The following is a 246,387-nucleotide window of genomic DNA, read 5'->3' as shown; positions in this document are numbered from 1 at the left end:
AAAAAGATGACGTCTGAGTTAATACTTAGACCTCATTCAGACATCCATGTTTTACATAAGTAATCTGGTCATAGCTATAAGGCCACGTGCACACATTGAGTATTTGGTGAGTTTTTAGTGATTTTTTACCTCAGTATTTGTAGCCAAAACCAGGAGTGAGTAAATAATGCAGAAGTGGTGACACGTTTCTATTATACTTTCCCTCTGATTGTTCCACTCCTGGTTTTGCCTACAAATACTGAGGTAAAATACTCACTAAATACTCAACGTGTGCAAGCGGCCTTAAGGGAGCTCTCTGGTTTTAGCCAATAAGGCCACATTCACACGTTAAGTAGTAGGTGAGTTTTTTACCTCAGTATTTGTAGCCAAATAAAGGAGTGGAACAATCAGAGGAAAAGTATAATAGAAACACGGGCACCACTGCTGTATTTATCACCCACTCCTGGTTTTGGCTCCAAAAACTGAGGTGAAAACTCACTAAATACTATTAGGCTGGATGCAGTATGTTTTCGCTGTATCCAAAACGCTGTGTTTTACAGTACAAGCATAGTGGATGGGATTTCTAGAAATCCCATGCCCACTGTGCGTGTACGGCCTGCAGCGTAAACTGACCTGCGATGAGGCTTTCCGAGGCCGCAGCATGTCACTTCTTTGCTGCGCAGTCACAAGTGTTCTCCGAAGGGAGAACAAGCGAGAGACCACAACTGCCCAAGCTCAGGTCGTGGGCACGGGCAGATGTGGCCTCCTGCGTTCTCCTGTGGAGGAGACTCACAGCCCGCAGGTCAGGACCTGCCGCATCCAGGACACAGTGAGTCCTGATCATGGGCACATACCCTATAGGCTGGATGCAGTATGTTTTCGCTGCATCCAAAAAGCTGTGTTCTACAGTAAAAGCACAGTGGATAAGATTTCTAGAAATCCCGTGCCCACTGTCATGTATGGCCTGCAGCGAAATCTGACCTGCGGTACATCTTTCCAAGCCAAAGCATGTCAATTCATGGCGGCGCAGTCACAAGTGTTCTCTGTAGGGAGAACAGAAGCGAGAGACCACAGCGCACTGAACCCTGACCGTGGGCATGGGCCACTGAGGTCTCCTGTGTTCTCCTGCAGAGAATGTCGGTGAGGAGTGCCGCGTCCAAGACGCAGCAGATCCTGATCGTGGGCATGCGCCCTTATGTGTGCATGTGGTCTTATATGAAAATCATTCATGGCATTGAACCCTAAAGGACCTGTTACACGCAACGACATCGCTAACGAGATATCGTTGAGGTCACGGAATTCGTGACTCACATCCGGCCTCATTAGCGACATTGTTGCGTGTGACACCTACGAGCGACCGCTAACGATCAAAAATACTCACCTAATCGTTGATCGTTGACACGTCGTTCATTTCCCAAATATCGTTGCTGGTGCTGGACGCAGGTTGTTTGTCATTCCTGAGGCAGCACACATCGCTACGTGTGACACCCCGGGAACGACGAACAACAACGTACCTGCGTCCTGCCGGCAATGAGGTGGGCGTGTCGTTAATGCAGCTGCTCTCCGCCCCTCCGCTTCTATTGGCGGGCCGCTGTGTGACGTTGCTGTGACAGTGCACGAACCTCCTCCTTAGGGTACTTTCACACATCCGGATGTTTGCTCTGCGGCACAATACGGCGTTCTGCAGAAAAACCGCAACCGGCTTTTGTAACGCCGATTGCGGGTTTTTTTGCATTGACTTACATTAGTGCCGCATTGTGCCGCAGGGGCTTGCGTTCGGTCCGGTTTTTGCCGCATGCGGCAGATGTAGCCGATGCGGCGGCCGGATCGAACGTTCCCTGCAACGTTTTTTGCTCCGGCAAAAAACACCGCATCGCGCCGCATCCGGCCGCTGCGGCGCATTTTTCAATGCATCCCTATGGAGGCCGGATGCGGCGCGATGCGGAAAAAACCGCATCCGGTCGCCGCATGCGGTATTTTCCACTGCGCATGCTCAGTAGCATGCCGCAACCGGAAAAAAACGGACCGGCCGCATGTAAAAACTTATGCAAAGGATGCGGTGTTTTCACCGCATCCGTTGCATAGTTTTCACAGCCGGATTGAGCCGCAGGGCTCAAACCGGATGTGTGAAAGTAGCCTTAAAAAGAGGCTGTTCGACGCCCACAGCGACGTCGCTAGGAAGGTAAGTATGTGTGACGCGTCCTAGCGATGTTGTGCGCCACAGGCAGTGATTTGCCCGTGACGCACAAACGACGGGGGCGGGTGCTTTCATGAGCGACATCGCTAGCGTTGTCGCTGTGTGTAAAGCAGCCTTTAAGCCCACTTTCACACACTATTTGAGTTTTTTACCTCAGTATTTGTAGCCAAAATCAGGAGCGGGTGAATAATACAGAAGTGGAGCCCGTGTTTCTATTATACTTTTCCTCTGCTTTTGGCTACAAATACTGAGGTAAAAAACTCATCAAATACTCAATGTGAACGTGGCCTTATAGTCTGTGGCGCTGTTCACACATTTGTATCACAATTTTTTACTATTTATTGGGAAGATTGGAAAAATGGCTTCAGACTGGGTGATCATTTTATTTTGCTGTTATGACATTCTGACAGACGCTGATTGGAACTTTATATTAAGGAATTGCTATTTATGCAGTTCTCCATTATGTATCTGAGGGTTTTTGTGCAGTAAATAGCTGGAGCCTGTGGTAATAGCCATATAGTATATGTATGATAGTCAATATTCTGTGGTAATAGACATTTTATTATATTTATGACTGCTGGTCAATATCATTTAGTTATTATAGTCATTTTCAGTTTTCTGAGCGGAACTCTGAGCGTGCTGCGCTCAACCGGAACTCCTGGCGCCGGTCTCGTTGGGGACGTGTTACAGTGTGACACCACACGGCAGCGCGGGAGAAGCTGGGCGCTGACGGACAGGACGGGCTGTGACAGACGGACGGGACGGGGCTCGGAGTTTGGGGAGCGGCTCCTGGCAGTGTGACGTCTCGGATGCCCCTCAGGAGGGGTCGCCATGCTGCTTCCTTCGGATGTGGCCCGGCTGGTGCTGGGTGAGTGCCCACTGCGGGGCCACAGGCTGCCCTGTACATGTCATTATTACCCAGCGGCCCCTCCGCCATTACGTTTGTTTATAAACGGACACCTGTCACCCGCCCCGTATGTGGCTCCTGTGCAACTACAACTCCCAGCATGTGCAGGAGACCAGGGCTCCCTGCCATATAATGAAGCACCTGGAGGTGTCTATTTCTCCGCCACTTCCTCCAAAATGTAAAACCAATTAATTTGATTAGTAGAAAAAAAAATATCTAAAGGCCAGAATTACATTTTTAAAATGTAATAAGAGGTGATCAATACATCTCATCTACCCAAACATTGTATAATTAAAAACGTCATCTCAAGACGCAAAAAATAAGCCGTCGCTGAGCCCCAGATCCCGAAAAATAAGACCGCTACGGGTCGCGGAAAATGGCGACAAAAGGGGCAATTTTTTTTCATGAATTTCTGATTTTTTTTTTTTCACCACTTAGATAAAACTAAATCCATGTATGTTTGATCTATACGAACTAATACTGACCTGAAGAATCATACTGCCTGGTCAGTTTTACCATATAGTAAACGTGGGGAATAAAAAAAAAACACTGTGAAATTGCACTTTTGTTTGCAATTTTACCGCACTTGGATTTTTTCCCGTTTTCCAGTACAATATGGGGCGAAAAGGAATGGTGTCAGTCAAAAGTACAAGTTTTCCCGCAAAAAACAAGCCCTCATATGGCTATTTTGATGAAAAAAAAATAAAAAAAATAAAAAAAGTTATGTCTCTTGGGAGAAGTGCAGAAAATCGCCCTGGCATGAAGGGGTTAAAAAGGATGTAAAAATGAATTTCATGTGAGATCATATAGGTGAAGTCCTTCAGCTCAGACCATATACTTGCACTGTATTGCCAGCACACTAACCCATTTGTGTTCTATGACATAGTATTAGGTCATGGAGTAGATCAAGGACTTTGGAGCGGGCTCAGAAGCAGAACTTGCTCCATAAAGTGAAAATAACGACTGTATTATACAGTTGGCATATGCTTTTAAAGCGCACCAATCATCAGGAGTTTCCTATGTAACCTAATCCCATTGCTATACTGGTACTATCAGGCCTAAGCCACACGGCGAGAAAATCGGTGCGAGTGGAGTGCGATAAAACATCGCATTCCCCTCGGACCAATTCTAGCCTGTGTGACAGCACACATGAGCGATTATTTTCTCAGCCCTAATCGGACCGAGAAAACAATCGCAGCATGCTGCGATTGTAAGGTGAGTCCCTTTTCTCTCGCACCCATTCAAGTGAATGGGGCGAGAGAAAAATTGCACTGCACTCGCGGTACTCCGATGTACCACGCGTGCAGAGCGAGAATCACAATAGCCGGCTACGGAGGAGAGAGGGAGAGAAATCCCTCCCTCCCCTCCTCCGTGCCGGCCCGCCCCTCTGCTGTGCTGGTCCATCCCTCCGCATCGCCGGCCCGCCCCCCGCAGTTGAGGTTCGCTCTCAGGGTCGGACCGCAGCTGAGGTCCGCTCACAGTGTCGGACCTCAGACGCAGGCACGCTCGCATGACACTCGGCTCCTGCTGTGCTGCCAGCGCGAGCCAAGTCTCATGCGAGCATCGCAGTAGTGCCCCGTGTGGCCCCAGCCTCATGCTGATTCTATACATGCCTTTAGTTGTCAGCTCAAATGTATAGGTTTTGAAACACAAGCAAGTACAGCTTGTAAAATGAGCAGCTTTTTGATTGGTCTGGTTTGATTTCCCTGTTTGTTTTATCATAGGAGTGAGTGTTTCTGCTTCATCACCAGTCCTGTGAGCTCATCATGAATCAAGTCTGTGACATAAGCTCAGCATCCACTGGTGCTCTTACCTCACTTACTTGATGTATGATGAACTTGCAAGACTGGTGTCTCAGCAGCAACACTCCTGTGATAAAACAGAAAGGGAAATGTGTTACCTCAGAAAGTATCAGCACTGCTGTTTCCGCTGTATACTCCCTCCCCCCCCCTTACATGCTTAGGGACAATATTGTTTGCATGCAATAAATGTAATGATTTCCTGCGCAATAGATGTTCTGTCCTCATATCCTCACTTTGTGTTTTGTATTGATACTTCTGCCACTTCAGCACAGTGCTGTCATATTTAGCTGTCCTTCTATTTCTATCACCCTCGGTCACACTTTGTTTTTTGTTTTTCCGACTTACAATGCCGTATGATTTTTATTTTAGGTTACTTGCAGCAAGAAAAGCTCATGTCTACCTGCCAAGCCTTTGTCGCAGAAAGTCCGAATCTCAAGGAGTATGCCGAGCATCATACAGAAGATGGCAGCATTCCAGGATGCTTGCTAGTAAGAACTCTTTTAATAGTTTTATATGAAGTCTTATCAGTTCAAAATGAGTGTTCAAACCAAGCACATCCTCTCCCTGCACCCATAATGTGGCCTAGCAGCAGGTCAGTGAACTTTTTCAACCACTTCTTTTGCACCTAACTCTACCCTACTGTTGTTCAATTGACATATCTGGCTTTACAGGAGGCCGAAGAAGGTGGAAGATAGATGGGAAAACAAGTGGTCGGGTAGGTCACTGCTTGGCAATGCCAAGGGTGCACCAAATGTCTGTGCTTGGTTTCCACAGTCATTTTGTCCCTGTTTAAACTGCTTGTAGAGCTTCACTGACCTCAGGCTGAATCATAATATTCCATAGTGCACCCTCAGATCACCATACTGGAGAGATCTATCATTTCTTCTGCATGACCAGTTTGAGCTGGATGCTGTCTGTAACAGTGTAAAGTGCAGGCAGTAAAGTCCGGTCTCTGAGGTTAATATCTACATTTAACCCCTTCACGACGTTTGATGGATGTATCCGTCATGGTGCCCTGGTACTTAAAGACCCATGACGGATATATCCGTCATGGCGAAGTCGCGGCCCTGGTGGCCGCGATCGGTTTTCAAAAACTGTAGATTCGGGAAGGAGAGGCCCTGTACCTGACCTCAGGGGGGTGGTGTCTCCTCCCCGGACCTATGGAGGCTGTGATTGGTTGAGCGGCGTTCGTCAGCCAATCACAGCCAGTGTAATGTTTCAGCCATTGAAAATGGCTGAAACATTGAAATCCAGCCATGATCAGTGCAGCTGTAGCACTGATCATTGGCTGGAGCTGGGTGACCTTTGCTGCACCCACCCCCAGCTCTGATTGGAGAGATCGTCCTTGTGACCGATCTCTCCAAGCACCGTGCATCTGGGACCGGTGAGCTGTAGGAGATCGCTCTCCTCAGCTTCTCCCTCCGTGGAAGCTGAGAAGAGCGATCCCTGTGGATGCCCATCTGTGAGTCACAGCCCCCAATCCACCGCTGCCCTGCTCCATGTGCTTCGCCCCTGCACCGCCGCTGTGCCCCTGCATGTGACGCCGCTGCTCTCCTCCCGCTGTGCCCCTGTATGTGACGCCGCTGCTCTCCTCCCGCTGTGTCCCTGCATGTGACACCGCTGCTCAGCAGAAAGAGAGCAGCGGCGTCTGATGCAGGGGGGCCGCAGCAGCGTCACATGCAGGGGCGCAGCGGGAGGAGAGCAGCGGCGTCACATGCAGGGGGGCGCAGCGGGAGGAGAGCAGCGGCGTCACATGCAGGGGGGCGCAGCAGGCGGAGAGCAGTGGTGTCACATGCAGGGGCGCAGTGGGAGAGCAGCAGAGTTAGATGCAGGGGGGCATCTGACGCTGCTGCTCTCCTTCCGCTGCGCCCCTGCTTGTGACGCCGCTGCGCCCCCCTGCATCTTTCGCCGCTGCTCTCTTTCTGCTGCCTCCTTGTATCTGCCGCTGCGCCGCCCCTGCATCTGCCACTCCACTCTCCCATCAGCCTAAAATAACATTTCTTTGTCGCTCCATTGGGAGACCCAGACAATTGGGGTGTATAGCTTCTGCCTCCGGAGGCCACACAAAGTATTACACTTTAAAAAGTGTAACCCCTCCCCTCTGCTATACACCCACCCGTGCATCACGGGCCCACCAGTTTTTATGCTTTGTGTTGAAGGAGGCACACATGCACGCAAGCTCCACAAGTTAGTCGGCAGCAGCTGCTGACTATATCGGATGGAAGAAAAGAGGGCCCATTACAGGGCTCCCGGCATGCTCCCTTCTCACCCCACTCTGAGTCGGCGGTGCTGTTAAGGTTGAGGTACCCATTGCGGGTACACAGGCAGGAGCCACATGCCGTTTTCCTTCCCCATCCCTTACAGGGCTCTGGGTGAAGTGGGATCCTAAACGGTCTCCAGGCACTGGGACCGCGCTCCCTCCGCAGCCCCTGGGGGAATCTGCTGGACAGGAGCCCGGGTATCGTCAGGGACATGGCCCTGCTACTCTGAGGTACTCTGTGTCCCCTTGGGGACGGCGCATAGAGCGCCTGTTTGATACACGCTGCAGCAGCTGCTGGGTGTGTTGGTGCGCCGGGACTACCGCGCTGGCCGCGCTTGTTTGCCGGCCGCGCTTATAACTCGAGTCCCCGGCTTTTGCGGCCTAGTGCCACATATTCCCGCCCCCGGGCCTGCCAGTCAGGAGTAAGGGCGGGACGCTGCACGGAACGTCAGCGCTGAGGGCAGGAGCATACTTTGTATCCTCCTCCCCCCTCACTGTGCACAGTGGGGCACCAGATTCCCGCAGTTTTTAGTGCACGCCCACGGCTCCCTCTTCCTCACAGAACGCTAGCAGCCATTACTAGCAGCACGGCTGACGCTGGGGATCTTCAGAGACGAGCTCCAACAGCGCTGGGAGCCCAGGCAGGGAATCTGGTGGTCACACAAACGCTGAGGGCGGTCGGTAAGCAGCACCTGTTACGAGGTGCTTGCTCCCTTGGGTGCAGAAGTGTATATTTATATCCATATTTTGTATACATTTACTCTGTACGGCCGCACTGTTGCCTTGGCTATATACCCTCTCTGATTGCTCTAAAAGGAGACAACAGCATGTCGTCCGAAAAAAGCAAGGGTGCCAGGGCACAGGTTTACTTTGCAACCTGTACCTCATGTGCGGCTATGCTACCTGCAGGTTCCACCTATCCTCATTGTGCGCAATGCTCGGCCCCTGTGACACTCACTCAGCCGGAGCCTTTGCCACTAGTGGGACCCTCGGCCCAGGTGGAACAATCGGCTGCCACCGTCCAGGTGACAGGGACAGAGTTTGCAGTATTTGCTGACAAACTTTCTGAGTCTATGGATAGATGGTCTGCTAAGATTCTAGAGGCTTTGCAGTCCAGACTAGTAACACAGATCCCGGGCACTGTTGAATCATTGTCCCCAGGCCCCCCTAGGTTGGAGCAGCAAAGTGCTCCTGGGGCGACTCATAGCTCCCACGGTGAGGACTATGACACGGACCGCAGTCCCAGGCCAGCTAAGCGGGCTCGCCGGGAGCTTCCCTCGACTTCATCACAGTGTTCAGGGTCTCAGCATGAGGAATCTCTGGAAGATGAAGCGGAGGTGGCAGATCAGGGCTCTGATTCTGACGCCGCTCTCAACCTTGATACACCTGAAGGGGACGCCATAGTAAATGACCTTATAGCGTCCATCAATCAGGTGTTAGATCTTTCTCCTCCAACTCCTCAGATTGAGGAGTCAGCTTCTCAGCAGGAGAAATTCCATTTTAGGTTTCCTAAACGAGCACGGAGTGCATTTCTTGATCACTCCGACTTCAGAGATACAGTCCAGAAACACCGAGCTTTTCCAGATAAGCGCTTTACTAAGCGCCTTAATGACACACGTTATCCCTTTCCCCCTGACGTAGTCAAGGGTTGGGCTCAGTGTCCCAAGGTGGATCCTCCAGTCTCCAGACTGGCGGCTAGATCCATAGTTCCAGTGGCAGATGGTGCATCACTCAAGGATGCCACTGACAGGCAGATAGAGCTCCTGATGAAATCCATCTATGAGGCTATAGGCGCGTCTTTTGCTCCGGCATTTGCAGCCGTTTGGGCACTCCAAGCTATCTCAGCTTGTCAGTCTGAGATTAATGCAGTTACACGTGCCTCTACTCCACAGGTTGTGTCCTTAACCTCTCAGGCGTCGGCATTTGCGTCCTACGCCATGAATGCTGTCCTGGACTCTGCGAGCCGTACGGCGGTAGCATCCGCCAATTCGGTGGCAGTCCGCAGGGCTATGTGGCTACGTGAATGGAAGGCAGACTCTGCTTCCAAGAAGTTCTTAACCGGTTTGCCATTTTCTGGCGACCGCCTGTTTGGCGAGCAATTGGATGAAATCATTAAACAATCCAAGGGAAAGGAATCGTCCTTGCCCCAGTCCAAACCCAACAGACCTCCACAAAGGAAGGTACAATCGAGATTTCGGTCCTTTCGGACCTCAGCCAAGTCTCAATTCTCCTCGTCCAACAGGCCACAGAAGGGTCAGAGGAACTCTGACTCATGGCGGTCTAAGTCACGTCCTAAAAAGACCGCCGGAGGAACCGCTCCCAAAGCGGCCTCCTCATGACTTTCGGCCTCCCCAAACCGCATCCTCGGTCGGTGGCAGGCTCTCCCGCTTTTGCGACGCCTGGTTGCCACATGTCCAAGACCGATGGGTGAGAGACATTCTGTCTCACGGTTACAGGATAGAATTCCGCTCTCGTCCTCCGACTCGTTTCTTCAGAACATCTCCGCCCCCCGAACGAGCCGATGCTCTTCTTCAGGCGGTGAGCACTCTGAAAACAGAAGGAGTGGTGATCCCGGTTCCCCTTCAGCAATGGGGTCAAGGTTTCTACTCCAACTTGTTTGTAGTGCCAAAAAAGGACGGATCTTTCCGTCCCGTCCTGGACCTCAAACTGCTCAACAAACATGTGAACGCCAGGCGGTTCCGGATGGAATCCCTCCGCTCCGTCATCGCCTCGATGTCCCAAGGAGACTTCCTAGCATCAATCGACATCAGAGATGCTTATCTCCACGTGCCGATTGCACCAGAGCATCAGCGCTTCCTGCGTTTCGCCATTGGGGACGAACACTTTCAGTTCGTGGCGCTGCCCTTTGGCCTGGCGACAGCCCCTCGGGTCTTCACCAAGGTCATGGCAACAGTGGTAGTGGTCCTGCACTCGCAGGGACACTCGGTGATCCCTTACTTAGACGATCTCCTGGTCAAGGCCCCCTCTCAGGTGGCATGCCAACACAGCCTGAACATTGTTCTGGAGACTCTCCAGAGATTCGGGTGGATCATCAATTTCCCAAAGTCAAAATTGACTCCGACCCAATCGCTGACATATCTCGGGATGGAGTTTCACACTCTCTCAGCGATAGTGAAACTTCCGCTGGACAAACAACGTTCACTACGGACAGGGGTGCAATCTCTCCTTCGAGCCCAGTCGAACCCCTTGAGATGCCTCATGCACTTCCTAGGGAAGATGGTGGCGGCAATGGAGGCAGTCCCATTTGCGCAGTTTCATCTGCGTCCACTTCAATGGGACATTGTCCGAAAATGGGACAGGAAGTCGACGTCTCTCGACAGGAACGTCTCCCTGTCTCGGACAGCCAAGGCCTCTCTTCAGTGGTGGCTTCTTCCCACGTCTTTGTCGAAGGGGAAATCATTTCTGCCCCCATCCTGGGCGGTGGTCACGACGGATGCGAGTCTGTCAGGGTGGGGAGCGGTCTTCCTCCACCACAGGGCTCAGGGTACCTGGACTCAGCCAGAGTCCTCCCTGCAGATCAATGTTCTGGAGATAAGGGCAGTGTATCTAGCCCTAAAGGCGTTCCAGCCGTGGCTGGAGGGCAGGCAGATCCGAATTCAGTCGGACAACGCCACGGCAGTGGCATACATCAACCACCAAGGCGGCACACGCAGTCGGCAAGCCTTCCATGAAGTTCGGCGGATTCTGCTGTGGGTGGAAGCCACAGCCTCCACCATCTCCGCAGTTCACATCCCGGGCGTAGAAAACTGGGAAGCAGACTTCCTCAGTCGCCAGGGCATGGATGCAGGGGAATGGTCTCTTCACCCAGAAGTGTTTCAAGAGATCTGTTGCCGCTGGGGGAAGCCGGACGTCGACCTAATGGCGTCCCGGCACAACAACAAGGTCCCGGCATTCATGGCACGGTCTCAAGATCACAAAGCTCTGGCAGCAGACGCCTTAGTTCAGGATTGGTCGCAGTTTCGACTGCCTTATGTATTTCCTCCTCTGGCCCTACTGCCCAGAGTATTACGCAAGATCAGGTCCGACTGCAGCCGCGCCATCCTCATTGCCCCAGACTGGCCGAGGAGGTCGTGGTACCCAGATCTGTGGCATCTCACGGTGGGTTAACCGTGGGCACTGCCAGACCGTCCAGACTTACTGTCTCAAGGGCCATTTTTCCATCTGAATTCTGCGGCCCTCAACCTGACTGTGTGGCCATTGAGTCCTGGATCCTAGCGTCTTCAGGGTTATCTCAAGAGGTCATTGCCACTATGAGACAGGCCAGGAAACCAACGTCCGCCAAGATCTACCACAGGACGTGGAGAATCTTCTTATCCTGGTGCTCTGATCAGGGTTTTTCTCCCTGGCCATTTGCCTTGCCCACTTTTCTGTCCTTCCTTCAATCCGGACTGGAAAAGGGTTTGTCTCTCGGCTCCCTTAAGGGACAAGTATCGGCGCTATCTGTGTTTTTTCAAAAGCGTCTAGCCAGGCTTCCGCAGGTCCGCACGTTCCTGCAGGGAGTTTGTCACATAGTCCCTCCTTACAAGCGTCCGCTAGAACCTTGGGATCTGAACAGGGTGCTAACGGCTCTTCAGAAACCACCTTTCGAGCCAATGAGAGAGATTTCTCTTTCACGCCTTTCGCAAAAGGTGGTCTTCCTAGTGGCAGTCACATCACTTCGGAGAGTGTCGGAGCTGGCTGCACTGTCATGCAAAGCCCCCTTCCTGGTGTTCCACCAGGACAAGGTGGTTCTGCGTCCGGTTCCGGAATTTCTCCCTAAGGTGGTATCCCCTTTTCATCTTAATCAGGATATCTCCTTACCTTCTTTTTGCCCTCATCCAGTTCACCAATGTGAAAAGGATTTGCACTTGTTAGATCTCGTGAGAGCACTCAGGCTCTACATTTCACGCACGGCGCCCCTGCACCGTTCAGATGCACTCTTTGTCCTTGTCGCTGGCCAGCGTAAGGGGTCGCAGGCTTCCAAGTCAACCTTGGCTAGATGGATCAAGGAACCGATTCTTGAAGCCTACCTTTCCTCTGGGCTTCCGATTCCTTCAGGGCTGAAAGCCCATTCTACCAGAGCCGTAGGTGCGTCCTGGGCATTGCGGCACCAGGCTACGGCTCAGCAGGTGTGTCAGGCGGCTACCTGGTCGAGTCTGCACACTTTTTTACAAAACACTATCAGGTGCATGCATATGCTTCGGCAGATGCCGCCCTAGGTAGGCGAGTCCTTCAGGCGGCAGTTGCACACCTGTAAGAAGAGGCCGTTTTTTCGGCTCTTTTTATCGAGGTATTCTTTTACCCACCCAGGGATTGCTTTTGGACATCCCAATTGTCTGGGTCTCCCAATGGAGCGACAAAGAAGAAGGGAATTTTGTTTACTTACCGTAAATTCCTTTTCTTCTAGCTCCTATTGGGAGACCCAGCACCCGCCCCTGTTCCCTTCGGGCTGTTGTTCTTTTGTGTACACATGTTGTTCATGTTCATTGTTCTTTGGTTCATGGTTCAGTTCTCCGAACATCCTTCGGATTGAATTTACCTTAGACCAATTTATAAGTTTCCTCCTTCCTGCTTTGGCACCAAAACTGAGGAGCCCGTGATCCACGGGAGGGTGTATAGGCAGAGGGGAGGGGTTACACTTTTTAAAGTGTAATACTTTGTGTGGCCTCCGGAGGCAGAAGCTATACACCCAATTGTCTGGGTCTCCCAATAGGAGCTAGAAGAAAAGGAATTTACGGTAAGTAAACAAAATTCCCTTCTTTTGTGGAAAAAAAGTACTTTTTTGTTTTTATGGCTCAATGTATAAAGCATGTGAGGGTTCAAAGTGCTCATTACTCATCTAGCTTTATGCCATGGGGGGTCTAGTTTCCAAAATGGGGTCACTTGTGGGGGAGCTCCATTGTTTAGGCACCTCAGGGGGTCTCTAAACGCAACATCGCATCCGCTAATGATTCCAGACAATTTTGCTTTCAAAAATTCAAATGGTGCCCAAACAATTGATTTTCACCACATATGAGATATCGGTGTACTCAGGAGAAATTGCACAATTAATGTTATGGGGCATTTTTTTTTCCTGATACCCTCGTGAAAATGCTAAATTTTATGGCTAAAGTAACATTTTTGTGTAAAAAAGTAAAATTTTCATTTTTTCCTTCTACATTGCTTTGGTTGCTGTGAAGCTCCTAAGGGGTTAATAAACTTCTTGGATGTGGTTTTGAGCAGTGTAAGGGGTGCAGATTTTAGAATGGGGTCACTTTTGGGTATTTTCTGTCGCCTAGGTTTCTCAAATCATTCCAAATGTGATGTGGTACATACATTTTTTTTTTTGTAAATTTTGTTGGAAAAATGAGAAATTGCTGAACTTTGAACCCTTCTAACTAAAAATTTTGTTTTGAAAATTGCGCTGGTGTAAAGTAGACAAGTGGGACATGTTATTTAGTAACTATTTTGTTTGACATATCTCTCAGATTTATGGGCAGAAAATTTCAAATTTTGAAAATTGCGACATTTTTGCCGAATTTCCGAAATTTTCACAAATAAACGCAAAACATATCGGCCTAAACTTAACACTGACATGAAGTACAATATGTCACAAAAAAACAATCTCAGAATCGCCGGGATCCGTTGAAGCGTTCCAGAGTTATAATAACCTCATAAAGTGACACTGGTCAAAATTGCAAAAAATGGCCGGGTCTTTAAGGTGAAAACAGGCTAGTGGCTGAAGGGGTTAAATGGATCTATAGCTGTAGTTTTTGTGCCAGTTTTTTACATACCAGACAGTAGTGGATGCAAAAAGAAATTAATGTATGAAGGATGAACTGATGCTTTGCCTCCATTTTGCATCCATATTTCTGTTTAGATCCAGAAAAAGCTACAGATGTGTGTGTGATTACAGCCTCACTGGTTTTAGCCAATGGTAAAAAGCATTTTACGCTGATTGTTTTTTTTTGTATTCACCAGTGTGTAACCTTCTCTCCTTTTCAGTCCCTCTTTGGAAAGAACCTGACTACAATCTTAAATGAATATATTACCATGAAGGCAAAGGGTGAGTGTGTGACTGAGGCTTTTCCTTTTGTAGATTATGGGAATATTAGGACTCTTTGATGAAAGATGTCGTTTTATACCACTAGAATATTTGCTTCATTAGTTTTGCAGTTTACACTTATTTCAAATCTGTTTTATTGATGAAACTTGTCAACATACAAACATATCATTTGTGCAAGTACAATACATAAACATCATTTTCTCAATGCCGGGATAACATCCAGAAATTATTACATTACTAAATTTCTTGGAATTCTTCAAATTATCTTTGTGCTATTACTATATAACCATTGATAAATTATAGGTCAGAATTCCCACTTCTTTTGACTTCCCGTATCCTAATATACTCATTCTCCTTGTATGTCTAATGTCTTTTGAATTATTGATAAATCTTTTCATATAAAAAATGAAACTAGAAAAATGCAGATTAATGCTCAGAAAAGAAAGAAAGAAGAGGAAAGATACAAGCATAAAGAAGAGGAAATTAGAGAGGAGGGGAGGGGGGAAAGCAAGAAAAGAAAAGAAAAAAGGAGGGGGAAGGAATGAGACTCCCCACCGTTTCTCAGTTCAAAATGCTCGTCAAACTCTCCACAAACTCTGGGGACTCCATGAACATAATCTATGGTCCCCAAACTGTAGTAAATTTTTCTGTGTTCCCATTTAGTTCTGCTGTCAGCTCCTCCATTCTCTGGAGGTTTGTCATCTCCTCCAACCAATCCAGCACCGTAGGGCATCTAGTCTGTTTCCAAAATCGTGGGATAATCATACGGGCAGCCGCCAGGCAAAACCGCCCTGTCCCTTTTTTTTGTGTTTTAATAGCTCCTGGGAGCATAGAAAGAAGGGCAACCTGGGGGGACTTTTCTATTTCACCTCCGCTCATCTTTTTGTACAGGTAGAACACGGAGTCCCAAAAGGGTTGCAGCTTAGTACAGCTCCACCATATGTGTAGCATTGTACCTGTGTCTGTGCCACACCTCCAGCACACATCAGACACAGAGGGAAATATAGCATGTAATTTAGTCGGGTAATGGTACCACCTTGTGAGAATTTTATAACTTTTCTCTTGAGCGGTGCACGCCAAGGAAAGCTTGTGGGTCCACAGGTACGCTCTGCTCCAATCGTCCTCTGGAATATCCTTTCCCAGTTCCTCTCCCCACCTACAGACAAAGTGAGGTTTATCCACCCTATTTCTCTGGTTCAGCATTTTATAAATGAGCGAGATGCCATGTCCAGGTGATGACCCCTGTAAAAATACTTTCTCAAAAGGAGTAGGGGGTGTCCTCATCCTTCTCTCCCTGTCCTGGTACGAGAGGAAAGATTTCAACTGCATATATTCCATCCAGGAAATCTCTCTCCCTGTGGCCTGCATGGAAGTATAAGTTGGTAGGGTGTGTCCCTGGAGTATGTGCAGTTTACATTTAAAAGGGATTTTAAAGATTTTACAAAACTTACCCAATTACAGGGAATGGTATAAAATAAAGAAATATAACCTAAATATTGATATGTATAATATAGAGATACCTATATGTAAAAAATTGCGCTGAACCACAACAATGTATTGAGGAATAATGTTTTATTTTGTTTTATTCTCCACTCACACCCAAAAAAATATATATATAAACTCTACTAAAACATCACATAACATAAAGGACAAATATACAAGTACTTGATTATGATTTAAAACAACTGAATATAAATCTCAAGAAAGGGTTTTAAATTAATCTTTGCAAAATACACAAAAGCCCATAATATATATGAATAATAATTTGTGTCACTACACCACAGAGTCCTCAAATGTCACTTTGAGTCACGCACTTCACATAAGCTGCAGTTGTCTTTATAGGGTTAAATATTAACAACACATCTAGCGCATTACCACTAGATGTGTCCAAAATGTAACAATTCAGCAAGCAATAAGTCACTGCACTATATGTTTATTTCTTCAGTGCAAGGCTCCAGCAGATTAACCCCTTCACGACCTTGGACGGATCTATCCGTCCAGGATCGTGTCCCGTTAAGCCCCGCCCCCTGCCGCGGGCAGGCGGTGGCGGTCGGCACACATATCAGCTGTTTTCAACAGCTGACATGTGTGCCTGCTAGCCGCGGGTGGAATCGCTTCCACCCGTGGCCATTAACCCCTTAAATCTTGCTGCCAAAGTCTGGCAGCAAGATCTAAATGCGCGCGGCCATGTTTCTTTGTCGCTCCATTGGGAGACCCAGACAATTGGGTGTATAGCTTCTGCCTCCGGAGGCCACACAAAGTATTACACTTTAAAAGTGTAACCCCTCCCCTCTGCCTATACACCCTCCCGTGCATCACGGGATCCTCAGTTTTATGCTTTGTGTGGAAGGAGGCACACATCCACTCATGCATTCTCATTTTAGTTATATCGGTTGGAAGAAAAGCGGGCCCCCACGGGGCCCCCGGCATGTTCCCTTCTCACCCCACTACGTCGGCGGTGCTGTTAAGGTTGAGGTACCCATTGCGGGTATAAAGGCCGGAGCCTCATGCCGTTTTTCCTTCACCATCCCTTAGCGGCTCTGGGAGAAGTGGGATCCTGACCGGTCATCCATTTACTGGGACCGGGCTCCCTCCGCAGCCCCTGTGGGAATCTGCCGGACAGGAGTCTATTCATCCTCAGGGACCGGGCCCTGCATCTATAAGGTACTCTGTGTTCCCATGGGGACTGTGCATGGAGCGCCTTTTTCCCGGACGCTTCAGCAGCTGCTGATTTGTGAAGACCGGCGGACCTCCGCGCCGACCGCGCCTGCTTGTCGGCCGCGGTCTTAAATTTAGTCCCCGGCTTCATCGCGGCCTAGTAGCAAAACTCCCGCCCCCGGACCTGTCTGTCAGGGGTAAGGGCGGGACGGCCGACCTGACGTCGGATGTGAGGGCCGGAGCATCCTGTATGTTTCCTCCCCCCTCACTGATCACGGTGGGGACCCCAGATTCCCGCACTTTCCTAGCGCCGCCCACGGCTCCACTCCTCCCCTGAGAGCTCCGACAGCCATTTTTCTGCCATTCTGCCGGTGGAGGATTATCAGGGAAGAGCTCTGCAGCTCTGGGAGACCTAAGTCAGGGAATCTGGAGGACACACACTCCGCTTTTTAGCGGTCGGTAAGCCACACCGGTCACCCGATGCTGGTCCCCCTAGGGTGCCGGAATAGATACGTATTTTGTATATATATATATTTCTGTTCGGCCGGGCTGTATACCCTTTCCCATATACCCTCAGTGATCACTCTCCTAGGAGACAACAGCATGTCGTCCACAAGGAGCAAGGGCGCTAAGGCACAGGGTTTTTTTGCGTCCTGTACCTCTTGTGCGGCTATGTTACCTGCGGGTTCCACCTACCGTCACTGTGAGCAATGCTCGACCCCTGTTTCGCTTGCTCAGCCGGAGCCTCGGTCACTAGTGGGCCCCTCGGCTCAGGTAGACCCACCTGCTCCCCCTGCCAGGCGGCAGGGACAGAGTTTGCAGTTTTTGCTGAGAAACTCTCTGAGTCACTTTCACAATCCATGGCTCAGTCTATGGACAAATGGTCTGCCAAGCTGCTAGAAGCCTTGCAGTCCAGACCGGTCCTTACACAGGCCCCGGGCCCTGTTGGTTCGTCGCCTCCAGGTACCTCTCGGTCCGCGTCGCAGCGCGCTCCCGGGGGGGACCCTAGGCCTCACGTGGTGGACTCCTGCACGGACCACAGTCCCAGACCGGCTAAGCGGGCTCGCTGGGAATCTTCCCCGACTTCTTCACGCTGCTCGGGGTCCCACCTTGATGACTCTCTGGAGGACGAGGCGGACGGCGCAGCTCAGGGCTCTGACCCTGACGTCGCCCTCAACCTTGATACACCTGAAGGGGACGCCTTAGTAAATGATCTTATCTCGTCCATCAACCAGGTGTTAGATCTATCTCCCCCGCCTCCACCTATAGAGGAGTCGGCTTCTCAGCAGGAGAAACACCAGTTTCGGTTCCCCAAACGTACACGGAGTGCGTTTTTCGATCACTCTAACTTCAGAGATGCTGTCCAGAAGCCCAGAGCGGTTCCGGACAAGCGCTTTACTAAGCGCCTTACTGACACACGTTACCCCTTCCCCTCTGACGTTGTTAAGGGTTGGGCTCAATGTCCCAAGGTGGATCCTCCAGTCTCTAGATTGGCGGCTAGATCTGTGGTATCGGTTGCAGATGGCTCATCGCTAAAAGATGCCACTGACAGGCAGATAGAGCTCCTGGTGAAATCCATCTATGAAGCCACGGGCGCGTCTTTTGCCCCGGCTTTTGCAGCCGTGTGGGCACTCCAAGCTATCTCAGCTTGTCTGGCTGAGATTAATGCGGTCACACGAACTTCTGCTCCGCAGGTTGCGTCTTTGACTTCTCAGGTGACGGCATTTTCTTCCTACGCCATGAACGCAGTCCTAGACTCTGCTAGCCGTACAGCGGTGGCATCCGCTAATTCAGTGGCAGTCCGCAGGGCCATGTGGCTGCGAGAATGGAAGGCCGACTCGGCTTCCAAGAGGTTCTTAACCGGTTTGCCGTTTGCTGGCGACCGATTGTTTGGCGAACGATTGGATGAGATTATTAAGGAATCCAAGGGAAAGGACTCCTCCTTACCCCAGTCCAAACCGAAGAGACCTCAGCAACGGAAAATACAATCGAGGTTTCGGTCCTTTCGTCCCTCCGCCAAGTCCCAATCCTCTTCGTCCAACAGGCTGGAGAAAGGCCAGAGGAACTCCTATGCGTGGCGGTCTAAGTCACGACCCCAAAAAGCCGCAGGAGGCACTGCCTCCAAGGCGGCCTCCTCATGACTCTCTGCATCGCCGAACCGCATCCTCGGTCGGTGGCAGGCTCTCCCGCTTTTGCGACGCCTGGTGGCCACATGTTCAAGACCGATGGGTGAGAGACATTCTGTCTCACGGTTACAGGATAGAGTTCAGCTCTCGTCCTCCGACTCGTTTCTTCAGAACCTCTCCACCCCCCGCTCGGGCCGACGCCCTTTTTCAGGCAGTGGACGCTCTGAAGACAGAAGGAGTTGTGATTCCCGTTCCCCCTCAGGAACTTGGTCGCGGCTTTTACTCCAACTTGTTCGTGGTGCCTAAGAAGGACGGATCATTCCGTCCCGTTCTGGACCTCAAACTACTCAACAGACATGTGAGCACCAGACGGTTTCGGATGGAATCTCTCCGCTCGGTCATCGCATCGATGTCACAAGGAGACTTCCTAGCATCGATCGACATCAAGGATGCTTATCTCCACGTGCCGATCGCACCCGAACATCAACGCTTCTTGCGTTTCACCATCGGGGACGAACACCTTCAGTTCGTGGCATTGCCTTTCGGCCTGGCGACAGCCCCACGGGTTTTCACCAAAGTCATGGCATCCGTCGTGGCGGTCCTACACTCTCAGGGCCACTCGGTGATTCCCTACTTAGACGATCTCCTAGTCAGGGCACCTTCTCGGGTGGCGTGTCAACACAGCCTTACCATCGCTCTGGAGACTCTCCAGCAGTTCGGGTGGATCATCAACTTCCCAAAATCCAAGTTGACACCGACCCAGTCACTGACTTACCTCGGGATGGAGTTTCATACACAATCAGCGGTAGTCAAGCTACCGCTGGACAAACAGCTGTCTCTGCAGGCAGGGGTGCAATCTCTTCTTCGGGGTCAGTCATACCCCTTGAGGCGCCTCATGCACTTCCTGGGGAAGATGGTGGCAGCGATGGAGGCAGTGCCCTTCGCGCAATTCCATCTGCGCTCACTCCAATGGGACATTCTCCGCAAATGGGACAGGAGGTCGACTTCCCTCGACAGGTACGTCTCTCTTTCCCTTGCAACCAAGACGTCTCTTCAGTGGTGGCTTCTTCCCAATTCTCTCTCGCAGGGAAAATCCTTCCTGCCCCCAACCTGGGCTGTGGTCACCACGGACGCGAGCCTGTCAGGGTGGGGAGCGGTTTTCCTCCACCACAGGGCTCAGGGAACCTGGACTCCGATAGAGTCTTCCCTTCAGATCAATGTTTTGGAGATAAGGGCAGTGTATCTAGCCCTATTGGCCTTCCAGCGGTGGGTGGAGGGCAGACAGATCCGTATACAGTCGGACAACGCCACTGCCGTCTCATACATCAACCACCAGGGCGGCACGTGCAGTCGTCAAGCCTTCCAGGAAGTCCGGCGGATTCTGCAGTGGGTGGAAGCCACAGCCTCCACGATCTCTGCAGTTCACATCCCGGGCGTAGAAAACTGGGAAGCAGATTTTCTCAGTCGTCAGGGCATGGACGCGGGGGAATGGTCTCTTCACCCAGACGTGTTTCGAGAGATCTGTCGCCGCTGGGGAACGCCGGACGTCGATCTCATGGCGTCACGGCACAACAACAAAGTCCCGGCATTCATGGCACGGTCTCAAGATCACAGAGCTCTGGCGGCGGACGCATTAGTTCAGGATTGGTCGCAGTTTCGACTGCCTTATGTATTTCCTCCCCTGGCGATGCTGCCCAGAGTGTTACGCAAGATCAGGTCCGACTGTCGTCGCGCCATTCTCGTCGCTCCAGATTGGCCGAGGCGGTCGTGGTACCCGGATCTGTGGCATCTCACGGTGGGTCAGCCGTGGGCGCTTCCAGACCGCCCAGACTTGCTGTCACAAGGGCCGTTTTTCCATCTGAATTCTGCGGCCCTCAACCTGACTGTGTGGCCATTGAGTCCTGGCTCCTAGTGTCTTCAGGGTTATCTCAGGATGTCATTGCCACTATGAGACAGGCCAGGAAACCAACGTCCGCCAAGATCTATTACAGGTCTTGGCGGATCTTCTTGTCCTGGTGCTCTGATAATGGTTTTGCTCCCTGGCCTTTTGCCTTACCCATTTTTCTTTCATTCCTTCAATCCGGAATGGACGAGGGTTTGTCACTCGGCTCTCTCAAGGGACAAGTATCGGCGCTCTCAGTATTTTTTCAAAAGCGTCTGGCCAGGCTTCCGCAGGTCCGCACGTTCCTGCAGGGAGTTTGCCACATAGTCCCACCTTACAAGCGCCCGCTGGAACCCTGGGACCTTAACAGGGTGCTAACGGCTCTTCAGAAACCACCTTTCGAGCCGCTGCGGGATGTCTCTTTATCACGTCTTTCGCAAAAGGTGGCATTTCTAGTGGCAGTTACATCACTCCGAAGAGTGTCGGAGCTTGCAGCGCTGTCATGCAAAGCCCCCTTCCTGGTTTTTCACCAGGATAAGGTGGTTCTGCGTCCTGTCCCGGAATTTCTCCCTAAGGTGGTATCTCCTTTTCATCTCAATCAGGATATCTCCTTACCTTCATTTTGCCCTAATCCAATTCACCAATGTGAAAAGGATTTGCACTCATTAGATCTAGTGAGAGCACTCCGGTTCTACGTGTCTCGCACGGCGCCCCTGCGCCGTTCAGATGCGCTCTTTGTCCTTGTCGCTGGCCGGCGTAAGGGATCGCAGGCTTCCAAGTCAACCTTGGCTCGGTGGATCAAGGAACCGATTCTTGAAGCTTACCGTTCTGCGGGGCTTCCGCTTCCTTCGGGGCTGAAAGCCCATTCTACCAGAGCCGTGGGTGCGTCCTGGGCATTGCGGCACCGGGCTACGGCTCAGCAGGTGTGTCAGGCAGCTACCTGGTCTAGCCTGCACACTTTCACGAAACACTATCAGGTGCATACCTATGCTTCGGCAGACGCCAGTCTAGGTAGGCGAGTCCTTCAGGCGGCGGTTGCCCACCTGTAAGAGGGAGTCGTGTCGGCTCTTTATCGAGGTATTCTTTTACCCACCCAGGGACTGCTCTTGGACGTCCCAATTGTCTGGGTCTCCCAATGGAGCGACAAAGAAGAAGGGAATTTTGTTTACTTACCGTAAATTCCTTTTCTTCTAGCTCCTATTGGGAGACCCAGCACCCGCCCCTGTTCCCTTCGGGCTGGTTGTTCTTTTGTGTACACATGTTGTTCATGTTGAATTGTTCTTTTGGTTCATGGTTTTCAGTTCTCCGAACATCCTTCGGATTGAATTTACCTTAGACCAATTTATAAGTTTCCTCCTTCCTGCTTTTGCACCAAAACTGAGGAGCCCGTGATGCACGGGAGGGTGTATAGGCAGAGGGGAGGGGTTACACTTTTTAAAGTGTAATACTTTGTGTGGCCTCCGGAGGCAGAAGCTATACACCCAATTGTCTGGGTCTCCCAATAGGAGCTAGAAGAAAAGGAATTTACGGTAAGTAAACAAAATTCCCTTCTTTTTACTTACCGCCGCCCCCACCGGAAGTCACGTGCGTTATCACGTGACTATCGGTGGTTGCCATCATAGCACAGGGTCATGTGATGACGCCTGCAGCTATGATGTTTCACTTTCATTTTCCCTCGGCCGAGAGCAGAGGGAAAAACAAAGTGACTGAATCTGCTGTTTACAGCTGTATAGCTGTGATCAACAGATAGATAATAGCGATCGGATTGCTGATCGCTAGAGCCCCCTAGGGGGACTAGTAAAATTAAAAAAAAAACAAAAAAAAACCTAAGTTCAAATCACCCCCCTTTCCCCCCATTGAAAATTAAAGGGTTAAAAAATAAATAAATATACACATATTTGGTATCGCCGCGTTCAGAAATGCCCGATCTATCAAAATATAAAATCAATTAATCTGATTGGTAAACGGCGTAGTGGCAAAAAATTCCAAACGCCAAAATTACAATTTTTGGTCGCTGCAAGTTTTACGCAAAATGCAATAACAGGCGATCAAAACGTAGCATCTGCGCAAAAATGGTACCATTAGAAACGTCAGCTCGAGACGCAAAAAATAAGCCGTTACTGAGCCATAGATCCCGAAAAATGAGAACGCTACGTGTTTCGGAAAATGGCGCAAAACGTGCGACACTTTTATTGGACAAACTTGTGAATTTTTTTTATACAAGTAAACCTATACATGTTTGGTGTCTACAAACTCGCACCGACCTCAGGCATCACATAGATACATCAGTTTTATCATATAGTGAACATGGTGAATAAAACATCCCAAAAACTATTGTGCGATCACACTTTTTTTGCAGTTTTTCCACACTTGGAATTTTTTTGCTGTTTTCCAGTACAATATATGGTAAAACCTATGGTTTCATTTAAAAGTACAACTTGTCCCGAAAAAAACAAGCCCTCATATGGCAAGATTGACGGAATAATAAAAAAATTACGGCTCTCGGAAGAAAAGGAGCAAAAAACAAAAACGCAAAAACGGAAAGTGCCCGGGGGCTGAAGGGGTTAAAGACAACTTTTGCGCTGTGGATTTTATAATGTGCCTGAATACAAGTTTACAACAGGACACCGCAGATTCCTCCTTTGCAGGCTCCTGGATTCCTAAATAGCAGATATCACTTGAATGTTTAAATAACAACTTGAATACACAGGCTCCGGCAGATTAAAGGAATTTCTGCGCTGCCGGTTTTTAAATGTGCCTGATTGCAGGTCCACAGCAGGGCACTGTAAACTTCTCCTGCGCAGGCTCCTGGATTCCTAGAAAGCAGACACCGCTTAATTACCAACCACGGGACTCCAGGATATGAATGCCTTCCCGGGTTAGAAGTTTAAATGAAGGACACAGTCCACTTTTTCTGCCAGAGATAAATTAACACTTTGACAGGTAGACAAGTCTCTGTATTGTGGGTTATTAAAGGTACTTGATCGCAGGATTTTCAGCGGGGATGCAGTGATTCCTCCCCTATGTAGGCTCCTGCGTTCCTGTAGTGGAGATACCGCCAAGGCTTTTAGTTTGCAGCAGAGCTCCAAGGTATAAAAGTCCTTCTAGATTCCGAAGATTTGATTAGGGCGTTCACACTTTCCAGCAAAGTTAAACTTTGGAGGTTTGAATCCACACACAATCCGGCTGTTCCGCCGTAGGAAGAAAATAGGTGCAAATGAGCTTGATCCGACGCGCGTTTCCAATTACAGGGAATGTTATAATATAAAGAAATATAACCAAATATTGGGTCCCCTCCTGCCTTACTGCCATGGCTTCAGCATACCCTGCAATGATCCTTTGCTGTCCATCTTTTGTATGACCGCTGCAGGCAATCACTGGCCTTAGTAGTCATGTATTGTACAAGTAACTGTCACCCTTGAGGTCTTTGGCTGCTGCAGTCAGTTGAGTTATATACAGCATATGATTGCTTCAGGGGATTGTACTGATTTTGCACCCATGTTCTGACCACAAGATTCGGATTTTGTTTTCAATTCATGCACAAAAGCGTTGCTACTGTAATACGATTTAGGTAACCACTAACACTGCTGTAACTTGGGGTCTGATGAATCTATTACTGGGACACCATTGTACAAGTCTCTATAAAATGTTCCACTCTGACTGGTTTGTAACCTATTCTGCATCCTGATAAATTACATGGAATTTACTTGAAGCTTCTTGTTTAGAGAATAAAGCAGAAGTCCCATTCATGGTGTCGTCTCTGTGGAAGAAGCTGGACCTCACTCTCTCCCAGATCAGGTATACTGACACATCCTACTTATCTCACACAATACAATGTATATCTCGCAGTGTTAAATGTGGTGCTATGTAATAAAATATAACCTGATACCTTTACTTGTCAGGTCCATGCAGGAATCAGCAGCTTTTAACAGCCATCAAAGAGGTAAGTGAAAGGTGCTAATTATCGGCTTTGTCTATGTTGTACACAATCCTCTTCTCTGTTTTCTTGGACACCAGTGATACACAGGAACAAGCCCTGTAGGGGTACTTTCACACTCGTGTTATTTTCCTTCCGTCACAATCCGCCCTTTTGGAAAACAGCGGAATCCGTTAACGGATTCCGCTGTTTCCCATAGACTTGTATGGATGACGGATTGTGCCAAAAGGACCTGCGTTGCTTCCGCTGGGCGACGCTGCGTTGCTTCCGCCCAGCGGGAGGAACGCAGCATGTAACGTTTTTTTGAGCAGCGGAATCCTTAGGATTCCACTGCGCATGCTCTCTCTGGCTCCCTGCACCCGTAACCAAGGTAAATATCGGGTAACCAAGCAAAGTGCTTTACCCGATATTTACCCTGGCCACGTGTGCAGGGAGCCCGACACTTCCCCGCTCGGCTCTGCCCCCTCCCGCAGTCCACTCCGCATGTATATACACACACACACACACACACACACACACTCACCTGTCCTCAGTGCCATGGCCCCGTTCGGCTCCACCCACTCCGCACTCCGCCCCCCGCACACATTCTCGGCGGCCGAACGATCAGCATATCGTTCACAATAGTCTGCCGCCGGTGAAACTGTGGGGGAAAAAAAAAAAATAGAAAGCTTTCCGTTTTTTTTGTACGATCCGTTGCATCCGTTGTGCCACTATATGCAACACATCCGTTGCATCCGTCACACAACGCAATGCTACGGATACCGTTCAACGCAAGTATGAAAGTAGCCTAAGGCAGGACCAGGTCAGCTCAAGCCTGTATCTAGGAATCATTCACTGAAATTTGCAAATAGGGATTTACTTACAGTACAGTACAGTACACTGTACTACTTAAAAATGAATGTGTCACCAGCAAACCTGCTATATCGTGTGTCTGTGGTTAATTGATACATATATACACATATACATTTCTCTCAATCGGTGACTCTGACCCTATGTCTTGCACTGAAACACCTAAGGAGCCTGTGCAAAGAATGGAATCCGGGTCAGTGGTTAGCACTGTTACTTTGCAGCGTTGGGGTCCTGTGTGCAAATCCCACCAAGGACAACATCTGCAAGGAGATTGTACATTCTCCTCATATTTGTGGGACTGAGGATTGCCAGATCCAACAATTCTGCCAGCTTCAGATCAGCTTTTATAAACTCTAAAGGCCAATAGACTGCAGAGAGAGGTGGCCGGTAACTTAGGGAACAAGCCGTTTAATTAAAAATCCCTACATTCTTGAGTGAAAAGGATTTTTAATAAAAACGCTTATTTAAGACTTTTTTTTTTTTTTTTTTTTTTCCACGGGCACTTTACATGTAAAATAATAACACACCTGAAGTGAGGACCATCAACTTTCTGAGATGGGAATACACTATTCAATGCATCACCATTGGTTTGCCTTTATTTCTCTGACGCCTCATTGGGGGACACAGGACCGTGGGTGTTATGCTGCCTATCCATAGGAGGACACTAAGTAGATGCAAAAGCATAGCTCCTCCTCTGCAGTATACACCCCCTGGCCGGGCCAGGCAAGCTCAGTTTTAGCTTCGTGTCTGTAGGAGGCACTTCCTTTCAAGGTTTGTTATTTTTTGAGGGCGACGGTTTGCTTTTGGGACCGATCTCCCACTACCATCAACGGGCGGGAACGTGAAGTGTTGCCTACACGTACCCCCTCCTGCGACGCTGGATCCTGGGCTGGACGACGGGTTCCACAGACACCGATTTTCCAAAGCCCAGGGTAGAGGTCTGTGCCCTATAGCCCAATTCCTCAGCCCCTCTCTGCAGGCTCTGAGTTGAATATGACACCGACACAGCAAGCTGACTCTGGTATTTTCACTGCCTGGAAAGCAGTGTTTTAAGGTGAGATCCCCCTGACTGGTTTCCCAGACAAAGGGAGAAAAGACGCTGCAGGGAAGGCTCCCAGGACATTTACAGTATTTATTATGTGCAAGGAGTAAGGATCCTGCACACACAGTGTTAACTTTCTCTAGCTTGCTGGCTGGAGGAGGGGGAAGTTGTGCTGTTTGCAGAAAGTCTTGCAGATAATTTCCATGGCAGGGGGGAGGGCTCAGGGACTCATGCTGTTTATTATCTGCTCTGTTTATTTGCTCTAGCAGAAAAGCCAGCTGATAACCACTGGTGACAAGCTGTGTGCTGACTGTAGGGAGAGGGAGGAAAACTCAGAAGCTCCTTTCCCGCCGTTTTTTTTTACTACCCACAGCAGGGGGGGGAACACTGACTCATCTTTCGCTCTTTTAACGCTAATCCCCGCCCCCCCAGGAAAGTGTGCGAAGATCTTCATAGAGCTTAAAGGAGTTATCCCACATACACTCCAAAAAAAATTGTAAGCTAATCTGCGCTGTATTGTCATATAAATCACCCCTACATTGTTATTTCTTGTTTTCTAACTTTTGTTCCTCTTGAATTCACCCTTTATTCTCTGCAGCACCTTGTTTACTTTCAGCTTTAACAAACATGACAATTTCCTGTACTCTTGGTTGCCAAACCTCAGTCAGAGCTGGCACCACCCAGCCTCAGTGTCCAGGAACGCCCCCTGCCCGGCCTCAGTGTCCAGGAACGCCCCCTGCCCGGCCTCAGTGTCCAGGAACGCCCCCTGCCCAGCCTCAGTGTCCAGGAACGCCCCCTGCCCGGCCTCAGTGTCCAGGAACGCCCCCTGCCCGGCCTCAGTGTCCAGGAACGCCCCCTGCCCGGCCTCAGTGTCCAGGAACGCCCCCTGCCCGGCCTCAGTGTCCAGGAACGCCCCCTGCCCGGCCTCAGTGTCCAGGAACGCCCCCTGCCCGGCCTCAGTGTCCAGGAACGCCCCCTGCCCGGCCTCAGTGTCCAGGAACGCCCCCTGCCCGGCCTCAGTGTCCAGGAACGCCCCCTGCCCGGCCTCAGTGTCCAGGAACGCCCCCTGCCCGGCCTCAGTGTCCAGGAACGCCCCCTGCCCGGCCTCAGTGTCCAGGAACGCCCCCTGCCCGGCCTCAGTGTCCAGGAACGCCCCCTGCCCGGCCTCAGTGTCCAGGAACGCCCCCTGCCCGGCCTCAGTGTCCAGGAACGCCCCCTGCCCGGCCTCAGTGTCCAGGAACGCCCCCTGCCCGGCCTCAGTGTCCAGGAACGCCCCCTGCCCGGCCTCAGTGTCCAGGAACGCCCCCTGCCCGGCCTCAGTGTCCAGGAACGCCCCCTGCCCGGCCTCAGTGTCCAGGAACGCCCCCTGCCCGGCCTCAGTGTCCAGGAACGCCCCCTGCCCGGCCTCAGTGTCCAGGAACGCCCCCTGCCCGGCCTCAGTGTCCAGGAACGCCCCCTGCCCTCCCTCTGCACATTCAATGGCTGTCAGTATTCTGCCCAGCACCTGACCTCTCAGCATGTGACAGAACAGAGATCCAGCTTCTCTCATCTGTGACACAGCAATCACATCCCATCCACAATGGTAACAGAAAGAGTTTGTTACATGTTCCTCACCCCTTATAGATAAATGAATACTGTATAAGGCTATGTGCGCACATTGCGTACAGTCACTGCAGAAATTTCTGCAGCGATCTGAAGAGCACACGTGCGCTTCAAATTGCTGCAGAAAATGTCCGTAGAGAAAAAAAAAAGCCGATTCCATGCGCTCTGCCTGCAGCTCCTGCCATAGACAGAGCAGGAGCTGCCGGCAAAGCGAACGGAAGAAGTGAAATGTCACTTCTTAGAGCGCAGCGCTTCGGCAGCAGCCGAATCACTGCGCTCTAAGACGCCACGTGCGCACGGCCCCTGCACAATCTCCATAGACTGTGCAGGGGACGCAGGACGCATGCAGTTACGCTGCGCTACAAAGCGCAGCGTAACTGCATGTATTTACGCAACGTGCGCACATAGCCAAAGGCAGACTATATATAGCACCCAATGTGAGTCTATAGTAGATATATACGCCATGTATGTATGGTACGTGTGTGTGTGTGTGTGTGTGTGTGTGTGTGTGTGTGTGTGTGTGTGTGTGTGTGTGTGGTTTGTGTCATATAGTTATGTGTATATATATATATATATATAATATTCTCCAGGCTTATCCCTCTATGTGTCACTATATGAATTGACACATTGGGCTCCGAATGTGGAGTGTGCAGATTGCATACGAGTGGTCACATGACCATTCATTCTGACTGTCGACAACTGTGTCTGCTGCATGTGATGTGAGGATTCACATATCTACACTGTGTAGCAGCAAGCAAGAAATAGTGCGATAATAATAATAATAATCATCATCTACAATAAAATATAGTTACTGCAGATTTTTGTGAAAAATCTTGACCACTATTTTTTCCTTGAGTTACATGATATTTTGGTCATGCTGTCATACATCACAGCATGGCTATGTCACTACTAGCATGATGCAGGTCTGTGAGGTGGCTTTCATTTCTGCACTGTCTCGTTCACCGTCTGTCCCGTTCACCGTCTGTCTCTGTCTGTCTCTAGCTTTCCGTCTCTTTTCTTTCCGTCTGTCTCTCTCTATCCGTCTCCCCACTGACATCTTATTACCTCTTATACTAACACTGTCCTTTGTTACTATAGTAACTAATCACAGCTGAGATTAATAAACTGTAGTTCCAGGCTCCATTCACTTTAATGGAGTCATGTTTTTTGGAGAGTAACTGTAAAGCGCAGGGTTAAATTTTCCTGTGAAACGTCTACGACGTTCCCTGGGTCACATGGGTCATCTGTGCAAAAAAACGTTATTGTAAATGAGAGAGTGCGGATTCCTTTAGCGGACATACACATACACACACATACACACACATACACACACATACATACACACACACACACACACACACACACTCAGCTTTATATATATATATATATATATATATATATATATATATATATATATTTATAATTGAAAGATGTATACAGTTGTGTACCGCTCATGGCGGCAGACCACGTTGCTACTAAGGGACCTGTGAGCCAGGGGGCCAGTTCCAGGGCCTGCACTGGACCCTCCTCCGTCCTGTATTGCACGTTCAACTGAACGATAAATGCCAATATAATTGAAAGCAATGATCTGACGGCTCCCTCCTCCATTATTCTCCCTGTGCTTATGAGCTTTGATGTCTCAGTGCAGAGGGCACAATGATGTCACTGCACCCTCTGCAGACCAGTGCCGAACATTCAGGACACCTGCTGCGTAGATTGGAGCAGCGGGAGAATGGGGAGAGAGGAGTAATTTTTTTAATCATTAGGTGGGGCAGCCATTATACTGTTTTGATCTGTGTAGGGGCCAAAATATAGTTTGCTGGGCTGTATGAGGGGGACATTATAGTATTTGGATGGCTATGTGAAGCGCATTATACTGTGTGTGAGCCATTATAAAATGTGGTAGGTTGTGTCGGGGCTATCATACTGTGTTGATGAAACTGTACTTTGTGGGTTGTTGAAAATGGAGGTTCACGAAACTTTGCGTCATCTTTTCAGATTAGCTACTGAAAAAACACGTTCTATCAGTCAGTGTAGGGGTAAACAGCCCTCTTTTCAGAGTATCAGAGGCTATTGTTGGGCAGAACAAGGACCTGGATTCCGGATGTGTGATCCGGATCAGGCACTTGTGAAATTAAAAATTAATAGTAAAGTAAAAAAAAAAAAAAGAAGAAAGCGCTTCATACTGACCGAGGCTCCGTTGCAGCTGTACACTGCTCCCGTGGCTTCTCCTTCACTTGCTGGGCCGCTAATTACTGCTCATTCATATGCACTGCTTTCCCCGTCCTCCAGCTGTCCTGTCTCCTGTGATTGGTTGCAGTCAGACGCACCCTTAGCGTATGTGACCGCATCTGCCTACAACCAATCACGGGCGCCAAGACGGTTGATGAGCGGGAAAGCAATTCAACTCTGCAGATCATTATTGTGGTATAAAACGCATAAAAATTTTTCACTGTGTTTTTCTCCCATATTATGACACCAAGAACAGAAAAAGCATATGGCTACAGTATGCAGCCCCCAGCTGTGCGCTTATCTTGGCTGTGTATCCAAATAAGAGGAACTGCATGCGGCTTTTTTCTTGATTTACAAAAATAATTTAAAAATAAACGAAATTCAGTCCCCCCGAATTTTGGTACCCAGGTATGATAAACCACAAAAGCTGGGAAAAGCTGGGGGCTGGTATTGTCAGGCTGGGGAGACCCCTATTTATTGAGCCGCCCCGTGCCTAAAAATAGCAGCCTGCAGCCACTCAGGATTGTCACATCCATTAGATGTGACAATCCCAGCACTTTACCTGGCTCTTCCTGGTTGCTCTGTGGCGGTGGCAATCAGGCTAATATGAAGTTAATCACAGCCCACAGCTGCCTCTAAGCCAGATATTAATCGTCAGGGTCTATGAGACACCCCCTTCCTTAGTAATCTGTAAGTGACAGTAAATAAACACATACACCAAGAAAAAACAGTTTTTCTTTATCGTTCCTATGGGAGACCCAGACATTGGGTGTATAGCTTCTGCCTCCGGAGGACACACAAAGTACTACACTCAAAAGTGTAGCTCCTTCCTCTGAGCCTATACACCCCCTGGAGAACCAGATCTAGCCAGTTCATTGCTTTGTGTTCAGGAGGCATACATCCACACATGCATTCTCATCTGATTTTTCATTTTTGGAAAGATTTTGAAGAAAAGCGGGTCCAAGTCTGGACCCCCGGCATGTTCCTTCTCACCCCACTGTGTCGGCGGTGCTGTTAAGGTTGATTCCAAGGCTAGAACCTTACATGCCGCGCTCCTTCACCATCCCTCGGGCTCTGGCTTGAAGTGGGAGCCAGCACGGTTCTCCATGCTTTGCAGGAGACCGGTCTCCATCCGCAGCCCTTCAGGATCCTGCTGGACGGAGCACTCATCCCCAGGGACATGGCCCTGCGTCTCAGCAAGCTAAGTACCTGAGACGTTTATATTCTGGGGGTCCCTGTACTTTATTATGTGGGGAGAGTGTGCTGAGTGAGTTTTCTGACATTTCCGGCCGGTTCTCTGGCTGTCGCCTGAGAACCGCGCCGAGGGTGCCTGCGCACCGGCCGCACCGCTCAAATTTAGGCCCCGGCTTCGCCGGAGGCCTACTTTCGGTTTCACTGCCCTCGCATGTCATTCATGCAGAGGGACAGCGCGGCTCCGCCCAGCGGCCGTTCTACACAGTGGAGAGACACTCCTCACTGAGTACATGTCTCCTCCCCTGTAAGTCTCTTTGGCCCTCCAGATCCCGCTCTCAGGGTTGGCCCCGCCCCCTCTCCTCGCTCCGGCGCCATTTTATCAGCGTTTTCTCTGCAATCAGCACTGGCTGCAGCATCCCTGCTGAGGTGCTTGGGGGTCCAGGCTTCGGGATCTGGAGGGCACACAACACCGCTCCAGCGGTCTGGTAAGCCACAATCTCTGGTTGTGGGCCTCTGTATATACTCTCTGGGGGTCACTCTGGCAGAGTCCCCACTTCAGCAGCATGTCTCACACGAGGAGCAAGGCTCCAAAGCTATATTCAGTATGCACTGCATGTAAGCTCGTGCTGCCTGAACCGAGCACATATCCACATTGTGATGCCTGCTCTAACCTGACAATGCCTCAGCCTGGAATCGCCGCCCCAGTGGTCTCTCCGGCTGCTCCGGCTCCTGTGGCTGAACCCCCGGCTTGGGTAGAATCCTTCTCTAGGTCAATCTCCCAGTCTTTTGCCGACTTCATGGGACAGCTGTCACAGACTTTGCTGAACATGCATCAGCCCCCTTCACAGGGTGCCTCTGCTGCTAGGGCTCTCTCATCTGGTCCCAGACCCCGTCCTCCTAAAAGGAGACGCAGGGCTCCCTCTCCTTCCTCGTCCCGCGGCTCTGTTTCAGAAGCTGACTCCCTGGACGAGGAGGATGCCTTTACTGGGGGCTCGGAGGCTACCTCCATGTGCCCCATTGATCTGTCCGAAAGTGACTCAGATGTTAGTGATTTGATTGCGTCCATTAATTCTGTACTGGACCTCAATCCGCCAGTATCAGAGGAGCAACCCTCTCTGGCAGAAAAGCACCAGTTTACCTTGCCTAAGAGGACAAGGAGTGTGTTCTTTAACCACTCCAGTTTTCAGGCCACTGTGACCAAGCCTAGGGCCTGTCCTGACAAACGCTTCCCAAAGCGTGGTTCTGATGACCGTTTTCCCTTTCCACCTGAGGTGGTCAAGGAGTGGGCTCATTCACCAAAGGTAGACCCCCCGGTGTCTAGACTCTCAGCCCGGACCGTTGTATCAGTGGCTGATGGCACCTCTCTTAAGCATTCCACTGACCGCCAGGTTGACCTTCTGGCCAAATCTGTATATGAGGCGGCAGGGGCCTCGTTCTCCCCATCTTTTGCAGCAGTGTGGGCTCTCAAAGCCATCTCTGCTTCTCTAGAGGAGATGCATTCCCTCACCAGGGAATCTATGCCTGAAATGGTTGCCTTAACTTCCCAAGCTTCAGCTTTTTCATCCTATGCCATGTCTGCCATGCTGGAGGCTTCTCACCGCACTGCGGTGGCTTCGGCTAATTCCCTCGCTATCCGCAGGATCTTGTGGCTTCGAGAGTGGAAGGCACATGCTTCTTCAAAGAAGTACCTTGCTGGGCTCCCTTTTGCTGGGTCCAGGCTATTCGGTGAACAACTGGATGAAATTATTAAGGAAGCTACTGGCGGGAAGAGTACTTCCATGCCACAAACCAAAACCAGGAAACCTGTCCAGGGTAGGAACCAGTCGAGGTTTCGTTCCTTTCGTTCCTCCAACTGGTCGTCCTCTAAGCCCTCGGCCTCGTCCACTAACTCAGCCAAGGACCAGAAATCCAACTGGCGCCCAAAAGCGCGTCCACAGAAGACCGCAGGAGCTGCTGCCACTAAGGCAGCCTCCTCTTGACTATCTGTCCGCGCCAGCAACGTCCTTAGTCGGTGGCAGGCTCTCCCACTTTGGCGACGTGTGGCTTCAACACGTCTCCGATCAGTGGGTGCGGGATATCATCTCCCACGGCTACAGGATAGAATTCTCTTCCAGCCCGCCAAACAGATTTTTTCTGTCAACTCCCCCCTGCTCCAAGGCCGCCGCCTTCTCTCAGGCCGTGGCATCCTTGCAGGCCAACGGACTAATTGTACTGGTTCCCGCCCGGGAATGGTTCAGAGGTTTCTACTCAAATCTCTTCCTAGTCCCCAAAAAGGACGGTTCCTTCCGGCCCATCCTGGATCTCAAGCTTCTCAACAAGCATGTTCAGGTGCGGCATTTTCGCATGGAGTCTCTGCGATCAGTCATTGCCTCAATGACCCAAGGGGATTTCCTGGCATCCATCGACATCAGAGATGCCTATCTGCATGTGCCAATTGCAGTTTCACACCAGCGTTGGCTACGTTTTGCAATCGGAGAGGAACATTTCCAATTCGTGGCTCTTCCCTTCGGGTTAGCCACGGCCCCTCGGGTATTCACCAAGGTCATGGCAGCAGTGGTTGCGGTTCTGCACCTCCAGGGGTTGGCAGTGATTCCTTACCTGGACGACCTTCTAGTCAAGGCTTCATCCAGCGCAGACTGTCAGCGGAGTGTCTCGCTCACTCTAGCCCAATTCGGGTGGCTTGTCAATCTGCCCAAATCCACTCTGACTCCGACCCAGAGGCTCACGTACCTAGGGATGCAGTTCGAGACTCTGCCGGCACTTGTGAAGCTGCCCTTAGTCAAACAGCAGTCCCTCCAACTGGCGGTGCGCTCTCTGCTGAGGCCCCGCCGTCATTCCATCAGGCACCTAATGCAGGTGCTGGGTCAGATGGTGGCGTCAATGGAGGCTGTTCCCTTTGCCCAGTTCCATCTGCGTCCTCTGCAGCTGGACAGTCTCCGCTGTTGGGACAAGCGGACTTCCTCCTTGCACAGGCTGGTGGCTCTGTCGCCACAGACCAGGAGCTCTCTTCAGTGGTGGCTTCGGCCTCTCTCTGTCTCAGGGGCGCTCCTTCCTGGCCCCGTCCTGGGTGATCCTCACCACGGATGCCAGTCTATCCGGCTGGGGAGCGGTATGTCTCCACCACCGAGCGCAGGGCACTTGGACTCCGTCCGAGTCAGCCCTCTCGTTCAATGGGCTGGAAACCAGAGCTGTGCTTCTAGCTCTCCTAGCCTTTCACCACCTGTTGGCGGGCAGGCACATCCGAGTCCAGTCAGACAAAGCAACAGCGGTTGCCTACATCAATCACCAAGGCGGGACACGCAGCCGCCTGGCAATGTTGGAGGTTCAACGCATCCTTCAATGGACGGAGGACTCCAACTCCACCATATCCGCAGTCCACATCCCAGGCGTGGAAAACTGGGAAGCAGATTATCTCAGCCGTCAAACCATGGACAGTGGCGAGTGGTCCCTGCATCCGGCAGTGTTTCAGTCAATCTGCCGCAAGTGGGGCACTCCGGAAGTGGACCTAATGGCATCCCGTCACAACAACAAGGTTCCGGTTTACGTGGCTCGCTCCCACGATCCTCAGGCCTTTGCAGCGGACGCTCTGGTTCAAGACTGGTCCCAGTTTCGTCTGTCCTACGTGTTTCCCCCTCTAGCTCTCTTGCCCAGAGTTCTGCGCAAGATCAGAATGGAGGGCCGTCGGGTCATCCTCATTGCTCCGGAGTGGCCCAGGCGAGCTTGGTACCCAGACCTGCTCCATCTGTCCGTAGAGGTGCCGTGGCATCTTCCGGACCGTCCAGACCTTCTCTCACAAGGTCCATTTTTCCGCCAGAATTCTGCGGCTCTCAGATTGACAGCGTGGCTCTTGAGTCCTGGATCTTGACGGCTTCTGGTATTCCTCCTGAAGTCATCTCCACTATGACTCGGGCTCGGAAGTCTTCCTCGGCCAAAATCTATCACAGGACTTGGAGAATTTTCCTGTCCTGGTGTCGCTCTTCCGGCCATGCTCCTTGGCCTTTTTCCTTGCCGACCCTTCTGTCCTTTCTACAGTCCGGTCTGCAGCTAGGACTATCCCTCAATTCCCTCAAGGGACAAGTCTCGGCTCTGTCAGTGCTGTTCCAGTGGCGTATCGCCCGGCTGGCTCAAGTGCGCACCTTCATGCAGGGCGCGTCTCACATCATTCCGCCTTACCGGCGGCCCTTGGATCCCTGGGACCTCAATTTGGTCCTCACGGCCTTGCAGAAACCCCCCTTTGAGCCTCTTAGGGAGGTTTCTTTGTTTCGTCTTTCACAGAAAGTGGTCTTTCTAGTGGCCATAACTTCCCTCAGGAGAGTCTCTGATTTGGCTGCGGTCTTTTCGGAGTCACCTTTTTTTGGTTTTTCATCAAGACAAGGTGGTTCTCCGTCCGACTCCGGACTTTCTCCCTAAGGTGGTTTCTCCTTTCCACCTTAACCAGGACATTTCCCTGCCTTCCTTTTGTCCGGCTCCTTTTCATCGCTTTGAAAAAGCGTTGCATACTCTGGATCTGGTGCGGGCGCTCCGGATCTATGTGTCTCGCACCGCTGCTCTTAGGCGGTGCACCTCTCTTTTTGTGCTAACCACAGGTCGGCGTAAGGGCCTCTCTGCTTCTAAGCCGACCTTAGCTCGTTGGATTAGGTCGACCATTTCCGATGCCTACCAGTGTACTCAGGTGCCTCCCTCGCCGGGGATCAAGGCACACTCGACCAGAGCTGTCGGTGCCTCTTGGGCTTTCAGGCACCAGGCTACGGCTCAGCAAGTCTGTCAGGCTGCCACTTGGACTAGCCTGCATACCTTTTCAAAGCACTACCACGTGCATGCTCATGCTTCGGCAGATGCGAGCTTGGGCAGACGCATCCTTCAGGCGGCTGTCGCTCATTTGTGAAGTTAGGCTCTGCCTACTTCTCAGTTTTTCTGTTTATTCCCACCCATGGACTGCTTTGAGACGTCCCAATGTCTGGGTCTCCCATAGGAACGATAAAGAAAAAGAGAATTTTGTTTACTTACCGTAAATTCTTTTTCTTATAGTTCCGTATTGGGAGACCCAGCGCCCTCCCTGTTGCCTGTTGGCAGTTTCTTGTTCCGCGTGTTATCACCGGCTATTGTCGTGGACAGAGGCTCCGGTTGTTCCGGTTCTTGCTCTGTCCTTACTTGTGGGTGGCTATTCTCCTTCAGCTTTTGCACTAAACTGGCTAGATCTGGTTCTCCAGGGGGTGTATAGGCTCAGAGGGAGGAGCTACACTTTTTAGTGTAGTACTTTGTGTGTCCTCCGGAGGCAGAAGCTATACACCCAATGTCTGGGTCTCCCAATACGGAACTATAAGAAAAAGAATTTACGGTAAGTAAACAAAATTCTCTTTTTTGTAATTAAATACATCACCCTCATAAGCCTCTTGATTAGGCTAATTTACATGACTGCTCCGTTTTTGCGGTCTGCAAAAAAAATGGTCATGTTTTTTCATGGATGCAACTGTGTGGCTTCCGTTCCGTTCCGTATATGGTCCGTTTGTCATCTGCGTACCTTCCTATTTTTTTCATACTGCAAAAAAACGGAAGCAGCTAGATAGATAGAGGGATAGATAGAGACAGATAGCTAGAGGGATAAATAGGGGGATGGATGAATGAATCAAGGGATAGATAGAGGAATAGATGAGAGACCAATATAATGTCCTACCCCCCCGCATATTCTAAGCTGGCACCCTGTAGTGCCTTTCATGTGGCACTAAAGGGTGCTTAGCCTTGTATTTAGCCAATAAATAATTAAAAAAAAAAACGATGTGAGGTCCCCCCTATCTTTTGTAGCCAGCTAGGGTAAAGCAGATGGCTGCAGCCTGCAGACCACAGCTGGCAGCTTCACCTTGGCTGGTAATCCAAAACAGAGGGCACCCCACGCTGTTATTTAAAATTAAATAAATAATTTAAAATAAAAAACGTGGGGTCCCCCCCAAATTGCATCACCAGCCAAGGTAAAGCGGACAGCTGTGGTCTGGTATTCTCAGACTAGGGAGGTCCACCGTTATTGGACACTCCCCAGCCTAAAAATAGCAGGCTACAGCTGCCCCAGAAGTGGCGCATCCATTGGATGTGCCAATCCTGGTGCTTTGCCCCAGCTCATCCCGCGCCCTGGTGCGTTGGCAAACGGGGTAATATATGGGGTTGATGCCAGATGTGTAATGTCACCTGGCATCAAGCCCTGGGGTTGGTGAGGTCAGGCGTCTATCAGATACCCGACATCACCAACCCAGTCAGTAAGAAATAAAAAAATAGACAACAAAAAAGTTTTATTTGAAAAAACACTCCCCACATTCCCTCTTTCAACAATTTATTGACAAGAACAATCAAATCCGGGTCCGGCGTAATCCAATAAGGGGGTCGCACGGCGATCCATACCATAGTCAATGAGACTCCCAGTCAATGAAGAACAAAATGTTCCCCATTGGCTGGGAGAGCAATGCAGTGACCTGAGCTAACATCAATAGGTCAGCCCAGGTCACTGCAGGGGATGCCGAGCGCTGCCATCAGGAGGTTAGATGAGATCATTACCTGCAGTAACGATCTCCTGCTCTGCTGACGTCAGCGCTGTCACTGACTTCTATGCCCGCCGCGTTCTACGCAGTATCGCGAGAGCCCGTGACGTCACTGCTAGTGACAGTCTCGGGCCGCCCGCGAGACGGGCAGAGAAGGCAGTGACCGTGGTGACGTCAGGAGGCAGGAGATCGTCACAGCAGGTAATTATCTCATCTAATCTAACCTGCAGCTACATGTGCAGAGAGCAGGGAGCCGTGCACACTGCTTAGCGCTGGCTCCTTGCTCTCCTAGCTACAGTACACATCGGGTTAATTAACCCGATGTGTACTGCAGCTACATGTCACAGTGCAGAGAGCAGGGAGCCGCGCACACTGCTTAGCGCTGGCTCCTTGCTCTCCTAGCTACAGTACACATCGGGTTAATTAACCCGATGTGTACTGCAGCTACATGTCACAGTGCAGAGAGCAGGGAGCCGCGCACACTGCTTAGCGCTGGGTCCCTGCACTCCTAGCTACAGTACACATAGGGTTAATTACCCGATGCGTACTGCAGCTACATGTCACAGTGCAGAGAGCAGGGAGCCGCGCACACTGCTTAGCGCTGGGTCCCTGCACTCCTAGCTACAGTACACATAGGGTTAATTACCCGATGCGTACTGCAGCTACATGTCACAGTGCAGAGAGCAGGGAGCCGCGCACACTGCTTAGCGCTGGGTCCCTGCACTCCTAGCTACAGTACACATAGGGTTAATTACCCGATGTGTACTGCAGCTACATGTGCACAGAGCAGGGAGCCGGCGCTGGCAGCGTGAGAGCGGCGGAGGCTGGTAACGAAGGTAAATATCGGGTAACCACCTTGGTTACCCGATGTTTACCTTGGTTACAGCTTACCGCAGCTGCCAGAAGCCGGCTCCTGCTCCCTGCTCGCTTCATTTCGTCGCTCTCTCGCTGTCACACACAGCGATCTGTGCGTCACAGCGGGAGAGCGACGGGCAGCTGCGGGGCTGGCAGGGAGCGGGACACAGACTGTACGGGCAGTGATGACAAGCAGCGCTCGTCATCCCCACGGATGCACGCACTGCAGGGTGAGAAGCAGCTTATACTGCAGAGGGGGGCAAACACTGACACGCTGCAGTGCGGGCATCCGCGGGGCTGGCGCGGGACACAGACTGATGCACATACACAGATGACCCATGATGACACAGACAGCGCGCACGGGGGGGGGGAGAAACAGTTCCCAGGGCGTCAGGCAGTAAACATGATAAAGCGCTGGGGCATTCAGGGCGCACGTAGCTGGGGGAGGGAGACTACGGAGTGTGTGGGAGGTTGCGGTGAGAGTACGGGGTGCTGGGCAGTGTGTGGGAGGGTGCAGGGAACGGGGGCGGTTACTCCACGCACTGTACAGCCCAGCAGGGCGGTAACATGCTGTTCCAGATTTGCATGTCAACATGGCCCTGCCCATGTAGACATGAAATGACCGGAAGCAGCAAAATCGCGGCAGGAGCGGTCACATGACCACTCTGAGCCGGGGGAGAGGGGCTGAGAGCAGGGCAGGTAAGTGGTCTCTTTCTACTTACCTGCCCCAATCTAGCCCAATAGTGTAATAATGGAAAAAAGTCAAAAGAAGCCGGATAACCCCTTTAATCCTTCCTGAGGACAGGGCCATCGGCTGATTCTGGTGAGGTGCTTGCTTCAATTGTAGCTCTGCTGAGCATTGCTCCCCCTCCTGGCATACTCCTATTAGAGACATGCAGAAATCTAAGGGCACTAAGAGTACTAAGGCCCACATAGTTTATTATTCAGCCTGCACTGCCTGCCACGCTGAGCTACCACGTAAACACACCTCTTCTCTCTGTGAGTCCTGTTCCCCTATAGCCCCCCAAGACCCCCCTGCCACCACCGCCGCAACCGGCAGCCCAGAGCCTAGGGTGTTATGATCCGTAACCATGGAAGACCGCCACAAATCATTGGCAAAAAAGGTGACAAGAGCATTGGCAACTAATCTGGCCGCCATCCCCTTACTAACCAACACAACTAGAAGTAGCCGAGGGGTGAACTAACATCCTGTGCACCGCGAACCCAGCCGGAGAACTAACTATCCTAAAGGTAGGAAAGATGAATAACTCTCTGCCTCAGAAAATAGACAAGAATAGCAAGCCCCCCACATTCAAAGACTGCGGTGATATAGGAAAAACACAATACACAGGTAGATGACAGGATTAGCAAAAGGTGAGGCCCCCGCTGACTAAAATAGGAAAGGACAGGAAAGGGACTGATGGTAGCCAGAGAAAAACCCTACAAAATACCAACTTCCTGATAGTACAAAAAGGCCCTCAGATCGCTCGATCTGAACTCCGTCCTATACCAGGTGCCCTTGTCATACCAATGAACAGAAAACAAGAATTATAACAAATTCAACAAGCCATAAACACATGGACCCAAAGGAGCTATACTCCACACAGAACTGCAGGGAGTACCTCAACAATCCACTGAGGGGGAAAACCCCTGGAAGGAAACAAACTGAAACCAACCACAACAAATGACAAACCCAGATAAGCAAAAAACCAGGCAATAAATAAAGAGCAAGAACTTATCTGAAGTGGATGTGAAGTAGAGCAGGATTAAGCAGGCTGTAGATACAAAGAACAACTGACATCCGGCAACAGCCTGCAATCAGACCAGGACTTAAATAAGCAGAGAGTTAGCAAAGGAAACACCCACTGCACAACACACCTGATCTCTGTCCAAACCTTTCCTGGCCACCAGAGGGAGCCTCCCAGCAGCCAAAACATAACCAACATTCACAACACTAGGGCCCCCAGCCCACCGGAATGGGCACAGTTTCTGTCCCAATCCATGGAAAAACTGTCACAGAACCTGGTTCTGGCTATGCAATGTCGTCCTCCACACCCTTCTGGGTCCCTGGACGGAACGCAGCCTGAGGATACCCCTATGGAGGATCCTTCTGAGGTAATCCGGGCACATGCTTCACCGGTTGCAGGGATCAGGAAAAGAGCACACGGCTGGGTGTCTCCAGCAGGCTCTCCCTCGGGAGCACACAGGGCAGGCTCTCCCACACGCTCCATGGCTTCTGAAGAGCTGGAGGAGGGAGAATGCTGTTTGTACCAGGAGGATTCCTTGGTTTCATCACCCCCAGATGATCAAACTGCAATAGACTCCCTTATAGCAGTAATCAACCAAACTCTGCATGTGGAGGATCCCCCATCCACTACCACTGACCATGCGGTCTCCTTTAAGAGGGCAAGGAAACCCCAAAAATGTTTTCGGTGATCACCCAGTTTCAGGATATCCTCACAAAGCAAAGGGAGAAGCCTGACAGGTGCTTCGGTAACCGAAAACTCATGGAGTCCCGGTACCCTTTTGCCTCACCTGCCCCTAAGGGCTGGGCCGATCCGCTCTCGGTCGACCCCCCCGGTCTCCCGCCTTACCACAAAGACGCTCCTGTCTTTACCCGATGGTTCTTCCATCAAGGACCCGACAAACATACAGGTGGAGCACCTCGCCCGCTCTGCTTTTGAGGCTGCGGGTTCCTCCCTCTCGCCCTCCTTTGCCTCTGTGTGGGTCGCAAAGGCGATCTCTGTCTGGGCAGATTCCCTTAACACTTCGCTTGAGGAATCCCAGTTCACTCATACCTTCACAGAGGTAACAGCTCAAATTGCCGCTGCGGTGGAGTACCTCATCCAGGCCTCCATGGACGCTGCTACCTGTGCAGCGTTTGCTGCCTCAAATACCATAGCCATCCATAGAGCTCTCTGGCTCCGACAATGGCGAGCGGACTCTGCCTCCAAGAAGTCTCTCACGGGCCTTCCCTTTTTTACAGACCGATTGTTTGGCGAACGTCTGGACAAGCTCATTTCTGACGCCACGGGAGGAAAGAGTATCTCCCTCCCCCAGCTGAAGTCCAGGACGTCCTTCACCAGACGTCCACAGTCCTCGTTCCGCTCCTTTCGGAACTCATTTGGTTGGTCGACATCCCGTGCTGTCCCCGCCACCAGCCGCGGACTACACAGAGACCGACCTTCTCAGCTCTCCCCGAAACCCACTTCGTCATGGCAGCCTAGACCGAAACAGTCCAGGACTAGAGAGACTTGGCCACGACATTTTCCCCCCTCATGACTCCTTCGGCGCCCCGGAAGACACACTCATTGTAGGAGGTCGACTGCGGCTCTTTCAACACATCTGGGCTGCTGCCTCAGACGACAAATGTTTGCGAGTCCTTGTGTCTTCCGATTACCATATAGAATTTCGCACCCGACCCCCCCAAAGACTCAAAAACGACGCAAAGCTTTTTTCTCAGCAATCCACTCGTTCCAAACAGCAGGAGTGATAATACCTGTCCCAGACGAGAAGTTCGGGGGGTTTTACTCCAACCTCTTTGTGGTCCCCAAAAAGGATGTGTCAGTTCGACCCATCTTGGACCTCAAACACCTAAACAAACATGTGCACGTACGGAGATTCAGAATGGAGTCCCTAAGGTCCATTATTGCATCCATGGTCGAAGGGGAATTCCTCGCCTCCATAGACATCAAGGACGCGTACCTGCACATACCCATCGCCCCAGATCACCAAAAGTTCCTCCGCTTCGCAATTCAGGACTCCCACTTTCAATTCGTAGCTCTACCCTTCGGCCTTGCCACCGCACCAAGGGTTTTCACCAAAGTCATGGCGGCCGCCATGAGCGTCCTTCTCGCCAGGGGAGTAGTTGTTCTCCCTTACTTGGATGACCTCCTCATCAAGGCCCCCTCCTTCCGCGACTGCTCAACCAGCGTACAGATCACTGTGGACACCCTATCCCGCTTAGGGTGGCTAGTGAATCTGGACAAATCATCCCCGATCCCATCACGATCCATCACCTTCCTGGGCATGTCCCTGGACACCCGTCGGGGCTTGATCCTTCTCCCTCAGGACAAGGCGTTCGCTCTTCAACGAGCAGTTCGCTGCCTTCTACGTCCTCCGTCTCGCTCCATTCGATTCAGCATGAAAGTGCTCGGCAGGATGGTGTCGGCTATGGAAGCAGTACCCTTTGCTCAACTGCACCTCCGCCCGCTGCAGCTAGCCCTTCTAGCGGCCTGGGACAAGAGCCCCTTCTTCCTGGACAGACATCTTCACCTGACGCCTTCAGTCAGGTACGCACTCCGCTGGTGGCTTCGGTCCTCATCCCTATCGAAGGGGAGATCTTTTCTCCCAGTGAACTGGCTGGTCCTGACCACGGACGCCAGCCTCCTAGGCTGGGGAGCAGTGTACCGGCACCACACTGCTCAAGGATGTTGGACGCCCCAGGAGTCCTTCCTTCCCATCAACATCCTGGAACTCCGTGCGATCTTCCTCGCGCTCAGAGCATTCTGCCCTCTGCTAGCGGGTCGTCAGATTCGAGTCCAATCGGACAATGCGACAGCTGTAGCCTATATCAATCGGCAGGGGGGCACCCGCAGCGAAGCGGCTTATCTCGAGGCCCACAAGATCCTCAGCTGGGCCGAATTGACGGGATCAGTGATATCAGCGGTACACATACCGGGGGTAGAGAACTGGGCAGCAGACTTTGAGTCGCCAAGGCCTGGCCGCCGGAGAATGGTCTCTCCACCCAGATGTGTTTCTACACATCTGCACTCGCTGGGGCACACCAGAGATGGACCTAATGGCCTCAAGGTTGAATGCAAAGGTACCCGCGTTCATAGCCAGGTCACGCGACCCGCAGTCCATCGGCGTGGATGCTCTTGTCTGCTCCTGGCACCACTTCCGCCTGCCTTACATATTTCCACCTTTACCCCTGCTGCCGCGGGTAATCAGGAAGATCAAGACAGAGGGAGTCCCGGTGATACTGATAGCACCGGACTGGCCCAGGCGCGCCTGGTACGCCGAATTAGTAAAAATGCTCACAGACGCACTGGGGCGCCTTCCAGACATCCCAGACTTGCTGGGACCCATTTCCCATCAGAACTCCAGAGCCCTGAAGCTGACGGCATGGCCATTGAGACCTGGGTATTAACAAGAGCGGGATTCTCCCCCGCGGTTATTGCCACCATAATCAGCGCCCGAAAGCCTGCTTCATCCCGCATTTACCACCGTACGTGGAAAATCTTCCTTTCATGGTGCAGAGAAACTAACGTCCAGCCTATGCCTCTGGCCATCCCCAGAATTCTCGACTTTCTACAGTCTGGCTTGCAAGCGGGGTTTGCTCTCAGTTCCCTTAAAGGGCAGGTCTCAGCGCTCTCAATCTTCTACCAATGCCGCCTGGCTTAAAAACCGCAAGTCAAGACCTTCCTCCAGGGCGTTTCCTATCTAGTTCCTTCGTACAAACGGCCGCTGGAACCATGGGACCTCAACCTCGTTCTGGACGGTCTCCAGAGGTCTCCCTTTGAACCCCTCAAGGAATCCTCCCTTGCTCTTCTGTCCTGGAAGGTAACATTCTTAGTGGCAATTACGTCCATCAGACGCGTTTCGGAGCTAGCAGCACTCTCTTGCTGCGAGCCTTTTCTGATCTTTCACCAGGACAAGGTGGTTCTGCGCCCCCTTCCGGATTTCCTTCCAAAGGTTCTTACCCCGTTTCATTTGAACGAGGACATTGTCCTGCCTTCCTTTTGTCCACACTCGGTTCATAGGGTGGAAAGGTCTCTGCATTCGTTAGACCTCGTCAGAGCTCTCAGATATTACATATCCAGGACAGCCCCTTTAGGAAAACGGACTCTTTGTTCGTCATTCCTGAGGGGCCTAAGAAGGGACAGGCAGCTTCAAAGGCGACGCTGGCTCGCTGGATTCGCTCTGCGATCCAGGAGGTCTACCGCTTGCAACTCAAGCCCATTCCTAGTGGGCTGCGGGCTCATTCCACGTGAGCAGTTGGCGCTTCGTGGGCCATTCGGCATCAGGCTTCAGTGGAACAGGTGTGTAAGGCTGCAACCTGGTCTAGCCTACATAAGTTTTCAAAGCATTACAGAGTCCATACCCAGGTTTCAACTGAGGCAAATCTGGGTAGGAAAATTCTGCAAACGGCAGTAGAGCACCTCTCTCAGTAGGCGCTCCAGGCTGTCTGGGACTGGTTCCTAGTCCTTGGGTTGTGTTGTCTTCTTTTATGTTTCCCACCCATGGACTGCTTTAGGACGTCCCATGGTCCTGTGTCCCCCAATGAGGAGTCAGAGAAAAACGGATTTTTGTGTACTCACCGTAAAATCGTTTTCTCTTAGCCATCTTTGGGGGACACAGCACCCACCCTGTTGCCCTGTTGGGCCTTGGTTCTCTCCGTACCTTATTTGGTTATGACTCTTTTTTTTTTTTTTTTTTCCTCATGTTTCTCTGTTGTGGTAAGTTTTTACTGTTTTTTTTTTTTTCTCCTACTGCTTGTGTACTAAAACTGAGCTTGCCTGGCCCGGCCAGGGGGTGTACACTGCAGAGGAGGAGCTATGCTTTTGCATCTACATAGTGTCCTCCTATGGATAGGCAGCATAACACCCATGGTCCTGTGTCCCCCAATGATGGCTAAGAGAAAACGATTTTACGGTGAGTACACAAAAATCTGTTTATTACATTATACCAAAGGAGGAGATATCGATCGGGAATGTCTAATCGTTGTGTTATTGCAGTGCAATTATTCTGCTCTTCTGTTTCACCTGTCAAATTTAGTGTTTTATTGCATTTTTTTTTTAAAACATTACATTTTTATTAGGATATAACATCATATTGCAACATATGTTTGAACCGTGAGAATACTTCTTATCACAAGTTATTTGGAAAGGAATGGGGAGGGGTGATGACATCAGACTGTACCCATGTGCTACCCGTAATGTTACATCTCTACATTCACATCGTTTAATCTGAAGGATAGCCAGCTGTCCCATTTTTTTGAGGAATAGTGCATTTTAGTGGTGATGGATGTGCCTTTTTCTGTCCTCACGAGAATATATGGATTCCAATTTCTCCCTTTATTTTATGTGAATTTTTTTAAGAGGTTTAAAATAATGCATTCAAATAATTTTTTGTTTTCTTAATGACTCCACAGCACGCACGAGAAAGGGGATAAATGACCGATTGCAGCAGAGAATGCTGACCTCCCCACTGGCTGTTTCAGGTTCCCTGAATCCACATCCTGGGATACAACAGACCTCTACCCCAATATTGGCAACTCAATATGTATTACGACCTCTACACACACCAGGTGCCTTACAGCCAATCGCCAGCTCTTCATTCATAACAGAGACCACCGCACAAAGCAATAACTCTACCTCCATAAGCCGTGAGTAACAGCACAAGTGATTGATGTATAATAATAATAATAATAATTTTATTCATTTATATAGCGCTATTAATTCCAAAGCGCTTTACATACATTGGCAACACTATCCCCATTGGGGCTCACAATCTAGAGTCCCTATCTGTATGTCTTTGGGAGTGTGGGAGGAAAGCGGAGAACCCGGAAGAAACCCACGCAACACGAGGAGAACATACAAACTCCTTGCAGATGGTGTCCTTGGTGGGATTTGAACTAACCACTAACTAACCACTGAGCTACCGTGTTACTCCTGATTCACTGATAGATCACACTAACACCAGTGGGATCCACTACGATACGTCTGCATTGATGCTAATGTGAACAAATCCCAATATACCTGATTTATGAAGTCGAAAGCTCAAGGCCTGCTGCTGTATTAGAGGTTTTGCTTATTTACCCATGAAACTCTATATGAAGAGTCTATAGATATGCGCTGAAGGTTATATAGTCAGTTTATCCACAGATGTGCCTGTTGTACGCACTCATTATAACTGTAGCGTCACATCCCCCGACATTATGATAGTCTAGTAAGTTTAGCAACTTCTATGAAATTACAGATTATTAAAAACTTAACAGCATTACTGTAAATGGCATTACTGACTAATCGTCTTTGTGTCACAGTTGTCGAAGCCGCACAAAGAAAACCGCCTCCTGCAGCCACCGCCTCTCCTGTTAGGCGTAAGCAGTGAGTTTATTTGTCCTAAGTTTCTATGAGAAAACATTCATTTTTTTTTTTATGAAATAAGATACTAGATGCTCATTATAATGTTTAATTTTTGCAGAGATATTCAGAGGAGGAGACGGGCGGCTCAGCTGAGCTCCGCTGCAGTAGCGTCTGATGGAGACGTAGGTGACAATGCTGACAGCCTACAGGCTATAATTGATAATGACTTTCCTGTAAGTGGATTGGATTAGTTTGATTCACTTCATTGTTTATTAAAGCGCCACTCCAGCATTTTGCTTTTTTATTACACCGCTGGATTGGAGCTTTAAAGTGAACCTGTCATCAGAAATTTAGCTATAAAGCTAAAAGTTCCCCCCTCTGCAGCTCCTGGGCTGCATTCTAGGAAGTTTCCTATAGTTTTTGTGGCCCCTTTTATTCCAAAATAAATACTTTACAAACTTGTACCTTTTTCGTATGCAAATTTCTTAAATCTTCCACGAGGGCGGGCTGCCTGATGTACGTTGCTGTCCTCCTGCCGATTTACGCCGCCCCCGAACGCTGAATTTCAAACCTCAGGACACCGCCCCATGGCGCCCGTGGTCCCGCGCATGCGCTGTGCTACTGTAGCGGTTCCGTGCACTGCGTGCACGTGTGACCGCTGGTGAGGCTTTTGCGCGGGCACCGACTGCTCCGTCCGCTCCTCCCATCTATTTCCTGCTGCTGAGCAGGATGGGAAGAAGGTGACGTCCGGTCATCTGGCCAGCGAGCAGAACGCTGGAGGAAGATGCGAAAGTGCGGTCACGAGGTTATGGGCGGCACTTGCTGATGACACTCACAGCGCCGCCCATAACCTCGTGCCCGCGCAAAGTGTCACTAGTGGTCACACGTGCACGGCACCGCTACAGTAGCACAGCGCATGCGCGGGACCACGGGCGCCCAGAGGTTTGAAATACAGCGTTCGGGGGTGGAGTAAATCGGCAGCAGGACAGCAACGTACATCAGGCAGCCCGCCCCCATGGAAGATTTAGGAAATTTGCATACGAAAAGGTACACGTTTGTAAAGTAATTATTTTGGAATAAAAGGGGCCACAAAAACTATAGGAAGCTTCCTAGAATGCAGCCCAGGAGCTGCAGAGGGGGGAACTTTTAGCTTTATAGCTAAATTTCTGATGACCGGTTCCCTTTAAATCTAAGTGCCCTGGCTCCTGTCTTATACTCACCTGCCACTGTGAGGTTAGGCCTGGGCTATGGGCCGTTTGTTCAAATGTAATAAGATGATCTGTGTATGTAAATAATCAAAATATAGATGTCGTTGCATAATTATCTGTGTGTCTATATGACAATCGCACAGACGCCATAATATGATTCTAAGATGTGTGTACAGTAAGGTGTTAACGGAGATAACGAAGCCAGAATGCACAATGAACAAAGAGGTATTCATAAACATACTGAGAGAATTTTATAATCATGATTTTCTCACCAGTTGGAATGAGGCATGTAAGTTGTGGGAGGTTGACTCCTCGTTCTTGCTCAGCAACGTGTTAACAAAGAAGTATTCAGTAAGCAAGAAACAGGCTAATGACGTACTATATGGACATTGCTGGTTACCTCTGACCAATGAGGGACAATGTTGAAGTGAATAACTGTGTATTTTACAATTTACGGATCAGAAGACCATGGAGCTTCTCCCGAATAGACACACGTCTGTGTGGTTATTGCTCCTCATACATACATCTGCGCAGATTGATTTGGACTCCGTCTCTGTGATCCTGAAAAACCCAATTTGCGGGTTTTCTCTAAATTCCCAACCTTGACACCACCGGCTTCCTCTGGTAGTACCGCAAATCCTGCCTGTTAGTCTCCTGTGATTTGTGACCTGCTTCTAGCTGCAGTGTTTCCTAGAGCGCGCCTGAGGTCAATCTTCAATACTTCTCTATGGGAGCCTCGTTGTGGCTCTCATAAACTTGTATTGAGCTCTTGTGACGTAATGTCTAACTTCCAGCCACTCAGACGTTAGTCACAAGATAGCACTGCAGGCCCAAGCGGTACTGAAAAAAACATAAAACATAGTTCCAGAGGTTGAAAAAAAGACCTAGGTCCATCTAGTTCAACCTTCACCCATCAGCGTGTGAGGACAAAACACGACAGGGCCACTGAAATTTAAAGTACCGTATTCTTCGCTTTATAAGACGCACTTTTGTTCCCCCCTCGGCGATGGGCTGGGGCAGCGCGCATATTATATATGCCTGCGCCCTCCTTTGATGACACATGCCTCCCCCCCCCTGTGTTAGCTATGGCCCCCAGGCTGCTGCCCATAGTAAAATAAAATACTCTTTACTCGCCTCCTCCAGCGCTGATCTCCCGGTCTCCCTCCTGCTGCTGTGATCATGCACGCAGAGATGATATCACTCTGCCGTATCACATGACTGGTCGAGAACCAGGAAATGCAGGAAGCCGGAGCTCAACCCCAAGGAGGGGGACACGAGACAGGACAGTGCTGGAGAAAGTAAGGAAAGAGTTTATTTCTTTGTCGCTCCATTGGGAGACCCAGACAATTGGGTGTATAGCTATTGCCTCTGGAGGCCACACAAAGTATTACACTTAAAAGTGTAAGGCCCCTCCCCTTCTGGCTATACACCCCCAGTGGGATCACTGGCTCACCAGTTTTGTGCTTTGTGCGAAGGAGGCAACACATCCACGCATAGCTCCACTTTTTAGTCAGCAGCAGCTGCTGACTATGTCGGATGGAAGAAAAGAGGACACATATAGTGTCCCCAGCATGCTCCCTTCTCACCCCACTGTATGTCGGAGGTGTTTGTAAGGTTGAGGTACCCATTGCGGGTACGGCGGCAGGAGCCCACATGCTGATTCCTTCCCCATCCCTTTTTACAGGGCTCTGGGTGAAGTGGGATTTACCGGTCTCCAGGCACTGAGACCGTGCTCCATCTACAGCCCCTGGAGAAGATGCTGGATGGAGCGGAGTACATCAGGGACATGGCCCTGCTTCCTCAAGGTACTCTGTGTCCCCGTGCATTTGGCGCTCACACCGCAGCATGCTGGGTGTTGTAGTGCGCCGGGGGACATCAGCGCTGCGGCGCCTGTGCCATGGCCTCATTCAGCTTTGCTGAAGCAGGCTCACTTATGGGAATTGGTCGCGCCGGCCGCTGGGACTGCGGCGCGGCTGGCACTTGTAGTGCGCCGGGGACTTCAGCGCGGCCTGCGCTTTTACGGCGGCCGCGCTGATAACTAGAGTCCCCGGCTTTTGCGGCCTGCTTCCGTTCGTTCCCGCCCCCAGACCTGCCAGTCAGGAGAGGGGCGGGACGCTGGCCACTTCCAGGAATCGGTCGCGCCGGCCGCTGGCAGCGGCGCGGCTGACACTTGTGGTGCGCCGGGGACTTCAGCGCGGCCCGCGCTTTTACGGCGGCCGCGCTGATAACTAGAGTCCCCGGCTTTTGCGGCCTGCTTCCGTTCGTTCCCGCCCCCAGACCTGCCAGTCAGGAGAGGGGCGGGACGCTGGCCACTTCTATGAATCGGTCGCGCCGGCCGCTGGAACTGCGGCGCGGCTGGCACTTGTGGTGCGCCGGGGACTTCAGCGCGGCCCGCGCTTTTACGGCGGCCGCGCTGTTAACTCGAGTCCCCGGCTTCTGGGCCTAGCTCCCTTCGTTACCGCCCACAGCCCTGACAGTCAGGGTAGGGGCGTGACGCTGCATAGAGCAGAGCTGAGAGCTGGAGTATGTTTTGCATACTCCACCCCTCTCACTGTGTGCACTGTGAGTCCGGATTCCCGCACTTTCTCAGGCACGCCCACGGCTTCCTTCTCTACAAGGACACCGGCAGCCATTAGTGTCAGTTTCTGTACGATACAGAGACAAGTGTGGAAGACCCTGGCATTCTGATAGTCACACAATCGCTGTAACAGGCGTTAAGCAGCACCTGTGGTGCTAACCCCACTAGTGCAGAAGTGCACTTATAGATATGCTTGTACTATATACATTGCACTGTTTGGTCGCACGTTGTATATACCCTCCTGGATTGTGCGGAGGAGTTATCAGCATATTCTCTGTGTAAAACAAAGGTGCAGAACCACATGTTTTTCTATACAGCTGGTACAGCATGTACGGCTATACGGCCGGCAGGTACATAGACTCCCATTCTATGCACTAATGGCCAGGGGATGAGGACGGTGTCTGCAGTATTTACTGACAGTTTTTCTGAGACTATGGCTATGATACTAGAAGCCTAGCAGTCCGGACATGTCTCTCACAATATGGGCACTGTTGAATCATTGATCCATGGCCCCCCTCAGTGTGAATAACTAACAGCTCCGGGAATGTCACACGCATCCCAGAGTCACGGCTCTGCACGGACGTCAGTCCCAGACAGCCTAAGTGGGCTCGCTATGAGCGGCCTCGGTTTCATCAGGGTCCTAACAGAAGGACTCGCTGTGTAATGAGGCGGAAGTAGCGGCTCAGGATTCTGATCCTGAGACCGCTCTCAATCTGGATACACCTGATTGTGACGCCATAGTAAATAATCTTATAGCGTCCATCTATAGAATGTGGGTTATTTCTCACAGCTCCTCCAGTGGAGGAGTCAGCTTCACGTATTTTTCTGGACCACTCTGCCTTCAGAGAGGCAGTCCAGGAACACCACGCTTATCCAGATATGCGCTTCTCCAAACGGCTTAGGATACACGTTATCCCTGTCCCCTGACTTGGTCAAGGACTGGACCCAATGTCCCGAGCGGCATCCTCCAATCTCCAGGCTTGTAGCTAGATCCATAGTTGCAGTGGGAGATGGAACTGCAAACTCAAAGATGCCACTGACAGACAGATGGATCTCTGGTCGAAAGCCATCTATGAGGCTGTCGGCGCACCGTTGGCTCCGGCATTCTCTCCCTTGGGGCACTCCAAGCTATTTCAGCTTGTCTTACACAGATTGACACGGTTACACGTACATCTGTGCCGCAGGTGGCATCCTTAACCTCTCAAATGTCTGCATTTGTTTCTTACGCGATTCAGGCTGTCCTGGACTCTGCGAACCGTGCGGCGGTAGCCTCCGCTACTCCGTGTTTTTAAGCAGAGCCTGGTCTCTGCTGACCGACTGTTTGGTGAGCGTTGGATGTAACCATCAAACAGTCCAGGGGTAAGGATTCATCCTTTCCTCAGCCCGGACACAACAAACCCCAACAGAGCAAGAGGCAGTCGGGGTTTTCGGCCTTTTCGAGGCTCGGGCAGGTCCCATTTTTCCTCGTCCAATGTGGACTCAAAAGGATCAGAGGAGCTAAGATTCTTAGCGGGCTCAGTCTCGCCCAAAAAAGCGACAGTCTGAAAACCCGCTTCCAAGGCGGCTTCCTCATGACTTGCGGCCTCGGTCGGTAGCAGGCTCTCCCGCCTTGGCGATATTTAGCTGCCATAGGTCAATGACCATTGAGTGTGAGACATTCTGTCTCACGGGTACAGGATAGAGCTCACTTCTCGTCCTCCAACTCGATTCTTCAGAATTTCTCCACCTCCCGGCCGGGCCGCTGCTCTTCTGCAAACAGGGTGCACTCTATAGGCAGAAAGAGTGATGACCCCCGTTCCTCTTCAGGAACAAGGTCACGGTTTTTACCCCAAATTCTTTGCGGTATCTATAACAACGGGCCGTTCCGTCCCGTTCTGGATCTAAAACTGCTCAGCAAGCTCGTGGACACCAGGCGGTTCCGGATGGAATCCTCCGCCATGTCATCGCCTCAAGGTCCCAAGGATATTTCCTAGCATCATTAGGCATCAAGGATGCTTATCCACACGTGCCGATTGATCCAGAGCACTAGCGTTTCTACGCTTCGTTATAGGAGACGAACACCCTCTGTTCGTAGCTCTACCTTCCGGCTAGCGACAGTCCAACTGGTCTTCGCCAAGGTCAGGGCAGCAGTAGTCACAGTCCTGCACTCTCAGGGTCACTCTGTGGTCCCGTATTTAGACGATCTACTTGTCAAGGCACTCTCTTAGGAAACATGCCAACACTGCCCGAACGTTGCGCTGGAGACTCTCTAGAGTTTTGGGTGGATCATCAACTTTTTAAAGTCAGATCCGACCCCGACCCTATCGATAACATATCTAGGCATAGAGTTTCTTACTCTCTCAGCGATAGTGAAGCTGCCGCTAGACAAACAGCATTCACTACGGGCTGCAAGCTCTTCTTTAAGAACCAGTCGCACACATTGAGACGCCTCATGCACTTCCTACGTAAGATGGTAGCAATGGAGGCAGTTCCTTTCGCGCAGTTTTACTGCGTCCACTACAATGGGACATTCTCCGCCAATGGGACGAGGAGTCGACGTCCCTCAACAGAGTCGTCGTTCTTTCTCAGGCGGCCAAGGAATCTCTACGGTGGTGGCTTCTTCTCACCTCTTGGTCAAAAAGAAGGTCCTTCCTATCCCCGTCCTGGGCGATAGTTACGACAGACGCGAGTCTATCAGGGTGGGGAGCAGTTTTTCTCCACTACAGCGCTCAGGGTACGTGGACTCAGCAAGAGTCCACTCTTCAGATCAATGTTCTTGAACACAGAGCAGTGTATCTTGCCCTACAATCCTTCCAACAGCGGCTGGAAAGCAAGCATATCCGACTTCAGTCGGACAGCTCCACAGCGGTGGCATACATCAACCACCAAGGAAGAACGCGCAACCGGCAAGCCTTCCAGGAAGTCCGGCAGGTTCTGATGTGGGTGGAAGACACGGCATCCACCATATCCACAATTCACATCCCAAGTGTGGAAACTAGGAAGCTGACTTCCTAAGTCGCTGAGGTGTGGCCGAAAGAGTATGGTCTCCTCACCCGGACGGGTTTCAGGAGATCTGGCGCCGCTGACAGAGGCCGGACGTCGATCTAATGGCGTCACGGCACAACAACAATGTGCCAGCTTCATGGCACGGTTTCACAATCATCGAGCTCTGGCGGCAAACGCCTTAGTTCAGCATTGGTCGCAGTTCCAGCTACCTTGGGTGCCACCTCTGGCATTGTTGCCCAGAGTACTGCGCTAGATCAACACCGACTGCGGCCGCGCCATCCTCGTCGCTACAAATTGGCCGAGGATGTTGTGGTACTCGGTTCTGTGGTGCCTCACGGTAGGCTAACCGGGGGCACTACCAGACCAATCAGACTGGCTGTCTCAAGGGCCATTCTTCCATTTGAATTCTACGGCCCTCAACCGGATGGTGTGGCATTGAGTCCTGGAACCTAGTGTCGTCAGGATTACCTCAGGACGTGGTTGCCACCATGAGACAGGCTAGCATACCAACGTCCGCCAAGATTGACCACAGGACGTGGAAGATGTTCTTATCTCGGTGCTCGGCGCAGGGTGTTTCTCCCTGGCCGGTTGCATCGTCTATGTTTCCTTCCTTCCTGCAATCTAGGTAGGAAAATGGGTTGTCGCTCAGTTCCCTTTAGGGACAAGTCTCAGCGCTATCTGTATTTTTTCAGAAACGACGACTTCCTCAGGTACGCACGTTCCTACGGGGAGTTTGTCTTCTCAGCACTCCGTACAAGCGGCCGTTAGAGCCCTGAGATCTGAACAAGGTTCTAATTGCTCTCCAGATGCCGCCTTTCGAGCCTTTGAAGGATGTCTCCCTTCCCGTTTTTCACGGGAAGTGGCCTTCTAGTAACGGTCTCGTCTCTTAGGAGAGTTTCCGAGCTAGCAACGCTCTCATACAAACTCCCTTCCTGGTCCTTCACCAGGACAGGGTAGTTCTGCGTCCGGTTCCGGAATTTCTCCCTAAGGTGGTATCCCATTTTCATATCAATCAGGATATCACCTCACCTTCTTTGTGTCCTCGTCCAGTCCATCAATTTCAGAAAGATTTGCATCTGTTGGTTCTGGTGAGAGCACTCAGGTTCTACTTCCCGCATGGCGCTCCTGCGCCACCCGGATGCACTCTTTGTCCTTGTCGCTGGTCGGCGTAAACAGTCGCAAGCTTCCAGATCCACCCTTGCTCGGGGGCTCGAGGAACCAATTCTTGAAACCTACAGTTCTACTGGGCTTCTGGTTCTCTCAAGGCCGAAGGCCCATTCTACCAGAGCCGTGGGTGCATCCTGGGCATTACGGCACCAGGCTACGGCTCAGCAGGTGTGTCAGGCACCCACCTGGTCGAGTCTACTTACTTTTACCAAGCATTATCAGATGCATACCTACGCTTCGGCAGACGCCAGCCTAGGTAGATAAGTCATTCAGGCGGCGGTTGGCCACCTGTAGGAGAGGGCCGTTTGACGGCCCTATCATGAGGTATTCTTTTACCCACCCAGGGATTGCTTTTGGACATCCCAATTGTCTGGGTCTCCCAATGGAGCGACAAAGAAGAAGGGAATTTTGTTTACTTACCGTAAATTCCTTTTCTTCTAGCTCCAATTGGGAGACCCAGCACCCGCCCTGTTTTCTCGGGGTTTTTCTGTTTTTTCGGGTACACATGTTGTTCATGTGGTATGGTTCAGTTCTCCGATGTTTCCTCGGATTGAATTGGTCTTTAAACCAGTTATTGGCTTTCCTCCTTCTTGCTTTGGCACTAAAACTGGTGAGCCAGTGATCCCACTGGGGGTGTATAGCCAGAAGGGGAGGGGCCTTACACTTTTAAGTGTAATACTTTGTGTGGCCTCCAGAGGCAATAGCTATACACCCAATTGTCTGGGTCTCCCAATTGGAGCTAGAAGAAAAGGAATTTACGGTAAGTAAACAAAATTCCCTTCTTTACTAAAAGCAGCAGCCTGGGGGCGATATCTAACACAGTGGGCCGTGTGTCAGCCACAGTGGGCCGTGTGTCAGCCACAGTGGGCCGTGTGTCAGCCACAGTGGGCCGTGTGCCAGCACAAGGGGGCTATATTCAATATAAGGTGACCATATCCAGATTAAGGGGGCTAATTTTAGGATGGGGGGACATATACCCTATATGATTTGTTAGACGGACACTGGCATTATAAGACGGACCCCATTTATTAAAAAATTCTCTATTCCTTCACCAAATTTGGGGGTGCGTCTTATAAAGCGAAAAATACGGTAACTCTCTCCAGCGCTAGTAAAGTATCCTTGTAGGTCCATAAGGGGCAGATGTGCAATATCCAGCCGCAGCCACTATGCAGTAGACGGATCTGTGCTGTTCAGTCCTCAACGAGTCACAGCTGGGTGTCGCACCCCCACTGATCAGATATTGATATCCTATCCCAAGGATTGGCCATCAATATAAAAGTCCCAGAGAACCAAATGAACCTTTAAAATCCAATGAATAAAGCTGCAGCACTCCAGCTTCATCCAAGGGGTTTCATTCACCAAACATGCAGAGGTCCAATCCCGATGGGCTGGAAAGTCAGTCATTTTACCATATAATGTAGAGAAAAGTGTGGGCAAAATTCCAAGCACTGAAATGATGGAGGGAAAAAAGAAACCACAGATCAGTCTGCAAAATAAAAATCTATATACTATAATGTTTGTGTGTGCCATCCGTTTTAAAATCTGATAAAACATGTTTGTGGAACAATTGACATGTGAACAAGCCCTTACATAGGTTTGTGACCTGATTGTTTGTTCTTTTTACTTTTTAGCAAATGGTGATTGAAAATGCCAGGGAAAAGATTTTAAGCAATAAGAGTCTTCAAGAGAAGCTGGCAGAGAATATCAATAAGTTTCTTGGAGGGTAAGAATATATATTCACCGGGTCACAGTTGACACTTCACTCATTGCTACATTGACTACTCCTGGATACCTTGTTATGTGATGGAATCTTGAAAAAGCCCTTCTTGTTTATGTTTTATTGTATAAAATGTCCAAAATGCTATTGACATATAAACATCTGTAATTAACACGGTTATTCCTTTTCTTAAGTGAATCGGCTGCACAGAGCTCAAAGCAGACGGATGGAACGATTGCCGAACAAGATGCTTCCATCGACGAGATTCTTGGCCTCCAGGTAACTTCGTAGCTTGCGTCTATTGTCTTTAAATGGGTAATCCGTCTCCACACGCTTCCGTAGTGGGAGGTGAATGGGGCCGGTGACATCTCATCTACAGGCATATGCCGTGTCCATTGCCGGAGAGCCAGGTATTGTCCAGCTGTCGTTTGCTAACGTGCACAGTATCAGCCATTCGCACACACGGCCCATCAGATGTGTAACTGTGACATCATCTCCCCCACTCTACTCCCAATGTGGAAATTAGTGGAGATTTTTTCCCCCTCCTTTTTAGAGTGCCTGTAACCTGTCTGCAGCAGGTCATTTTATTGAATAACATGTATTAACAAAATTGTCATGAGTCTGTGCTCATGTTTAGTATTTGCAGCAGATGTTTTTGCACCAAAATCCAGAGTGTTGGCAGCAAAAATGCTCTGATTGCGACGCTGTCGTGTATATTTAGAGTTCAGTGAAATTGTGTCTAAATGGAGTGTCTGCTCTTACAGGGAGGGGAGATACACATGTCTGAGGAGGCAATCCACGATATCTTAACCCAAACAGAATTGGACCCCGACTTCCAGGAGCTGTATGATTTATTTGCATGTGGTAAGTATTCATAGTTTACATTTGACACACATGGTGCCATAAGTACAGCATGTTTTGATGGCTCTACACCTGCTTCTAATTTTTAAGCCTATGTAAAAAGGATTGTCTTTTCAATTTAATTATTACAGACTGTTTAGGTCTGGTTGTACAGCTACTAGATAGTTTTCCTTGATGTCTAGACTGTTTGGGGCCATTAGGGATTACCAGGGCCAGTCTTGTTGAGCGGAGGCACCACTTGTGCCACTTTAGGGTGCCAACCTCCACGAACAGGTAGTCATTGATAGGGTCATGTAGCAATCCCACAATGTTAAAGAGTATACCTATTTTCCATTTGGGCTTACTGCCCAGCCTCCAGTATTTATTGTATGATTACCATTATTGATTTTCTTTTTTTGGAGCATTGGTTCTTTTTTTCTTTATCGCTTCATTGGGGATCACAGGAGACCATGGGTGTATGCTGCTGATGTGAGGGTAGGCCTGGGCTATAGGCCGTTTGTCCAGATGTAATAAGATGATCTGTGTATGTAAATAATCATAGTATAGATGTCGTTGCATAATTATCTGTGTGTCTATATGACAATAGCATAGACGCCATAATATGATTCTAAGATGTGTGTACAGTAAGGTGTTAACGGACATAATGAAGCCAGAGTGAATAAAGAGGTTTTCATAATATACTGAGAGAATTTCTCTGACGCCTCATTGGGGGGACACAGGACCATGGACCATGGGTGTTATGCTGCCTATCCATAGGAGGACACTAAGTAGATGCAAAAGCATAGCTCCTCCTCTGCAGTAGACACCCCCTGGCCGGGCCAGGCAACCTCAGTTTTAGCTTAGTGTCTGTAGGAGGCACATCTTTCAAGGTTTTGTTATTTTTTGAGGGCGACGGTTTCCTTTTGGGACCGATCTCCCAATACCATCAACGGGTGGGAACGCGGAGTGCTGCCTCCACGTACCCCCTCCTGCGACGCTGGATCCTGGGCTGCATCTCACTGGACGACGGGTCCCACAGACACCGATTTTCCAGAGCCCAGGGCAGAAGCACAATTCCTCAGCCCCTGTTTGCAGGCTCTGAGTTGAACATTGATTGCACTGTGTGACCAGACACAGCAGGCTGACTCTGCTATTCCCACTGCCTGGGCTCAGGCAGTGTTTAAGGTGAGATCCCCCCTGACTGGTTTCCCAGACAAAGGGAGAAAAGACGCTTACTCCTTCCTGAGGATGCAGGGCCATCGGCTGATTCTGGTGAGGTACTTGCTTCACTGGTAGCTCTGCTGACCATTGCTCCCCCTCCTGGCATACTCCTATCAGGAACATGCAGAATTCTAAGGGCACTAAGAGCGCTAAGGCTCACATAGTCTATTACTCAGCCTGCACTGCCTGCCACGCTGAGCTACCACGTAAACACACCTCTTCTCTCTGTGGTTCCTGTGCCCCTATAGCCCCCCAAGACCCCCCGCCGCAACCGTCAGCCCAGAGCCTAGGGCTCCCAGCCCACCGGAATGGGCACAGTTTCTGTCCTAATCCATGGAAAAACTGTCACAGAACCTGGTTCTGGCTATGCAATGTCGTCCTCAACACCCTTCTGGGCCCCTGGACGGAACGCAGCCTGAGGGTACCCCCATGGAGGATCCTTCTGAGGTAATCCGGGCACATGCTTCACCGGTTGCAGGGATCAGGAAAAGAGCATACGGCCGGGTGTCTCCAGCACTCTCTCATGACCCCCAGGGCTCTCCCTCGAGAGCACACAGGGCAGGCTCTCCCACACGCTCCACGGCTTCTGAAGAGCTGGAGGAGGGAGAATGCTGTTTGTACCAAGAGGATTCCTTGGTTTCAGCCTCCCCAGATGATCAAACTGCAATAGACTCCCTTATAGCAGCAATCAACCAAACTCTGCATGTGGAAGATCCCCCATCCACTACCACTGACCATGCGGTCTCCTTTAAGAGGGCAAGAAAACGCCAAAAGGTTTTTGCTGATCACCCAGAGTTTCAGGATATCCTCACAAAGCAAAGGGAGAAGCTTGGCAGACGCTTCGGTAACCGAAAACTCATGGAGTCCCGGTACCCTTTTGCCTCACCTGCCCCTAAGGGCTGGGCCGATCCGCCCTCGGTCGACCCCCCCGGTCTCCCGCCTTACCACAAAGACGCTCCTGTCTTTGCCCGATGGTTCCTCCATCAAGGACCCGACAGACATACAGGTGGAGAACCTCGCCCGCTCTGCTTTTGAGGCTGCGGGTTCCTCCCTCTCGCCCTCCTTTGCCTCTGTGTGGGTCGCAAAGGCGATCTCGGTCTGGGCAGAATCCCTTAACACTTCGCTTGAGGAATCCCAGTTCACTCATACCTTCACAGAGGTAACAGCTCAAATTGCCGCTGCGGCGGAGTACCTCATGCAGGCCTCCATGGACGCTGCTTACCTGCGCAGCGTTTGCCGCCTCAAATACCATAGCCATTCGTAGAGCTCTCTGGCTCCAAGAATGGCGAACGGACTCTGCCTCCAAGAAGTCTCTCACGGGCCTTCCCTTTTTTGATAATACCTGTCCCGGACGACGAGAAGTTCAGAGGTTTTTATTCCAACCTCTTTGTGGTCCCCAAAAAGGATGGGTCAGTTCGACCCATCCTGGAACTCAAACACCTGAACAAACATGTGCACGTACGGAGATTCAGAATGGATTCCCTAAGGTCCATTATTGCATCCATGGTCGAAGGGGAATTCCTCGCTTCCGTAGACATCAAGGACGCGTACCTGCACATACCCATCGCCCCAGATCACCAAAAGTTCCTCCGCTTCGCAGTTCAGGACTTCCACTTTCAATTCGTAGCTCTACCCTTCGGCCTTGCCACTGCACCAAGGGTCTTCCCCAAAGTCATGGCGGCCTCCATGAGCGTCCTTCACGCCAGGGGAGTAGTCGTTCTCCCTTACTTGGACGACCTCATCAAGGCCCCCTCCTTCCGCGACTGCTCAACCAGCGTACAGATCACTGTGGACACACTATCCCGCTTAGGGTGGCTAGTGAATCTAGACAACTCATTCGCGATCCCATCACAATCCATCACCTTCCTGGGCTTGTCCCTGGACACCCGTCGGGGCTTGATCTACCTCCCCCTGGACAAGGCGATCGCTCTTCAACGAGCGGTACGCTGCCTTCTACGTCCTCCGTCTCGCTCCATTCGATTCAGCATGAAGGTACTCGGCAGGATGGTGGCGGCTATGGAGGCAGTACCTTTTGCTCAACAGCACCTCCGCCCACTCCAGCTAGCCCTTTTAGCTGCCTGGGACAAGAGCCCCTCTCCCTGGACAGACATCTTCACCTGACGCCTTCAGTCAGGTATACACTCCACTGGTGGCTTCGGCCCTCATCCCTATCGAAGGGGAGATCTTTTCTCCCAGTGAACTGGCTGGTCCTAACCACGGACGCCAGCCTCCTAGGCTGGGGAGCAGTGTACTGGCACCACACTGCTCAAGGACGTTGGACGCCCCAGGAGTCTTCCCTACCCATAAACATCCTGGAAAACCGCGTGATCTTCCTTGCGCTCAGGGCGTTCTGCCCTCTGCTAGCGGGTCGTCAGATTCGAGTCCAATCGGACAATGCGACAGCTGTAGCCTATATCAATCGGCAGGGGGGCACCCGCAGCGAAGCGGCTTATCTCGAGGCCCACAAGATCCTCAGCTGGGCCAAATCGACGGGGTCAGTGATATCAGCGGTACACATACCGGGGGTAGAGAACAGGGCAGCAGACTTTCTAAGTCGCCAAGGCCTGGCCGCCGGAGAATGGTCTCTCCACCCAGAAGTGTTTCTACACATCTGAACTTGCTGGGGCACACCAGACGTGGATCTAATGGCCTCAAGGTTGAACGCAAAGGTACCCGCGTTCATAGCCAGGTCACACGACCCGCAGTCCATTGGCGCGGATGCTCTAGTCTACTCCTGGCACCACTTCCGCCTGCCTTACATATTTCCACCTCTACCCCTGCTGCCACGGGTAATCAGGAAGATCAAGACAGAGGGAGTTCCGGTGATACTGATAGCACCGGACTGGCCCAGGCGCGCCTGGTACGCCGAATTAGTACAAATGCTCGCAGACGTACCGTGGCGCCTTCCAGATATCCCAGACTTGCTGACCCAAGGGCTCATTTCCCATCAGAACTCCAGAGCCCTGAAGCTGACGGCATGGCCATTGAGACCTGGGTATTAACAAGAGCGGGATTCTCCCCCGCGGTTATTTCCACCATGATCAGCGCCCGAACGCCTGCTTCATACCGCATCACCGTACATGGAAAATCTTCCTTTCATGGTGCAGAGAAACTAACGTCCAGCCTATGCCTCTGGCCATCCCCAGAATTCTCGACTTTCTACAGTCTGGCTTGCAAGCGGGGTTGGCTCTCAGTTCCCTTAAAGGGCAGGTCTCAGCGCTCTCAATCTTCTACCAATGCCCCCGTGCAAACTGCCGCTGGACCCATGGGACCTCAATCTCGTTCTGGACGGTCTCCAGAGGTCTCCCTTTGAACCTCTCAAGGAATCCTCCTTTGCTCTTCTCTCCTGGAAGGTAACATTCCTGGTGGCAGTTACGTCCATCAGACGGGTTTCGGAGCTGGCAGCACTTTTGCCGCGAGCCTTTTCTGATCTTTCACCTGGACAAGGTGGTTCTGCGCCCCCTTCCGGATTTTCTTCCAAAGGTTCCTACCTCGTTTCATTTGAACGAGGACATTGTTCTGCCTTCCTTTTGTCCACACCCAGTTCATAGGATGGAAAGGTCCCTGCATTCGTTAGACCTCGTCAGAGCTCTCGGATATTACATATCCAGGACAGCCCCCTTTAGGAAAACGGATTCTTGTTCGTCATTCCTGAGGGGCCTAAAAAGGGACAGGCAGCTTCAAAGGCGACTCTGGCTCGCTGGATTCGCTCTGCGATCCAGGAAGTCTACCGCTTGCAACTCAAGCCCATTCCTAGTGGGCTGCGAGCTCATTCCACGCAAGCAGTTGGCGCTTCGTGGGCCATTCGGCATCAGGCTTTAGTGGAACAGGTGTGTAAGGCTGCGACCTGGTCTAGCCTACATACGTTTTCAAAGCATTACAGAGTCCATACCCAGGTTTCAGCTCAAGCAAATCTGGGTAGGAAAATTCTGCAAACTGCAGTAGAGCACCTCTCTCAGTAGGCGCTCCAGGCTGTCTGGGACTGGTTCCTAGTCCTTGCGTTGCATTGTCTTGTTTTTATCTTTCCCACCCATGGACTGCTTTAGGACGTCCCATGGTCCTGTGTCCGCCAATGAGGCGTCAGAGAAAAACGGATTTTTACTCACCGTAAAATCGTTTTCTCTTAGCCATCATTGGGGGACACAGCACCCACCCTGTTGCCCTGTTGGGCCTTGGTTCTCTCAGTACCTTATTTGGTTATGAATCTTCTTTTCTCATGTTCCTCTGTTGAGAAGTTTTTACTGGTTTTTCTCCTACTGCTTGTGTACTAAAACTGAGGTTGCCTGGCCCGGCCAGGGGGTGTATACTGCAGAGGAGGAGCTATGCTTTTGCATCTACTTAGTGTCCTCCTATGGATAAGCAGCATAACACCCATGGTCCTGTGTCCCCCAATGATGGCTAAGAGAAGACTATTTTACGGTGAGTACACAAAAATCCGTTTTTATAATCATGATTTTCTCACCAGCTGGGATGTGGGGTGTGAGATGTGGGATGTTCACTCCTTGTTCTTGCTTCAAGGTCGAATATTGTATTGTATAATCATACGATTTCTCTGAAGCCTCATTGGGGGACACAGGACCATGGGTGTTATGCTGCTTATCCATAGGAGGACACTAAGTAGAAAAGATGTTAGCTCCTCCCCTGCAGTATACACCCCCTGGCCCAGCCAGGCTACTTCAGTTTTAGCTTAGTGTCTATAGGAGGCACATCTCTGCAGACTACTGCAGCAAGAATTTTTTGTTTTTAAAGGGCGACGGTTTCCTTCGGGGACCGATTTCCCAAAACCATCAACAGGCAGGAACGTGGAGTGTCGCCTCCCCGGACCCCCTCCTGCGCCGCTGGATCATGGGCTGTTACTCACTGGACGACGGGTCTCATGGCACCGATTTTCCAGAGCAGATGACAAACTTCCTCAGTCCCTCTGGCAGGCTCTGAGTTGATATACACTCTGCACCAGCGTGATCAGGCAGCAAGCATCAGACTGCCATCTCCACAGGAGCTGAGGTGAGATCCTTCCTGACTGGATTCACATGGGCTGTTACTCACTGGACGATGGTTCTGACTGGCATCGATTTTTCCAGAGCCCAGAGCAGATGACAAACTTCCTCAGTCCCTCTGGCAGGTCTGAGTTGATACACGCTCTGCACCAAGTGTGACCAGGCACAGCAGGCGTCAGAATCTCCACACTGGAGCTGAGGTGAGATCGATCCTGACAGGAATTCCTCCCTGACAGGAATTGGAGCTGAGGTGAGATCCTCCCTGACTGGATTCACATGGGCTGATTGCAGACTCCTGCATAGCATTCCGCGGGGGGAGGAGGAAGAGCTCCCAGGACTCAGTGCACCAGCAGCTTCGGTACACTTAGAGTTTTTTTCTTACCACCATTTATTTTTTCTTTGTCGCTCCATTGGGAGACCCAGACAATTGGGTGTATAGCTTCTGCCTCCGGAGGCCACACAAAGTATTACACTTTAAAAGTGTAACCCCTCCCCTCTGCCTATACACCCTCCCGTGCATCACGGGCTCCTCAGTTTTATGCTTTGTGTGGAAGGAGGCACACATCCACTCATGCATTCTCATATTAGTTATATCGGTTGGAAGAAAAGTGGGCCCCCACGGGGCCCCCGGCATGTTCCCTTCTCACCCCACTACGTCGGCGGTGCTGTTAAGGTTGAGGTACCCATTGCGGGTACAAAGGCCGGAGCCTCATGCCGTTTTCCTTCACCATTCCTTAGCGGCTCTGGGAGAAGTGGGATCCTGACCGGTCATCCAGTTACTGGAACCGTGCTCCCTCCGCAGCCCCTGTGGGAATCTGCCGGACAGGAGTCTATTTATCCTCAGGGACCGGGCCCTGCATCTCTAAGGTACTCTGTGTCCCCATGGGGGCTGTGCATGGAGCGCTTTCATCCCGGACGCTGCAGCAGCTGCTGATTTGTGAAGACCGGCGGACTTCCGCGCCGACCGCGCCTGCTTGTCGGCCGCGGTCTTAAATTTAGTCCCCGGCTTCATTGCGGCCTAGTAGCAAAACTCCCGCCCCCGGGCCTGTCTGTCAGGGGTAAGGGCGGGACCGCCGACCTGACGTCGGATGTGAGGGCCGGAGCATCCTGTATGTTTCCTCCCCCCTCACTGATCACTGTGGGGACCCCAGATTCCCGCACTTTTCTAGCGCCGCCCACGGCTCCCTGCTCCCCAGAGAGCTCCGGCAGCCATTTTTTTGTCATTCTGCCGGTGGAGGATTTCCAGGAAAGAGCTCTGCAACTCTGGGAGACCTAAGGCAGGGAATCTGGAGGACACACGCTCTGCTTTTTAGCGGTCGGTAAGCCACACCGGTCACCCGGTGCTGGTCCCCCTAGGGTGCCGGAATAGATACTATATATATATATATATATATATATATTTCTGTTCGGTCGGGCTATATACCTTTTCCCATATACCCTCAGTGATCACTCTCCTAGGAGACAACAGCATGTCGTCCACAAGGAGCAAGGGTGCCAAGGCACAGGGTTATTTTGCGACCTGTACCTCTTGTGCGGCTATGTTACCTGCGGGTTCCACCTACCCTCACTGTGAGCAATGCTCGACCCCTGTTTTGCTTGCTCAGCCGGAGCCTCGGTCACTAGTGGGCCCCTCGGCTCAGGTAGGACCCCCCTGTTCCCCCTGTCCAGGCGGCAGGGACAGAGTTTGCCGTTTTTGCTGAGAAACTCTCTGAGTCACTTTCACAATCCATGGCTCAGTCTATGGACAAATGGTCTGCCAAGCTGCTTGAAGCTTTGCAGTCCAGACCGGTCCTTACACAGGCCCCGGGCCCTGTTGGATCGTCCCCTCCAGGCCCCTCTCTGTCCGCGCCACAGCGCGCTCCCAGGGGGGGCCCTAGGTCTCACGTGGAGGACTCCTGCCCGGACCACAGTCCCAGACCAGCTAAGCGGGCTCGCTGTGAATCTTCCCCGACTTCTTCACGCTGCTCGGGTTCCCAGCTTGAGGACTCTCTGGAGGACGAGGCGGACGTAGCAGCTCAGGGCTCTGACCCTGACATTGCTCTCAATCTTGATACACCTGAAGGGGACGCCATAATAAATGACCATATCTCGTCCATCAACCAGGTGTTAGATATATCTCCCCCGCCGCCGCCTGTAGAAGAGTCGACTTCTCAGCAGGAGAAACACCAGTTTCGGTTCCCTAAACGTACACGGAGTGCGTTTTTCGATCACTCTAACTTCAGAGATGCTGTCCAGAAGCCCAGAGCGGTTCCGGACAAGCGCTTTACTAAGCGCCTTACTGACACACGTTACCCCTTCCCCTCTGACGTAGTTAAGGGTTGGGCTCAATGTCCCAAGGTGGATCCTCCAGTCTCTAGATTGGCGGCTAGATCTGTGGTATCGGTGGCAGATGGCTCATCACTAAAGGATGCCACTGACAGGCAGATAGAGCTCCTGGTGAAATCCATCTATGAAGCCACGGGCGCGTCTTTTGCCCCGGCTTTTGCAGCCGTGTGGGCACTCCAAGCTATCTCAGCTTAGCTGGCTGAGATTAATGCGGTCACACGTAATTCTGCTCCGCAGGTTGCGTCTTTGACTTCTCAGGCGTCAGCTTTTTCTTCCTACGCCATGAACGCAGTTCTAGACTCTGCTAGCCGTACAGCGGTGGCATCCGCTAATTCTGTGGCAGTCCGCAGGGCCATGTGGCTGCGCGAATGGAAGGCCGACTCGGCTTCCAAGAGGTTCTTAACCGGTTTGCCGTTTTCTGGCGACCGATTGTTTGGCGAACGATTGGATGAGATTATTAAGGAATCCAAGGGAAAGGACTCCTCCTTACCCCAGTCCAAACCTAAGAGACCTCAGCAACGGAAAATACAATCGAGGTTTCGGTCCTTTCGTCCCTCCGCCAAGCCCCAATCCTCTTCGTCCAACAGGCCGGAGAAAGGCCAGAGGAACTCCTATGTGTGGCGGGCTAAGCCCACGCCCCCAAAAACCCGCTGGAGGCAATGCCTCCAAGGCGGCCTCTTCATGACTCTCGGCATCCCCGAACCGCATCCTTGGTCGGTGGCAGGCTCTCCCGCTTTTGCGACGCCTGGTGGCCACATGTTCAAGACCGATGGGTGAGAGACATTCTGTCTCACGGTTACAGGATAGAGTTCAGCTCTCGTCCCCCGACTCGTTTCTTCAGAACCTCTCCGCCCCCTGCACGGGCCGATGCACGCTCTGAAGACAGAAGGAGTTGTGATCCCTGTTCCCCCCCCCAGGAACATGGTCGCGGCTTTTACTCCAACTTGTTCGTGGTGCCAAAGAAGGACGGTTCGTTCCGTCCCGTTCTGGACCTCAAACTACTCAACAGACATGTGAGCATCAGACGGTTTCGGATGGAATCTCTCCGCTCGGTCATCGCCTCGATGTCACAAGGGGACTTCCTAGCATCGATCGACATCAAGGATGCTTATCTCCATGTGCCGATCGCACCCGAACATCAACGCTTTTTGCGTTTCGCCATCGGGGACAAACACCTTCAGTTCGTGGCATTGCCTTTCGGCCTGGCGACAGCCCCACGGGTGTTCACCAAGGTCATGGCATCTGTTGTGGCAGTCCTACACTCTCAGGGCCACTCGGTGATTCCCTACTTAGACGATCTTCTGGTCAGGGCACCCTCTCAGATGGCGTGTCAAAACAGCCTTACCGTCGCTCTGGCGACTCTCCAGCAGTTCGGGTGGATCATCAACTTCCCAAAATCCAAGTTGACACCGACCCAATCACTGACTTACCTCGGGATGGAGTTTCATACTCAGTCAGCGGTAGTCATGCTACCGCTGGACAAACAGCTTTCTCTGCAGGCAGGGGTGCAATCACTTCTTCGGGGTCAGTCACACCCCTTGAGGCGTCTCATGCACTTCCTGGGGAAGATGGTGGCAGCGATGGAGGCAGTGCCCTTCGCGCAATTCCATATGCGGCCACTCCAGTGGGACATTCTCCGCAAATGGGACAGGAGGTCGACTTCCCTCGACAGGAACGTCTCTCTTTCCCTTGCAACCAAGACGTCACTTCAGTGGTGGCTCCTTCCCAATTCTCTATCGCAGGGAAAATCCTTCCTACCCCCAACCTGGCCTGTGGTCACCACGGACGCGAGCCTGTCAGGGTTGGGGGCGGTTTTTCTCCACCACAGGGCTCAGGGAACCTGGACTCCGATAGTCATCCCTTCAGATCAATATTCTGGAGATGAGGGCAGTGTATCTAGCCCTATTGGCCTTTCATCGGTGGCTGGAGGGCAGGCAGATCCGTATCCAGTCGGACAACGCCACTGCAGTCGCATACATCAACCACCAAGGAGGCACTCGCAGTCGTCAAGCCTTCCAGGAAGTCCGACGGATTCTGCAGTGGGTGGAAGCCACAGTCTCCACCATCTCCGCAGTTCACATCCCGGGCGTAGAAAACTGGGAAGCAGATTTTCTCAGTTGTCAGGGCATGGACGCGGGGGAATGGTCTCTTCACCCAGACGTGTTTCGAGAGATCTGTCGCCGCTGGGGAACGCCGGACGTCGATCTCATGGCGTCACGGCACAACAACAAAGTCCCGGCATTCATGGCCCGGTCTCAAGATCACAGAGCTCTGGCGGCGGACGCATTTGTTCAGGATTGGTCGCAGTTTCGACTTCCTTATGTATTTCCTCCTCTGGCGATGCTGCCCAGAGTGCTGCGCAAAATCAGGTCCGACTGTCGTCGCGCCATTCTCGTCGCCCCAGATTGGCCGAGGCGGTCGTGGTACCCGGATCTGTGGCATCTCACGGTGGGTCAACCGTGGGCGCTCCCAGACCGCCCAGACTTGCTGTCACAAGGGCCGTTTTTCCATCTGAATTCTGTGGCCCTCAACCTGACTGTGTGGCCATTGAGTCCTGGCTCCTAGCATCCTCAGGGTTATCTCAAGATGTCATTGCCACCATGAGACAGGCCAGGAAGCCATCGTCCGCCAAGATCTATTACAGGTCTTGGCAAATCTTCCTATCCTGGTGCGCGGATAACGGTTTTACTCCCTGGCCCTTTGCCTTACCCACTTTTCTTTCATTCCTCCAATCCGGAATGGACAAGGGATTGTCTCTCGGCTCTCTCAAGGGACAAGTATCGGCGCTATCCGTATTTTTTCAAAAGCGTCTAGCCAGGCTTCCGCAGGTCCGCACGTTCCTGCAGGGAGTTTGCCACATAGTCCCACCTTATAAGCGTCCGCTGGGACCTTAACAGGGTGCTAACGGCTCTTCAGAAGCCACCTTTCGAGCCGCTGCGGGATGTCTCTTTATCACGTCTTTCGCAGAAGGTGGCATTTCTAGTGGCAGTAACATCGCTCCGTAGAGTGTCGGAGCTGGCAGCGCTGTCATGCAAAGCCCCCTTCCTGGTTTTTCACCAGGATAAGGTGGTTCTGCGTCCTGTTCCGGAATTTCTCCCTAAGGTGGTATCTCCTTTTCATCTCAATCAGGATATCTCCTTGCCTTCATTTTGCCCTAATCCAATTCACCAATGTGAAAAGGATTTGCACTCATTAGATCTGGTGAGAGCACTCAGGTTCTACGTGTCTCGCACGGCGCCCCTGCGACGTTCAGATGCGCTCTTTGTCCTTGTCGCTGGCCAGCGTAAGGGTTCGCAGGCTTCCAAGTCAACCTTGGCTCGGTGGATCAAGGAACCGATTCTTGAAGCTTACCGTTCTTCTGGGCTTCCGCTTCCTTTGGTACTGAAAGCCCATTCTACCAGAGCCGTGGGTGCGTCCTGGGCATTGCGGCACCGGGCTACGGCTCAGCAGGTGTGTCAGGCAGCTACGTGGTCTAGTCTGCACACTTTCACGAAACACTATCAGGTGCATACCTATGCTTCGGCAGACGCCAGTCTAGGTAGGCGAGTCCTTCAGGCGGCGGTTGCCCACCTGTAAGATGGGGTCGTTTTCGGCTCTTTTTTATCGAGGTATTCTTTTACCCACCCAGGGACTGCTTTTGGATGTCCCAATTGTCTGGGTCTCCCAATGGAGCGACAAAGAAGAAGGGAATTTTGTTTACTTACCGTAAATTCCTTTTCTTCTAGCTCCTATTGGGAGACCCAGCACCCGCCCCTGTGCCCTTCGGGCTAGTTGTTCTTTTGTGTACACATGTTGTTCATGTTGAATTGTTCTTTTGGTTCATGGTTTTCAGTTCTCCGAACATCCTTCGGATTGAATTTACCTTAGACCAATTTATAAGTTTCCTCCTTCCTGCTTTTGCACCAAAACTGAGGAGCCCGTGATGCACGGGAGGGTGTATAGGCAGAGGGGAGGGGTTACACTTTTTAAAGTGTAATACTTTGTGTGGCCTCCGGAGGCAGAAGCTATACAACCAATTGTCTGGGTCTCCCAATAGGAGCTAGAAGAAAAGGAATTTACGGTAAGTAAACAAAATTCCCTTCTTTTTAATTACATTTTTTCATGTCGTCATTCTTGTTAGAGATAAGCCATGCCCCCTCATGAAATCGCGCGTAGCTCTCCTCACACACGAGCTCTGCAGAGCATCGCTCCCTCTCGTTGCGATCAGAGCCTGTGGGCGTCTCTCAGAGCTGGCTTCCTCCTTCCCATAGGAACTGGGACACAGGAGGTGGGGTGGGGGCCATCAGCGTTCTGGGGGAGTTATATCCTCACTTGTTTTCTCACATTATCTCTGCAGAGCATTGCTCCCTCGTTACAATCAGAGTTTATGGCTCATCAGCCAGGGGCTGCAGTCACATGTTTTATGCCCTGCACAACTACAGCAACAACTATAAGACTTCTAATGTACAGCCTATTATTCAGCCTGCACTACCTGCCACGCTGAGCTACTAGGGGTTGATAGCACCTCTTCCTTCTGTGAGTCCGGTGCCCCTGTAGTTCCCCCAACTACCACCCCCCCCCCCCCGCCACCACTGCAGCAATTGCTGCCAGCCCAGAGCCTGTGCGGCTCCCAGTCCCCCGGAATGGGCACAGTTCCCAGAACCTGGTGCTGGCTATGCAACATCGTCCTCACACTCCTAGGGGCCCCTGGACAGAACACAGCCTGATGACACCTCTAAAGAGGGTCCTTCTGATAAGAATCAGCCCTCTGCTTCACCGATTGCAGATCAGAAAGCGGGCATGACCCCCATGATTCTCCCTTGGGGGTACACAGATGGGGTTCTCCCACATGTTCCGCGGTCTCTGAGGAGCCGGAGGAAGGGGAATGATGTTTGTACCGGGATGATTCCTTGGTTTCAACCTCCCCGAGCGATCAAGCTGCAATGGACTCCCTTATTGCAGCAATAAACCAAACTCTGCATGTTAAAGATCTCCCATCCACTACTACTGACCATGCGGTCTCCTTTTAAAAGGGTAAAGAAACCTCAAAAAAATTTTTGCCGGCGCTTCGGTATCCGTAAACTCATGGAGTCCTGGTACCCCTTTGGCTTAGCTGTCTCTAAGGGCTGGGCCAATGCAGCTTCGGTGGACCCCCGCCCCCCCCTTCCCCGGCCTCCCGCCTGCTTGAAAGACCCTCCTGTCTTTTACTTGATGGATCCTCCTTCAAGGACCCGACAGACAGACAGGTAGAGCAGCTCGATCGCTCCGCCTTGAGGACGCTGGTCCCTTTCTCCTTCCATGTGGGTCGCACAGGCACCAGGGATACCAGTTTTCCTCAGACCCTCACAGATGTAACAGTTCACATTGCTGCAGCGGCGGAGTACCTCATGCAGGCATCCCTCGACGCTGCTACTTGCGCAGTGTTTGCCACTTCAAATACCATAGCCATCTGTAAGGCCCTCTGGTTCCGATAATGGAGAGCGGACTCGGTCCCTAAGAAGCCTCTCACAGTACTCCTTTCCAGACCAATGGTTTGGCAATCGTCTGGACAGGCTCTTTTTTTCTGACGCCTCGAGAGGAAAAGAGTACCTCCCTCCCCCAACTCTAGCCTAGGACGTTTTTTTTACTAGACACGCAGGGCACGACCTTCTCAGCCCTCCTAGAGTCCACCGAGTCCTGGCAGTCTAGAAAAAGACCGAGGAGTCTCGTCCTCCTCCATCTGGGCTGCTGCCTCAGACCACAAATGGGTGCGAGACCTTGTGTCTTCCGGTTACCACATTGAATTCCGGACCCGATTCCCCAGGTCGGTCTTTTCTCTCAAACCCCCCCAAAGGCTCCAAAACACCGCAAGGCCTTTTCCTCAGGAATCCACTCCCTCCAAATGGCGGGGGTGATAGTACCTGTTCAGTACGGCGGGAGGTTTAAGGCCTTCTATTCCAACCTCTCGTGGTCCCCTAATAAGGACGGGTCAGTTCGTCCCATCCTGGACCTCCTAACACCTGAGCAAACATGTGCATGTAAGGAGATTCAGAATGGAGTTCCTAGGGTCCATTATTACCTCCTATGGTCGAAGGAGAATTCCTTGCCTCCATTGCTATCAGGGACGCGTACCTGCACATACCCATCGCCCCAGCTCACCAAAAGTTCCTCTGCTTCGCAGTTCAGGACTTTTTTTCATTTGTAGCCCTACCCTCGGCTCTGCCACAGCACCATGGGTCTTCACCAAGGTCATGGCGGCCGCCATGAGTGTCCTTCATGCTAGGAGAGTGGCTGTTCTGCCTTGCTTGGATGAACTCCTCACCAAGGGCTCAACCAGCGTGCAGATCTCTGTGGGCACCCTATCCCGCTTAGGGTGGCTTCTGACTCCAGTCAAATCATCCCCGGTCCGTCAAAATCCGTCCCCTCCCTGGGCATGTCCCTTGATTGCCTTGTGCGCGCGCTCCCGTTTTCATCCCCCAGCACACGTCTCCGATGGCCTCCTTTGGTGTTGACTTCATTTGCGTCATCGCTGGAGAGCCGGAAGTGACGTGGGCGGGGGTGGTGACATGGATGCGCGCCGTACCCCGGGCAACGTGCACAGCATGACTCACCCACTAACACCGGCGGTAAGGTTTAAAAACCTCACCCAGTGTTCTGTCCACAATCGGCACTCTTTCCATTTCACCTCCCCCTTACAAAGCTGTGTGCGAGACGCGTAGGGGCACATGATCTCTAACTGCACTGGCGTGACTCTGCATATATATATATATATATGCGTGAGTTTCCTTCTGGTTAAGCCACGTCTCTTTATATGCTTGTTTCGCTTCTAAAGATCTGTTTGAGCTAGGTGACATATTTATTACACAGCATATTGAGACTTTGGCTTCATGGGCTTTTGGTTGTCGTCTCATTTAACAGTTGCTACTTGATCCAACTCACATCCTCCATGGAATATTGTTTATATTCACTCATTTAATCATATCTCCCATGAATTAATTATGAGTCAGCCTTTCTACACTCCTCATGTTTGGGCTACTGTGCTGCTTCTTTTCTGTCCTCATTTACCCTGTGATACCACTTTTTGTATGATTCTGACAACTCCAACCTTGTTTTTACAATTTTTGTAATTAAAAATGATTTTATATGCATTATAACGGGTTGTCACTTTGACTTATTATGGTTACAAAAAATTATTCCACGTTAAGTCCTGTTCTTTCCTTTTTGCTACTAGCTTGCGCTTCTAGCTGCCTGGGACAAGAGCCCCTTTTCCCTGGACGAGCTTTTCGCCTGACGCCTTCAGTCAGGTATGCGCTTTCTGGTGGCTTCAGCCCTCTTCCATATCAAGAGGGAGATTTTCTCTCCCAAGTGGACTGGCTACTCCTGACCACGGACGCCAGCCTCTTAGGATGGAGAGCAGCGTACTGGCTCCACACTGCTTGGGGACGTTGGATGCCCCAAGAGTCTTTCCTTCCCAGAAATCATCCTGAAAATCAGCGCAGTCTTTCTCGCGCTCAGGTCGTCCCCCCCCCCCACCTTTCCCCCCATCCTTCTGCTAGCAGGTCGTTTGATTCGGGTCCAATTGGACAATGCAACAGCTGTGGCCTATGTCAATCGGCAGGGAGGTACCAGCAGAAAGACAGCTTATCTCGAGGTCCTCAAGATCCTCACCTGGGTCGAATCGACGGGGTCTGTGGTTTCAGCGGTACACATACCGGGAGTAGAGAACTGGGCGGCGGACCTTCTAAGTCGCCAAGGCCTGGCCGCCGGAGAGTGGTTTCTCCACCCAGAAGTGTTCCCACACATCTGCACTCGCTGGGGTACACCAGACGTGGATCTAATGGCCTCAAGGTTGAACACAAAGGTACCCGCGTTCTTAGCCAGGTCACGTGATCCACAGTCCATCGGCGCGGATGCTCTAATCTCCTGAAGTCGCTTCCGTCTACCTTAAATGTTTTTTCGCCTCTGCCCCTGCTGCCGCGAGTAATCGGGAAGATCAAGGCAGGAGGAGTCCCGGTGATACTAATAGCACCGGACTGGCCCAGGCGCGCCTGGTACGCCGAATTAGTACAATAGCTCATGGCGCTTCTTAAGCATCCCAGACCTGCTGACCCAAGGGCCCATTTCCCGTCAGAACTCCAGAGCCCTGAAGCTGATGGCCTGGCTATTGAGACCTGGACTTTAACAAGAGGGAGATTCTCTCCCGCGGTCATCTCCACCATGTTTAGTGCCCGAAAGCCGGCCTTCATCCCGTATTTACCACCGTACGTGAAACTTTCCTTTCTTTGTCGCTCCATTGGGAGACCCAGACAATTGGGTGTATCGCTTCTGCCTCCGGAGGCCACACAAAGTATTACAATTTAAAAGTGTAACCCCTCCCCTCTGCCTCTACACCCTCCCGTGCATCACGGGCTCCTCAGTTTTATGCTTTGTGTGGAAGGAGGCACACATCCACTCATGCATTCTCATTTTAGTTATATCGGTTGGAAGAAAAGCGGGCCCCCACGGGGCCCCCGGCATGTTCCCTTCTCACCCCACTACGTCGGCGGTGCTGTTAAGGTTGAGGTACCCATTGCGGGTACAAAGGCCGGAGCCTCATGCCGTTTTCCTTCACCATCCCTTAGCGGCTCTGGGAGAAGTGGGATCCTGACCGGTCATCCATTTACTGGGACCGGGCTCCCTCCGCAGCCTCTCTGGGAATCTGCCGGACAGGAGTCTATTCATCCTCAGGGACCGGGCCCTGCATCTATAAGGTACTCTGTGTTCCCATGGGGACTGTGCATGGAGCGCCTTTTTCCCGGACGCTGCAGCAGCTGCTGATTTGTGAAGACCGGCGGACTTCTGCGCCGACCGCGCCTGCTTGTCGGCCGCGGTCTTAAATTTACTCCTTGGCTTCATCACGGCCTAGTAGCAAAACTCCCGCCCCCGGGCCTGTCTGTCAGGGGTAAGGGCGGGACTGCCGACCTGACGTCGGATGTGAGGGCCGGAGCATCCTGTATGTTTCCTCCCCCCTCACTGATCACTGTGGGGACCCCAGATTCCCGCACTTTCCTAGCGCCGCCCACGGCTCCACTCCTCCCCTGAGAGCTCCGGCAGCCATCTGCCGGTGGAGGATTATCAGGGAAGAGCTCTGCAGCTCTGGGAGACCTAAGGCAGGGAATCTGGAGGACACACACTCCGCTTTTTAGCGGTCGGTAAGCCACACCGGTCACCCGGTGCTGGTCCCCCTAGGGTGCCGGAATAGATACGTATTCTGTATATATATATTTCTGTTCGGCCGGGCTGTATACCCTTTCCCATATACCCTCAGTGATCACTCTCCTAGGAGACAACAGCATGTCGTCCACAAGGAGCAAGGGCGCTAAGGCACAGGGTTTTTTTGCGACCTGTACCTCTTGTGCGGTTATGTTACCTGCGGGTTCCACCTACCCTCACTGTGAGCAATGCTCGACCCCTGTTTCGCTTGCTCAGCCGGAGCCTCGGTCACTAGTGGGCCCCTCGGGTCAGGTAGACCCCCCTGCTCCCCCCTGTCCAGGCGGCAGGGACAGAGTTTGCAGCTTTTGCTGAGAAACTCTGAGTCACTTTCACAATCCATGGCTCAGTCTATGGACAAATGGTCTGCCAAGCTGCTAGAAGCCTTGCAGTCCAGACCGGTCCTTACACAGGCCACCGGGCCCTGTTGGTGCGTCGCCTCCAGGTACCTCTCGGTCCGCGTCGCAGCGCGCTCCCGGGGGGGGCCCTAGGTCTCACGTGGAGGACTCCTGCACGGACCACAGTCCCAGACCGGCTAAGCGGGCTCGCTGGGAATCTTCCCCGACTTCTTCACGCTGCTCGGGGTCCCACCTTGATGACTCTCTGGAGGACGAGGCGGACGGCGCAGCTCAGGGCTCTGACCCTGACGTCGCCCTCAACCTTGATACACCTGAAGGGGACGCCTTAGTAAATGATCTTATCTCGTCCATCAACCAGGTGTTAGATCTATCTCCCCCGCCTCCACCTATAGAGGAGTCGGCTTCTCAGCAGGAGAAACACCAGTTTCGGTTCCCCAAACGTACACGGAGTGCGTTTTTCGATCACTCTAACTTCAGAGATGCTGTCCAGAAGTCCAGAGCGGTTCCGGACAAGCGCTTTACTAAGCGCCTTACTGACACACGTTACCCCTTCCCCTCTGACGTAGTTAAGGGTTGGGCTCAATGTCCCAAGGTGGATCCTCCAGTCTCTAGATTGGCGGCTAGATCTGTGGTATCGGTTGCAGATGGCTCATCGCTAAAAGATGCCACTGACAGGCAGATAGAGCTCCTGGTGAAATCCATCTATGAAGCCACGGGCGCGTCTTTTGCCCCGGCTTTTGCAGCCGTGTGGGCACTCCAAGCTATCTCAGCTTGTCTGGCCGAGATTAATGCGGTCACACGTACTTCTGCTCCGCAGGTTGCGTCTTTGACTTCTCAGGCGTCGGCATTTTCTTCCTACGCCATGAACGCAGTCCTAGACTCTGCTAGCCGTACAGCGGTGGCATCCGCTAATTCAGTGGCAGTCCGCAGGGCCATGTGGCTACGAGAATGGAAGGCCGACTCGGCTTCCAAGAGGTTCTTAACCGGTTTGCCGTTTTCTGGCGACCGATTGTTTGGCGAACGATTGGATGAGATTATTAAGGAATCCAAGGGAAAGGACTCCTCCTTACCCCAGTCCAAACCGAAGAGACCTCAGCAACGGAAAATACAATCGAGGTTTCGGTCCTTTCGTCCCTCCGCCAAGTCCCAATCCTCTTCGTCCAACAGGCCGGAGAAAGGCCAGAGGAACTCCTATGCGTGGCGGTCTAAGTCACGCCCCCAAAAATCCGCCGGAGGCACTGCCTCCAAGGCGGCCTCCTCATGACTCTCGGCATCCCCGAACCGCATCCTCGGTCGGTGGCAGGCTCTCCCGCTTTTGCGACGCCTGGTGGCCACATGTTCAAGACCGATGGGTGAGAGACATTCTGTCTCACGGTTACAGGATAGAGTTCAGCTCTCGTCCTCCGACTCGTTTCTTCAGAACCTCTCCGCCCCCCGCTCGGGCCGACGCACTTTTTCAGGTAGTGGACGCTCTGAAGACAGAAGGAGTTGTGATTCCCGTTCCCCCTCAGGAACATGGTCGCGGCTTTTACTCCAACTTGTTCGTGGTGCCAAAGAAGGACAGATCATTCCGTCCCGTTCTGGACCTCAAACTACTCAACAGACATGTGAGCACCAGACGGTTTCGGATGGAATCTCTCCGCTCGGTCATCGCATCGATGTCACAAGGAGACTTCCTAGCATCGATCGACATCAAGGATGCTTATCTCCACGTGCCGATCGCACCCGAACATCAACGCTTCTTGCGTTTCGCCATCGGGGACGAACACCTTCAGTTCGTGGCATTGCCTTTCGGCCTGGCGACAGCCCCACGGGTTTTCACCAAAGTCATGGCATCCGTCGTGGCGGTCCTACACTCTCAGGGCCACTCGGTGATTCCCTACTTAGACGATCTCCTAGTCAGGGCACCTTCTCGGGTGGCGTGTCAACACAGCCTTACCATCGCTCTGGAGACTCTCCAGCAGTTCGGGTGGATCATCAACTTCCCAAAATCCAAGTTGACACCGACCCAATCACTGACTTACATCGGGATGGAGTTTCATACACAATCAGCGGTAGTCAAGCTACCGCTGGACAAACAGCTTTTCTTCAGCGCTCTATTGGGAGACCCAGACGATTGGGGTATAGCTACTGCCCTCCGGAGGCCACACAAAGCACTACACTAAAAAGTGCAAGGCCCCTCCCCTTCTGGCTATACCCCCCCCGTGATATCACGGGTTCTCCAGTTTTAGCTTTGTGTGCGAAGGAGGTCAGACATCCATGCATAGCTCCACAGATTTTGGTCAGCAGCAGCTGCTGACTATGTCGGATGGAAGAAAAGAGGGCCCATATAGGGCCCCCAGCATGCTCCCTTCTCACCCGTGGATGGTGTTGTAAGGTTGAGGTACTTATTGCTAGTACAGAGGCCGGAGCCCACATGCTGTTTTCCTTCCCCATCCCCATGAGGGGCTCTGGGTGAAGTGGGATCTTACCGGTCTCCAGGCACAGAGACCGAGCTCCATCCACAGACCCAAAAGAACCTGCTGGATATGGAGCTGAGTATCGTCAGGGACAGGGCCCTGCTACATCAAGGTACTCTGTGTTCCCATGCACATCGCGCCCACACACACCAGCATTGCTGGGAGTGTTAGTGCGCCGGGGACAACAGCGCGGAGCGCTGGTGCTATTATTCACTGCAGCTTTGCTGAGTGAATTTATGTATTGAAAACGGCCGCGCCGGCCGCTGCTGGTTGTTTTTTTTACATTGTGGCGCGGCTGGGACTTGTGGTGCGCCGGGGGACTTCGGCGTCGGCCGTGCACATGGGACGGCCGCGCTTATTACTAGAGTCCCCGGCTTTGCGGCCTAGTTTTCGTTTCGTTCCCGCCCCAGCCCTGCCAGTCAGAGGAGGGGCGGGACGCTGTACAGTAGCTCAGCGCAGGGAGCTGGAGTCTGCTTTGCATTCTCCAGCCCCCTCTCACTGAACACAGTGAGACGCCGGGTTCCCGCTCTTGGCTGGGGCTCGCCCACGGCCCGCCCCTCTGCACAGGACGGGGAAGAGAAGCCGGCAGCCATTATGGTTTCCACTCTGGGAGAACGGAACCAGTCACAGGTTTTTGGGCGACCTCGCACCCGCTCTTGTGCGGGCGGTAAGCAACTGACACCACTAATGCTGAAGTGGGCTTTTGGGCTGTGTGCTGATATGCTATGCACTGTACTGTACTGTCGCTATTCTGGGCAACAGCAGCAAATAAGCAATGCTGCTGAGGCACAAGCTTTCAATGCTTCTTCGTTTGCATGTGCTGCAGTGTTTACTGTCAGATTGGGCAACAGCAGCAGTAGAGCAATTTGTGCTAAGGCACAAGCTTTCAATGCTGCTTCGCTTGCATGTGCTGCACGGTTTATTGTTATGATATACATTCACTGTATGTCGCTATTCTTGGCTAATGCGCCCAGATAAACAGACAAAAGCAGCAGTAGAGCAATGGTGCTACGGCACAAGTTTTCAATGCTGCTTGACTTGCATTGGCTGCAGTGTTTACTGTCATGCTTGTATGCTATACATTCACTGTATGTCGCTATCCTTGGCTAATGTTCCTGGATAAATAGACAACAGCAGCAGAAAGGCTAGGGTGCTAACGCGCAAGCTTTCAATGCTGCTTGGATTGCATGGGCTGCAGTGTTTACTGTCATGCTGTATGCTATACATTCACTGTATGTCGCTATCCTTGTCTCATGCTCCTAGATAAATAGACAACAGCAGCAGAAGAGCAAATGTGCCAAGCCACAAGTTTTCAATGCTGCGTGTACTACATGTGCTGAAGTGTTTATTTGTACTTCATGCTTGTATGACTATTCACTGTACGGTCGCTATCCTCGGCTAGGCTCTTAGATAGCTAGACAACAACAGCAGAAAAAGACAAGTTGCCAATGTACGGGCTTTCTATGCTGCTTGTACTGCATGTCATACGGTTTCAGGACCCCCAGTGCGTGCAATTGCTCAACCGGGGTCTCTGCTATATGTGGCCAAAGGAACCACCTGTGATCTCTGTCCAGAGACAGGGACGAAGTTGCAGTTTTTCCGCTGATATATTGTCTGTGACTATGACTGACATCTTACAGACTTTGCACCCCAAGCAGACCGTGGGCAATATGGTTGCAATGACCCTGGCCGCCCTGATCTGGAGCATCTCAAGGCGCCAGAGTGATTCCAGGCATCCCAGAGAGCAGGCATCCGACACGGTCGACAGTCCCAGATGGCCTCAGCGGGCTCGCTGGCATTAGCCCTCGACTACATCACTGGGCAAGGTCCCAGCTGGAGTACTCTCTGTACGATGAGGCAGACGTAGCTGTTCAGGACTCTGTTCCTGACACCGCTCTCAATCCGGATACACCGGATGGTGACGCTATAGTGAATAATCTTTTTGCGTCCATCAACGAAAGGTTGGGTATTTCTCCCTCAACTCCTCCAGTGGAGGGGTCAGCTTCACAGCAAGAGAAATCTCTATATATTGAGTACTTGTTTAGCACTCTGACTCCAGAGACGCAGTCCAGAAACGACACGCTTATCACGATAAGCGTTTCTCCGACCGTATTAATGAGACACGTGTCGCTCCCCCTGACGTGGTCAAGCGCTAGACCCAGTATCCAAATGTGGATCCCCCAATCTCCATGCTTGCAGCTAGATCTATAGTTGTAGTGGTGGATAGGACTTCACTTCAAAAGGCCATTGACAGGCAGATTGGCCTCTGGTTGCAATCTGTCTATGAAGCTATCGGCAGGTCGGCTGCTCCGGCAGTCGCAGCCGTGAAGGCACTCCAAGCTATTTCAGCTAGTATTGCGCAGAGGGTCGCTGTCACAGGTACTCTCGGTCCCAGCAGCGTCTTTAACTCGCAATGTCGGCATGGCGAATCATGCTGTTATTGCTGTCCGAGACTCTACGAGCCGGACGTCAGTGGCATCCGCCAACTCCGTGTTTTTACGCAGAGGCTAGTAGTTGAGAGATTGGAACAGAGGCTGCTTCCAACGAAGTGCTTAACCAGGTTGCCTTTATCTAGTGATAGTCTGTTGGTAAGGGTTGAATGAAATCATTCAACTATCCAAGACGACTCAAAAAGCCCAGAAGGGCATAGATTCCTAGCGGGCTCAATTCACGCCCGGGGAAGGCAGCCGGAGGATCCGCTACCAAAGCGTTTTCCTCATAATTTTCAGCCCTCTCACTCCGCAACCGCGGGGGGGCAGACTCCCCCGCTTTAGCGGCATTTACCTACCGCAGGTTGAGGGCCTGTGAGTGAGAGTCAGTTTGTTTTCAAACTACCGCACCGACCGAGCCGAGGCTCTTCTGCAGGCGGAAAGAGCCGTAATCCCTGTTCCTCTTCAGGAACCAGATACGCATTTTGCCCCGACCTGGTCGTGGTGCCAAAATAGGACGGCTCCTTCCGTCCCGTTCGGGACTTTATACTGCTTAACGAGCACGTGAAAACCAGGCGGTTCCGGATGGCATCATTCCGCTCCGTCATTGCCTCTCTGTCTCAAGGAGTTTTCCTAGCTTCAATAGACATCAGGATGCTTATCTACACGTGCCGATTGCTCCGAGGCACCGGCGTTGGCTACGATTCGTTATTAAAGACGAGAATATTTCGTTTCGTAGCCATACCCTTTGGCTGGCGACAGCCCCACGGGTGTTCACCAAGTTCGTGGCAGCAGAGGGAGCAGTCCCGCGCTCTCACGGTCACTCTGTGATCCTTTACTTGGGCAATCTACTGGTCAAGGCACTCTCCTTTACAAGCATGCCAACACAACCTGAACATGGCGCTGGACCCTTCCCAGAGTTTCGGGTGGGTCTTCAACTTGTCAAGGTTGAACCCAATCGCTGGCATCTCCTGGAGAGTTTTCACACTCTCTCAGCGATAGTGAAGCTTCCGCTGGACAAACAGCGTTCACTACAGACGAGGGGACAGTCTCTCCTTCAAGGAGGCGCCTCATCCAGAGGCGAGTTTTAGCTTTTCCAGACGGTCAAAGACCATCTTCAGAGGAGTCCACTCTTCAACTCAGTGGTCTGGAGCTCTGGGCAGTGTATCTTGCACTGCAAGCCTTCCTGCAGTGGCTGGAATGCAAATAGATCCGAATTCAGTCGGACTATCCACAGCGGTGGCATACACCAACCACCAAGGCGGACTACGCAGTCGACAAGACTCCCAAGAGGTCCGGCGGATTCTGCTATGGGTAGAAGACAGAGCATACACCATATCAGCTGTTCACATCCCGGGCGTACGACACTAGGAAGCAGACTTCCTCAGTCGCCAGGGCGTGGACGCAGGGGAATGGGCTCTGCACCCGTTTGTTTGCAAGAATTCTGTAGACGCAGGATGAAGACGGACGTCGACGTCATGGCTTCTCGGCAACAACAAGGTCCCGATTTTCATGACGCGGTCTTACGATCAAAGAGCTCTGGCGACAGGCGCCTTGGCTCAGGATTGGTCACAGTTCCAGCTACCGATTGCTGCCACACCATCCTCGTCGCCCCAGACTGGCCGGGGAGGTCGTGGTACCGTGATCTGTGGCATCTCACCGTCGGTCGACCGTGAGCACGGCGTCATTGCCACCATGAGACGGGCTAGCCAGCCGCGGTCTGCCAAGATCTACCACAACTCGTGGAAGATATTCTTATCTTAGTGTTCTGCTCAGGGAGGGTCTCCCTGGCCATCGGCATTGCCTACTTTGCCTTCCCTCCTGCAATCTGGTTGGGAAAGAGGTTGGTCGCTCGGCTCCCTTTAAGGGCAAGTCTCGGCACTATCCGTGTTCTTTTCAGAAGCGTCTAGCACGTCTTCCTAAGGTGCGCACGTTACTACAGGGGGTTTGTCATATTGTGCCCCCGTACAAGCGGCCGTTAGATCCATGGGATCTGAACAGGGTACTAGTTGCTCTCCAGAAGCCGCATTTCGAGCCTCTGAGGGAAGTTTCCCTTTCGCGCCTGTCACAGAAAGTGGCCTTTCTGGTTGCGATCACGTCGCTTCGGCGAGTGTCTAAGCTGGCGGCTCTGTCATTCAAGGCTCCCTTCCTAGTGTTCCACCAGGACAAGGTAGTGCTGCGCCCTATTCAGGAGTTTCTCCCTAAGGTTGTATCCGCGTTTCTTCTTAATCGGGATATACCCTTTCCTTCCTTTTGTTCTCATCCGGTTCTCCGGTATGAAAAGGATTTACAGTTGTTAGTTCTGGTGAGAGCACTCAGAATCTACATTTCCCGCACGGCGCCCATGCGCCGCTCTGATGCATTTTTTGTCCTTATCGCTGGTACGCGCAAGGGGTTGCAGGTTTCTAAAGCCACCATGGCTCGATGGATCAAAGAACCAATTCTTGAAGACTACCGTTCTGCGGGGCTTCCGGTTCCTTCAGGGCTGAAGGTCCATTCTACCAGAGCCGTAGGTGCGTTTTGGGCATTACGACACCAGGCTACGGCTCAACAGGTGTGCCAGGCAGCTACCTGGTCGAGCCTGCACATTTTTTCACCAAACATTATCAGGTGCATACCTATGCTTCGGCGGACGCCAGCCTAGGTAGAAGAGCCCTGCAGGTGGCAGTGGCTTCCCCATAGGGGAGGGCTGTCTTGCAGCTCTAACATGAGGTATTTCTTTACCCACCCAGGGACAGCTTTTGGACGTCCCAATCGTCTGGGTCTCCCAATAGAGCGCTGAAGAAGAAGGGAATTTTGTTACTTACCGTAAATTCCTTTTCTTCTAGCTCTTATTGGGAGACCCAGCACCCGCCCTGTTGTCCTTCGGGATTTTTTTGTTGTTTGCGGGTACACATGTTGTTCATGTTGAACGGTTTTTCAGTTCTCCGATGTTACTCGGAGTTAATTTGTTTAAACCAGTTATTGGCTTTCCTCCTTCTTGCTTTGGCACTAAAACTGGAGAACCCGTGATATCACGGGGGGGGTATAGCCAGAAGGGGAGGGGCCTTGCACTTTTTAGTGTAGTGCTTTGTGTGGCCTCCGGAGGGCAGTAGCTATACCCCAATCGTCTGGGTCTCCCAATAAGAGCTAGAAGAAAAGGAATTTACGGTAAGTAACAAAATTCCCTTCTCTCTGCAGGCAGGGGTGCAATCTCTTCTTCGGGGTCAGTCACACCCCTTGAGGCGCCTCATGCACTTCCTGGGGAAGATGGTGGCAGCAATGGAGGCAGTGACCTTCGCGCAATTCCATCTGCGCCCACTCCAGTGGGACATTCTCCGCAAATGGGACAGGAGGTCGACTTCCCTCGACAGGAACGTCTTTCTTTCCCTTGCAACCAAGACGTCTCTTCAGTGGTGGCTTCTTCCCAATTCTCTATCGCAGGGAAAATCCTTCCTGCCCCCAACCTGGGCTGTGGTCACCACGGACGCGAGCCTGTCAGGGTGGGGAGCGGTTTTCCTCCACCACAGGGCTCAGGGAACCTGGACTCAGAGAGTCTTCCCTTCAGATCAATGTTTTGGAGATAAGGGCAGTGTATCTAGCCCTATTGGCCTTCCAGCGGTGGCTGGAGGGCAGACAGATCCGTATACAGTCGGACAACGCCACTGCCGTCGCATACATCAACCACCAGGGCGGCACGCGCAGTCGTCAAGCCTTCCAGGAAGTCCGGCGGATTCTGCAGTGGGTGGAAGCCACAGCCTCCACCATCTCCGCAGTTCACATCCCGGGCGTAGAAAACTGGGAAGCAGATTTTCTCAGTCGTCAGGGCATGGACGCGGGGGAATGGTCTCTTCACCCAGACGTGTTTCGAGAGATCTGTCGCCGCTGGGGAACGCCGGACGTCGATCTCATGGCGTCACGGCACAACAACAAAGTCCCGGCATTCATGGCACGGTCTCAAGATCACAGAGCTCTGGTGGCGGACGCATTAGTTCAGGATTGGTCGCAGTTTCGACTGCCTTATGTATTTCCTCCCCTGGCGATGCTGCTCAGAGTGTTACGCAAGATCAGGTCCGACTGTCGTCGCGCCATTCTCGTCGCTCCAGATTGGCCGAGGCGGTCGTGGTACCCGGATCTGTGGCATCTCACGGTGGGTCAGCCGTGGGCGCTTCCAGACCGCCCAGACTTGCTGTCACAAGGGCCGTTTTTCCATCTGAATTCTGCGGCCCTCAACCTGACTGTGTGGCCATTGAGTCCTGGCTCCTAGCGTCTTCAGGGTTATCTCAGGATGTCATTGCCACTATGAGACAGGCCAGGAAACCAACGTCTGCCAAGATCTATTACAGGTCTTGGCGGATCTTCTTGTCCTGGTGCTCTGATAATGGTTTTACTCCCTGGCCTTTTGCCTTACCCATTTTTCTTTCATTCCTTCAATCCGGAATGGACAAGGGTTTGTCACTCAGCTCTCTCAAGGGACAAGTATCGGCGCTCTCAGTATTTTTTCAAAAGCGTCTGGCCAGGCTTCCGCAGGTCCGCACGTTCCTGCAGGGAGTTTGCCACATAGTCCCACCTTACAAGCGCCCGCTGGAACCCTGGGACCTTAACAGGGTGCTAACGGCTCTTCAGAAACCACCTTTCGAGCCGCTGCGGGATGTCTCTTTATCACGTCTTTCGCAGAAGGTGGCATTTCTAGTGGCAGTTACATCACTCCGAAGAGTGTCCGAGCTTGCAGCGCTGTCATGCAAAGCCCCCTTCCTGGTTTTTCACCAGGATAAGGTGGTTCTGCGTCCTGTCCCGGAATTTCTCCCTAAGGTGGTATCTCCTTTTCATCTCAATCAGGATATCTCCTTACCTTCATTTGGCCCTAATCCAATTCACCAATGTGAAAAGGATTTGCACTCATTAGATGTAGTGAGAGCACTCCGGTTCTACGTGTCTCGCACGGCGCCCCTGCGCTGTTCAGATGCGCTCTTTGTCCTTGTCGCTGGCCGGCGTAAGGGATCGCAGGCTTCCAAGTCAACCTTGGCTCGGTGGATCAAGGAACCGATTCTTGAAGCTTACCGTTCTTCGGGGCTTCCGCTTCCTTCGGGGCTGAAAGCCCATTCTACCAGAGCCGTGGGTGCGTCCTGGGCATTGCGGCACCGGGCTACGGCTCAGCAGGTGTGTCAGGCAGCTACCTGGTCTAGCCTGCACACTTTCACGAAACACTATCAGGTGCATACCTATGCTTCGGCAGACGCCAGTCTAGGTAGGCGAGTCCTTCAGGCGGCGGTTGCCCACCTGTAAGAGGGAGTCGTGTCGGCTCTTTTTATCGAGGTATTCTTTTACCCACCCAGGGACTGCTTTTGGACGTCCCAATTGTCTGGGTCTCCCAATGGAGCGACAAAGAAGAAGGGAATTTTGTTTACTTACCGTAAATTCCTTTTCTTCTAGCTCCTATTGGGAGACCCAGCACCCGCCCCTGTTCCCTTCGGGCTGGTTGTTCTTTTGTGTACACATGTTGTTCATGTTGAATTGTTCTTTTGGTTCATGGTTTTCAGTTCTCCGAACATCCTTCGGATTGAATTTACCTTAGACCAATTTATAAGTTTCCTCCTTCCTGCTTTTGCACCAAAACTGAGGAGCCCGTGATCCACGGGAGGGTGTATAGGCAGAGGGGAGGGGTTACACTTTTAAAGTGTAATACTTTGTGTGGCCTCCGGAGGCAGAAGCTATACACCCAATTGTCTGGGTCTCCCAATAGGAGCTAGAAGAAAAGGAATTTACGGTAAGTAAACAAAATTCCCTACTTCTCGGTGCAGGGAATCCAATGTCCAACCTATGCCTTTGGCGATTCCCAGAATTCTTGATTTTTTTGCAGTCAGGTTGCAAAAGGGGTTGGCCCTCAGCTCCCTTAAGGGGCAGGTTTCATCTCTCTCAATATTTTATCAATGCCGTCTAGCTTGCAATCCGCAAGTCAAGACCTTCCTCCAGGGCGTTTCCCATGGGACCTCAATCTCATTTTGGACGGTCTCCAGAGTTCCCCCTTTGAACCTCTTAAGGAACTGTTGAGGATAAGAATTGAGTATAAAAAATACTTCAGCCATTTCATAGACTCAGGTATATAGTTTAGCAGATGTGAACTAACACATATTTATGCATGTCTTTGTTCCTTAACACAGTATATATAAGTATATGTAATTTAAAGATGGCTGCCATTTCCTGTCTACACCCGAGGTGATAAACAAAAGAAATTCCTGGAGTCTGGACTGTCCAATCAAAGAGAGGATATGCAGCTTTCTATACGTCATGAAACCCCGACCTACGATACTTGATTGGACTGTATTTTGTCCACGCCCTTCACTTCTGAAGAGCTGTGGAAAGTTTTAAACAATAAAAGACCACTTGGTCAGTGCCAGTCATGGAGATAGATGTAACTGACTCGTAGTCCGTTATTAGTCTCGCGTGCACACATGACATTATGATTTGGAACAGGAGTCAGATCCCGAGAGACCCTTTGAGTCTCATCATCATCATCGTCATTTTACCCCTGACAGAATCTTCTCTTGCTCTTCTCTCCTGGAAGGTAACATTCTTAGTGGCGATTACGTCCATCAGACAACTGACAGCACTCTCTTGCCGCGAACTCTTTCTGATCTATTATCAGGACAAGGTGGTTCTACGCCCCCTTTCGGATTTTCTTCCGAAGGTTACTTTCCCCTTTCATATGAACGAGGACATAGTTCTGCCTGCCTTTTTGTCCACACCCAGTCCATAGGGTGGAAAGGTCTCTACATTCGCTAGATCTTGTGAGGGCTCTCAGATATTACGTATCCAGGACAGCCCCTTTAGGAACATGAAAAAGAAGACCTCGCATCTCCTCTTGATATAGGTGCTCAGGAGAAATTTTAAACAGTCACTAGAGGTTAACTCGGGCACACTAGTAATTTCCCATGAAATCAAAGAACGCAGTAGTTGGATGTCAAAATCCTTTTCTTTTATTTTGTCAGTGTCAAACATGAAAAAACTGTGCTGTACAATTGTCCGCCAGGTGTCGACGTTTCGGCTAACAAGCCTTCATCAGGTCGGACAGACTTGACCTACACTGGAATCGTAGCCTGATAGGTAAGTAAAATAGCTGTAAGAACACGTGCAGAGACTGCCTGTGTGAGTTCCCTGGGTAATGCCGGCGTATAGGATCAAATCCTATAGGGGTATGTGGAACATAGTGAGGAAGTCTTGGTAGTCATGTGTGTCCCTTGTCTAGAGTAGCCGGAGATATTACAATCATGGGAGTGTCAGGGAGAAGGCAGCTCCTTCGGTATGGTATCAGGGCCCAGGGCTCAAGCTTGGAGTCAGGATAATGGACCTGAGTGCTATTATAGCTATTGGCTTCAATGGTATAGCCTGGAGAAAGGTTCGTTGGGCTTAGGAGATATGATCATGTGTATGGCTCCTGCAGTGTGGAATCAGGGTCCAGGGCTCACGCTTGGGATCAGGGTAATATGCCTGATAGTTACAAATTACTTCTGTGGTATGGCTTGGAGGGAGGTCTGTTGGGCATGGAGAAAGTCAGAGGCAGCATGGGCCTGTGGTGCCGCAGAGCTAGATCGCGTGTCCTGTGGGACCTTTAGGAACATGGACTCCTTGTTCGTCATTCCTGAAAGGCCTAAGAAAGGACAGGCAGCTTCATAGGCAACGCTGGCTCGCTGGATTCGCTCTGCGATCCAGGAAGTCTACCGCTTGCAACTCAAGCCCATTCCTAGTGGGCTGCGGACTCATTGGAACAGGGGTGTAAGACTGCGACGTGGTCTTGCCTACATACTGTTTCAAAGTATTACCGAGTCCATACCCATGCTTCGGCTGAGGCAAACCTAGGTAGGAAATTTCTGCAAACGACAGTGGAGCACCTATTTCAGTAGGCGCTCCTGGCTATCTGGGACTGGTTCCTAGTCCTTGTGTTGCATTGTTTGTTTACCCACCCAGGGACTGCTTTAGGACGTCCCATGGTCCTGTGTCCCCCAATGAGGCGTCGCGGATTGTCAAAGAAGTCTGGATCTGATCCGGAATCCGGACCCATGTAAGTCAGTGGTGAGCGGATCCGAGTGAGTGAGAGAGAGAGAGAGATGTGCAGCCGGGTCCACGTCGGACCCGGATCGAACCCTGAAACCGCGCGGATCCCGATTTTTACAGTTCGGGTCCGCTCAACACTACTTATGAGGCAAACAGGGTGTAATCGTTCACTTCGTTATCCCACCTAGAGACCGAGTCTTTTCCATGTTGAAGAGTTCTCTACCCTTCTTCTGGATTTGATCACTCTGTTCTTCCGCTCCATGTCCCACTTCTCCCAAGCTATTCCCTTGGTATAACAGACCCCCCTCACCAATCTCTTAATCTTGGCCTGGTGGCAGCGTTCTTTTCCCTTTCTTTGCAAGAGACCCTCCAAATCATTGGACAATCATGATGACAGTCTGCTCAGTTGGGGAACTTTATTTTAGTATCTAGAGCTCAAGATTGCTGGTAGGCTCAGTAAGCCTTCTCTCCTTTCTTCTGGGACTCGGAGCCGGTCAGTGCCTCTTCTTCTCTGGTAGGATCCTCTGACGTGCTGCCCTACGCTGCTAATTGACAATGCTGCAATATTCATCATCCACCAAGGTGGAAGCCTATCCCATTTGGTTATAGAGGATGTATCTGGTAGTCCGTCGCTCTTCTTTCCTGACCTTCATCTGAACATGGTGGTCCTTCGTCCAGTTTTCTCTCTTTTCCAAAAGTGGTTAACATTATTCTCCCTTGGGATGAGAGTCTTCTTTCATTTTCATTCTTCTACTTCTTGTCCTACTGACCAGTTTTTAAAATATATTGTTCCTGGTCTGAGTGTGTCTCAGCGCCCCTTCTGCCTAGGACGGTTTCCTTGAAACGTTCAGATTCCTTTTTCGTGATCCAGAGTCTTCACAATGATCTTCCAACCTAGATCTGCTCTACCATTTTGGGTGAGGAGCTGCGCACCCTCGCTGGGGTTCCAGTTCTCTTCACCTGTTCCTGAGGCCTTCTGCCTCATATTCAAGCCTCTAATTGGGAGCTCTTTAGGCTGCTTTTTAGTTATGTCTTGCCTTTTCCAAGTTCTACATACTATGTACATTTCTTTCCTTGGCAGTTTCGGTCTTAGGCCAAAAGTCTTTGCAAATTACAGTGAACAGTTTCCGACCTGTGAGTCTCGCCTCTGGTCTTCCTTTTTTTTCTAGTCCTTCTCTTTCCACCCTTGGGGACTGCTTTAGAACGCCTCATGGTTTCCTGTGTCCCCCAATGAAGTGATAGAGAAAAGAAGATTTTGGGTACTCACCATAAAATCTCTTCTCGGAGCCTTCATTGGGGGACACAGCACTTGCCCTTTTTAAATTACTCTGTTGGGTCAGTCTGAATTTAATTATAGGTTCTCAATAACTGATCAGCTTGGCTCCAGTTGGTGCGTGTATCCTACTGAAAAGGAGCTAACTTTTTTTTCTTGCCTAGTGGCCGCAGCATACACCCCATAGTTTCCTGTGTCCCCCAATGAAGGCTCCAAGAAACATTTTATGCTGCGTACCCAAAATCTTTTAATCCACATCTTTTATAAAGAATGATTTTAGTGTGTCTTTTATTTGTACCCTGCAGACTGAATAGTTTGTCTAATAAATGCTTTGCAGTTACATCCAAGGTTCCAAAAGTGTCACCCCGAGACTCTTCTGCAAATAACGATCCCAAGAATGTCAGTGAAAAAGGGAAAAAACAAGATGTGGTGGAAAGATTGCTGGACGTGGAAAGCGGTGAGTCTGTTTTTGCAGGACTGGAGCACTGTGGATCACATCGGGGTAGATGTTTTTGTAGACACTATAGCCTCTACCATGGAGTTCAAACCGAAGAAGACTAATCTTTCTTAGACCAGCTTGTATGACTGTACACTGCACATGTGTAATGTGTCCTCTGTGCCGAATATTTGTCAAGGAGTTGTACGCTACATGCCCTAATATATCAGATGCATCTTTTCACCAGGATTTTAGTATTTGCGCAAAATGATAGTGCATGTGATGTGTGTGCCTTGTATGTAGCCTGATAATGTGTGAGTTACTCCTATGCAGCATGTTTTGTGTGTGAGAATGTATATGGCACTTAAATATTGGATATAAGTTATGTCAAAAATGAGTTTCTTGTATGTGTAATGTGTGAATGGTGTATCTGTAGTTCGTGATTGCTATTTAGGCAGCTTAAAGTGAACCTGTAAGGTTAGGTTCACATTTCAGTTGTTTTGCATCAGTCACATGCGTTGATTAACGCTTGTGACTGATGAGTTGTACAACGGATGACAAGAATTAAATTGTCGGGCTTCATTGTAAAACGTAAAAGAGAGAACGATCAGCTGATCGCTCTCATTAGCCGGCCGCCGGATGATCAGCTGATCGCTCACAGCAGCCGGCCACCGGGTGATCAGCTGATCGCTCACAGAAGGCGGCTGCCGTCGGGTGATCAGCTGATCGCTCACAGAAGGCGGCTGCCGTCGATCAGCTGATCGTTCGGCCGCCGAGAGAGCATGCGCAGCGAAATCCTAAGGATTCCGCTGCTCAAAAAACGTTACACTCTGCGTTCCTGCCGCCCGACGGTCAGTCGTTCCACGACTGATCAGTCGGGCGGAGGATGCAACGCAAGAACATCAGTCACAATCTGCTGCGTGTATGGGAAACAACGGAATCTGCCAAACGGATTGCGTTGTTTCTCAGAGCGGCGGATTGTGACTGATAATAAACAACGGAAATGTGAACCTAGCCTAAGGTGCAATACGAGTAGTTCTGGGTGCTTTTTTCTGATCCCTGCCTAACTGCCCTTGTATCTAGTAGCATAGATAAAGAGACCTTTAGAAAAAGTATTTCTAAAGATCCTTTATAATATGCTAATGAGTGCAGGGACTAGTCACAAGGGCGTTATAGCCGCAACTAGTCTGCTCTCTTACCATGCCCACAGGGGCGTGCTACCATGCTATTTAACGCCCATTATACTGCGTCATTATTGGCAGTGACGTGCGTACCTCTCTGTTGCACCGCCTCAGAATGCCGGGCTTAGGGTTAGTGCGCATGATCAGAAGTCCCCGTCACTTTCAGTCATGTGCCCTATGAAGCCAGATTTGTCTGTCCTGGCTTCAGAGAGGTCTAGTGCGCATGACCGGAAGTGTTGGGATTTCTGATCATGCGCACTGACCCTAAACCCAGTGTTCTGAGGTGGAGCAACTGACACAGGCACACGCATCACTGCCGATGATGACACAGGAAAATGGGCATTGAATAGCATGTTAACACGCCTCTGTGGGTGTACTAACATGCTAATAGGCGGAATGAGCGCAGGAAGGAACACCCTTGTGACTAGTCCCTGCCTTCATTAGCATATCATAAAGGATCTTTAGAAATACTTTTTCTAAAAATCTCTTTATCTATGCTACTAGATACATGGTTCCGTTAGGCAGAGATTAGGAATATACATCCAGAACTGCTCATGATTCTGAGTGCATATTGCACCTGATATGTTCCTTTTATTGTGTATATTGTGTGTATGTATATACATGTATCTTTCAACTGTAACACAGCTATTAAAGATAGATATTTCTTTATCGTTCCTATGGGAGACCCAGACAATGGGTATATAGCTTCTGCCTCCGGAGGACACACAAAGTACTACACTCAAAAGTGTAGCTCCTCCCTCTGAGCTTATAAACCCCCTGGAGAACCAGATCTAGCCAGTTTATCGCTTTGTGTTCAGGAGGCATACATCCACACATGCATTCTCATCTGATTTTTGGAAAGAGTTTGAAGAAAAGCGGGTCCAAGTCTGGACCCCCGGCATGTCCCTTCTCACCCCACTGTGTCTACGGTGTTGTTAAGGTTGATTCCAAGGCTGGAGCCTTACATGCTCCTTCACCATCCCTCCTGGGCTCTGGCTTGAAGTGGGAGCCAGCACGGTTCTCCATGCTTGGCAGGAGACCGGTCTCCATCTGCAGCCCTTCAGGATCCTGCTGGACCGGAGCACTCATCCCCAGGGACTTGGAACCCTGCGTCTCAGCAAGCTAAGTACCTGAGACGTTTATATATTGGGGGTCCCTGTACTTTATTGTTGTGGGAGAGTGTGCTGAGTGTGTTTTATGACATTTCCGGCGGGTTCTCTGGCTGTCGCCTGAGAACCGCGCCGATGGTGCCTGCGCACCGGCCGCACCGCTCAAATTTAGGCCCCAGCTTCGCCGGAGGCCTAGTTTCGGTTTCACTGCCCTCGCATGTCATTCATGCAGAGGGACAGCGCGGCTCCGCCCAGCGGCCGTTCTGCACAGGGGAGGGACACTCCTCACTGAGTACATGTCTCCTCCCCTGTAAGTCTCTATGGCCCTCCAGATCCCGCTCCCAGAGTAAGTCCCGCCCCCTCTCTTCGCTCCGGCGGCCATTTTCTCAGCGTTTTCCCTGCGATCAGCACTGGTCTGCAGCATCCCTGCTGAGGTGCTTGGGGGTCCGGGCTTCGGGATCTGGAGGGCACACAACACCGCTCCAGCGGTCTGGTAAGCCACAACCTCTGGTTGTGGACCTCTGTATATACTCTCTGGGGGTCATTCTGGCAGAGCCCCCACTCCAGCAGCATGTCTCACACGAGGAGCAAGGCTCCAAAGCTATATTCAGTATGCGCTGCATGTAAGCTCCTACTGCCTGAACCGAGCACCTATCCGCATTGTGATGCCTGCTCTAACCTGACGATGCCTCAGCCTGGAATCGCACCCCCAGTGGTCTCTCAGGCTGCTCCGGCTCCTGTGGCTGAACCCCCGGCTTGTGTAGAATCCTTTTCTAGGTCTATCTCCCAGTCTTTTGCCGACTCCATGGGACTTCTGTCCAGGACTTTGCTGAACATGCATCAGCCCCCTTCACACGGTGCCTCTGCTGCTAGGGCTCTCTCAGGATCGGAGCTCACAGAGGATTCATCATCTGGTCCCAGACCCCGTCCTTCTAAGAGGAGACGCAGGGCTCCCTCTCCTTCCTCGTCCCGCGGCTCTGTTTCAGAAGCTGACTCGCAGGACGAGGATGCCTTTACAGGGAACTCGGAGGCTAACTCCATGTGCCCCGTTGATCTGTCCGAAAGTGACTCAGCTGTTAGTGATTTGATTGCGTCCATTAATTCTGTACTGGATCTCAATCCGCCACTATCAGAGGAACAACCCTCTCTGGCAGAAAAGCACCAGTTTACCTCGCCTAAGAGGACAAAGAGTGTGTTCTTTAACCACTCCAGTTTTCAGGCCGCTGTGACCAAGCCTAGGGCCTGTCCTGACAAACGCTTCCCAAAGCGTGGTTCTGATGACCGTTTTTCCTGAGGTGGTCAAGGAGTGGGCTCATTCACCAAAGGTAGACCCTCCAGTGTCTAGACTCTCAGCCCGGATCGTTGTATCAGTGGCTGATGGCACCTCTCTTAAGGATTCCACTGACCGCCAGGTTGACCTTCTGGCCAAATCTGTATATGAGGCGGCAGGGGCCTCGTTCTCCCCGACTTTTGCAGCAGTGTGGGCTCTCAAAGCCATCTCTGCTTCTCTGGAGGGGATGCATTCCCTCGCCAGGGAATCTATGCCCGAAATGGTTACCTTAACTTCCCAAGCTTCAGCTTTTTCATCCTATGCCATGTCTGCCATGCTGGAGGCTTCTCACCGCACTGCGGTGGCTTCGGCTAATTCCCTCGCTATCCGCAGGATCTTGTGGCTTCGAGAGTGGAAGGCAGATGCTTCTTCAAAGAAGTACCTTGCTGGACTCCGTTTTGCTGGGTCCTGGCTGTTCGGTGAACAGCTGGATGAAATTATTAAGGAAGCTACTGGCGGGAAGAGTACTTCCATGCCACAAACCAAAACCAGGAAACCTGTCCAGGGTAGGAATCGGTCGAGGTTTCGTTCCTTTCGTTCCTCCAACTGGTCGTCCTCTAAGCCCTCGGCCTCGTCCACTAACTCAGCCAAGGACCAGAAACCCTTCTGGCGCACGAAGCCGCATCCTCAGAAGACCGCAGGAGCTGCTGCCACTAAGGCAGCCTCCTCTTGACTATCTGTCCGCGCCAGCAACGTCCTTAGTCGGTGGCAGGCTCTCCCACTTTGGCGACGTGTGGTTTCAATACGTCTCCGATCAGTGGGTGCGGGATATCATCTCCCACGGCTACAGGATAGAGTTCTCTTCCAGCCCGCCAAACAGATTTTTTCTGTCTACTCCCCCCTGCTCCAAGGCCACCGCCTTCTCTCAGGCCGTGGCATCCTTGCAGGCCAACGGAGTAATTGTACCGGTTCCCGCCCGGGAACGGTTCAGAGGTTTCTACTCAAATCTCTTCCTAGTCCCCAAAAAGGACGGTTCCTTCCGGCCCATCCTGGATCTCAAGCTTCTCAACAAGCATGTTCAGGTGCGGCATTTTCGCATGGAGTCTCTGCGATCAGTCATTGCCTCAATGACCCAAGGGGATTTCCTGGCATCCATCGACATCAGAGATGCCTATCTGCATGTGCCAATTGCAGTTTTACACCAGCGTTGGCTACGTCGGAGAGGAACATTTCCAATTCGTGGCTCTCCCCTTCGGGTTAGCCACGGCCCCTCGGGTATTCACCAAGGTCATGGCAGCAGTGGTTGCGGTTCTGCACCTCCAGGGGTTGGCAGTGATTCCTTACCTGGACGACCTTCTAGTCAAGGCTTCATCCAGCGCAGACTGTCAGCGGAGTGTCTCGCTCACTCTAGCCCAATTCGGGTGGCTTGTCAATCTGCCCAAATCCACTCTGACTCCGACCCAGAGGCTCACGTACCTAGGGATGCAGTTCGAGACTCTGCCGGCACTCGTGAAGTTGCCCTTAATCAAACAGCAGTCCCTCCAACTGGCGGTGCGCTCTCTGCTGAGGCCCCGCCGTTATTCCATCAGGCACCTGATGCAGGTGCTGGGTCAGATGGTGGCGTCAATGGAGGCTGTTCCCTTTGCCCAGTTCCATCTGCGTCCACTGCAGCTGGACATTCTCTGCTGTTGGGACAAGCTGTCTTCCTCCTTGCACAGGTTAGTGGCTCTGTCGCCACAGACCAGGAGCTCTCTTCAGTGGTGGTTTCGGCCCCTCTCTCTGTCTCAGGGGCTCTCCTTCCTGGCCCCGTCCTGGGTGATCCTCACCACGGATGCCAGTCTATCCGGCTGGGGAGCGGTATGTCTCCACTACCGAGCGCAGGGCACTTGGACTCCGTCCGAGTCAGCCCTCTCGATCAATGTGCTGGAAACCAGAGCCGTGCTTCTGGCTCTCCTAGCTTTTCACCACCTATTGGCGGGCAAGCACATCCGAGTTCAGTCAGACAACGCGACAGCGGTTGCCTACATCAGTCACCAAGGCGGGACACGCAGCCGCCTGGCAATGTTGGAGGTACAACGCATCCTTCAATGGGCGGAGGGCTCCAAGTCCACCATATCCGCAGTCCACATCCCAGGCGCGGAAAACTGGGAGGCAGATTATCTCAGCCGTCCAACCGTGGACAGTGGCGAGTGGTCCCTGCATCCGGCAGTGTTTCAGTCAATCTGCCGCAAGTGGGGCACTCCGGACGTGGACCTAATGGCATCCCGTCACAACAACAAGGTTCCGGTTTACGTGGCTCGCTCCCACGATCCTCAGGCATTCGCCGCGGACGCTCTGGTTCAAGACTGGTCCCAGTTTCGTCTGTCCTACGTGTTTCCCCCTCTAGCTCTCTTGCCCAGAGTTCTGCGCAAGATCAGAATGGAGGGCCGTCGAGTCATCCTCATTGCTCCGGACTGGCCCAGGCGAGCTTGGTACCCAGACCTGCTCCATCTGTCCGTAGAGGTGCCGTGGCATCTTCCGGACCGTCCAGACCTTCTTTCACAAGGTCCGTTTTTCCGCCAGAATTCTGCGGCTCTCAGATTGACGGCGTGGCTCTTGAGTCCTGGATCTTGATGACTTCTGGTATTCCTCCTGAAGTCATCTCTACTATGACTCGGGCCCGTAAGTCTTCCTCTGCCAACATCTATCACAGGACTTAGAAAATTTTCCTGTCCTGGTGTCGCTCTTCCGGCCATCCTGCTTGGCCTTTTTCCTTGCCGACCCTTCTGTCCTTTCTACAGTCCGGTCTGCAGCTGGGACTGTCCCTCAACTCTCTCAAGGGACAAGTCTCGGCTCTGTCAGTGCTGTTCCAGCGGCGTATCGCCTGGCTGGGTCAGGTCCGCACCTTCTTGCAGGGCGCGTCTCACATCATTCCGCCTTACCGGCGGCCCTTGGATCCCTGGGACCTCAATTTGGTTCTCACGGTTTTGCAGAAACCCCCCTTTGAGCCTCTTAGGGAGGTTTCTTTGTTTCGTCTTTCACAGAAAGTGGTCTTTCTAGTGGCCATAACTTCCCTCAGGAGAGTCTCTGATTTGGCTGCGCTCTCTTCGGAGTCACCTTTTTTGGTTTTTCATCAAGACAAGGTGGTTCTCCGTCCGACTCCGGACTTTCTTCCTAAGGTGGTCTCTCCTTTCCACCTTAACCAGGACATTACCCTACCTTCCTTTTGTCCGGCTCCTGTTCATCGCTTTGAAAAAGCGTTGCATACTCTGGATCTGGTGCGTGCTCTCCGGATCTATGTGTCTCGCACCGCTGCTCTTAGGCGGTGCACCTCTCTTTTTGTGCTGACCACTGGTCGGCGTAAGGGCCTCTCTGCTTCTAAGCCGACCTTAGCCCGTTGGATTAGGTCGACCATTTCGGATGCCTACCAGTGTTCTCAGGTGCCTCCCCCGCCGGGGATCAAGGCACACTCGACCAGAGCTGTCGGTGCCTCTTGGGCTTTCAGGCACCAGGCTACGGCTCAGCAAGTCTGTCAGGCTGCCACTTGGACTAGCCTGCATACCTTTTCAAAGCACTACCAAGTGCATGCTCATGCTTCGGCAGATGCGAGCTTGGGCAGATGCATCCTTCAGGCGGCGGTCGGCCATTTGTGAAGTTAGGCTCCGCCTACTTCTTAGTTTTTCTGTTTATTCCCACCCATGGACTGCTTTGAGACGTCCCAATGTCTGGGTCTCCCATAGGAACGATAAAGAAAAAGAGAATTTTGTTTTCTTACCGTAAATTCTTTTTCTTATAGTTCCGTATTGGGAGACCCAGCACCCTCCCTGTTGCCAATTTCTTGTTCCGCGTGTTATCACCGGCTGTTGTCGTGGACAGAGTCTCCGGTTGTTCCGGTTCTTGCTCTGTTTTTACTTGTGGGTGGCTATTCTCCTTCAGCTTTTGCACTAAACTGGCTAGATCTGGTTCTCCAGGGGGTGTATAAGCTCAGAGGGAGGAGCTACACTTTTGAGTGTAGTACTTTGTGTGTCCTCCGGAGGCAGAAGCTATACACCCATTGTCTGGGTCTCCCAATACGGAACTATAAGGAAAAGAATTTACGGTAAGTAAACAAAATTGTCTTTATTTGTATTGAAGGGAAAGCGTCTCCCTTGCTTCTTGCACACTAAAGATTGCTTATTAAAAAAAAAAAAAATGTGAAAGGTTTCCCTACATTCACCGTTTAAGTGACAAAAAAATGAACAATATTTCCAGTTCACAATTTAGTGAAGGGTTAGGACATTTACATAGGATGGTTAAATACCACCAATCCCTAAGGAAAAACCAGTGCAAAATATTCAGCAATATTTTGCACTGGTTTTTCCTTAGGGATTGGTAAAGGAATATTTTGCACTGGTTTTTCCTTAGGGATTGGTGGTATTTAAATGTTATTGGGTGCTTTTCCCAATGCTATATTATGGTAAGAGAATAGAGAATAAGAATGCAATACATAGGATGGTGTTGCTTGTTGTCACCAGTGCATAGTAATGTGCAAGTCCAGCTAAGTAGCCGAGAGCTGCTGGTCACTTACGCTCAGTCGCTCTCCTCACATTTGGGAGTGTGCACAGTGCCAGCCTTGATGAAGGGGCCTGTTAAATTCCGACGCTCCTGATTCCTTGCCAGGAGGATCAGGAAAGTGGCACCTGCCTTGTCACTAATCTTTCTGAAGTCAGGGACTAGAATAAGATTTGCAACGCAAGATACGATGCAGCTCATCATGTGTTAGATGAGCTGTGATGTTAATGAAACTGGCGTGAAAGCGCCAAAAGTGACACAAATTTTGTTGTCTGCCAAAATGTTTTACTCCAGATTTCTGTCCGAAACACTTTGGGGGTTTGTGTTTTTATATTGAATCCTTCTTTTACATTAACTGAAGGCTTTCTCCCAGCAGGTCCTACAGAGTCTAAGAAAATTGATGCCTGCTCAAAGGAGAAGGAAAGTGACAACTTAACGAGCCAACATAATGGAAAATCCTCCACGGACCAAACGTCTCCACTTCCCAGTACTTCCCAACAAGCCTGTGCAAATGAAGCATCCAATTCAAAGAATCACAGCTCAGTTGTGGGAACCTGCAGCGCTGTTTTAATGGCTACCGATGGGGACATGAGCTCAGATTTATCAGTTGCTGAGGTGGTGCTTGATACACAAGATGTTGAAATGAAGAACACTTCTCCTTCTAAGGAAGAGGCAGCATGTGGTTTTAACGTGACGGAGGATATTTCACTTCCGGTGGCAGATAAATCCATTATAAGGACTAGTATTGAGGAGCCAAAAAAAGTACTAAGCACTGAGGTGACTATCACTGATTCTCCTTCACATATAATGCAACAAGAAACCAGTAATAAGAATGACCCAACAATCCCACCAGAGACTGCACAAATGGAAAAGGCTGATCAGGCAGTAAAGAGGTCAAAAGAAAGCCCTTCGAAAAAACCCTGTATTGCTGCAATCATCCAGCAAGTAAATGCAGCTGATTCCATATCGCCTGCTGCAAAGGAGCAACCGGTGCAAAATACTGAACTTCCAGGGCAAAGCGGCACCGCACCCGAGACGTCAACCCTCTGCAGTTCTTTGCCAAGTACCAGCCACACCATTTTGGACGACTCGAGCATTATAACTATTGATATCAGCACAGATAGTTTGCCTGAAGATCCAGAAATACATGACGCTGTGAAAAGTATAAATGGAGATAATTATGCTATTATATTATCACCTCTAGTGAAAAATCAAGATCTCGTAAGAGTCGTCCCAGCCCAGGAAAACACCATCATTGATCTTTCAGACTCATCCATTGTTGGAGAGCAAACGCAGCTGGTCACTCAGTCAAACGACGGCTCCGTAAGCGTCAATACAATAAGTGGAGACTGCACGATTTATTCCATTTCCGGAACGTCTAATAGCTCAGGAGAAAGCAATGTCATACAGCTAATGCCAGCAACAGGCTCCTCGTTCGCTTCGACTAGTAACATTTTCATTAACAGTTGTGGTCCAGCCTTGCCCCCTAATGTCGTGATGTTGTCCAATAGTTCTGCTTCGAACCAAAAGCAACCCAGTCTTTTTCAGACCCCTCCGAGGCCTGGCAGTGTTTACTCCGTTGGACAGACCATGTCGCCAAAACTTCCTCAAGGTGTGTGATTCTGCTTTACAGACATCGACGCTTATGTGTTTAAAAATATGTATACGTGAATGTTCTTAAATGGTAGAATACTATAACATTATGTATACAGTGGAACCTTGGAGTACAAGCATAATTGGTTCCGGGAGTGTGCTCTTAAACTAAGATACTCTTATATCAAAGCAAATTTCTTCGGCGCTCCATTGGGAGACCCAGACGATTGGGTGTATAGCACTGCCTCCGGAGGCCACACAAAGCAATTACACTAAAAAGTGTAAGGCCCCTCCCCTTCTGGCTATACACCCCCAGTGGGATCACTGGCTCACCAGTTGTTTTCTGCTTTGTGCGAAGGAGGTCAGACATCCACGCATAGCTCCACTGTTTAGTCAGCAGTAGCTGCTGACTCTATCGGATGGAAGAAAAGAGGGCCCATATAGGGTCCCCAGCATGCTCCCTTCTCACCCCACTTGCGGTTTGTAAGGTTGAGGTACCCATTGCGGGTACGGAGGCTGGAGCCCACATGCTGTTTTCCTTCCCCATCCCCCTGAGGGGCTCTGTGGAAGTGGGATCTTACCGGCCCCCAAACCCTGAGGCCGAGCTCCATCCACAGACCCAGAGACCCTGCTGGAGGAGCTGAGTACAGTCAGGGACAAGGCCCTGCAACGTTCAGGTACTCTGTGTCCCCGCACAGACAGGCCACGCACACTCCAGGCTTGCTGGGTGTGCTAGTGCGCCGGGGGCACTAGCGCTGCGCGCTCGGGTTAGAGTCACTGCAGCTTAGCTGAGTGATTTTATGTCTTGGGAACTACCGCGCCGGCCGCTCCGGGAGCGGCGGCGCCGCTGGGACTTGTAGTGCGCCGGGGACTCGCGCTGCCCGCGCTTTTACGGCGGCAGCGCTCATAAATCTAGTCCCCGGCTTTTGCGGCCTAGTTACGGTTCGTTCCCGCCCCCACCCTGTCACTCAGGGAAAGGGAGACACGCTGTGCAATAGGCAGCGCCGAGGGCTGGAGCCTTATTTACATGCTCCAGCCCTCTCACTGGGCACAGTGGGGACGCAAGTTTCCCGCTCTTGGTCTCAACACGCCCAGGGCCCGCCCCTCTCCACAGGACGCCGGCAGCCATTCCTGCATGCAGTCTGGCTGGAGAACGGACACAGGCTCTGGGGGACTCAGACAAGGGACTCTGGCGACCACACACCCGCGTTTATGCGGGCGGTAAGCTGCACATAAGTGCTGGCCCCACTAGTGCCACAGTGTTATTTGGTGCATTTTTTCCCTGTACCATATATATTTATATTGCACTGTACAGTCGCTTCTTGGCTTATACCCTCATTGCTCTGAGGAGACAACAACATGTCATCCGCGAAACGCAAGGGTGCCAAGGCACAGGCGGTATGCACTGCTTGTGCCGCATGTGGGGCTAATCTACCGGCAGGTTCCAATGACCCCCATTGTGTGCAATGTTCCATCCCTGTGCCACTTCGTCAGCCAGAGTCTATGGTAGTAGTGGCCCAGGCAGAGACGCCTGTGAACCCTGCCCCGGTGACGGGGACAGAATTTGCAGTTTTTGCTGATAAGATGTCTGTGACTATGAAAAAAATCCTGGAAACCTTGCAGTCCAGGCCAGTTTCTCAGACCATGGACACTGCTGTGTCTATGCTCCCCGGTCCCCCTCAGTTGGAACTAATCCGTACTTCAAGGGGGTCCCAGGCATCACAGGCTGAAGACTCTGACTCGGATGACAGTCCCAGGCAGCCTAAGCGGGCTCGCTGGGAAAGACCCTCGCCGTCATCACACTGGTCAGGGTCTCAGCGAGACGAGGCTCTGTATGAGGAGACAGAGGTGGGTGATCAGGAATCTACTCCTGACACCGCTCTCAATCTAGATACCCCTGATGGTGACGCTATGGTAAATGACCTTATAGCGGCCATCAATAGACTGTTGGATATTTCTCCCCCAGCCCCTTCAGCAGAGGAGGCAGCTGCACAGCAGGAGAAGTTCCAGTTCCGGTATCCTAAGCGTAAATTGAGTACTTTTCTGGACCACTCTGACTTCAGAGAATCAGTCCAGAAACATCATGCTTATCCAGATAAGCGTTTCTCCAAACGTCTTAAGGATACACGTTATCCCTTTCCCCCTGACGTGGTCAAACGCTGGACCCAGTGTCCAAAGGTGGACCCCCCAATCTTCAGGCTTGCGGCTAGATCCATAGTTGCAGTGGAAGATGGGGCTTCACTTAAAGATGCCAATGACAGACAGATGGACCTTTGGTTAAAGTCTGTCTATGAAGCTATCGGCGCGTCGTTTGCTCCAGCCTTCGCGGCCGTGTGGGCACTCCAAGCTATTTCAGCTGGCCTGGCACAAGTGGACTCTATCATACGTCCAGCAGTGCCGCGAGTAGCGTCCCTAACCTCGCAAATGTTTGCGACTTACGCTATCAACGCTGTCCTGGACTCTACGAGCCGTACCTCAATGGCGTCTGCCAACTCTGTGGTTTTGCGCAGAGCCTTGTGGTTAAAGGAATGGAAAGCAGATTCTGCTTCCAAGAAATGTTTAACCAGCTTGCCACTATCTGGAGACAGACTGTTTGGTGAGCAATTGGCTGAGATCATTAAACAGTCCAAGGGTAAGGACTCCTCCTTACCCCAGCCCAGATCGAGCAAACCTCAACAGAGGAAGTGGCAGTCGAGGTTTCGGTCCTTTCGAGGCTCCAGCAAGACTCAATTCTCCTCGTCCAAAGGGACTCAGAAGGAGCAAAGGAGCTCAGATTCCTGGCGGGCTCATTCACGCCCCAAGAAAACAACCGGAGGAACCGCTTCCAAGGCGGCTGCCTCATGACTTTCGGCCTCATCCCTCCGCATCCTCGGTCGGTGGCAGGCTCTCCCGCTTTTGCGACATTTGGCTGCCACAGGTCAAAGACCGGTGGGTAGCAGACATTTTGTCTCACGGGTACAGGATAGAATTCAGTTCTCATCCTCCGCCTCGGTTCTTCAGAACCTCCCCACATCCCGACCGAGCAAATGCCCTTCTGCAGGCGGTGTGCTCACTAAGAGCAGAAGGAGTGGTGATCCCTGTTCCTCTGCAGGAACAAGGGCAAGGTTTTTACTCCAATCTCTTCGTGGTTCCAAAAAAGGACGGCTCGTTCCGTCCTGTTCTGGACCTAAAGCTGCTCAACAAGCATGTGAACGCCAGGCGGTTCCGGATGGAATCCCTCCGCTCGGTCATTGCCTCAATGTCTCAAGGAGATTTCCTTGCATCAATAGACATCAAAGATGCTTATCTCCACGTGCCGATTGCTACAGAGCACCAACGTTTTCTACGTTTCGTGATAGGAGACGACCATCTCCAGTTCGTAGCTCTGCCATTTGGTCTGGCGACAGCCCCACGGGTTTTCACCAAGGTCATGGCGGCAGTGGTAGCAGTCTTGCATTCTCAGGGACACTCGGTGATCCCTTACTTGGACGATCTACTTGTCAAAGCACCCTCTCAAGAGGCATGCCAACACAGCCTGAATGTTGCGCTGGAGACTCTCCAGACTTTCGGGTGGATCATCAACTTTTCAAAGTCAAACCTGGCACCGACTCAATCACTAACGTATCTTGGCATGGAGTTTCATACTCTCTCAGCGATAGTGAAGCTTCCGCTGGACAAGCAGCGGTCTCTACAGACAGGGGTGCAGTCTCTCCTTCAGGGTCAGTCGCACCCCTTAAGGCGCCTCATGCACTTCCTAGGGAAGATGGTGGCAGCAATGGAGGCAGTCCCGTTCGCGCAGTTTCATCTGCGTCCACTTCAATGGGACATTCTCCGCCAATGGGACGGGAAGACAACTTCCCTAGACAGGAAAGTCTCCCTTTCTCAGACGGCCAAGGATTCTCTGCTATGGTGGCTTCTTCCCACCTCATTATCGCAGGGAAGATCATTCCTGCCCCCATCCTGGGCAGTGGTCACGACAGACGCGAGTCTGTCAGGGTGGGGAGCAGTTTTTCTCCACCACAGGGCTCAAGGGACGTGGACTCAGCAGGAATCCACCCTTCAGATCAATGTTCTGGAGATCAGGGCAGTGTATCTTGCCCTATTAGCCTTCCAGCAGTGGCTGGAAGGAAAACAGATCCGAATTCAGTCGGACAACTCCACAGCGGTGGCATACATCAACCACCAAGGAGGGACACGCAGTCGGCAAGCCTTCCAGGAAGTCAGGCGGATTCTGATGTGGGTAGAGGAAAGAGCATCCACCATATCAGCAGTTCACATCCCGGGCGTAGAAAACTGGGAAGCAGACTTCCTCAGTCGCCAGGGCATGGACGCAGGGGAATGGTCCCTTCATCCGGACGTGTTTCAGGAAATCTGCCGCCGCTGGGGGGTGCCGGACGTCGACCTAATGGCGTCTCGGCACAACAACAAGGTCCCGACCTTCATAGCGCGGTCTCGCGATCAAAGAGCTCTGGCGGCGGACGCCTTAGTGCAAGATTGGTCGCAGTTCCGGCTCCCTTATGTGTTCCCACCTCTGGCACTCTTGCCCAGAGTGTTACGCAAGATCAGATCCGATTGCGGCCGCGTCATACTCGTCGCCCCAGACTGGCCGAGGAGGTCGTGGTACCCGGATCTGTGGCATCTCACGGTCGGCCAACCGTGGGCACTACCAGACCGTCCAGACTTACTGTCCCAAGGGCCGTTTTTCCATCGGAATTCTGCGGCCCTGAACCTGACTGTGTGGCCATTGAGTCCTGGATCCTAGCGTCTTCAGGATTATCCCAAGGGGTCGTGGCCACCATGAGACAGGCTAGGAAGTCCACTTCTGCTAAGATCTACCACAGAACGTGGAAGATTTTCTTATCCTGGTGCTCTGCACAAGGAGTATCTCCCTGGCCATTCGCGTTACCTGTCTTTCTTTCCTTCCTGCAATCTGGGTTGGAAAAGGGCTTGTCGCTCGGCTCCCTTAAAGGGCAAGTCTCGGCACTATCCGTGTTTTTTCAGAAACGTCTAGCACGACTTTCTCAGGTGCGCACGTTCCTGCACGAGGTTTGTCATATCGTACCTCCGTACAGGCAGCCGTTAGATCCGTGGGATCTAAACAAGGTCCTTGTTGCTCTCCAGAAGCTGCCCTTCGAGCCTCTGAGGGATGTGTCACTTTCTCGACTCTCACAGAAAGTGGCCTTTCTGGTAGCGGTCACGTCTCTTCGGAGAGTGTCCGAACTAGCAGCGCTGTCATCCAAGGCTCCTTTCCTGGTGTTCCACCAGGACAAGGTAGTGCTGCGCCCCATTCAGGAGTTTCTCCCTAAGGTGGTATCCTCTTTTCATCTTAATCAGGATATCTCCTTGCCTTCCTTTTATCCGCATGCAGTTCATCGGTATGAAAAGGATTTACATTTGTTGGATCTGGTGAGAGCACTCAGAATCTACATTTCCCGCACGGCGCCCCTGCGCCGCTCGGATGCACTCTTTGTCCTTGTCGCTGGTAAGCGCAAAGGGTCGCAGGCTTCCAAAGCCACCCTGGCTCGATGGATCAAAGAACCAATTCTTGAAGCCTACCGTTCTGCTGGGCTTCCGGTTCCATCAGGGCTGAAGGCTCATTCTACCAGAGCCGTGGGTGCGTCCTGGGCATTACGACACCAGGCTACGGCTCAACAGGTGTGCCAGGCAGCTACCTGGTCGAGTCTGCACACTTTCACCAAACATTATCAGGTGCATACCTATGCTTCGGCGGACGCCAGCCTAGGTAGAAGAGTCCTGCAGGCGGCAGTTGCCTCCCCGTAGGGGAGGGCTGTCTTTGCAGCTCTAACATGAGGTATTTCTTTACCCACCCAGGGACAGCTTTTGGACGTCCCAATCGTCTGGGTCTCCCAATGGAGCGCCGAAGAAGAAGGGAATTTTGTTACTTACCGTAAATTCCTTTTCTTCTAGCTCCTATTGGGAGACCCAGCACCCGCCCTGTTGTCCTTCGGGATTTTTGGTTGTTTTTCGGGTACACATGTTGTTCATGTTGAATGGTTTTTAGTGATGAGCGAGTATGCTTGTTACTACTCGGTACTCGCACGAGTATCACTGTACTCGGGCTACTCGGCGGTGACCGAGTAATCTCGCGATACTCGTGCTGTACTCGTGGTCTTCATGTTGGCGCTCTTTTTAGAGCCAGCCCTTATGCAGGGATTGGCTGGCAGACCAATGCAATGCCACAGCCCTGTTGTGGAATTGCAGTGATTGGCCGGCCATCACAGAATGACCGTGCCTTTAGCCCGACACTTCCCCGCTCGGCTACGGCCCCTCCCGCACTCCACTCCGCGTGTATATTTATATGCACGCTTACACACACACGTACGTTTTTTTTATTAATTTACAGTTTTATGGTTTCTACATGCTGCCGCTGGTCATTTCACAAAAATACTCGGGTCTCCCATAGGATAACATTGGGCTCGGTGCTCGGGCCGAGTACACGAGTATCTTGGGAGGCTCGGCCCGAGCCTCGAGCACCCGAGCTTTTTAGTACTCGCTCATCACTAATGGTTTTCAGTTCTCCGACGTTACTTCGGAGTGAATTTGTTTAAACCAGTTATTGGCTTTCCTCCTTCTTGCTTTTGCACTAAAACTGGTGAGCCAGTGATCCCACTGGGGGTGTATAGCCAGAAGGCGAGGGGCCTTACACTTTTTAGTGTAATTGCTTTGTGTGGCCTCCGGAGGCAGTGCTATACACCCAATCGTCTGGGTCTCCCAATAGGAGCTAGAAGAAAAGGAATTTACGGTAAGTAACAAAATTCCCTTCTTTCCCATAGGAAATAATTGAAACACAGACAATTTGTTCCTTAACCCAAAAATATTTACTGTATTTATACAAATGTATTACAGTAATACAAAATAATGTCCTGTAGTCATATAAAATTATTACAGTACACTAATGCAAAATACTGTACAGTAAAAGCATATAAAACAAAACTGCACTTCACAGCTTACAATAGAATTGTTGGTGTGCGGGAGGTGCAGTATAAGCAAGGTGCTGTACTGGTTAGCAGAAAGAGAGTACAATACTGTATCCACAAATGCAAATTGATAGAAATGCTATATAGTATATACTGTACTGTGCAATGGTATACTGTGTACTGTATACAGTACATATGTACAGAAAGTTTCCTCCAGTGCGGGTCAGAGCAAGATGAAAGGACAGAACCGGAAGTGTGCACGGTGAGTATTTGCTCTTATTGCAAAGCATTGCTCTTAAACCAAGTTACAAATTTGTAAAAAGCTTTGCTTGTCTTGCAAAACGCTCTGAAACCAAGTTACTCTTAATCCAAGGTTCCCCTGTACTTGAATTAAAAATTCCCTACTATTACCTAACTACTATTGTATTTTCTTTATCGTTCCTTTGGGAGACCCAGACCATGGGTGTTTAGCTTCTGCCTCCAGAGGACACACAAAGTACTACACTTAAAAGTGTAGCTCCTCCCTCTGAGCTTATACACCCCCCTGGTAGCCAGTCCTAGCCAGTTTATCGCTTTGTGTTCAGGAGGTCATACATCCACACATGCATTCTCATCTGATTGTTTGACTTTTGGAAAGAGTTTGAAGAAAAGCGGGTCCATGTCTGGACTCCCGGCATGTCCCTTCTCACCCCACTGTGTCGGCGGTGTTGTTAAGGTTGATTTACAAGGCTGAAGCCTTACATGCCGCGCTCCTTCACCATCCCTTCTGGGCTCTGGCTTGAAGTGGGAGCCAGCACGGTCTCCATGCCTGGCAGGAGTCCGGTCTCCATCCACAGCCCCTTGAGGATTCTGTTGGACCGGAGCACTCATCCCCAGGGACATGGCCCTGCGTCTCAGCAGCTAAGTACCTGAGACGTTTATGTTGGGGGTCCCGGTTCTTTATTGTAAGGGGAGAGTATGCTGTATGTGATTGTTTTTAACTTTTCCGGCGGGTTCTCCAGCTTTTGCTCGAGAACCGCGCCGATGGTGCCTGCTTGTCGGCCTCGCCGCTTAAATTTAGGCCCCGGCTTCGCCGGAGGCCTAGTTTCGTTTTCCTGCCCTCGCATGTCACTCATGCAGAGGGAATCATGAATGGACAAGAAAGTCGGGTTTAACACTGCGCTAAAACCATGAAGCCAAACGATGTGATGAATTCTTTGCTATATTTTCTTTATTTAGGCCAAGTCAACGCGTTTCAAAGGCATGTCCGCCTTCTTCATCAGGACAGAGGAAAAAACAGCATCGATGCTGTTTTTTCCTCTGTCCTGATGAAGGCGGACATGCCTTTGAAACGCGTTGACTTGGCCTAAATAAAGAAAATATAGCAAAGAATTCATCACATCGTTTGGCTTCATGGTTTTAGCGCAGTGTTAAACCCGACTTTCTTGTCCATTCATGATTCCCTGTTGCATCATCGGGGCTGCTGCTTGACCATTTTCTGCATACATAGGAGTTGTGCCTGTCACAACTTCCATAGGTGAGCACCTGTTTTCATTTTCTAAGCCTGCATTGTTTGCCAGATAAGACCCTATGTGCGCTTTTCTCTCCACAGCTTCTTGAACTCATGCAGAGGGACAGGTTCTGCTCCTCCCGGCGGCCGTTCTACACAGGGGAGGGACACTCCACACTGCTGTGGCGTCCCTCCTTCCCGGCAGGTCTCTATAGCCCTCCAGTTCCCGCTCTTTTATAGGAACGCCCCTAGTCCCGCCCCCTCTCCGCTCCGGCGGCCATTTCTCAGGCAGAGTTCACTCTGCTCTGGGACATCCTGCATTCTGCATCTCTGCTGAGGTGCTGCGCTGGGGGACTGGGCTTCGGGATCTGGAGGGCACACAACACCGCGCTCAGCGGTCTGGTAAGCCACAGCCGGTCTCCGGTTGTGGACCTCTGTATATTCTCCCTGGGGTTCATTCTCTGCAAAGCCCCCACTCCAGCAGCATGTCTCACACAAGGAGCAAGGCTCCAAAGCTTTATTCTGCATGCACTGCATGTAAGCTCCTGCTGCCTAAGCCGAGCATTTATCCACACTGTGATGGTTGCTCTAACTTGGCGGTGCCACAGCCTGGAGTCTCACCGCCAGTGGTCTCTCAGGCTGCTGCTGCACCTGTGATTGAACCCCCGGCCTGGGTAGAGTCCTTTTCTAGGTCCATATCCCAGTCATTTGCTGAGTCCATGGGACTTTTGTCCAGGACTTTGATGAATATGCATCAGCTCCCCTCACAGGGTGCCTCTAATACTCTTGACAGAGGACTCCTATCCTCTGACCTCTGTCCATCAGACCTCACGGAGGATTCATCATCTGATCCCAGACCCCGTCCTTCTAAGAGAAGGTGCAGGGTTTCTTCCCCCTCCCCATCCCATGGCTCTGTCTCAAGAGCTGACTCTCAAGATGAGGAGGATGCCCTCACTGGGGGCTCGGAGGCTATGTATCCCATCGATTCCTCTGAGGGTGACTCAGATCTTAGTGATTTGATTGCTTCTATTAATTCTGTGCTGGATCTCACTCCGCCAGTGTCAGAGGAGCAACTCTCTTTGGCAGAAAAACATCAGTTTACCTCGCCTAAGAGAGTGAAGAGTGTGTTCTTTAACCACTCCAGTTTTCAGACCGCTGTGACCAAACCCAGGGCCTGCCCTGACAAACGCTTTCCAAAGCGTGGTTCTGATGACCGGTTTCCATTTCCACCTGAGGTGGTCAAGGAGTGGTCTCACTCCCCAAAGGTAGACCCTCCGGTGTCTAGGCTATCAGCCCGGACCATTGTGTCGGTGGCTGACGGCACCTCACTTAAGGATTCCACTCACCGTCAGATTGACCTTCTGGCCAAATCTGTGTATGAAGCTGCGGGGGCCGCGTTTTCCCCGACTTTTGCAGCAGTGTGGGCTCTCAAAGCCATCTCTGCTTCTCTAGAGGAGATGCATTCCCTCACCAAGGAATCTATGCCTGAGATGGTTACCTTAACTGCTCAGGCTTCAGCCTTTTCATCTTATGCCATGTCTGCCATGCTAGAGGCTGCTCACCGCACTGCGGTGGCTTCAGCTAATTCTCTTGTTATCCGCAGGATTTTGTGGCTTCGAGAGTGGAAGGCAGATGCTTCTTCCAAGAAGTTTCTTGCTGGGCTCCCTTTTGCTGGTTCACGGCTGTTTGGTGAACAGCTGGATGAAATCATTAAAGAAGCTACTGGCGGGAAGAGTACTTCCATGCCACAAACCAAGACCAGGAAACCCGCCCAGGGTAGGAATCAATAGAAGTTTCGTTCCTTTCGTTCCTCCAACTGGTCATCCTCTAAGCCTTCCGCTTCGTCCGCTAACTCAGCCAAGGATCAGAAATCCAACTGGCGCCCAAAAGCGCGTCCGCAGAAGACCGCAGGAGGTTCTGCCACTAAGGCAGCTTCCTCATGACTCTCGGCCCGCTCCAGCCACGTCCTTAGTCGGTGGCAGGCTCTCCCACTTTGGCGACGCTTGGTTAAAGCAAGTCTCCGATCAGTGGGTGAGAGACATCATATCTCACGGCTACAGGATAGAATTCTCTTCCAGCCCTCCAAACAGATTTTTTTCTCTCAACTCCCCCCTGCTCCAAGGCCGCCGCCTTCTCGCAGGCCGTGGCGTCCTTGCAGGCAAACTGAGTGATTGTCCCAGTTCCCGCTCAGGAACGGTTCAGAGGTTTTTACTCAAATCTCTTCCTAGTTCCAAAAAAGGACGGTTCCTTCCGGCCCATCCTGGATCTTAAGCTTCTCAACAAGCATGTCCGGGTGCGGCATTTTCGCATGGAGTCTCTGCGATCAGTCATTGCCTCTATGACCCAAGGGGAGTTCCTGGTGTCCATCGACATCAGAGATGCCTATCTACATTTGCCAATCGCAGTGTCTCATCAGCTTTGGTTACGTTTTGCGATAGGAGAGGATCATTTCCAATTCGTGGCTCTCCCCTTCGGGTTACCCACGGCCCCTCGGGTATTCACCAAGGTCATGGCGGCAGTGATTGCGGTCCTGCAGCTCCAGGGGTTAGCAGTGCTTCCTTATCTGGACGACCTTCTGGTCAAGGGTCCATCCAGCGCAGACTGTCAGCGGAGTGTCTCGCTCACTCTCGCCAACCTAGCCCAATTCGGGTGGATTGTCAATCTTCCCAAATCCACTCTGACTCCGACCCAGAGTCTCACGTACCTAGGGATGCAGTTCGAGACTTTGCCGGCACTTGTGAAGTTGCCCTTAATCAAACAGCAGTCTCTCCGGCTAGCGGTGCGCTCTCTCCTGAGGCCCCGCCGTTATTCCCTCAGGCGCCTGATGCAGGTGCTGGGTCAAATGGTGGCTTCCATGGAGGCGGTTCCCTTTGCCCAGTTCCATCTGCGTCCTCTGCAGCTGGACATTCTCCGCTGTTGGGACAAGCGGCCTTCCTCCTTACAGAGGTTAGGGGCTCTGTCGCCACGGACCAGGACCTCTCTTCAGTGGTGGCTTCGACCCCTCTCCCTGTCCCAAGGGCGCTCCTTCCTGGCTCTGTCCTGGGTGATTCTCACCACGGATGCCAGCCTATCCGGCTGGGGAGCGGTACATCTCCACCACAGAGCTCAGGGCACTTGGACTCCGTCCGAGTCAGCCTTTTCAATCAATGTGCTGGAAACCAGAGCTGTGCTTCTAGCTCTCCTAGCCTTTCACCACCTGTTGGCGGGCAGGCACATTCGAGTCTAGTCAGACAACGCGACAGCGGTTGCCTACATCAATCACCAAGGCGGGACACGCAGCCTCCTGGCAATGTTGGAGGTCCAACGCATTCTTCAATGGGCGGAGGACTCCAAGTCCACCATATCCGCAGTCCACATCCCTGGAGTAGAAAACTGGGAGGCAGATTATCTCAGCTGTCAATCCGTGGACGGTGGCGAGTGGTCTCTGCACCCGGCAGTGTTTCAGTCAATCTGCCGCAAGTGGGGCACTCCGGACGTGGACCTAATGGCATCCCGTCACAACAACAAGGTTCCGGTTTACGTGGCTCGCTCCCACGATCCTCAGGCCTTCGCCGCGGATGCTCTGGTTCAAGACTGGTCGCAGTTTCGTCTGTGCTACGTGTTTCCCCCTCTAGCTCTCTTGCCCAGAGTCCTGTGCAAGATCAGAATGGAGGGCCGTCGAGTCATCCTCATTGCACCAGACTGGCCCAGGCGAGCTTGGTATCCGGACCTGCTCCAACTGTCCGTGGAGATGCCGTGGCATCTTCCGGACCGTCCAGACCTGCTCTCGCAAGGTCCGTTTTTCCGCCCGAATTCTGCGGCCCTCAAATTGAGTCCTGGATTTTGACGGCTTCTGGTATTCCTCCTGAAGTCATCTCCACTATGACTCGGGCCCGTAAGTCTTCCTCCGTCAAGATCTATCACAGGACTTGGAAAATTTTCCTGTCCTGGTGTCGCTCTTCCGGCCATTCTCCTTGGCCATTGTCGTTGCCGACCCTTCTGTCTTTTTTACAGTCCGGTCTGCAGCTAGGACTGTCCCTCAACTCTCTCAAGGGACAAGTCTCAGCTCTATCAGTGCTGTTCCAGCGGCGTCTCGCCCGGCTGGCTCAGATCCGCACCTTCATGCAAGGTGCGTCTCACATCATTCCGCCTTATCGGCGGCCCTTGGATCCCTGGGACCTTAACTTGGTCTTCACGGTATTGCAGAAACCCCCCTTTGAGCCTCTTAGGGAGGTTTCTTTGTATCGTCTTTCTCAAAAGGTGGCCTTTCTAGTTGCCATAACTTCTCTCAGGAGAGTCTCTGATTTGGCTGCGCTCTCCTCGGAGTCACCTTTTTTGGTTTTTCACCAAGACAAAAGGTAGTTCTCCGTCCGACCCCGGACTTTCTTCCTAAGGTGGTCTCTCCCTTCCACCTTAACCAGGATATTTCCTTGCCTTCCTTCTGTCCGGCCCCTGTTCATCGCTTTGAGAAAGCGCTGCATTCTCTAGATCTGGTGCGTGCTCTCCGGATTTATGGGGCTCGCACTGCTGCGCTTAGGCGGTGCACCTCTCTTTTTGTGCTAACCACAGGGCGGCGCAAGGGTCTCTCTGCTTCTAAGCCGACCTTGGCCCATTGGATTAGATCGACCATTTCGGACGCCTACCAGAGTACTCAGGTGCCTCCCCCGCCGGGGATCAAAGCACACTCGACCAGAGCTGTCGGTGCCTCTTGGGCTTTTAGGAACCAGGCTACGGTTCAACAAGTCTGTCAGGCTGCCACTTGGACTAGCCTGCATACCTTTTCGAAGCACTACCAAGTGCATGCTCATGCTTCGGCAGATGCGAGCTTGGGCAGACTCATCCTTCAGGCGGCTGTCGCCCACTTGTGAAGTTAGGCTCCGCCTACTTCTTAGTTTTTTCTGTTTATTCCCACCCAGGGACAGCTTTGGAACGTCCCATGGTCTGGGTCTCCCAAAGGAACGATAAAGAAAAAGAGAATTTTGATACCGTAAATTCTTTTTCTTATAGTTCCGTATTGGGAGACCCAGCTCCCTCCCTGTTGCCTGTTGGCAATTTTCTTGTTCCGTGTGTTATCACCGGCTGTTGTCGTGGACAGAGTCTCCGGTTGTTCCGGTTCTTACTCGGTTCTACTTGTGGGTGGCTATTCTCCTTCAGCTTTTGCACTAAACTGGCTAGGACTGGCTACCAGGGGGTGTATAAGCGTAGTACTTTGTGTGTCCTCCGGAGGCAGAAGCTAAACACCCATGGTCTGGGTCTCCCAATACAGAACTATAAGAAAAAGAATTTACGGTAAATAACAAAATTCTCTTTTTTATTCTTTCGCTTGTAGGAGCGACTCTGGTCTCTGCACATCGGGTATTCTGACACCGCTCTATTTCCGACTCATTACTGCTGATCTGAGCTAAGAGTTACACGGTCATTGTGCACATCAGACAGCGCGGTAGTGACCGTTCCCTCTGCCCCCAGTGACGTTTTGTTTGATTATCCCAGGATGCAGTGGGATTCTCAAACAAAGCATCATAACAATCATAACACAGGAAGAAATATAATGCTGTACTATGTTTTTCCAAAAATAAGACACGGTCTTATACTTTTTTTGTCCTGAAAAAAGTGCTAGGGCTTAGTTTTGTGTAGGTCTTATTTTTTCGGGAAACATGTGTTGGGTTAAGTTTACCCCCTCAAAAAATAAGGACCCCCTCCCAGTGGACTCATATTTACCAAACCCCGGACATCTGCGTGGCTCTCGGGTCCCCCTGCGATCCTCGGCGGGCGCTCCCAGCAAGAATGCTGCATGCCATCCTCCCCTGCTTGTGGCCGGCACACTCATATACATCAGATCGCGCGCACATCCGGCGATATGCATTGCTTCTGGCCAGCGGGAAAGATGGGACGCAGTGCAGTGGAACCCGTGGATGACTTGGTGGTGGAATGCATCTATACATTTTTTCGCAGGTCCCCTGCGTTCCACTGCACTGCGTCCCAGGATTCTCTGCCGACCAGAAGCAATGCATAATGCCAGATGTGGGGAGTGTGTGTGTGTGATTTGATGTGCGATCTGGTGTGTTTTCTTATGTGTGTGCGTGTTCCACTGCAGGTCCTCCCAATCAGAGTCTGGTGAGTATGATCGCGGGGTCTTATCTCTTATCTTATTTCTTTTGGGGGTGTCTACTTTCTATAATGAAGTGTCCTGCAGTATTCTTTAACTTTTAGCTGCATGGACATTTCATTATTGAATCGCGACTAGGGCTTATATTTCTCCGAAAAGGCCGAAAATTCCTACTAGGGCTTATTTTTGGGGGGAGGGTTTTTTTACTTTTTGAAAAACACAGAATCAGTAGTTAAAGAACTGTAGGGAATTTTCAATACAAGTATATTCGATATTAATTTAGATTATGGCATTGAATAGAAACAATTTTTAAAATGAAAATTACTTTGCCCTTCGGATCTCCTCCTTTAAGACATGTCCTAACGTTTTAACTGGATTTCCTCTTTTTAAATTCTGGGGAATTTCCTGGATTTTAGTCCAATTTACTAAAAGGATGACTTATAAATCTAAAACAGTCTTCTCCGAAGTCTGTTCTTGTCCAATGAGCTTAACGGGGCTTTCTAACCCCATAACAGGTTCACACTGGCTTTAGTAACAGTGGAGTCCTGCTACGTCGAGGGGGGAAGAAAAATAAAGTCCAGTTCTTCTGCGCATGAGATATCTTGTATAATGTTCTGATGGGAGAGCCCATTTCATACTTTTGTATACCAAGTACTGAATCTTATTTATAGACCTATGCGAATATTTTATTATGTTAATTTATATCTTTGTCCGGATTTGTGCTAATATAAGCTATTTGTATACCTCCAGGCTCCACCATTATACTCGCCTCTCCTGTCCCGCCTGTCTTACAGGGAGTTATGGGGATGTTCCCAGTCTCTCTTGTTGGCCAGAATAGTAGCACTTTCGCAGCACCATCTCATCAGGTAACAGTAAATTACCATTATGTATGTAAAATCCAGTACAGTTATGATATGGCCACTTTTCACTTAAGACTACGGGAAACATGGCATCTTTTTTTCTCTTGTAGATTTTGCATGTTCCTGTATCTAAACCTATAGTCCCGAAACTGCCATTGCCTCCAAGGTCAAAGAAACCTGAGCCACTGAGACCTAGTGCAAATGCAGGTATTCATATAGCTCCTTTGAAATGTTACTTAGGTGCTATATCTAATATATAAAGCTGAGTGTATGTACTGTGTGTGTGTGTGTGTGTGTGTGTGTGTGTGTGTGTGTATGTCCGCTAAAGGAATTCGCACTGTCGCATTTACAATCACGAGATTTTGCAGACACCCCATGTGACTCAGGAAACATCATAGACTATGTTTTGACAGGAAAATTTAACCCTGCGCTTTACAGTTACTCTCCAAAACACCTGTCTCTATTAAAGTCAAAGGAGATAGGAGCTACGGGCTATTAATAGGAGCTGGGAGTGGTTGCTATAGGAACAAAATAAATTGTTCGTATAAGAAGCTTAAGTGTGAGGTAATAAGATGTCAGTGGAGAGACGGATAGAGAGAGACAGAAAAAGACAGACATAAGCACAGACAGAGACTGACAGACAGGGAAAGAGAGACAGAGGGGGGTGGAAGAGAGACAGAGGGGGGTGGAAGAGAGACAGAGGGGGGTGGAAGAGAGACAGAGGGGGGGGGAAGAGAGACAGAGGGGGGGGGAGAGAGACGGGGGGGGGGAGAGACACAGAGAGAGACTGATACAGAGACAGAGAGACACAGACAGACATGGTAGAGACAGACACACAGACAGAAAGAGAGACAGACAGACTGACTGGGAGAGAGACAAAGAGACAGTTACTATCCCGGGCAACGCCTGGGTACTACAGCTAGTGTGTGTGTGTGTGTGTGTGTGTGTGTGTGTGTATCATCTTTCATAGCCTGTCATTTAAAATATTGCTAGCTTTCTAATTAACCACTTTGCAGTATTGAACCTTCTCCAAAAAACCCCCCAAAAAACAACTTGCCTAGAGAATGTATCCAGAGTAAGTCATCAAACTATTTACTTTGTCAGTGGTACCCTTATAGAAATTGTGATAACATGGCTTCTCTGCTTCATTAGTAACTATTTCAGAAGAGTACCCATGAGAGAGCAGCCGGATATTATACAGACAAAAAAAATGTCCAGATGCCTAATAACCGTAGTTGCAGGGTAAAGACTAGTTTGACACTTGTAAGGTGCTCTAAGCTGAGCCAAGTTTCGGGGTTTCTTTTGCAATAATATACAAACATGTAAAAAGACTGTAAAAAACAGATATTTTTTCTTTTCTTTTCAGTTTAACAACACTTGGAATTTTTCTTTCTTTCATCTTTCAGTACATTAAATGTCATTCAAAACTACAACTAGTGCTGCAATACAACAAGCCCTCATATACAGATATGTCTACGGAAAAAAATGAAAGTTATGGCTCTAAAAATTACCTGCTCATTAGGGTGTTGGAGTTTTGTAAAGTGATGGCACGTTGTTGACCCCTCATGAATTGTGAGAATTAAGCGACCATAGTCCTGCTGTTGTTCTGCACTCCTTCTTCGCGTTTGCTGCACATCTGTGATCCCGGGTGTGCAAGAAACGAAGATGAGGGGAAGGACGTTTCTGAGACTGTTTCCTACACCAATCCTAAAGTTACAACATATACTAGATATTTATTAATCACTTGGGAAACTGGAATACCACCTTGAAGGAAATATGTCACCAGGTTTTGCTATGTAATTTGAGAGCACCATAATTTAGGAGAAGAAACCCTGATTCCAGCAATGTGTTACTGGGCTGTGTTTTGCTGTTTCAATAGAATCAGTGTTTTATCAGCAGGAGATTATCACTACAGGACAACTGTCCTTGTGCTTCTTAAGCTGGTGTCACACACAACGACGTCGCTGCTACGTCACCATTTTCTGTGACGTTGCAGCGACGTCCCGTCGCTGTGTGTGACATCCAGCAACGACCTGGCGAGGTCGCCGGTCGTTGCTGAATGTCCAGCTTCATTTCTTTATCGCTTCATTGGGGGACACAGAGACCATGGGTTGTATGCTGCTGCCACTAGGAGGCGACACTAAGCAAAACAAGGAAAACTCCTCCTATGCAGTATACACCCACCAACTGGCAATTGTACCTCAGTTTAAGCTTAGTGTCCATAGGAGGTGGACACACTTGGGGCTGCTCCCAGCCCCTCAGGTTTGTATTTTTAATCTTTTCCCCTTTTTCGTTTCAGACACAGCTCGTCGGGCGACAGGGTGTAATCGCTCACCCTGCTTTCCCCCCTAGAGGCCGGTCGCACAGAAGTGGGGTCCGTCCGCCACTTCCGTTGACCTCCGTGCCTGTCTGGCAGGACCCTACCCCCCTAACACTCTCAAGACTGTTTGGGGGGCATCCGCACAGAGGGACAGGCGGATGGTCCTTGCCCCCCTCCCCCTGCACGCCCGCCCTCCACAGCCGGCCTGATCAGGGAGGGGAGACGAAAAATCATTGGAAAATTCCCGTCTCCCTATGTCATTTCCAGGAGGCCAGGATCAAAGGAGGACAAGATTAAGCCAAAAGGGACTATCAGCCACCAGGACAGGTACCCATCCCTTGTCCCGGGTCATGGGGGGCTCCGTTTAAAAAAAAAAAAAACAAAAAAAAAACTGTCTCTTTAAATGATTATACTTAGCTCCATTGTCCCGGGTCAGCTCCCCTCCAGGCAGTACGCTCGGCTCCCCTTCACAGCCCCGACCCCGTCCTCGGCGCCGTCCTAGGCTCCCCCTGCGGCCTCACCTCAAAATTTAGTCCCCGGCTTCCCTCCGGCCTAGCTCCCGTCCCGCCACGCCCCCTCCCGGCCAGCCTATCGCGTGAGCCCTCTCTTCTAGCAGGCCCGCCCGCTCCAGCAGCTAATCACAGGAGGCCTCTGCGCGCCCTTTCTCAGCCAACCACGGGCCTCCTCTCTCTCTCTCCCGGCCGATACCTGCAATCTGCGCGCCGTTTTTTTCGCGCTCTTTTTCTGCTCCTCCGGCCTGGGCCCTCAGCAGCAATCACTGCCCTGCGATCTCCTGTGCGGCAGACACGCTCCACGTGCAGCCACCGGCCTCACGTCCCTGCAGCTCCTCGGAGCCCCCACCTCTGCTCCCTCAGCCTGCATCACTGAACAGGACACAGCGCCTGCATACAGAGACAGCTCAAACACAGGACGCCAGAATCTGGGTAAGCTCTGCCACTGGGAGGCAGCTCCTTCCCCAGTACCTCATCCACCTGGCATCCTCCTGTCTCTCTCCCTTGCCTCATTCCCTCTCTTCTGTCCCATGTCCAGCACAAGAGCGACCCGCTCTCAGACACAGGCCATAGTGCTTCACTTCGCCTGCTCCTCTTGCCTAAAGAAGTTTCCCTCAGGGCAGTCCTCCCCCATCTGCGTAGCCTGTAGCACCTCTAACATGACTACTACGGAGCCCCCCACCGCCCGTAACGAGGACTCGGCCCCCATGCCTGGGTGGGCCTCAGCTCTCTCCCAGTCAGTGGACAACTTAACTAACATGTCTCAATCCTTAGCCTCGGCCATAGACCGTCTGTCCGCCTCCTCCTCTGGAGTCCCCCCCGGCGACCCAGAGCGAGTCTGAGCCCGCAGCGCCTCCAGCCCGGCAAGGCAGAACCCACAGGAGGTCTAGGAAGCGGTCCCTCTCTGGGTCATCCTCCAGCTCCCCTAGCCCTGCTATGGCCGCCAGAGCATCACGCTCGCTGTCTCCTGCCTCTTCTGCGGCAGCTCCAGATTCGGACCAGGACTCTGCTTCTGACTCCGATCTGGACTCTGAACACATATCCAAGCTGACCGGTATGATGGACAGTCTGGTCATTGCTGTCAATCAGACCCTAGAGGTACAGGATATTGATCCGGCGCCTACCTGTCAATCAGTCCCTTTCAAAAGAGCCAAGAAGCTGCCAAGAAGCTTTGGCAACCACAGGGAGTTTGAGGATATTTTTTCCAGACAGTGGGAACATCCCGACAAGCGTTTCCAGAAGCGCAAGCGGGCTCAGGTCCTTTATCCCTTCCCACCGGAACTTCTTCAGAAGTGGTCAGTGGCCCCTTCAGTGGATCCTCCGATCTCCCGACTCTCGTCCAGCACCACCTTGCCGCTGTCTGATGGCGCCTCCCTGAAGAATCCCTCGGACAGGACCATAGAATCCTTAGCCAGGTCGGCCTTTGAAGCCTCCGGCTCTGCCATCACTCCAGCCTTCGCAACCACCTGGGTTTCCAAGGCTGTCTCCGCCTGGGCAAAGCTCCTTCGGCGTGGTATCCTGGCTGACGCTCCCATACCAGAGCTGGCAGATCAGATCACTCATGCCGGAAAATATCTAGTCGCTGCGTCCCTTGACTCTGCGGCTTCCGCTGCCCTGGCAGCTGGCAACATTACTGCAATCCGCAGAGCCCTGTGGCTTAAAGCGTGGAACGCGGACTCAGCATCCAAAAAGTCTCTCACCAGTCTTCCCTTTGTCGGTGCAAGACTCTTCGGAGAAAAGGTGGACAAGATCATCTCTGAGGCTACGGGAGGCAGAGGACCCCTCGTGCCCCTCCAAAACGGCGGCCTTTTCCCTTTCGCCCCTTTCGTCAATTCTCCACCAACACCAACTCACGTCGGGAGCGGTCCCCAGTGCGTCAGGAGAGACGGAAGCCCTCCTTTAAGGCAACACCCCACTGGCGTTCCTGGCGTTCCCGTGGCCAGCAGTCCAAGTCTTCCAGGTCCAGATCCCACAGATTTTCCTCCGCATGACTGGGCTCCCGTCACCGGGTCCCCATCCAGGGTCGGCGGTCGTCTCCGCATGTTCAGAAGCACGTGGCTTTCCGTGATAGACGACGCCTGGGTTCGAGACGTCGTCTCTCACGGCTACAAGATAGTTTTCTTCGCTCCCACGCTCACGCTTCGTCCAGTCCAAACCCCCCAAGGATCCCTCCCTCACAAAGGGCTTCTTCGCAGCCATTCAGGCCATGCAAGACTCGGGGGTCATCATCTCCGTACCCCCTCAAGACAGATTCCGAGGTTTTTATTCAAACCTCTTCGTGGTACCCAAGAAGAATGGCACAGTCCGCCCCATCCTGGATCTCAAGCGCCTCAACAGGCGGGTCCGCCTCCGGCGATTCCGCATGGAGTCTCTGCGCTCAGTGATAGCGTCCATGGAACCAGGGGAGTTCCTTTCCTCGGTGGACATCCAGGACGCCTATCTCCACATCCCGATCTTTCCAGCTCATCAGAGATTCCTACGCTTCATGGTTCAGGGGCAACACTTCCAGTTCACTGCCCTCCCATTCGGGCTCTCGACAGCTCCCAGAGTCTTCACCAAGGTGATGGCTACTGTCATGGCTATTCTTCGGACCCGGGGAATTCTAGCCATCCCGTATCTAGACGACATTTTGATCAAGGCTCCCTCGGCGGCGGAGTGCCGCGACAGTCTCAACATCACTCTGGATACTCTATCCCGTCTCGGCTGGTTGATCAACAGACCAAAGTCAGCTTTGATCCCGACTCAACGCATCTCATTCCTCGGCATGATCTTCGATACCACACAAGCGAAGGTTCTTCTGCCCAAGGACAAACGCACAGCTATTCTCAGAGGGATTTGGAAGCTCCAACGCGCACCTCGCTGCTCCCTTCGATACTGCATGAGCATTCTCGGGAAGATGGTGGCGTCAATGGAAGCGGTGCCCTACAGTCAATTCCACACTCGCCCCCTTCAAGGCCTCCTTCTCGCAGCATGGGACAAGTCCCCTCACTCCCTGGATCGACCGATTGCGATCCCTCCTCGAGTCAGAGAGTCATTGGAATGGTGGAGATGCTCTCCCCTCACCCTCCAAGGGAGATCATTTCTTCCCCTTCGATGGACGGTCGTCACGACAGACGCCAGCCTGCTAGGATGGGGGGCCACCTTACAGGACCTCACAGTTCAGGGTCGCTGGACCGAGCCGGAAACCAAGCTTCCCATCAACATCTTGGAACTCAGATCAGTTCGCCTAGCTCTCTTTCATTGGAAGGCTCTGCTTCGCGGACACCCAGTTCGGGTGCAGTCCGACAATGCAACCACTGTAGCCTACATAAACCATCAAGGCGGAACACGCAGCCGAGCGGCAATGAGAGAGGTATCTCAAATCCTCGACTGGGCCGAACAGAACATCCCAGCGATTTCGGCGGTCCACATCCCGGGCGTGGACAATTGGGCCGCCGACTTCCTCAGCCGAGAGGGCCTCGACGCGGGAGAATGGTCCCTCAATCCCAGAATCTTCCAGCAGATCTGTTCCAGGTGGGGGACCCCCGACGTGGATCTCCTGGCCTCCAGGTGGAATCACAAGGTCCCCCAGTTCGTCTCCAGAGCAAGAGACCCACTAGCGCTCGCAACGGACGCCCTAGCGATCCCCTGGTCGCAGTTCTCTCTGCCGTACCTCTTCCCTCCACTTCCGCTTATACCCAAGCTAGTCAAGAAGATCAAGGCGGAGGGAGTTCCGGTGATTCTCGTGGCCCCAGATTGGCCTCGTCGCCCGTGGTACGCAGAGCTCGTGCACCTTCTCGCCGACGTTCCGTGGAGACTTCCAGACGTCCAGGACCTTCTCACCCAAGGACCTTTTCTTCACCAGAATTCACAGTCGCTCAATTTAACGGCATGGCTGTTGAAGCCGCAGTACTAACTTCCGCGGGATTCTCAGAAAAGGTCGTCCAGACTATGATCAAAGCTCGGAAGCCTTCCTCTTCCCGCATTTACCACCGGACGTGGAAGGCCTATTTCCGCTGGTGTGAAGCTAACCAGGTCACAGCCATGACCTTCTCCTTGCCAGTTCTGTTGTCATTCCTACAGTCTGGTCTGGATGCTGGATTAGCACTCAGCTCCCTCAAGGGGCAAGTGTCTGCTCTTTCTATTCTCTTTCAAAGGAGGATTGCCTCTCGCTCACAGGTTCGTACATTCATTCAGGGGGCCGCGCATGCGGCGCCCCCCGTTCAACCTCCGGTGGAGCCCTGGGACCTCAACCTGGTTTTGTCTGTTCTCCAGCATTCCCCCTTCGAACCTATGCAGGAGATGTCCCTCACGTTCCTCTCTTGGAAGGTCGCCTTCTTAGTTGCCATCACGTCAATCAGGCGGGTATCTGAACTAGCGGCGCTTTCCTGTCGCTCTCAATATCTTGTCTTCCACCAGGATAAGGTAGTCCTCCGTCCGGTTCCGTCCTTTCTGCCCAAGGTGGTTTCCTCTTTCCATCTTAACGAGGACATTGTTCTCCCCTCCTTTTGTCCGAATCCTTCGCACCCTCGTGAGATTCTTCTCCACAAGCTGGACTTGGTCAGAGCTCTCCGTTTGTACATTTCCAGGACCTCTCAATTTAGACGGTCGGATTCCCTTTTTGTACTTCCGTCTGGCCCGCGCAAAGGCCTACCTGCCTCCAAGTCCTCCATTGCGCGATGGATTCGCTCTGCCGTACTGGAAGCCTACCGGGTAAGAGGGAGAACGCGCCCACTCAGGATTACGGCCCATTCCACCAGGGCGGTGGGAGCCTCGTGGGCGGTCCGTCACCACGCTCCAGCGTCGCAGCTTTGCAAAGCGGCCACCTGGTCTTCGCTTCACACTTTCACAAAGTTCTACAGGGTCCACACTTTCGCATCCTCCGATGCGAGCCTCGGTAGACGAGTTCTGCAGGCTGCAGTGGACCGAGGTCAGCCCTGAGAGTAACATTAGACCCACCCGTGGGACTGCTTTAGGACGTCCCATGGTCTCTGTGTCCCCCAATGAAGCGATAAAGAAAAGTAGATTTTGGGTACTCACCGTAAAATCTCTTTCTTGGAGCCTTCATTGGGGGACACAGCACCCGCCCTTGTGTTGGACATATGTTACTGTTCAATGTTTCTGTTGAATGTTGAGTTTAATGTCCACTTCTGTAAGATTGTTCGGTTTTTCTACTGTTGTCTCCTATTGCTTTCTCACTAACTGAGGTACAATTGCCAGTTGGTGGGTGTATACTGCATAGAAGGAGTTTTCCTTGTTTTGCTTAGTGTCGCCTCCTAGTGGCAGCAGCATACAACCCATGGTCTGTGTCCCCCAATGAAGGCTCCAAGAAAGAGATTTTACGGTGAGTACCCAAAATCTACTTTTTTTGGTCGTCACTCTCCCGCTGTGACACACACATCGCTGTGTGTGACAGCGAGAGAGCGACGAAATGAAGCGAGCCTGCTCTGTGCACATGTGGCTGCAGTACGCATCGGGTAATTAACCCGCTGTATACTATAGCAAGGAGAGCAGGAAGCCAGCGCTAAGCAGTGTGCGCGGCTCCCTGCTCTCTGCACTGTGACATGTAGCTGCAGCACACATCGGGTAATTAACCTGATGTGTACTGTACCTAGGAGAGCAAGGAGCCAGCGCTAAGCGCGGCTCCCTGCTCTCTGCACATGTAGCACAGCGACGTTATGATCGCTGCTTCTGCTGTGTTTGACAGCTAAGCAGCGATCATAACAGCGACTTACAAGGTCGCTGTTACGTCACAGAAAATGGTGACGTAACAGCGATGTCGCTGTCGCTTAGTGTGACCCCAGCTTTAGTCATCCCTGCCCCAGCACTGATTAGCAGCTCTCTGTCACTTTACAGTGTACACAGAAAGTCATAATGTTGGTGCGGTCATATACAGCTCAACAACCTAGATCTGCAGCAGAGAAAACGATCATAACTGTTGAAGTGACAAATCACTGGGATCAGCGTATTTGTCTCTATAGCATGCTGCTGTCGAATTACATGAAAAAAAAACCTGCTGACAGATTCCCTTTAATTAATCAGTTAAGTTTCTTGGTAACTTTCCCCCTCTCTACTTTGACCAGGCGCTAATATTATTTGGCATTAATTGTACTCTCTTTTTCTAGGCAAATCATTATCCAAATCCGCAGCTGATTCAAGTAGTTTATCCAGTTCTTTTGTACAAAGGTGAGTACTTGGATAATCATGTGGACAAATTTATGATTACATTTGCTAGTTTGTTTTTTAACATTTTTTTAATTTTTTTTTTATTTTTAAGCAGATTAGGAAATGGTACCATTCACCCTGACAGCAACAATCCTGCTGACAAAGAAGCAGAAGCTCATCGGAGGGTTCTCTTCTCCGACAGGAAAACTTCAGCCAAGTTTGGTTCTTCGTCCTCTACAAGTTCCAAAAGTCAAAAAGCTGATCGGAATGACTCTACCCAGAAATCGGGAGGAGTGTCTACATCTGGGTCAAACGTATCAAAAGAAATTAAAGAGGTTGAAAGTACTACCCCGTCTATAGTCGGCAAATCGAGAGTCTCCACAACTACTCTTGTTACCACAAAGGACCAGGGCATGGAGAAGAGACCTGTTGCCTTAAGTGGTGGCACTCTTGGCAACAAGGAGAATGTTCTGCATGGAGGGACTGAAACGGCGCAACTCGATAAGAGGAGCAATACTCAAGAAAGCGAAAAGAATGTCAAACGCCCCCAGGAAACGAGTAGGAAACCAACCTCTTTGCCAAACATCCTTAGGAGGACGCCCCAAAAGGTTCTCCCAGAACGAGTCTGCCCCACGAGTCCTCTAGTGAAACAAGCTAGCCAGTTATTACAGGGCATGCAGTTTCAGAGTCCAAAGAAATCCTCTCAGGAAGATTTGTCCTTTTCACCTACCACAGGCTCTGGATTGGAAGACGGGCCTTTGGATAACCATGTAACTCAGACAAGAACCCCCCCAACAAGCAAGCGTTCCAATGAGGATGGCGGAACCCCAAAACCAATGTTTCCACCTGCAACTCCAGATCTGCCCACATGCAGCCCTGCCAGCGAAGCTGGTAGTGAGAACAGTGTCAATATGGCTGCCCACACACTAATGATACTGTCACGTGCCTCTCTTGCAAAATCTGATCCTAACACTCCTTTAAAGGATAATACTCAACAAGTAAAATCTTCCAAGAGCTCTTCTAAAAAGAGAAAGCTTGAAGAAACTGAGGTATTTGAGAGACAATCAAATAAGAAAACCCACCTAAGCCCATCAGATATACATAAAAAGAAGAAAGCGAAGGTACTGCCTTTTTCTTATTTTAGCCATTTTAGAGTATAGTTCTTGCAGCCAAAAGTTACATGGGCCTTCAAAATTGATAGGACTGGCAGCTAGGTTTGAGGTCTGATGTTCGTAAACCTAGCACCTCTCATTTTTACGGTTTACACTGGCACAGTGGCTTTTCCATATTTGCCCGTCACTTGAATGGGTTGACCGACAATATCATATGGATCAACTGCTGTGTCATTGAAAGTAATGTAGTGCTTCTGTGGCAGCTTTACTCTTATCATCTGTGTGGTTTTAGGAGGTGGTGTCCTGGAGGTGAACGATTATCAGGACAGCTTTGTATTAGATACCGGGAAATAGGTTTTGTTTACCCAGAGGAAAATGAGCAAGGATTGATGAGACTGCATGAACAAAATGTCTAAGGGTCAGAACTGATGTTCTAATAGAGATATCTTAGAATGGTAGAGTTGAAAGGGACCTCGAGCCATTGGGTCTAAACCCCAGCAAGAGCAGTTTTCTGAAATCATCTCAGCTATATGTTTATCCAGTTTCAGCTTGAAGATTTCCATTGATGGAGAGTTTGCTACCTCCCGTGGTAGCCTGTTCCACTCTGTGACTGTCCTCACTACCTCCCGTGGTAGCCTGTTCCACTCTGTGACTGTCCTCACTACCTCCTGTAGTAGCCTGTTTTATGCTCTGACTGTCCTCAGTACCTCCTGTGGTCGCCTGTTCCACTCTATGATTGCACTCACTGTCAGAAAGTTTTTCCTAATGTCTAATCTGAATCAATTTCCTTAAGTTTCATCCCATTACTTCTTGTACTTCCTTGTGCTAATGAGAATAGGGTAGCTCCCTCTGCACTGCGACTACCTTTAAGATATTTGTAGACCACTATTAAGTCTCCTCTCAGCCTTCTCTTTAGTTCTTTTAGCCGGTCTTCATATATGACATGGTTTGCAGACCTTCTACCATCTTGGTGGCTTTTTTCTGGACCTGCTCCAATATATCGGTCTTTCTTGAATTGAGGGCCCAGAACTGTACACAGTGTTCCAGGTGGGGTGACCAGGCCAGAGTCTTCATCTAGATTCAATGCTTGTCTTGACACATACCAGAATTTTGTTGGCCTTTTTAGCTGCAGCTCTGCATTGTTGGCTCATGTTGAGTCTGGGATCTACTATTGTGCCCAAGTCCTTTTCCCTGCTGCTATCACCTAGTTCTATTCCTCCAACACTATATATGCTTTTTACATTTCTTTTCCCCGCATGATATGAGCTTCTGTATGATACATTATGTAGATATTATCGATGACCAATTAGATTCACGCTGTTCTGGTCTGGTGTCTAGTTATTCATCACACCAGGCCTTTCTTTTTGCATTTGGCTTCTTAGAGCCTCTGACGCCTACTAGTCCTCATGATGTTGTGGAGCTCCTTGAGTGCCAGAGGTGCCCAAGGATGCTGGTTGCCACTGAGGACCAGACTTGACATTTGGGAAAAGTCAAATTGCTCTTTTCTACTAGAACGTTCTCACTTGTCCTCTTCTGGGTTTTTCAAGTGTCTTCCAAATATCCTATTGGTGGAGATCCAGATCAGTTATCACCAGTGTTGGCAAGTACTGGATGTAAAAGGTATATGGAGAGGAACGTTTAGTGGCCACTGACTGGTACTGTAGATCAGCTCCTATTCTGTCTTCTAATATTAAGTATCTGCCAGATGCTTCTGAAGGAATGAAGGAATAAAACAGGCTCCCAGATAGCAAAAACGTTTTTCCTACATGAGATCACTGTAATGAGACCTCAAAAAATACCAATTATCTATATATATAATTGCCTTATTCTGTCTGTCTGTCTGTCTGTCTGTCTGTCTATCTGTCTGTCTGTCTGTCATGCTCCAAAATTGTGTCCTTACGGTGACACAAAGCTGATTGGCCGCTGGGCTCGCCATGGCCCCGCCCCCCCACACGGATTGGCCGCTCACCCAGGCTGCGCCCCCACACGGATTGGCCAGCCGCTCGCCCAGGCTCCGCCCCCCCCACAGATTGGCCTCTCGCCCCGGCACCCTGCAGGCATTGGCAATTCAGCCACGCCCCGCCCCCCTCACGCAATGCACGTTAGCTCTGGCCCCACCCCCTCCCTCCCCCCGCGCATTTCTCTAACTGACACGGCTGTCACGGAGGTGAGTACGGTACTCCCTATCCCCCCCCAACCCCCCCCCCCCCCCCCCGGCCCCCGCTCCCAAAGGGGTGGTGTGGATACTCGCATGGTTACAAGCGCTGTCACGGAGGTGAGTACTGTACTCCCTCCCCCTCCCCCGGCCCCCGCTCCCACGGCAGTGGTGGGAGTGGTGTGGATACGTTGGTAACCATGCTCGCATGGTTACAAGCCCATCAAGGTCCTGCTGCGCCGGAAGGTCCACACGCACACACACAAACATACACACACATCAGATCACACTCACACTCACTCTCATACACACCTCACACACACCTCACATCGCATCCACATACTCACGACATCCTGGGATATCGCTTGCTTCTCGGCGGCGAAAATGTGCTGTTGTGATCTTCCAGGACCTGACGGAGGATCACATGGCCAGAAGCATGTGATATCCCCGGATGTTGTGAGTATGAGCGCGTAAGTGCGATATCGTCAGTGTCTGTGTGTGTGAGTGGATGCGATCGGGTGTGTGTGAGTGGATGCGATCGGGTGTGTGTGAGTGGATGCGATCGGGTGTGTGTGAGTGGATGCGATCGGGTGTGTGTGAGTGGATGCGATCGGGTGTGTGTGAGTGGATGCGATCGGGTGTGTGTGAGTGGATGCGATCGGGTGTGTGTGTGAGTGGATGCGATCGGGTGTGTGTGTGAGTGGATGCGATCGGGTGTGTGTGTGAGTGGATGCGATCTGGTGTGTGTGTGAGTGGATGCGATCGGGTGTGTGTGTGAGTGGATGCGATCGGGTGTGTGTGTGAGTGGATGCGATCGGGTGTGTGTGTGAGTGCATGCGATCGGGTGTGTGAGTGTCGGCAGAGGAGCAGGGCGTGCTGGAGGAGGCTGGGAGCAGAGAGGCTGATCATGGGGAAGAGGGAAATGCTGATGCTGAAGGAGGCTGGGATAGGAAAGCTGGGAAGAAGGAGGCTGGGAGGAGAGAGGCTGATCCTAGGGAAGGCTGGGGAGAGGAGGCTGATGCTGAGGGAGGCTGGAAGGAGAGAGGCTGATGCTGAGGGAGGCTGGGACGAGGGAGGCTGATGCTTAGGGAAGCTGATGCTGGAGGAGGCTGGAAGAACAGAGGCTGATGCTGGTGGAGGCTGATGCTTGGGGAGGCTGATGCTGGGGGAGACTGGGACAGGAAGGCTGATGCTGAGCGAGGCTGGGAGAGGGAGGCTGGGAGGAAGGAGGCTGGGAGGAGAGAGGCTGATCCTTGGGAAGGCTGGGAAAGGGAGGCTGATGCTGAGGGAGGCTGGAAGGAGAGAGCCTGATGCTAGGGACAGAGACGCTGATGCTGGGAGGAGAGAGGCTGATGCTGCGGGCAGAGAGGCTGATGATGCGGGTAGAGAGGCTGATGCTGGCGCAGCATGGCGGATGGAGCACGTTTGGTAATGCGCAGCATGGCGGATGGAGCACGTTTGGGAGTGCGCAGCATGGCGGATGAAGTACGTTTGGGAGTGCGCAGCATGGCGGATGGAGCACGTTTGGGAGTGCGCAGCATGGCGGATGGAGCACGTTTGGGAGTGCGCAGCATGGCGGATGCAGCACGATGGCGAGTGCGGAGTATGGCGGATGGAGCATGTTTGGGAGTGCGCAGCATGGCGGATGGACCACGTTTGGGAGTGCGCAGCATGGCGGATGGAGCACGTTTGAGAGTGCGCAGCATGGGAGATGGAGCACGATGGGGGGTGCGCAGCATAGGGGATGGAGCACGATAGGGAGTGCACTGCATGGGGGATGGAGCACGATGAGGAGTGCCCAGCATGGCGGATGGAGCACGTTTAGGAGTGCGCAGCATGGCGGATGGAGCACGTTTGGGAGTGCGCGGCATGGCGGATGGAGCACGTTTGGGAGTGCGCAGCATAGATGATGGAGCACGATGGGGGGTGCGCAGCATAGGGGATAGAGCACGATGGGGAGTGCGCTGCATGGGGCATGGAGCACGATGGGGAGTGTGGAGTATGGCGGATGGAGCACGTTTGGGAGTGCGCAGCATGGTGGATGGAGCACATTTGGGAGTGCGCAGCATGGCGGATGGAGCACGTTTAGGAGTGCGCAGCATGGGAGATGGAGCACGATGGGGAGTGCGCAGCGTGGCGGATGGAGCACGATGGGGAGTGCGCAGCATGGGGAATGGAGCACGATGGGGAGTGCGCAGCATGGCGGATGGAGCACGTTTGGGAGTGCGCAGCATGGCGGATGGAGCACGTTTGGGAGTGCGCAGGATGGGAGATGTAGCACGATGGGGGTGCGCAGCATAGGGGATGGAGCACGATGGAGAGTGCACACCTCCCCCCAACACACACACACACGCGCGCGCGCGCACTGCACAACACACCACACACACACACTGGAAACCACAAACAACTGCCCTACACAGACACCCACACACAGACAACGCTGCACACACAAATATACGCACATACCGCACATATATATAACAAAAATCATACATGAACTACACAATACGTAAATTCTAGAATACCCGATGCGTAGAATCGGGCCACCTTCTAGTTACTATATAATGACCTTAAACAAGCAGATAACACTTGTGCAATTTCAACTTTGAAATGTGATCTAAACCCATGCTTCACTTCCACCATCACTAATTCGGCATCTTGTTTTTTGTCTACCTCTTACAGAAACATCGTAAGAAGAGCACGGACAATTTCCCGGCTGGAATGGACGTGGATAAATTTTTAATGTCCCTTCATTATGATGAATAATGTAAATTTAGAGCAAAAGTGCACAATGTACCTTAGAGCTATAATGTTATGTGTAAAGATGTAAAAACACTTCTGTATATAACAAGCCGGAGAGGTTACGGTCTTTTCTTTTTTTTATTTGTTTTAATTATTATTATTATATTATAGCACTTGCTGCCTTGCTTTGCTTTTCCAAGCTGTAAATAATTGAATGTTTGGACAAAGTAATTACGGCAGTCTTGACCTACTCACCCAATACAGTTGTAAATTTTATATATTTTTGATGCGTTTTTTCCAGCTTTCAGCCCATGTTCTTAACACAGTTCAGGTTTGGTAACATCTTATAATAAAAGACAAGTCTGTTAATGGGTTTCTATGATTTTCTTTTCTGTGTTGATCTTAAAATATACATCTTAAAAGTCAAGGAATAATAACTCATATCACAGTCTGAAAAAGGTGTTTTATCGAACCCCAGGTTCCCCCCCCCACAAAACAAAACAAAAAAAAAAAAACAAGACAAAAAAAGCAAAGGGAGGATAAGTGATGGAAGAGAGGAGAAAAAAAGGAAGGGAGTCGAAAAAAATAAGAACATGCGCCCATCACCTTAATAATATACACAAAGTAAAAAATAAAAAACAAACATGTCTCTGGATATCCTCACAAAGCAAAAATGGATCTTATCCCTAGTGTGACTCTCCTTATCAAATCAAGCCCAGTCTATGCCTCACTTATTCAAGCCCTGACTCAATCCACAAAGCCCATGGTTGTTTTTTTTTTTTTTTTTGCTTATTTTTTGGTTTATAAGGTGCACCGGATTATAAGATGCACCTCAAATCTAGAAAAAAAAATGGTGCAGAAAAGAGGGTGGTCTTTTTTATAATACGGCGGTGTCGTTTCGGAGCGGGACGACAGCGGTGGTGGAGCAGGATCACAGGAGGCAGGGGCGGTGGTAGAGCAGGGCGATGCTGCGGGTGTCCAAGAAACTGTTGGAGGTGACATCTGTGCTGGGGCTGCAGACGATATGAGCTTCAAATAATGGCGCTCGGCGCCAGCGCATGCATTCGAAGATTGAGCTCTCGAATCAATGACAAGCCATATCTCATCTGCATGCGCAGATCCGGGCGTCCGTTTCCTTATGTCCGCTGCTGGGAGATAAATGGTCCGGAGGCAGCGCATGTGCAGATGAGATCTTGAGCCGAGAGGTCCATCTGCGCACGTGCCAACTCCGGGCGCCATTCCCATGCACAGCCGCCGCAGTCCCTTCACAACCGCCGCAGCATTGCACCTGCCTCCTGCTACCGCTCTCCACCACTCCCCCCAGTAATCTACATTTGGATTTTAAGATGCACCCCTCACTTTCCTCACAAATTTTTGGGAGCAAAAATGCATCTAATCCGAAAAATACACTACCTCTTTTTCCATATGAAAAGCCAGGAGAAACTGAGCATATATGGTGCAAAATTATAACAAACTTTATTAGAAATGCATTATTAAAATGATACACAGAAAATCAGGGCCATGATTAAAAGGGTTAAAACCACATGGAAGGGCCTTTCCCTGATGAAGCTGGAGCCACTGTGATTCATTGCCTAGCGAAACGTACGTTGGAGGATGGCTTTAGGGCAGGTTGGGTGGCACTGTTCCTCTGGGAGCTTTCCTTGTCCATGACAACTTTAATCTTATCAGGGTAATTGCTGTACTACTACTCCCATGGCATTTGCTATGACTTATGGTCCCCATTTGGCACATGCACTTTAGTGGATACAAATACTCAGTTGTAATCTGTTTATAACAATTGATCCAATTTGGGCTTATTACATTGTGATTCATTGCATTGTACACTGTTGTTTATCTTTCATGGGTTTTTCATGTTCTATGCAACCTCGTATTTAGTGTTATTCCCAGGCACTCAGAGTCTCATAGTGCCATCACACTTCCATGTGGTTTTAACCCTTTTAATCATGGCCCTGATTTTCTGTGTATCATTTTAATCATGCATTTCTAATAAACTTTGTTATAATTTTGCAGCATATATACTCAATTTTCCTGGCTTTTCATGTATTCTATGGAGTAGGTGTTCACCACAGGGCCCCTCACTTGAGGAGGTCTCTGATGGTTCCATATAATTATACTGGTTATGAGGTCTTTCTCTGATGCCTCATTGGGGGACACAGGACCATGGGTGTTATGCTGCCTATCCATAGGAGGACACTAGATGCAAAAGCATAGCTCCTCCTCTGCAGTATACATCCCCTGGCCGGGTCAGGCAACCCCAGTTTTTAGCTTAGTGTCTGTAGGGGCACGTCCTTTCAAGGTTTGTTATTTTTTGAGGGCGACGGTTTCCTTTTGGGACCGATCTCCCACTACCATCAACGGGCGGGAACGTGGAGTGTCACCTCCATGTACCCCCTCCTGCGACGCTGGATCCTTGGCTGGACGACGGGTTCCACAGACACCGATTTTTCCAAAGCCCAGGGTAGAGGCCTGTGCCCTTATAGCCCAATTCCTCAGCCCCTCTTTGCAGGCTCTGACTTGAATATGGCACCAATTCCTCAGCCCCTCTTTGCAGGCTCTGGGTTGAATATGGCACCAGTGTGACCAGACACAGCAAGCTGACTCTATTTTCACTGCCTGGACTGAAGCAGTGTTTTAAGGTGAGATCCTCCCTGACTGGTTTCCCAGACAAAGGGAGAAAAGACGCTACAGGGAAGGCTCCCAGGACATTTACAGTATTTATTATGAGAAAGTCCCTTGCTGAGTGCAAGGAGGAGAGCCCCAAGGATCCTGCACACACAGTGTTAACTTTTCTCTAGCTTGCTGGCTGGAGGAGGGGGGACGTCACTCCTGTTTGCAGAAAGTCCTGCAGATAATTTCCCGGTGGCAGGTGGAGGGCCCAGGGCTCAGGGACTCACGCTGTTTATTCGCTCTGTTTATTTGCTCTAACAGAAAAGTCGGCTGATAACCACCAGTGACAAACTGTGTGCTGACTGGAGGGAGAGGGAGGAAAACTATCAGAAGCTCCCTTCCCGCCGTTTTTTACTACCCACAGCAGGGGGGGGCACACTGACTTCATCTTCGCGCTCTTTTAGCGCTAAGACCCGCCCCCCCCCCCCCGCGGCTGCGATAAGCCCCACCCCCCAGGAAAGCGTGCGAAGATCTCCATAGAGGTTAATCCTTCCTGAGGACAGGGCCATCGGCTGATTCTGGTGAGGTGCTTGCTTCACTTGTAGCTCTGCTGAGCATGGCTCCCCCTCCTGGCATACTCCTATTAGGAGCATGCAGAATTCTAAGGGCACTAAGAGTGCTAAGGCCCACATAGTCTATTATTCAGCCTGCACTGCCTGCCACGCTGAGCTACCACAAAAAAAAATACCTCTTCTCTCTGTGAGTTCTGTGCCCCTATAGCCCCCCAAGACCCCCCTGCCACCACCGCAGAGCCTAGGGCTCCCAGCCCACCGGAATGGGCACAGTTTCTGTCCCAATCCATGGAAAAACTGTCACAGAACCTGGTGCTGGCTATGCAATGTCGTCCTCCACACCCTTCTGGGTCCCTGGACGGAACGCAGCCTGAGGATACCCTTATGGAGGATCCTTCTGAGGTAATCTGGGCACATATTCAACCCAGTTGCAGGGATCAGGAAAAGAGCACACGGCCGGGTGTCTCCAGCGGGCTCTCCCTCGGGAGCACACAGGGCAGGCTCTCCCACACGCTCCACTGCTTCTGAAGAGCTGGAGGAGGGAGTATGCTGTTTATACCAAGAGGATTCCTTGGTTTCAGCCTCCCCAGATCAAACTGCAATAGACTCCCTTATAGCAGCAATCAACCAAACTCTGCATGTGGAGGATCCCCCATCCACTACCATTGACCGTGCGGTCTCCTTGTCTCCTTTAAGAGGGCAAAGAAACCCAAAAAGGTTTTCGCTGATCACCCAGAGTTTCAGGATATCCTCACAAAGCAAAGAGAGAAGCCTGACAGGCACTTCGGTAACCGAAAACTCATGGAGTCCCGGTACCCTTTTGCCTCACCTGCCTCTAAGGGCTGGGCCGATCCGCCCTCGGTCGACACCCCCCCCCCCGGTCTCCCACCTTACCACAAAGGCGCTCCTGTCTTTACCCAATGGTTCCTCCATCAAGGACCCGCCCGCTCTGTTTTGAGGCTGCGGGTTCCTCCCTCTCGCCCTCCTTTGCGCTGTGTGGGTCGCAAAGGCGATCTCGGTCTGGGCAGACTCCCTTAACACTTCGCTTGAGGAATCCCAGTTCACTCATACCTTCACAGAGGTAACAGCTCAAATTGCCGCTGCGGCGGAGTACCTCATGCAGGCCTCCATGGATGCTGCTACCTGCGCAGCGTTTGCCGCCTCAAATACCATAGCCATCCGTAGAGCTCTCTGGCTCCGGCAATGGCGAGCGGACTCTGCCTCCAAGAAATCTCTCACGGGCCTTCCCTTTTTTCCAGACCAATTGTTTGGCGAACGTCTGGACAAGCTCATTTCTGACGCCACGGAAGGGAAGAGTACCTCCCTCCCCCAGCTGAAGTCCAGGACGTCCTTCACCAGACGTCCACAGTCCTCGTTCCGCTCCTTTTGGAACTCATTTGGTTGGTCGACATCCCGTGCTGTCCCCGCCACCAGCCGCGGACTACGCAGGGACCGACCTCAGCTTCCCCGAAACCCACTTCGTCATGGCAGCCTAGACCGAAACAGTCCAAGACTAGGGAGACTCGGCCACGACGTTTCCCCCCCCCATGACTCTTTCGGCGCCCCGGAAGACACACTCATTGTAGGAGGTCGACTGCGGCTCTTCCAACACATCTGGGCTGCCGCCTCAGACGACAAATGGGTGCGAGACCTTGTGTCTTCCGGTTACCACATAGAATTTCGGACCCGACCCCCAAGTCGGTTCATTCAACACCCCCCCCAAAGACTCGAAAACGACGCGAAGCTTTTTTGTCAGCAATCCACTCGCTCCAAACAGCAGGAGTGATAATACCTATCCCAGACGAGAAGTTCGGGGAGTTTTATTCCAACCTCTTTTGTGGTCCCCAAAAAGGATGGGTCAGTTCGACCCATCCTGGACCTCAAACACCTGAACAAACGTGCACGTACGGAGATTCAGAAATGGAGTCCCTAAGGTCCATTATTGCATCCATGCTCGAAGGGGAATTCCTCGCCTCCATAGATATCAAGGACGCGTACCTGCACATACCCATCTCCCCAGATCACCAAAAGTTCCTCCGCTTCGCAGTTCAGGACTCCCACTTTCAATTCGTAGCTCTACCCTTCGGCCTTGAAAGCGCACCAAGGGTCTTCACCAAAGTCACCATGGCGGCCGCCATGGGCGTCCTTCACGCCAGGGGAGTAGTCGTTCTCCCTTACTTGGACGACCTCCTCATCAAGGCCCCCTCCTTCCGCGACTGCTCAACCAGCGTACAGATTACTGTGGACACCCCTATCCCGCTTAGGGTGGCTAGTGAATCTGGACAAATCATCCCCGATCCCATCACCTTCCTGGGCATGTCCCTGGACACCCGTCGGGGCTTGATCCTTCTCCCTCAGGACAAGGCGATCACTCTTCAACGAGCAGTACGCTGCCTTCTACGTCCTCCGTCTCACTCCATTCGATTCAGCATGAAAGTGCTCAGCAGGATGGTGGCAGCTATGGAAGCAGTACCCTTTGCTCAACTGCACCTTCGCCCACTGCAGCTAGCCCTTCTAGCGGCCTGGGATAAGAGCCCCTTCTCCCTGAACAGACATCTTCACCTGACGCCTTCAGTCAGGTACGCACTCCGCTTCGGTCCTCATCCCTATCGAAGGGGAGATCTTTTCTCCCAGTGAACTGGCTGGTCCTGACCACGGACGCCAGCCTCCTAGGCTGGGGAGCAGTGTACCAGCACCACATTGCTCAAGGACGTTGGACGCCACAGGAGTATATCCTACCCATAAACATCCTGGAACTCTGCGCGATCTTCCTCGCGCTCAGAGCGTTCTGCCCTCTGCTAGCGGGTCGTCAGATTCGAGTCCAATCGGACAATGCGACAGCTGTAGCCTATATCAATCGGCAGGGGGGCACCCGCAGCAAAGCGGCTTTTCTCGAGGCCCACAAGATCCTCAGCTGGGCCGAATCGTCGGGATCAGTGATATCAGCGGTACACATACCGGGGGTAGAGAACTGGACAGCAGACTTTTTAAGTCGCCAAGGCCTGGCCGCCGGAGAATGGTCTCTCCACTCAGATGTGTTTCTACTCATCTGCACTCGCTGCGGCACACCAGATGTGGACCTAATGGCCTCAAGGTTGAATGCAAAGGTACCCGCGTTCATGGCCAGGTCACGCGACCCACAGTCCATCGGCGCGGATGCTCTAGTCTGCTCCTGGCACCAATTCCGCCTGCCTTACATATTTCCACCTCTACCCCTGCTGCCGCGGGTAATCAGGAAGATCAAGGCAGAGGGAGTCCCGGTGATACTGATAGCACCGGACTGGCCCAGGCGCGCCTGGTACGCCGAATTAGTGCAAATGCTCACCCAAGGGCCCATTTCCCATCAGAACTCCAGAGCCCTGAAGCTGACGGCATGGCCATTGAGCCCTGGGTATTAACAAGAGCGGGATTCTCCCCCTCGGTTGTTTCCACCATGATCAGCGCCCGAAAGCCTGCTTCATCCCGCATTTACCACCGTACGTGGAAAATCTTCCTTTCATGGTGCAGGGAAACTAACGTCCAGCCTATGCTTCTGGCTATCCCCAGAATTCTGGACTTTCTGCAGTCTGGCTTGCAAGCGGAGTTGGCTCTCAGTTCCCTTAAAGGGCAGGTCTCAGCGCTCTCAATCTTCTACCAATGCCGCCTGTCTCAAAAACCGCAAGTCAAGACCTTCCTCCAGGGCGTTTCCCATCTAGTTCCCCCGTACAAATGGCCGCTGGAAACATGGGACCTCAACCTCGTTCTGGACAGTCTCCAGAGGTCTCCCTTTTAACCCCTCAAGGAATCCTCCCTTGCTCTTCTGTCCTGGAAGGTAACATTCCTGATGGCAATTACATCCATCAGACGGGTTTCGGAGCTAGCAGCACTCTCTTGCCAAGAGCCTTTTCTGATCATTCACCAGGACAAGGTGGTTCTGCACCCCCTTCCGGATTTTCTTCCAAAGGTTCTTACCCCGTTTCATTTGAACGAGGACATTGTTCTGCCTTCCTTTTGTCCACACCCGGTTCATAGGGTGGAAAGGTCTCTGCATTCGTTAGTCTTCATCAGAGCTCTCAGATATTACATATCCAGGACAGCCCCCTTTAGGAAAACGGACTCTTTGTTTGTCATTCCTGAGGGGCCTAAGAATGGACCGGCAGCTTCAAAGGCGACTCTTGCTCGCTGGATTCGCTGTGCGATCCAGGAAGTCTACCGCTTGCAACTCAAGCCCATTCCTAGTGGGCTGCGGGCTCATTCCACGCGAGCAGTTGGCGCTTCGTGGGCCATTCGGCATCGGGCTTCAGTGGAACAGGTGTGTAAGGCTGCGACCTGGTCTAGCCTACATACGTTTTCAAAGCATTACAGAGTCCATACCCAGGTTTCAACTGAGGCAAATCTGGGTAGGAAAATTCTGCAAACGGCAGTAGAGCACCTCTCTCAGTAGGCGCTCCAGGCTGTCTGGGACTGGTTCCTAGTCCTTGGGTTGTGTTGTCGTCTTTTATGTTTCCCACCCATGGACTGCTTTAGGACGTCCCATGGTCCTGTGTCCCCCAATGAGGCGTCAGAGAAAAACGGATTTTTGTGTACTCACCGTAAAATCGTTTTCTTTTAGCCATCATTGGGGGACACAGCACCCACCCTGTTGCCCTGTTGGGCCTTGGTTCTCTCAGTACTTTATTTGGTTATGACTCTTCTTTTCTCATGTTCCTCTGTTGAGAAGTTTTTACTGTTTTTTTCTCCTACTGCTTGTGTACTAAAACTGAGGTTGCCTGGCCCGGCCAGGGGGTGTATACTGCAGAGGAGGAGCTATGCTTTTGCATCTACTTAGTGTTCTCCTATGGATAGGCGGCATAACACCCATAGTCCTGTGTCCCCCAATGATGGCTAAGAGAAAACGATTTTACGGTGAGTAGACAAAAATCCGTTTTTGTTTTTGTCTTTTTCCATATTTAGAAGATCATTTTCTTATTCCTATTGCAATCTGGGATCAGTGAAGAGTTTCCACAAACCCAAGGAATACCGGATTTTGGCCATTGCAGTGGAAATCTGAAAACCATTCATTAAATTTTGGCACTTTCTTCACCAATTTGACATCATATTAACATTAAAAACATGGAAGAAGTCAGGAGCCACTTGGTGAGTTGCATTGCATGCTAGATGTCCACAGACTTCAAACTTACGGCCCAGGTTGGAGGAAAAGTTGCAAAGTCTGGAAGAGAGAATAGTTACATTGCAAATTATTAAGGAATATGAGGAGTTCTTAAGAGTAGAAGTATTTCTTCAGAGTACAGAAAGTGAAGAAATTTGTAGTGCACCTCAAGAAACAGAGGGATGGAAGCACGTGACCCAGAGGATTGGGAGGCAGTCTGTACCCATACTGCTCAGGAACCAGTACCAGTTTCCTAGGAGAACCATGATCGTTTACATCAGAAGACGACTTTGCCCTCAAAGAACAACCTTGTAAGCACTCAGTCCTCTTTGATATATAAAAAAATGGAGAGTGGTGGTCATGGGGGATTCCTTGTTAAGAGGAACAGAGCCCGCTATCTGCAGACCATATTTAAGCTTAAGAGAAAGGTGCTGTCTTCCAGTTGCAAAAAGCAAAGCTGTTATAACAGGATATCAGTACTCTTCAGACCTACAGATGACTACCCATTCCAGCTAGTACATGTGGGACAAATGACACCACAAGAAAAGACTTGGAAACCATCTGCAGTGATTTTGAAGACTTAGGCAAGAAAGTGAAAGAACTGTGAATGCAGGAGGTCTTCTCATCCATCCTAGTGGATAGACACGGAACAAGGAGGTAGAACAAGATTCTACAGGTGAACAACTGGTTATGGCGATAGTGTAGTCAGCAAGGATTTAGATTTCTGGATCATGGAGTAAATTACCTATACAAGGACTACTTGGTAGAGAGAGGCTGTAAAACATATTCCTGCACCAAATCTGCATCTCCTGGCAAAAAAAGGCATCAATATCGCATTGCATTTTTGATGTTTATTTTTTTTATTTATTTTTTTTGCCAGGAGATGCCGATTTGGTGCTGGAATTTGGTGTATAAATTCCAGCACAATATCTGCATCTTTTAGCAAAAAAAACGTGGTTTAAAGGGAACCACGAGCAGTTCTGGGTGCATATTGCCAATCCCTACCTAACCGTCCCCGTATACACTAGCATAGATAAAGGGATCTTTAGAAAAAGTATTTCTAAAGATCTTATGTTGTATGCTAAAGAGCACTAGTCCCCTGGGCGTTAGTTCCCCTTGCTAATCGGCACCCATTAGCATGTTAGTATGTCCCTGTGGGCGTGCTAACATACTAATGAATGTGCAGCGTCAGAGGATGATCTCTCTCATCTCTCCGCCGCCATCGCGTACGACGCTGGTTTTCGCCTTTGCCCATGACCCCGGAGTTTCGGTCATGCGCACTATGAAGCCGGGTGTTTACGTCCTGGCTTCAAACTGAAGTAGTGCGCATGACAGAACCTCCGAGGTTTTGCGCACTGAGCCAAAATCCAGTGTCGGGCGGCGGAGAGGTGAGATCATCCTCGGACGCTGCACATTCATTAGCATGTTAGCACACCCACAGGGACGTACTAACATGCTAATGGAGCCAACTAGCAAGGGGAACTAATGCCCAGGGGACTAGTCCCCTCGCTTATTGGCATACAGTAAAAGATCTTTAGAAAGACTTTTACTAAAGATCTCTTTATCTATACTAGTGTATTCAGGGACTGTTAGGCAATAATTAGCGATATGCACCCAGAATTGCTCGTGGTTCTGGGTGCATATTGGAATTGACAGGTTCCCTTTCAGTACGGGTTTCTTCCAGGAGATTTGGTGCTGAAATTTGTACACTCAATTCCTGCACCAAATCTGCAATTTCCTGGCAAAAACCATCAATATTGTATCAAAACCTCGTTTTGATGCGATTTTGTTTGCCAGGAGATGCAGAATTGGTGCATGAATTTGGTGTATAAATTCCAGCACCAAATCTGCATTTCTTGGCAAACCCCCCCCCCTAAACAATGCAGTTTTCTGCCAGGAGATGCAGGTCTCATTGCAGTCAGTGGTCACCTGAAGTGAGGGGTCAGAGGCGGACAGTGGGAATCTCTGTCTGGGACCGCAAATAGGCAAACTGCGGCTGAGTCTGTGTCTGTCTCAAGCCCAAGTGGGCAGTCATGTTTTGTAATGACTAGCAATCATCGCGTGTATTATGTCGGACCTAGGTGTTTGTGGGGTTAAGAAAAAATGAAGAAAAGTAGATTTTAGGTACTCACTGTAAAATCTTTCCTGGAGCCTTCATTGGGGGACACAGGAGACTATGGGTGTATGCTTGCTGCCACTAGGAGGCTTACACTATGCAAAAAAAAAAGTGAACTCCTACCCTGCAGTATACACCCACCAACTGGCAACCGATCCTCAGTTATTGAGAAAGCAGTAGGAGAAAAGAATAGGTACTAACAGAGTAACAAACAGTCAACAAAACAGTTAACAGTATCACATAACCGCTTAAAGAAGGAACACAAGGGCGCGTGCTGTATCCCATAATGAAGGCTCCAAGAAAGGGATTTAACAGAGCGTACCCAAAATCTACTTTCCTTTATCGCTTCATTAGGGGACACAGGAGACCATGGGATGTCCTAAAGCAGTCCCACAGGTGGGTACAGAATAACACTCAAGTCTGACCTTGGGCCACTGCCGCCTGCAGGACGCGCCTACCAAGGCTCGCATCAGAAGAGGCATTAGTGTGAACCTTTGTGAATGTGTGAATAGAAGACCAGGTTGCTACCCTGCAGAGATGGGGCATGGTGACGGACTGCCCAGAAGCCCCCACTGTCTAAGTGGATTAGGCTGTATCCCTGATTGGATGTTCTCTGCGCCTTATCCGGTAGGCTTCTAGGACGGCAGAGTGGATCCTTCGAGTGATTGTAAATGTGGAGGCAGGAAGACCTCTACAATGACTGTATGGGAGCACAAACAGAGTCTGATCGTTTTGAAGTGAGCCATCCTGGTAATGTACTAGTGAAGAGCTCTCACCAGATCCAGCTTGTGAAGCAAAATTTCATAAGGGTGGGAAGGGGATGGGCCGAATAAAGGAAGAACAATGTCTTTAAGGTGAAAGGAAGTAACTATCTTAGGAAGAAAAGAAGGGACTGGTCGTAGCACTACCTTATCCTGACTGAATAAGAGATAAGGGGAGCGGCAGGAAAGAGCAGCAAGTTTGGTTGCTCGTCTGATCAAAGTGATATCCATCAGGAAAGCAAGTGGAGTGATAGAGATACCTCTAGGAGGGGCTCAAAGGGAGAATGCTGAAGGATGGATAGCACAAGGTTATGGTCCCAAGGCCCCACTGGAAGCTGGTAGGGGGGTACGGAGCGAGCAGCTCCCTGTAGGAAGGTCCTAACTTGAGAACGGGAAGCAAGTTTCTCTTGGAAGAGAATGTAAAGTGTCGACATTGAGTCTTGAGGTAACTGAGAGCTAAACTAGCGTCATAGCCCAACTGCAAGAAGGACAGCAGAACAGGCAAGAAGAATGTCATGGGTGCAGTCTGATTAGATTTCCACGATCAGAAGAAGGCCTTCTACGTGCGATGGTAGATGCGGGATGAGGAAGGTTTCCATGTCTTGATCATTGTTTGGATGACACGGTGGGAGAGCCCAAGGAAATCAAAACTGCAGCTTCAACAGCCTGTGAGGTTTTCAGACTTTTTGCCTAGTTTTCTTTCATTTTGTGTTACTCTGTGTTTTTCCCATTGGCCATCTTGCTTCCTGTTCTGTTGCCCTCAGTCAATATGGATTCCTCAGCTTCTATATTCCTGCCCTATTCCCTGCCAATTAACTGCTTAAGCCGCCTCACCTGATGGACCAGTGCTTCTGAATCCTGTTTGCAGTCTGCCTGTAACCTCGTCCTTTTGAAGTCTTTGGAGGAACTACCTTTCTGCCATCCTCTGCTTTTGGATCCCAAGAACTCGTGTCCACACATGAAGCCTTCCGCCATGGACACTTTCAAGTACAGTAAGAGAAACTGAATTATACCTTGAGACTTTTGCTGAACTTTGAGGATCTATTCCTGCTTAATTTGCTCCCAGCCTCTGCACCCTGCAACTGTTTAACCCTTCATGTTTTGTGCACTTACTTGTATGAAGTAATACAAGAACTCTTTAGCAAACCCCTTGTACTAGACTCTATACAAACCGTATTTAACACCTTACACAGCCATGCCATTAAATTGAGCGACTGAGAATTCTAGTGGAACAACGAACCCTGAGAGAGAAGATCTGGAATGTCTTAGAGTTTCCACAGGACTTTGGCAAGAAGAATTAATTCCGCGTACCAGGGATGGCGAGGCCAATCCGGATCTATGAGACTGACAGATACTCCCAACGGCTTGATCTTCTTGATGAGTCTGGGGATGAACAGAAGCGAGGAGGAACAGATACAGTAGGGAGAATTGGGACCAAGGTATCGCCCTGGGGTCTCACGACCTGGTCACGAACAAGGAAACCTTGTGGTTCCACCTGGATGCCATGAGGTCCACGTCGGTGGTCCCTCAGTTGAGAAGATAGTGGGGTTGAGGGACCAGTCTCCCGCAGCAAGACCCTATCGACTGAGAAAGTCGGGAGCCCAATTGTCCACTCCTGGAATGTGGATCGCTGAGATTCCTGGAAGGTATTGTTCGGCCCAGATGAGAATCTGGGACACTTCCTCCATCACTGCTCGACTTCGTGTTCCACCCTGGTGCATGATGTAGGCCACAGCCGTCTCATTGTCGGAGTGCACCCAAAGTGAATGGCTGAGAAGAAGGACCTGCCAATGTGAGAGGGCTAGGCGAACTGCCCTGAATTCCAGGATATTTATTGGAAGAGCTGATTCTAGCGCGGTCCACCTACGCTGAACTATGCATCCTAGAATGATGCTCCCCAGCCAAGGACACTGGCATCCATCATCACAATTTCCCAGCGTAGAGGCAGGAACAATCTCCCGTGGGGGATGAAGGGGGAACATCTCCACCAGTGCAGAGACTTGTTGATCCGTGGGGGGAGCAGAACTGGGTGGTCCAACGTCGGAAGTGACCTGTCTTACGCAGATAGGAGAAATCCTTGAAGGGGGTGAGTGTGGAACTGAGTGAAGGATACAGCTTCCATTGCGCCCACCATCTTGCCTAGGATGCTCATACTGAACCGGAGAGAGCAAAGAGAAGGACGTTTGAGGGTCTGAATTCCCTTGCAGATTGCAGAGAGCTGAGCGCTTTTCCTTGGGTAGGAAAACTTTTGCACATGTGGTGTTGAACCTCATTCCGAGGAAGGTGATGCATTGGGCCAGGATCAGAGACTATTTCACGTAGTTAACTAACTTGACTGAGGCGAGCGAGGGTATCAAGAGTGATCTGGAGGGGGGATGGGGCGTTGTAACGTGGAGAGCAGTTGCATGGTGAGGAAGCTCCTGCCATCCTGCTGCCATTCTATAAAGATCCGACAGCTCAGAGTCTCACCTGTTCCTGGACACCTTCCCCGGGTATGCGGTAACCCCGTTGGGCTTCAGGGGAGCTGTTCTGGGCGATCCGGCCCGTCGGGACCCGCAAGCAGAGCGGCGGTGGGAAGACCATCTGGAGCCGGCGGCCATTTTCCTGCACGCTGCGGAGACGCTGTGGTCTGGGCGGCTGGCTTCTCCTACCTCCCTGTGGCTGAGGAGTTGCTTAGGGGAGTCGGTGCACGGACGGACGTCAGCAGAAACCGGGGTAAGGCGGTGTGTGCCCTGAAAAACGGGTCCTGCACTTACCCCTCACACTTGCAAAGACAGCCCGCCGGCCATCTTGTTGATCCTGCCTGCTGCACTCTCCCCCCCCCCCCTTCTACAGTATATTCTCCGGCTCCTGTGCTGTTCTGGGACATTTTCAGGCTGTGTGGTGGGACGACTGGATATCGGGACACATGGTGGGGGCACTGCGGTGGAGAGAGAGCCCGACCTCATAATTCTCTGAAGAGATAGAGATTACTCACCCCCCTCTCCTGCTCACTTCTTTATTCTACCATGGTGTGGATTGGGCTCCCTGGCCTGTAGACTGACATATAGTGGGGAGATAATAATCTGGAGGCTGCATTAACCCCTTGGGAGAGCTGGAAAACCTGCAGACCTGCTCTCCCTGCTGATTTGTGAAGAATGGGTAGACTCACACTCTCCTGGTATACTGCACAGTACCACCAGATATACCTGCCTATATTAGTCGCTGTATTGTGGCCACTGAGAGACGTACGTCTCCTCTCTTCTACTCCTCCTTTGGTTCTCCTGCTCATATACAATATGTGCCCAGCTAAATATCCCTCTGCGGTGGACAAGCTGTGAAGGAGTACGTCAGGGGGGACCTCTCGAAGTCATCCCGGACCATGAGGGGAGGTACTCCCACTAAGAGTAAAGTGAACCCCTTGACTGATGAGGAACCGGAGGGGGAAGATCTGACTTTCCAACAAGTGTCTGAACGACTACTTCATGCTATATTTTCATGCAAATCCTCCCTGTCAGGGAAAATAGAGGAGATGCACTCGGGGGTCGAGCTTCTTCGGCAGGATTTGCAGGCTTTGAGGGGGCGAATTGTGGAGGTTGAAAATAGTCTCTCATCTGGAGGACACTGTGACCCCTATGTCCACCAAGGTGGCTGGCTCAATGAACGCCTGGAGGCAAAAAGCAGATGATCTGGAGAGGGACAGCAACTGGAACGCTCAAAACCACCCTGGGCGATACCTTCTCCTCGACGTTCGCAGTGGAAAGAGCCCACCGAGTTCCCACTCGACCTCTCCCTCCGGGGGCCCCCCTAGACCCTTCCTGGCACGACTTCTTAACTGCAGAGACAGATACAGCATTGCGTCTCGCCAGACAGAAGAGCCCACTAAAGATGGAGAATGGATTTACCGCAATCCCTGGCCCCTAACCCCCTTTTCCTTTTCCTCTTGCTTCCACTTTCACCCCCCAGCTTACCTTACTCCTTCCCTCCCCCCTACACCCCTATCCTAACCCATCCCCCTATTTTTTCCCAATTCACATCCCCCTTTGCCGCTGAGTCACATTCTGATACTTCACTTCTCCCCCCCCCCAACCTTCTACTTCTTACCCTGCCCCTCGCTCTACTCCTCTTCTTTACCCACCTCTATTCCCCCCTTTCCTCCCTGCTCTAATCTTTTCCCTCCTTTTCTCTCCATTCCCCTTTGCCTCTCTTCTGGTTCCCTCCTTCTTTCCAGATTCCCCCTTTCCCCCATCTTTATGACTATATATATCATTCATTTAGGATAATTAATAGTTGTAATAAGTTGGACTGTAGGAGTGGATCAGGTCCTTGATTAAGGACTCCCCCGTACCAAGTACAACAACAAGCCTCGTTAGCTGTTCCTAGACATTTCTAGGGAATATCTCTGCTGGTCACACTACTTAGTTTTCCTTGTTGCCCGCGTTGGGCACCAAGTATTTAGTGTTCAGGGGTACGTTTACCCAAGTTAAACTGCAGGTTGAGTACTTGACATACTTTATCCAATTTCACAGGTAATATTCACTAATGGTTATAAGTTTAATGACATGGAACGTCAGGGGACTGGGCACGGCCAGGAAGAGGGCGGCAGTGTTTTCACACATCAAATCTTCCAAAGTTCTGATTGTATGCTTACAGGAGACCCATCTGCTATCTGAAACAGTTAGATTTCTCAAAAAACCATGGATCCAATGGTCGGCTCATTCCACTCATTCCTCCTTCTCTAGAGGGGTATCGGTATTGGTTCATAGATCAATACGTTGGGACCCGGGTAAGGTTGTAAAAGACCCTGAGGGTAAATATGTGTTCCTTCAAGCCCACATAGACGGATCAATGGTGGTGATCCTAGCCATTTATAATCCTCCTACGATGGGCACCTTACTTCTCTATGAGGCGGCTAAGTTTGCTTCTCAATACCCTCAGGCACTGGTATTCTGCATGGGGGATTTTAATTTAATCAATAACCCCGGGTTAGATAAATTTAGTACCCAACTGGCATCTATCCCTCAAACGATACAAACCAGACTGAGTGCATTCCTCAAGGAGGTGGGGTGGTGCGATATGTGGCGTCTTCATAATCCAGTCTTGAGGGAATATACCTGCTACACCCCCGGGAAACACTCCCTATCCAGGATTGTCTACATATGTGGGAATGAGGGGGTATGTTCTTATATACAATTGGTATGCCATTTACCTAGATCTGTTTCAGACCACTCCCCAGTATTTGTGAGTGTCCGATGGGAGGGATGCATGTCACATAGATTATCTCGGAAGATCAACCCCTGGTGGCTGTCACTCTTTGGAGCCAATGATAGGATCCTGACCAGATTAAAACATACACTGAGATGAATTCTATTGAGGAAAATTACTCAGCCTATTGGGACGCTCTTAAGGCATACCTTAAGGGCTGTTGCCAATCCTCCATTTCATATACCAAGAAACAAGCGGCCAGGGAAGAGCAGGACCTAGCTGCTCAAAATAAATTATTGGCACACAGATTTACATCTGACCCGACTGAAGAAAATAGATCCCGCAGGCTACAAGTAGGGAGGCAATATCTTCTATTCTTGCAGGATAAGGCCAAAAGACATGTCTTCTTCATGAACCAGAGATACTTTGAGCAGAGAAACCAATCTAGCAGCCTATTGGCATTTCTGGTGCATCAGTCCAACAGCTCACCTGCGGTCCTCCGGATCAGAGCTTCGGATGGGGAGATTGTCACTTCCGTCAATGACATTTTGGAAGTGTTCTCTTCCTTTTATAAGTGCCTGTATGAGTCCAGACTGACTTTTTCCAGAGAGCAGATCTCTGACTATCTTCGAGACCTTAGGTTTCCCAAATTGAATTGGACCAGAGACTAGCTCTGGATGAGGTCATTGGCCTGGGGGAGCTGGTGGAAGCAATGGGGGCCCTTAACAAGGGTAGGGCGTCTGGTCCTGACGGACTCCCGATTGAGATATATACTAAATACCAGGGGGAGATTGCTTCAGCCCTCCTGGACACGATCGGGGCCTCGTTCTGGATGGGTAGACTGCCCGACTCCTTCTACGAGGCCACCATTGTTTTATTATTGAAGTCGGATAAGGACCCCCTGGACTGCGGCTCTTACAGACCAGTCTCATTGTTAAATTCTAATTACAAAATACTTACGAGAGTCCTGGCAACTAGACTCAATAAAGTGATCTCCTCCATAATACATAGGGATCAGTCTGCATTTATCCCAGGTAGGAGCACTTCGGACAATCTGAGGAGAGCACAGGTGATCTTACAGGCGGGTGCAAAACTGGACGAGGACTGGGCTCTGGTCTCATTGAATGCGGCTAAAGCCTTTGATTCCATTGAGTGGCCCTATCTGCTGGAGGTACTGCGGGCCTTTGGATTTAGTAATAATTTCATTCGTTGGGTTGAAATTCTATACAAGGTGCCAACGGCCAACATCCAGGTGGGTGGCGGGGTGTCTGAGACCTTCGCCCTGGGGAGGGGAACTAGACAGGGGTGCCCCCTTTCTCCCCTCTTATTTGCTTTAGCCATGGAACCATTGGTGGTGCGTATTCGGGCGGACCCATTGTATGAAGGAGTAAGGTATAGAGGGGGACAGGAACGTCTGTCATTGTATGCGGACGACCTGTTGCTTTTTGCCTCCAAGCCGGACTCCTCCATTCCTAGAGCTGTGGAACTTATTGATCAGTTCGGGGAATTCTCGGGCCTAGTGATAAATTGGTCAAAATCATATCTCCTATTTCTATCTCAGTGTAGAAATGAATCGGTGAACACATATTTATGTAGAATACCGGTAGTTGACCAGTTCAAATACCTGGGGATTATATTAACAAAAAGTCCAGCAGAAATAATTGCTAGAAATGTTGCGCCTCTCCTAACATACTTCGGGGAAAACTTTAATAGGTGGAGTCAGCTTTTCCTCTCAGTAGCGGGAAGGATTAACCTCCTTAAAATGATAGTACAACATAAGTGTCTTTATATTACCCAGCATATCTTCGTACAGATTCCCTGGTCCTTTTTCCGCTCCATGGAATCCTTAATGATTTCTTTTGTCTGGGGTTCCTCTAGATCAAAAATCCAACTAGCTAAATTGCAAAGACCTAAAGATCTGGGGGGCATGGCCCTTCCAGACCTATACATATATTATTTAGCTGGACAGTTGAAATATCTGGGATACTGGACATTACGTGGCGCAGGTAGCTCCCCAGAGGGATTCTTGGCGGATTTCACGGGGGTGGAACTGCTATGGCCCCTACTATTTGATCACAAACGAGCCCCTGAGGGCCGAATCCTTCCAATTCACAAACTGGGGGCCAAGATTTGGAAGAAAGCTAGGTCCACCTTTGGTTTTCAGGATGTGCCCATTGAGACCCCTTTTATGGGGCAATTTGGACCTCCCGCATTTTTGTGGATTGCCGGGCTTTGCGGAATGGAGGAACCGAGGAATAGTCTCCCTGAGCTCAATAGTCCGATTCAGACCTGCAACACACATCCGTTTTTTTTTGTACGTGTGCGGTACGTATTTGCACGTACCGGAGACCCATGTTTTTCAATGGTAGATGGCACACACACGTAAAATCACACGGAACGTGTGTCCGTGTGGTAAGTACGTGTGTGCGCTTTTCTACAAGGACGACATGTCTGTTTTTGGCCGGCAGCACGCAGGCACGGACCCGCTTTAGTCTATGGGTCCGTGCCTGCACAGACCGCACATGGAGTATGTCCGTGTTCGGCACGTATTGCTCAGAGACCGCAACATTCTATACTCTGATATACACAGCTCGCTTCTGGATCATTAATGAAGGCAAAACGCTTTTCTTTTCTACACCTGATGAGGCTTCCGAATGGCTCCAACTGCACCGAGGGAACAAAGGGAAGTGACTGCATTACTTTCATTGCCATATCCGCCTGGATCGATTATGCTGTGCGTCAGGATGGTGAGATGGAAAGATTATGTGGTGGAAAGGGTTTTTCCTTTTTCCTCCTCTCCTGAGTATTCTGTATGTACTCAATGTACTCAATGATGGATAAAGTTTCAGGAGCTTCCCCTTACCATGAACGCCATACCAACTATACCTACCACTGATGTCAGTGACGGTATCCCCTTTATGGTTTGATAGGCTGGGCACTGGACGTTGCCTTTATTTTTCCGCGATTTTATGTGAGAATTATCCGTACAATGTGTGTTTGTTATGTTACTGTTCAATTTATGCTCTGCCGATGTCTTTGCTGCTAACTAGTGATGAGCGAGTACTAAAAAGCTCGGGTGCTCGAAGCTCGGGCCGAGCCTCCCAAGATACTCGTGTACTCGGCCCGAGCAACGAGCCCAATGTTATCCTATGGGAGACCCGAGTATTTTTGTGAAATGACCCCCCGGCAGCATGGAGAAACCCTAAAAATGTCACAAAAGTCTCAGAAGAGTGCTCAAATGACATGGCAACAGCATGGGGAAGACCCCTTGAAGCATTTATCACTGAAAAGTCACAGCTGTGAACAATTTTGTCCGCGTTTTACGCCATTTTTACGGACTCACCAGAAAACCTTCCAAAATGACCCCAAAATGATTTTTCATGGCGGAAATGTTAAGGGCACATACCCAATAGTGAGATAGAGCTGGTGTATGTTACTTTTTGAGATTAATACATGAAAGATTTTACGTGAAAACATTGTGTGGCACTCCGATGTCCCTGAGAAGAGACGTACATGAAGGCCTCTTGAGTCTAATGTGCCCATTTTGAGGAAGTGAGTCTTTGTAGTATTTTCCTTTGCCAGGGCAGTCCAAAATTGTGAGGTTCACCAATGCCCCTGCATACAGACGTGCATGATGGCCTGTAAACCTGAAGTGCCCATTGTAAGGAAGTGGGTGTATTATAGTATAGCCCTTAGGCAGGGCAGCCAAAAATTGGGAGGCTCCACATTGTCCCTGGATAGAGACGTGCATGATGGCCTGTAAACCTGAAGTGCCCATTGTAAGGAAGTGGGTCTATTGTAGTATAGCCCTTAGGCAGGGCAGCCAAAAATTGGGAGGCTCCACGTTGTCCCTGGGTAGAGACGTGCATGAGGGCCTCAAAACATTAAGTGTCCATTGTCAGGAAGTGGGTGTATTATAGTATAGCCCTTAGGCAGGGCAGCCAAAAATTGGGAGGCTCCACATTGTCCCTGGATAGAGACGTGCATGATGGCCTGTAAACCTGAAGTGCCCATTGTAAGGAAGTGGGTCTATTGTAGTATAGCCCTTAGGCAGGGCAGCCAAAAATTGGGAGGCTCCACGTTGTCCCTGGATAGAGACGTGCATGAGGGCCTGTAAACCTGAAGTGCCCATTGGAAGGAAGTGGGTGTATTATAGTATAGCCCTTAGGCAGGGCAGCCAAAAATTGGGAGGCTCCACATTGTCCCTGGATAGAGACGTGCATGATGGCCTGTAAACCTGAAGTGCCCATTGTAAGGAAGTGGGTCTATTGTAGTATAGCCCTTAGGCAGGGCAGCCAAAAATTGGGAGGCTCCACGTTGTCCCTGGGTAGAGACGTGCATGAGGGCCTCAAAACATTAAGTGTCCATTGTCAGGAAGTGGGTGTATTATAGTATAGCCCTTAGGCAGGGCAGCCAAAAATTGGGAGGCTCCACATTGTCCCTGGATAGAGACGTGCATGATGGCCTGTAAACCTGAAGTGCCCATTGGAAGGAAGTGGGTCTATTGTAGTATAGCCCTTAGGCAGGGCAGCCAAAAATTGGGAGGCTCCACGTTGTCCCTGGATAGAGACCTGTTAGGTTCTTAGTGCCTCCGTGCTTGCATTTAAAAACCGCACGTGTGTGCCTGTTGGTGGCAGCTTTCCGCTGCATTTGTGTGAGTTTTGCAAAAACTTGGATATAACGCACAAGTCTAGTGAATACACATCAGCACAGCATTCCAAAATGCGCAAGGGCGTTGTCAACGAACAAGGAAGTGGACGTGATGGTGGTGCAGGCAGAGACCGAGGTTGTGTGCAAGCTCTAATTTCGCCACAACAAAGGGCCACATCTAGTCGCTCGCACGTCCTGTCCCAAATTCTTGGGGACCGCAGCAGTACACCGCTCTTGAACCAAGACCAGTGTCAACAGGTGGTTAGTTGGATAGCGGATAATGCTTCCAGTCAGAATGGCACCACCACAAACACTCTGTCTTCCACACGGTCAAGTGTCAGTAGCCGTGATACTGCACCGCACATTTCAGAACCTGATCCTCCTTCCTACCACCAGGCCGAGTACACGTCCACGGACATTACTGATCCCACACTTGGACACTCGGAAGAGCTGTTCGTTCACGTTTCCATTCACAAATTCTGGCCTCTCGCCAGCTCCTGTTGAAGTGGGCCATGACGAGATTGTATGTACAGATGCCCAAATATTTGAGCAGCCACGTTCTCACGAAGTTGGCAACGTGTCTCAACAAGGGGTGGACGATGATGAGACACAATTGTCAGGAAGTCAGGAGGAGGAGCAGGGTGCGGAAGAGGAAGACGACGTGGTGGATGATCCAGTAACTGACCCAACCTGGCAGGAGGATATGCAGAGCGAGGACAGCAGTGCACAGGGGGAGGGAGGCGTAGCATCCCAACAGGCAGTAAGAAGCAGAGTGGTGGCCCCAGGCAGACGTCAGGCAACTGTTCCCCGGAACAACACGACACAAGGTGCCTGTACAAATGTTAGGTCTTCCCGAGTCTGGCTGTAATACTATTGTATGTATTGAGGATTTCGATTGCGTTAAGGCAATGACAACCAGAGACGAGTTCTTGGTGCAAGACGTTTATAATATGCAACCAGCAAATATGTACATAAACGGAACAAAAACACAGTAGAACATAAATACAGGAAATACCTTCCAGGGACGGAGCGAAAGGGAATTCCCGGGACCGCGCACCGGACTCCCCCAGGGAGACCACCAAGAGCGAACCCCTATACAGGGACTGTCTGGCAATCACCCCAGAAGCCCTAAATGCGCAGCAGCCGGGACACAAAAGGGCAATAGGTAAGTCCAAAAATGTCCGTACGTGATGTGAGTCCAGAGTGGTATTAAACGGAAGGAACCGGGCAGAAGTGCCGACCAAAGACGGCAAACGGAGTCCGGGCACAGCTAGATGATACCAGATGAAGTCCAGAGTCGGTGTCGGTTGTTTTCCAAGAGGATCCGAATAACAATCAGGAACCAAAAGCAGCAGGGCAGGAGCACACAGGAAGCAGTATACTCAGGCACTGGACTAAGCTTTAGGGGCGGCTTTTAAACAGATGGACAGGAAGTAGGGCAACAGAACAGAAAACTCCATGTTAACAAAGGGCAAGCTCTTTCAAAAGAAAACTGGAAAACCCGGAACTCTGACACTGGCAGTTTTTTAAGTTGGCTCCAGATGATTCTAAAAAGGCCATTTGCAACACCTGCCATGCCAGCATCAGCAGGGGTACCAAAACTAGCAGCCTGACCACCACCAGCATGATCAGGCACATGTCAGCCAAGCACCCGACTTTGTGGGAAGTACAACAGAGTCGAGGAGCAGTGCTTGCTGATGTCACTGCTACGTCTTCGCTGGTTGTGCATGCGAGCCAATCCCCTGTCCATGCTGCCTGCGAACAAGCCTCCTCCACTCCTGCACCTGCAGTTGCCTACGCAGAAAGAACACCATCATCAAGCACGTCCTTGTCCCAGCGCAGCGTTCAGTTATCCATTCAGCAAACCTTTGAACGCAGGCGCAAATACACTGCCAACACCCCACATGCCACAGTTCTAAATGCTAACATTTCGCGACTGCTTGCGCTGGAAATGTTGCCTTTTAGGCTGGTTGAGACAGAAGCATTCCGCGACATGATGGTGGCAGCTGTCCCACGTTACTCGGTCCACAGCCGCCACTATTTCTCCCGGTGTGCCGTCCCCGCATTGCATAACCACGTGTCACAAAACATCACACGTGCCCTGAACAACGCTGTTTCAGCCAAAGTCCACCTAACCACAGACACGTGGACAAGTGCATGTGGGCAAGGCCGCTACATCTCGTTGACGTCACACTGGGTTAATATTGTGCAAGCTGGGACCCAGTCTGAGCGAGGGACGGAACACGTCCTTCACACACCAAGTTTTGCAGGCCCTACCTCAGTCAGGGTTTCACACACACACTCTACAGCTCCGGAATGTCATGCTCCTCAGCCTCCTCCTCCTCCTGCGCATCCTGATCCACTTTACCCTCCACACCAGTTCCAAGCTGGAAGTGTCGCGGGCGGAGGAGGGGACGGTGCGCTCTCCCACTGCTCGGGTCCGGCTGACGCTGCTCTACGGCTGCTGCTGCTCGTTGGCTCGAGCGATGGCCGGATCCCGGGGACTCGAGCGGCGCTACTCGCCCGTGAGTGAAAAGGGGTGGTTTGGGTTTTGGGGATATTGTCCGTGACGCCACCCACGGTTGTGGTGATTGTGTGGACACCACCGCTGCTCTGGACGGGGATCCCGGGAGCCTGTGACAGGGAGCAGCTTTGTTGTTATTTCTCCCCTCCGTGGGTAGGGGGGTTGGTTGTCCCGGGGCCTGGTGATGGGGTAGAGATGGATGACAGGCGGGTTGCGGGGCCTGATGAGGTGCAGGGTCGCAGGGGCAGCGCTGTGCCGCACGGCACGGAGGTACTCACTCAGCCCAATGATGATGACACAGTTCACGGTAAAACAAGTGGCTGGATGGACGGGTCACTCGGACGGCTGCGGTTGTTCCTCCCTGCAGGTTAGTGATGACTGTCTCTCCCTGCACCTAAGTTAAGTGTTGGTAGTGATGGTTTCCCAACGGTAACCCGCTCCCCGACCTGGATATGGGCCGGAGGAGCCCCTTTTGCCCACAGGCGCTGGCCCTGGGAGACGGTTGCCCTTAGCGGTGGCGGTGTCTCCCCTTCACGGTTGTACGGTTGCCTTCTATCTGGACTTGGCTGTTTGGAAACCCTGAGGTTCCCTTCACTAACGGATTTGGCAAATTCACGACGACACCAAGCCTTGCCGGGATCCGAAAGTCCTCTGCCAATGGTGCTGGCTTCTCTTTGTATACCGGTCCGGTACGGCCGGGTCACCACCCGTCCACGGTCCTTACGGCAGACTCCAATCGGCCTCCACTGCAGACGGTCACCACATCCTGCCAACCTTGCTGTCTTGTCCGGGCCACACACCCGGACCAACTTCAGGCTCTTTGCTGTCACTTTTCTCCTCTCTACTACTTTCCTCCTTCCACTTCCTTAGCTTAACTCTCACTGCCTGTGTTTTCCCTCCTCCTCGGTGGGTGGAGACCAACCGCCTGGCTCCACACCCTGGTGTGGACAACAGCCCCTGGGGAAGGCAACAAGGATTTTGTGTTTTGACTATGATATGCCTGCAGGGAGTGTGGGGTGTTTAAGTGTTGTGCTCTGTGGCCCCTGGCTTGTCCAGGGCGACACAGAAGCACTGCAGCACTGCCTCGGCGAAGCGGCAACAGGCAGTGCTGAAGCTAATCTGCATAGGTGACAAACCCCACAATGCAGAAGAGGTGTGGACAGCTCTGAAACAGCAGGCAGATCACTGGCTCACAACTCTGAACCTAAAGCCAGGAAAGGTCGTGTGTGACAATGGCCGGAACCTGGTGGCGGCTTTGAGGCGAGGCCAGCTGACACATGTTCCATGCGTGGCCCATGTGCTCAACCTCGTGGTTCAGCGGTTTCTAAAGTCATACTCAGAGCTGTCTGATCTGCTGGTAAAAGTTCGCCGCCTGTCTGCACATTTTCGAAAGTCACCTACTGCTTCAGCCGGCCTTGCCGGCTTAAGACGCCGTTTGCATCTTCCGGCACACAGACTGGTGTGTGATGTCCCCACGCGTTGGAATTCAACTCTGCACAAGTTGGTCAGGATATGTGAGCAGAAGAGGGCAGTTGTTGAGTACCTGCATCACCTAAGCCGTCGGGAAATGGGTCAAACTCCACACATAACACCTGAGGAGTGGAGATGGATGTCCGACCTATGCACCATCCGCCAAAACTTTGAGGACTCCACCAAGATGGTGAGCGGCGATGACGACATTATTAGCGTCACCATACCGCTTCTCTGCCTTCTAAAATGGTCTCTGCTCAAAAAACAACCATGATGCATTGCAGGCGGAGCGCGATGAGTTTGAGCAAGAAACAGTAGTGGGTGTGGGTGATGATAACACACAGCCCAGCCTCGTCTCATCACAACGTGCAGTGGAGGACTATGATGAGGAGGAGGATGAAGACATGGAGCAACTCTCTGGCCAAATTGAGGATATGACATGCAGTCATATCCTCGGTTCAGTGTGGCTGGCCAGAGGACAGGGTAGATGATGAGGAGGAGGAGGAGGAGGACAGCATGTTCAGTCATCGTGTTGGTCAGGATACTGAAGTGATGGATGTTAAGAGTCTGGCACACATGGCTGACTTTATGGTAAGCTGCCTGTCTCGTGACCCTCGCGTTAAGAACATCTTGGCCGACAATCATTACTGGTTGGTAACACTGTTAGACCCACGCTAAAAGGAGAACTTTATGTCTCTTATTCCCGAGGCGGAGAGGTCAGGCAAAATGCAGCAGTTCCAGAAGGCCATAGTCACGGAAGTAGGCAAAGCATTCCTCTCACAAAACGCTAGCAGCATAGGTCAGGAATCACTGGACAACCAAGGCGTACAGCCGAGAGGGGCACAAGTCCAATCCGCCAGAGGTAGGGGAACAGTCTTTAAGATGTGGGACAGTTTTCTCAGCCCCTCACATACCACAGCCCCTGAGGTGAGGGGTAGTGACACAAGAAATCCTAAGTTTGGCCAGATGCTCAAGGAGTACCTTGCAGATCAAACAACTGTACTCCGACATTCCTCTGTGCCTTACAATTAATGTGTATCCAAGCTGGACACGTGGCATGAATTGGCTCTCTACGCCTTGGAAGTCCTGGCCTGCCCTGCCGCTAGCGTTTTGTCAGAGCGTGTTTTTAGTGCCGCAGGTGGAATCATTACAGATAAACGCACCCGCCTGTCAACTGTAAATGCTGACAGGCTGACTCTGATCAAGATGAACAAGGGTTGGATTTGGCCAGACTTCACCACACACACCAACAGCAAATTACCGCGGAATTTAAAGTTTGTAACGGGAATTTGCCATGTACCTCCACTCACCCATGGTAACACACTTCTGGACTTTGGCTAATCGCTGGACTGCTCCTCCTTCTCCTCATGCGCCATCATGGTGACCGTTACAATAGTTAAGCCGTTGTTTCAGGTATACCCCCAGTGGTAAATTTTTTCGCCCATTCTTTCTGAATGGGCATTACAACGACAGGAGACCCGCTCCTTTGCAATGGGAACAATGTTTTGAGGCCCTCATGCACGTCTCTATCCAGGGACAATGTGGAGCCTCCCAATTTTTGGCTGCCCTGCCTAAGGGCTATACTACAATAGACCCACTTCCTTACAATGGGCACTTCATGTTTACAGGCCATCATGCACGTCTGTATCCAGGGACAATATGGAGCCTGACGCTGCCACCGACTGCCACACACATGCTGTTTTTAAATGCAAGCACGGACGCAATAAGAACCTAACTGGTTTTTAGGAGCGACAATTACTGAGAAGTCTGACACTATCAGACACTGCTGACTGACGTGTATTATACACTAGACTTGTGCGTTATATAATAGTTTGTGCAAAACGCGCACCTGTACGCTGCCACCGACAGACACACACGTGCTGTTTTTAAATGCAAGCACGGACGCAATAAGAACCTAACTGGTTTTTAGGAGCGACAATTACTGAGAAGTCTGACACTATCAGACACTGCTGACTGACGTGTATTATACACTAGACTTGTGCGTTATATAATTGTTTGTGCAAAACGCGCACCTGTACGCTGCCACCGACAGACACACACGTGCTGTTTTTAAATGCAAGCACGGACGCAATAAGAACCTAACTGGTTTTTAGGAGCGACAATTACTGAGAAGTCTGACACTATCAGACACTGCTGACTGACGTGTATTATACACTAGACTTGTGCGTTATATAATTGTTTGTGCAAAACGCGCACCTGTACGCTGCCACCGACAGACACACACGTGCTGTTTTTAAATGCAAGCACGGACGCAATAAGAACCTAACTGGTTTTTAGGAGCGACAATTACTGAGAAGTCTGACACTATGACACTGCTGACTGACGTGTATTATACACTAGACTTGTGCGTTATATAATTGTTTGTGCAAAACGCGCACCTGTACGCTGCCACCGACAGACACACACGTGCTGTTTTTAAATGCAAGCACGGACGCAATAAGAACCTAACTGGTTTTTAGGAGCGACAATTACTGAGAAGTCTGACACTATCAGACACTGCTGACTGACGTGTATTATACACTAGACTTGTGCGTTATATAATAGTTTGTGCAAAACGCGCACCTGTACGCTGCCACCGACAGACACACACGTGCTGTTTTTAAATGCAAGCACGGACGCAATAAGAACCTAACTGGTTTTTAGGAGCGACAATTACTGTGAAGTCTGACACTATCAGACACTGCTGACTGACGTGTATTATACACTAGACTTGTGCGTTATATAATAGTTTGTGCAAAACGCGCACCTGTACGCTGCCACCGACAGACACACACGTGCTGTTTTTAAATGCAAGCACGGACGCAATAAGAACCTAACTGGTTTTTAGGAGCGACAATTACTGAGAAGTCTGACACTATCAGACACTGCTGACTGACGTGTATTATACACTAGACTTGTGCGTTATATAATTGTTTGTGCAAAACGCGCACCTGTACGCTGCCACCGACAGGCACACACGTGCGGTTTTTAAATGCAAGCACGGACGCAATAAGAACCTAACTGGTTTTTAGGAGCGACAATTACTGAGAAGTCTGACACTATCTGGACTGTTTTACACTGTGTACACCAGCCCCAGATATGATGAAGGCTGGTATACGGTCACCACTAGGAATGGCTATATACCCTGCCTGCCTGCCTGTATACTGCTACAATAGTCCTGACAAGGACTCTTCTGGTCACTAGCCTGTATTCCGACCTGGCTATACCCTGCCTGTATATAGCAACAATAGTCCTGAGAAGGACTCTGCTACTGTACTCCGACCTGGCTATACCCTGCCTGCCTGTATACAACTAGAATAGTCCTGAGAAGGACTTTTGGTCACACTGTTTGCAGCCCTGCAACTGAAAAAGCTATAAAGGGCCGCAAAGCTTTCCCTGAATCAGCGACACTCTCCCTGCACTGACTGTCTGGATAGCTGTGAGCAGAGCACAGCGCGCCGGCCGGTATAAAGGCTCGGTCACGCTGTGCAGGCCGGCCAATCACTGCAATTCCACAACTAACAGGGCTGTGGCATTGCAGTGGTCTGCCAGCCAATCCCTGCATGAGGGCTGGCTCTCAAAAGAGCGCCAACATGCAGAAATGAAGACCACGAGTACAGCACGAGTATCGCGAGATTACTCGGTCCCCGCCGAGCAGCCCGAGTACAGCGATACTCGTGCGAGTACCGAGTAGTTACAAGCATGCTCGCTCATCACTACTGCTAACCCTTCTTTGTTATAGGTTCCGATATAGCAGGAAAAGTGCTGGCGAGATAAGTCTTACTGGGTCGGGCCCATATGTCTGAGTCCCGAAATGGGTTCTGATTTTAAATGTCTAGTGTGAATTGTACAAGGTCTCAAGACCCCAGAGAAAAGGGCCAAAGTTTGTTTTTTTGCAGGTTAAGCGCTATGGCCCCTCTCTGGTGGAACTGGTGGAGACACACTTGACCAGAGACACGACCAGGTTTTTGCAGAAACCTTGGGTTCAGTGGTCAATCTATGCCAGCTACTCCAGAGGGGTCTCCCTGCTTGTCCATAAGTCGTTGCGCTGGGATCTCCGGGTAGTCCATACAGACCCTGAAGGGAGATTTGTCTTTGTACAGGCTGCCATTAATTCTCAATAATATGTTATAATATGTCTCTATAACACCCCTCCAGCTAATTTGGCGATAGTTAAAAGTGCGGTCAGCTTCGCGCTCAGCTATCCGGATGCCCATATGCTTTGTATGGGGGACTTCAACTTAGTTATGGATAGTAGACTTGACAGAATCTGGCTAGATGATACTTCCCATATGACCGTGTCAACCCCCACTACTTTTTCTACTTACATGCAGGGCAATGGTTGGTTAGATCTCTGGAGACTCCGGCATCTGGAGGTACAGGAGCATACCTGTCATTCTTCCACTAGGCGCACGCTTTCCCGTCTGGACTATTTCTTTGGGACTAGTGGACTGGCCCTATGGGTAGAGGGGATATAGCATGGCAATAGGGGCATCACAGATCATAGTCCAGTGATATTATCGCTTAAGTTCGATCACTCAACACACCGCCCTATATGGAAATTAAACACATTCTGGTTGAAATTGATTGGACCAAATAACAGAAACACTGACCAACTAGACTGCTGCATTAGTGCACATGTGGGGCCCCGGCATACCAACCTCTTTTGGGATACCCTTAAAGCCTACTTACGAGGTTGTCTCATGTCGACAATCTCTTATATTAAACAAATTACTTCACAGGAAGATGACATGGTGGAGCGACAGGTCGGAGAGGCGGAGAAATCTTACATTGCTAAGCCATCTAACGACAACAGACAGACATGGCTCAGTGCACATAGAAGATATACACAGCATCTACATACTAAGTCAAAGAGTGATCTGGAGGCTTTTGCTGCATTCTACGGAGGAGGGGGCCTTGATCAAAATGCTGTCCTGGTAAGGAATGGCAAGGATGCCACGGGTCGGAGGAATAGCCATTACTGTGGTTCTAACCTTTGTGAAAACGCTGGGCAATGTGAAAATGTCGAACGGCAGAGCTGGAAGTTGTGACTGTGAACCGCAAAGCGTAAGAATCTTTGATGAGATGGGAAAATGGGAATTTGCAGACAGGAATCCTTGATGTCCACTGAGTAGAGATACTCACCCGGTTCCATGGAGGCTATGACCGAGTGAAGTTACAGATGCGTTTGTTCAGCAGTTTCAGGTCAAGGATGGGGCAGAGAGACCCGTCCTTCGACTAGATTTGAATAAATAAAAAAAAAAACAAAAAAAACCAAAAAACCAACTACCGCTCCTGAGGGGGAACGGGAATGACGACCCCCAAGTCGAGGAGGGACTGAATGGCTGTGAAGAAATCCAGGATGAGCAAATGGTCCTTGGGGGGATGGGATTCGAAGCTGGGCAGAGTGCTGATTTGGAGGCCGCATATCCACAAAACATGTAGTGTGGTGACTGTAAGAATAAAGAGATTCTTTTACTGGAGTCTGGACCTTCTTACTGGCAAGTGTGGATCTCCTGTTACCACCCTGTTTTTTTTTCTTTGAACTGAAAGTTTAATATGGAACCTAAAATTTCAATGCAATTCTATTTGTATATATCCTTGAGCTGCTTGGAATGCTCCTCACAATATAGGATTACTAATATATTTGTCAGTCATAGATCACCTTCCTATCAAAATGTATGTATAAGGCTAGGTTCACATTTCTGTTTTTTTTAGCATCAGTCACATGCGTTGCTTAACGCTTGAGTGATGCGTTTTACAACGGGTAATGAGAAAGCGGATTCCGTTGAAAGAGAACGATCAGCTGATCACTCTCAAAAGCCGGCCACCGGAAGATCATTTCAGTTTAAAAAGAGCGAGCGAGAGCTGCATTTGTGTGGTATTCTGGGTATTTGGATTTCCATCCTGAGACCCTGCTTTGATTATTCATAGATATTTATAACAAACGTTATCTAAGATGGATCATATTGATCCTGTGCCTTTGCTGACCACTTCTAGCAGGGCTGCCATCTAAATCTACAATACACATAATTTAGACAAAACCTTTCACTATAATGAGGCAGATGAGTCAATCTGGCCTCTGTTCCAATAAATGGACATTTATCTGTTTTTGCATAAAGCATGGTCCGTTGAAGACGAAGCTTTGAGAACAGAGGCCAGAAAGAGTAGGTGACATCATTTGCTTCATTAAAAGTTAATAAGTTAATGTTTTTAGACTAAACAATCAACATCTTTTTTTTTTTTTTTAAGATGGAAACCTTGATTACAGTTCTCAGCGTAGGGCATTTCATCCCACATGTAGTTTTAAAAATCATATAATGCAATGAATGAATGAATGGTGAATAAATATTCCAATATCCAGCCCAAAAAAAAACAAACACCAAACAAGCCCTCATATGGCTAGGTCAAGAAAAAAAAAGGGGGAAAAAAAAGTATTAATAATAATAATAATAATAAGCATAAGAAAAACCATGGTTCATCAGAAAAAGAGCAAGACTTATAGATGTATCGCTGCTATGATGTGCTGTGTAATGGTTGTGTCTAACTGCACAGGGACATGGTCTGATAATACCACAGCTCCTGAACAGGGAGGGATGTTTAAAAAAAAAAACAAAAAACATTGCAGCTGATTCTTTTTTTGAGGTAAAACATTTCCCTGCCTGTTTTTAAAAATGGAGTATTTAGTATAGCTAGGAAAGAAGTGAAAACCCAAGAGTGTTCAAAATGCTTTTATTAAAGAAAGTAAGAATTTCCTCTGCTCAGAATATTTATTAGCAGGACTTCATCTATTTTCAGCTTTCCGTACATCAATTGGATTGCTTGCATTATGGTATATCTCTCGTGGTTATACATCTTTTAGTATTTTGGATATTTTTTTTATTTTTGAAGAAAAGTTTTTGAATTGCATGGCTTTTTTTTTTTGCGGTAAGAATCAGACATATGAATGTCACAAAAGAATAAATTTAGTGAGCCATCCTCAACAATTGAACCTAGTAACATTGTCAATCCTGTAAAATTGGTGGTGTTTTATTTCCTTAAAATGAGACGTTGCTATACGAAATCTAGCCCACAGATTGAGAGGCAGTATTCACATGGAACAAGTCAGAAATGAAATATGTCATCCATTGTAAAGATTCTAGAAACTCTGTACAATCAGGTATGTCCATACTGGAATATTAGATGTTTTTATAAAAGAAATGAGCACAAGCCAACTGTAAAGAAAACCCAAGCTCAACTAAAGCCCTGCTGCACTAATGGCGCGTGGGCTTACCGGTCCAGATCAAGAGTGAATGATATATTATAAAAAGATTTCTGTAGCCGGAAAGACAAGTGTAATAAAACACCAAACTGTAGAGATTATGAAGTGTTTGCACTGCGGATGTTCCAATTTTCAGACTGATGTTTGGCTTGTGGCTTTATAACCTCTCAATCAAGATTGCTGAGGCACCTCCACCACCATTACAGATGCTGGCAACACCGAACTGGCCCTTCTTCAACGCGTGGGCCATGTGACCAACGATTCTAGCTCCCGACATTCTAGAAGTGTAAATATAAAAAATATAAGATTTTAGAAAAATCACGATATCTACTAAAGCAACATTAAAAAAGGTTGTTTTTTTTTCAGGTATAAACTGTTAGGTTTAGTTTTATTTCTTTACACAGAATTACTTAACTTTGTTCATGTGCAAACCCCATTAGTTTTAAAGTTCATTTTAAATCACTAGATCTTGGAATATTATTGTTATTAATAATCATCGTCCGCAATTTAATAAAAAGGTCCTTGGGCTGAGATAATCATATACTTGTGTCCCTGCTGTGTACGGTGTAATGGCAGTGTCTGACTGTACAGGGACATGGTCTGATCATAGCACAGCTCCTGGGCCGGGGAGATAGCATAAAAGTATACAGATATTACAGCACATGATCACAATTCTTTGAGGTAAAACAAAAAAAACCCAAAAAAACAAAAAACAACCCACAACAGGCAAGGAAATGTTTTACCTCACAAAAAGAATCAACTGTGATGTCATGCTGTAATGTCTGCATACTCTTTTACATCCTTCCATGCTAAAGAGATGGAATATGTTTTATTAATGTTATAGATGTACCCCTGCTATGATATGCTGTGTAATGGTTGTGTCTGACCGCACAGGGACATGGTCTGATCATACCACATCTCCTGGGCAGGGAAGGATGTGTGGAAAAAAACAAAACAAAAACAAAAAAACACAGTATACAGACATTGCAGCTGATTCTTTTTGTGAGGTAAAACATTTCCCTGCCTGTTTTTAAAAAAGATGTGTTACCTCACAGAATTATTTGTGATCCTGTGCTGTAATGTCTGTACATTTTACTCCCTCCCCCCAGGAGACGTGGTATGATCAGACCATGTTCCTGTATGGTCAAAAGATTGATTGCTCTCAGTGGGAGAAACAAAAGTTATAATCTTGTAGTTCTGATACCTTGAATAGCTAACAAAAATAAATGTTATAAAGCGAGCTTTTGAGACTTCTTAGGTCTCTTCATCAGGCATTACACAACAAAGTACCAGTATCTGAAGAAACACAAATATATAAAATTATACTGTGCCTCTACTCTATGTATATATATATGTGTTTCTTCAGATACTTATATACCATGCCTGATTAAGAGACCTGAGGAAACTTGAAAGCTTGCTGTGTAAAAGCATTTGTTAGTCATTAAAAAGGTAGGACTGCAAGATTATAATTTTGTTTCGCCCACAGAGCAAGCAATCTTCTTTCAAATGGCTAACACAGAACCAGACCTTTTTTTCCCCTCACCCATGACAGCACCACGTGAGAGAGGGATCCGCCCAGCGAGGACAGGAAACCATTCTGAATAAAAGGGCGGTACTTCTCCCCTTCGTCAGTTGGTTTCCTGTGCTTGATGGGGGACCCCCATTCTGAAACCATTGATTAAGCATTTTATTATGGCTAGCGGCAGGGCAAAACCTGTGGTCATACCAAAGGTTCCTCCCTGGGACCTTAACTTGGTCTTGGATGTCCTCACGGGACCACCCTTTGAGCCCCTGACGGCGCTTTCCCTGAAGTTGCATTCCCTGAAAACCGTATTACTAGTCGCGTTAACCTCGGCACGGAGAATCAGTGATTTACAGGCCCTGTTGGTAGTGCAGCCTTACATTCAGGTCCTTGAGGATAGAGTCATCTTGCGGCCTGACCCGGCGTATCTCCCGAAAGTCGCATCTCATTTTCATAGAACGCAAGAAATAGTCCTGCCCTCGTTCTGCTGCCATCCCACTAGTGAAGGGGGAACGTAGATTTCACACCCTAGATGTGCGCAGGGCCCTCCTGCACTATCTTTCAGTGACACGGGCAGTGCGGAAGACAGTCATTATTCATCTCCTTTCAGGGTGGTACAAAGGGTCAGGGGGTGTCTAAGAGTACTATCGCTAGGTGGATTAGGGAGGCCATTACTTCAGCCTACTCCTCTAGTGGAGCGCCCGTTCCGGAGAACATCCGGGCCCATTCCACCAGAGCGGTGTCTACCTCCTGGGCTGAACGTGCGCAGGTATCTATTGAACAAATTTGTAGGGCCGCTACCTGGTCCTCACAGTCTACTTTTTTCCGGCACTATCGGTTGGACCTATCCTCCTCGGCTGCTCTTTCGTTTGGTAGACGGGTGCTTGAGGCGGTGGTCCCTCCCTAAATGGGTTTCTCTGGAAATCTCTCACGTGGTGCTGTCATGGGTGAGAGGAAAACACCACGGTTACTTACCGGTAGCCAGTTTTTCCTGAACCCATGACAGCACCCTTATATTCCCTGCCTTTCTCATCCTTGGTGTACACTTTTCGGTGTGTTTGTGTGTGTGTTTAGTGGTGATGGAGTAAGTTTTAACGTTTGTTGGAGGTCCTCTCATTCTTGGTAATCAACTGACGAAGGGGAGAAGTACCGCCCTTTTATTGAGAATGGTTTCCTGTCCTCGCTGGGTGGATCCCTCTCTCACGTGGTGCTGTCATGGGTTCAGGAAAAACCGGCTACCGGTAAGTAACCGTGGTGTTTTCCTTTAGCCTGTACGGTACATAGCAAAGGCACATATATAAGATTAATAAAAATGTTCCTGTGCTGAGATGATCATATCCAATTGTGGAAATTATTTTTCAAAGACTGATTAGAATTAACTTTGTTCGTGGTACAAACCCTTTAACCCCTTCACGACTAATGACCGATATATCAGTCATGGATCGTGTGAGGTTAACTGCGATCCGCGCACATAATCAGCGGTTTTCAACAGCTGATATGTGTGCCTGCAAGTTACGAGTGTAATCGCTTCCAACCGCAACTTTTAACCCCTTACATCTCACTGCCAAAGTCTGGCAGCGAGATGTATATGCGCGCGGCCATTCTTTACTTACCACCGCCCCCACCGGAAGTCACGTGCATGATCACGTGACTTTCGGTGGTTGCCATGGTAGCACAGGGTCATGTGATGACGCCTGTAGCTATCATGAGTCACTTACTCTCAATGCTGACATAGTAAAGAGTAAAGCATCGTATCTGCATATCTCGGCTCTGTAGTGGAGATCTACAGATATGGCAGAGTAATCGTATTGTTGATCCATATAGACCCCTAGGGGGACTAGTAAAATTAAAAAAAAAAAACTAAAAAGTTCAAATCACCCCCCTTTCACCACATTGAAAATTAAAGTGTAAATGTAAAATTTAATCGGATCAGAAAACTGCGTAGCAGCAAAAAAAGAAGGGAATTTTGTTTACTTACCGTAAATTCCTTTTCTTCTAGCTCCAATTGGGAGACCCAGACAGTGGGTGTATAGCTACTGCCTCTGGAGGCCGCACAAAGAACTACACTTAAAAGTGTAAGGCCCCTCCCCTTCTGGCTATACACCCTCCCGTAGGAGTACGGATTCCTCAGTTTTAGTACCAAAGCAAGAAGGAGGAAAGCCAATAACAGTTTCAAAAACAAATTCAATCCGATAACTAGATCGGAGAACTTAAGAAACAACGTGAACAACATGTGCACCCGAAAAAAACGAAACCCTAAAAACAAATAGGGCGGGTGCTGGGTCTCCCAATTGGAGCTAGAAGAAAAGGAATTTACGGTAAGTAAACAAAATTCCCTTCTTCTTTTTCGCTCCTAATTGGGAGACCCAGACAGTGGGACGTCCAAAAGCAGTCCCTGGGTGGGTAAAAAGATACCACATGAACGGGCTGTCATACAGCCTCTTCCTACAGGTGGGCCACCGCCGCCTGGAGGACCCGTCTACCTAGGCTGGCGTCTGCCGAAGCGTAGGTATGCACTTGATAGTGTTTGGTAAACGTGTGCAGACTCGACCAGGTAGCCGCCTGGCACACTTGCTGAGCCGTAGCCTGATGCCTCAACGCCCAGGACGCACCAACGGCTCTGGTAGAATGGGCCTTCAGTCCAGATGGAATCTGAAGCCCAGCAGAACGGTATGTGTGAAGAATTGGTTCCTTGATCCACCGCGCCAGGGTGGATTTGGAAGCTTGCGATCCCTTATGCTGACCAGCGACTAGGACAAAGAGCGCATCCGAACGGCGTAGAGGCGCCGTGCGAGAAATGTAAATCCTGAGTGCTCTCACCAGGTCCAACAGATGTAAACCCTTTTCAAATTGGTGAACTGGATGCGGACACAAAGATGGCAAAGTGATATCCTGATTGAGATGAAAGGAAGAAACCACCTTGGGAGAAAACTCTGGAATTGGACGCAGTACTACCTTGTCTTGGTGAAACACCAGGAAGGGAGATTTGCAAGATAACGCCGCCAGCTCGGACACTCTTCGAAGAGATGTGACCGCTACAAGAAAAACTACCTTTTGTGAAAGCCGAGAAAGGGGAACCTCTTTCAAGGGCTCGAAAGGCGGCTTTTGAAGAGCAAGGAGAACCTTGTTCAGATCCCAGGGTTCCAATGGCCGTCTGTAAGGAGGAACGATATGACAAACTCCTTGGAGAAACGTGCGTACTTTAGAAAGCTGTGCCAAGCGCTTCTGAAAGAATACGGATAACGCGGAGACTTGACCCTTAAGCGAGCTAAGGGACAAACCTTTTTCCAACCCAGACTGCAGGAAGGAAAGAAAAATTGGCAATGCAAATGGCCAGGGAGAAAACCCTTGAGCCAAACACCACGCTAAGAATATCTTCCACGTTCTGTGATAGATCTTAGCTGAGGATGGTTTTCTAGCCTGTCTCATTGTGGCAACAACTCCCTGAGATAAACCTGAGGCCGCTAGGATCCAGGACTCAATGGCCACACAGTCAGGTTCAGGGCCGCAGAATTCTGATGGAAAAACGGCCCTTGAGACAGCAGATCTGGACGGTCTGGTAGTGCCCACGGCTGGCCTACCGTGAGATGCCACAGATCCGGGTACCACGACCTTCTTGGCCAATTTGGAGCGACGAGTATGGCTCGTTGGCAGTCGGACTTGATTTTCCGGAGAACTCTGGGTAACAATGCTAGAGGTGGGAACACATAGGGGAGTCGGAATTGCGACCAATCCTGAACCAATGCGTCTGCCGCCAGCGCTCGGTGATCGTGAGACCGTGCCATGAAAACTGGGACTTTGTTGTTGTGCCGTGACGCCATCAGATCGACGTCCGGCGACCCCCAGCGGCAACAGATCTGTTGAAACACGTCCGGGTGAAGGGACCATTCTCCTGCGTCCATGCCCTGGCGACTGAGAAAGTCCGCTTCCCAGTTTTCCACGCCTGGGATGTGAACTGCAGATATGGTGGACGCTCTGCTTTCCACCCACGTCAAAATCCGCTGGACTTCTTGAAAAGCTTGGCGACTGCGTGTTCCCCCTTGGTGGTTGATGTACGCCACCGCTGTGGAGTTGTCCGACTGAATCCGAATCTGCTTGCCTTCCAGCCATTGTTGGAAGGCTCGCAGAGCAAGATAGATTGCTCTGATTTCCAGAACATTGATCTGCAAGGTGGACTCTTCCTGAGTCCACGTCCCCTGAGCCCTGTGGTGGAGAAACACCGCTCCCCACCCTGATAGGCTCGCATCTGTCGTGACCACTGCCCAGGACGGGGGAAGGAACGACTTTCTCTGTGACAATGAGTTGGGGAGAAGCCACCAAAGTAGAGAGTCCTTGGCAGTCTGAGAGAGGGAGACCGTCCTGTCGAGGGACGTCGATCTCCCATCCCATTGGCGCAGAATGTCCCATTGGAGAGGGCGCAGATGAAACTGCGCGAACGGGACTGCCTCCATTGCTGCTACCATCTTTCCTAGGAAATGCATGAGGCGCCTCAGTGAGTGCGACTGGCTCTGAAGGAGAGATTGCACTCCAGTCCGTAGCGAGCACTGCTTGTCCAGTGGAAGCCTCACTATCGCTGATAGAGTATGAAACTCCATGCCAAGATAAGTCAGAGATTGGGTCGGGATTAGATGAGACTTTGGAAAGTTGATAATCCACCCGAAAGTCTGGAGAGTGTCTAGCGCCACCTCCAGACTGTGTTGGCATGCTTCTTGAGAGGATGCCTTTATAAGCAGGTCGTCTAGATACGGGATGACCGAGTGACCCTGCGAGTGCAGAACAGCTACTACTGCTGCCATGACTTTGGTGAAGACCCGGGGGGCTGTTGCCAGACCGAAGGGTAACGCTACGAACTGTAGGTGCTCGTCGTGTATGACGAAACGTAGGAAACGCTGATGCTCTGGTGCAATCGGCACGTGGAGATACGCATCTTTGATGTCTATTGATGCTAGAAAATCTCCCTGAGACATTGAGGCTATGACGGAGAGTAGGGATTCCATCCGGAACCTCCTGACTTTTACGTGTCTGTTGAGCAACTTCAGATCCAGGACGGGACGATACGATCCGTCCTTTTTTGGGACCACAAACAGATTGGAGTAAAAACCGTGACCCTGTTCCTGAAGAGGGACGGAGGTCACCACTCCTTCCGCCTTTAGAGCGGCCACCGCCTGCCACAGAGCATCGGCTCGGTCTGGTGGTGGAGAAGTTCGGAAGAAACGAGTTGGCGGACGAGAACTGAACTCTATCCTGTACCCGTGAGATAGAATATCTCTCACCCAACGGTCTTTGACGCTTGCTAGCCAAATGTCGCCAAAGTGGGACAGCCTCCCACCGACCGCGGGCGTGGGTATCGGAGACCGCAAGTCAGGAGGACGTCGTTTTGGCAACGGTTCCTCCGGCTGGTCTTTTTGGGCGTGACTGAGACCTCCAAGGATTTGAACGTCTCTGGTCCTTTTGAGTCTTTTTTGACGAGGCGAATTGGGACCTGCCCTGTCCTCGAAAGGACCGATAACCAGACTGACCCCTCCTCTGTTGGGGCTTGTTTTGTCTGTGTTGCGGTAAGGAAGAGTCCTTACCCTTGGAGTGTTTGATGATTTCATCCAAACGCTCTCCAAACAATCGGTCACGAGAAAAAGGCAAATTGGTTAAGCACTTCTTGGAATGAGAATCTGCTTTCCAATGTCTCAACCACAGAGCCCTACGCAAAACAACTGAGTTGGCTGACGCCACTGCCGTGCGGCTTGTAGCGTCCAGAACAGCATTAATCGCGTACGACGCGAATGCCGCCATTTGCGAGGTCAATGGTGCTACCTGCGGGGCAAATGCACGTGTGACTGAGTCGACTCGCGCAAGCCCGGCCGTGATAGCTTGGAGTGCCCATACGGCCGCAAAAGAAGGCGCTAATGACGCTCCAATCGCTTCATAGATGGATTTCAGCCAGAGCTCCATCTGCCTGTCAGTGGCATCTTTAAGTGCCGCTCCATCTTCAACAGCAACCAAGGATCTAGCTGCAAGCCTGGAAATTGGAGGATCCACTTTTGGACACTGGGTCCAACCCTTGACCACTTCAGAGGGAAAAGGGTAGCGTGTATCTTTAAGTCGTTTAGGAAAACGCCTTTCAGGATAAGCGTGGGGTTTCTGGATTGCGTCTCTGAAGTCAGCGTGGTCCAGAAAAGTGCTTAATGTACGCTTAGGGTATCTGAAATGGATTCTCTCGTGCTGCGAAGCTGACTCCTCTACAGGAGGAGCTGGTGGGGAAATATTCAACATCTTATTGATGTTAAATATAAGATCATTAACTATGGCGTCACCATCTGGTGTATCTAGATTGAGAGCGGTCCCAGGATCAGAATCCTGATCAGTTACGTCCGCCTCATCACCCATAGATTCATCCCGCTGGGATCCAGACCATTGAGATGAATGTGAAGGCCCGTCATAACGAGCCCGCTTAGGCTGCCCGGGGCCATCGTCCGAGTCAGAGTCTTCACCCTGAGGTGTAGATGCCAGTCCCGGAGCTAGGAGCTGAGGGGGACCAGGGGGCAATGATTGCACAGTGTCCGTGGTCTGAAGTACAGGCCTAGCTCGCAATGTGTCAAGAATTTGTGACATAGTGAGAGACATTCTGTCAGCAAAAGCTGCAAACTCAGTTCCTGTCACCTGGACAGCATTCACAGGTGGTACACCCTGGGACACGTCCAGCAGAGGTCCCGACTGTGCAAGCGCCGCAGGGGCCGAGCACTGCACACAATGGGGGTCCGTGGAGCCTGCCGGTAGAAAAGTCCCACATGCGGTGCAGGAAGCATATAATGTCTGTGCTTTGGCACCCTTGCGTTTTACGGGCGACATGCTGCTGGCTCTCTGCATGTGAGAGAGTCTATAGCCAAAAGGGCGACCAGCGCTATGCAGTACAAAGTATTTGTAGCAACAAAATACTAAGAATACTACGAGCACAAGAGGGGGTGAGCCCTGAGGGCTGCTTACCGCCCGCTGAACAGCGGGTAAGAGGCTGCAGAATGCCTTGTCTGGGTCTCCCCGGCTCCCCTCTGCAGCGCAGCGTGTCTGGCAAGAATGGCTGCCGGCTTGTGTGGAGAGGGGCGGTCCGTGGGAGTTCCCAAACAAAAGTGCGGGAACAGTGTCCCCTCTGTGCTGACTGTGAGGGCTGGAGTATGTAAAAACGACTCCAGCCCTCAGCGCTGATGCACTGGCCAGCGTCCCGCCCCTCTCCTGACTGGCAGGTCTGGGGGCGGGAACGAACGAAAGCAGGCCGCAAAAGCCGGGGACTCGAGTTATCAGCGCGGCCGCCGTAAAAGCGCGGGCCGCGCTGAAGTCCCCGGCGCACTACAAGTGCCAGCCGCGCCGCTATTCCAGCGGCCGGCGCGACCGAGTCCTAGACGTGGGCAGCGTCCCGCCCCTCTCCTGACTGGCAGGTCCGGGGGCGGGAACGAACGGAAACAGGCCGCAAAAAGCCGGGGACTGTAGTTATCAGCGCGGCCGCCGTAAAAGCGCAGGCCGCGCTGAAGTCCCCGGCGCACTACAAGTGCCAGCCGTGCCGCAGCCCCAGCGGCCGGCGCGGCCGATCCCATAAGTGTGCCTGCTTCAGCTAAGCTGAATGAGGCCATGGCACAGGCGCCGCAGCGCTGACGTCCCCCGGCGCACTACAACACCCAGCATGCTGCGGTGTGAGCGCCAAATGCACGGGGACACAGAGTACCTTAAGGAAGCAGGGCCATGTCCCTGACGTACTCCGCTCCATCCAGCATCTTCTCCAGGGGCTGTAGATGGAGCCCGGTCTCAGTGCCTGGAGACCGGTAAATCCCACTTCACCCAGAGCCCTGTAAAAAGGGATGGGGAAGGAATCAGCATGTGGGCTCCTGCCGCCGTACCCGCAATGGGTACCTCAACCTTACAAACACCTCCGACATAAGTGGGGTGAGAAGGGAGCATGCTGGGGACACTGTATGTGTCCTCTTTTCTTCCATCCGACATAGTCAGCAGCTGCTGCTGACTAAAAACAATGGAGCTATGCGTGCGTGTCTGACCTCCTTGCGCACAAAGCTAAAACTGAGGAATCCGTACTCCTACGGGAGGGTGTATAGCCAGAAGGGGAGGGGCCTTACACTTTTAAGTGTAGTTCTTTGTGCGGCCTCCAGAGGCAGTAGCTATACACCCACTGTCTGGGTCTCCCAATTAGGAGCGAAAAAGAAATGCCAAAATTACGGGTTTTTTTGGTCACCGCAAGTTGTGCACAAAATGCAATAACAGGCGATCAAAACGTAGCATCTGCACAAAAATATTACCATTAGAAACGTCAGCTTGAGACGCAAAACGAAGGGAATTTTGTTTACTTACCGTAAATTCCTTTTCTTCTAGCTCCTATTGGGAGACCCAGACAATTGGGTGTATAGCTTCTGCCTCCGGAGGCCACACAAAGTACTACACTTTAAAAGTGTAACCCCTCCCCTCTGCCTATACACCCTCCCGTGCATCACGGGCTCCTCAGTTTTGGTGCAAAAGCAGGAAGGAGGAAAAACTTATAAATTGGTCTAAGGTAAATTCAATCCGAAGGATGTTCGGAGAACTGAAACATGAACCAAAAGAACAATTCAACATGAACAACATGTGTACACAAAAGAACAACCAGCCCGAAGGGCACAGGGGCGGGTGCTGGGTCTCCCAATAGGAGCTAGAAGAAAAGGAATTTACGGTAAGTAAACAAAATTCCCTTCTTCTTTGTCGCTCCATTGGGAGACCCAGACAATTAGGACGTCCAAAAGCAGTCCCTGGGTGGGTAAAAGAATACCTCGATAAAAAGAGCCGAAACGGCCCCCTCTTACAGGTGGGCAACCGCCGCCTGCAGGACTCGCCTACCTAGACTGGCATCTGCCGAAGCATAGGTATGCACCTGATAGTGTTTCGTGAAAGTGTGCAGACTAGACCAGGTAGCAGCCTGACACACCTGCTGAGCCGTAGCCCGGTGCCGCAATGCCCAGGACGCACCCACGGCTCTGGTAGAATGGGCTTTCAGCCCTGAAGGAAGCGGAAGCCCAGAAGAACGGTAGGCTTCAAGAATCGGTTCCTTGATCCACCGAGCCAAGGTTGACTTGGAAGCCTGGGAACCCTTACGCTGGCCAGCGACAAGGACAAAGAGCGCATCTGAACGACGCAGGGGCGCCGTGCGAGACACGTAGAAACGGAGTGCTCTCACCAGATCCAAAGAGTGCAAATCCTTTTCACATTGGTGAATTGGATTAGGGCAAAATGAAGGTAAGGAGATATCCTGATTGAGATGAAAAGGGGATACCACCTTAGGGAGAAATTCCGGGACAGGACGCAGAACCACCTTATCCTGGTGAAAAACCAGGAAGGGGGCTTTGCATGACAGTGCTGCAAGCTCCGACACTCTTCAGAGTGATGTAACTGCCACTAGAAATGCCACCTTCTGCGAAAGACGTGATAAAGAGACATCCCGCAGCGGTTCGAAAGGTGGTTTCTGAAGAGCCGTTAGCACCCTGTTAAGGTCCCAGGGTTCCAGCGGACGCTTGTAAGGTGGGACTATGTGGCAAACTCCCTGCAGGAACGTGCGGACCTGCGGAAGCCTGGCCAGGCGCTTTTGAAAAAATACGGAGAGCGCCGATACTTGTCCCTTGAGAGAGCCGAGTGACAAACCCTTGTCCATTCCGGATTGGAGGAAGGAAAGAAAAGTGGGTAAGGCAAACGGCCAGGGAGCAAAACCATTATCAGAGCACCAGGATAAGAAGATCCGCCAAGATCTGTAATAGATCTTGGCTGACGTTGGTTTCCTGGCCTGTCTCATAGTGGCAATGACATCCTGAGATAATCCTGAAGACGCTAGGAGCCAGGACTCAATGGCCACACAGTCAGGTTGAGGGCCACGGAATTCAGATGGAAAAACGGCCCTTGTGACAGCAAGTCTGGGCGGTCTGGAAGCGCCCACGGTTGACCCACCGTGAGATGCCAAAGATCCGGGTACCACGATCGCCTCGGCCAATCTGGAGCGACGAGAATGGCGCGACGACAGTCCCAATTTGTCTGCCCTCCAGCCACCGATGGAAGGCCAATAAGGCTAGATACACTGCCCTTATCTCCAGAACATTGATCTGAAGGGAGGACTCTACCGGAGTCCAGGTTCCCTGAGCCCTGTGGTGGAGGAAAACCACTCCCCACCCTGACAGGCTCGCGTCTGTGGTGACCACAGCCCAGGTTGGGGGTAGGAAGGATTTTCCTTGCGATAGAGAATTGGGAAGGAGCCACCACTGAAGAGACGTCTTGGTTGCAAGGGACAGAGACGTTCCTGTCTAGGGAAGTCGACCTCCTGTCCCATTTGCGGAGAATGTCCCATTGGAGTGGCCGCAGATGGAATTGCGCGAACGGCACTGCCTCCATCGCTGCCACCATCTTCCCCAGGAAGTGCATGAGGCGCCTCAAGGGGTATGAGTGACTCCGAAGGAGAGATTGCACCCCTGCTTGTAGAGAAAGCTGTTTGTCCCGCGGTAGCTTGACTACCGCTGACTGAGTATGAAACTCCATCCCGAGGTAAGTCAGTGATTGGGTCGGTGTCAACTGGGATTTGGGGAAGTTGATTATCCACCCGAACTGCTGGAGAGTCGCCAGAGCGACTGTAAGGCTGTCTTGACACGCCACCCGAGAAGGTGCCCTGACTAGGAGATCGTCCAAGTAGGGAATCACCGAGTGGCCCTGAGAGTGAAGGACCGCCACAACGGATGCCATAACTTTGGTGAACACCCGTGGGGCTGTCGCCAGGCCGAATGGCAATGCCACGAACTGAAGGTGTTCGTCCCCGATGGCGAAACGCAAGAAGCGTTGATGTTCGGGTGCGATCGGCACATGGAGATAAGCATCCTTGATGTCGATCGATGCTAGGAAGTCTCCTTGTGACATCGAGGCGATGACCGAGCGGAGAGATTCCATCCGAAACCGTCTGGTGCTCACATGTCTGTTGAGCAGTTTGAGGTCCAGGACGGGGCGGAAAGATCCGTCCTTCTTTGGCACCACGAACAAGTTGGAATAAAAGCCGCGACCTTGTTCCTGAGGGGGACAGGGATCACAACTCCCTCTGTCTTCAGAGTGTCCACTGCCTGAAAAAGTGCGTCGGCCCGAGCGGGGGGCGGAGAGGTTCTGAAGAACCGAGTCTGAGGACGAGAGCTGAACTCTATCCTGTAACCGTGAGACAGAATGTCTCTCACCCATCGGTCTTGAACGTGTGGCCACCAGGCGTCGCAAAAGCGGGAGAGCCTGCCACCGACCGAGGATGCGGTTCGGGGATGCCGAGAGTCATGAGGAGGCCGCCTTGGAGGCAGCGCCTCCGGCGGCCTTTTGGGGGCGTGACTTAGACCGCCACGCATAGGAGTTCCTCTGGCCTTTCTCCGGCCTGCTGGATGAAGAGGATTGGGGCTTGGCGGAGGGACGAAAGGACCGAAACCTCGATTGGACTTTCCGTTGCTGAGGTCTCTTAGGTTTGGACTGGGGTAAGGAAGAATCCTTTCCCTTGGATTCCTTAATAATCTCATCCAATCGTTCGCCAAACAATCGGTCGCCAGAAAACGGCAAACCGGTTAAGAACCTCTTGGAGGCCGAGTCTGCCTTCCATTCGCGCAGCCACATGGCCCTGCGGACTGCCACAGAATTAGCGGATGCCACCGCTGTACGGCTAGCAGAGTCTAGGACTGCGTTCATGGCGTAGGAAGAAAAAGCTGACGCTTGAGAAGTCAGAGACGCAACCTGCGGAGCAGAATTACGTGTGACAGCATTAATCTCAGCCAGACAAGCTGAGATAGTTTGTAGTGCCCACACGGCTGCAAAGGCCGGGGCAAAAGCCGCGCCCGTGGCTTCATAGATGGATTTCACCAGGAGCTCTATCTATTCTGGCACCCTGGGGGGGAACCAGCACCGGGTGACCGGTGTGGCTTACCGACCGCTAAAAAGCGGGGTGTGTGTCCTCCAGATTCCCTGCCTTAGGTCTCCCAGAGCTGCAGAGCTCTTCTCAGATAATCCTCCACCGGCAGAATGCCAAAAAAACATGGCTGCCGGAGCTCTCAGGGGAGGAGTGGAGCCGTGGGCGGTGCTAGAAAAGTGCGGGAATCTGGGGTCCCCACAGTGATCAGTGAGGGGGGAGGACACATCCAGGATGCTCCTGCCCTCACAGCCGACATCAGGCCGGCCGTCCCGCCCTTACCCCTGACAGGCAGGTCCGGGGGCGGGATTTTTGCTACTAGGCCACGATGAAGCCGGGGACTAAATTTAAAACCGCGGCCGACAAGCAGGCGCGGTCGGCGCGGACGTCCCCCGGTCTTCACAAATCAGCAGCTGCTGCAGCGTCCGGGAAGCAGGTGCTCCATGCACAGTCCCCATGGGGACACAGAGTACCTTATAGATGCAGGGCCCGGTCCCTGAGGATAAATAGACTCCTGTCCAGCAGATTCCCACAGGGGCTGCGGAGGGAGCCCGGTCCCAGTGAATGGATGACCGGTCAGGATCCCACTTCTCCCAGAGCCACTAAGGGATGGTGAAGGAAAAAACGGCATGAGGCTCCGGCCTTTGTACCCGCAATGGGTACCTCAACCTTAACAGCACCGCCGACATAGTGGGGTGAGAAGGGAACATGCCGGGGGCCCCGTGGGGGTCCTCTTTTCTTCCAACCGATAGAACTAATCTGAGAATGCATGAGTGGATGTGTGCCTCCTTCCACACAAAGCATAAAACTGAGGAGCCCGTGATGCACGGGAGGGTGTATAGGCAGAGGGGAGGGGTTACACTTTTAAAGTGTAGTACTTTGTGTGGCCTCCGGAGGCAGAAGCTATACACCCAATTGTCTGGGTCTCCCAATGGAGCGACAAAGAAATAAGCCATCACTGAGCCATAGATCCCGAAAAATGAGAATGCTATGGGTTTCGGAAAATGGTGCAAAACGTACATCACTTTTACTGGACAAGCTTGTGAATTTTTTTTAACCCCTTAGATACAAGTAAACCTATACATGTTTGCGGTCTACAAACTCGCACCGACCTCAGGCATCACACCCACACATCAGTTTTACCATATAGTGAACACATTGAATAAAATATCCCAAAAACTATTGTGCAATCACACTTTTTTGCAGTTTTTCCACACTTGGATTTTTTTTGCTGTTTTCCAGTACACTATATGGTAAAACTTACGGTTTCATTTAAAAGTACAACTCGTCCCGCAAAAAACAAGCCCTCATATGGCAAGATTGACGGAAAAAAAGAAAAAATACGAAAGAAACCGCTCTGGGGCTGAAGGGGTTAAAACTTTCCCCAGGAATCTAGCTGCCTCGCTGCCGATGCTCTCATCCTTGTTCACATGATGTCGGACTAAAGTGCATGTGAGTGCTCAGCTCTGGGAGTTCGTTGGGATGAGACTGCTAAGCCCAAAGATTGGTTGCTGCAGTCATATGTAGTTATAGGATGCCCTCTATAAATGAGTAAATAATGAACATTCAACTACATAAACCTGCACCAATCATGACAATTACAGGGGGTAGAGACTTCACCTGCATTTTATTTGCAGCCCAGCTCCCATCTAGGTGCTGTGCAGAGCAATGTGCCCCGTGATGTGATCTGTATTAGTTGCATATAACACCCATACAGGTGCAGAGAAAAATTCAGGAGAAGAGGCGCTCCCAGCGAGGCACCCATCATCAGCAAATGCCTGCATATCCTTCATAGCAAAACATGTTGAGCACAGAATACATGATATGGCTGAGCAGACCTTCATCCAGAAGTTAATATATACAGTGGAACCTCGCTTAACGAGTAACCCACTTAACGAGAATTTCGCTGAACGAGCAAAGCTTTCTGTAAATTTGTAACTCGATTTACGAGAAAGCTTTGCTGTATGAGCAAAATACTCACCGCATACACTTCCGGTTCCGTACATCCACCGCGCTCTAACCCACTCTTGCAGTCCACACAAACACATACATACATACATACATACATACATACATACATACATACATACATACATACAGTCAGTATTATACTCACCTTACCTTCTGTTCCGTTCCACCGCCAGCCTCATGGTTCTTGTAGTTCCCAGGTACATGGCGACGTCCTCGCGGCGAACTACAAGACCCAGGAGGCCTGGGATGGAACGGAAGGTAAGGTGAGCATATAATAGAATATAGTGTACCTTCCGTTTCATCGCCGGCCTCCTGGGTCCTGTAGTTCGCCGCTCCGCTCCACTCCAGGCTGTGCATCGGCGACCATAGCGACAAAGCAGGAACTTCCAGTCATCGCTACTCAAAGGCAGCGCGCTAGCCAATCCGAGGCAAGCGGCTCTGCCTTTGACGTCAGCGCTCTGGCAGCGGAAGTTCCTCCCTTGTCGTTATGGTAACCCGATACACAGCCCGTACCGGAGAACAGCAAGTCCCAGGAGACCGGCGATGGAACGGAAGGTAAGGTGAGCATATGTGCGCGTGCGTGCTTGTGTGTTTGTGCATGTGTGGAATGATACAATAGGGGACCAGGATGGGACATTTAATACGTTGTGGAAGGAATTGTCTGCAATGCAATGATTTCCAATGGGAAATCTTGCTTTGCTGAACGAGTAACTTGGTTAACGAGAACAATCCGTTCTGGGAGTGGGGTTGTTAACCAAGGTTCCACTGTAGTAGTATTTGCTGCACTTACCCAATGGGGTGGCCGAGAGACACCGCACCACCATTGATATTGACTTTTGCAGGGTCAATATCCAACATCTTTATATTGGCCAACACAACAACACTGAACGCTTCATTGATCTCCCACATGGTAATATCTTCTTTCTTTAGTCCGGCAGCACTCAGGACCTGTACACAAGACATCAGGACAATGTAGTCACCATAGAGAACCACAAAGTGTAGCCATAAATCAAGAAAGAAGGGCTTTTCAGGAATAAAAGAAAAACTTTCTGACCAATGTTAGTCAATGAGTGAGAGCAGTTGGTCAGTTTTTCTCGCATCCAGATTCTGGATGCAAGAAAAGTCGCAACATGCTGCAATTTGATCCAGAATATGTCCGAGACTCACTAATGCAAGTCAATGGGTACGAGGAAAAAACGGATGTCACACAGACCATCCTAGTGACCAGCAGTGGTCCGTGATCAGTCTGAGCCGGCGTTGGGTTGAACAGGAGAGTAGTTACCAACCTGCCTATTTGTTCTTAGGCAGATAGTAAAAAAAATATAGAGAGTGGTTATCTGGAACTATTTAAAGTGTATGAAATATTAAACCAATGTAATAAAAACTGATCTTATGGCTGTTACTGTGTGTGGATTATTTTCTGGAATATATTTTTATTGTTACGATGTAGTTTTTATATGTAACAAGTTTCAAGTCTGCAAATAGACCGTATTTTTCGCATTAAAGACGCAACTTTTGTTCCCCCAAATTTTGGGGGAAAGTAGGGGTGCGTCTTATAATCCGAATATACGGATTATATACTGTAGGGCCCAGAGGAGGTGGGGGCAGCTCTGGAGCGGTGCTGGGGGCTGAGGCAGGCAGGTGGAGGCTTGCAGGAGATCTCCTGCTCTGCTTCCGCTCATGCAATATGCCGCTGTCCATCACCGTGGTGCTGAAACCGCACCGCGGGGTTGGGCTGGGGGAGCGGCGCATATTATATGTGCCTACGCCCCCCTTTGATGGCACATGACCCACCTTGTGTTAGATATGGCCCCTATGCTGCTGCCCATCCAAAAGAAGGGAATTTTGTTACTTACCGTAAATTCCTTTTCTTCTAGCTCCAATTGGGAGACCCAGACGATTGGGTGTATAGCTACTGCCTCCGGAGGCCACACAAAGCATTACACTAAAAAGTGTAAGGCCCCTCCCCTTCTGGCTATACACCCCCCGTGGGATCACGGGCTGCTCAGTTTTAGTGCTAAAGCAAGAAGGAGGAAAGCCAATAACTGGTTTAAACAAATTCAATCCGAAGTAACATCGGAGAACTGAAACCGTTCAACATGAACAACATGTGTACCCGAAAAAACCAAAAATCCCGAAGGAAACAGGGCGGGTGCTGGGTCTCCCAATTGGAGCTAGAAGAAAAGGAATTTACGGTAAGTAAACAAAATTCCCTTCTTCTTCGGCGCTCCATTGGGAGACCCAGACGATTGGGACGTCCAAAAGCAGTCCCTGGGTGGGTAAATTAATACCTCAAGTTAGAGCTGCAAAACAGCCCTCCCCTACGAGGAGGCAACCGCCGCCTGCAGGACTCTTCTACCTAGGCTGGCGTCCGCCGAAGCGTAGGTATGCACCTGATAATGTTTGGTGAAAGTGTGCAGACTCGACCAGGTAGCTGCCTGGCACACCTGTTGAGCCGTAGCCTGGTGTCGTAATGCCCAGGACGCACCCACGGCTCTGGTAGAATGGGCCTTCAGCCCTGATGGAACCGGAAGCCCAGCAGAACGGTAGGCTTCAAGAATTGGTTCCTTGATCCATCGAGCCAGGGTGGATTTGGAAGCCTGCGATCCTTTGAGCTTACCAGCGACAAGGACAAAGAGTGCATCCGAGCGGCGCAGGGGCGCCGTGCGGGAAATGTAGATTCTGAGTGCTCTCACGAGATCCAACAAATGCAAATCCTTTTCATACCGATGAACTGGATGAGGACAAAAGGAAGGTAAGGAGATATCCTGATTGAGATGAAAAGAGGATACCACTTTAGGGAGAAACTCCTGAATCGGGCGCAGCACTACCTTGTCCTGGTGAAAAACCAGGAAGGGAGCTTTGGATGACAGCGCTGCCAGCTCGGATACCCTCCGAAGAGACGTGACCGCTACCAGAAAGGCCACTTTCTGTGAGAGTCGAGAAAGTGAAACATCCCTCAGAGGCTCGAAGGGCGGCTTCTGGAGAGCAACTAGTACCCTGTTCAGATCCCATGGATCTAACGGCCGTTTGTACGGAGGGACGATGTGACAAACCCCCTGCAGGAACGTGCGTACCTGAGGAAGTCGTGCTAGACGCTTTTGAAAAAATACCGATAGCGCTGAGACTTGCCCTTTAAGGGAGCCGAGCGATAAGCCTTTTTCCAAACCAGATTGCAGGAAGGAAAGAAAAGTAGGCAATGCAAATGGCCAGGGGGACACTCCCTGTGCCGAGCACCAGGATAAGAAAATCTTCCACGTTCTGTGGTAGATCTTAGCAGACGTGGGCTTCCTAGCCTGTCTCATGGTGGCCACGACCCCTTGAGATAATCCTGAAGATGCTAGTATCCAGGACTCAATGGCCACACAGTCAGGTTCAGGGCCGTAGAATTCAGATGGAAAAACGGCCCTTGTGACAGTAAGTCTGGCCGGTCTGGTAGCGCCCACGGTTGGCCGACCGTGAGATGCCACAGATCCGGATACCACGACCTCCTCGGCCAGTCTGGGGCGACGAGCAGGACGCGGCGGCAATCGGACCTGATCTTGCGTAGCACTCTGGGCAAGAGTGCCAGAGGGGGAAACACATAGGGCAGCTGGAACTGCGACCAATCTTGAACTAAGGCGTCTGCCGCCAGAGCTCTGTGATCGCGAGACCGTGCCATGAAAGTTGGGACCTTGTTGTTGTGCCGGGACGCCTGTTAGGGATGTGATTATCATTATTATGAGTATATAGGAGTTACATGGAGATATCCATAAAGAACAAGATTTAAGATGTTGTTTGAACTGTACCCCACATATCTCTTGGCATAAGACTCAGACAGACAGTCTGGGCTATTCTTGTGACCAGTGAATCACGCTGACATTGCTTAATATAAATGAGGAACCAAGCACATTACAGTAAACTGTATATCACAGAATAAGCTGTTCTACTTTATCCAATAGGAGACGTGTTACGTATTCTTGGCACCTAGCCAATAAGGTTATATATATATTTGTAACACTTCCGGAAATAAATCAGTCTTACTTTCTATTCATATCCGAGTACGTCTCTCTGGTGTGTGTGAAAGTGTGGTCATGCATGCTACCACAAGTGACTCATAATTTGGACTGCAGACAGTTTAAGAGGGATGCATGACTAGATTGCATCAACCTAAATTACGGCCTTATCATTTGGCGCCCAACGAACCTTAGGACGGAGCTCTGGATGGCGGACGGCCGTGCTGACACCTTCAGTCGGAAGGCAACTACACGAGAGGTGGAGAATTGCGCAACTCCAGCTGCAGGTGAGATCATTTGTATAATCTCACCTTGCAAACCTCTTGCGTGTACTTGCATTTCGAAGGGGGGGTTGGGCTGTCCCAGTCTAGACACCTAATGACCGCCATCTCGCATGAGATAAGCCGTCCTAAGAGATCTCACACCAAGGTGGTCAGGTTCACCTTAAGCTGTCTGTAATTTATGTAATGTGGTTTTTGTCTGCTCTAGGAGAAAAGCAGAAGTTCTATGTTTTATTTTTCTCTGACTTAAAGGCAAGGGAAAATGAGGAAGTTGTTATATACGCTGCATATATGAATATATATGGTTATATCTGCAGGTGAGATCAGCCACCTGGATGGTGTATATAGTGTCCTTATTGTTATGTCATTGTGTTGACCTGTGTCTACCTGTTGAGATGTCTGTCTATTTGCAGCAGGTGGAGTACTTGCTGGTTACGAGAACCGTGAAGTTCTGTGTGCTTTGTTCGTATATACTGGTTTATGCAAAAAGAGGAAGTGTCACGTAATGTAGAGAGCTGTCTTTGAGTGAAGAAAAAAAAACTCTGAAGATGTACTTTGAAGTATGCTGTCTGAGTATATAGAGTATACACGGGTGTGGGTAACGTGTCCGGTTGATAGTCAGTAATTGATAAAGACTGAAGGCTAGGTACAGAGTTACGGTAAGAGACCCTGACTGTATCCTAGTGCGTCTTCCACAGAGAGGAGACGATAGGGGGATTGGTTTTGGCCGGTACAGCGTCATGGTGAGACCCTGACTGTATTTGATGTTCTCCGCGATCCTAGGTAGGAGGAACATTGGCAAAATCCCTTGACTTTGGTTTTAAACAGTATTATTGATGTTCTGGACGGACCGTTCAAATAAGGTGTATATAGTGTGAACAGAGGTTGCTGGTACATGAAGTAAGAGATAGTGAGGGTGAATTTAGTATCTATCACCCACGTGACACCTCTTCCTTGTAGGACAACCTGGTTTGTGGACTGAGATAGAAATTCTGTGTATTCTGTGTATTCTGTGGATGTGTAAAATCGCTGGTCCAGAAGAGGAAGTGGATTACGGCATAGCAGACATCCAGATTGACGTGTTAGTTTTGGGTCGTATACCCTTGAAGCATGGGGTCTAATCAGTCCACACCTGTCAAGTTAACGGCAGAAGAATTAGTAAGCGAACGAGAAGGAATGGAAAGATGTTTTGTTAAACAAGCGAGGGATCTTGAAAGATATAGATCTCCTTATGGATGCTGAAGCATGGTATAGAACGTCAAAGGACGTTAAAAGATTGGCCTGGAAAGAGGAATGGGATAGAGATGGTAGATATTTGTATATTGCACCAGCTCAGAAAATGGCTCCTCAGGAAGTGGCCAAGCCCATTAGAAAGCAATGCCCACCACCCTATATGTCATCCTCAGAGGGTTGGACTTGTGTAGTTTGTCCCCCTGCCCACCAAACGCCCTCCCTAGCCTGCCCAGACGTCATTTCAGGTTGGGCCGCACCTAGTCCCCTCTTGGTGCCGAAACCCCCTTCCCACCTAGTTCCCTTTTCCAGCCATCTTAAGTCCCAAGGCCACTATAATGTACGCAGTTTTTGGTGTGAAACACCGTAGGAGAGTTGAAAAGAAAGAAAAAAAAAAAGAAAAAAAAAAAAAACAGGGAAGTGACACACGTATGTTGAAATGGAGAATTCTAGATGTGAATTGATGAGTAATTCTGAATCTAGCAACTACACTATGTGTATTTTACCTGTCTGTGAAAATAAGAAATATAAGCTGATATATAGGGTGGACTTGTGTCCACGTAAGCCCACCCCATTATTTCCTGTTCTGAATGTAGATTTCTTTCTGTCACTCAGCCCTGGGTGGGGTATGGTATGGGGATAGTTATTGCAGGGGCTGACAGGAGATAGGGATACGCTGGAGGCTCGGCCCTGACCACCATCAGGTCTACCGTCGAGATGAGGGCGAGTACAGGGTCCCTAGTTACAGGGTCAGCCCAGGGGTCCCTATATAATCCATATTCCCGGTGACAGATTGAATACCTCCTGAATGTACGTGGACGTTTTAACTCAGACACTACATAGTTCATCTTTAGATGCCATTTTTAGTCCAGCCGACACCCAGTTCCCCATTTTTTTTGTTTTAGCAGCCAAAGTCACTGCTCTGTTTATTGCCGACATAGCAGGGACTGCAGGGGGGGGGGGAGACAGGGACCTGGAACACACACACTCCATTTTTCCACTAATGAACCTTAGCAGAGGTTATTGCTGATAGTCCTGTGGACCTTTTCCCTTCACTTTTGCATATTTGTTTTTTCTGTATGTTATACAATTTAGTAGACCATATAGACTGCTCACTATTAGTCCTGGTGGACAGTGAATATTTTTCTGCATATGGCAGTTGTTACTTAGCCTAGTTTTGAGATATTTTCACTTGTATGTTATCCTGCCTGGTGTCTTGCACAAGAGTTCCCTGATAGCGAGGGTGGAGGTTCATGTGGTCCCAAGGGGACATTGATCATCAGGAGTTGACATATATTAGAGTTTTTCGTTGGCAGCACCCAGTAATCCTTTGTGTCTTAGTTTACAGGGTCTGACAGGAGAGAGGGATACGCTGGAGGCTCGACCCTGACCACCATCAGGTCTACCGTCGGGATGAGGGAGAGTGCAGGGCCCCCAGTTACAGGGTCAGCACAGGAGAGGTAGAGTAGATATGCTCCACTGCTTTTTCCTAGTTGTGTATATGTAGTCAGGGGGTGCTGCTTGGTAGTTTCCAAACCCTCTTGTGCTCTTTTCTCTTTCCCCGGGGTTTTAGGGGATCTTAGTTTTTTAGAATTTCAGTGTTCTCCTGACCCCAAAGTTACATCCATTGCTCTTTCTTACAAACCTGGGTATAGTCCTTTGTATCAGGTCTCCGAGAGCCCACATGTAAACTACAGCTGGTAAAGACCAAGACACCCTCCTTCAACTGGCAAGACGTATGGAGATGAATCTAGCAGCTTACAAGATCACCCCACATACAGATGTGCAGTAGTCACAGTCACCTGAGTTACAGTCTCAGTCACCAGAAGAGTATCATCACATCATCTCCAGCCCAGAAGTCATTCTACATGTTTGCCATGGAAGAAGATAGCAGTCCTTTGAACACTACTCAGCCAGATTGAACACCTACCTAAAGCACCAGTTGAAGATCAGTGCCCGTATGACATCACTGCTCCCTGACAAAGTCACCATCTCTCGGTGTGGGGTCCTTAATCCTGCTGAACTTCTCCCTCTTCCAAGGGGGGAGTGTCCCACCTCTGACACCTTGGTGGAAGAGGTAGTCGACTCTGGCATAGCTGAAACTCTGGATTCGATACCGTGACGGATACACCTTTGGACCCTGACTTAACATCTTTGCGGATGGATCAAGATGTGCATCAAGAAGACGGTTCCACATGGGTATGGTGCTGGTAGCAGAAGACGCTGTGCTGATAGAGCAGTCGCTACCCGCATGCCTGTCTGTGAAGAAGCAGATGTATGTGCTCTCGCTGAAGCCTGCAAGATGGCAGCCAGCATCTACTCTGTGGAGGACAAGAGACTTGATCACTGCCAATGGAACTGTACGCCGCCATGAGGCCATAGAAGAACGGATGGAAGCTTTGCTATTGCCAGACAGAGTCGCGGTGAGCAGGGTTGAGGCCTACATTGGAGGAGTCAAGGGAAGCAGTAAGAAGTGCCCTCACTGACAGAACATCCAAAGAAGCCCCAAGACCACTTACGAGAGGAACAGTCAGTCAATCTGTGCTTTTCGAATGACCCAGATGTGAAGAAGAAAGGAAGGATGGAAAGTCTTGAGAAAACGTTGTCCTGACCCTACAAGAGCAAGTCCCAGAAGAAGAAGAGGACTGAGATAGGGTGCAGCTGTGGGCTCCCGGAGACCATAGGAAGTGGCTAGTGACCTGCTTTCACTGCCAGCCAAAGAGATATGGCAGGCCTTAGACACAGAACTGACTCTACACACCCCATACCAGCCACAAAATAGAGGGAAGGTTGGGAGGTTGGGGCAGTGTAGAAAGCAAGGGCATGATAGTCTTCGCTTGCATTGTTCAGTGTCAGACACACCACAGCAGGGACCACTAGGTTGAGACCCTATGAAATCCTGTTTAGAAGTACCCCCAGATACTTCAACTAAGCTTGTTGTTTGTTTAAACATTTGCCTAATACACGTTTTTGAGTTTTCTCCTCCAGATCCAGCCAGATCTAGATTTCTTCTCTTTTCTCTTTCTCTCATTCCTCTTTTTCTCTCTCTTCTTTTCCTCTCTCTTTTCTCAATCTTTTTCTCTCTCTTCCTCTCTTCTCAATCTTTCTCTCTCTCTTTCTCTCTCTCTTCTCTCACTCTTTTTCTTTCGGACGACGATCCATGCATTCCACTACAAAGAGATGTCGGACCTGCCTGAGACCAGGAGATGGCTGTCTTCCCTCTTCTACCCGATACTTTGTGCCAGGATGATGATATCTAAGCATGTGGACTGGAAGACGACTCTACATCCCACCTTTGATGTCCCACCATTACCGCCTGAGGACTGAGGAGCATGAGACTCTGAGTGAATCCAACCCTGATAAATATTAGCCAATTAAAGGACTACTGCCACGTTCCCCCTTCCTGAATAACGTGGGCCAGCGGAACATAGCCATGAGGACAGTCTAGAGAACACGGTCAGGATCTGGCTTCCTATGCATAGTCTGTTGGGTGGGGAGATTCATCCACAAGGGATGGGGTATCTCGTATGTGAGTGAGGTAACCATCAGCATTAGGACAGATCAATAGACCTGGAAACGTAAGGAAAGACTTTTTGGCTATCTCCAAAGGGGGGACTGTTAGGGATGTGATTATCATTATTATGAGTATATAGGAGTTACATGGAGATATCCATAAAGAACAAGATTTAAGATGTTGTTTGAACTGTACCCCACATATCTCTTGGCATAAGACTCAGACAGACAGTCTGGGCTATTCTTGTGACCAGTGAATCACGCTGACATTGCTTAATATAAATGAGGAACCAAGCACATTACAGTAAACTGTATATCACAGAATAAGCTGTTCTACTTTATCCAATAGGAGACGTGTTACGTATTCTTGGCACCTAGCCAATAAGGTTATATATATTTGTAACACTTCCGGAAATAAATCAGTCTTACTTTCTATTCATATCCGAGTACGTCTCTCTGGTGTGTGAAAGTGTGGTCATGCATGCTACCACAAGTGACTCATAATTTGGACTGCAGACAGTTTAAGAGGGATGCATGACTAGATTGCATCAACCTAAATTACGGCCTTATCACGCCATTAGGTCGACGTCCGGCCTTCCCCAGCGGCGACAGATTTCCTGAAACACGTCCGGGTGAAGGGACCATTCCCCTGCGTCCATACCCTGGCGACTGAGGAAGTCCGCTTCCCAGTTTTCTACGCCGGGGATGTGAACTGCGGATATGGTGGAGGCCGTGGCTTCCACCCACATCAGAATCCGCCGGACTTCCTGGAAGGCTTGCCGACTGCGTGTCCCGCCTTGGTGGTTGATGTATGCCACCGCTGTGGAGTTGTCCGACTGAATTCGGATCTGCTTTCCTTCCAGCCACTGCTGGAAGGCTTGTAGGGCAAGATACACTGCCCTGATTTCCAGAACATTGATCTGAAGGGTGGACTCCTGCTGAGTCCACGTACCCTGAGCCCTGTGGTGGAGAAAAACTGCTCCCCACCCTGACAGACTCGCGTCTGTCGTGACCACCGCCCAGGATGGGGGTAGGAAGGACCTTCCTTGTGATAATGAGGTGGGAAGAAGCCACCATTGAAGAGAGTCCTTGGCCGTCTGGGAAAGGGAGACTTTCCTGTCTAAGGACGTCGACTTCCCGTCCCATTGGCGGAGAATGTCCCATTGAAGTGGGCGCAGATGAAACTGCGCAAACGGGACTGCCTCCATTGCTGCCACCATCTTCCCCAGGAAGTGCATGAGGCGTCTTAAGGGGTGCGACTGGCCTTGAAGGAGAGAGTGCACCCCTGTCTGTAGTGAACGCTGCTTGTCCATCGGAAGCTTCACTATCGCTGAGAGAGTATGAAACTCCATGCCAAGATATGTTAGTGATTGGGTCGGTGACAGATTTGACTTTGAAAAGTTGATGATCCACCCGAAAGTCTGGAGAGTCTCCAGCGCAACGTTCAGGCTGTGTTGGCATGCCTCTTGAGAGGGTGCCTTGACAAGTAGATCGTCCAAGTAAGGGATCACCGAGTGTCCCTGAGAGTGCAAGACTGCTACCACTGCTGCCATGACCTTGGTGAAAACCCGTGGGGCTGTCGCCAGACCACATGGCAGGGCTACGAACTGAAGGTGTTCGTCTCCTATAACGAAGCGTAGAAAACGCTGGTGCTCTGGAGCAATCGGCACGTGGAGATAAGCATCCTTGATGTCTATTGATGCTAGGAAATCTCCTTGAGACATTGAGGCAATGACGGAGCGGAGAGATTCCATCCGGAACCGCCTGGTTTTCACGTGCTTGTTGAGCAGTTTTAGGTCCAGAACAGGACGGAAAGAGCCGTCCTTTTTTGGCACCACAAACAGATTGGAGTAAAAACCTTGACCTCGTTCCTGAAGAGGAACAGGGATCACCACTCCTTCTGCCCTTAGAGAGCACACCGCCTGCAGAAGAGCATCGGCTCGGTCGGGATGTGGGGAAGTTCTGAAGAACCGAGGCGGAGGACGAGAACTGAACTCTATCCGGTACCCGTGAGACAAAATGTCTGTTACCCACCGGTCTTTGACCTGTGGCAGCCAAATGCCGCAAAAGCGGGAGAGCCTGCCACCGACCGAGGATGCGGAGAGAGGAGGCCGAAAGTCATGAGGCAGCCGGCTTGGAAGCGGTTCCTCCGGCTGCTTTCTTTGGGCGTGAGTGAGTCCGCCAGGAATCTGAGCTCCTCTGCTCCTTCTGAGTCCTTTTGGACGAGGAAAATTGGGCCCTGCCCGAACCTCGAAAGGACCGAAACCTCGACTGTCCCCTCCACTGTTGAGGTTTGCTTGATCTGGGCTGGGGTAAGGAAGAGTCCTTACCCTTGGACTGTTTAATGATTTCAGCCAATTGCTCACCAAACAGTCTGTCTTGAGATAATGGCAAACTGGTTAAGCATTTTTTGGAAGCAGAATCTGCTTTCCATTCCTTTAACCATAAGGCTCTGCGTAAAACCACAGAGTTGGCGGACGCCATTGACGTACGGCTGGTAGAGTCCAAGACCGCATTGATAGCGTAAGTCGCAAACGCAGACATTTGCGAGGTCAAGGACGCCACTTGCGGCACTGATGGACGTATGACAGAGTCCACCTGCGCCAGACCAGCTGAAATAGCTTGGAGTGCCCACACGGCTGCGAATGCTGGAGCAAACGACGCGCCGATAGCTTCATAGACAGATTTCAACCAAAGGTCCATCTGTCTGTCATTGGCATCTTTAAGTGAAGCCCCATCTTCCACTGCAACTATGGATCTAGCCGCAAGCCTGGAGATTGGGGGGTCCACCTTTGGACACTGGGTCCAGCGTTTGACCACGTCAGGGGGAAAGGGATAACGTGTATCCTTAAGACGTTTGGAGAAACGCTTATCTGGATAAGCATGGTGTTTCTGGACTGCTTCTCTGAAGTCAGCGTGGTCCAGAAAAGTACTCAATTTACGTTTGGGATACCTGAAATGGAATTTCTCCTGCTGTGCTGCTGCCTCCTCCGCTGGAGGAGAAATATCCAGCAGTCTATTGATGGCCGCTATAAGATCATTCACCATGGCGTCACCATCAGGGGTATCCAGGTTGAGAGCAGTCTCAGGATTAGACTCCTGATCACCTAGCTCTGTCTCATCATACAGAGAATCCTCTCGCTGAGACCCTGACCAGCGTGATGACGCCGAGGGTCTCTCCCAGCGAGCTCGCTTAGGCTGCCTGGGACTGTCGTCCGAGTCAGAGCCTTCAGCCTGTGATGCCTGGGACCCCCTTGGAGCACGGATTAGTTCCAACTGAGGGGGACCGGGGAACATTGAATCAGCAGTGCCCATGGTCTGAGTGACCGGCCTGGACTGCAAAGTTTCTAGAATTTTTGTCATAGTCACAGACATCTTATCAGCAAAAACTGCAAACTCTGTCCCCGTCACCGGGGCAGGTTTCACAGGCGTCTCTGCCTGGGCCACTACTAGCATAGACTCCGGCTGACGAAGTGGCACAGGGACCGAACATTGCACACAATGGGGGTCAGTGGAACCTGCCGGTAGATCAGCCCCACATGCGGTACAGGCAGCATATAAAGCCTGTGCCTTGGCACCCTTGCTTTTTGCGGATGACATGCTGTTGTCTCCTCAGAGCAATATAGGAGTATAAGCCAAGAAGCGACCGTACAGTGCAATATATATAGGTACAGACAAAAGTACACAAAACAACACTGTGGCACTAGTGGGGTCAGCACCTAGGTGCTGCTTACCGCCCGCTTAACAGCGGGTGTGTGGTCGCCAGAATCCCCTGTCTGGGTCTCCCAGGGCTATGTCCGTTCTCCAGCTCAGACTGCGTGCAGGAATGGCTGCCGGCGTCCTGTGAAGAGGGGCGGGCCGTGGGCGTGCTGCAGACAAAGAGCGGGAAACTGGCGTCCCACTGTGCCCAGTGAGAGGGCTGGAGTATGTAAATAAGACTCCAGCCCTCAGCGCTGACTATTGTACAGCGTCTCTCCCCTTCCCTGACTGACAGGGCTGGGGGCGGGAACGAAACGTAACTAGGCCGCAGAAGCCGGGGACTAGATTTATAAACGCTGCCGTCGTAAAAGCACGGTCGGCGCGAAGTCCCCGGCGCACCACAAGTCTCAGCCGCGCCGCAGTCTCCGGGGGCGGCCGGCGCGGTAGTTCCCCACACATAAACTCACTCAGCTAAGCTGCAGTGAGTATAACCCAAGTGCGCAGCGCTACTGTCCCCGGCGCACTAGAACACCCAGCAACGCTGGAGTGTGTCTGTGCCTGTCTGTACGGGGACACAGAGTACCTGAATGTTGCAGGGCCTTGTCCCTGACGGTACCCAGCTCCGTATCCAGCAGGATCTCCGGGTCTGTGGATGGAGCCCGGCCTCAGAGCCTGGAGGCCGGTAAGATCCCACTTCACCAGAGCCCTCAGGGGGATGGGGAAGGAAAACAGCATGTGGGCTCCAGCCTCCGTACCCGCAATGGGTACCTCAACCTTAACAAACACCGCCAACAAGAGTGGGGTGAGAAGGGAGCATGCTGGGGGCCCTTTAGCATGGGCCCTCTTTTCTTCCATCCGATATAGTCAGCAGCTACTGCTGACTAAACAGTGGAGCTATGCGTGGATGTCTGACCTCCTTCGCACAAAGCTTGAAAACTGAGCAGCCCGTGATCCCACGGGGGGTGTATAGCCAGAAGGGGAGGGGCCTTACACTTTTTAGTGTAATGCTTTGTGTGGCCTCCGGAGGCAGTAGCTATACACCCAATCGTCTGGGTCTCCCAATGGAGCGCCGAAGAAATAAAAAAAAAAGCTTTACTTACCTCCTCCAGCGTTGATCTCCTGGTGTCTCCCCGGTCTCCCTGCTGCCGCTGTGATCAGGCACGCAGAGATGATGACACTCTGCTGTGCCGATCACATGACCGGCACCGAAAAGTAGGAAGTGGAGGAGCTCCGCAGCACGGAGACATGGGAGGACAGCGCTGGAGAAGGTAAATAAAGAGGTTTTTATTTTACTATGGGCAGCAGCATGGGGGCCATATGAAACATGGGGACATGTGCCATCCATAGGGGGCTATGGGCAGCACAACGGGACGCGTGTATAAACCTGTGCCAGCTGTAGGGGACGTGTGCCATAAATAGGGGGCTGTATCCAAATTAAGAGGGTTAATTTTAGGATGGGGGGCTATGCGGGACATATTCCCTATAGGATTTGTTAGACAAACACTGGCATTATACATTTAACATTAAAAAAAACTTTTTTTTCTCTTTTCCTTCACCAAATTTGGGGGTGCGTCTTATAAAGCGAAAAATACGGTAATTATAACGGTCACCCTAGAAAGAAATTTTTACCTTTGGAATCGCATAGGCAGGTGCGATAGGGAAGTCAATTGGATCCACAGCAGAGTCAGCAAAAGCTGAACAAAGGAGAAAAACAAATTAAAGCAACAGATAATGAGAGAGTGCAGATCCTCTAAATAAGTTTAAAAAAAATAAATAAATAAATTTCTGTAACGCATGAAAGAAGAGTAGGACAATCCAGGATCTACCAGTATAGATTACACGCTCCTCTGGCCATATGATAATTCAGAGCATTTCTAGTCCCCATTATATTGGCTTAATAGGAGAATTCTCACTTTCTAAAAGGGGTAAAAAAGGGAATTTTGTTTACTTACCGTAAATTCCTTTTCTTCTAGCTCCTATTGGGAGACCCAGACAATTGGGTGTATAGCTTCTGCCTTTGGAGGCCACACAAAGTATTACACTTTAAAAAGTGTAACCCCTCCCCTCTGCCTATACACCCTCCCGTGGATCACGGGCTCCTCAGTTTTGGTGCAAAAGCAGGAAGGAGAAAACTTATAAATTGGTCTAGGGTAAATTCAATCCGAAGGATGTTCGGAGAACTGAAACATGAACCAAAAGAACAATTCAACATGAACAACATGTGTACACAAAAGAACAACCAGCCCGAAGGGCACAGGGGCGGGTGCTGGGTCTCCCAATAGGAGCAAGAAGAAAAGGAATTTACGGTAAGTAAACAAAATTCCCTTTTTCTTTGTCGCTCCATTGGGAGACCCAGACAATTGGGACGTCCAAGAGCAGTCCCTGGGTGGGTAAAAGAATACCTCAATCGAAAGAGCCGAAAAACGGCCCCCTCTTACAGGTGGGCAACCGCCGCCTGAAGGACTCGCCTACCTAGACTGGCGTCTGCCGAAGCATAGGTATGCACTTGATAGTGCTTCGTGAAAGTGTGCAGACTAGACCACGTAGCTGCCTGACACACCTGCTGAGCCGTAGCCCGGTGCCACAATGCCCAGGACGCACCTACGGCTCTGGTAGAATGGCTTTCAGCCCTGAAGGGAGCGGAAGCCCAGAAGAACGGTAGGCCTAGAGAATCAGTTCCTTGATCCACCTAGCCAAGGTTGACTTGGAGGCCTGAGAGCCCTTACGCTGGACAGCGACAAGGACAAAGAGTGCATCTGAACGGCGCAGGGGCGCCGTGCGAGACACGTAGAACCGGAGTGCTCTCACTAGATCCAAAGAGTGCAAATCCTTTTCACACTGGTGAATTGGATTAGGGCAAAAGGAAGGCAAGGAGATGAAGGGAATTTTGTTTACTTACCGTAAATTTCTTTTCTTCTAGCTCCAATTGGGAGACCCAGACAATTGGGTGTATAGCTACTGCCTCCGGAGGCCACACAAAGTATTACACTTAAAAGTGTAAAGCCCCTCCCCTTCTGCCTATACACCCCCCGTGGGATCACGGGCTCCTCAGTTTTAGTGCAAAAGCAAGAAGGAGGAAAGCCAATAACTGGTTTACAAACAAATTCAATCCGAAGAAACATCGGAGAACTGAAACCATTCAACATGAACAACATGTGTACCCGAAAAAAACAAAAATCCCTAAGAAAACAGGGCGGGTGCTGGGTCTCCCAATTGGAGCTAGAAGAAAAGGAATTTACGGTAAGTAAACAAAATTCCCTTCTTCTTTGTCGCTCCTAATTGGGAGACCCAGACAATTGGGACGTCCAAAAGCAGTCCCTGGGTGGGTAAAATAACACCTCGTGATAGGACCGTAAAATAGTCCTTTCCTACAGGTGGGCAACCGCCGCCTGAAGGACTTGTCTACCTAGGCTGGCGTCCGCCGAAGCGTAGGTATGCACCTGATAATGCTTGGTAAAAGTGTGCAGACTCGACCAGGTAGCCGCCTGGCACACCTGCTGAGCCGTAGCCTGGTGCCGTAATGCCCAGGACGCACCCACGGCTCTGGTAGAATGGGCCTTCAGCCCTGAGGGAACCGGAAGCCCAGCAGAACGGTAGGCTTCAAGAATTGGATCCTTGATCCACCGAGCCAGGGTGGATTTGGAAGCTTGCGACCCTTTACGCTGACCAGCGACAAGGACAAAGAGTGCATCCGAGCGGCGCAGGGGCGCCGTGCGGGAAATGTAGATTCTGAGTGCTCTCACCAGATCCAACAAATGCAAATCCTTTTCACAATGATGAACTGGATGAGGACACAAAGAAGGTAAGGAGATATCCTGATTGAGATGAAAGGGGGATACCACCTTAGGGAGAAACTCCGGAATCGGGCGCAGAACCACCTTGTCCTGGTGAAACACCAGGAAGGGAGATTTGCATGACAGCGCTGCTAGCTCGGACACTCTCCGAAGAGACGTGACCGCTACTAGAAAAGCCACTTTCTGTGAAAGGCGAGAAAGGGAAACATCCCTCATTGGCTCGAAAGGCGGCTTCTGGAGAGCAATTAGAACCCTGTTCAGATCCCAGGGCTCTAACGGCCGCTTGTAAGGAGGGACGATATGACAAACCCCTTGCAGGAACGTGCGTACCTGAGGAAGTCGTGCTAGGCGCTTCTGAAAAAATACAGATAGCGCTGAGACTTGTCCTTTAAGGGAGCCGAGCGACAAACCTTTTTCCAAACCGGATTGCAGGAAGAAAAGAAAAGTAGGCAATGCAAATGGCCAGGGAGAAACTCCCTGAGCAGAGCACCAAGATAAGAATATCTTCCACGTCCTGTGGTAGATCTTGGCGGAGGTTGGTTTTCTAGCCTGTCTCATGGTGGCAATGACCCCTTGAGATAATCCTGAAGACGCTAGGATCCAGGATTCAATGGCCACACAGTCAGGTTCAGGGTCGCAGAATTCCGATGGAAAAACGGCCCTTGAGACAGTAAGTCTGGTCGGTCTGGTAGTGCCCACGGTTGGCCTACCGTGAGGTGCCACAGATCCGGGTACCACGACCTCCTCGGCCAGTCTGGAGCGACGAGGATGGCGCGGCGGCAGTCGGACCTGATCTTGCGCAGCACTCTGGGCAACAGTGCCAGAGGTGGGAATACATAAGGTAGCCGGAACTGCGACCAATCTTGAACTAAGGCGTCCGCCGCCAGAGCTCGGTGATCGTGAGACCGCGCCATGAAAGCCGGGACCTTGTTGTTGTGCCGGGACGCCATTAGGTCGACGTCCGGCATCCCCCAGCGGCGACAGATCTCCTGAAACACGTCCGAGTGAAGAGACCATTCCCCTGCGTCCATACCCTGGCGACTGAGAAAGTCTGCTTCCCAGTTGTCCACGCCTGGGATGTGAACTGCGGATATGGTGGATGCCGTGTCTTCCACCCACGTCAGAATCCGCCGGACTTCCTGGAAGGCTTGCCGACTGCGTGTTCCTCCTTGGTGGTTGATGTATGCCACCGCTGTGGAGTTGTCCGACTGAATTCGGATCTGCTTGCCTTCCAGCCACTGTTGGAAGGCTTGTAGGGCAAGATACACTGCTCTGATTTCCAGAACATTGATCTGAAGGGTGGACTCTTGCTGAGTCCACGTACCTTGAGCCCTGTGGTGGAGAAAAACTGCTCCCCACCCTGATAGACTCGCGTCTGTCGTGACCACCGCCCAGGATGGGGGTAGGAAGGACTTTCCTTTTGACAATGAGGTGGGAAGAAGCCACCACCGAAGAGATTCCTTGGCCGCCTGAGAAAGGGAGACATTCCTGTCGAGGGACGTCGACTTCCCGTCCCATTGGCGGAGAATGTCCCATTGTAGTGGACGCAGATGAAACTGCGCGAAAGGGACTGCCTCCATTGCTGCTACCATCTTCCCTAGGAAGTGCATGAGGCGTCTCAAGGGGTGTGACTGGCCTTGAAGGAGAGATTGCACCCCTGTCTGTAGTGAACGCTGTTTGTCCAGCGGAAGTTTCACTATCGCTGAGAGAGTATGAAACTCCATGCCAAGATATGTTAGCGATTGGGTCGGGGTCAGATTTGACTTTGAAAAGTTGATGATCCACCCGAAACTCTGGAGAGTCTCCAGCGCCACGTTCAGGCTGAGTTGGCATGCCTTTTGAGAGGGCGCCTTGACAAGCAGATCGTCTAAGTAAGGGATCACAGAGTGTCCCTGAGAGTGCAGGACTGCTACTACTGCTGCCATGACCTTGGTGAAGACCCGTGGGGCTGTCGCCAGACCGAAAGGCAGAGCTACGAACTGAAGGTGTTCGTCTCCTATAACGAAGCGTAGAAAACGCTGATGCTCTGGAGCAATCGGTACGTGGAGATAAGCATCCTTGATGTCTATTGATGCTAGGAAATCTCCTTGAGACATTGCGGCGATGACGGAGCAGAGGGATTCCATCCGGAACCGCCTGGTTTTCACGTGCTTGTTGAGAAGTTTTAGGTCCAGAACGGGACGGAAAGACCCGTCCTTTTTTGGTACCACAAATAAATTGGAGTAAAAACCGTGACCTTGTTGCTGAAGAGGAACAGGGATCACTACTCCTTCTGCCTTTAGAGTGCACACCGCCTGCAGAAGAGCATCGGCTCGGTCGGGAGGCGGAGACGTTCTGAAGAATCGAGTTGGAGGACGAGAACTGAACTCTATCCTGTACCCGTGGGACAGAATGTCTCTCACCCAACGGTCTTGGACCTGTGGCAGCCAAATGTCGCCAAAGCGGGAGAGCCTGCCACCGACCGAGGATGCGGAGAGAGGAGACCGAGAGTCATGAGGAAGCCGCCTTGGTGGCGGGTCTTCCGGCTGTCTTTTTTGGGCGTGACTGAGCCCGCCAAGAATCTGAGCTCCTCTGATCCTTTTGAGTCCTTTTGGACGAGGAGAATTGGGACCTGCCGGAGCCCCGAAAGGACCGAAACCCCGACTGTCCCCTCCTCTGTTGGGGTTTGTTTTGTCTGGGCTGAGGTAAGGATGAATCCTTACCCTTGGACTGTTTAATGATTTCATCCAAACGCTCACCAAACAGTCGGTCACCAGAAAATGGCAAACTGGTTAAGCACTTTTTGGAAGCAGAATCTGCCTTCCATTCCCTTAACCACAAGGCTCTGCGTAAAACCACGGAGTTGGCGGACGCCACTGCCGTACGGCTCGTAGAGTCCAGAACAGCATTAATCGCGTAAGACGCAAATGCAGACATTTGAGAGGTTAAGGATGCCACCTGCGGAACAGAAGTACGTGTGACCGTGTCAATCTGTGTAAGACCAGCTGAAATAGCTTGGAGTGCCCATACGGCTGCGAATGCTGGAGCAAACGACGCGCCGATAGCTTCATAGATGGATTTCAACCAGAGCTCCATCTGTCTGTCAGTGGCATCTTTAAGTGCAGCCCCATCCTCCACTGCAACTATGGATCTAGCCGCAAGCCTGGAGATTGGAGGATCCACCTTGGGACACTGGGTCCAGCCTTTGACCACGTCAGGGGGAAAGGGATAACGTGTATCCTTAAGCCGTTTGGAGAAACGCTTATCTGGATAAGCGTGGTGTTTCTGGACTGCCTCTCTAAAGTCAGAGTGGTCCAGAAAAGTACTTAATTTACGCTTGGGATACCTGAAATGGAATTTCTCCTGCTGTGAAGCTGACTCCTCCACCGGAGGAGCTGGGGGAGAAATATCCAACATTCTATTGATGGACGCTATAAGATCATTCACTATGGCGTCACCATCAGGTGTATCCAAATTGAGAGCGGTCTCAGGATCAGAATCCTGATCAGCTACCTCCGCCTCATCATACAGAGAGTCCTCCTGCTGGGACCCTGACCAGTGTGATGAAGTCGAGGGCCGCTCATAGCGAGCTCGCTTAGGCTGTCTGGGACTGTCGTCCGTGTCAGAGCCTTCACCCTGGGATGCATGGGATACCCCCTGAGCCCGGAGCTGTTCCAACTGAGGGGGACCAGGGAGCAATGATTCAACAGTGCCCATGGTCTGAGTTACAGGTCTAGACTGCAAAGTTTCTAGAATTTTAGTCATAGTCACAGACAATCTATCAGCAAAAACTGCAAACTCCGTCCCCATCACCTGGACAGTATTCACAGGTGGTTCTCCCTGGGTCACCTCTAGCAGAGGCCCCGGCCGAGCAAGTGCCACAGGGGCCGAGCACTGCACACAATGGGGGTCAGTGGAACCTGCCGGTAGAGTAGCCTCACATGCGGTACAAGCAGCATAGAAAGCCTGTGCCTTGGCACCCTTGCTTTTTGCGGACGACATGCTGTTGTCTCCTCTGAGCAATCTAGGAGGGTATATAGCCAAGAATCACCAGCGACCGTACAGTGCAATGTATAGCATGCAAGCATAAAAATACAAATGTACACTTCGGCACTAGTGGGGTCAGCACCAGAGGTGCCGCTTACCGCCCGCTCAAACGCGGGTGTGTGGTCGCCAGAATCCCGTGTCTGGGTCTCCCAGAACTTGTCTCCCCTCTCCAGCTCAGACTGCACACAGGAATGGCTGCCGGCGTTCTGTGAAGAGGGGCGGACCGTGGGCGTGCCTCAGACAAAGTGCGGGAAACTGGCTTCCCACTGTGCCCAGTGTGAGGGCTGGAGTATGTAAAGTAGACTCCAGCCCTCGGCGCTGACGTTCTGTACAGCGTCCCGCCCTTCCCCTGACTGGCAGGCCTGGGGGCGGGAACGAAACGAAACTAGGCCGCAAAAGCCGGGGACTCGAGTAATAAGCGCGGCCGTCATATATGCACGGCCAGCGCGGAAGTCCCCGGCGCACCACAAGTCCCAGCCGCGCCGCAGTGTAAAACTGACAGCAGCGGCCGGCGCGGCAGTTCCCAATACATAGACTCACTCAGCCAGGCTGTAGTTAGTAATGGCACAAGCGCGCAGCGCTGTTGTCCCCGGCGCACTAACACACCCAGCAATGCTGCAGTGTGTCTGCGCGCGGTATGTACGGGGACACAGAGTACCTTGACGTAGCAGGGCCCTGTCCCTGACGATACTCAGCTCCATATCCAGCAGATTCCCAGGGGCTGTGGATGGAGCACGGTCTCAGTGCCTGGAGACCGGTAAAATCCCACTTCACCCAGAGCCCTAAGGGGGATGGGGAAGGAAGCAGCATGTGGGCTCCAGCCTCCGTACCCGCAATGGGTACCTCAACCTTAACAAACACCGCCGACAAAAGTGGGGTGAGAAGGGAGCATGCTGGGGGCCCTAGTATGGGCCCTCTTTTCTTCCATCCGACATAGTCAGCAGCTGCTGCTGACTAAACAGTGGAGCTATGCGTGGATGTCTGACCTCCTTCGCACAAAGCATAAAAACTGATGAGCCCGTAGCAGTACGAGGGGTGTATAGGCTGAAGGGGAGGGGCTTTACACTTTTAAGTGTAATACTTTGTGTGGCCTCCGGAGGCAGTAGCTATACACCCAATTGTCTGGGTCTCCCAATTAGGAGCGACAAAGAAATCCTGATTTAGATGAAAAGGGGATACCACCTTAGGGAGAAATTCCGGGACAGGACGCAGAACCAAACCTTATCCTGGTGGAAAACCAGGAAGAGAGCTTTGCATGACAGCGCTGCAAGCTCAGACACTCTCCGAAGTGACGTGACTGCCACCAGGAAGGCCACCTTCTGAGAAAGACGGGAGAGAGAGACATCCCGCAGCGGCTCAAAAGGCGGCTTTTGAAGAGCCGACAGAACCCTGTTAAGATCCCAGGGTTCCAACGGACGTTTGTAAGGTGGGACCATGTGGCAGACCCCCTGCAGGAACGTGCGGACCTGCGGAAGCCTGGCTAGACGCTTTTGAAAAAACACGGAGAGCGCCGATACTTGGCCCTTGATAGAGCCGAGGGACAAACCCTTGTCCATTCCAGATTGAAGGAATGAAAGAAAAGTGGGTAAGGCAAACGGCCATGGAGGAAAACCGTTATCCATGCACCAGGACAGGAAGATTTGCCAAGACCTGTAATAGATCTTGGCGGACGTTGGCTTCCTGGCCTGTCTCATGGTGGCAATGACATCCTGAGATACCCCTGAAGACGCTAGGAGCCAGGACTCAATGGCCACACAGTCAGGTTGAGGGCCACAGAATTCAGCTGGAAAAACGGGCCTTGTGACAGCAAGTCTGGGCGGTCTGGAAGTGCCCACGGCTGACCCACCGTGAGATGCCACAGATCCGGATACCACGACCGCCTCGGCCAGTCTGGAGCGACGAGAATGGCGCGACGGCAGTCGGACCTGATCTTGCGTAGTACTCTGGGCAGCATCGCCAGAGGGGGAAACACATACGGCAGTCGGAACTGCGACCAATCCTGGACTAACGCGTCCGCCGCCAGAGCTCTGTGATCCTGAGACCGTGCCATGAAGGCCGGGACCTTGTTGTTGTGCCGTGACGCCATGAGATCGACGTCCGGCGTTCCCCAGCGGCGACAGATCTCTCGAAACACGTCTGGGTGCAGAGACCATTCCCCCGCGTCCATGCCCTGACGACTGAGAAAATCTGCTTCCCAGTTTTCTATGCCCGGGATGTGAACTGCGGAGATGGTGGAGCCTGTGTCTTCCACCCACTGCAGAATCCGCCGGACTTCCTGGAAGGCTTGACGACTGCGAGTGCCGCCTTGGTGGTTGATGTAGGCGACGGCAGTGGCGTTGTCCGACTGGATACGGATCTGCCTGCCCTCCAGCCAACGATGGAAGCCAATAGGGCTAGATATACTGCCCTTATCTCCAGAATATTGATCTGAAGGGACGATTCTATCGGAGACCAGGTTCCTTGAGCCCTGTGGTGGAGAAAAACCGCTCCCCAACCTGACAAGCTCGAGTCCGTGGTGACCACAGCCCAGGTTGGGGGTAGGAATGATTTTCCCCCCGACAGAGATGTGGGTAGGAGTCACCACTGAAGGGATGTTTTGGTCGCAAGGGAAAGAGACGTTCTTGTCGAGGGAAGCCGCACTCTTGTCCCATTTGCGGAGAATATCCCATTGGAGTGGCCGTAGATGAAATTGCGCGAACGGCACTGCCTCCATAGCTGCCACCATCTTCCCCAGGAAGTGCATGAGGCGTCTTAAGGGGTGTGACTGACTCCGAAGAAGTGATTGCACCCCTGCCTGCAGAGAAAGCTGTTTGTCCCGCGGTAGCTTGACTAACGCTGGCTGTGTGTGAAACTCCATCCCGAGGTAAGTCATCATGAGGAGGCAGTCTTGGAGGCAGTGCCTCCTGCGGCCTTTTGGGGGCGTGACCTGGACCGCCACGCATAGGAGTTCCTCTGGCCTTTCTCCGGCCTGTTGGACGAGGAGGATTGGGGCTTGGCGGAGGGACAAAAGGACCGAAACCTCGATTGTATTTTTCGTTGCTGAGGTTTCTTAGGTTTGGACTGGGGTAAGGATTCCTTAATAATCTCATCCAATCGTTCGCCAAATAAACGGTCGCCAGAAAAGGGCAGACCAGTTAAGAACCTTTTGGAAGCAGAGTCTGCTTTCCATTCGCGCAGCCACATGGCCCTTCGGACTGCCACGGAGTTAGCAGATGCTACAGCCGTACGGCTAGTGGAGTCCAGGACGGCGTTCATGGCGTAGGACGAAAAGGCAGATGCCTGGGAGGTCAAAGACGAAACATGCGGAGCAGAATTCCGTGTGACAGCATTAATCTCAGCCAGACAAGCCGAGATCGCTTGGAGAGCCCACACGGCGGCAAAGGTCGGGGCGAAAGACGCGCCCGTGGCCTCATAGATGGACTTCACCAAGAGCTCTATCTGTCTGTCAGTGGCATCCTTCAGGGATGAGCCATCTGCAACAGACACAACGGACCTAGCAGCCAATCTGGAGACTGGCGGATCCACCTTGGGAGAGTGAGCCCAGCCCTTAACAACTTCAGATGGAAAGGGATAACGCGTGTCAGTATGCCGTTTAGCAAAGCGCTTGTCCGGGACCGCTCTGGGCTTCTGGACAGCATCCCTGAAGTTAGAGTGATCAAAAAACGTATTGCGCGTACGCTTGGGGAACCGAAACTGGTGTTTCTCCTGCTGAGAAGCCGACTCCTCTATGAGATAAGATCATTTACTAAGGCGTCCCCCTCAGGTGTATCAAGGTTAAGGGCGAAGTCAGGGTCAGAGCCCTGAGTTCCCACATCCGCCTCGTCTTCCTGAGAGTCCTCAAGCTCCGAGCAGCGTGAGGAAGATGGGGAAGAGTCCCAGCGAGACCGCTTAGCCGGTCTGGGACTGCGGTCCGGGCAGGAGTCCTCCGCCTGAGACCTAGGGGCCAACCTGGGAGCGCGCTGCGGCGCGGACCGAGAGGGGCCTGGAGGAGACAAGCTAACAGGAGCCGGGGCCTGTGAAGGGTCCGGTCTGGACTGCAATGCCTCAAGGAGCCTAGAAGACCATTTGTCCATAGACTGTGCCATGGATTGAGAAAGAGACAGAGTTTCTCAGCGAAAGAGGCCAACACCGGAGACTCTATCCCTGCAGCCTGCTCAGGGGGAGCAGGGGGGCCCACCTGAGCCGAGGGGCCCACCAGTGCCCGAGGCTCCGGCTGAGCAAGCGTGGCAGGAGTCGAGCATTGTTTACAGTGAGGGTACGTGGATCCTGCAGGCAACATAGCCCCACAAGAGGTACAGGCCGCGAAAAAAAACCTGTGCCTTAGTAGCTTTGCTCCTTGTGGACGACATGCTGTTGTCTCCTAGGAGCGTGACCACTGAGGGTATATGATGAAATGAAATATGTATATATATATATATACACACACATATACATATATATACACATATATATATATATATATATACACATATGTATATCCCCGGCACCCTAGGGGAACCAGCACCGGGAGGTGTGGTTTACCGACCGCTAACGAGCGGAGTGTGTCCTCCAGATTCCCTGTCTTGGATCCCCCAGAGCTGCGTTCACTGAGAAGCATCCACCGGCAGAATGCCAGAAAATGGCCGCCGGAGCTCTCAGGGGAGGAGCGGGGCCGAGGGCGGCGCCAGCAAAGAGCGGGAATCTGGGGTCCCCACAGTGGTCAGTGAGGGGAGGGGGGGGGGGTAAGACATGCAGGATGCTCCAGCCCTCACATCCGACATCATGTCGGAAATCCCGCCCTTACCCCTGACAGGCAGGCCCGGGGGCGGGATTTTTGCGACTAGGCCGCGGTGAAGCCGGGGACTAAATTTGAGGCCGCACCCGACAAGCAGGCACGGTCGGCGCGGAAGTCCACCGGCCTCCTCAGTTTTACAACTACCGCGGCTTTCGGGAAGAAGGTGCGCTCTCTGTCAGATCCCCTATGGGGACACAGAGTACCTTTAAAGGTGCAGGGCCTGGTCCCTGGGGTTGAAGAGGCTCCGGTCCGGCCGGTTCCCTCAGGGGCTGCGGATGGAGCACGGTCCCAGCAAATGGAAGACCGCTCAGGATCCCACTTCTCCCAGAGCCGCATAAGGGATGGTGAAGGAGACGGCATGTGGCTCCAGCCTCTGTACCCGCAATGGGTACCTCAACCTTAACAACACCGCCGACATAGTGGGGTGAGAAGGGAACATGCCGGGGGCCCCGTGGGGGTCCTCTTTTCTTCCAACCGACATAACTAAGTCTGAGAATGCATGAGTGGATGTGTGCCTCCTTCCACACAAAGCATAAAACTGAGGAGCCCGTGATCCACGGGAGGGTGTATAGGCAGAGGGGAGGGGTTACACTTTTTAAAGTGTAATAATTTGTGTGGCCTCCAGAGGCAGAAGCTATACACCCAATTGTCTGGGTCTCCCAATGGAGCGACAAAGAAATTGCAAACTGTTTGTAAATACAAGCAACATTGCAATTTACCTTTTATTAAAAATCCTCCATGTTCTCAAAAACAGAAGTTTTGAATTCTACTGTTTACAACTCATTGTCTATGTTACCGGCCACCTCAACAAGTCAGAGGTGGCCAGTGTCCACAGCAAAAAGTGCAGTGCCGTACAGTTTGCAAGTGCTGCTGTGTAGCTGGCCAGCCGCAGCGCCCCTACTCGCCTCCTCTGCTACAAAGACTATGCTGCCCCTTTCCGCAGCATCAAAGAGCACACATTTTGGAACAGCAGCGCAGCCATGCATCTTATACAAACTGTAAATCATTAGGAAAGCATTTGGTATTTACCTAGGATCCGTGCCAAGGGTTTGACCTTGAGTTTGTCTGCTGCTCCTGAAGTCATAAGAACCAAGGCTGCTGCCCCATCATTCAGTGTGCTGGCATTGGCCGCAGTTACCGTGCCTGGGAAGGGGTGAAAACACAATTGTGGAAATGTTTTCCCGATATAAAACCTGTAACGCAACGCCATTAGTCTGCAAAATTTACTGTTCCTAATGGAAGTTTTAAAATTATCACAAACCTTGCACCACAGCCGTCCCAAACAGAGCACTATGATGATGCAAACAGATATTTTTGCTCCTACATCACCACAGGATTACAAGGACGCTGCAACTGGCCAATGTTTCCCAACCGTTTCAGCCACCTTCAGCACAGGGCTTACAAACTAGTTGAGGGCGCTTGAAAGTGCTGTGCTGAAACTGTCCAGTGAATCCCAACAGTGTCATCCAGATTCAGCACAGCACTTGCAAGCTCTTTTGAACGAAGCTTGTAAGCGCTGCACTTCTTGCCTTGAACCCCAGTCATCTTTGCCATCTAACAGCAGTGTCTGGTACCATTGTGAAGGTGGTCTGAGCTATAGTATGTTTGTTTAAACGTAATAAGAATATCTGTGTATATAAATAATCAAAATGTAGATGTAGTTGTATAATCTGTCTGTCTATGTAGTGTGGAGGATTGTTTGGATGTCACGGACTGAGACCTCCCTCCGCTCCAACCAGGCTGATCACCTCCGACCCCACGGGTAAGTGTTACATACTGTGTATTCACTACCGTTGTGGTTGGTTTTGGAGAGGAGGGAGTGACGGGCTGTGTGTCCATATCGGTGTTAAAAGGTACCTGATTGTGACTCAGGGGTGTTGCCCGCTGGAGCTCAGAGCACGATCCCAGCCCTGAGGTGTGGATCGAGTGTCACAAGGGATCCAGAAGACGGTTGTTAGGGCAGGAAAGATGGTGGTGGCTGGATATAGCTAGTTAGACTGACCCGGTCTGTAATTAAAGACGCGGGGGGGTTCCCGAGACCGAAGATAGTGAGTTAGGACGTTTAAATATTGGTACAGCTGACCAAGTCCGGAGGCCGGGACTTGTTTGTATGTGCATATGCATTCTTGTACGACCTCCTCCGTGACACGGAAGATTTTCACGTGACCGAAGATAGTGAGTTAGGACAATAAAAAATATTGGTGCAGCTGATCAAGTCCGGAGGGAATACATTTTGTACCCCTCCTCCGTGACGCGGGATACCCTTATTACTATATAGCTGAGGAGTTGCCAGCTAGTATAGAGGTGTAGCCTTAGGTGCCGGCCGGACTCTAACGTACACCGCATAGTCATATTAGTGTAATCCAGACACCACCAACATAGCAAAAATGTTCAGACAGAGGAGACAGAAAGTTGAGAGGCCTGAAGGTTCACAGACTGTTAGAGCTAGTTGCAGAGAGAGAAGGGAAGAAAGCTGTATGCCATGCCTTGGAGATTTTTAAAATGTTAGAATTACCAAAAGGAGGTCGGTTACAACTGTCACTATGGGCAACAGCATTGAAAGCAAAAAAGGGCAAGTTAAAAGACAGGAGATTGTTGAATGATGCAGAATTGTTTGGCAGAATAATCGCAGGCATTGCTATCAGAAAGATATATTGAAGTCAAAGAAGAGGATGAGCGAGGAGATGTTGTGTTTTTCTATATGTTACCCGAGTCTGAGGACAGATCTGAGGGTCCTCCGGCAGGTTGTTTTGTTGCTGCCCCACAACCTGATCCCCATTCTATTCCCCGTTTTGGAGATATTCACAGATGCTGCAGTCACTAGACAGCATCCCTTAACCCTTTCCACACCCATACCCATTTTCCCTCCCATACCTGCAATGCCGTCTCTCCCCTCACCGGCCAGTCTGCCGTCACACTCCCCAATTACCAATCCCCTCCCCTTGGATCCCCCTTTTTCCCTTAGGACACATAGTGAGCCTTACCCCGAACCTGACGAGGAACAGCCCTCATTTAAATATGTCCCTTTCAACCCCACCCAGTCAGCGGCATTAATCCCCTGCCTGCCAGATCCCAGCATTAACCCTATGTGATTTTATAGGAAGATGCTACAGGTCCATCAGTTATACTCAGCTGCCCGGAAGGACCTTGTTAATCTAACCAAAGTAAAAGCAGGAGACAGTTTTTGGCCCTTAATGGAGCCCCATCTCACAATGCCCCCAGGCACTGATGACACCATTTTCCAAAGTGGACAACAGTATTGTGCCGCTTTAAAAAGATGGGCTCAAGATCAATTGGTATATACAAATGTGCCGGTGCAGCCCCCGCCACAGCCCATGCCCCAACAAAGTCCAAACCCCGTATACGTAGCTCCCAATCAACAAAGCCAGCAACAGAATTGTTGGCGTTGTGGTCAGCCCGGTCACTATCAAAGAAAGTGTCACACCCCCAAATCTCAGTGTTTGGCCAGGTACCCTCAAAACCGTAACCAAAACTTGCAACACAAATTTACAATAAAGGTGTTCCCTGTAGATTCAGTAATCTACCTGAAGCCAGGTGTGCCTTTTCCCAGAGTATCATAGTATCCCTTTAAATCAGTCCCAGGAGATTTTCCAAGATACTGCCCACAGTCCGGCTGCACCCAGGAGTCTGCCCCAACCTTCCCTAATGACACAGGGGAGAGCCCCGGACTGCTTGCTTTTGTTGCAGTGATTTCCAGTCCCAAGCTATCAATTTTAAATGATGCTCTCGCACTCCTGCAGGGATGCGTGGGAGGGTATACAGTACGCTGCTAGTTATTATAAGTTGTAAAAAAAAAAAAAAAAAAGTAGTTTCAGCAGATTTACAAAGCGGTTTCTGTCTTATGTACTAACAAGTGCTTTTTCCGGCTGGTGGAGTGGATTTTGTTTAATCCTTAGAGTTCAAAATTTCATAGGAGATTGTCAATAGTATTCTGCTGCTATTTAAATAATTAAATTAATTTTGCAGGGAAAAAGTATATTTTTTAAAATATACAAATTAGGTTTTTTTTGTTTTTATGGTTATGTTTTTGTTCTCTATTAATTTTTGCATACAAACTGCCAATATTGATTACTTTCCTTTTCTTTTGTAGATACAGAATATCTATGAACCCTGTTGTAAGGTTCCAAAATTTCCCAGTAGAGTATAAGTTATATTTATTTATTGGTTAATCATATTGTTTACTGTTATAGATCTATATATTGTCAAAGTAGTATATATAAAAAGGGAGGAAGTAGATATCTATTATATTTTTCTAGCAGCAGATATATTGGATAGGCTTTAAAGCAGGCTTTAAAGCTGGCCTTTCTTTTGCAACAGTTATGTTAGGTTTATTGGATTATTATGAATGTAGGAATATATGTCTGTTATAGGAATGATCTAATCTATATTTCTTTTAGTTTTTGTTTTTATAGATGAAACCAGATAATGGTCGATTCTGCACTGGATATGCTACAATTTGCACAACATGAGGTAGTCTAAATTTAGGCCACTTCCTCCCCTTCTATCGGTACGAAAGGAAGTGACGCAAGTGCCTCTCTAGATGGGTGGAGCAGAGGTAGGTAAGATAGTCAAAATGTATGTAGGATGTAGATCTTTCCTGTTGTCAAATAAGCTAGGTACTCCAAAAAGAAAGTCTAGATCTGAGCTGATGGAATCGGATGGAGATCCCCGCACAGGTGCAGCGGACCAAGAAGCAGTGAACGGGCCTAGAGTTGAGGGGTCCTTTACCATGCATAAAGACCATGCCTCGGTGACACCGGTCACGTCAGTGACTTCTGTCACTCCTTGTGTTCTTAAATCCCTACAGGATCAAGTGAACCAATAAGGAGTGGAGTGCGAGACGCAGGGAGCCGGCTGACTGAGGAAGGTCTGTGGATGAAGGGCGGTAAGCTTTCTCTGCCATGAGATCTCTTCTTAATGATGGCCCAAGTAACATGGACTAATATCTGTGAAAGTTAGATATCAGTGTGCGTTTTGGTGACGCCAGGGTTCAGTACCCAGGTAGATAAACTCACCCGGTCTTGTGGAGCACGTTTTTAAAACAATGAGGAAAAACTGTAAAGAGTCCGTAGAAACACCCTGCACCTGCTCTACCCATTCTTAGAGACTGCAAACTGATTATAGATGTTTATCATGAGCACATTGTATGCAAGTCTGTGCGTGTTGTGTAGATTTCTTTCCAGGTCTGGTCAGAGGCTTTCCAGTGCAGAAAACGACGTCATTGCTGAAAATCCACATAATGCAAGTGGTATGTAAACAAACAAACAAACTGATAAGTTGTAAATCAATGCGTGTTGTATTTCTCTTTAGTGTGTGTTGTGTTTCTCTTTAGTAATAAACAGGTTCCAATGTAAAATGTTTTTCTTTGGTCTAGCGCAAACCATGTATAATTTTCATTTGATTGACTAATTAGAGAAATAAACAAGTCTATTTTCTAATTCCAGATCTTAAATCAGAGTTAGTAGTATATGGTTTTTGGTCAGGAGACTGATTAAGAAATTTCGATAAAGCTCAACGGCAGGACAACATAGATTCACGCCCCGCATTGCAGAAGGGTCGATCCACCGAAGCTGCACTGAGCGTCCTGCTTATATTTATCCTTTACAAAAAAACCTGTACAGTCCCAAACCATCATTGCCGAAACAGTTAGAAGAGAGGACTTGGAGAACCTTGAGACATGGGAAAGTCCAACTACAAAGGGTGAGGACTCGCCTAGGGGTCCTTGGTCTCAAACCGGTGAAGAAATCCCATTTCCCTCTCCACCCATGCCTCAACGTTCAGTCAGGCAGGATTTCCCAACAGATCTTTCTTCCTCTTTTCCTAAGGGAACACAGTACCCTTAGTATTTGGAAATGGCAGAAGTAAGTCAAGGGGGACTGTTGAGGGTACGAATTGAGTAGTCGAAAATACTTAATTCAGCCATTTCATAGACCCAAAAAATGTGGTTTGGTTAATGTAATCTAACCATTTACAAATGATTTTGTCTCCTACTAACTCATATCAATATATTCAGTGATTTTCCTTAATATAAAATGCTAGCTATGGATTCTCTCATCTCGGGAAAAGTTTTGGAGGAGCCTATCCCATCAGGCTGATGTCTCTCCGGCCTAGTCTGCTGAGCACTGGTAATGACACGCGAGTTGACGTCATATCTCAGAAACCAATGGACCCGACACAACCGAAGCAGAAAGCGGCCGCTATTCAACCCATTATCCCAGAAGGTTTTTCCAAGTCTGCGCCACAAACTGTTCACATGAAGCCTCATCATGTTTTGTTGTTTTTTTTTATCAAGAGCAGATTATTCAGGTTCACAAAGTGGCCCTAAGTGGACTAGCACTGACTAAGCATCTTCCTTTTTGTTTCATATCCGGAAAGAAGAACCATGGACAATTTCCAAATGTCCTTTTGTGTTTTTTTTAATTATGTGCTAATTTTTAAATAAGGTTTAGATTCAATTTTTTTTAATCAGGATAATGTGCCCTAATGAGAGTAATAACGCCAATTCTAATAGCCCCTATAAATCATAGAGTTATGTTTAATAAATAAAAATAAGTATTTAAGGGGGGAGCTAAAGCCTGTAGTGTTAAATTAAACAACAATCCCATAGAAATCCCGCATATATAGATATAGATATAATTAAAGTCCCAAGGGCAGTAGGTCACAAATAAGTCCCAAATAATAAAATATATCTAAATGGGGAAAATTTTTAAATTTAAGGTTAATAATATTCACAGATATTTTATTAAAGGGGGGACTGTGGAGGTGGCACTGAGCTATAGCTTGTTTGTTCAAACGTAATAAGAATATCTGTGTATATAACTAAATCAAAATGTAGATGTAGATGCAAAATTATCTGTCTGTCTGTGTAGCAATCGCACAGACCTATAGTATAATTCAAAGTTGTATAATCATGAAGGAGTTAACTAAAGATGATGAAACCAGAATGTGAAGCTATAAACTCTTATCAGTAATGTTCACACAAAAGGAATGTACGGGAGGGCAGGAGTGATGAGAGAAATTGGGGAGTGAACGCACTCCTTCGTTAGTTTCAAGGTTATTTATGCTTACTTACTGTATAATTGGATCTATCGTATTATAAGAGTCAGTTGGTGATGCTGGCTGAAAAGAGAGCATGTCTGTGTTCTTTGTCTTATATACATGGATATATATATATTGGCACTGATATACGGCAATACGGCGCCGTCTCTGGATATCCCAAATGAGGACTCCATTAGCAGTCTTCAATGCAAATTCCTCCCTTGACAGTAGCAATTGCACAGATCTATAATACTCCCTGTTCAAAGTTGTATAGTCATGAAGGTGTTACCAAGCATAAGTGAACAGATGTACAAATAATGGACGTTTTCAAATAATGAGCAAAAGTCTTATCAATAATGTTCACACAAAGAATATGCAAGAAACAAAGATGTGTTTTACAAGATGCTGTGAGAAATTAAGGAGTGGAGAACTCCCTGTTTAGCTTCAAGGCTAAAGTAGCTTTTCTGTATAATTGGTTGTCTTCCAATACACGAGTTCAGTTGGTGATGCTGGCTCAAGGAGAACATGTCTTATGTATTCATTGTCTGATACATTGATATATCGGCACTGGTATACAGCTAATACGGCACCGTCTTTGAATATCCCAAACGAAGACTCCATTAGCAGTCTTCACCCAAATTCCTCCCTTGACACCATGTATAAAAACAATTAAATAAATCCCTCTCTGCTCTCAAGATGTAAGGAGAAGGGAATTTTGTTTACTTACCGTAAATTCCTTTTCTTCTAGCTCCTATTGGGAGACCCAGACAATTGGGGTGTATAGCCTCTGCCTCCGGAGGCCACACAAAAGTACTACACTTTAAAAGTGTAACCCCTCCCCTCTGCCTATACACCCTCCCGTGCATCACGGGCTCCTCAGTTTTGGTGCAAAAGCAGGAAGGAGGAAAAACTTATAAATTGGTCTAAGGTAAATTCAATCCGAAGGATGTTCGGAGAACTGAAACATGAACCAAAAGAACAATTCAACATGAACAACATGTGTACACAAAAGAACAACCAGCCTGAAGGGCACAGGGGCGGGTGCTGGGTCTCCCAATAGGAGCTAGAAGAAAAGGAATTTACGGTAAGTAAACAAAATTCCCTTCTTTGTCGCTCCATTGGGAGACCCAGACAATTGGGACGTCCAAAAGCAGTCCCTGGGTGGGTAAAGGAATACCTCGATAAAAAGAGCCGAAACGGCCCCCTCTTACAGGTGGGCAACCGCCGCCTGCAGGACTCGCCTACCTAGACTGGCATCTGCCGAAGCATAGGTATGCACCTGATAGTGTTTCGTGAAAGTGTGCAGACTAGACAAGGTAGCAGCCTGACACACCTGCTGAGCCGTAGCCCGGTGCCGCAATGCCCAGGACGCACCCACGGCTCTGGTAGAATGGGCTTTCAGCCCTGAAGGAAGCGGAAGCCCAGAAGAACGGTAGGCTTCAGGAATCGGTTCCTTGATCCACCGAGCCAAGGTTGACTTGGAAGCCTGGGAACCCTTACGCTGTCCAGCGACAAGGACAAAGAGCGCATCTGAACGACGCAGGGGCGCCGTGCGAGACACGTAGAAACGGAGTGCTCTCACCAGATCCAAAGAGTGCAAATCCTTTTCACATTGGTGAATTGGATTAGGGCAAAATGAAGGTAAGGAGATATCCTGATTGAGATGAAAAGGGGATACCACCTTAGGGAGAAATTCCGGGACAGGACGCAGAACCACCTTATCCTGGTGAAAAACCAGGAAGGGGGCTTTGCATGACAGTGCTGCAAGCTCCGACACTCTTCAGAGTGATGTAACTGCCACTAGAAATGCCACCTTCTGCGAAAGACGTGATAAAGAGACATCCCGCAGCGGTTCGAAAGGTGGTTTCTGAAGAGCCGTTAGCACCCTGTTAAGGTCCCAGGGTTCCAGCGGACGCTTGTAAGGTGGGACTATGTGGCAAACTCCCTGCAGGAACGTGCGGACCTGCGGAAGCCTGGCCAGGCGCTTTTGAAAAAATACGGAGAGCGCCGATACTTGTCCCTTGAGAGAGCCGAATGACAAACCCTTGTCCATTCCGGATTGGAGGAAGGAAAGAAAAGTGGGTAAGGCAAACGGCCAGGGAGCAAAACCATTATCAGAGCACCAGGATAAGAAGATCCGCCAAGATCTGTAATAGATCTTGGCTGACGTTGGTTTCCTGGCCTGTCTCATAGTGGCAATGACATCCTGAGATAATCCTGAAGACGCTAGGAGCCAGGACTCAATAGCCACACAGTCAGGTTGAGGGCCACGGAATTCAGATGGAAAAACGGCCCTTGTGACAGCAAGTCTGGGCGGTCTGGAAGCGCCCACGGTTGACCCACCGTGAGATGCCAAAGATCCGGGTACCACGATCGCCTCGGCCAATCTGGAGCGACGAGAATGGCGCGACGACAGTCCCAATTTGTCTGCCCTCCAGCCACCGATGGAAGGCCAATAAGGCTAGATACACTGCCCTTATCTCCAGAACATTGATCTGAAGGGAGGACTCTACCGGAGTCCAGGTTCCCTGAGCCCTGTGGTGGAGGAAAACCGCTCCCCACCCTGACAGGCTCGCGTCCGTGGTGACCACAGCCCAGGTTGGGGGTAGGAAGGATTTTCCTTGCGATAGAGAATTGGGAAGGAGCCACCACTGAAGAGACGTCTTGGTTGCAAGGGACAGAGACGTTCCTGTCTAGGGAAGTCGACCTCCTGTCCCATTTGCGGAGAATGTCCCATTGGAGTGGCCGCAGATGGAATTGCGCGGACGGCACTGCCTCCATCGCTGCCACCATCTTCCCCAGGAAGTGCATGAGGCGCCTCAAGGGGTATGAGTGACTCCAAAGGAGAGATTGCACCCCTGCTTGTAGAGAAAGCTGTTTGTCCCGCGGTAGCTTGACTACCGCTGACTGAGTATGAAACTCCATCCCGAGGTAAGTCAGTGATTGGGTCGGTGTCAACTGGGATTTGGGGAAGTTGATTATCCACCCGAACCGCTGGAGAGTCGCCAGAGCGACTGTAAGGCTGTCTTGACACGCCACCCGAGAAGGTGCCCTGACTAGGAGATCGTCTAAGTAGGGAATCACCGAGTGGCCCTGAGAGTGAAGGACCGCCACAACGGATGCCATAACTTTGGTGAACACCCGTGGGGCTGTCGCCAGGCCGAATGGCAATGCCACGAACTGAAGGTGTTCGTCCCCGATGGCGAAACGCAAGAAGCGTTGATGTTCGGGTGCGATCGGCACATGGAGATAAGCATCCTTGATGTCGATCGATGCTAGGAAGTCTCCTTGTGACATCGAGGCGATGACCGAGCGGAGAGATTCCATCCGAAACCGTCTGGTGCTCACATGTCTGTTGAGCAGTTTGAGGTCCAGGACGGGGCGGAAAGATCCGTCCTTCTTTGGCACCACGAACAAGTTGGAATAAAAGCCGCGACCTTGTTCCTGAGGGGGACAGGGATCACAACTCCCTCTGTCTTCAGAGTGTCCACTGCCTGAAAAAGTGCGTCGGCCCGAGCGGGGGGCGGAGAGGTTCTGAAGAACCGAGTCTGAGGACGAGAGCTGAACTCTATCCTGTAACCGTGAGACAGAATGTCTCTCACCCATCGGTCTTGAACGTGTGGCCACCAGGCGTCGCAAAAGCGGGAGAGCCTGCCACCGATCGAGGATGCGGTTCGGGGATGCCGAGAGTCATGAGGAGGCCGCCTTGGAGGCAGCGCCTCCGGCGGCCTTTTGGGGGCGTGACTTAGACCGCCACGCATAGGAGTTCCTCTGGCCTTTCTCCGGCCTGCTGGATGAAGAGGATTGGGGCTTGGCGGAGGAACGAAAGGACCGAAACCTCGATTGGACTTTCCGTTGCTGAGGTCTCTTAGGTTTGGACTCGAGTAAGGAAGAGTCCTTTCCCTTGGATTCCTTAATAATCTCATCCAATCGTTCGCCAAACAATCAGTCGCCAGAAAACGGCAAACCGGTAAGAACCTCTTGGAGGCCGAGTCTGCCTTCCATTCGCGCAGCCACATGGCCCTGCGGACTGCCACAGAATTAGCGGATGCCACCGCTGTACGGCTAGCAGAGTCTAGGACTGCGTTCATGGCGTAGGAAGAAAAAGCTGACGCTTGAGAAGTCAGAGACGCAACCTGCGGAGCAGAATTACGTGTGACAGCATTAATCTCAGCCAGACAAGCTGAGATAGCTTGTAGTGCCCACACGGCTGCAAAGGCCGGGGCAAAAGCCGCGCCCGTGGCTTCATAGATGGATTTCACCAGGAGCTCTATCTGCCTGTCAGTGGCATCCTTTAGCGATGAGCCATCTGCAACCGATACCACAGATCTAGCCGCTAATCTAGAGACTGGAGGATCCACCTTGGGACACTGAGCCCAACCCTTAACTACGTCAGAGGGGGAAGGGGTAACGTGTGTCAGTAAGGCGCTTAGTAAAGCGCTTGTCCGGAACCACTCTAGGCTTCTGGACAGCATCTCTGAAGTTAGAGTGATCGAAAAACGCACTGCGTGTACGTTTGGGGAACCGAAACTGGTGTTTCTCCTGCTGAGAAGCCGACTCCTCTACAGGTGGAGGCGGGGGAGACAGATCGAACACCTGGTTGATGGACGAGATAAGATCATTTACTAAGGCGTCCCCTTCAGGTGTATCAAGATTGAGTGCAACGTCAGGTTCAGAGCCCTGAGCTGCGACGTCCGCCTCGTCCTCCAGAGAGTCCTCGAGCTGGGAACCCGAACAGCGTGAAGAGGTCGGGGAAGATTCCCAGCGGGCCCGCTTAGTCTGTCTGGGACTGTGTTCCGGGCAGGATTCCTCCGCGTGGGACCTAGGGCCCAACCTGGGAGCGCGCTGCGGCGCGGAGCGAGAGGGGCCTGGAGGCGACGAGCTAACGGGGCCCGGGGCCTGTGTAAGGACCGGTCTGGACTGCAAAGCTTCCAGCAGCCTGGCAGACCATTTGTCCATAGACTGAGCCATGGATTGTGAAAGTGACTCAGAGAGTTTCTCTGCAAACGTAGCAAACTCTGTCCCTGCCGCCTGGACAGGGGGAGCAGGTGGGTCTACATGAGCCGAGGGGTCCACTAGTGACCTAGGCTCCGGCTGAGCAAGCGAAACAGGGGTCGAGCATTGCTCACAGTGAGGGTAGGTGGAACCCGCAGGTAACATAGCCCTACAAGAGGTACAGGTCGCAAAAAAAACCCTGTGCCTTAGCACCTTTGCTCCTTGTGGACGACATGCTGTTGTGTCCTAGGAGTGTGATCACTGAGGGTATATGGGAAGGGGTATACAGCCCGACCGAACAGAAATATGCATATAAACACGTATCTATTCCGGCACCCTGGGGGGGGACCAGCACCGGGTGACCGGTGTGGCTTACCGACCGCTAAAAAGCAGGGTGTGTGTCCTCCAGATTCCCTGCCTTAGGTCTCCCAGAGCTGCAGAGCTCTTCTCAGATAATCCTCCACCGGCAGAATGCCAAAAAAACATGGCTGCCGGAGCTCTCAGGGGAGGAGTGGAGCCGTGGGCGGTGCTAGAAAAGTGCGGGAATCTGGGGTCCCCACAGTGATCAGTGAGGGGGGAGGACACATCCAGGATGCTCCTGCCCTCACAGCCGACATCAGGCCGGCCGTCCCGCCCTTACCCCTGACAGGCAGGTCCGGGGGCGGGATTTTTGCTACTAGGCCGCGATGAAGCCGGGGACTAAATTTAAAACCGCGGCCGACAAGCAGGCGCGGTCGGCGCGGAAGTCCCCCGGTCTTCACAAATCAGCAGCTGCTGCAGCGTCCGGGAAGCAGGTGCTCCATGCACAGTCCCCATGGGGACACAGAGTACCTTATAGATGCAGGGCCCGGTCCCTGAGGATAAATAGACTCCTGTCCAGCAGATTCCCACAGGGGCTGCGGAGGGAGCCTGGTCCCAGTGAATGGATGACCGGTCAGGATCCCACTTCTCCCAGAGCCACTAAGGGATGGTGAAGGAAAAAACGGCATGAGGCTCCGGCCTTTGTACCCGCAATGGGTACCTCAACCTTAACAGCACCGCCGACATAGTGGGGTGAGAAGGGAACATGCCGGGGGCCCCGTGGGGGTCCTCTTTTCTTCCAACCGATATAACTAATCTGAGAATGCATGAGTGGATGTGTGCCTCCTTCCACACAAAGCATAAAACTGAGGAGCCCGTGATGCACGGGAGGGTGTATAGGCAGAGGGGAGGGGTTACACTTTTAAAGTGTAGTACTTTGTGTGGCCTCCGGAGGCAGAAGCTATACACCCCAATTGTCTGGGTCTCCCAATGGAGCGACAAAGAAATTTTTTTTTGACAAGTTACTTTGCAAAAAAGGTGCTTGTTTTCACAAGGTCTTGGCAATTTTAAAAATGTAAGAATGTTTATATGGGACTGTTGAAGAATCATCACATATAAGAGAGAGAGATATAGAGAAGAAAAATAAACGACCACAGGCTGTGCTGTACTCTGTTTTGCTAGGATTCATGCATTTTAATACCTAAGGCTATGTGCCCAAGCTGCGGAAAGTGTGCGGAATTTGACGCGTTTTTTCGCGGAAATTTGGCACATTTTTCAAAAATCTGCAGTACAGCGAGTCCCCAGCCATTTCTATGGCATTTTGGAACTGCTGTGCCCATGCTGCGTTTTTTTTTCCGCAGCGGAAATAATGCGGATTTCCCTGTGGAAAAATCTGCAGCATGTGAATTATTCCTGCGAATTTTTTCCGCAAGATCCCATACTTACCTGCCTTGATAGAAGACACCGGAGTCACTTCCTCCGCTGCAGAGGAGCGCGGTGAAGCCAGGATCAGGAAGTGGTGGGCGGGGCCAGCACAAGCTCCGGTCATGTGACAGCCGCGGCTAGTTTAGGCCCGCCCACCTTCTCCGGCAATGTGCAGACAGACAGCCGGAAAGTGAAGTGCTGCGTGATGTAGGTAAGTATGAACGCCCCGATCACTCCAGCACTTGTTCTGCATTGAGGATGCAGTGCCGAAGCCATGGTACTGTATCCTCAATGCAGAATACCGCACCATATCCACAGGGCATTCAACAATACAACTGCAGCATGTAAACAGACAAGTTGTGCTGCGGTTTTCTGGGAGCTCCTGCGGAATGTCTTGCGGATATATCTGCAGGACACGTTCCCTGTGGGCACATAGCCTGAATCTCAAGCAGTAAACCCTCCACGTCACATTTCCCACCATTCCTCACCATTGTCTTTTTGGAAAACAGTCTTGAGTTTTGGAAACTTGCTGAAATCTACTCGCTTGTACTCCTCATCTTCTTGTACAACAACATCAGGTTTCCCTGCAAGACAGAAGCATTTACAGATTTATACACAAGTAGCAGATTCACAGCCGCTTAGCACAAGCCAAATATGACATTACTATAAAAAGAAGGAGACCATTGCGGCCTGATACACTTCAATGAATAAAAAGGAACTAAAAATATAACTAGTTCCTAAATATCAACTATTCGGAAAAGTCGTTAAAAGGCAACCCATCACGTGCAAAAATGCTATTAACCTGCAGATATGAGGTTGCACTGCAGGTTAATAGTGTTTTAAACCTGCCCAGTGCCTACACATTGAACCCTGCTCCTGGGCGCTGTCACCAATCTGTGCATGCAGAGTGACGACTGTAACCACCCGCTCACTGACTGTCAGATGCTCATCATTGGAGGATGCGGTCAGTCAGTGAGAGGGGCACAGATAGCCTGCAGATGAACCCCATATCGGCATGGTAATAGCATTTTTTTTGCACGTGAGGTCCCATTAATTTAGCATAAAAACCTCCGGACAAGCTCTTCACTGTCTATCTTGACAGCTTCAGGAGACTTGATGCCACCATGTGTGCAGGAAAAATCTGTGCTGCCATTTGGATGCTGGATATAGCGATATATTAGGAAGTAAATATGGTTTTAGTAAAATGGATGTGTATTGTAGAGCATCAGATAGAGGAAACAGATGCAGTGGTAAAACCAGTCACAACTTCTCCTGAGTGAGGGAGCGAGTGTGTGTCGTAGGGCTCGTGCTCACGTTGTGTAATATAATTCATTTACGCTGCGTATTGCACTGCAGCGTAAGCGCATGCATCCTGCGTCCCCAGAGCAATCTATGTAGATTGTGCATAATCCGTGCGCACCATGCTTTTTTGAACGCAGCGATTTGGGTGCTAAAATTTTGACCCAAATTTGTGTGTTCAAAAATGCAGCATGTCACTTAATTTGTGCGGTTTGGATGCAGCTCCCACTCTGTCTATGGGAGAGGCTGCATCCAGAGCGCATAAAGTCGGCATGTAACCTGCTGAAACGCTGCATTACGTAGGGTTTCTGCAGCGTTTTGAAGCGCACGTGCTGACTAATCGCTGCAGAAATTTCAGCATTTACGTGCGAACAAGCCCTTAGAATAATCCAATATAACGTTAGAAGGAGCCATTTTCTCATCCAGTAGATTAACTGATCAGAGGCAGCAATGTCCTCTTTTTGCAGACTTACCCTTTTGAAGCAGCTGTGTCCTCCTCCTTTATCTGGGCTGCACAAAGTCATCGTATTAAATGGCTGGTGATTATTCTGTGTGTAATGAAGTTCAGCGTTTTGTACATAAACTAAATGTATATTTACATACATGTACTGTAAGTGGATGGTGCAAATAAAAATTAATTACATTTTCTTTAGGTTTTTGTTTTCCATCGCTCAGTTCTCAAAGTAAGATTTAAAATTTACTGTACGAATTGTAACTAGTAAGAAGTTATGTTGTGATTCCCTTACTGTGTATTTAAGTATTAGCCGCTTTGTGAATGAAGTTTACCTGAATCTCATTCCTATGCTACATAGAACAAATCTGCAGCTTAAATTGACATTTTATTTTTTTTTTTTTTTAAATCTGCAGCATGTCAACTTATCTTGAGGATGTCCTTGCATATTTCATATCTGTCCATTGATTTTGGTTTTTCACCGCTACATATTTCGCCCTTTGAAATGTAAGGGTGCAATGTACAGTACTTCCGTAACTTTTCTGCAATTAAATCCGAGGCGATATTTACCAATGGAGATTTTTTGCTGCGGAAAATCTTTAGCATTTACACCTTGTGGGAATTTATGATATTTGGAAAATTTATTTTTTAGGTCACATCATCACCTTTTTGTTGAATAGTTACTGGTGCAATTTCTTTTGCGATAATCCCAGATTCCCAGGATGCTTTACTTCTGGTGTAAGAACTGATGGCAAAACTGTCTTGTTCTTCCCGTCCAATGCTGAACTTCTTCGCAGTGTTCTCTGCACAGTTTCCCTGTATTACAAGACACAGCACTGTATAAATATCTGTTCTGGTTACACAAAAGTGACGTTTATACAGATTAGGTAGGAGAATGAAAAGGGTTGATTGGGGAAGGGGGGAGTTGAAATATTTAAAGGAAGACTTGCCACATAAAAACAAAAACACACGAGTGCTCGAACTAAGCACAGGCGCTCGCGGCACCCTTGGCCAAACAGTACCCCCTTACTATAAAGTCAGAGCTGTCATTAAATGGGTTATCCACTACTTTTACATTGATGGCATATGCTTGGGATATGTCACCAATGTCTGATCGGTCTAGATTCGACACCCTGCATACCCACCGATCAGCCATTATCAGTCCAGGCAGTGGCACATGCTCAGGTCCGGCACTGCTCTGTCTTCTGAGAGTAGATGCCGCCGGGTACTGCACATCAGTCTTCTATTGATCTGACTAAAAAGGTGGATGAGCAGTGCCCGGCCACGGCCACTATCAGAAGACAGAGCAGTACCTGCTACCGCCGTTGGCACAGAGGACAGTTGATCGGAGGGGGTGTGGGACGTCAGACACGTACCAATCAGACATTGATAACCTATCCTAAGGATGTAAAAAGTAGTTAGTGAATAACTTCAAGGAAGAAGAATAGACAGATGCAAAACAAGTAGGTAAGAAAGTTCACTGATCGGTACGGCCACATCGAGGGTTCACCGAGCACCGGTACTTGGTTTGAGCAGTCATCTTCCCTTTTTGAGTCCCTTTTTTAAGCTCATCAATAGCAATATACAACATTTTTGTAGTTAAAAGCGCTAATATTGTTCAAATTAGGAATGCCGCCGTGTGTAGTGTTTGGAACACGACATTGATGGCATTTACACAATGTAGTTATTTTACTGCGTACCATGTGGAATTTGTTGTAGACATCAGTAAGTCCATCTTTCACAATCAGATCTTCCAGTTTCACTCCACCATATGGCGTGGCTCCTCTCGTCATGCAATACGGTACATTGGACATGCTCTCCATCCCGCCAGCTACCATTACATTCTATAGGACAATAAAGCAGCTGTAATTTAGATTACACAGTAGGTAGGAGCAATGGGATGAAACAAAGAAGGAGATTCATATTAGACAATTTCAAAAACTTTGACAGTGAGGGCAGTCAGGGAGTGGAACAGGCTACCACGGGAGCTAGAGAGGGCAGTCAGGGAGTGGAACAGGCTACCACGGGAGCTAGAGAGGGCAGTCAGGGAGTGGAACAGGCTACCACGGGAGCTAGAGAGGGCAGTCAGGGAGTGGAACAGGCTACCACGGGAGCTAGAGAGGGCAGTCAGGGAGTGGAACAGGCTACCACGGGAGCTAGAGAGGGCAGTCAGGGAGTGGAACAGGCGACCACGGGAGGTAGAGAGGGCAGTCAGGGAGTGGAACAGGCGACCACGGGAGGTAGAGAGAGGGCAGTCAGGGAGTGGAACAGGCGACCACGGGAGGTAGAGAGAGGGCAGTCAGGGAGTGGAACAGGCGACCACGGGAGGTAGAGAGAGGGCAGTCAGGGAGTGGAACAGGCGACCACGGGAGGTAGAGAGAGGGCAGTCAGGGAGTGGAACAGGCAGCCACGGGAGGTGGTGAGCTCTCCATCAAAGGAAATCTTCAAGCGGAAGCTGGATAAACATAGTTCGGATGATTTAGGAAAGCCTGCAGTTGCAGGGGGCTGGACCCGTTGGCCCTTCCAATTATACTATTCTATGATTTCAATAAGTAAGCCCCGTGCTTTTTTGTAATTTAAAAAGGGAATCTGTCGCTAGGTTTTTGCCGCCTAATCTGAGAAAAGCATAAGGTAGAAACAGAGACCTGGATTCCAGTGTCATTTACTAAGATGCTTCATGTTTTGGTAAAAAAAAAAAAAAAAAACCATGGGAAAAGGAAACCATGGGTTGTATGCTGCTGCCATTAGGAGGCGACACTATGCAAAAAGCAGATTTTGGGTACTCACCGTAAAATCTCTTTCTTGGAGCCTTCATTGGGGGAGCAGCATACAACCCATAGTTTCCAGTGTCCCTCAATGAAGCGATAAAGAAACATAGATTTTACCAAAATGACAGCAAACAGCTCAGTAAACGACACATTGCTGGAATCAGAGTCTGTCTCTACATTATGCTGCTCTATGGGGCAGCAGATACCTGGTGACAGATTCTATTTACATAAAATTTTACTTGCCTTCAGCCACCACTAGTGGGCGCTAACTGCACAGAGGTTTACGCAGCTCTCATTGAACTCAATAAACTTAGTAATGTCTATGCACAAAGACGAAGCAACACCCTGCAGTTAAGTTACTTAGTTGGGTTGGTATATGAACCAAACATAACAAATGAGTCAAAAATACATTTTTTTTTCTTTAAATGAGAATTATCCAATTTCACATGCCTGTTTGTGCCAAAAGCATGTTAATCTTTCCCTTCAATATTTGGTGTGACCCCATGCACGGTAATATCTGCATTTAAAATGTTTCTGGTCATTGTCAATTAGTCCTATACCTTGGCTTTGAGAAATTTGATCCCAATCCTGCCTACAAAACAGCTTCAACTCTGTTATGTTGTTAGGTCCATCCACAACATTATTTTTGGATTAATTTTAGGACTGGCCATTCCAAAGCTAGAACTTTATACTTCTTTAAACCTTTTTTTGTAGAACAGCTTCTGTGCGGGAGTCTTTAATTATACCATTGTTGCCCAGATGCAACATTTTAATTGTCTGTTATTACATTTTTATGCAATGTTGCAGCAACCAAAAAAACCTGTGATTTTGGAATATTTTTTCTCGATACACAGTGAACCTATTTTATATTTTGATAGATCAGGCATTTCTGAACTCGGCAATACCAAATAAGTGTACATTTTTAATTGTTTTATTTTCAATGGGGCCACAGGGGGATGATTGAACTTTTAATTTTATTTACGTTTACATATTTTTTAAAACTTTTGTTTTTGACAATTTTATTAGTCCCCATAAGGACTCGTAAGCACTAACTGCCATCTCCTATCTCAGGAATGGGAAAGCCTTCACTGAATATAGATTGTATGTCAGACTTGAGAGTTTTGATCATATCTGATCAGTTCTGGCAGAAAAAGAAGCAGATGTGTCTGATAAGAAATATTACAAAGTTGCTTATTTTCATGTGGACTATTGATTTATGAAATAACAAAACGACGGTGTTATGGTTCGGGGTTCCCCTGAGCCTCGAACCGATCCGGTCCTGTCTATATTTCCTGTACCAGGTTCGGCTGACTCCGCAGTGCCAACTGCCCGTCGCTCAAGGCGTCTGGCTGAGAGGCATCAGGTGGCTAGAGTCAGTCACCGGTCTGAGTCTAAAGGCCCAGTCACACACAACAACTTACCAGCGATCCCGGAAACGATGCGACCTGATAAGGATCGCTGGGAGGTCGCTGGTGAAATGTCACACAGTCAGATCTTACCAGCGATGCAGGAATGATACAGGTCGCAGTAGCGACCTGTATAACGATCTCAGCAGTCACTGTGACTCTGTCACAGTGTCAAACACAGCGATGTGTCCTGCCCAGCAGGACATCGCCTTTGAAGAAAATGGCCTGGACCATTCTGCAACGACCGGCGATCTCACAGCAGGGGCCTGATCGCTGATAGGTGTCACACATAACGAGATCGCCAACGGGATCACTACTGCGTCACAGAAACCGTGACTCCGCAGCGATCTCGCTAGCGATCTCGTTATGTTTGATGGTACCTTTAGTGCTCATTTAGGGCTACACCGCAGTCTATCCAGGCACTAAGTGCAGCATTCCCGCTATCGCGCAAGCACGTGACGTCATCACTAACGTGGCGGCCGCTGATTGGCTCGCGGTGACGCGATGGCCGCGAGATGGCTGCAACTGGTGCCGTTACCTCATGCCATGTGGTCTGAAGCAGGGAGGAGCTATAAAATGCTCATAGCCAAGTCCATCAGCAAGCGAGCGTCATTGTCTATTGCTGCAGCTCAGTGAGCAGACTGTACCGCATGTATGCTTGGGTTCCAGCGCCATCTTTCCTGCAGTGCTTGTGGCAGGTGTGTGCGTGCGATAGGACAGAGTTAATCAGGGCTAGGTGTCGGTAACAGGTGTCCGTATCTCGGTACACCTGTGTCTTGGCACGGTGAGGGTCAGTCTCTGTCCTATCAGTCCTTAGGTATCCAGTAACGCTAGCTGGGTAGCCCCCCCCGGTCTGACGTGCCCCGTACGCACGTGACCGGTAGTCTGAAGTACCTGAGGTAGATTTGTGTACACTCTCCTGGCTATCCTACCAGTCTACCGTGCTCCCTACACACGTGACCGGTTCATCATGTCTCCTCGGTTTACCAGCGACGCTAACTGGGTTACCACTCGGTCTCACATGTCCTTACGCACGTGACCGATACCGGTTTGGTTTTCCTCTCAGACGTGTTCCTTCACACATGACTGATTGCTGCGTTACCTGTAACGCTAACAGGGGCATGCTACATGTTGGGGTGTGCCATTAACATCCCCTTCATTCACATTCAGTTTCTTCATCCATCCACCAGTCCCATAGTGGCTTTGTCATCTGCCCGGCGGACTTCGGTTGACGATTGGCATCCTATTATTTTATATCCAATCGTCTCCTCCATAACAGATGGTTACGCTTTTAAATGTCTTGGCTGGGGATCTCAGCCGGCCATGTGGACCTTACATAGAGCGGCACCATGGGATTTCATTTCAATTCAAAGTGGTCCGGTAGCCGCTCATCTCTTGCATGGTCTCACCTGGTGTCCACACATCAGACTCTGTGCTGCCAACATAACTGACTTCATTCCAGAGGCGCAGACTTTGTTCACGGTGGTGGTGGGTGTAGAGATCTGCAGACCTGAGCGCCAACAACAAAACAACATGAGCTATCAATTCTAGACTGATGGTAGAGAGCGATTTAGGAAGTAAGACTGGCCAAAATATGTACCTGCCCCGAGCGCTGCCTGCCGTGTTGGTGCCTGTCCCTGCCCCGCCTGCAGGACATTGCCCATATACACCTCATTGACCTCCTCTGCAGGAATACCTGTATAATATAGAAGAAAAATAAAGTGAACCCATGTCTACTCAAAACTAGTAACGAGTGAGCACCAAGATGCTCGGCACTCGAATCGAGCAGTCAGATGCCGGGACGGGCTCAACTCTAGTACTGAGTATAATGGAAGCCAACAGGAAAAGCAAGCATTTTTCCGCAAGACTCTTCAGTAAAAATGCACAGGTTTTCCATTGACTTCCATTATACCCAGTACATGAGTTGCGCCCATCTGAGCGTCCGATTGCTAGATTCGAGTACCGAGCATCTTGGTGCTCATCACTATTCAGAACCAGACAGACGGCACAGAGCACTTCACATACCGGCTCGCTCAACTGCAGCTTTAATGGCAACGGAGCCAAGCTTTGTGGCCGGAAAAGAGGCCAGGGACCCCTGGAATGAACCTATTGGGGTTCTTACTGCACTCGCGATCACCACCTCCTGGAAAACAAGCAGAATAAAAAAAAAATAATCAACAGTAAAAATGTAGATAACAAGGTTGGATGGACACCAACGTTTCGTAAATTTTGGACAAGGTCCCGCTGAACCCCTACTGGTGTCAAAATATTAACAAAGGGGTGAAGATTAGAGATGAGGGGACACGTTGAAGTTCAGGTTCTGTGGCTTCAGCCAGACTTTAGATAAAAGTTTTGTTCTGGACCCATAATGAACCTGAACCCCAATGGAAGTCACTGATTTGGCAATTTGGCTAACCGCCCACCTACAGCAATAAATACGTCACTTCCAGGGGAGGGAAGAAGGGAATTTTGTTTACTTACCGTAAATTCCTTTTCTTCTAGCTCCAATTGGGAGACCCAGACCATTGGGTGTATAGGCTATGCCTCCGGAGGCCGCACACAGTATTACACTAAAAGTGTAAAGCCCCTCCCCTTCTGCCTATACACCCCCCGTGCTCCCACGGGCTCCTCAGTTTTGGTGCAAAAGCAAAAAGGAGGAAAAAATTATAAACTGGTTTTAAGTAAATTCAATCCGAAGGAATATCGGAGAACTGAAACCATTCAACATGAACAACATGTGTACACAAAAAAACAGGGGCGGGTGCTGGGTCTCCCAATTGGAGCTAGAAGAAAAGGAATTTACGGTAAGTAAACAAAATTCCCTTCTTTGTCGCTCCATTGGGAGACCCAGACCATTGGGACGTCCAAAAGCAGTCCCTGGGTGGGTAAAATAATACCTCGTAATAGAGCCGTAAAACGGCCCCTTCCTACAGGTGGGCAACCGCCGCCTGAAGGACTCGTCTACCTAGGCTGGCATCCGCCGAAGCATAGGTATGCACCTGATAGTGCTTCGTGAAAGTGTGCAGGCTCGACCAGGTAGCCGCCTGACACACCTGCTGAGCCGTAGCCTGGTGCCTCAAAGCCCAGGACGCACCCACGGCTCTGGTAGAATGGGCCTTCAGCCCTGAGGGAACCGGAAGCCCAGCCGAACGGTAAGCTTTGATAATTGGCTCCTTGATCCACCGAGCCAGGGTTGATTTGGAAGCCTGTGACCCTTTACGCTGGCCAGCGACAAGGACAAAGAGTGCGTCCGAGCGGCGCAGGGGCGCCGTACGAGAAATGTAGAGTCTGAGTGCTCTCGCCAGATCTAACAAGTGCAAATCCTTTTCACATTGGTGAACTGGATGAGGACAAAAAGAAGGTAAGGAGATATCCTGATTGAGATGAAAGGGGGATACCACCTTAGGGAGAAATTCCGGAACCGGACGTAGAACCACCTTGTCCTGGTGAAACACCAGGAAAGGGGCTTTGCATGACAGCGCTGCTAGCTCAGACACTCTCCGAAGAGAAGTGACTGCAACTAGGAAAACCCCTTTCTGCGAAAGGCGTGAGAGAGAAATATCTCTCATTGGCTCGAATGGTGGTTTCTGAAGAACCGTCAGCACCCTGTTCAGATCCCAGGGTTCTAAAGGCCGCTTGTAAGGAGGAACGATGTGACAAACCCCCTGCAGGAACGTGCGTACCTGTGGAAGCCTGGCAAGGCGCTTCTGGAAAAACACAGAGAGCGCTGAGACTTGTCCCTTAAGGGAGCCGAGCGACAAACCCTTTCCCAGTCCAGATTGAAGGAAGGACAGAAAAGTGGGCAAGGCAAAAGGCCAGGGAGAAAAACCCTGAGCAGAGCACCACGACAGGAAAATTTTCCACGTCCTGTGGTAGATCTTGGCGGACGTTGGTTTCCTAGCCTGTCTCATAGTGGCAATGACGTCTTGAGATAACCCTGAAGACGCTAGGATCCAGGACTCAATGGCCACACAGTCAGGTTGAGGGCCGCAGAATTCAGATGGAAAAACGGCCCTTGGGATAGCAAGTCTGGTCGGTCTGGTAGTGCCCACGGTTGGCCGACCGTGAGATGCCACAGATCCGGGTACCACGACCTCCTCGGCCAGTCTGGAGCGACGAGGATGACGCGGCGGCAGTCGGCCCTGATCTTGCGTAACACTCTGGGCAACAGTGCCAGCGGAGGAAACACATAAGGGAGCTGAAACTGCGACCAATCCTGAACTAAGGCGTCTGCCGCCAGAGCTCTGGGATCTTGAGACCGTGCCATGAACATCGGTACCTTGTTGTTGTGCCGGGACGCCATGAGGTCGACGTCCGGCACCCCCCAGCGGCAACAGATCTCCTGAAACACGTCCGGGTGAAGGGACCATTCCCCTGCGTCCATGCCCTGGCGACTGAGATAATCTGCTTCCCAGTTTTCCACGCCTGGGATGTGAACTGCAGAGATGGTGGAGGCCGTTGCTTCCACCCACAGCAAAATCCGCCGGACTTCCTGGAAGGCTTGCCGACTGCGTGTGCCGCCTTGGTGGTTGATGTATGCCACCGCTGTGGAATTGTCCGACTGAATTCGGATCTGCTTGCCTTCCAGCCACTGCTGGAACGCTTTCAGGGCAAGGTACACTGCCCGTATTTCCAGAACATTGATCTGAAGCGATGACTCTTGCTGGGTCCACGTACCCTGAGCCCTGTGGTGGAGAAAAACCGCTCCCCACCCTGACAGACTCGCGTCCGTCGTGACCACCTCCCAGGATGGGGGTAGGAAGGATTTCCCCATCGATAATGAAGTGGGAAGAAGCCACCACCGAAGGGAAGCTTTGGTCGCTTGAGAGAGGGAGACAGTCCTGTCGAGGGACGTCGGCTTCCTGTCCCATTTGCGTAGGATGTCCCATTGAAGAGGACGCAGGTGAAACTGCGCGAAAGGGACTGCCTCCATTGCTGCCACCATCTTCCCCAGGAAGTGCATGAGGCGCCTCAAGGGGTGTGACTGGCCTTGAAGGAGAGATTGTACCCCTGTCTGTAGTGACTGCTGCTTGATCAGCGGAAGCTTCACTATCGCTGAGAGGGTATGAAACTCCATGCCAAGATATGTCAGCGATTGGGCCGGTGTCAGATTTGACTTCGGAAAATTGATGATCCACCCAAAACTTTGGAGAGTCTCCAGGGTAGCTTCGAGGCTGCGTTGGCATGCCTCTTGAGAGGGTGCCTTGATCAGCAGATCGTCCAAGTACGGGATCACCGAGTGACCCTGAGAGTGTAGGACCGCTACTACAGTAGCCATAACCTTGGTAAAAACCCGTGGGGCTGTTGCCAGACCGAACGGCAGTGCCACGAACTGCAGGTGTTCGTTTCCTATGGCGAAGCGCAGGAAGCGCTGGTGCTCCGGAGCAATCGGTACGTGGAGATAAGCATCTTTGATATCGATCGATGCAAGGAAATCTCCTTGGGACATTGAGGGGATGACGGAGCGGAGGGATTCCATCCGGAACCGCCTGGTTTTTACGTGTTTGTTGAGCAGTTTCAGGTCCAGGACAGGGCGGAAAGACCCGTCCTTCTTTGGGACCACAAACAAGTTGGAGTAAAAACCGTGGCCCTGTTGCTGAAGAGGAACAGGGATCACCACTCCCTCTGCCTTCAGAGTGCGCAGCGCCTGCAGAAGAGCCTCTGCTCGCTCGGGAGGCGGGGATGACCTGAAGAATCGAGTCGGGGGACGAGAGGTGAACTCTATCTTGTAACCGTGAGACAGAATGTCTCTCACCCAGCGGTCTTTTATTCATGGCAGCCAGGTGTCGCAAAAGCGGGAGAGCCTGCCACCGACCGAGGATGCGGAATGAGGAGGTCGAAAGTCATGAGGAAGCCGCTTTGTTAGCTGCCCCTCCGGTGGTCTTTTTAGGACGTGACTTAGACCGCCATGCATCAGAGTTCCTTTGCTCTTTCTGAGGCCTTTTTGACGAGGAGAATTGGGACCTGCCCGCGCCCCGAAAGGACCGAAACCTCGACTGCCCTCTCCTCTGTTGGGGTATGTTCGGTTTGGGCTGGGGTAAGGATGTATCCTTTCCCTTGGATTGTTTGATGATTTCATCCAAACGCTCGCCAAACTATCTGTCGCCAGAAATTGGCAAACTGGTTAAGCGCTTTTTGGAAGCAGAATCTGCCTTCCATTCCCGTAGCCACAAGGCCCTGCGGAGAACCACCGAATTGGCGGCTGCCACCGCCGTACGGCTCGCAGAGTCCAGGACAGCATTAATAGCGTAAGACGCAAATGCCGAGGTCTGAGTGGTAATGGACGCCACTTGTGGCGCGGACGTGCATGTGGCTGCTTCGATTTGCGCTTGACCTGCTGAGATAGCTTGTAGCGCCCATACGGCTGCGAATGCTGGGGCAAAAGAAGCGCCGATCGCTTCATAGATGGATTTCAACCAGAGCTCCATCTGCCTGTCAGTGGCATCTTTGAGTGAAGCCCCATCTTCCACTGCAAGTATGGATCTAGCCGCCAGTCTGGAGATTGGAGGATCCACTTTGGGACACTGAGTCCAACCTTTAACCACGTCAGGTGGAAAGGGATAACGTGTATCCTTAAGGCGCTTAGAAAAACGCTCATCTGGACAAGCATGGTGATTCTGGACTGCCTCTCTGAAGTCAGAGTGGTCCAGAAACATACTCTGTGTACGATTGGGGAACCTGAACCGGAATTTCTCCTGCTGAGAAGCCGACTCCTCTGCTGGAGGGACTGAGGGAGAAATATCCAGCATTTGATTGATGGATGCAATAAGATCGTTCACTATGGCGTCCCCGTCTGGAGTATTAAGATTGAGAGCGGCCTCAGAATCAGAATCCTGATCAGCTACCTCCGCTTCATCAACTCGAGATTCCCCTCGCTGAGACCCTGAACAATATGATGATGTCGAGGGAAAATCTAAGCGAGCTCGCTTAGTCGGTCTGGGGCTGGGGTCTGTGTCAGAACCCTCAGCCTGGGATCTATGAGATACCCCGGGAGGACATTGTTGGTCCAACTGAGGGGGGCCAGGGAACAAAGATTCAACAGAGTCCCTGTGCTGAGATACCGGCCTGTACTGCAAGGCTTCTAGTATCTTAGCCATAGTCTCAGAGAGTTTTGCAAACTCTGTCCCCGTCACCTGGACATTGTCAGCAGGTGGCTCCCCCTGGGCCCCTCTTAGCAGAGGCTCTGGCTGAGTAAGTGTCACAGGGCCCGAGCACTGTATACAATGAGGGTCAGTGGAACCTGCCGGTAGCGGGGTCGTACATGCGGCGCAGGCAGAATAATAAGCCTGTGTTTTGGCACCCCTGCCTTTGTGGGCGCCATGCTATTATCTTCCCTGAGCAACACAATAGGGTATATAGCCAGAAATCAACTGTGCACCATACAGTGTAAAGTATATACCATAAACATATACAGTATAGTTACACTACTGCACAATGGGGCTAGCACCACAGGTGCTGCTTACCACCCGCTTCAAGCGGTTGTGAGGCCACCCAAGTCCCTGCCTGGGTCTCCCAGACTTTGTCCCCCTCTGCTGCGTCCGAGGAGCTGACAGGAATGGCTGCCGGCGTCCTGAGGAGAGGAGGGAGTCGTGGGCGTGGCCGAGAAAGTGCGGGAACTGGAGCCGCACTGTGCACAGTGAGAGGGGTGGAGTATGCAAAGCATGCTCCAGCCCTCAGTGCTGCTCGTTCTGTGCAGCTTCCCGCCCTTCCCCTGCATGTCAGGGCTGAGGGCGGGAGGAAAAGGAAACTAGGCCGCAAAAAGCCGGGGACTCGAGTAATAAGCGCGGCCGCCGTATATGCGCGGCCAGCGCGGAAGTCCCCGGCGCACTACAAGTCCCAGCCGCGCCGCAGTGTTTCCGTGGCAGCGGCGGTCAGCGCGGCAGTCCCTATACATAAAACACACTCAGCAACGCTGAGTGTGTAATGGCACATTTTAACCCGGTCAGCGCCGCGGTCCCCGGTGCACTAGCACACCCAGCAAAGCTGTAGTGTTGCTGTGCGCGGTCCCCACAGGGATACAGAGTACCTCCAAGTAGCAGGGCCATGTCCCTGAACGGTACCCGGCTCCTATCCAGCAGGCTCCACAGGAGTTGTGGATGAAGCACGGTCTCAGTGCCTGGAGACCGATAGGATCCCACTTCACCCAGAGCCCTGAGGGGGATGGGGAAGGAAAACAGCATGTGGGCTCCAGCCTCCGTACCCGCAATGGATACCTCAACCTTAACAACACCGCCGACAAGAGTGGGGTGAGAAGGGAGCATGCTGGGGGCCCTATATGGGCCCACTTTTCTTCCATCCGACATAGTCAGCAGCTGCTGCTGACCAATCTGTGGAGCTGTGCGTGCATGTCTGCCTCCTTCGCACAAAGCAAAAAACTGAGGAGCCCGTGGGAGCACGGGGGGTGTATAGGCAGAAGGGGAGGGGCTTTACACTTTTAGTGTAATACTTTGTGCGGCCTCCGGAGGCATAGCCTATACACCCAATGGTCTGGGTCTCCCAATGGAGCGACAAAGAAAGATATTTTTTGTGCACATTACATCTGATCACACTGTTACCCCCAGTGCGAGCGGTTCAAACACTGCCAGCGGTTCGCACTGGGCTGAGCACCGAGTGTACCCGAGCACAGCCATGTTCACGAGTGTGGATACGTAAAAGCATCCAAATTCGAACACGGATTTTTTATTTTTGCAAAATCCGTGTTTGTCACGAACATCGAACTTTACTTTTCAAGTTGACGCATCTCTAATGAAGATGCATTAAAATGGATGCAAAAGACAAAACTACTGTATTAGTTTTACTATTTCTTGCCCAGTAATATCTACAGAAAGATAAAAAAGCACTTACATTTAAAGATGGCTGTGAAGCATAAGATCGGTGTGAATACTTCAGTGCCTAGGAGAGAAAAAAAAAATATAATATAATATAATTAAATCATATATATATATATAATTTAAAGAGATTTTTAGGTCTTCTGGGAGATGTCTGCAGTTAAGGCCCATTTACACACAACGATATCGCTAACGAGATGTCGTTGGGGTCTCGGAATTCGTGATGCACATCTGGCATCGTTAGCGACGTTGTTGCATGTAACAGCGAGTGTTAACGATCAAAAATAATCACCTAATCGTTGATCGTTGACATGTTCATTTTCAAAATCTCGTTGGTCGTTGAGGACGCAGGTTGTTCGTCGTTCCTGAGGCAGCACACATCGCTACGTGTGACACCCCGGGAACGACTAGCAACACCGTACCTGCATCCTTCGGCAACGAGGTGGGCGTGTCGTTAATGCGGCTGGTCTCCGCCCCTCCGCTTCTATTGGCTGGCCGCTGTGTGACGCCGAACGAACCGCCTCCTCAACAAAGAGGTTGTTCGCCGCCCACAGCGACGTCGCTAGGAAGGTAATTATGTGTGACGGGGACTAACGATATTGTGCGCCACAGCCAGCGATTTGCCCGTGACGCACAAACGACAGGGGCGGGCGCTTTCACGAGCGTGTAAAGCAGCCTTTATTCTAGGAATCCATACAACATGCACACTGTCAGGATTCTCAGGTTTTGCTGCCAACCATGGGTGGTCATGTGCCCGCAGACATGTGATTTGCATACATATTACATGTGCTGCCTCCTTCAATACCAGTAAATTCAGCGAGGACAAGCACACCTTGTCAGAATGTGGCTGGAAGACTGCAAATTGCCTAAGTGATCACACGCAGTTACTAGCAACATGGGAGGATCCTGACAGTGTGCTGTATTGCAAGCTGTCAGGATTGAGAAATCTGCAGTCACATAAAGTGACTGCAGACTTTAGCAGGTGAGCCCTATAATTTCTGCGATCTGTAGCAATTGCGAGAACAAAAATGCTGTAGTGTAACTTGGACGACCTTTCCTTAAATGCTGTCATCCCTACTGTAAAAAAAAAAATAAAAAAATACTTATACAGTATTTACCTTCAACATCGGCGCCATTCCAATGATCCACCTAACCACTGCAAGCTACCAGCGGTCATTAATTGGCTGCAGCGCTCACTGCTCCTTGAAGATTAAGTGCTGCAACCCATCACTAGCTGCCAGTTAAGTATCCAGAACCATGAATATACAATATTGACAGTTGCTCAAGGTCGTAACAATCAATGCCTAAGCGACAATCCCCTGCACATGAGGTAAGTTACAGCTAATCAGGAGAACTATACTACATTTCTAATTGGAGGGATTTGCTTATAAATTATTATTTGTACACCTACTACATACTGGGATAGGATCTTGGAGATGGAATACCCCCAAAGCTTTCCCTGGACAGTAACAACCTGCTGCTCTATTGAAGAGTATGGAGTCAGCCGCTGTTCCCTATAAGCCCAAAAGACAAAAGTTTCCCAACAGCAGAACAGCTTCCAAGTCACACATAGGCGGACGCTGCCATCCTGAGCTCCGAGATATCCCAGCATCTTACCCCAGATCCTCCTAAATTATAGGATGTTGCCACTTAAATGTGTTGTCAGTATCAGATAAGTGGAGGTCTGATACTCCACACCGCACCAAACCGCTGATATCAGCTCTGGCTGCCACCTTCCTGCGTCTCTGCCTCTTCTGATTAGTAGGTGCAGTTTGGGGCACCAGGGGCGGGTAGACGAGGTGCAGATGGTCAGGAGATGAGGGGGCCACATACACCGTCAACGCAGGCAGAATGGTGCATTATAAAAAGGTACTGGACTGTAATGACCCCTGTATTGTTCCCGCAGAGGCCCCCTCTCTCCGCCCCTGCAGGTCTGACCTCCCCCGTCCTCTCTCCGCTGCTGCAGGCCTGACCTCCCCCCCCATCCTCTCTCCGCTCCTGCAGGCCTGACCACCCCCCGTCCTCCCTCCGCTCCTGCAGGCCTGACCTCCCCCCCGTCCTCTCTCCGCTCCTGCAGGCCTGACCTCCCCCCGTCCTCCCTCCGCTCCTGCAGGCCTGACCTCCCCCCCGTCCTCTCTCCGCTCCTGCAGGCCTGACCTCCCCCCCGTCCTCTCTCCGCTGCTGCAGGCCTGACCTCCCCCCCGTCCTCTCTCCGCTGCTGCAGGCCTGACCTCCCCCCCGTCATCTCTCCGCTCCTGCAGGCCTGACCTCCCCCCGTCCTCCCTCCGCTCCTGCAGGCCTGACCTCCCCCCGTCCTCCCTCCGCTCCTGCAGGCCTGACCTCCCCCCGTCCTCCCTCCGCTCCTGCAGGCCTGACCTCCCCCCCCGTCCTCCCTCCGCTCCTGCAGGCCTGACCTCCCCCCCCGTCCTCCCTCCGCTCCTGCAGGCCTGACCTCCCCCCCCGTCCTCCCTCCGCTCCTGCAGGCTGACCTCCCCCCCCGTCCTCCCTCCGCTCCTGCAGGCCTGACCTCCCCCCCGTCCTCCCTCCGCTCCTGCAGGCCTGACCTCCCCCCGTCCTCCCTCCGCTCCTGCAGGCCTGACCTCCCCCCAGTCCTCTCTCCGCTCCTGCAGGCCTGACCTCCCCCCCGTCCTCTCTCCGCTCCTGCAGGCCTGACCTCCCCCCCGTCCTCTCTCCGCTCCTGCAGGCCTGACCTCCCCCCCGTCCTCTCTCCGCTCCTGCAGGCCTGACCTCCCCCCCGTCCTCTCTCCGCTCCTGCAGGCCTGACCTCCCCCCCGTCCTCTCTCCGCTCCTGCAGGCCTGACCTCCCCCCCGTCCTCTCTCCGCTCCTGCAGGCCTGACCTCCCCCCATCCTCTCTCCGCTCCTGCAGGCCTGACCACCCCCCGTCCTCTCTCCGCTCCTGCAGGCCTGACCACCCCCCGTCCTCTCTCCGCTCCTGCAGGCCTGACCTCCCCCCGTCCTCTCTCCGCTCCTGCAGGCCTGACCTCCCCCCGTCCTCTCTCCGCTCCTGCAGGCCTGACCTCCCCCCCGTCCTGTGTCCGCCCCTGCAGGCCTGACCTCCCCCCCGTCCTGTGTCCGCCCCTGCAGGCCTGACCTCCCCCCCGTCCTCTCTCCGCTCCTGCAGGCCTGACCACCCCCCGTCCTGTCTCCGCTCCTGCAGGCCTGACCACCCCCCGTCCTCTCTCCGCTCCTGCAGGCCTGACCACCCCCCGTCCTCTCTCCGCTCCTGCAGGCCTGACCACCCCCGTCCTCTCTCCGCTCCTGCAGGCCTGACCACCCCCCGTCCTCTCTCCGCTCCTGCAGGCCTGACCACCCCCCGTCCTGTCTCCGCTCCTGCAGGCCTGACCACCCCCCGGCTTCCTTCGGCTCCCTGACAATAGGGGGAGGGGTTGGAGGGGGGCACGTCGGCTCCCTGACAATGGGGGGGGGGGGTGGGGGGTGGAGGGGTTGGGGGGGGACTGTGTTGCCTCCCAGCCCCCTTACATGAGCGCACTTTGCATTGTTCTTTACCATCCCCCACTTATATCTATAAAAGATGGGCCCCAAAGTGCTGCTGAGGGGCCCATTTGTGACTTGGGGGCGGTATAATAAGTGACTCCGGCTCTGCACGGCTTCCCATACACCGCTGCCCTGCTCCCCTACAAGGGCACCCCGGCCTGGCACACTGCCACCTGCTGGCGCCTTCAGCTGCGTCGCAGACGCCATACTCACGGAGGAGGACAGGAGCACACGGCGGACACTGCAGGCAGCACTCACCCGGGAGGAGCCGGAGCACAGGCGGGCGGCAGCGGGACGCGGGATACAGAAGGCCATGACTGCTCCGGCGGCTGTCACTGCGAGTCACCTCTACGCAGGACGGAGGACAACACCCACTGCCCCGGCCAATCAGCAACCGCTGACAGCCCCGTCCTCGAATACTATTGGTACAGTCACTGATAGAGGCGTGATTGAAAAACAATAAACTATATTGATTGGTGGAAGCTTGACCGTAGCCATGGAGATTGAACTACTGGGCGCCATATTTAATCCTGGAAAACCTTAAAATCACATATGGAGAATGGATGAAGTGCTGGCAGCGTGTCCGGGAGAGGCTGTCACTACAGGGGGCGGAGTAGGGGGGCCGGAGAATCAGAAGACAGACACATTCACAACCAAATCTGAAGATAGACCTAGACGCGGAGTATTTGCTGGAGATTTCACCTAATGCTTCGCAAAGGATAAAATCTACAGCACAGAGTGACACGTTGTAAGGCAAATTCCACATAAGATTATTTTTCCCACAAATCTGTAAACTCTGAATCAATAGGGTCTGGAGATGCTTGGCCAGTCCTGCACCTTTACCATCAGGTTCTTCAGCAAGCCATTGGTCGTCGTGTTTGTGGTCGTTATTAAGGTGGAATACAAAGCGGATCATGCTCTGCTTCACTATGTCACAGTACACATAGGCATTCATGGTTTCCTCAATGATCTGTAGCTCTCCACTGCCAGCACCACTCATAAAGCCCCAAACCATGAGTCTTCCACCACCATGCCTGACTGTAGGCAGGACACACTTGTCTTTGTGCTCCTCACCTGGTTGCCACCACACACACTTGACATCATCTGAACCAAATAAGTTTATCTTGGTATTATCAGGCCACAGAACATGGTTAGGCTGGTTTCAGACGTCCGTGTAACATCCATTTTTAACACCGATGTCACACGTACCCATGTTACCCTATTGTGCACTCTCACACGGCCGTGTTTTCACATGGACCGTGTGGCCCCGCTATTTCACACGGAGACGTGCCCGTTTTTTCTCCAGCAGCACGGATGTCACATGGACCACACACTGATGTGATCCGTGTGACATCAGTGTGACACATACCGGAGAAAACACGGGTTTTTAAATAAAAAGATTTTCTATATTTACCTGTATCCAGCGGTGCTGTCTTCGTCTCTGCTGCCTCCCGCTCCAGACCCCCGCTCATTATTTTCATTGATTATTCACTGCAGTGAGCAGCTGGAAGCAGGGCATCGCGGGGACAGCGCTGGAGACAGCATCACTGAGGACAGCATCACTGGGGACATCGCTAGTGACAGGTGAGTTTCCTGCCCGCAGTGTGTGTGCAGGGACGTCCAGGAGGTCATCAGATTTCCCAATGAACTCTGATGACACCCCTGCGACAACTGCGCTACAGCGAGTGTCACGATGGTGACTTCCAGGGGTTCATGAGAGTTCATTGGGAACCCTGATGAGTCCCTGGATGTCACTGCACAAACTGCTGTATACTCACCTGTCCCCGGTGATGTCCCCGGCGGTGCTGTCCTCAGCTGTGCTGTACCCAGCCTGTCACCGCGATGCTCCGCCTTCCAGATCCTCGGGCAGTGAATAATCAATGAAAATAATGAGCGTGGATCAGGAGCGGGAGGCAGCAGAGCAGAAGACAGCATCGCTGGATACAGGTAAATATAGAACATCTTTTCATTACAGACACGTGTTTTACCCGGTACGTGTCACACGTATGCAAACACGGATGACACACGTGACCATAACCATGCATGTGACTGGTACCTGATTAAACACGGACGTCTGAAACCAGCCTTACAGTAATCCATGTCCTTAGTCTGCTTGTCTTCAGCAAACTGCTGGCTTTCTTGTGCATCATCTTTAGAAGAGGCTTCCTTCTGGGATGACAGCCATGCAGACCAATTTGATGCAGTGTACAACATATAGCCTGAGCACTGACAGACTGACCCCCACCCTGTAACCTCTGCAGCAATGCTGGCAGCACTCAGCTCTATTCTGAAAAGACAACCTCTGGATACGACGCTGAGCCCGGGCACTCAACCTGTTCTAAGTGGCCTGTTCTGAGCGGATACAGTCTTGTTAAACCACTGTATGGTCTTGGCCACCGTGCTGCAGCTCAGTTTCAGGATATTGGCAATCTTCTTATAGCCTCGGCCATCTTTATGTAGAGAAACTATTTTTTTTTTTTTTCTTTCTTTCAGATCCTCAGAGAATTCTTTGCCATGAGGAGCCATGTCGGGAAAAATAATTGCCCACTCCTTCCTCAAAGCAGTATAAGATTGTAATTATTTAATTTTAATCCAGCAGATGGTGCATTTTTGTTGGGAAAAACTGAAAATCATGGACCCCTTGATTCATCAAACGGTTTACATCAGATTAAATCACTTTGAAAAGGTACACAATTTTTGCACAATGTGAAGTTGAATTTTTTTTTGCATGTCCTTTATTACTGCCAGTCTAAATAGGAATTTGTCAGTTGGTTCAACCCTCCTAAGCAGTCTTCACGGGCACGCGGAGAATAGAAAGTTTAATCCAGACATGGGCCATACACAGATCTCCATGGGAATCTTCCTCCAGAGCTTTTTACATGAAAGAAAGGCGTTATCAGTGGGAAGCATGTAACTCAAGAAAGCACACTATCAGTTATTACATGTCTCACACTGGTAACTTACCATTTACAATAATCTCTGGAGGCAGATTCTCAGGGAGATCTAGGTCTGGCCCATAGAACTTGACAGCTCATTTATATATTGGAATGAGACATCAGATCACACATGTAAAGGTATCATTTTATTCAGCTTCTTATGTCCTATATGACCACATAGATGGTTTAGGAGGGAAGATCCTACTGCAGATGTCCTTTAATGATATGGGGTTAGACTAGGTGCAGACGACCTTACGTTTTCTCATCTAAGAGAATTGGGCCGATTACGGGAATCACACTCTGATCAGCGTTTGATCTGATTTATTCAGACCAGAGAAGATAAGAGAATTTTTTTTGTCATCTTCTCCATTCTGTCAATCAGTGAAAATCTGACTATCCTCTGATGTCATCAGAGTGCAGTCCAATTTTTTTTTTCACAGACCCTTTGACTTGCATGGCCAAGTGCAATCCAATTTACAGAGGCAAATCGTGGATGATGATATTCAATCAAACATGTACACGGCCTTATAGAATAACATTGGTCCGAGCGCAATCCAATATTTTGTCGGATCGCATTAGGGCCACAACTACGATTGTCTGCAGCTAGCCTTGAAAAGATCAGTAAAAGACACAATACCATGCAAAGGCACCAGCAAATATAATTTTCTTCATTCAGGCCATTTGGTTTGAGAGTTTTTAGCTTGTATATACAGTACATTTTTCTCCTCCTGAGAGCTTGAAACCAATATATTGATGTATTAGCGGATTGATTGGAGTAATTTTTATAGACTTTGGAGGCCCATTTATGTTTGTACAATGTCTGGAAAGATTGTTTCATGTATTAACTCTATCAAAAGGGAACCTGTCAGGTGCAATATGCACCCCGAGCCATGAGCAGTTCTGGGTGTATATTGCTAATCCCTGCCTAACTGTCCCTGTATACACTAGTATAGATAAAGAGATCTTTAGAAATGCTTTTTCTAAAGTTCCCTTTATCTTACACTAATGAGCACAGGGACTAGGTGCAAGGGCATTAGTTCCTGTACCTCACTGAAGCCGGGAAGCTTACACCCGGCATCAGTTTAGTACGCATGATCGGAAGCCTTGAGTACTCCGGATCATGCACAGTGCGCATCCATCCTCCACCGGCCGCCATGAATAGTGAGGTATGTGCGGGCGTTGCTGCGTATTCATTAGCATGCGTATTATTGAGGTATGTGCAGCGTATTGAGGTATATGCAGCGTTGCTGCGTATTCATTAGCATGCGTATTCATTAGCATGTTAGCATGTTGGCATGCCCCTGTGGGCATACTATGTGAGCCGACTAGCTATATGAAGGTAGGCCTGGGCTATAGGTAGTTTGTTTAGATGTAATAAGATTATCTACGTGTGTGTAAATAATCAAAGTATAGATGTCGTTGCATAATTATGTGTGTCTATATGACAATCGCACAGACACCATATCATTCTAAGAATGTGTGTACAGTAAGGTGTGTTAACGGAGATAATGAAGCCAAAATGAACAATTAAAGAGCTATTTAGAAGAGAATCTGTTATCAGTTAGTTCTCACCATGTGAAATGAGGGATGTGAGATGTGGGAGGTTTGACTCCTCGTTCTTTCTCAGCAATGTGTTAACAAAGAAGTTTTTAGAAGCTGGTTTAAGCTAGTATTAGTATGCCAGAAACAGGCTAATGACGTACTATATGAACATTGCTGGATATCTCTAACCAATCAGGGACAATATTGAACTGAATAACTGTATTTTACAATATACGGACCAGAAGACCATTGAGCTTCTCCCGAATAGAGACACATCTGTGTGGTTATTGCTCCTCATACATACATCTGCACAGATTGATTTGGACTCCGCCTCTGTGACCCAGATGAGGGACCCCATTTTGTGATCTCTCCTAAATTCCCAACCTTGACAGAGGGAGAAACGCCCTTGGGACTAGTCCCTGGCCTCATTAGAATAAGAAAAAAGATCTTTAGAAATACTTTTTCTAAAGATCTCTTTAGCTATGCTAGTGTATGCAGGGACGGTTAGGCAGGTATTAGAGATATGCACCCAGAACTGCTCGTGGTTCTGGGTGCATATTGCACCTGACAGGTTCCCTTTAAAAAGGAGGTGGTCCAGGCTTGGGATGAAAGGCTGCAGTCACTCTATAGATGTCTGAATCCTGACAGCAGGCGGTCAGAATTCTCTGGTGTTGTCAGTGAGAGCAGTCACATGACAACTAGTCGTGTTCATCCTCTCTAAATAAAAGTGCATTGAGAGAATATAAGCATGTCTAGTTAGAATGTAGCCTGCTCTCACCGGCAACCCCGGACATTCCTGATAGTGTGAAGTTTCCAGTCACACAAAATTAGTGCAGATTTTCATCTCAAGCCTGGACAACCCCTTCAGGCCACGTGCACACTGAGTATTTGGTCATTTTTGTACCTCAGTATTTGTAGCCAAAACCAAGAGTGGAACAATCAAAGAAAAAATATAATAGAAATACGAGCTCCACTGCTACATTCTTTACCCAATTCTAGTTTAGTCTTACAAATACTGAAAAAACTCAAATACGCAAATCCTCACCAGTCAAAGGCCTCCTCACGTGCTGGAGACACGGGCTCACGTAGACCCATTAAAATCAATGGGTCTGTGCACACAAGCGTGTTTTGCTACGGATAGTATGTTAATGTGGAGCATACGTGTGCTCCACACGTAGACATGTCAGTTTTTCTCCGGCATCACGTGTGTCACACGGCCCGCATGTATGTGATCCATGTGACACGCACTGGAGAAAACACACGCGTTTGTGAAAGAAAAAAACCAAAAAACATAAAAACCCCAAAAAAAACACAAAACTATACTCACCTTCTCCAGCACTGCTGTCTCTGCTGCTGCTGTCACTTGCTTCCGACCCCCGCTCATTATGATCACTGCATATTCACTCCACTGCGTGCCGGAAGCAGCAGCAGCGGGGAGTTGGCAGGAGCGGAGACCGAAGATCAGCACCACGGACAGCAACACCAGGGTGAGCAGAAAGTTCCTGTTCTCCGTGTGTTATCACGGATAACACACGTGTGCCATAAAAACGACACACTGAGGACAATATGCACCTTTGACACGTCCGTGAAAAACGTGCGTGATTTTCACAGACGTGTGAAAGTGGCCTAATAGTGATGCTGTGCTGGTCATCCCAGTCAGTACTACAGGGGTGAGGTTACATAATTCACCTGACTACTTTAGCAAATCACTGGCCTCCATGGTCAGGCTGGCATGTGCAGCAGGTGACCACTGAAGCCAGTGATTGGCTGCAGCGGTCACAATAATGATTGATTTGACAACATGGTTGCTGACTGGATTGGGGACTGGAGTAACATCACTTGAGGGTTTCAAAAAAGAGAATTTTGTTTACTTACCGTAAATTCTTTTTCTTATAGTTCCGACATGGGAGACCCAAACCATGGGTGTATAGCTACTGCCTCCGGAGGACACACAAAGTACTACACTAAAAGTGTAGCTCCTCCCTCCGAGCATATACACTCCCCGGATGACAAATCCAACCAGTTTAGTGCCAAAGCTGAAGGAGGACATCCACCCATAAGTAGAGATTGAGTAAAACCCGGAACAACCGGAACTTCTGTCTACAACAACAGCCGGTGAAAACACACGGAACAAGAAAGCTGCCAACAGGCAACAGGGAGGGTGCTGGGTCTCCCATGTCGGAACTATAAGAAAAAGAATTTACGGTAAGTAAACAAAATTCTCTTTTTCTTTATCGTTCCTTATGGGAGACCCAAACCATGGGACGTCTCAAAGCAGTCCATGGGTGGGAAATAAACAGAAACTGAGAAGTAGGCGAAACCTAACTTCACAAATGGGCGACAGCCGTCCGAAGGATGCGTCTGCCCAAGCTCGCATCTGCCGAAGCATGAGCATGCACTTGGTAGTGCTTCGAAAGAGTGTGCAGACTAGACCAAGTGGCAGCCTGACAGACCTGCTGAGCCGTAGCCCAAGAGGCACCGACGGCTCTGGTCGAGTGCGCCTTAATCCCCGGCGGGGGAGGCATCTGAGAACATTGGTAGGCATCGGATATGGCCGACCTATTCAATGAGCTAGGGTCGGTTTAGAAGCCGAGAGACCCTTGCGCTGACGTGTGGTCAGCACACAAAGAGAGGTGCACCGCCTAAGAAACAGCGGTGCGTGACACATAGATCCGGAGCGTCCGCACCAAATCTAAAGCATGCGACGCTTTCTCAAAGCGATGCACAGGGGCCGAACAAAGGGAAGACAATGAAATGTCCTGGTTAAGGTGGAAAGGAGACACCACCTTAGGGAGAAGGCCCGGAGTTGTACGGAGAACCACCTTGTCTTGGTGAAAAAAAACCAAAAAGGGTGACTCCGAAGAGAGCACAGTCAAATAAGAGACTCTCCTGAGAGAAATTATGGCCACCAGAAAGACCACTTTCTGTGAAAGACTAAACAACGAAACCTCCCTAAGAGGCTCAAAGGGGGGTTTCTGTAAGGCCATGAGGACCAGAGTAAGGTCTCAGGGATCCAGAGACCGCCGGTAAGGCGGAATGATGTGACATGCGCCCTGCATGAAGGTGCGCACCTGGGCCAGTCGGGCGATATGCCGCTGGAACAATGCTGACAGAGCCGAGACCTGTCCCTTGAGGAAATGAGGGACAGACCTAGCTGCAGGCCGGACTGTAGAAAGGACAGGATGGTCGGCAAGGAAAAAACGGCCAAGGAGCATGGCCGGAAAAACGACACCAGGACAGGAAAATTCTCCAAGTCCTGAGGTAAATCCTGGCCGAGGAAGACTTCCGAGCCTGAGTCATAGTGAAGATGACCTCGGAAGGAATGCCTGAAGCCGTAAGGATTCAGGGCTCAAGAGCCACGCCGTCAATCTGAGAGCCGCAGAATTGTTGTGGAAAACGGACCCTCAGAGAACGTCTGGCCGGTCCGGGAGATGCCACAGCACCTCTACGAACAGACGGAGCAGGTCTGGGGACCAAGCTCGCCTGGGCCTGGGGCGATGAGTACGACCCGACGGCCCTCCATTTTGATCTTGCGCAGGACTCTGGGCAAGAGAGGGGGGAAACACGTAGGCCAGACGGAACTGGGACCAATCTGGAACAAGCGCGTCCGCTGCCAAAGCCTGAGGATCGTGGGAGCGAGCCACGTAAACCGGGACCTTGTTGTTGTGCCGGGATGCCATTAGATCCACTTCCGGAGTGCCCCGCCTGCTAAATTGACCGGAACACTGCCGGATGCTGGGCTCACCCGCCGCTGTCCACGGTTTGACGGCTGAGATAATCTGCCTCCCAGTTTTCTGCGCCTGGGATGTGGACTGCGGATATGGTGGACTCGGAGTCCTCCGTCCACTGAAGGATACGTTGAACTTCCAACATTGCTAGGCGGCTGCGAGTCCAAGGACTACAGCCCTGATTTCTAGCACATTGATCGAGAGGGCTGATTCGGACGGAGTCCAAGTGCCCTAGCTCGGTGGTGGAGAAACTGCTCCCCAGCCGGATAGACTGGCATCCGTGGTGAGAATCACCCAGGACGGGGCCAGAAAGGAGCGTCCCTGGTACAGAGAGAGGGGCCGAAGCCACCACTTGAAGAGAGCTCCTGGTCTGTGGCGACAGAGCCACCAGCCTGTGCAAGGAAGAAGTCCCTTGTCCCAACAGCGGAAAGAAGGGAATTTTGTTTACTTACCGTAAATTCCTTTTCTTCTAGCTCCTATTGGGAGACCCAGACAATTGGGTGTATAGCTTCTGCCTCCGGAGGCCACACAAAGTATTACACTTTAAAAAGTGTAACCCCTCCCCTCTGCTATACACCCTCCCGTGCATCACGGGCTCATCAGTTTTGGTGCCAAAGCAGGAAGGAGGAAACTTATAAATTGGTCTAAGGTAAATTCAATCCGAAGGATGTTCGGAGAACTGAAACCATGAACCAAAAGAACAATTCAACATGAACAACATGTGTACACAAAAGAACAACAGCCCGAAGGGAATAGGGGCAGGTGCTGGGTCTCCCAATAGGAGCTAGAAGAAAAGGAATTTACGGTAAGTAAACAAAATTCCCTTCTTCTTTGTCGCTCCATTGGGAGACCCAGACAATTGGGATGTCCAAAAGCAATCCCTGGGTGGGTAAAAGAATACCTCGATAAAAAGAGCTGAAAAACGGCCCCCTCTTACAGGTGGGCAACTGCCGCCTGAAGGAGTCGCCTACCTAGGCTGGCGTCTGCCGAATCATCGGCATGCACCTGATAGTGTTTCATGAAAGTGTGCAGACTCGACCAGGTAGCCGCCTGACACACCTGCCGAGCTGTAGCCTGGTGTCGCAATGCCCAGGACACCGACGGCTCTGGTAGAATGGGCCTTCAGCCCTGCAGGAATCGGAAGCCTAAAAGAACGGTAGGCTTCAAGAATCGGTTCCTTGATCCACTGAGCCAAGGTTGACTTGAAAACCTGAAATCCCTTACTCTGGCCCGCGATAAGGACAAGAGCGCATCAGACCGGCGCAGGGGCGCCGTGCGAGAAATGTAGAGCCGGAGTGCTCTCACCAGATCTAATAAATGCAAATCCTTTTCACATTGGTGAACTGGATGCGGACCCAAATAGGGGGAGACGATATCCTGATTGAGATGAAACGGGGATACCTTAGAGAGAAAGTCCGGGCCGGACGTAGAACCACCCTATCCTGGTGAAACACCAGGAAGGGGGCTTTGCATGACAGCGCTGCTAGCTGAGACACTCTTCTGAGTGATGTGACTGCCACTAGGAAGGCCACCCTTTGCGAAAGGCGAGATAGAGAGATCCCGCATCGGCTCGAAAAGTGGCCTCTGAAGAGTCGTCAGCACCCTGATAAGATCCGAGGGTGTTAACGGACGCTTGTAAGGTGGGACCGGAAAGCGCCGATACTTGTCCCTTGAGAGAGCCGAGAGACAAGCCCTTGTCCATTCCGGATTGAAGGAAAGAAAGAAAAGTGGGCAAGGCAAACGGCCAGGGAGTAAAACCCTGATCAGAGCACCAGGATAAGAAGATCCTCCAAGTCCTGTGATAGATCTTGGCGGACGTTGGTTTCCTGGCCTGTCTCATGGTGGCAATGACATCTGGAGATATCCCTGATGACGCTAGGAGCCAGGACTCAATGGCCACACAGTCAGGTTTAGAGCCGCATAATTCAGAAGGAAATATGGCCCTTGAGGCAGCAAGTCTGGTCGGTCTGGGAGTGTCCACGGTTGACCCACCGTGAGGCGCCACAGATCCGGGTACCACGATCACCTCGGCCAGTCTGGACCGACGAGGATGGCGCGGCGACAGTCTGACCTGATCTTGCGTAACACTCTGGGCAGTAGTGCCAGAGGAGGAAAAACATAAGGCAGTCGAAACTGCGACCAGTCGTGAACTAGCGCGTCTGCCGCCAGAGCTCTGTGATCCTTGGACCAAGCCCTGAATGCCGGGACTTTGTTGTTGTGCCGAGACGCCATTAGATCGACGTCCGGCGTTCCCCGGCGGCAACAGATCTCTAGAAACACGTCCGGGTGAAGAGACCATTCCCCTGCGTCCATGCCCTGGCGACTGAGAAAACTGCTTCCCAGTTTTCTACGCCCGGGATGTGAACTGCGGAGATGGTGGAGACTGTGGCTTCCGCCCACAGCCGAATCCGCCGAACTGCTCGGAAGGCTTGACGACTGCGCGTGTGCCGCCCTGGTGGTTGATGTACGCAACCGTCGTGGCGTTGTCCGACTGAATTCGGATCTGCCTGCCCTCCAGCCACCGCTGGAACACCTTTAGGGCTAGATCCACTGCCCTTATCTCCAGAACATTGATCTGAAGGGAGGACTCTGTCGGAGTCCAGGTTCCCTGAGCCGAGTGGTGGAGGAAGACCGCTCCCCATCCTGACAGACTCGCGTCCGTCGTGACCA

General features: G+C 50.7%; 2 protein-coding genes across 3 annotated transcripts; one reads left to right on the top strand and one right to left on the bottom strand.

Moving 5' to 3' along the window:
- The first annotated feature begins 2,858 nt into the window (after window positions 1-2,858).
- Window positions 2,859-130,804, top strand: NPAT (nuclear protein, coactivator of histone transcription). 2 transcript variants are annotated; one of them, XM_075337436.1, is made up of 18 exons: window positions 2,860-3,044; window positions 5,255-5,373; window positions 14,130-14,190; window positions 24,582-24,654; window positions 24,759-24,799; window positions 46,251-46,484; window positions 47,142-47,205; window positions 47,303-47,417; window positions 56,754-56,845; window positions 57,034-57,118; window positions 57,604-57,703; window positions 90,318-90,437; window positions 98,883-100,118; window positions 115,341-115,456; window positions 115,561-115,657; window positions 124,387-124,447; window positions 124,542-125,547; window positions 130,376-130,804. In XM_075337436.1, the coding sequence occupies exons 1-18, from the start codon at window positions 3,008-3,010 to the stop codon at window positions 130,457-130,459; spliced, it is 3,741 nt and encodes a 1,246-aa protein (XP_075193551.1). In that variant the 5' UTR covers window positions 2,860-3,007; the 3' UTR covers window positions 130,460-130,804. The 2 variants fall into 2 exon arrangements, with proteins under 2 accessions (XP_075193552.1, XP_075193551.1); XM_075337437.1 differs by lacking the exon at window positions 90,318-90,437 and having other exon boundaries at window positions 2,859-3,044; window positions 98,880-100,118.
- A 31,379-nt stretch (window positions 130,805-162,183) lies between these two features.
- Window positions 162,184-235,882, bottom strand: ACAT1 (acetyl-CoA acetyltransferase 1). Its single transcript, XM_075337435.1, has 12 exons — window positions 235,770-235,882; window positions 232,011-232,058; window positions 225,192-225,309; window positions 224,767-224,862; window positions 224,576-224,676; window positions 220,693-220,836; window positions 219,658-219,808; window positions 217,731-217,826; window positions 204,493-204,606; window positions 192,499-192,563; window positions 178,942-179,099; window positions 162,184-163,007 (listed from the first exon to the last, which is right to left on the bottom strand). Exons 1-12 carry the CDS (start codon window positions 235,824-235,826, stop codon window positions 162,887-162,889), a joined length of 1,269 nt encoding a protein of 422 aa, XP_075193550.1. The 5' UTR covers window positions 235,827-235,882; the 3' UTR covers window positions 162,184-162,886.
- Between the last annotated feature and the right edge of the window lie 10,505 nt (window positions 235,883-246,387).

The sequence above is a fragment of the Anomaloglossus baeobatrachus genome, chromosome 2 (assembly GCF_048569485.1).
Source record: "Anomaloglossus baeobatrachus isolate aAnoBae1 chromosome 2, aAnoBae1.hap1, whole genome shotgun sequence".
NCBI classification, from domain to species: domain Eukaryota; kingdom Metazoa; phylum Chordata; class Amphibia; order Anura; family Aromobatidae; genus Anomaloglossus; species Anomaloglossus baeobatrachus.
The sequence above is the reverse complement of the archived record's forward strand: the minus strand, read 5'-3'. Positions and strand labels throughout refer to the sequence as shown.

What these genes read in the sequence shown, in the direction of transcription:
- NPAT (XM_075337436.1), top strand. Translation starts at nt 3,008, where the DNA reads ATGCTGCTTCCTTCGGATGTGGCCCGGCTGGTGCTGG. An exon ending in TCTCCTGTTAGGCGTAAGCA is followed by an intron (nt 47,206 to 47,302) that starts GTGAGTTTATTT and finishes TAATTTTTGCAG; the next exon opens with AGATATTCAGAGGAGGAGAC. An exon ending in GAGACCTAGTGCAAATGCAG is followed by an intron (nt 115,658 to 124,386) that starts GTATTCATATAG and finishes CTCTTTTTCTAG; the next exon opens with GCAAATCATTATCCAAATCC.
- ACAT1 (XM_075337435.1), bottom strand. Translation starts at nt 235,826, where the DNA reads ATGGCCTTCTGTATCCCGCGTCCCGCTGCCGCCCGCCTGTGCTCCGGC. An exon ending in GCAGGCAGCGCTCGGGGCAG is followed by an intron (nt 224,677 to 224,766) that starts GTACATATTTTG and finishes GTTGGCGCTCAG; the next exon opens with GTCTGCAGATCTCTACACCC. An exon ending in ACCCTTGGCACGGATCCTAG is followed by an intron (nt 192,564 to 204,492) that starts GTAAATACCAAA and finishes TCCTTTGTTCAG; the next exon opens with CTTTTGCTGACTCTGCTGTG.